Source organism: Lithobates pipiens, unplaced genomic scaffold, assembly GCF_037356315.1.
Source record: "Lithobates pipiens isolate NorthernLeopardFrog02 unplaced genomic scaffold, aLitPip1_a1.2 Scaffold_16, whole genome shotgun sequence".
Taxonomy (NCBI): Eukaryota; Metazoa; Chordata; class Amphibia; order Anura; family Ranidae; genus Lithobates; species Lithobates pipiens.
The window spans coordinates 445,192,060-445,444,556 of record NW_027507748.1 but is presented as its reverse complement, the minus strand read 5'-3'; the positions used below and the strand labels follow the sequence as shown (position 1 = coordinate 445,444,556).

General features: G+C 42.5%; 1 protein-coding gene across 10 annotated transcripts; it reads right to left on the bottom strand.

Moving 5' to 3' along the window:
- Window positions 1-50,408: 50,408 nt before the first annotated feature.
- Window positions 50,409-250,528, bottom strand: INPP4A (inositol polyphosphate-4-phosphatase type I A). 10 transcript variants are annotated; one of them, XM_077482756.1, is made up of 26 exons: window positions 250,365-250,527; window positions 186,215-186,282; window positions 178,029-178,167; window positions 162,646-162,690; window positions 155,237-155,355; window positions 135,683-135,799; window positions 132,277-132,356; window positions 117,719-117,830; window positions 109,779-109,869; window positions 109,039-109,186; window positions 100,013-100,143; window positions 96,364-96,468; window positions 93,802-93,910; window positions 92,138-92,155; window positions 89,364-89,547; window positions 87,695-87,913; window positions 85,519-85,765; window positions 77,520-77,552; window positions 75,441-75,613; window positions 74,333-74,456; window positions 66,952-67,078; window positions 64,844-64,984; window positions 63,221-63,318; window positions 62,800-62,912; window positions 58,832-58,986; window positions 50,409-51,075 (listed from the first exon to the last, which is right to left on the bottom strand). In XM_077482756.1, the coding sequence occupies exons 3-26, from the start codon at window positions 178,117-178,119 to the stop codon at window positions 50,943-50,945; spliced, it is 2,913 nt and encodes a 970-aa protein (XP_077338882.1). In that variant the 5' UTR covers window positions 178,120-178,167; window positions 186,215-186,282; window positions 250,365-250,527; the 3' UTR covers window positions 50,409-50,942. The 10 variants fall into 10 exon arrangements, with proteins under 10 accessions (XP_077338882.1, XP_077338885.1, XP_077338886.1 ...); XM_077482759.1 differs by having other exon boundaries at window positions 85,627-85,765; XM_077482752.1 differs by lacking the exon at window positions 50,409-51,075 and adding an exon at window positions 51,972-54,606 and having other exon boundaries at window positions 250,365-250,528.
- Window positions 250,529-252,497: the final 1,969 nt, after the last annotated feature.

Genomic DNA, 252,497 nt, shown 5'->3' with positions numbered 1-252,497 from the left:
CTTTGAACCTGCCTGTACAATTGCTATGTTTGGGCACCAAAAAGTCGTGTTAGGCTATTATCTCTCCAGGTCAAATGTTCTTTCGCACAGAGGGAATGATGGCCCCCTAGATTGAGCTGTATGATCATAGTGAATAAATATTTCCTATGGTCACCCACTCCCATCTAGTGGCCACAGTGCAGCCTTTTTCTGATTCACTCTGTTCTGTATAATTTTCCTGAGTGATTGGTTTTCCCTAATCACCTACCAGTATTCTATTGTTTGTTTGTTTTTTCCCCTCGTGGTTTACCTTTATTTGGTTTTCTGGATAATTTCTCTGTAGTTTGAAAAGTGGTTCTTGGTAATGTGGAATGGACTGGCATACTAGTAGAGGGGTCCCTAATAATATTAACTGATGGTGCATGGTATTTTCTATTATTTACACACACAGGCCAAATGTTACATAGTAGGCGAGGTTGAAAAAAAAGACACAAGTCCAACCTATGTGTGCGATTTTATGTCAATATTACATTGTATATTCCTGTATGTTGTGGTCGTTCAGGTGTTTAATAGTTTTTTGACATTATTGATGCCACCCGCTGAAACCACTGCCTGTGGAAGAGAATTCCACAACCTAATCGCCGTTACAGTAAAGAACCCTCTACACAGTTTTAGGTTAAACCGCTTTTAGTGAATGGCCGTGTGTCTTATTAAATTCCCTTTCGCTGAAAAGTTTTATCCCTATTGTGGGATCACCAGTATGGTATTTGTACATTGAAATCATTTCCCAGCTGAAGCATCTCTTCTCCAGAGAGAATATGTTCAGTGCTTGTAACCTTTCCTCATAACTAAGGTCCTCCAGTCCCTTTTATTTGTTTTTTTGCCCTTCTCTGGACTCTCTCCAGTTCCAGCACATCCTTTCTGGGGACTGGTGCCCAGAACTGCACAGCATATTCCAGGTGCCACTGGACCAGTTTTGTAGAGTGTGAGAATTATAGTTTTATCTCTGGAGTTAATCCCCTTTTTTAATGCATGCCGATATTCTGTTTCATTTTGCTTGCAGCAGCTTGGCATTGCATGCTGTTGCTGAGCCTGTTATCTACTAGGACCCCCTGGTTCTTTTGCATCCTTGATTTCCCCCCCCCCCCCCCCCCCCCCCCCGTGAGGTTTTCCCCCTAGTGAGTAGATTGCATTCATATTTTTCCCCACCCAAACGCATTATTTTACATTTTTCTACATTAAACCTCATTTGCCATGTAGTTGTCCACCCCATTAATTTGTTAAGCTCTTCTTGCAATGTTTCCATATCCTGAAGAGAAGTTATTGCCCTGCTTAGCTTAGTATAATCTGCAAATACAGAGATTAAGCTGTTTATCCCATCCGCCTGGTCGTTTATGAATAAATTAAATAGGATTGGTCCCAGGACAGAACCCTGAGGGACCCCACTTTCCACCCTGGGCCATTCCAAGTACTCCCCATTTATCACTACCCTGTGAACTGGCCCCTGTAGCCAGTTTTCAATCCATGTACTCATGGGGGATGTATAGTGGTAAGGGGGTGCTAATGATATATTGGTGTAATAATAAAGTGCTTGTGCTTAGTATTTCATAAACAAATGTGAACCATACTATACAAATATAATCATAAATTCATGAAAAAAAAATAGTGAATATGATGTGCATCAGTAAACAGCCAGCATGTATGGTGCACCCAGCAGACATACCACACATATGCCTGCAAATGTAACAAACCAAGCATCCACAGATTGTGTAAACTAGTCTGGATTGCTAAACCATCATGCGCATCATTTTTGAACATAAATGATCACTAGACGCAAACAATTATAAGTGCAATAATACACAGAGAAAAACCCAAAACAAAACGTCCATATGTTATGTGAGGTAATCTGATCTTTCACACCATCGCCGGTTAGCACTTTTGGATAAATTAGAACCCGGTGAGTATAGGTAAGTGTCCTACTTGACAAACCACCATGACTTCTTTAATTAAAAAGAGGTCAGGTGGGGTTTGAGTGACCGTGGTCTTTACTGGTGTCAAGTAAATAATCCAGGAAGGAAGGAGCTCTGCCAAAATTTCAGGAAAAAAAACTATTCCATATATATAGCAGTTTTTTTTATTATTATTATTAAATATTCAACGCACTTGTAATTTTCACCTTTAGCGTGGAGGCTCCCTTTTTTTAATCCATGTACCAACTCTATGGTCTATGCCAACGGACCTTACTTTGTACAGTATACGTTTGAGAAACTGTATGAAATGCATTTGCAAAATCCAGATACACCGTGTCTATTGGCCTTCTTTTATCTAGATGGCAGCTCACCTCATAAAAGGTTAATAGATTGGTTTGGCACGAACGATTTTTAATGAATCCATGTTGATTACTGTTAATGATGCCATTGTCATTACTAAAATCTTGTGTATATAGTCCCTTATCGTTCCCTCCAATAGCTTGCATACAATTGATGTTAGGCTAACTGGTCTGTAATTCCGAGGGCTGTATCTTGGCCTTTTTATTTAAAAAAAAAAAAATATATATATATATATATATATATATATATATATATATATTAGTGCTACTTTTCTCCAATCAGCTGGTACCATTCCAGTCTGTAGACTGTTCTTAAAAACTAGGAACAATGGTCTGCAGTTACTTTGTTCCTTAACCACGTCAATACAGAGCATGTATACAACTTCCTAACCAGACCAATTTTCAGCTTTCAGTGCTCTCACACTTTGAATGACAATTACAGTCATGCTACACTGTATCCAAACAAATTTTTATGATTTTTTTTTTTTCTCACATATAGATCTTTCTTTTGGTGGTATTTAATCACCACTGGGTTTTTTTATTTTTTGTGAAAATTTAAACACTTTTTTTTTTTATTGTAAAATTTTGCAAATTAAGTAAATTTTCTTTAAAAATGTGGGCCAAATTGTATACTGCTACATATCTTTGGTAAAAATAACACAAATTAGTGGATATTATTTAGTCTGTGTGAAAGTTATAGAGTCTAAGTTATGGTGCAAATCACTGAATATTGATCACACCTGATGTACTGAAGGCCTATCATTTCTTGAGACAACACAAAATTATATTAACCACTTTCAGACCGGACCAATTTGCTGGTCAAAGACCAGACCACTTTTTGCGATTCGGCACTGCGTCACTTTAACTGACAATTGCGCGGTCGTGCGACGTGGCTCCCAAACAAAATTAACGTCCTTTTTTTTCCCACAAATAGAGCTTTCTTTTGGTGGTATTTGATCACCCCTGCGGTTTTTATTTTTTGCGCTATAAACAAAAATAGAGCAATAATTTTGAAGAAAAACGCATTTTTTACTTTTTGTAATAATAAATATCCCCCAAAAATATATAAAAAAACATTTTTTCCCTCAGTTTAGGCCGATACGTATTCTTCTACATATTTTTGGTAAAAAAAATCGCAATAAGCGATTATTGATTGGTTTGCGCAAAAGTTATAGCGTTTACAAAATAGGGATAGTTTTATAGCATTTTTATTAATAATTTTTTTCTATTTTTTTTTTTTTTTTTTTTTTTTTTTTACTAGTAATGGTGGCGATCTGCGATTTTTATTGTGACTGCGACATTGTGGGGGACCCATCGGACATTTTTGACACATTTTTGGGACCATTGTCATTTATACAGTAATCACTGCTATATAAATGCAGTGATTCCTGTGTAAATGACACTGGCAGTGAAAGGGTTAACCAGTGGGTGGCAGTGTAGGGGTTAAGTGTTCCTAGGGGTGTGTTACTAACTGTGGGGGGGTTGGGCTTTCATTTAGTGTTGACTGATCTCTGCTCCAATCACATGGAGCAGAGATCAGCGTCACTAGTTGCTAGGCAGAATGGAAAAATGTTGTTTATACAGCATTTCCTCCATTTGGCCGCTCCGTGAGACGATCGCGGGGATGCCCGCGGCGATCGAGTCCGCGGGTCCCGCGACCGGACTCATGGGGGTCCCGACCAGCGCGGGAGCTCGCCGCCGCGCTCCCGATGGCACGGCGGCAACGAATATTTGGACATACATGTACGCCAATATGTCTGCCCGTGCCATTCTGTCGACGTACATCGTCGTGCGCTGGTCGGGAAGTGGTTAAGAGTCTATTTCTTACACACCGCATATGCATACTTGCAACTAGACCCCAAAATACAGTCTGCTACTCCTTGTGAGTAGGTTAAAGCCATGTGTGAGATTTATACACAGCCTGGCCACATACCGAGGCCCAACATTGAAGTAGCATCTTCAGGTGTTCTACGAGCATGAATTGTACATCTCATTTTGCAACTACCTAATACATTTTTGAAGGCCCAGGAGCACCAGAACAATGGAATGCCTACAAAATCACCCCATTTTGGAAAGTAAACACCCCAGTGTATAATTTGAGGCATAATGAGTGTTTTAAATTTTTTTTTTTTTTTCCCCCTCATACATTTTTGGAAAAAGGGGAAAAAAAAAAATGAAACCACTTTTTATTTTTTAAAAACTTGTCTATTTATAAGATATTTCCAGCACATAGCAAAAATGACACCCCAAAATACATTCTACTACTCCTGAGTATAGTGATACCATATCTGTGAGACTTTTACACAGCCTGGCCATATACAGAGGCCCAACATCCAAGTAGCACCTCCAGACATTCTATGAGCATAAATTACACATATACACTTGTATAAGAAAAATTGTATGTTAGTGCAAATAAAAAAAAAGTACCACGGACAGAACTCAATTTTCTCTGTCACAATTGCACTAATACGGCTACAATCACAATAAGTAGGAACCCTGACAATTTCCATGATTGTCATTCATAAATATTTGGATGTTGGGATCAGCTATTTCATTTTGATCTATCAAATAACTGAAGGACACAGTCATGTTTCAGTAGTGAAATGAGGTTTATTGGATTAACAGAAAATGTGCAATATGCATCAAAATGAAATTATACAGGTGCATAAATTTGGGCACCCTTGTCATTAAGCCTTGAACTTCATAGACAGGCGCATTCAATCATGAGTAAAGGTATTTAAGGTGGACAATTGCAAGTTGTTCTCTGACTCTCCTCTGAAGAGTGGCAACATGGGGCCTCAAAACAACTCTCAAATGATCTGAAAACAAAGATTGTGCTACATTATGGTTTAAGGGAAGGCTACAAAAAGTTATTGCAGAGATATAAGCTGTCAGTGTCCACTGTGAGGAACATAGTGAGGAAATGGAAGACCAAAGGCACAGTTCTTCTTAAGGCCAAAAGTGGCAGCCCACATAAAATATTGGCGAGGCAAAGGTGAAGGATGGTGAAAACGGTCAAAAGCAGCCCACGGACCACCTCCAAAGACTTACAACATCAACTTTCTGCATATGGTGTCACTGTGCTTCCTTCAGCAATTCAGTGCACTTTTCCCAGGGAGAAGCTGTATGGAAGAGTGATACCAAAGAAGCTCTTTCTACACACACACTACAAACAGAGTTGCTTGAGGTATGCAAACGCAAATTTGGACAAGCCAGCTTCATTTTGGAGTAAGGTGCTGTGAAACAAAGATTGAGTTATTTGGTCATAACAAGGGGTGTTATGCAGGGCGGCAAAAGAACATCATTCCAAGAAAAACACGCTACCCACAGTAAAATTTGGTGAAGGTTCCATCATGCTGTGTGGCCAGTGCCGGTACTGGGAATCTGGGTAAAGTTGAGGGTCGTCTGGATTCCGCTCAATATCAGCAGATTCTTGAGAATAATGTTGAGGAATCAGGCACAAAGTTGAAGTTACGCCGGAGCTGGATATTTCAACAAGACAATGACCAAAAACACTGCTCAAAATCTACTCGGGCATTTATGCAGAGGAACAAGTACAATGTTCTGGAATGGCCATCCCAGTCCCCAGGCCTGAATTTCATTGAACATCTGTGGCGTGATTTGAAGCGGGCTGTACATGCTCGGCAACCATCAAAGCTAACTGAACTGGAGATGTTTTGTAAGGAGGAATGGTCCAAAATACATTCATCCAGACACTCATTACAGGCTATAGGAAGTGTCTAGAGCAGGGATATGCAATTAGCGGACCTTCAGCTGTTGCAAAACTACAACTCCCATCATGCCTCTGCCTCTGGGTGTCATGCTTGTGGCTGTCAGAGTCTTGCTATGCCTCATTGGATTTGTAGTTTTGCAACAGCTGGAGGTCTATACACTTCCTATACCCTGTAATGAGTGTCTGGATTCCTGCCAGCAGCTTCTTTGGAGCGGTGTGTTTACCGCTCCACCACTGCTCCCCATTGAAATCAATGGGGCAGCACTGTAATACCGCCGGCAAAATGCCGCTATTGCGGCGTATTGTCAGCAGTTTTAATCCTTTCTCGCCCAGTAGCGGCTGAAATGCGCCGCAAATCCAGCGGTAAAACGCTTCTAAAAATAGCGGCGTTTTACCGCCAACGCTATGGGTGGTGTGGTGTGAAAGGGGTCTTACTTGGGATATAGAGCTTGAACTGTAGCGGGCCAGTAAAGTGGATAACGGATTTGTCTACACAAATATTTTGGTCTGAGATAAACACTTCAGAAAATCGTTTGGTAAAAGAATTGATTAGAGGGGGAATCTTTTACAATTTATCGTGGTTGGGATGATCTTGGGGAGGGCACTGCGAATTGTCTGTGACAGAACTGGTGGTGCTACTGACAGCTCACTGATGGCGGGCCTGTGTGACAGTACTGACAGGTTACTGGTGATCTGTGTGATGGGCCTGTGTGACAGATGGGCTGTGATAGATCCAGATGGTATTGGTAGCGGCCTGTGTGACAGATGGGCTGAGAGATTAAGAGGGTATTGATAGCGGTACTGGTGGTGGCCTGTGTGACAGATGGGCTGTCACAAACCCCGCTTTCACTGTTACAGATCCAGATGTTTTGTGTGACAGGTTCACTTTATTGGGGGGGGGGGGGGGGGGCGTGTTGAGCAGACAGTAATAACACAGTAAAATTAAACAATCTCAGATCTCTCCTCACATGATCGGTGTGTGAGGAGAGATCCCTGGAAACCGCCGTATTGTTTATACTCGTGACCAGCTGTGATTGGACACAACGTGGGGATGGGCTATGTGCAAGGGATACGTGCTGTCTCCTGCGGCGCACATCCTCTTTGTTTTGACACATGACCAGCTGTGATTGGCCTGATCGGGGATGCGTTGTGTCCGAGGGACAATCGCCATCCCCGATCACTGCAATAGGGGCACATCCTGACCGTCATCACATGACGTCCAGTCAGGATAATTAAACCACTTTGCGCACGTCATTTTGTAATAAAACATTCACGTGTTTCACATGCAATCGTGCGTCTTCAGGAAGACACATGATTAGATGCTAAATGCATAAAGGCTTCTGGGTAAACACCAAGTCACTTCCTGCCCCAACCCACACCAGATTGAGGCTTGGACTGCACGTCGATCCTGGGAAACAGCGCTAGCTAGCCCCAAAACACACTGCTGGAAAGACTCAGTGCTGGTCTAAAGGCATTTTATTTGTGAGTGTACATTTTATATACCAATTTTATTGTCTTAATACATTTTAAGTATGTTGTGCAATGAAACTTATCTGCTTTCCATGAAATACAGAGATTAATGTGGAGCTGTAAGGAGTAACCGTTGGCAACCAATTTGGGAATCTTCAGATATACCTATAAGAATGTACATGGAATCTGGTTCCTGGCTTTAAACAACACTATCAGCATGGCACACTATGCGGTTTAGTGGACAGAGGATTTGGATGTTGTTGATCTTATCTGCCATTTTGTCTCCTAACACTTCTCAGCAAGCAATTTTAAAATGTTTTTTTTTTTCCCTCCAGGCTAAGGATGAGCCGAAAAACCTGGGCCACCAGAACCTGCGAACAGACCTAAACTTTGTGTGAACTTTTGAACCCTATTAAAGCCTTTAAAGTCTATGGGACTCGAACGTTCACAATCAAAAGTGCTCATTTTAAAGGCTAATATGAAAGTTACAGTCATAAAAAGTGTTTGGGGACCTGGGTCCTGCCCCAGGTTACATATATCAATGCAAAAAAAATGTTTTAAAAACGGTCGTTTTTCGGGAGCAGTGATTTTAATAATGCTTAAAGTGAAACAATTAAAGTGTAATATTTGTTTAAATTTCATACCTGAGGGGTGTGTATAGTATGCCTGTGAAGGGGCACATATTTCCCATGCTTAGAACTGTCCCTGCACAAAGTGTCATTTCTGCAGGAAAAAAAAGTAAGTTAAAAGCACTCACGGCTATAATGAATTGTCAGCTCCCCGTAATACAGAGAACAGTCATTGAAAGTCATTTAAGGGGAACTCCATGCCAAATTAAAAAAAAAATGGCATGGATTTCCCCCTAAAAATCCATACCAGACCCTTTATCCGAGCACGCAACCTGGCAGACCTCAAGGAAAAGAGGGGGGGACGAGAGAGCACCCTCCTGAACCGTATCAGGCCACATGCCCTCAACATTGGGAGGATGCTTTGGGGTCCCCCCCAAAGCACTTTGTCCCCATGTTGATGAGGACAAGGGTCTCATCCCCACAACCTGGCCGGTGGCTGTGGGGGTCTGCGGGCGGGGGGCTTATCACAAAAGTACCCCTACCATTTCACAAAGAAAGTGTTAAAAATAGTTTAAAAAGACACAAACACTGTTGCAAAAGTCCTTTATTAAAGAATAAAAAAAAAAGATTCCAGCGGTGGTAATTCACTCTTGCTATCCAGCAACACATCATCATCTCTCTAGGGTCCAGCGATGGCTGATCTGATCCAGCAATGGGTGATCTCTCCCTCCAGCGCAGCACATCCATCCTCTGTCTACACTGGAGACACTCCGGGGATCCCGGCAGCCTGGCACTTCTTATATGAGGAGGGCGGGGCCACCCGTCACCTGACTTCGCCTCCCTCTGACGCAAGGGGAAAGCCCGGCTTCCCCAATGACGTGCGGGTGACCCCGCCCCCCCTCTGATGCAACGCAGGTTTCCTCATCAACATGGGGACAAGGTACTTTGGAACCCCAAAGGTTCCGCCTAATGTTGAGAGTATGTGGCCTGGTACAGTTGGGGGGGGGGGGGGGGGGGGAACTCTCTCATACCCCCTCTTTTCCTGCGGCCTGCCAGGTTGCGTTCTTGGATAAAGGGTCTGGTTTGGATTTTTAGGGGGCACTCCACACCATTTTTTATTTTAAATTTGGCGTGGAGTTCCCCTTAAAATCCATACCAGACCTGAAGGGTCTGGTATTGATATTTGGGGAGAACCCCACATCATTTTTTTTTTTTTTTTTATTTGACGCGGGGTTCCCCTTAACATCCATACTTTAGATTTCTCCCGTAGACTTGTACAGAGTGTTCCGCGGCTTTTCGAATTTGCCGCAAACACCCCAAATTGTTCGGGGAATGTTCGTGTCGAACATGAGTTTGACCCCCACGGGTGTGCGTCGGCTGTTATCCTGAAGGACGTCATATGATGCCCACTCAGTTTAATTGAACCACCGCCAGGCCGTCATTTTGCTATAGGCCGGTCGGGAAGTAGTTAAGGATAATCACTACCTATGGGGCACAATGGAAACAAGTAGAAAATGTACTTAAATCGCACTGGGATATTCTCAGTAAATAACAGATATTGTTGGACCTCGTCCTTGTTTGGTCACCAGAAGAGCTCGTAATTTTAACCACTTAAGGACCGCCTAACGCCGATATACTTCAGCAGAATGGCACGACTGGGCACAAGCACCTACAGGTACGTTGCCCTTTAAGTGCCCAGCCGTGGGTTGCGCGTGCCACTGGCGGCCCACTCGTGACCCGGTCCTGAGCTCCGTTACCGTGGCTGCGGAACCCATGGACGCGATCGCCGCCCGTGTCCCGCGATCGAGTCACAGAGCTGAAGAACGGGGAGAGGTCTGTGTCAACAAACCTCTCCTCGTGCTTCCTAGTGAGCCTGTCACTGATCGTCTGTTCCCTGTCATAGGGAAAGACGATCAGTGATGTCACACGCCAAGCCCCGCCCCCTACAGTAAAAAAAAAAAAAACACACACTTAACCCCTACACTGCCCCCCTAGTGGTTAACCCCTTCACTGTCAGTGACATTTTTACAGTAATCAGTGTATTTTTAATCACACTGATCGCTGTATTAATGCCAATGGTCCCAAAAATGTGTCAAAATTGTCCGACGTGTCCGTCATAATGTCGCAGTTACAATAAAAAATGGCTGATCGTCGCCATTACTAGTAAAAAAAATTATTAATAAAAATGCCATAAAACTATCCCCTATTTTGTAGACGCTATAACTTTTGCGCAGACCAATCAATAAACGCTTACTGCGATTTTTTGACCAAAAATATGTAGAAGAATACATATCGGCCTAAACTGAGGAAAAAAAATAGTTTTTTTTATATATTTTTGGGATATTTATTATAGCAAAAAGTAAAAAATATTGAATTTTTTTCAAAATTGTCGCTCTATTTTTGTTTATAGCGCAAACAATAAAAACCGCAGAGGTGATCAACTACCACCAAAAGAAAGCTCTATTTGTGGGGAAAAAACGGACCCAACGTCGCATGACTGTGCAATTGTCAGTTAAAGTGACACAGTGGCGAATCGCAAAAAGGGGCTTGGTCCTTTAGCTGCATATTGGTCTGGGGCTTAAGTGGTTAAAGATACCCTGGTTCAGTCAGCGTACAGGGAGAGAACTACAAACTGGCTGACTGACTTACCCCCTCTGAAAGGAATGTATGCGTGTGGACACTGCCAAATATGTAAATTTGTTGAAAAAACAGCAAACTTCACTGATGTGAATCGGAGTGAGATGTTCCAAATTAACCACTTCCCGCCCACCGTATGCAGAATGACAGCCGCTAAGTGGTTCTGTTATCCCGACTGCGCGTCATATGACGTCCAGCAGGATAACATGCCGGCACGCGGCGTGGCAATCGCGAGTGCGGTGTGACACCCAGCATCTCCGATCGCGCTGAAAGTTGAAAATTGTCCTGGGCAGGAAGGGGCGTAAGTGCCTGGTATTGAAGTGGTTAAAAACATCATCAACTGTGTGGCCTTCAGAGTGGTGTACATGCTGAAATGTTCATGTAAAAATTATTATATAGGAAAAACTAAGACAACTCCGAATTTGCATAGGTTTTTGCTTAAATTGAGCGCTGATAGGAGATCTCTACACAGAAACTTGTTTAAAAGGATATGGTGTGGTTAAATATTACATTAATTTCATTTTACCTCACTTATATATTTCATTTTGTTTATTTTATTTTACTTCACCTCTATTTAAATATGTGCTGTGTATAACCAGTATAAATAGATGACAGCCATTTATCTCACTCTGGGCTAGTTTGCCCTAACTGCTTCTATCTGTAACTGATATTACCTGGACTATTTACAAGGGACAGCATGTTGCTTCTTAACCACTACAGATCCGCGCTATTGCCAAATGACGGCATTAGCGCGGACCTACATTTCCGGGACTACGTCTATTGACGTCGTCCCGGTTACGAGCGGCCTGCGCGCCCCCTGAGGGGCGCGCGCGGCGCGCTCTGTGATCGGCGAGTCCGTGAGACTCGCCTGATCACCGATCCGTGTAAGGGGTCGATCCCGACCCCTTATCACGTGATCAGCTGTCAGCCAATGACAGCTGATCATGTGATAGAACGGAGCCGGTAATCGGCTATTATTCCTCCTCGTGCTAACAGCGCGAGGAGAGAAAAAAAAAGCCGATCACCGGCGGCCGTGATCGGGACATCAGTCCCGATCACGGCCATCAATACAAGGGACCACCTGCCACCTGCCTGTGCCCACCTGCCTCCCGCAGTGCCATCCTGAAGTAAAATAAAAGCAAAAGTAAGTGCCCCCCGTCAGTGCCCATAGTGCCCACAGTGCCACCCACAGTGCCACCCCACAGTGCCACCCAATCTGCCTCAAAGGTGCTGCACCCCAGTGCCGCCCATCAGTGCCCAGCAGTGCCGCCCATCAGTGCCCAGCAGTGCCACCTATCAGTGCCACCTATCAGTGCCCATCAGTCCCATCTATCTGTGGTACCTATCAGTGCCCATCCGTGCCACCCATCCGTGCCACTTATCCGTGCCACCCATCCGTGCCATCTTATCTGTGCCCATCTTTGCCCATCAGTGCCGCCTTATCTGTGCCCATCGGTGCCGCCTTATCTGTGCCTATTAGTGCCGCCTTAACTATGCCTATCAGTGCCCACCGGTGCAGCCTATCAGTGCCCACCAATGCAGCCCATCAGTGCCCACCAATGCAGCCTATCAGTGCCGCCTAATCAGCGCACTTCAATGAAGGAGAAAAATGACCCGTTTGCAAAATTTTATAACAAACTATTAAAACATGATTTTTTTTTTTTTTGCATCTTTTTTTGTTTGTTTAGCAAAAAATAAAACTCCGAGCTGTAACTAAATACCACCAAAAGAAAGCTCTATTTGTGGGAAAAAAATGATAAAAATTTCATTTGGGTACAGTGTTGTATGACCGCGTAATTGTCACTCAAAGTGCATCAGCGCTGAAAGCTGAAAATTGGTCTGGGACTGAGGGGGGTTTAAGTGCCCAGTAAGCAAGTGGTTAAACAGGTTACACAATCAGTTCACTATTAAGCTATCAGTTTACTAGTGACATGCAACCTTTTGGGATCATTTTCAAGTGTGTTAACAAAACCATATACCCCTTTATCGCCCAGCTGGGGGCTTATTGAATAATCAATACAGTATTGGCACATTGATCTATGCTGAATGCCTTCAGGATCCGTGAGTTAATCCATTTTCAAATTTTTGCACTTTATTTGCAATATGTTGGTATATGGTGTGTGCATGCCTTATACGTGCCACAGCTGCTCTTATATTTAGACGTCCTTTTTTTTTTTATTTAGTCTAGGTGTTGGTGGTGGGTACCCAGTATTTGCAATTTTGTATTACCTTTATTGTACAATAAAATTAATTCCCTTTCTTAAGCAGCTTGGTCCGCCTGTGACTCTTTTCAGCGGGTTCTCTCTTCCCCTGTACTTTAGTAGTTTTCTGCCTTTTCCAATCTCTTCCAGAAACTCCTTGCCTCAGATTCCCTTATCAGGACTTTTCTAGAAGGAGTATCTCATATCCTTCACCTTATGTGTCACCTTGGGCTCTCTTGTAAAGAGCCTTTTCTTGTTTTGCACAAGGGCAAGGTGGTTTTGCGGCCAAAACTTCCCTTTTTACCTAAGGTGGTCTTCACTTTCAACCCAATTGATGACCTTGTCCTCCCTTCCATGTGTCCTGTTCCAAAACATGACAAGGAAGTTGGCCTTAAGTTGCCTGGATGTGGTCAGGTTTACCACGGCCTATCTTAACACTACATCCTCTATTCTCAAGACTGTCCTGCCCTATGGCCCTGAAAAAGGACACCCTGCTTCCAGCTCCACCACTTCAAGGTGGATCAAATAGCCAATTTTCAGGGCATCAGAGCTGTTTGTGTTTCATGGCCTTTTCAGCATCAAACATCTGTATCTGAGATTTTCAAGGTTGCCACCAGGTCCCCCTTTTCAAAAATTCCATCAGGTGGACATTCAGGCCTCAGCTGATGCAAACTTGCTTCAGGCAACATATATTGTTCTGGTTCCTTAAACCTGTGTCCGTCTTGTGGGCCTGTTGGCAGTTCCAACTTGCTAGGTTTTTGCCCACTCCTCAGTTTTGGGTATATGTCTCTTAGGAGCTTCAAAACTACTCAGGAAAAGAAAACTTTTGCCCTACGACTGATAATTCTATTTGACACAAAAGATAATGATCTTAAAGAGGAAGTAGAGGCAGTTTAAAAAATAAAATAAAAAAGGGAACCTGCAAGGCAAAGGCATAATGAGCTAATATGCATAGCATACTAGCTCATTATGAATAACTTACCCGAGAACAAAGCCCCCGAAGCGGTCCTCCGTCTTCATGTCCGCCGCTGCCTTGGATCCCGGAGTGACTTCCGGGTCTCACTGCTCTGGCTCTGTGATTCACCGGAGCAGCGATGACATCACTCCCGCGAATGCGCATGGGAGCCGTCACTAGCGGCATATCGCCACCATCTGCGGCCTACCCAGTGCGCCTATGCGCCGTAGACAGCTGTGGCTGTCTTTTTGGAAATATCTCCTAAACGGTATAGGTTTAGGAGATATTTCTTGGACCTACAGGTAAGCCTTAATCTAGGCTTACCTATAGGTCAAAGTGGTTTGTAAGGGTTTACAACCACTTTAATGCAGACTTTTGTTTTCTAAATGAACAGTTTTACCACCCCCACCCCCACCCCCCCCCCCCCCCTTGCCCCATGGGACTGTCACTCCCACTCCACCTCTCCCTGCCTTATCTTACTAAATATCCCAGTTTAATTACCATTGCTTTGTAAATTAGTGTTATCTTTTGTCCTTTTTTTTTTTTTGCATGTTTTTTTCCCTCAGAGATTGCCCTACTTAACATTCTGCTAAACCTTTGTATATTGGGACCAGTTCACACTAGATGCAGTGAGAATTCACAGCAAATCCACACCATATCTAAATCGCAAATCTGTTCATGTGAACTGATTGCAGAGTGTGTGTTTAGGATAACGACACCCCGCAGTTTGCCAAACGCAGCGCAATTTGCAGAATCAGATGGCATGGGTGTGAACACCCATGCCATCCGATTCTGTTGCGGACAAAAAAAAAAAAAATGGGTCCTGCACGAGTTTGGTCAGAATTTGATGCAAATTCAGTCATACAGTTTGTGTGGGTGAATTCATATCGCACAGACATCGAATGCGATCTGCACAGCAAGGCGGTGTGAATCACATGCGATGTCTAGCATTGCACTAGTGTGAACTGGCTCTCTGAACCCAGCCTAAGTACTGCTTGGACCTTGAAAAGGAGGACACACCCTGAAAGTGTGTCCTGAAAATTTGGATGTTAGTGCAAATAAAGTATCATGAACAATACTCAATTGCGCTTGTCCCATAGTCAATGAATACCAGTCCTGTGCTGTACGATTTAGATAATAGGAATTTTAACTGACCTGTAAATTCCTAATTTTGGAGCACAGTAGGACACATGTCCCCTACCCCCTGTGTCTTGAACGCCCTTTATTGCTTGCTAAAAACTACTGAGTAGGCAAAGGTATGTTTTAGAATCCACCCTAGCAAAAGTTTTTCATGAGATTGTGTCCAATCTCATGAAAGTAGTGGCATATAACCCATGATTTATGAATACCAGTCCTGTACTCCAAGATAAGGAATTATACAGGTAAGTAAAAATTCCTTTTTTTTCCCCCAGGGTTCTGAAGTCTTCTCAAAGTGTGTTTGGCATTGCTGGTGTTTAGACTTTAGGAAAAAAAGAGCTGCACAGTTTTGCTTTCATCTTCCAAGATGGTCTTGTCTTGGATGCAGAATATGTATAGCAAAACTCTGTTTCTCCTTAGTATGTAATTCATACAAGGTTCTATATCGGGTCCCAAAACACAACAAGAATCTTTATATTAGAATATGGCCTGTTTTTACTGTAGATGGCCTATATTATACGTCTTGCAATTTCCATAATTGCTTGTTAAAAGTACAAGGATAGAAAGAGTCTGACTAAGCATTACCCTTTCATTTTTTATCAACACTCCTAAACAAGATGTATTATGCCTCCACCTAACAAAATGCACACTTACACAGTGCAGTAGCAAATGACTTATGTTATTTGTTAACTACTTCAATACTGGGCACTTTCCCCCCTTCCTGCCCAGGCTAATTTTCAACTTTCAGTGCTGTTGCATTTTGAATGACAATTGCACAATCATGCAACACTGTACCTAAAAAAAAAAATTATAATTTTTCCCCCACAAATAGAGCTTTCTTTTGGCGGTATTTGATTACCACTGGAGTTTCTATTTTTTGTGCTCCAAATAAAAGACCACCTACATTTTTGAGAAAAAAAAAAAAAATTTTCGTTCTTGTTACAAAACTTTGTAAATAAAGCATGTTTTCTCCTTCACTGATGAGGCTGCACTGACATGCACTGATGAGGCAGTACTGATTGGCACTGTGGTGCTACTTATATGACACACTGATAAGCAGCAGTGATGGGCACTGACAGGTGGCACTGATATGCAGCAGTAATGGGCACTGATAGGTGGCTCTGATGGGCATTCGTAGGTGGCACTGGTGGGCACTTATAGGCAGCACTTATGGGTAGAGGAAACTAGGAGGCACTGGCTAGTAGAGGAAATGGCTGTTCCTTGTTAAAATGTGATCAGCTGTAATTGGACACAGCTGATCACATGGTAAAGAACCTACGTCAGAGGCTCTTTACCAGGATCAGAGATGCGTTGTGTCAGACTGACACAGCACATCACTGATAGTTGCACTGCGCACCCCTGCGGGCACACACTAGCAGCTTATCCTGCTGGATGTCATATGATGTCCAGTCAGGATAACTTAACTACTTTACACACATTATTTTGCTGTATGGCGGGCAGGAAGTGGTTAAGATTGAATGTGTACAGAATGCCCCTCCCCCAGAAACATAATTGCCTGCTCGTGTGATTGGCTTATTTATCGTCTGATAAGGCTGCACTAAGATACAAGTCAGATTTCAAGCATCCCCTGCAACAAAAATGTAATTTTTGGTGAAATAATCCCAATAGGAAACCATGTGTAAAAGGATGCAGAGCCTGCAATTTCTCTCAGAGCCTTGCAAGTGCAACAGCTGATTGAGAATTATAAAACCACTCCCATACAGATTCACTTACCACATCGACACAAACAGTGATTTCTTCGTAATAACAAAAGGTAGGAATCTGCAACAAAAAGTTTGTTAAAATCCCTGCAATGTACATTGATCACCCAAAGGCGAAAGTTTTTTATCAACAAAAGTGGTTACTCTTTAGAGTGGTTGTAAACCCTTACAAACCATTTTTCATTACAAGTAAGCATTTAATAAGGCTTACCTGTAGCTACTGGGGATATCTCCTAAACCTGCATGGTTTAGGAGATATCCCCTGTATCAGCATGTACCAACGTCATCAGCACATGCGCACTGAAGCAACGGCTCCTTCGTGCCGTTGCTTCAGCGGATGTGCCATTACCGGTGGCTCCCGGGACCGCAGTGGGGACTTCGATCTAAGGTGAGTATTTCATAATGAGCTAGTGTGATAGGCATACTAGCTCATTATGCCTTTGTCTTGCAGGGTTTTTTTTTGGGGGGGGGTTTACAACCACTTTAAAACAGGTCATTATAAGTATTGTCCTTCTACAGGGTAGTTGGTATAGATTTTAGAAGTGGGGTGGGAGAAGGTTTAAGCATAGCTAGTAATAGCCTGGAGTGCCATTTTATGTTCTATTGGCTGTGAAAAGTGAATGGATCCTAGAGGTATGCATACAGAAAATGAATTAGATAGCAGTGATCACAAACAAGCAATTTATCAATTATAATATTGAATAATGCAACATATACAGTATTGTTAAACAATGCAAATGACCGAAAATACCAAAAATAAAATACATTAAAAAAAAATGATCATTTAAATTCCAACATTCTGTTCCTTTATTTTTAGGTCTTTCAACTCTTGCATAATTTCAGCCTTCTTGCTTTATTTTTTTTTAGAAAGTGCATCACAAGTCACGCTTTCAGCTTCCCTTCTCTGACCTCAGTCAACCATAAAAAAAAATAAAAAAAAGATTGAAAAAAAAGTGCCCTGAGTGGGGTTTTAATTGATTTGAATTACGGTCCATTGCCTGACACATCTGCAGATATTTTGATCAGTTAGAAATGATAGACAAAATCCAGCGGCAGCCAATCCACTTATCAGAGTTTAAATCAATTGAGAGCTTACTAAAGCAATTAAATGGAGTGGCATTAGTTTACAATGTTTGATCCGTTCAGTTGCATTGATGATCGATTGTACTATCATATTAATATGTGGAGAAAAAAAAAAAAAAAAAAGGAAAGAAAACATTTTGGCTTTGGATACAATTTAACAAACATTGAGCATCATGTTTCAGGTTATGTTCATACAAGCAGAAACACTTCAAGCCCAACTCCAGGAATTAAAAAAATAAAATCCACCCTTGCAGTGGGGCCTGCTCTGCAATTGCGCATAATTGCAGAAGTGGCCATTACCTGATTTCTCTTTTGCCCAAAACTCCAGTCTGTGGGCAGAGCCTCAATGTCATCATGTACAATGCAGGGACAATAACCATGTGTTGTACGGTATTGTGCAGCTTACAGAGCAACTGCGGGAATCGGTTATATCGCTGAAGGGAGCCTGCTGGAGTGAGGAATAAGGTACCTTAAAGTGGATGTAAACCCGATTCATGTTTGAGCTGGGCACATAAATCTGCAGTGTTTTCTTATCTCTCTTGAAAGCACTATGTCCTGTAGCTGTCTCCTGCTCCATTCCTCTGTTATCAGCCTGATAACTCCTGACAAGTTCTCAGTCACAGATATTAAAAGCAGCTGGAGTTTTGTGTTGGGGAGGATGCTATAAATAGATTAACAGTGTTCTGAACTATTCAACGATCAGCTCTGAAAGTCGCTACCTATGAGGAGAGGGGGTGTGGGGTGTGGGGTGTGTGCCTTTCCTCCAATCAGCTGCCTTGGCTGTATGCCCAGGTTTTACTGCGGTGCTAACCAGGAAGAGAAAATGTAATGTAATCTGAACTTTCTAAAGGATATATACAGCTTAAGACAACAGATATACTTGTAAAACTTATTTAGGGAGATTTGTTTCATCTCTGTGTATCATCTGAGGCTGTTTACTGGGTATATGTGAGGGTTTACATCCACTGCCCCTAGACCAATTGAACAGTTAATACTAGTAGCAGGTGGGGTGGAGGGGTACGCTGCAACAGTTGAATTTTTACATTTTCCAGGAGTTGGGCTTTAAAGCCCCACTCCAGGATGCTGTTAAATGTACCCCCCCCCCCCCCCCCCACTGCCCCAGCATTGCATGGGCTAATTTCTCTATGGCTAGAAGGCAAAGGAATAAGTAGAAACACTTGCCTTATTCCTTGTTCCTGCATGCTGCTTCTCTCAATGCGACTGGTGCCCCAAAGTTGCTTTACTGCCTGGTTGGTTGCAGCTTTCAGATGTCATCAAGAACAATGCAGGACCAGCAGTCCTGCATTGTGCATGAGGAGATCAATAAATAAGGTACGTTTTTATACTTGCATACTATAGCATCCAGTATTTTAACATTCTAGTGTTATGAGGCAGATGGGGTTACTAGAATTGCTCCAATGACACTCTAAAGAGTAACTAATAATTGGTCGATAGTGCTCATTGTGCAGATTCAAATACTGGACTGTACAAACCAGTGTTCAGGATTTGATATCAATACTGGTGATCTCTCACTAACCTTCTGTACACTATTCTGGCATTTAGCAATACTGCAATTACTTTCTAATGAACCCAATTCTGTACAAGACACCTGCTTGACTGCTGCGCTAAAGAACTTGGCAGAAAAAAAACTGATCACCTGTGGGCAGAGATATGTTCAAAGCATTTTTAAAGACAGCTATTCATATTTCGTACCTTCAGCAAATAAAGGAAATACAGTTGCGCACAACACTGATTATTTAGAAGAATATGGGTCGTTATTGAGCCAGTTCCTAACAAGATAATTTTCTTTGGTAAGGACTGCATTATACTGTTCCATGAAAAGCATATCCAAAGGCACATCCCTTTTGGTGAAGTTGGTGTCCAGTTTCTTTATGGTCACACTACGGTGTCGTGGCTCTTCACCCACTGGTAACCAGTGGTGCTGTTCTTCCTCATCTATGCTTGTTAGGGCAAACATTTCTCTTTTTCCTGGTCCATCCCTCAATCGTTGAGAATAATAATCCCTCAAAGTAGAGTCAAGTTGCTGCATAGATTTTACCTTCTCAAGAAACACTTTGACTTTACTGTCAAAATGATCCTCTGAATAATCGGTCACTTTATTTGGGGTTACTAAGGAGCCTTGAAGTTGGGTGCCAACTTTGTCCATCAAAAAACTTGTAGATTTTGGTCTTTTTTTCATTAAATTTGTGTTACTTTCTGGCCATCTGTGTTCATTAGTATTGCTAGTCTCAGTTCTTGGGAGATACTTGAATACTTTCTCCTGCTTCTGTGCCATTGAACCTGGGTATGTAGATAAAGCAAGATTGCTTTTTTGTTTGTCTAAGAATTGCACTTGCCGCCTTGCTGGTGCCGAATAAAACCTCTTTGGTGCACTGCACCCACTTTTAGTTGGAAAGTCCATTTCTCTAGACTGCTGCATGCTGCTCCTAAACATGGCATTGCCTTTGTGGCTCCTCTCTCTATCAGACATACAAGAAGTAGGCCTACATGGTGCAGATGCTGCTCTCTGAAGCTTTCCACTTTGAACTATAGTTCGTACTGCGTCTTCAGCCCCATCGTTAAGTGTTGTGTTGAGACTGGAGAACATTGCACGAGTCAGGTGTTTAATTATTTCTGTATTCCCAACAAGCCTTGCATAGGACAGCTCAGATCTTCTAAGTTTCAGTGTAAACTGATTATATAGGATTTTCTGATCAAGTGTCAGTGAGTCAGCTGCCTGTCTCTGCATTGCATCCAAAGAGAGAATTTTCTTCTTTAGAAGACTTTCTTCTTTTGCATTGAATGATATAGTGAGTGGAGATTTCTCTGCTTCTCTTAGCTTTTTCTCTGTCATTTTCACAGGACAGAGTCTTGATTTCTCTTGTAGTTGCTGAGAACTTCTGTGAGAGTTTGTTGTTGGAAGTGTGGTTGCATTCTATTAATTGTTGTCAGGGAAGGTAGCTGCTCTTTAACAAGACGATTGGCTTGGAGCGAAACTCATGTCAAGGCTTCCTTACAGACAGTATGGTTGCTATTCACTTGCTATTTTAGTAACAATGAAGAACAATGTTGAACTTGTGCTGCAAATACAAATATGTTGTGTTGTTGGCAACCAGACAACCGTCGCATTGTAAAAAAAAAAAAAAAAAAAATAGGTTACCACAAAATGTCAGGGAAATCAATAAAATTTATTAGGCAGGCATTCTGGGGTGTTTACTTTAACAAATAATAAACTAGGTTGATTTAAAAAAAGGAACTAACCACATACCATTAACTCATAGTAAAGTTTGAATTTAAACTCCAGTAAACAAGGACATACAATTAACAAGGAAAGGCATTTGTTTTGTTACTATGCACTAATGTGTGTGTGGAAGCATTTCTCACAATCGATGCAACACACCTCATTTTCTTTTGGATGCCCCATCGGTATGGGATATTTAAAAATATTTAAATATGGTTTGTGTTAATACTATTTTGTAAAAAGGCGTTTATTTTAATTTTGTATGAGAACCAACGACATAACAATGCTGACAATACAGAGAGAAACCAACATCATTAAGGACATAAAATTAATTTTGTTTGCGAATGTACTGGTTTATGTTTTTAGAATGATGCTTGTTAAAAAAAAATTGCATTGTTCATATTATCTCAAATGTTGTTTAAATTTGATTGTGCACGATGGGAACTTGAAACAGGAAATGTGAGTGTGGAATTGAACACACCTGAATTTTATTTTGAAATCTAATTTACATACGGTATATATATACATATATATATATTGGGATAACACTCGCATTTCCATATGGTATTGACAAAGCACGTTTACGTGTGAAACATGTCCGCCTTTTTGTTCCCCTGCCCGTATGGATTGTTTTTACACGTTTTGGATACAATAAAGCCTTTTTGCATTACATGGGAGTGCTGCCATTCGTCCACATTTTTCCTTAGCAGTAGTCTACTTGCAGTGGCAGGGCATGCGCCTCATGGTTGCAGCATGCTTTTGAAGCTTACAGTTGGTACACATTACCTGGGAACAGCGGCTTTTTTGCATTTATCTGGACTTTCACTTGCTATATTAGCTCAGTGAGTACCTGACCTGGATATTGCACATTTGGCCGTTTTATCATTTTGAATCTTCATCATGAGCATTATCACAGACAATACCAATGGGTCGGCAGGGGATAAGTATAGCAGGACTTTCGGGACCCGGCTCAGGACAATCCATTGAGATCAACTGCTGGCCAAAACCTGCATGATACTGTGGAGGATGGATCTGGATCACTGAGATTACTATTCCGTAAAATGGAGAGGTCAATGATTAAAGAAATTAAAGCGTTTTGGGACAAGCAGACCCTCATGGAATATTTAACTCTAGAACGGGTCCCACGAGACTGAGGATAAAAAAAAGTTTCCAACGTTTGAATTAATAGATCATAATTTGAGACAACGATGGACTAATGCCCTTACAAATTGCTCATTTGAGTTCATGAGGATTATCATCAATTCTAAACAGTTTATTATTGACAGATTTCAGCTGGAGATCTCCAATATTAAAAAGGAGATCCAGCAATCTAAGGAATCTGCACTGTTTAAAGATCTTGATTTGAACTTTGAGTGACAAATTGAATTGTATGGAAAGAGACATGATCAATAATAAAAAAACATAAGTTATTACGAGACCAATTTGATTATGAAGCTAACACAGTGTACATTTGGAAAAAACCCCAATTCCAGCACAGACATCGCAAGATATCTAATAAGGTGGGGAAACATGTCAGTTTTTCTGACACTGACATGGAAGTGTTGGATTACATGCTGGCTGGATCAGGTTCGGAATTCATCCACTGAAAACACTGCTAGGAGGGATACACAGCTATCTAATTATGTTCATTTCAACGCATTTCATGGCCCGCTACCCAAAAAGAAAAAGGGAAAGAGATATCCCACAGTAAAACAAGGAGAGGAGGCAGGCGGAAGAAGCACTTACTATCTAAGAGGTCAACAGCAGAAAAACCTCTAAATGTGTTGAATCTATCATAGAGACTGCTCACATCCTCTAAAGACAAATGAGCAAGATATTAAAAAACGAAAATCACACTCCCTCAGCACTCACGGTGAATACTAAACTACATTTAGCTACATTTTTCTTGCACTACCTTGTTGTTGGCAATGAACTATTATTGAAACAGTGGCGGACTTTGTTGTTCCTTACATTTTGAATGCACTAAATACATGAATAGACACATGTTGAATGGATTGATTGTTTATAAGGAATATTGATGCATAGTGGTCCATAGAGGAATGAGATAATTTTAAATATTTTTTCTGTCAAAATAAATTAATTACAATTGAACTGAAAAAAATTTGAAAAAAAAAATTCACTCATGGCTAGTGTTTGGCTGAAGCCATTTATTATCAATCAACTGTGTTTACTCTTTTTAAATCATAATGGCAACAAACTACCCAAATCAGCCTGATCAAAAGTTTACATTCCCCAATTCTTAATACCGTGTATTGCCCCCTTTAACATCGATGACAGCTTGAAATATTTTGTGGTATTTGTGGATGAGGCTCTTTATCTTCTCAGATGGTAAAGCTGCCCATTCCTCTTGGCAAAAAGCCTCCAGTTCCTGTAAATTCTTGGGCAGTCTTGCATGAACTGCACGTTTGAGATCTCCCCAGAGTGGCTCAACGATAATGAGGTCAGGAGACTGAGATAGCGACTCCAGAACCTTCACTTTATTCTGTTGTAGCCAATGACAGGTCACCTTAGCCTTGTGTTTTGGATCATTTTCATGTTGGAATGGGGACCAGTAACATTATTACAGTGATCAGTGCTTAAAAAAATGCACTGTTACTGATGTTACTGTACTAATGACACTGGCAAGGAAGGGGTTAAGTGTGTCCCTAGGGGGTGCTTTCTAACTGTGGGGATGTACTTTGACTAAAGGAAAACAGAGATCCATGTTTCTGCTTAGTAGAAACACAAGATCTCCATTTCCCCTTCTGGAAGAACAGCAACCTGCCTTGTTTACATAGTGGATGTAGAAATACTGATGTAGAAGTCAAGTACTTGCCAGACCGTTGTTCCTAATTTTTACGAACAGTCTACTGACTGGTATGGTACCAGTTGATTGGAGAAAAGCCAATGTAGCACTAATCTTTAAAAAAAAAAAAAGGACCAAGATATATCCCTGGGAACTACAGACTAGTTAGCCTAACATTAATAGCATGCAAGCTCTTGGAAGGGATAAGGAACACTACATACAAGATTTTAGTAATGAAAACAGTATCATTAGCAGTAATCAGCATGGATTCTTGCCAAACTGTCAGGAAGATCCTCCTCACGGACGTCCGAGCGGCGAAAGTCGCAGAAGATCTTTTGCCCAGTTTCAGGAGCGTTTCCGCGATCAGCGGTGCGCGGGTGCACGTGCACGCGGGTGGGCGCGCGGCCGTTTGACGCAAATTGGCGCCAATAGCGCTATTTAAACTGGAGCCATGCTTCAGTACTTTGCTGCCTGATCAACAGCGTTCCTGTGCTTCCTGGTGATCCGTATCTGAACCTGGCTTGTTCCCGACTCTGCTGTTTGCTGCCTGCCTCCCCGACTTTGGCTTTGTACCCGACTACTCTTCTGGATTCCGTTTCTGTACCTGATCTGCCCGCCTGTGCCTGACCTGGACTGTTACACCATCCGTCAACTGTAAGTTGCTTGCTGTTGTACTACAGGACACCTCCCAGTCCTCCGCAATATTTGGCTGTACTCCTTCTGCGTTTGTAGCCTTCTACCTCTGGCTGCAGACTACTGGACTCTTCCACTTCCGCTTATCCATTGCACCTGCATCCGTTGTTGGACTACAATACCCCTCCGTTGTTTGTCACTTCCTGCAATCACTTGTATGCCGTTGCTGGACTACAGGAACCCTTCTGCTGTCTGCTGAACCTTATCTCACCTTAGCCTGCATTCTGACACCGGACTACAATACACCTCCTCCTTCAACGGTCTTCTGCCTCTACCACCTGCTATCCAGTCAGGCACTTGTGCCCCTCTGTGCTCCTGAGCCCCTGTCTCCACTACCAGGGTCTCTCGAGTCAGAGGTCTACGAGAGGCCACTCCCTGCACTCCGGGCTCTGCTTAAAGGTACGTGACAGTATCAGGCAGCCATGTCTGAGCTCACGCAGGGAGATTCGGCCATGGATGATTTATGCCGTCATCTTGCTGGACTTACCCAGGCTGTTAAATCTCTACAAGAAGGCTATTCTCGGTTGGAAGAGCGTGTCCAGGTCTTATCTACCACAGGCCCTACCGTGTCGGGAACTTCTTCTGCACCATCAGTGGTTATGTTGCCCCCTGAACCCAAGGTCCCAACCCCGGAGAGGTTTTCGGGAAATCGCAGCAAGTATAGAGCTTTTCGCAATGCCTGTGAACTGTTTTTTGCACTTCAACCCAGAACTTTCTCTCTAGAATCCACTAAGTTGGGTTTTGTTATCTCCCTCCTACTGGGTGAGCCCCAGGCTTGGGCCCACCGCCTTTTGGAGCAAAAGGAAACCTGCCTTAACAACCTGAATACCTTTTTTCAAGCCATGGGTTTGCTCTATGAGGATCCTCAACAGGCGGCCACAGCGGAAGCAGCTTTATATTCTCTTCAGCAAGGCCGCAGAGCAGCAGAGGACTATGCGTCTGAATTTCGGCGCTGGAGTTCCGATACTACCTGGAACGATGCCGCTCTGCGATACCAGTTTCGCACGGGTCTCTCTGAACCTCTAAAGGATGAATTGGCCCGGGTGGGTGTTCCAGCAACTCTTGAAGCCCTTATCAACCTCTCCATCCAGATAGACAGACGTTTGAGAGAACGGAGAGCAGAACGCACTGCCGGGCCGTCCCGACCAGTCTGGATGTTACCCCGTGTACCTAATCCCCCTGCACATCCTGCTGCTGACACGCCTGAGCCCATGCAACTGGGCTTACTTAGACCAACGCTCACCACAGAGGAACGACAACGCCGGCAGCTCAACAATCTGTGTCTTTACTGTGGGGAACCCGGACATTACGTGAGATCCTGTCCTGCCAAATTCCGTAAGCATTCTTCTGTATTTTCTCCTGTTTTACCTGCTGTGCCTAGTAATGCTACTCACCTGGCTGTTCCCGTCTCTCTTCAGCTACCCGGAGGGAACATTCAAGTCCCCGCAATAGTTGATTCTGGAGCGTGCAGTGGATTTATGGACTTATCATTTGCCCAAAAGTTCCAAGTGCCTTTACGGCCCAGGGTGAAGGGGTTGTCTGTACACCTTGCCGATGGGTCAGCTATCAAATCAGGACCGGTGACACAGGAGACATGTCCTTTGACTGCTACTATTTCCGGTAACCATCAGGAACAACTCTGTCTGGACATTATTGAATCTCCTCTTTTCCCTATCATACTGGGTATGCCCTGGCTCCGGGCACACAACCCGCAAATAGACTGGTCCACCAGAAACATTTACTTTCTCTCTCCCTATTGTCGTCAACACTGCTTCCAAGAATCAATTAAGGTCTCACCCCATTTAATGTGTAGGGAGACCGACGTTGAGACGCGCCAGCACGTTCCTGAGGCCTACCATGACTTCTTGGACGTGTTCAGCAAGAAGGGGGCAGAAACACTTCCCCCTCATAGACCCTACGATTGCCCAATTGAGATCCTTCCCGGAGCCGAAATCCCTTTCGGGAGAATATTTCCCTTAACAGAAGTGGAATTGGAGACTCTCAGGACTTACATTGATGACAATTTGAAAAAGGGGTTCATACGTGCTTCTACGTCCCCAGCTGGGGCAGGAATCTTTTTTGTAGAAAAGAAGGACCATTCTCTCCGCCCTTGTGTTGACTACCGGGACTTAAATAAAGTTACAGTCAAGAACCGGTACCCACTGCCTTTGGTACCCGAATTATTCCAGCGCCTTGGATCAGCTAGTATCTTCACAAAACTGGATCTGCGCGGAGCCTATAATTTGGTCCGTATCCGAAGTTGGGACGAATGGAAGACTGCCTTCCGCACCCGCTTCGGACATTTTGAATATCTCGTAATGCCCTTTGGGCTGTGCAACGCTCCTGCGACTTTCCAGCATTTTGTGAATGATATCTTTAGAGATTTTCTCGACCTGTTTGTTATAGTATACCTGGACGACATCTTAATTTTCTCCCCCTCTCTGCCAGCTCACAGGGAACACGTTAAGAAGGTTCTCACTCGGCTTCGCCAACACGGCTTGTACGCAAAACCTGAGAAGTGCGAGTTTGAACGTCGCAGCATTCAGTTTTTGGGGCTGATTGTTTCGGTGGATGGAATCAAGATGGATCCGCAAAAAGTTTCGACCATCCTGGACTGGCCAGCCCCTACTGATAAGAGAGGAATTCAACACTTTGTGGGGTTTGCGAATTTTTATCGAAAATTCATCAAGGGATTTTCTACAATCATCGCTCCAATCACCAGATTAACGAGACAAGGTATCAAGTTCCAGTGGTCTCCGGAGGCACAAGCCGCATTTTCTTCCCTTAAAGAACAATTTGTATCAGCATCTGTCCTGAAGCATCCTAATTCTGCGCTACCCTACATCCTTGAGGTGGATGCATCCGAAGTTGCAGTGGGAGCAGTCCTTTCTCAGAGACAGGGCCCCAAGGCTTTATTGCATCCGGTGGCGTTCTTCTCACGTAAGTTGTCTGAAGCGGAAAGGAATTATGATGTCGGGGACAGAGAGCTACTTGCTATCAAAGCTGCACTTGAGGAATGGCGCTATCTCCTGGAGGGAGCAGCCCATCCCATTCTGGTATACACTGACCACAAGAACTTAGAGTATTTAAAGACTGCTAAGAGGCTGAAGCCGCGTCAGGCCAGATGGGCACTTTTCTTTACAAGATTTTCCTTCCACATTACCTATAGGCCCGGATCGAAAAACACCAAACCCGACGCGCTATCCCGGATGTTCAGCGAACCCGAAGTTCTTCAACCCACAGACACCATCCTTACGCCCGGAAATTTCCTTATGCTCCAGGAAGATCTTCTATCCCAACTTAAGCAGGCTTCATCTTCAGCTTCACATCCCTCAAACACCACCTTACTCTCTAGCAATGACTTGTTATGGCATGAAAATAAGATCTACGTGCCCCAACAACTACGGGTTGCTGTACTTAAGTCTTGCCACGACCACAAGCTGGCCGGTCATTTTGGGGTACACAAGACCGCCGAACTTCTCCAACGCACCTTCTGGTGGCCTCAGCTGCTAAGAGACTGTAAACTTTATGTAGAATCTTGCATTACCTGTACCCAGAACAAGAGTAGCAAGGCCAAAGCCTGGGGGTTGCTGAAACCACTCCCCATCCCGGAAAGACCCTGGAAAATGATTTCCATAGACTTTATTGTAGAACTACCACCGTAGAAGGCTTACCACTATCCTTGTGGTGGTCGACAGATTGTCCAAGATGGCTCACTTTCTGCCCATGAAGGGTACACCTTCTGCCCCTGAGACCGCAAGGATCTTCATTAAGGAGATTGTAAGACTCCACGGTATACCTGCGAACATTGTTTCCGATCGTGGAGTACAATTTACATCAAAATTTTGGAGAGCTTTATGTAAATCCTTGAAAATTGATCTTTCGTTTTCTTCTGCCTATCATCCCCAGACCAACGGCCAGACCGAACGAACAAACCAGACCCTTGAGCAATATTTGCGTTGTTATTCTTTTTCGCAAGACGATTGGGTATCCCTTTTACCACTTGCCGAGTTTGCCTACAATAACTCTGTTCATTCTGCAACTAATCAATCTCCCTTCTTTGCGAACTATGGTTTTCACCCTCAGTTCTTATCAGCCAATATCCCAGAATGCACGGTTCCAGCAGCTCAAGAAACTTTGAACTTTTTCTGCATCAATAACAAGTTGCTTCAAGAAACGATGGCAAGAACCCAAGAGCGCAACAAAGCAGTTTTTGACAGAAAGAGGAGAGGGGAGCTCGATCTAAAACCCGGAGATTTGGTTTGGTTATCTACTCTGAATCTAAAATTAACATGCCCATCTAGAAAACTGGGCCCAAAATTTGTGGGTCCTTTCCCAATCACCAGGAAAATTAATAATGTGGCTTATGAACTGAAATTACCAGAATCGCTGCGTATTCACCCGGTGTTTCATGTGTCCCTCTTAAGACCTTCAATCCAGGATCCCTTCACTGATCGGAACGTGGGCCCTCCTGAACCTGTGCTTATTAATGGTGAAGAGGAGTTTGAAGTAGAAGCAATTTTGGATTGCAGAAAGAGACGCAACCAGGTCCAGTATCTGGTGAAGTGGAAGGGGTATGGTCCAGAAGAGAACTCCTGGGAACCAGAGACTGGCATCCACGCCAAGAGGTTGGTTCTGGCATTTAAAAGATCTCACCCAGGTAAGATGTCCCAGTTGGGCATTCGGAGGCTGCCCATTGGGGGGGGGCAATGTCAGGAAGATCCTCCTCACGGACGTCCGAGCGGCGAAAGTCGCAGAAGATCTTTTGCCCAGTTTCAGGAGCGTTTCCGCGATCAGCGGTGCGCGCGGTAGCGTGCACGCGGCCGTTTGACGCAAATTGGCGCCAATAGCGCTATTTAAACTGGAGCCATGCTTCAGTACTTTGCTGCCTGATCAACAGCGTTCCTGTGCTTCCTGGTGATCCGTATCTGAACCTGAACCTGTACCTGTACCTGTATCCTGATCCGTATCGAACCCGGCTTGTTCCCGACTCTGCTGTTTGCTGCCTGCCTCCCCGACTTTGGCTTTGTACCCGACTACTCTTCTGGATTCCGTTTCTGTACCTGATCTGCCCGCCTGTGCCTGACCTGGAGTGTTACACCATCCGTCAACTGTAAGTTGCTTGCTGTTGTACTACAGGACACCTCCCGGTCCTCCGCAATATTTGGCTGTACTCCTTCTGCGTTTGTAGCCTTCTACCTCTGGCTGCAGACTACTGGACTCTTCCACTTCCGCTTATCCATTGCACCTGCATCCGTTGTTGGACTACAATACCCCTCCGTTGTTTGTCACTTCCTGCAATCACTTGTATGCCATTGCTGGACTACAGGAACCCTTCTGCTGTCTGCTGAACCTTATCTCACCTTAGCCTGCATTCTGACACCGGACTACAATACACCTCCTCCAACGGTCTTCTGCCTCTACCACCTGCTATCCAGTCAGGCACTTGTGCCCCTCTGTGCTCCTGAGCCCCTGTCTCCACTACCAGGGTCTCTCGAGTCAGAGGTCTACGAGAGGCCACTCCCTGCACTCCGGGCTCTGCTTAAAGGTACGTGACACAAACAAATCTATTAAAGAGGAAGTAAACCCTGATGGGATTACATCCTCTTTGTCTCCCTGCAAAGGTAAAGCATAATGGGCTACTATGCATCGCATAGTAGCCCATTATTTGTCACTTACCTGACACAGGAGCCAGCTATGTCACCGCTGTCCCCTGTAGTTCGGAGCGTCCATCTTCTACCGGGTATCACTGCTCCGGCCACTCACAGTGCCGGAGCAGCGATGACGTCACTCCCGCACATGCGCACGGGAGCCGCCACTAACGGCATATCGTCGTTAGCAGCGGCATGTGACAGCTGTGACTGTCTGTCTTTTAGTAAATATCTCCTATACCATATAGGTTTAGGAGATATTTCTTGGACCTACAGGTAAGCCTTAATCTAGGCTTACCTGTAGGTCAAAGTGGTTTGAAAGGGTTCTTCTATGAGGAGGTGAGCTGCCATCTAAATGAAGGAAGGCCAGTAGACGTAGTGTATCTGGATTTTGCAAAGGCATTTGATACAGTTCCCCACAAACGAATGAATGAATGAATGAAATACTTGTATAGCGCACAATGCGAACTGAATCGCCTCAAGGCAAATGTTTACTATACAAGCCAAGGTCTGTCGGCATGGACCAAAGGGTGAGTACATGGATTGAAAACTGGCTACAATGGCGAGTTCAGAGGGTAGTGATAAATGGGGAGTACTCGGAATGGTCCAATGTGGAAAGTGGGATTCCTCAGGGTTCTGTCCTTGGACCAATCCTATTTAATTTATTCATAAATGAACTGGAGGATGGGATAAACAGCTCAATCACAATATTTGCGGACGCTACTAAGCTAAGCAGGGCAATAGTTTCTGCACAGGATAAGGAAACCTTGCAAGAAGATCTGAACAAATTAATGGGGTGGGCAACTACATGGCATATGAGGTTTAATGTGGAAAAATTTCAAATAACGCATTTAGGTGGCAAAAACATAAATGCAATCTATTCACTAGGGGGAGAATCTCTGGGCGAATCTAGGATGGAAAAGAACCTGGGGGTCCTAGTAGATGACAGGCTCAACAATGGCATGCAATGCCAAGCTGCTGCAGGCAAAGCCAATAGAATATTAGCATGCATTAAAAAGGGAATTAACTCCAGAGATAAAACGATAATTCTCCCTCTCTACAAGACTCTGGTCCCGCCGCACTTGGAGTATGTTGTCCAGTTCTGAGCTCCAGTCCTCAGGAAGGATGTTCTGCAAATGGAGCGAGAACAGAGAAGGGCAACAAAGCTAATAAAGGGACTGGAGGATTTCAGTTATGAGAAAAGATTACAAGCACTGAACTTATTCATTCTGGAGAACGTTTGAGAGGGGATTTGATTTCAATGTACAAATACAATACTGGTGACCCCACAATAAGGATAAAACTTTTCCATGAAAGGGCATTTAAAAAGACTCATGGCCATTCAGTAAAATTAGAAGAAAAGTAATTTAACCGGAAATTGCATAAAGGGTTCTCTACCATAAGAGCGGTAAGAATGTGGAATTCTCTTCCACAAGCAGTGGTTTCAGCATGGAGATAATGTCAAGAAACTATTAGGCACTTAAACGACCACAACATACAGGGATATACAATGTATTATTGAAATAAAAGTGCACACACACAGGTTGGACTTGTGTCTTTTTTCAACCTTACCGACTATGTAACTATGTAGTTCTGCCTTTTCTCAGAACGTTTGGCGGGTCCCGAAGGACATTGTGTGTGCCCCAGAGCTACATGAGTATCAAAGTAATCTCACTTATGGCCAGTCCTACACTGCTCTGCCACTGCAAATGCTACGGTGGACACCACGCCAACATGGTGTATAAAGACACAACATGTGGGAGAGCTACTAGGTTAAGCTCTGTGTCTTCATGCCCCATGTTGGCATGGTGTCCACCGTAGCATTTGCAGTGGCAGAGCAGTGTAGGACTGGCCATAAAAAGGGATTTGATGTAGTTGACCAGCTTAAACCTGTACTGCATACTGTACTACCCCATAGGTACATGATTTTTTGCGCTTAAGGCCGCCCTGCCGCAGTATATGTACGTGGATCGGTCCTTAAGCAGTTAAATACATTATTTTCCTCAAAATTCTACAAACAATACCTCATAATGACAATGTGAAAGAAGTTTGTTTGAAATCTTTGCAAATGTATTAAAAATAAAAAACGAAAATAATTACATGTACATAAGTTTTCACATCCTTTGCCATGACACTCAAAATTGAGCTCAGGTGCATCCTGTTTCCACTGATCATCCTTGAGATGTTTCTACAACTTGATTAGAGTCCATCTGTGGTAAATATAGTCGATTGGACATGATTTGTAAAACACACACCTGTCTGTATAAGGTCCCACAGTTAATAGTGCATGTCAGAGGACAAACCAAGCCATGAAGACCAAATTGTCTGTAGACTTCCAAGACAGGATTGTATATAGAGACACAGATCTGGTGAAGGGTACAGAAAAATTCCATCATCTGCAAATGTAAAAAAGTCGCCCAGCCAAACTGAGCGATCAGGGAAGAAGGGCCTAAGGCTGGATTCACACCCATGCATTTTTTGTGCTTTTTGCGAATCTGCAAAGTGCAAAAAGCACTAAAAATGCATTGATGGTCAACCCGACAGAGCTCCAGCATTTCTTGTGGAGAGAGGAGGACTTCCCAGAAGAACAATCATCTCTGCAGCACTCCACTAATCAGGCCTGTATGGTAGAGTGGCCAGACGGAAGCCACGCCTCAGTAAAAGGCGCATGACCGCCCATCTGGAGTTTGCCAAAAGGCACCCAAAGGACTCAGACCATGAGAAACAAAACTCTCTTGTCTGATGAAACAAAGATTGAACTCTTTGACTTGAATGACAAGTGTCATGTCTGGAAGAAACCATGCACCGCTCATCACCTGGCCAATACCATCCCTACAGTGAAGCATGGTGGTGGCAGCATCATTCTGTGGGGATGTTTTTTCAGTGGCAGGAACTGGGAGACTAGTCAGTATCAAGGGAAAAAATGAATGCAGCAATGTACAGAGACATGCTTGATGATAACCTGCTCCAGAGCACTCTGGACCTCAGACTTGAGCAAAGGTTAATCTTCCAACAGGACAACAACCCTAAGCACACAGCCAAGATAACAAAACAGTGGCTATGGGACAACTCTGTGAAAGTCCTTGAGTGGCCCAGCCAGAGCCCAGACTTGAACCCGATTAAACATCTCTGGAGAGATCTGAAAATGGCTGTCCAAGAGGTCTTGCAAACAAGATTGGGAGAAACTGCCAAAAGATAGGTGTGCCAAGCTTGTAGCATCATACTCAAAAAGACTTGAGGCTGTACTTGGTGCCAAAGGTGCAAATACTTATGTACATGTAATTTTTTTTATTTTAGTAAATTTGCAAAGATTTCAAACAAACTTCCTTCACGTGGTCATTATGGGGTATTGTTTGTATAATTTTAAGGAAAACAAGAATTTAATCAATTTTGGAATAAGGCTGTAACATAACAAAATGTGCAAGCGTTGAGAATACTTTCCGGATGCACTGTATGGCTGTGTATTTAGTGAGAACGATATTCGCTGACTGCATATAAAAAAAAGTGCAATTGATAAGGGGTGGTAGTGATGTGCTGGAGTAGGAGGGCAGATGATGCAGTGTGTGTGCTAATGAGGTCGCCTAGTAAACTCCTTCCTGTTTCATGTCCTAAGGTCCATCCACAAAGTAATGGAGACTTTTTTTTATACAGCCAGCTGGACACAGAGGTAAGGGGGGTGAAGATAAAATGAAAATATATGTTTTATTTCTGAAAAAGAAGTACATTAAGTGGTACTGTACATAGGGGTCCTGGAATTTAGGAAAAAAAAATCATCTTGTCCCCATGCTGAGGTGGTGTCAGGTCACCTTGAGGCGAGGTGACAGGTGCACACCGTAGGGATCTGGAGTGCACCGCAAGGTTGTGGACCCTACGGCTGACTGCTGCAGACAGGGACAGATCCTACTGGGGTTAGAGCGTAAGATTCCCTGGGGCGCGGAGTCTAAGAGCCAGCAGGTGTTCACCAGCGCCTCTGGTGGTGAGGATGGACTTGGCTGCAACTGGCTCCAGGTTGCGACCGGCATACAGCATTTTACAAAGTCCTTTATTAAAGAAGCTCCAGCGTCTCTTCTCCCTCCGGTTCCAGTTGTCCGAGCTCTGTTCTTCTATAGACATGGGGCATGGCCATCCTGTGATATCATCCAGAGACCTCACCCCTTGTACCATCACAGCCCCAGGCTGTGATGTGACAAGGGAGCGGGGTCTCCAGATGACGTCAAAGGACTTTGTAAAATGCTGTATGCTGGTTCTCATTTCTTTTTGATACTTTTTTTGTGTGAATGGGTAGGGTTACAATGTAGACCATGCTCATTCTCATAGGGTGGGGGGCCCCCTTGTTAAAAAGGGCTTCTAGATTTCCATAAGCCCCCCACCTGCAGACCCTGACAAACATCGCCCAGGGTTGTCGGGAATAGGCCCAAGGTACTTTGGGGTGGGGGGCGCAGAGTCCCCCTGCTCCAAAGCACCCACCCATCCCATGTTGAGGACATGTGGCCTGGCTTGCTCACCCCCCCTTTCCTGACCTGCTGGGCTACATGCTTGGATAAGGGTCTGGTATGGACTTTAAGGGGGACCCCACGTCGCTTTTTTTTGGGCGTGAGGTTTCCCTTTAGGATCCATACGAGAATCAAAGGGCCTGGTAATGTCAGGATCAAAGTTGGATCCCGTTCATTGAAGTTGGACATGAAATCAGATCCACAGCCGTACGACTGTCGTGTTGCATCAGTGTGAACCCAGCTTAAGCTTTAAATCTGATGTTTTATAGCATTGTTTCTTGACAAAGGATATCTAGGGTACTATGGGTTTTTGTAAATAGAGGACAGCAGTAATTATCTAGTTTCAGCCAATGCGGTTTCTGATTAACTGCTGGAATGACATGACTATATGACTACTCCAGAATTCATATTTGAAGGTAATCTTGTTAGCAGTTGTAACCAGTAAGTTAAAACAAGCCTCTCAATACCACTAGCTATTTTCATTTAAATTGAGACTTTTGTTCTATCATTTCTATACGTATTCTCAACTTTGACTTCTTACCACAGCTGCAAGAGAGTATAGTAGAGGTAGTGAAAATGATATCTTTCAGTCAATCATCTGCTCTCTTCCTTCCGTCTTCCACAGCCCCACTGTTTACTTAATTTGACGTTTTAAACAGTGTGTTAAATTGTTACTAAACCCGCAATGGTAAAATAGATCCAGTCTACTCTGATCCCCCCCTTCTTCCACTGTCCCCAATACATCTCCTGATAAGACAGAGCCATTGGAGTCACTCTGCACATGCTCAGTTTGGTTTGTTTTGCTAGAGATTTTTTTCTTTTCTTGGGAGGGTGCATGTGTTCAGCACAGGGCCAAACAGCACTGTCCAGAGGGTCGGGAGTCCTGCAGCCTTATAGGACAGAGGAGAATGAAAACTCCTCCTACAAGCTTTAACCAGACACTGTCAGAAGTCACAAGACTGCTATATGCTGCTGATGAGAAAAAGGTATTTAGCAGTTTATATTGACCAAAATAATTGCATTTCCATGTTCTGTGTAAAGCGGCAGACTAGATGTAGTTAATGCAGGGTCCTGTGTTTAGTAACACTTTAAGAATGATGAAAATGTAAAGCCCAACTCAACTTTTCAGAAATTTTCGAAAAAATGGGATTAGCAGTATACAAATAATTTTTTTTAATTACGCTTTTGCTGTTATACTCCTCTCCTCTTCAGTGCTGTCCCTCACAAACTAATACTTCTCTGTTCCAGCACTGATCATCTTCATGGTTGAATTAAATTCAGGGTCATCCAACATGCTTCATGTGAGCCCAGGGCGTCATTGTCACGCTACCTGTGAATGTATCAACAGGCAAGCCTGAGGGCTCCACAGTACTACTCCTGGACAGCGCGGCACCCACACGCCTGCCATGCTATCCAGGAGGTGCCACCCACCTCTGCTCAAGTAACAACCCTGACTTTACTGGACCAGCCTAAAGACTGTAGGAAATATACACTCATGGGCCACTTTATTAGGTACACCTTGCTAGTACTGGGTTGGACCCCTTCTTGCCTTAATTCTTTGTGGCATAGATTCAACAAGGTGTTGGAAACATTCCTCAGAGATTTTGGTCGATATTGACATGATAGCATCACATGTTTGTTGCAGATTTGTCAGATGCACATCCATGATGCGAGTCTCCTGTTCCACCACATCCCAAAGGTGCTCTATTGGATTGAGATCTGGTGATTGTGGAGGCCACTGGAGTACAGTGAACTCAATGTGATGTGTTAAGAAACCAGTGGTGAGAGGATTTGAGCTTTGTGACAGGCATTATCCTGCTGGAAGTAGCCATCAGAAGATGGATACACTAGTCAAAGGGATGGACATGGTCAACAACAATACTTAGGTAGGTCGTGGCGTTTAAACAATGTTCAATTGGTACCAAGAAAGTTTCCCCCACACCATTACACCACCAGCCTGATCCACTGATACAAGGCAGGACGGATCCATGCTTTCAAGTTGTTTATGCCAAATTCTGACCCTACCATCTGAATGTTGCAGCTGAAATGGAGACCCACCAGACCAGGCAATGTTTTTCCAATGTTCTGTTGTCCAATTTTGGTGCAATTTGTAGCCTCAGTTTCCTGTTCTTAGCTGTAGCTCGTCTGCTTCAAGGTTTGAGGTGTTATGCCTTCAGAGATGGTATTCTGCATACCTTGGTTGTAACATGTGGTTATTTAAGTTACTATTGCCTTTCCATCATCTTGAACCAGTCTGTCCATTATCCTCTGACATCAACAAGGCATTTTCGTCTACACCACTGCCACTCATTCCGTGTACACATGATTGCATTAACCGGCGGACTTAGTCCAGTGGACCAGAGTCCGCCGGACAATCCGCCCCTGTGTGGGCTCCAGTGGACTTTTCTTCCCAAAAAGTAAGTAAGAAGTCTTGACTCAAAATTGTCCACCGGACCTCGGCAGTCCGGTGGACAATCCACCTGTCTGTGTGCTAGTCCGCGGGACTTTTGAAATGAACGGACTTGACCACACACGTGGCTCCAGGTAGACAGAACTAGTGAAGGAAGTCAATGTCACCACCTCCATCAGCGAGATCGACACCTCGCGAGCCCCATGACCTGGTATGGATTTAAAGGGGAAGCCTTATGCTGAAAAAACGCAGTGGGGGTCCCCCCAAAGTCCATAGCAGACCATTATCCGAGCACGCAGCAGGCCGGTCAGGAAAGGGGGTGGGGACAAGCGAGCGCCCCCCCTCCTGAGCCATACCAGGCCATGTGCCCTCAACATGGGGGGTGCTTTGGGGAAGGGGGGCCCTGCGGTCCCCCACCCCAAAGCACCTTGTTCCCATGTTGATGAGGACAAGGGCCTCTTCCCGACAAGGACAAGGGCCTCTTCCCTTTAGTTGTCGGGGTCTGCGGGCGGGGGGGCTCATCAGAATCCGGGAGCTCCCTTTAATAAGGGGGCCCGCATATTCCGGCCCCCTACCCTATGTAAAAGAGTATGGGGTACGATGTACCCCTAACCATTCACCTGAGGAAAAAAGTGTACATAAAAAAAAAACACAACACAGGTTTTTAAAATACTTTAGACAACTCCGGGGGTCTTCTTCCGTCTTCATGGGGTCTTCTCGCCAGGCTCCTCCGCTATCTTCTGCTCTTTTACTAGCGGAGGAGCCCGGCTTTCTCCTTCGTCACCGCCATCCGGGGATCTTCTTCAGGCTTCGGGGGTCTTGTCCCGCTCTTCAGTTCTTCTTGCAGGGTCTCCGCTATCTTCTTCCAGCTCTTTAACTAGCGTTGGCCCGGTCTTGTCGTCGCGCCTTCTTCTTCCTCCTCTTCTTCCTTTCCGATGTTGACACGATGCTCTCTGGCCGTAATAGCAGGGATGCGTTGTGCGGCGACTTATATAGGGACAAGGGTTGGGGTCACCGGGGGATGTCACATTTGGGCCCCCGCCCCTTATGAGGCCACAGTCCCGGAGGATGTGACATCATAAGGGGCCGGGTCATCATGTGACATCACCCGGTGACCCTGCCCCTTGTCCCTATATAAGTCGCCGCACAACGCGTCCCTGCCATTAAGGCTGGAGAGAGTGTTGGGTCAATAGCGGAAGGAAGAAGAAGAGAAAGAAGAAGAAGAAGGCAGCGGCGGCAACAAGACCAGGCCACGACCTGGTACGGCGCAGGAGGGGGGCGCTTGCTCGTCCCCACCCTCTTTTCTGACCGGCTGGGCTGCGTGCTCGGATAAGAGTCTGCTATGGACTTTGGGGGACCCCCCATGCTGTTTTTTCAGCATAGGGCTTCCCCTTTAAATCCATACCAGGTGACGGGGCTAGCAAGGTGTCAATCTCGCTGATGGAGGTGGCGACAGACTTCCTTTGCTAGTTCCGTCTACCTGGAGCCACAGGACCTAGTCCGCCGAAAAAGTCCAGTCCTGTGTGGGCGTGTGTGTGCAGGTCCGCTCGTTTGGAAAGTCTGGCGGGTTGTCCGCCGGATAGTCTGATCATGGGTACGCAGCATGACTGGATATTTTCTCTTTTTCGGACCATTCTCTGTAAACCTAGAGATAGTTGTCAAAATCTCAGTAGAGCAGCAGTTTTTAAAATAGAAATAGACCAGCCCGAGTATTAATTATATATGCCCTTATTTAATATGCTCTTAAAGCAAACCTATATCTCCTCCAAAGAACACGGAGGAGAGATGGGTTTGCTTTAAGAGCATATTAAATAAGGGCATTAGCCAATGCATCCCATTGGGTAATACATTTAAAAGAGCAAACAAAAGTCCTGGATGGCTTAACTCCAATGTAAAAATGCAGATAAAAGCAAAAAAGAGAAGGCCTTCAAAAAATACAAGATTGAGGGATCATTAGCATTCAGACTTTATAAAGAATGCAACAAGAAATGTAAGGGTGCAATAAAGAAATTCTTTAAGTATGTAAACTGAAAAAAAAAAAAAAAAGGAGGACAGACCATATTGGCCCCATAAAGAATGAGGAAAGACATCTGGTTACAAAAGGATGGGGAGATGGCAAAAGGTATTGAATTTATTCATCCTCTCAGCCTTCATGAGGGAATCGGGAGACTTCAGTAACCAAAACTGCAGGGTTTATCCTCATGACACATCACAGGAAGCACCTCCATGGTTAACAGAGGACAGAATTAAAATTAGACATAGAAAACTAAAAAGAGTAAAGTTAGCCCAATTTTTTTGTATATCGTGAAAGATGTTACGCTACGAGAATCGTAATCTTTATTCTAAGCAAACAAATTGTGATCCTCATTTTAGCCAGAATTGTGCAGCTCTAATTTCAGCTGGTGTCTTGGTTTTCCATGCCTTTTTGCACCTCCATCATGTGTTTAATACTTTTTCCCTGGGTCATTCCATTTTATTACACATAACTTAGTTTCTAAATGTCTTTATATGCATGGATTGCATGGGTTGTTACCTGTGGTGAAAGTTTCCTGTCAATAGCACCTTTAGAAATACATTTACCTAGAAAAATTGTGACATGTTCAATACTTATTTTACCTGCTGTATATATTTTTGAAAGCATACTTTCTGCAGCCTTTGTTAGTCATGGTCTCTGGTGCAGAGACTTCATACTTCTAAACAAGTTACATATAAATAATTTGGTGAAGCCAGTCATTTCAACTATGAGTGTGAATAAAACACAAACAATATAATTTTTCATAAGAACCAAGAACCCTAAAAACAGTGAGGGACATCTGACAGCCATTTATTTCAGTATTAGCACATTTACAGCGATTACACAGAGCAGAAATATTACTATGGGAACCATATACATAATACTGGCAAAATTAAATACATTAAAAAGTGAAAAGTGCTTTGCAAGTATAAAAGCCTCAAACAAAAGAAAACTGTATCATACAATATCTTTACAAGTTTACAAAACATGACCAAGTTAACATTCCCACCTCTACAAGACCATGTAAACACTGGTCTTTCTCCTGCTTTTCAGAGGGGCAAAGGTTGGGAGGCTCCATGATCACTCCTGGTCCTCAAACATTATCAGACTTTAAAGCAGGGACCTACAAGCAGTTACTTTATAACCCCCCCCCCCCTTCCACTTTAAATCTTTAAATGTGAACACTGACATTCCAGACTGTGTGTAGGTGGTCTTACAGTTATAATGAAGATAAGTAAGAGCTGCCAAGCTGGTGCATACCTTGTACAAACTAGAGTCATTTTCAGGCAAAGGATTTTGTACATCAAAGAGATACAGCCTGAAACCCAAACCCAAAGATGGTTAGCCACCAATAAGCATCACATGATACTTCATGTCATAACCTCTTAACGTCCCCACTACCAAGAACATCAGGTGACATTTAACAGATGTACTCATCACAAAAACCCACACCTATCAATGTGTGATAACACGTGAAATAAGTTTAGGATAATTGTACAAATTAGTAGACATTGACTACTGACAAGAAGATAAGGACAATCCTAAATGGCTACCAATAGACTGGCTAGCTATATGGTTACCAAGTCCCTTTTTTTCCCCATATAAGTCAGTAACAAACATGGCTGTTTCATAAATTACTTTTCTGCACAATATGAACTTCGATAACAAAGAGACCTATGCATTCTGGCATTTCCAAAGTAAAAAAGTTAAGGAAAACAAAATTTGCTAACTGTGTGGTATTATGAATAGGCTATATTTAATGCACATTCGTTATGTGAAAATAAGACATTTATTTTGCACTGGAATGTATAAAGTCAACTGCACAGATGCTCTTAGGAAAGAGAAACTGGTATAACACATTTAGAATCTAGACTATGACGAATATAGGAGGGGTCTAGTGGAGCTTGGCTCCAAAGATATTTAAGGATGCTTTAGAACAATGTCTAAAGAAACTCTGTGTTACGTATGACCTCACCTTCCAATTTTCCAACACAAATGAAAAAATTAAGGGGAAAAAATTTGAGTTGTGTTCACAGTTTTCCTTTCAGGCACATTGAAAGTACTTTGAAAGAGACCCACAATCTCTTAGAGTGGTCACTAGTAACAAATAACAATCCATGTTTTTCAGATAACCCCTATTCTTCTCAGCAGGCCTGAGAAGAAAACAATATGCGGGGCCAGCACAAAACTCAAATGAGTGGAACTTGTATCATTCAGTACACTCCAAGAAACAAATTGTGTGGCACATACAAATGTCTAATTTTGTTACTTGTCCAAAAAGGGACACAGAAATTAGAATATATTCAGAATGTCCAAAAACACAGTCCGCAACTCAGGATTACCTGAAGGGCCAAAGCCTGAATCTGAACTAGGTGTGGTGAAGATGCCTGCAAGCCAGGGAAATCTATGACCATAGAAGGCTACAGAAAATCAATCTTGATGCTCAAAACCAGGACAGGAGACCAAGAGATCTTGGCCACGGGGGAAGGACTCCATCTGAAGGAACAGAGCATGTACTAAGAAGAGACTACGTAACCAAAAACCCCTGCCGCTTCCTTCAGACTGAATGTCAGAAAATGGAGAACAGAGAACTCCACTTAGTGGATGCCCTGGTACAACCAGCATTGAAGTTTGAAAAACTGGCTAGTAGTTCAAAATTATGAGTTAGCTCCTGGTGCTTCAGCCCAGCCAGCCTTAATCACAGTCTTCAGAGACAGGGTCACACCTGGAGCTGTGCCATGGCTCTGGACCCAAAAAGTAACAGTACACCAAGGTCTGGAAAACGCCACAATGCAGAGCACAGTGCCTGAACCATTCCCGGCTAGCCCTGCATGTCCAGTACTGAGGGGTCCGGGTACAGCCTCCAAAGCTAATGCTAAATAACAGGCTATACAGATAGTCACTATAAAAACCAACTCAAGCAGATATGTAGTGAAGAAATTTGAAGTCAACTATTAAAAAACATTCCACAAAGCAACGAAGGTGGTAGACTTTTTCATAAGAACTGAAGAAAAGGCATTCCAACCTCCTAGGACACTAGGAAAAAACTGAGCTGTGCTGGGTAGAGGAGGGATTATCCTGTTTCCTTGATTCCCAACAAAAGTGGAAGGGGTACTGCTGACCAAGCAATCTACATATTTAGACTGAGTCATCAGACTCAAAAAAGGATAATCATGTAAAAGGAGGGTACAACCCTTTGGGCCCTCCTTCATGGGTCTGCGCCACCCCCCTTCTCTTTGTGATAATATATAGTATGTTTTTGCAGGCATACTGCCTCTAAGAATCCTTAGGAATTTTGCAGATGAGGTATCCCAGCCAATAGGAGCACCTGGAAGGTGCTGGAACAGGGTTTGGAGTCTATAAAAAGGGGCCAGAACTGGAAATGGCCCTCTTTGGACCTTCTAGCAAAATAGCTTTAGCACGGAGCTCCACCCAGGACTTGAATTGTGCTGCAACATGGAGTCACTATTGAGGCAGCTGTTGAAGGCAGAGAGGGGTGGAGGAGGCTTGACTTCATCGCTGTTTAGTGCTAGGTGAAGAACAGGGGCCAGTGCAGAAACTCGGGAGCCCCGTCCAGACTTACCAGCCCAGCGGGATTTGGTGGTACTAGCCGCGGGAGAGAGAAGCCAGCGCTGGCGTGAGCGGAAGAACAAGCCGCCTGTAAGGTGCAGGAAAGAAGAGGCGTGCTGGGAGGTGGAGCCGCAGCCGTCAGAGGGCAGCATGAGTGCTCCCATCATGGAGAACGGTATGAATAGACAGGGAGGTCTAAAGAGGCAGGCCCCATCTCCTCCTCCAGCGTCGACTGGACAGAGGTAATAGAGGCAGGTCCGGCGCATGTGGAGTGAGACAGATGCTGCAGAAGCTTCCAGGCATAGTGGTGCACACTGTCTGGAAACACAGCAAATGGGAACTTCTGGTGAGTACAGCCAATTGTCTGTTGTCTGACCAAGATTGTACACTCCAAGTAAATGCAGTGCCTGCTACTATAGCGGTTGCTCCTCATACAGTGGTAGCTACTAGTGTGCTGAGTCAGTCAGCTGTTCAGCTGCAAGTACCAGGGGTATGTTTTAAGGAAGCTTTACCTTGTGAAATTTCTCTTCTAGGGTTTCATCTGTCAGCTGCTTTGAAAGAAAAGATATGGAAAGGGGAGTTTGTAGAAGTTCTGTTCCTGCTGCCTTCAGATGTAACTTTTAGAAGTCTGGAGATATCTGATGACAGGTCGGACGAGGACAGACGTAGGCCAATCCCCCACTCCTTTTTAATTGGCTGCAAGGATTCTGCTTTACAGCTGTTCTGATGGCTTAAAAGGTGCCAATTATGTGCTGGCCTTTTTCAGCATGTAGATCATGTCCTAGAGGCGTACAAGAATTTTGGGGGTTTCGGGTGATTTCAGTATGATGAATCTTTTCGTCAGAAGTTGGCCTTTTTTGTGCTGGGAAATGAAAGATGTGGGGTTGTGGTTGAATTAGATTTTGCCAAAAAAAAATAAAAAATGGGGCTTAAAGCGCCAGCAGGGAATCAGACAGCAGCTCATGCATATTGTAAAGGGGTATGCATTGCGTATAATGAGTCGCAATGCAAGTGGAGTACATCTTGTCGCTACAGACACGAATGCTCTTTTTGTGCAGGTATATATCCAGTAGTGAAGTGTTCTAAGAAAGCTGCTAGCGTTGTTTCGAGTCAGCGTGATATTTTTCACAAGTGCCTGCACTCCAGTGATGCTACAAAACATGTGCCCTTGGTTGGAACAATATCCAAACAGGGTGAAGGCTCATTTTCTGCTTAGTGTTTTTTTTTTTTTTTTTGGTTTTCCTATTCCAGAATTCAAGGGAGGGTTACAAGGTAGTCCCCATACTAAAATCCATTTTATCTTTTCCTCAGGTATTGAGGGAGAAAGTTAGGAAGGAAATTGAGGATGACCGAATTGCTGGTCCTTTCCCTTTTCCCCTTTTTAGAACTTTCGGATTTCACCCCTTGGTGTGGTCCCCAAAAAAGAGCCCAATACTTTTCGTTTACTTCACTACCTTTCTTTTTCCATAGGCTCTTCCCTAAATGATGAGATTAACGACTAGGTGTTCAGTGTCATACTCTACCTTTGAGGATGCAATTTTTAAAATGCGGGTTTTCAATAAGGACACTTTAATGGCAAAGGCAGACGTTAAGTCAGCTTTTTGGCTCTTGCCTGTTCACCCCACACGTTTAATTTGTTAGGTTTTTATATTGATTTTTTTTTGATAAATGCCTGCCTATGGGCTGTACGTTCTCATGCATATTTTGAAGATTTCTCTTCGTTGAACTGGGTGGTTTGCTTTGAAACAGGTTGGGAGGCAGTTGTTCAATATTTTTTTATCATTTGTATAATATTTGTTCTGATTTGCTCCAATTCTTTGTTGAAGTTACAAAATTTTTTGGAGTTCCCCTAGCAGCTGAGTAAACTTTTTTCCATCAGTATCCATGGAGTTTTTAGGTAACACTATCAATTTCGGTTGCCAGTAAGTAAATTGGATAAGATCAGAGTTGTGATTGCATTTTTTTTTGAGGCGGAAAAATTTAAGAAAAAATCCTTATTGGGTCTCTTGGCCTTTACATGCAGGGTTATGCCCATTGGAAGGATATTTTCCAGTCAGCTATACCTGGCTACGTCTGGACTAAAATCTCCTTGCTCGCATACCCGATTTACCTGTTCTCTAAAAGATATGCTGGTCTGGGTGAATTTTTTGCTGACATTTAATGCCAGGTCCTTTTTTTTTTTTTTAAGGAGGATTTTGTGGCCGCAGATGCTCTGCAGTTGTTCATGGATGCAGCCGGATCGCAAGGATTTGCAGCCATATGGAGCAAACAGTTGTGGAGGCTGGCCAGAATCCTGGGTTCTCAAAAAAGCTACCATGAATATCGTCTTACTAGAGCTCTTCCTGGTGGTACTGGTGGTTGAATTGAAAGGTTCTGAGTTTGCTTACAGCGTATATTATTACAAATACCGATAACAAAGATGTTCTATAAGCAGTTAACTGCTTGTCCTCCAGGTTTCACGGCACTTAGTATTTTTGTGTTTAAAATATAATATTTTGTTGAAAGCCAAGTTTTTCCCCGGTAAAGTTAATATTCTCGCTGACTCCCTGTCTCAATTTCAGATCCATCTTTTTCGTCAAATTCTTCCCAGCACAGACCCCGTGGGTCATGCCTGCCCAGCACATTTATGGGCCCTGATTTAATGGAAGCAGTTGAGGCTATCAAGAATTCGGTCACCCCACATACTTGGGTGGACTATGCCTCTTCCTGGGAAAAATGGGTAAAATTTTCTAAGATGGGCAGCTCTTGTACAGAGGAACCTTCAGAAGGTGCCATGTTGTCTTTTCTATCTTCAATGATGGATTTGAGTTTCTCTTATACTTAAACTCCTGGCCTGTACTCATTTCTTCTTGGGGTAAACAGGTCTTGCAGGGATACAAACAAGCTCATTATGTGCCGTTTGGCAAGTGGACCATGTCAAGGGTAATGCTATTGAGGTTGTGTGGGGCCACTTCATGTATTTTTTTATCGGCATTTGAGACTTCACTGTTTAGAATGGCCTTTGTACTGGCGTCCTTCCGGGCTTTTAGGATTTTAGGTCCCGCCCAACAAAGTTTGGAGGGTGTATGGTTTGACCAGATCTTCCTGGAGGAGTCGGTGCTTAAAATATTCATCAAGCGATCCAAAATGGATCAAGGTCATTGGCTTTCTATTCCTGCAGATGAGGATGTTGGTATTTGACCAGCAGGGATGATTCATCAATACCTTTCATTATATCCGCCGGGTGTGGAGCATTTACCGATTCATACAGATGGCCTTCCCTTGACTAAATTTAAATTTGACTTATTTTTCAAGAAATGTTTAAAATATATGGGATTGCAGGATTTTACGTTTACACCACATTCTTTCAGGATTGGCGCGGCATCAGAAGCTGTCAGGAGAGGTAGGTCAGACGTTGACATCAGAGCGTTAGGTCGTGGGAATCTTTGATTTCCCGGATGGTCCATGTTATGATGTTCTGTCTGGATCCTCAGGCAAGCCTGTATTTTCTGGGCGCCCAAGAGAGCGACTCAACTGAACTATTCTGAGAATCTACCCTTGCCTTTTGTCCAATTCACGGTGCTGTGGAAGAGTGTGTGGTGGCCTCCAGTTGAAACAGCTATACATAATGCTATCCAGATTGTATCAAAGCTTCCCCCCCCTCCATTTTAATTATATAAATGGGCGGAAATTATTTGGGGAGGATGCGGACACTAGATTTACTATTCATGCGATTTGTATAGATTTAAGTTGACCTCTCCTAATACCACTATTATCTTCTCTGAGATCATTCCACGTCTGTCCTGGCTTTACTCTTTACAATGTTGGGTCATGGAAAAAATGAGGAAGAGCATAAATAGGGCGCTGGAAAAATACTTGCCTCTTCTGGATGGCTTTTCATACAGGCACATTGACCTTCAAGGCAGTATTGTATCGCAGGACAGGATGCACCTCTGGGGTGGCGCTTGATATTTTTAATCTTGGACTGCAGTCCTGAATTGAAATGGCCACGGATATGGGTTAGGCCAGACTTTTTATTTGAAAAAGTGCCAGCTGGTGCGTGCCGTTTTTTGCAGTAACTTGCTTGAGTTCTGACTACTGAGCATGATTGGTGGTAATGGTGAAATGACTTCATTGTTATTGAACAACAAATTATTGCCAATATTAAGAATTGTATGTTTTGATAAACCAATAGAGCCACTGCCATTTCATGCCATTATCTGTGTATTGGTCTTTAATGTTTTTCCTGGGTTTTTTTTATGGTGGGTTGCAACCTGCGGTCCCATGTAAAAGGATGGCACAACCCCTTGGGCTTGTGCGGTCCCATGAGGATTCTAAAGCATTGGTCAGAAGTATATTTTTACTTACATATACATACACAGTGCAATGAGACAATAAATGGATTTTTCTTTTTTCATTAAGGCCCACTTTCTATAAATATAATCTTATTCGATATAGATTTATTTTATTATTATTTGGCGGAAAACATTTACAGATTTTATATAATTTTATGTTTGGAAAAACACTCTTTAAAAAAAAAAAAAAAAAAAAAAAAAACTTACTGGGAGTTTGCTAGCTATTGATAATGACTATGGTTGACGGAAAAGGAAAAAGATTTTTATATATACATACACAACTGAACATTAAGTATATGACTGTGAAAAGTCAATCACCCTGTCTACATTAAACAGACTCGGACAGATGGAAAAACACAGCAATGCTATCAATTCTTGCAGTTTGGGGTCTACAAATTTTACAATATGCATATCCAAAGTGGATACCATGATCAAACTCAATGACAAATTGTATACATTTTGAAATGTTGCAAAAATGTATGTGTGTGTATATATATATATAAAAATAAATGCTCCATTAATCCTAATATATAAATGAGCACCATATACAATTTTCCTAGAACAATTTTTTATGGTAAACGATTATGGGAGAAATTTACTAAAACTGGTGTACACAGAATCTGGTGCAGTTGGGCATAGTAAGCAATCAGCTTGTTCAATGAAGCTTTGCCAATAAAATCTGGAAGACGATTGGTTACTATGCACAGCTGCACCAGATTCCACATGCGCCAGTTTTAGTAAACCCCCTCTTGTTTCTCTGGTATGCATTCAAGTCCTAAACCTCCTATTTGTTTCATTATTATACTAGGCCTGTGATGGCGAACCTTGGCACCCCAGATGTTTTGGAACTACATTTCCCATGATGCTCTGGCACTCTGCAGTGTACTGGAGCATTATGGGAAATGTAGTTCCAAAACATCTGGGGTGCCAAGGTTCGCCATCACTGTACTAGGCCATGGTCAGATACCACATACTATAAACCTGTTGGTAGCAGGCAAAAAAAAAAAATCTGCCCAATTTCATGGTTTTTGCTCTTGCACTTGGCTACTGAGAAGTGTCACAATTTCAAACGCATCAAGAATATCTAAAGCACATTGTCTCACTCTATACTCATACCTTTACTGTCAGCATTCTGATTATTTGCCATTGATTAGCTATTGTTTACAGAACATATAAATTCTGACATGTTCTGGGCAGTATTAATATGGCAAAAAAGGTATCACAACTAGGCAATACAGTAATCAGCTTGAGAGACAAACGCAAAATTACCAAGATTAAAAAAAAAAAATGATGGCAGGGCATACATAGAAAGATTTTTCCTAATCCTTAAACTGACTACAATCTTATTTTTGTCTCAACCAACAATTAGTGCTTCTAATTGACAGAAACATTCCTCAATTCCTTTTGTTCTGCCAATATTTTTGCCTTCCTGGTTTCTCCAACCTCTCCCTATCTAAATCCATCAACATTTGATGATAATAAAGAAAACCTTCCCATTTTATTGCATACCTTATATTTCAGACTCTCTGACATCATCACTAGGTCCCTTTGCTTCTCTATACAAGACTAGCAGGGTGCTCTACATAGCTTCCTGAAAACAGTAAGCTGTGGTAATGGCCAATTGTGATGCTGAGCCTCCATGATTGGAATAACAAACTCAATAAATGAAAAGGGAGGGCCTGGGACAGTAAGGGTGGGGTGGAAAAAGCTGGACTTCTTCCAGCCAGGAAATTAAGTGGGTTCTAGCTGACTTAGAACACACACTTATTAATTTACGATTATAAAAAATACATTTTCATGGCTACCATTATTTTACTACCTCAACAGATTTCAAATTCATACATTCAAAGTTGTTGGACTTCATCATCATGACAATGAAGTATACTAACATTTTTAAAACTAGCATTTAGAATTATTATTATTTGAATTTGTATCTAACAAATGTTATCTCTGTAACTTCACATTTTTATTAATGGCCAACAGCACAACATTTTACTGCTTCTATGTCTGTTATTTACGGTTAAATATATTAAAAGAAAAACACAAATTTTCTCAAAAAAAAAAAAAAAAAGCTTTACTACATCTCACCTGTATTTTAATTGTTTATATTCTCTTTTTTTTTTATTTCTTTGCGGTTATTAGGGTTCTGACATTTTTTGCTCCATCTGATTCAGCATAAATTGGGTTGAAACTATTGGAGAACAATCCTCTCCATATGTCATCACCCTTCCTTTCCCATTAGTCCAATCCAGATCTAGGAAAATAGCACTGAGAATTCACTTCTCTGAATTTAATGTTGGGTTACTTAACCAGAAGCACCATTTATTAAATGCAAAAAAAAGCGTGGAAACTGGAACACTAGCAAACTGTTCATCTGCTTGTTGCGAGACAATTTGGAGGGATCAAGGGGGCATTTTCTACTTTATAGCCAAGAGCCAAGGAATATTCAGACTTTAAAAATGCATTGCAATCGTGAATATCTGGCACCCTTTCATTTGTAACATTTTAAAGCTGAACTCCAGCTAGATAAAATTAAGAAGCATTAATGCAGCTTTGTATTCATTAATACATCATTAAAGCTTTGTTTTTGTTTTTTTTAATTCATCTACTGTTAAATATATGAATCAAACTTTTTTGCAATCTCCTATAGAGCAGTACTCGGATTGGGAAAGGAAAGGACAGGACTGCAAGCCAATTAAGTTGTGCTGCATGCAAATATATTGTCAATGAACAGGCTGACAGGAAGAGACAGCATACTGAACAAATGGATAGCCTAACTATAACAGAGAAAATAGTGTCATCTGACTGTGCTGTATAGTAGGGCTATTGAATCTTAGAATTGGATGGACAGAAATACAAATTCTAAGGCATGTGAAACAGATACATGTGTATTTATCCGTTTGCCTGAAGTTCAGCTTTAAGAAACAATGTCACATGACTGTTGAAGGTGAGGCGTTAGAGCAGTAGTAAGCTAGACTTAAATATTCCACGATTACCAGTCAACCGTTTTTACTCACACACCCATTATTGGGCAATCACATATAAATGGGGAATTTCACTTTTACAGGCCAATCCAAAACCAAGGAAAAGGGGGGTAATAGGAATATTTGCTAAATTTTTGTGCACAAAAAGGAAGTGTTCCCTAACATCTGTATAGTACATAGATGACACTTGTGATAAGTATTTAATTCATAGTATTTATGAGTTATTCCATCCATCTTTCAAGTGGGAGCTTTAGAAAACAGACGTTTATGAGCTATGACTACTATTGAGCATGAATTAAAATTAACTGCCTTGCAAAAAATTGTTTGTGTGGAACACAAGAAAAAACTTGTGTGGAACACAAGAAAAAACTTGTGTGGAAAAACTGAAGAAGTCAAGGTCTTCTTAATTACAGTATGTTTAATATAACCTTAAATAAGAACTACATTTCATCCAAGTTACTTAAAACACATAAAAACTATGGGCCTCATGTACAAAAACGACCTTATTTTTCTTAGTCCACTAAAAGCAAGTTCTATTGCACACTTTCATACATGAGGCCATATTAGCTCGATTCACTGTATTATACTGCTGCAGTCCAAACATGCTATGTGTTACTTGTCCCTTAACTGCAGGCAACTTCAATGGGGAGTTATTAAAACCATGTGCAAAGGCAGCCAATAGATTTCTCTCACTCCTTCAAACTCTTTAGGAAAGTCGGTAACAAGCTTGTATTCAAGTGTTCAATTCCTAAGCAGCCTTGGTGAGAAGTCACACTAACGTTGTACCACATGATCCTTTAGTGCATGCTCAGTTTATGCAGGCATTGTCTCCAAGAACATAACAAGAAAATAAGTCATATATATGCATGAATTCATTCATATTTACACAGCGGGAGGTTGTATGGGAAACCCCAGGAAACATTTGGGAGAACCTAAGTTTCCACTTTTCCATACGTTCCTTCAGGAGGCCTGTAATTCTTTGGGAAAGCCTTCAGCTGCAGACTGCTAAATGCATATTTGCGACATCCCACGTTCTTCATGGTGTTTTCCCGGCGACAGCCCTCACTGGGGAGAAAACAGGCAGAAAAAATAAACGAAAACCTGGATAGACAGTGAAAATGTAGACAAAAGCAGACACTATGGGTGCTAAAGGATGCAAATGCATGTTAATAGTGTGGTATGTGCAGACCAGCTTTACAAGCAGAATTTTTTTTTGTGGAATAAAAAGTTTTACGTATTGCATTTTATGTTCACAAATAAAGCATGACAAGAGCAAGGTAAACCAGCTTTGCTATACTGTAACTCAAAAACAACCAATAAAGAGACAGGATGTGTCACATGGGTCATGGGAAAAAAAAAAACACTCTGACCGAGGCTTTTGTAACCTTTGGTGTATCATTTATGACCTAGTTAATGTATTAAGCACCATGAAATAGTATACAGAGTAGGACTTATTGAGGATACATCTGTGGCCTCCTAACAGTATTTAGTAAACTCTAAACAATGATATTTTAAGGAAATAATACAGTTATTGCAATAGAACTAACCTCTAAGATGCTTCCTGGCAGTGAAGAGCTGGCTGCATGTGGCCTGGAGGACACAGCTGTATGGCCCATGACACTGTGCTTAACGTAACGGGGTTATGAGAAATAATACAGAAGTAGTAAATGATTGCCAATCACTGTTCGCCAAAAAAGTACAGTCTTATTACAGTGGAAGCAACCTCAAAATTATTGCCCAGGAGGTGGTGGAAGCAGCACTGACAGAAGGATTTGGTGCATAATGATGGGGCCTAATGCACATGATATAATCAGCAGAATGCTTGTAGAAGTAGCAGGCTCCAATATATGTAGCATGTTATATAACAGTGATGGCGAACCCCAGATGTTTTGGAACTACATTTCCCATGATGCTCATGCACTCTGCAGTGTAGTTGAGCATCATGGGAAATGTAGTTCAAAAACATCTGGGGTGCCAAGGTTCGCCATCACTGTTATATAGAATCAAATTGCAGGCTCGGTATGCAGACATAATATTTCAATTTTAGCTGAAACCAATTGATTGCCATAATATTACTAATACTGTTTAACAGTGGTATGACTAAATCATTCAAAAATACTTACCACTGATTCTGACCTTAGAATATTTCTAAAATATGGAAGCATACACAGTAAGAAACCAGTCACAATACATACAGTTAGAAGCACCTATGTCTTGCCCACAGTTTGAGGTTACAAATTGTCAGGTATAGATTTCAGAGTAAAGGCAGTTAGTGGAATAGACAGGACTAGTGAATTTAATTGTATGTGTAATTTAGGCAATTTGGAAACCACATTATTAAAGTGTGGTTTTGTTTTTTCCTCCACCTTTAAGATTATTTTTATGTGCACAAGACCAGTTTGCAAAGCTAAATACTACTGCCAAACAGATTATTTCACTTTTCTTCCATCCAAGCCCTAGTTCAGATTAATAGGTTCAGTTTCCTCTGTCCACAGATACAGTAAACTGCCACAAGAGAGGCCAGCCTACTACAGAGCATCAAAGTCTATGCTCTCTGCAAGAACTGGCCAAGGAAGGAGCTTCCACTCCACACTTAATTTTAAGGATTCAGCCCATTTATGTTCTTTATTCATATACAATTACGTATCCATTGATTAGAACAAGCAGGCAATATGATGGATATGTGCTTAGCAATCTTGCATTGTAACTTTAGTGTGATAGGTTTAATTATTAGGGACATTAACTGCATGGAGTTTGCATGGGACTCCTCCTGTGCTCCGATTTCCACCCCAAAAATTACTAGCATTTAATCAAGTTGGTCCTTGTATTTATGTAGTTGATTGTACTGAGGACTGTAGACCAGGGTGTAGGGACCAATAGTTTACATAAAGTGATGTACAATATATTAGTACATAAATAAATATAACAATAACATTCACAACCTCGTGCATAAAGGTTCTAGTCCGTTACTTCTTAGATTTCTTTTTAACAGGAAAAAAATACAAATAAATTTGGTAGAATGCTACAAACAATTGTTCATCCTTCAGAGAGTTTTGGCATGAAACTTAGAGTTGTACAATAATACATTTACAGAGTTATAATAGATCCCCCTTACCCTATGCATCTTTTAGGATATCATAAAAAGCTCATCTGACCAGCATATGTTCATGCTGTTTAGCACATGAAAATTTAATTAACAGCAGACTCCAATCATTTAATGTGGGGGTATGACGATTTCATCACATGATGGCTTCAGTGATGGTATTTTAGCACGGCGTATCTATTTTTACATTTACTAGGGAGATATTAAAATGCAAGACTGTCCTGCTGGATAGTAACAATAAGTGTGATACACATGGTCTACTACTATATTAGAGACGTCAGTGAATATCATGCACATAAAACTCCAGTACAGCAAACTTTATTATCAGAGCTTTCAAAAGCTCAATTTAGTAAAAGCATCGGCTGCATACTGTACATATATAATCCCACCACAGCACCCAATCCCATAAAACGTAAACTCTCGACAGATTTGTTATGCATTTGCCCCATTTATTGTACATAGAGTTGAAATAAATTTGAATTGTCCGAAGACATTACTAACTTTGGCATATTAAAGGATAACGGAAGCATAATGCATCACAGGCTGTAATAATCATTCAGTTCTGTGCAGAAGGCACTTTTTTGGACCATACCACTTCCCCATCATCCATGTCAACACCAAAAGGTTTCACAATGGATTCCTCGTGAGGCTGTACTAAACCTCAAAATAGCAAAGATGCCCCACGGCATGGTGCAATTACAATGGTGTGCAGACTTTACTGCATGACTAGTCTAGCAACTATTGGAAAGGAAATACAGGAGGCAGAAAGTTGGGAAGATCAGTTAGATTTTTTTGCGTTAAAAAAACTTACATAAAAATACTTTTTAAACAGCATGCATCTGAGGGAGATTCAATCACTGTAGAGTTCAGTTGATTTAAATGTATTCTAAAGCAATTACACAGCCATTGAAGGCCCTAAAAATCAAAAAATAGATAAGTGTCTTTGCTTTGGAAAGCAGACATGAGTCATTGTATTCCCCACGTCACATAAAATGTGCAATAGCAACAGCAGGTGCAATTCAAAACCCAACAGAATACTGTTATTTGTTGGTACGTAAGCTACATAGTGATATTTGCATGTATTGCATTTGCATGATTTAAATACAGAGCAGCATCAAGGCATGAGGTATGTAGTCATGAAGAAGCTATATATACAAAAAAATGGTGCTTCATTGTACTGAGCTGTTCCAGACTCCAAATGTAAAATAGTAAGGCATAGATCTAGGACACAGCTCAATCATTTCTCTTGGGTGTCCCTTTCCCCGTCCCCAGGAAGGTCACATTTCCAGGTATACACATCTCAGCCCAGTCTTCATTTGCAACGAAATCTGGCCACCAAGTATGCTACGCTGAGGAAGAGCCACACTATAAGTAAGTTAGGGCTGAGCGCTAGCAAAGGGACAGAGTAAAGGAGGCTGGGGTCCAGCCTGAAATCTCGGATCGGAACCAAGCCACTCAAGTTCTTCTGGGTGACTATTTCTCGCGTTCCAATGCTGTGAAGAGGATAACGTTCGGGGGGGCAGCAAAATAAAAAGGATTATGGGAATGAAATTAAAATCAGAAACATACAGTGGAGAAAATAAAGAAGCAGGAGGGAGGACGCAACATAAAGAGAACAAGTTAGAAATGGACAGTATATTTGTAGGACACAGATAAAGGTGAAGTAAAATAAGATTAGCAGATTAAAAAAGGAGAGAAAAGAGAGAACAGAAAGAGAAAAAAAAAACATAAGAAAAAAGCATTGTAAACTAGTGAAGAGTAAAAGAAACAGATTTCTGGTAGGCTTTCATGTTTGATCTAGTTGTGACAGCCACTAGTCCATGCTACCATGCATCATCATGCTGCAAAGCAGTGGCAATCTGAAATGCAAGCGGACCATGAACAACCTTTACAGATTTTGACCCTTTCAGCTTTGAAGATTACATTTTATACTACCATGTTAGTAACTTATATGGTGGGACTAGAGAGTTAATGTAGAGATACAGGTGACTTCTGCAGAGATCAAGCTTAAAGAAAAAATACCTATTTTTATGAGGGAATACACACTAATCACCAATGACTAAATGACTCACTGACCCACTTTTCTTGGCTATGCTTAATTTAGGCAGGGCTACACAATAAATATTATAGGAGACTTGGTGAATTATGCTTGAAGTGGAATTTCAGGCTCTTACTAAGCCAAAAATGGTTCCCCCTTTATAACCACCATTCTAACTATTTTGTAGAAGGAAGATGCTTATACATACCTATTCTCAGGGTGTTCCAGTCTGGTCACATGATCAGCTCCCAGCGGTGGCTTCAGGGGAGAGGAGGGAAAGCCAACAACAGATGCCCCATAGTAAGCCTATGGGTGATGCCACTGCCCAGGCATTCCATCCGTTGTCAGCGCTCTCTCCCCTGAAGCCAGGCGCTGGGGAGATTATGTGATGGGACCAGAGCACTCTGAGAATAGCTACAAATAAGCATTTTACTTTTACGAAGCAGTTAGTATATGAGTCAGAAGGGGGTGGGAGTCCTTCTGGGCTTAGTATTAGCCTGGGATTCCCGTTTCCTGATTAGCTGGATCTGACATAAATATGAAACACTTTGCTATCAGTTTTTATTACTCTTAGCAAATGGGATGCTTTTAGGGTACACACATGTATATACTGGTTATTCTATACAAGACAACAATAACCATTCTAAACACACCTGCCACTGATGACTACATGCACAGGGACTCAGTTATCTCAGAAAGTTTTGCTGTCACCTAAAAATGTCCAGTTAATGCTCAAGTATCAGGGCACAGCCTGTAGTTTTACTGATAATTAACTGTTTATAACTTCTTTGGGGATTTCCCTTCACTTCCAGTCCTTGTGACAAGGTTTCCTTGAGAAGTAGTTCAGCTTACTTTCATCTACTGCAGCCAGAATCCAGAGAGCACCTCACCAATACTTCCTAGGAGACTTACTGATGTCTCAGTATCAGGCTTTCTGAATATGAGATACTGTAAAGGAGCCTGCTATGGGTTGGTTTGGGAATTCTTTTCTGGCATTGGAAGGAGTTCTAATTTTATCTGAAAATAATTTAGATGGACTAGAGCACTACATCAAGGACTGGATGAAAACCATATGAAAAACCAAAGTAAGGAGCATGTAGGCTGTCCTCCTGTATGCATCTCAAAGTTCTATTTTCAGTTACGGCAGGAGACTACCTTAAATTAGGGATACTGCACAAGGCCAAATAACATAATAACCAACATATAGGGGGCATATTTATAAAGCAGTTAAAGTGACATTAACCAAACAATTGCTGGTGAATACATTACTGTATATAAAAAAATAGGAAAACGTACCTGCAGTGAATATTTAAGGAATTACACATTCTCTGCTCTTTAGAGTAATATAGTAATATACAATGCATGTGTGAGACACTGCTTGATATAGAAGATTTGCATTGAGACAAGTAGCTCAACAAAGAGGGGAGCTCAGTGAAGTGTACTCAAAATCTTCTCTAATTTAACAGCCTACACTACACTTTGGGTGGGAAGGGTATACACTCACATTTCTAATGCCTGGTAGCATTAGAAATGTGAATGTATACCCTTCCCACCCAAATTACCTGTTGTTGATATCAGACTATCTCTGGCAATACCATCCATGTTTGGTGGGGCTGCCAACCCATCAGACACTTCTGGAACTGATCATTAGCCTATAATAGTATCAAGAACACATTGTAAACTCCCCCAAGCTCATGGTGCTCACAATGCTTCCACAATCACTTTCAGTGGCAAAGAAATCCATTCTTACGCCATGTACACACGATCCGAATTTTGGTCGGAAAAAGCTCCGATGGTTTTCCGACAGAATTCTGACGGGATTTCGCTCAAGCTGTCTTGCATACACGCGGTCACACCAGATTCCGACCGTCAAGAACTCGGTGACGTACAACATGTACGATGGGACTAGAAAAAGGAAGTACAGTACCCAGTAGCCAATAGCTTCCATCTCGTAGTTGAATCTGAGCACGCGTGAATTTTTGCTCGTCGGAATTGCATACAAACGGTTGGAAATTTCCGATCAGAAAAATTGAGAACCTGCTCTCAATCTTTTACTGGCGGAAATCCAGCCAGCAAAATTCCGGAGCATACACACGGTTGCATTTTCTGACAAAAAGCTCTCATCGGTCTTTTGCTGGCCGAAATTCTGACCGTGTGTATGCGGCGTAAGATATTTCATATGCGCTGCTTACCAAGCTATCCCTAGATACTGGAAATCCTCTTGAGTTCCTACGCTACCTGAATGGTTAAATTATATAATGCATATGGAAAGGCTAGCGGCTTTTTGTTTGGTCACCCTGGATGGTGTACAAAGACTTAAAAACACTGTAAATACTTTCTTACAAACTTAAATACAAACAGGACCGACTCTGACATTGCCTATACTAGATATATTCACATACTGCTACAGAGAGACTCCTTCCTACTAACTTCTTCTCTTATCTTAGTACCCTACCGGTTTCCTTTCTTCCTTAACCCACTAATTTCTGATTTCTTTCAACCCTCCCTGCTCTCTTTTTGTTGATCTAGAAATAGAAAGCACTTTGTCTTAGCAACATACAATCCACTATGTCTTTTTCTTCTCAATTCAATTGTGATGACCCTTTCTCATTGACTAAAATGGCCACCTGTTAGGCATATGTTATCTTGTTGCCAATGTTGGATGTTTATGACCTCAAAAGCTAAGCTACCAATGCCCAAGATTTAAACTTATCTGTGTTCCCCAAATAAAGTCAATTTGAAGGAAATGTGTGTGTGCTAAAACTAGGAAAGGGTCAAATAAAAGAACGAAACAAAAAGGGTAAGATGAAACTGAAAATGAGGATGAAAACAGACACAAAGACAAGGCAGAGGAGAACAAGCTTGGGGGGGGCATCTTTAAATTACAAAGGGGGAAAGGCTGCAGCCTGGTATCATAAACCTTACATGTGGAAAATATAGTGCAGGGTTAGATGTCAATGCTATGTTTATACAGGCACATTAAGACTAAATAAAATGCTACTTTTATTAATTCAATATTTTTATTCCACAGCTGCTTCTGCACATAGAACATTGATGCGGGAACATCATAATCAACAAAGTGAGATGGCAAGGGGAGGCAAAGTCGTGACAAACATTCAAACCTTATAAGCGCTCTGACAAGGAGCTGGGATGTTTAGAAGCAGAAGTAGGCAAACTATGGCTCCTGAATGGTTTGACGACCTCTCCCAGCAACCTTGGCTGGCTGTCAGTCCCACACCACCTAGAAACAATAGGTTGCCTACCTATGCTCCAATGTATAGCTGCATGTGAACTAGCATAATCTGCAGATGCGTTCCCAATCATAATAATGGCTGCAGTCTTTGTAGGACATAAGGTAATGCTTTCTTACGGATTTCATCAGTGCAGCCAGACTGTGATCACAAGTGCATTTTGCAACTCATTTAGGATCAGGATTCCTAAAATTTTAACCTAATCTAAAAAAGATCCAGATCAAAATTGCATTTTTATTACTTCTCTACAAGAATGAAAATAATAGTTTTTCAGAAAAATGCTCTTGCCATCTAGAAATATTCATAAAAACATAGTACACAATCTTTATTTTCTGGGAGTAGTTATTCCTTTCTTTTTTTGGGAAGCCCACATCTGTAGCTCATCCAGCTCTTGTACTTAGGCGATAATAAACAACAAGCTCGCCTTACCTTCTCATACACTCCAAAGCTTGTGTAAAGACTTGTGGGGCCATCCCATGTTCATGTTGCAAAATTAGGCATTGCTCCAGTGTCACTGACATAGCAGTACGATCCTTGGCACTTTTACAGCTTGTAAACCGAACTCCATTGAGTCGTCGACATACCTGGTTAAGCATAATGAATACACAATTCTAAAAAAAATCTATTCAAAAAAACAATTCAAAAGACATAACAAACGGAACACTAGTAAACTGAGAAAACAGGGGAGGGCCTCCATTTTTTACTATACTGTTTAAACTGAGAATGTCAAACATGTGGCCCTTTTCTGATAGTTTTGGTATGGATCTCTTGCTGTCCCATGTAACGCATCCCCAACTTTTCTCTCCTGTAGCATATCTCCAATCTAAAACCACATCTGTAGCATAAAGCAGTCTCCTTTAAATTCTTATACTGAATATTACGTGTGGACCATTATTGAGGTCAGGGGCTGTCGTTGAAGCCCCCTGTACCTCGCATGTGGGCTACCTCAGGTTTAAACTAACATTTTTTTCTATGTCTTAGTGTTATACTGAACGAAAAAACAAATGCCCGGTAGCATTTTACATGTACCTGGTTTGACTGGAAACGGACAACCCTTGATGTAAATAAAGGGTCTGACCCTCTCAAATGAAAACACACAGTGTTGTCATTTCATCACATTAGATTATGTTTTTTGTGTTATGCAGCACTACAAACACAGTGTTGTATGATAGTGTGTATGGTAGTTACAGTGAAAGTAAGAATTGGAATGCAAATATGATAAACCCATGACCCAGACTGTTTAGGGCATTTACATTCACAGAGCTGTTTTTCAATCTTTAGCTGCCACGTACTTCTGTGACTATTGCACCTTAGCTTATTTACAAAAAATGAAAGGTCAAGCTCACCTTTACAATAAAATACACTATTCTATCAAGGGGCTCCATGGACAGCTTTCCAGTAGGCCATTAGTGGAATCCCTGAAGCCTTCCCATAAGCTTCCACTGTAAAAATCAGACCTTTCCTGGCCCTGATTTGAGATGTTCTTTACATTAAGCACCAAACCTCCAGTATCACAAGAGCAACTGCTCTTCATTCAAAATCCCAGCATGCCCTGGAGCAGCAGCACTAAGCTCAGCACTGAGGCTTCGAGGATGTGCTTATGGCCTACTGGTATGGTATGGTAATTATTTCAAAACTACACAGTATTTTTTATTTTATTTTTTAACACGCTGGGGTCTCTTGACTGAACGGTGTATTTTATTGAAAAGGTGACCTTGGCTAGCCTTTGAAACTTAATTCCAGACAGACATAAAATTTCACTATTTAATTTACCACTTCAACCCCAGAAGGATTTACCCCCTTAATGAACAGGCCATTAAAGTGACCCTGTGAGGATAGTAAAAATACTTAAATGTTTTTCTTTTTTTTTTTTTGCAAGAAGAACCTCTCCGGTGTCCTGCATCCCCTACCTCTGGTTCATTCCAGGCTGCAGCCTTCATCAGTGTCTACGACATTCAACACTTCTGGGAGTGTTGGCTGCCCATGTCCTTCCGCTGTGCACCATGGTTCCACCCTTCGACTGCTGGGCCCTCTAGTGATGTAGGGGATTGTAGGATGGTACCACAGTGCATAAGAGGAAACACCAGAAGTGTTGAATGCAAAGACACTGATACAGGCTGAAGTGCATAGTGCTACCAGCAAGGATGCCCAGCTACAAAAAAATAAATGGCAGAACAATATTAAAAATGGTTTGACAGACAGTTCACATACATGTATTTCAACTGTATATATGACAGTTCAAAAAACAGCTTTAAAAATTGCCTGTTAAATTATTCACACACATCACTGTAGGTCACATTTGTAGATAATTAACTCATGTATGGGTGCAGGAGACTACAGCTTAATATGTTTACTACAAATTGATTGAGATGCAAAGTATATTGTTATGACCACAACTACAGTGCCTCTGCAAAAGTATTCACCCCCCCGGCTTTTTAGCCATTTGTTACATTACAGCCTCTAGTTCAATGTTTTTTTTAATCCGAATTATATGCGATGGATCAGAACACAATAGTCTAAGTTGATGAAGTAAAATTAGAAAAATATATACATAAAACTATTTTGTAGAAATAAAATACTCAGTTTTCCAATACGTGTGCGTATGTATTCACCCCATTTGTTATGAAGCCCATAAAAAGCTCTGGTGCAACCAAGTCACATAATTTTTGAAATTATGTCCACCTATGTGCAATCCAAGTGTCACATGATCTGTCATTACATATACACACCTTTTGGAAAGGGCCCAGAGGCTGCAACACCTAAGCAAGAGGCACCACTAACCAAACATTTCACTTTCAGCAAAAAACAAAATGGCATGTTCTGAGTTTGCGAAAAGGCATGGGGGGGGGGGGGGTCCCAAAATGTATGGAGGAAGATGCTCTGGTCTGATGAGACTAAAATTGAACTTTTTGGCCATCAAAGAAAACGCTATGTCTGGTGCAAACCCAACATATCACATCACCCAAAGAACACCATCTCCACAGTGAAACATGGTGCTGGTAGCATCATGCTGTGGGGATGTTTTTCAGCCGGGACTGGGAAACTGGTCAGGGTTGAGGGAAAGATGGATGGTGCCAAATACAGGGATATTCTTGAGCAAAACCTGTACCACTCTGTGTGTGGTTTGAGGCTAGGACAGAGGTTCACCTTCCAGCAGGACAATGACCCCAAACACACTGCTAAAGCAACACTTTAGTGGTTTAAGGGGAAACATGTAAATGTGTTGGTTTGGCCTAGTCAAAGCCCAGACCTCAATCCAATAGAAAATATGTGGTCAGACTTAAAGATTGCTGTTCACAAGCACAAACCATCCAACTTGAAGGAGCTGGAGCAGTTTTGCAAGGAGGAATGGGCAAAAATCCCAGTGGTCAGATGTGGCAAGCTCATAGAGACTTATCCAAAGCGAGGGGGGTGAATACTTTTGCAAGGCACTGTATGTGGGTTTTTTTATACTAACCCCTTCTCTTAGGGAGAGATTTACTAAAGCTGGTGCACACAATCTGGTGCAGCTGTGCATAATAACCAATCAGCTTCTAGGTTTTATCCCGCGTTCACATCGGCCATTTTAACATGTGATTTGACGTGTCAAATTGCATGTCAAATCGCTGCCTATTGCCAGCAAAAGGCACCATTCACAAAGTTGGCATCACACTGATTCCCAGAAGTAGTTCCTGCACTTAGATTTTAATAGACATTTGTGCATGAACCCGTGCAGATGTCTCTGAAATCGCTCACACAGCTGGACTGACATGCGGGCATGAAATCGTGCGGCTTCAGCTGAATTTGCACAATTTCAAACCTGCATCAGTATGAACCTAGGCTTATTGTCAAAACTTAATTGAACAAGCTGAAGTTAGAAGCCGATTGGTTACTATGCACAGCTATGCTAGATTTATTAACTCTCCCCCCCCCCCTGTCTATATGCCAAACCTATAAACCAGCGATTCTCAACCAGGGTTCCTCCAGAGGTTACTAGGGGTTACTTCAGTATTGGGCCAATTCTGCCTCTCGGATAAGTTCCCATCGACACCATTGATCTTTTTAAGGAGGAGATAATTCTTCCCAATGACTGCCAATGTAAGGAGCATTCTTCCCACTGACCATCACACCAATGTATCATGAGTTGTAGATTTCTCATTTTTAGCAGGGGTTCCCTGAGACTGGAGAACTAAGGGTTCCTCTGTGTTGAAAAGGTTAAGAAAGGCTGCTATAGACCCAAAAGATAGCCAAAGCTCAGGCATTCTAGGCCCAGATGGCTTAATCTAAATGGGTTGAAAAGAAGCATTGAAAGCAGTCACAGGTGATAAAACACATATATATGGTATACAGTATTTCTTACAAACTCTAATTGTCATCCACAGTACTTTTCCTATAAATTGTAAAATGTTGTTCAATACCTCAGCAGCTTGCCAAAGGATGTCAACATTTTTGTTTTTTCGTGCATGAACATTCTGTCCTAGGAACCTGAGCAGCTCAGGAAGACATGTTTGACTCCGAGAACGAGGGAGACCTAAAAAGAATAGATGGTAAGAAACCAAATTTTAAAATAGGACCAAATTTTGGAATCACTAGATACAAAACATCAAAAATATGTCTTGTTAATAATTTAATAATACAGTGAACAATGACTTGCAGTAACCAACAGAAACCAAATCTTATCTTTCATCAGTATTGTGTAGTCCAGACAATGAAAGTCAACTTCTGATTTGTTCCTATTGCTAACTGCACTTTGCATTCAGCAAAATGTAATCAATATCCCACAATTAAGGGGTGAAGCAAATTAGTAGAACATTTACACAATTGATAAGTAAAACTTACAGTCTTCTGGTAAGACTTCTTTGAACTGCTCATAATATGAATTAAGCCGCACCAAACTTTCATTGTTTATGACTTCCTGCAGGGATGTATCGCCGAACCTGCAATCATCATAGAAAATATAGGTTCAGATGAGTAATGCAAGTGTACCACTTAGTCAAACTGATGCAGCAACTTTTACTGACGTGCACAGAAAAAATAGTTATGGCTCATAAACTGGAGCTCCGGGTGCAGAGAGTGCCATAAGCACTCCCTTTCAAGGTTAGACCTTCTAGGTGGTGTTAATGATGACAGCTAGGGCTACAAACTTTGCGTAAAACAATGCAATAGGTGGGTGGATTTGTACGTTCAATGCCAACAAATTGCACCCCAGTTTATTTTCACTGTAGCAAAACAAAATTTCCCCTCTTGCAGTGAGGCTGCCCCAGCACTGCAAGGTTTAAATGCTCATTTAGGTCTACGGGATGGGAAAAGCTATTTTACTTACCCGGACCTCTGCTCCCCATGCTGTTGGCTCCAGGACCATCTGCAATGCTTCCTCAAACTTCCAGGTTGTATAGGAGAGCACTGAGGGTAGGGGAGGGACATGCTGCAGCTGTCTGTGAATCTGCTATGGGGAGGGCGCATGGAACATGGCTTGCCAAGCGCTATGTGTTTCAATGGATACACATAGCTTGGCTCATATAATTTATGGCTGGCATCCTGGGCAGCCTCACATTTTATGCCAAAGGAAAACAGGCATTTCTGTTTTGAGGCTATCCAGAAATTTCTGCAGTTCCATCCTCTCTCATTGGACTTGGATGACTATGGTGCATTAATATATGGATGTACCCCTTTTTTTCTATCTCTTTCCCTTAATATTGAGTAATACCTTGAAGGTTATCTCCATCTATGATGCAATCCCTGTTTTCCTTTGAACAACAATATACTTTTTAAATAATTCCAATCAAGTTATCTGTATCAGACCACTACATAATATGGCATTATTCGTGAGAGTCTGGACGGTGTTTGCGGTACTCTGTTGGATGTCATGTTTTCATCAGTTGTGTGTGGGCCACCAGACTCACAACATGAGTTGTCAAAATATAGGTCTTGATATTTAAAAGAACCTTCATGTTCCTTCCTGAAGAAGCCATATGGGGAAACATGTAGAGAATTTGAACATGTGTGCAGTAGACCGTTGTCATTTAGAGGATGCTTTGCATTCATCCTTGGCTATGAGTATACTGAATGTACTGTTTTTATTGATTTAATTCATTTAATAAAAATTGTATATATTTTTTTCTTTTATATACAGTTCTGTGTATTTTTGCACCTTATAAGTCCCATATCCTCTTTATGTTCTCTCTTTCATATAATTTAAAGTTAAACTAAATGAAAGAAGTCAACATCACTGACCGTTCAAATTATTACTACAATGTTCCAATAAAAAACTGAAATGAAAGGTGGCAGAATGAACATTTCCTAATGTTTCAGAGGTTTACTATCCTGCGCTATCAAAGTGTATGCTAAGGATCAAAGTGCACTCGAAGCAGCACATGGCAAGGACTCTTTCATTTTTCATAATAAAGTCTGTTGGAAGTAAAATATCTTCTGTACATTCATTGCTTTGGTATATAGCCTTACTTTTCTGCCAGTGTCTGCTGTTCATTAATCCCCACATTAAACAGGACTGGCTGAACCCTGAGCAGCATCCCACTCTGAATTTCACGAGGGAGAACATCAAACAAAGAGCCTGGTAGCGGAATCCGCACATTAAAGCCATCCCTGCAGGAAAATAAATGAGATTAAGGCGGTTTTAAAAATGTCTTGGGTTACTACAAAACCATCTTTTGGAAACAATGGAGGGGATTTTGAGTGCTCAGCCAATACCCATCAGAAAGAGCAGCCAAACAGAGCTGCATCGGAGAACTACTTTTAACAGCTCCTCCCATACACAATTGTTACACAGGTATGTAAAAGGAAAGCATATTACAGGTACCGCATATTACAGTTGCATTCATTTTTATACACTTATCTTTTCAAATCTCCATGAAACCAATATTCCTTTGTGTACACACAAGTGATGACGTGAAGATAAGTCTGTATAACTGTAGAAGTGCTCACTATGCACCACAAAGATTTAACATAGGCTTAAGGCCAAATTGAACTTTCAGTTTAAATCAGCTAAATAAATTTGAGGTGCATTAAAACAAAAGGCTTTAAATGTCTTTTATGTTGTTTAGTTTCTACAGCAGCCACAGCCTGTAGGTCTGCAGCCGATAAAGCCTGTACTCTGCAAGAAACTGCAGGGTACATGCTTTTGGAAGCAAGGGTCTCTCTGCAGGGGTCAGACACACCTCCTACAGGTTTAGAACTATAATGCCGTGTACACACGACCCGACCTTCCATCGGAATGAACTCTGACGGACATTTCGACTGACTTTTCGATGGAGTTCTGATGGAGTTCCGCTGAAAGGGACTTGCCTACACACGATCACACCAAAGTCTGATTGTTTAACGCAATGACATACGATGGGACTAGAAAAAGGAAGTTCAACAGCCGCCCTTGCGTCGTTGTTGGTCCTTCGGACCTGCATACAGACGAGCGGTTTTCTCGATAGGAACTGGTTACGGCGGAAATATTGGAAACATGTTCTATTTCTAAAGTCCGTCAGATTTTGACAGAAAAGGACAGATGAAGCCCACACTCGATTGAATTGTCCGGTTGTGTGTACACGGCATTAGTTGTGAAACCAGCAAAGCTCATGCTCTGCGCTGATTGGAAAACTCCAGTTCTGACGCAGCTGCGGGTGTGCTGGACCTCTGCAGAGAGACCATTGCTTCACTAAAGAGAGTACGGCTCCTTCTCTACAGCATGCTGGCAGGGGACAGCTTTTCTGCTCAGGCTGTTGCTTCTTTTTAAAGAAAATCAAAAGTAATGCCGTGTACACACGACCGGACTTTGACAGCAAAGTTCTGATGGAATTAATCTGTTGGACAATTCGATCGTGTTTGGGCTTCATCTGACCTTTTATGTCGAAAAATCTGATGGACTTTAGAAATAGAACAGGTTTCAAATCTTTCCGCTGGGACTCCAGCGGAACTAGTTCCTATCAAGAAAACTGCTAGTCTGTATGCAGGTTCGACAGACCAACAAACATGCAAGGGCAGCTATTGGCTACCGGCTATTGAACTTTCTAGTCCTGTCGTATGTCATCGCGTTAACTTTGGTGTGATTGTGTGTAGGCAAGTCCATTTCAGCGGAACTCCATCGAAAAGGTCAGTCGAAAAGTCCGTCACATTTCATTCCGACAGAAAGTCTGTTTGCGTGTACGCGGCATAAGACATTGTGGACATTTTATTTTCATGCACATGGAGTGTTTTTAGACAATTTCAAGGCTAAGTTTACTTGTAAAAAAAAATTATAAATGCACATCTTTTTGCAGGAAGAAAAGTGTGCATTTAATGTTTTTATATTAGGAGCCTGTAAAACATTGCCCCTGCAATCATGTCCCCTCAAGGCTAGGACTTGGGCCCTAATTATTCAATACAATATTCTTTACTGACTGCTGAGACTTTACCATTGGATTGTTAAATAATGAGGGAGAGGCATTTACAAGTATAAAGAAAGAAGTGATACCATATATAAAGGTCTAAACTGATCCCCAACAGACCTGAGCCTACAGGTTTTATTAATTGAACCAATGGAGAACCAACATATAATAAATATAATAAATTGTAAATCGGCTCACCGGTTTCCTGTTATTACTGGTAGCATATCACTCGATGCGTTCGATATGGCCTGAGTGACTTTGAACGTTACATTCCTCAAGTCCATGATACCCAAACTCATATCTTCCAACATGGCCAGCTCTTCCCCTAACAAACAGGCAGACAAATGTTGAATTAGAATATGGGAGGCAATTACTGCATTAAATAAGAGGAGGAGAGAAAGAGAATAAAGACTGGCCAAACAGCTGAGCACACAGCTTTGGGCACCCATGGTCAAAATACAGGTTTAACTAGGTCTTATGTGTCTTTTACTTTACTTACCTTTTAATTTATTAGCTAGTTATTTTCTGACTGCAAATAAATATACTGAAAGGGTCCTTTCACACGGGCGGTCTTGCTTGGTGCACTCCAATTTGCTCAGCGGGGGATCGCCCCACTGAGCAGGCAGATGACAGCTCCGTCACTGTGCAGAGACAGACCTGTCAGACCCCCGTTCTCTTTGGGAAGATGGGATGAAAACGGACCGCCTGTTTTCATCCAATCCGATCCACCAGATGGATGGCAAATAGGGTTACCATCCACCTGGATTTGGCAGTCAGGATCGGCTCGGATAGCAGCGGGTGTCAGCGGACATGTCACCACTGACATCCACCACTACATAGGGGTGAATGGAAGGTCCCATCAGGCCTGCCTGAAAAACTGACAGGCTGACCTGATTGGAAATCCCTTGTGAAAGAGCCAGAGGATGCTCGTTTAAAGCCCAATTGAACTCCAAGTTTAAATCAGCTAAATACATTGCAGGTGCATCAAACCAAACAGTGTTTTACAGTTTGTTTTCTTTCTAGAGCAGCTATCGCCTGAGTAGAAAAGTCTGCCAGCATGCTGCAGAAAAGCTTGGTCTTTGTGGGGAAGGAGTAATTTCTCTGTGAACCCCGATTAAAGTGGTTCTAAAGCCTTAAGGTTTTTTCACCCTAATGCATTCTATGCATTAAGGTGAAAAATCCTCTGTGCTGCAGCGCCCCCCCCCCCCTTTTCTTAACTACTGAGCCCAGTCCGATCCAGCAATGTGTGTTCCAGCCACTGTCTCTCTCCTCATTGGACAGATTGATAGCAGCGGGAGCCATTGGCTCCCACTGCTGTCAATCTAATCCTGTGACAAAGGAGGCCGAGCTCCGCTGTCTGTGTCAATGGATACAGCAGCAGGGTTTAGGAGTATGCATGGGTCGCCCCCATGGAAAGTGGCTTTCCGTAGGGGCACCTGACAAAGAGGAGGGGCCTAGAGCACCGGCGGAGCTTTAGGTCTGACCCAGTAAGGGGGTATGTCAGACCACTGCAGACATACTACTGCTTTCCTATAGAAAGAAAACGGTCCCAATTTGGGGTTGGCAGGGGACAGGTTTTTCTAGTCAGGCTATTATAAAGGAATATAACTAAGATATCCGAGCACCTTTTGATTTGATGAAACCAGGAGGTTATTTAACAGATTTAAAGAGTTCAATTAAGCTGCAGGATTTTCTTTTAATTATAGTTTGACTATGTTTAGTATTATCATCACTACTAGTAAAGGCATCAATGTAGCTGCTGTCGCATTCGATAAATTCATGTTCTGTAGCTATTTATGGAAGCTAGAAGTATAAGCACATATTTTTGACAAAAGGCTGTGCAATTTGGGAAGTGATATCTTCCTGAATCGGGGACAGCTGAGAATAAGACAGAGCTGGTTCAGTTGGCCTGCCGCTGTACCAAAAACGCAGTTACACTTTATTCTGAAATTTAAACATAAGCTATGTGAAAAAAGGCAAACAACTGTAATAAAGGCAGCTTAGGGCTACACTGCACAATGGTCATCTTTGGCTGGAAGCACAGGAGGCTGCCACTTTGTATTTAATATAGTACTTTAAGCCTGTTGAGATTGGACTGAAATAACGATTTGTTCTGGTCACTATTACATTGAAGGCTCTGCTGCAGCTGGGTGTCAGCTTTTCTATTTCTCTATATTCCACAAATCAGGCTATGCCATGCATAAAAGCTAAACTAAAGGGGCTTATTTGTACTAGCCATGAAATCCTATTTTCTGGTTGCTCATTAGGAAATCCTGCAGACTCCTGAAGTACAGTACTGTATAAGCACATCCTAATATTGGACACTAAAAAAAGCTGCTTCTCTTTAGATAGCTCATGAACAAGACAATGCGCACATGTGATATACAATAAAACATTGCTGGTATGGCCCGCCTAAAACCAGAGTGACCACCTACGCCATCGAGTAAACAGCCTCATTACCAAGGAGTGGCGGAAAAAGGTGGTTTTCAATTATGCAACAATGTGGACACTAGGCAGCGGTCTCACAAAACTAAACAATGGAAGCCTTTAGATAAAATGCTCAGAAAAGACACAAAATGCACTGATCTGAAAGTCTGGGGCCTAAGCCTTTGCGGGAGCAGGCCTTGACTATGAGCTGACTGTTCCCAAATTGGACACTGCCAAATGTGCATTCACCATCATTAAACCAAATCTTCACTGCATTTGACATGATTTAATTCATTTTTAATATTTAACGCAAACTCCTCCATCCATCCATCCATGTCTCTATGCTATATTTTGTTTGCTTTGTATATTAAAAATGTATTAAATTGTGTTTTTGGTTTGCGGTGCTCAGATGCAGTGAATATCTGCTTTAAGCTATCATATAGAAGCATAGGCGAAGTATGTGGCCCTGAAAAAGGTTGATCTACTGCGTGTACCAAGCAAATCTGGGTCACTTCTAAATCCCATTTAGAAAATGAACTATAGAAGAAAAAGAAGGGAAGATATAGCCACGAAGTACTTTAGTTTAAGGCCTAAACCACTGTCATCTCTGATTGTTGGAGCTTTTCAATTATGTTTTTTTTTTTTTTTTTTTTTACCCAGGATGTCCCCTTCCAGCAGTCTCTAAAGCAGACACCATCTTCCTGGCACTGCTGAGAAAACCTGCTACAGAATTTCAGTTGCTAGTGCAGGAAAATAGAATGCTTCCCCCGGTAATATATGTAAATGTATGGCACTGTCTGACTGGGTTATAAGCAGAACCAGCAAAATGACTGTTCACTGAATAGTGAAAACAGAACGGTCAAGAAAAATCTTTACTATGATAAAACAGAGTGTTTGTTTTAGTATGGGATGTGCAAGGGAGCAGGTGATGGATGTCAATAAGGCAGGATGTGTTTAAAATGGCAGTGCGCGGAAACACGGCTGATTTTCTCTTTGGAACATGTATACAAATTGGAAATAGGACGGGATTAAAGCAGTGCTCAAATATTCAAATGTACATATATAATTCAATTTTATGATTCTTTATTGTTACATAAAGTAGAAAATCCTTCTATACCCCCTGTGGTTGTGCACGGCCTCTTGCCTTTGCTCGGCTGGGTTGGCGTGGCCTCCTGTCTTGTGCTTTTTGACTATGATTGGTGAAGGTGGGTATCTATCTTTGAAGCCACGACAAATGTTATTAAATATAATATTAATAAAATATATATATATATATATATATATATATATATATATATATATATATATATATATATATATATATATATATATATATATATATATATACATACACATATACACACATACACATACAGTGCCTTGCAAAAGTATTCACTCCCTTTGGCTTTTTAATTATTTTGTTACATTACAGCCTTTAGTTCAATGTTTTATTAATCTGAATTATATGTGATGATCAGAACACAATAGCCTAAGTTGGTGAAGTAACATTAGAAAAATATATACACAAAACAATTTTTTAGAAATCAAAAAAATTATAATTGGCATGTGCATATGTGTTCACCCCTTTGTTATGAAGCCCATAAAAAGCTCTGATGCAACCAATTACCTTCAGAAGTCACAATTTGTGAAATGATGTCCACCTGTGTGCAATCTAAGTGTCACATGATCTGTCATTACATATACACACCTTTTTGAAAGGCCCCAGAGGCTGCTGCACATAAGCAAGAGGCACCACTAACCAAACACTGCCATGATTACCAATGAACTATCAAAACAAGTAAGGGACAATGTTGTTGAGAAGTACAAGACAGGGTTAGGTTATAAAAAAATATTAAAAGAATATCCAAATCTTTGAGAGTGGCCAGAAGAAAGCCATTACTTTCAGCAAAAAACAAAATGGCACGCTTTGAGTTTACGAAAAGGCATGTGGGAGATTCCCAAAACGTATGGAGGAAGATGCTCTGGTCCGATGAGACTAAAATTGCACTTTTTTGCCATCAAAGAAAATGCAATGTCTGTCGCAAACCCAACACATCGCCAAAATAACACCATCCCCACAGTGAAGAATGGTGGTGGCAGCATCATGCTGTGGGGATGTTTTTCAGCAGTCGGGACTGGGAAACTGGTCAGAGTTGAGGGAAAGATGGATGGTGCTAAATACAGGAATATTCTTGAGCAAAACCTGTACCACTCTATGTGTGATTTGAGGCTAGGACGGAGGTTCAATGACCTCAAACAAACTGCCAAAGCAACACTGGTTTAAGGGGAAACATGTAAATGTGTTGGAATGGTCTAGTCAAAGCCCAGACCTCAATCCAATAGAAAATATATGGCCAGACTTAAAGATTTCTGTTCACAAGCGCAAACTATCCAACTTGTTTTGCAAGGAGGAATGGGCAAAAATCTCAGTGGTAAGATGTGGCAAGCTCATAGAGACTTATCCAAAGTGACTTGGAGCTGTGATCGCCGCAAAGGGTGGCTCTAAAAAGTATTCACTTTAGGGAGGTGAATAGTTATGCGCATTGACTTTTTCTGTTATTTTGTCCTATTTGTTGTTTGCTTCACAATAAAAAAAAAAATCTTCAAAGTTGTGTTAAATGATGCAAATCCTCAAACAATCCATGTTAATTCTAGGTTGTGAGGCAACAAAACATGAAAAATGCCAAGGGGGGTGAATACTTTTGCAAGGCACTGTATGTTTTGTACATGTGTTTTCTGCTTTTTATTTTATAATTGACGATAATTTGTTTTTCAACAGTGCTAGAGATGTGCCGATATTGGTTGTCCTAAATATTCCCCTGAGGAAGCCAATGCTGGCGAACCATGTTGGGATATAACACCTACTGCCGACCATCTTTGCCCTTATGGGACACAAGTGACCAGTAAAAAGCAAATTGTATATGCTCTGTCTATTTTTTATTGAAGCCTTCTTTTTCTACTTTATGTAACAATAAATAATCATAAAATTGTATTCTATATGTACATTTGATTATTTGAGCACTGCTATAATCCCATCCTCCTATTTCCATTTTTTTACCTGGGATGAGGTGCATGATATTTTTGAGTCACTAAATCCACATTAAATGTATACATATTGTGTGGTTACAAGACTTCCTCCCACCAGTTGGTTAATGTATTTTAGCATGCAGTGTTATTATTACTGATGGTGTATTTGATAGTAAGTTTATATGACAGAAGACTGCTATGCATGATTCAATACTAAATATGTCAGAGCTGGATACATGAATATTGCCAAAGTTCACTAATAAAAGATCAGGCCACTGGATATCCTGTGTTAAAGTGGTTGTTAAGCCACTATATCATATGTATACCATCCCATCTATTATATAACGATATGTGTCCGAGTGCTGTATAAAAATTATGCCGGTTTCTACCATATCTTAGAGCGTCTCTCTTCCCTCATGCGACTCCCCAGCTCTACCCCGGCTAACAGCTATAGTGGGAGGGGCCGAGAACTCCCACTGACATCAGCCAGGAGGGGAGGAGAGGAGCAGAGAGACCAGCAGTCACGTGAGCGCTGGGAGACACTCTGAGATAAGCTAGAAATCAGCATAGCTTTTATACAGCACAAACACTGGGACGCATAACGTTATATAACAGGATGGGATGGCATACATATACTATAGTTTTTTTATAGCAGCAGGAGCAGAGTGGTGGCAGTGTCTCAAGTTGACAGGCAGCAAAAGGATGGAGGAGAGGACAGAGCAGGGCTGTGGATGACGAAGGCACGTAAACTGACCACGGTGTCAGGGCTCAGCAGCTATGATAAACCGTGGTCAGTTTATAAGGGGGAGCGCATAGCCAGGCAGGATCAGCTAGGTGATAGAAGGGGCCAAATGACACAGCACAAGCACTGTGCTGTTATTCATGCTTAAAGGGAACTGTATCTATTTTTTTTTTTAGGGCAACAAACACTTCAAGTAGCAATGGGATCTAAAATGTAGTGCTTAAGTGGAGGTCCCTGAAACACAGTAGGGATTGTGTACCAATCCTACAGAATGTAGAGGTCAACTGCTTCAGAGTGGCAAATAGCTACGTGACTGAAAACCAATACACATACTGCAGGATTAAAGTGTAAAATGTGCTCATGTTTATGTAATGGGAATATATTGGCAAAGAAAAAAAAAATTATCTAACCACCAGTAGGCTTGAACCAGCTCCTAAATCAGTAAAGTGGACTTGTAAGATTAAATATGAAACAAATGAGCCACTAAAAAAATCCACATATTGTAACCTTACTTTTTATTGTTCTGTAGTCTAGCTTTCAAAATAAATCATGATAACATTATTATACTCTAATCAGAAGTACTGGTAAGGTCTGCACACAAGATGTCAAAAACGCCACTTTTACAGGCTGTTTTTTCCCTGCCTCTAAACAACCCTACTTGTGTCAAATGGAAGTGCCACAAGCTAGAAATTATAGGACTAGAAGTCAGTATACGGAACAAGAAAGTGAGAGAGAGAGAGAGCTCGAAGTGCTCAAACTAAATAAATAAGTGGAAGAACACCCAAGATGTAGGCAAGCCACATATTTGAGGATACAAGCAGAAGGGGGAAGCACGTTAATTTAATTTGTCAACTGACAAAAGAAACAAAGTCTCTAATGGATTCTTGGGCTGCCAAAAGAACCCATCTATACCCTCTCTCTTTCTTCAGACAACTTGACTTTGAAAAAGCTCTGTGACACTCGAGGAAAACTCAGTTACCTTAACACCCTCCCTACCAATCTACCCACCCCATCTGTGACTGTCACCTCCATAGGGGAACCTGAAGAGTACAAAGAGTAATTGGAGATGTGATGCTTGCAATCTTTGTAATAATTTATATAGCCTAGGTTAGAGTGTGTACAAAACTTGGGTCACCTTTGCTAGAAACCATAAATTCAAAAATGATGTCTAACTGGGTGATATGAATTGAGATTTTGTTTAGTCATAAAAACAGGCAACATATTAAGTTACAATTGTCACATGAGATCTGCAACAAGAACAAGCAATAGAAAGTAAGGGTACGGGTCTTGTTGGTAACCTTATATGAGCAGGACATAGGACAGCGCACCGGAAAATACTTTACTGTTTAGATAGGATTGTGGTTTATTCTGCAAACAACTCACCATAGGTGCTGAGGAGGCTTTCAAACTGAGCAAGCAGGCCAATTGTGTACAGCTGTCGTAGAAAACCATCATCATGGAGGCAGTTTCTCAGTTTGATGATAAAGCCACAGATCAGAGCTGTTAACTGAAACACAGAAAATGCATATTACCTAGAATTATTTCTTTGCTTCGCTGAAAATGCAATTTTGGAAAACATACTTGTGTTCAAACCTATGGGCAAGGACTCCTAATGAGGTTAAAAGCTGAATTTTTTCTCTAAATTTTGTTAAACCACAAAAAACAAAAGTTGTATTTTTTTTTTTTAAACGCAGCCCTTGTTGCTTTTTTCTACAAACATAACTATAGAAAAACCTGTAAGAAAAAAAGGAAAATTCTAAATCTTATTTTAGACACTTAACAGGTTATACAGTGTAACCCAATAATGATTAGCATACAGCTACATCTATGTACAGGCCATGTATGGTAGATTTTTTAAAGGAATCCTGGATTGAGAGGGTGGTCATTGCTGACTACCTTTTAAAAGTGCTAAACCTTGGCTGTTTAGTGCAAATACTTTATTAAAAAGAACATAATGAGGAGCAAAGAGAAAGCAAACCAAGCTGTACCATTTTGACTATCTGATGTAATTTGATTACCGCCACCTGTATAGCAGAGCTGCTGTGCTGCTAAAAAATAAAGAACCATGTATGGCCCAGGAAGATGGGGGACCCTCATCTACAGATTACAGTTCATCTGAAGGCACCCAATTTAGATCTACCCCATTACTAAAAGATGATGATTTGCAACTCCATACATGCTCTTAAATATCTCTGAATATATTGATACTCCATAAAGGACAAATAAGGTACAGCAGATGTTAACAGGTTTCAGCCATGACGGCCTTCACGAGTTGCAGATCATCATTGTCTACTAATCGTGTTGGCAGCTGTGCCACTGCTTATCCTGCACCCAACAGCTCAGGAGGATTTTTGGATAATTTGGGCTAGCAGCACCTTTTCTTTTTTTTGGATACTCCATTAATAACCAGACGCCATTCTGTGCTTGATCTCCTGCTTTTAAGCTGTACTTAAAATAAAAGACACTGTAAAAGAAAACAATTGTGACATACTGTTTGACAGAAGACAACATCTCGGCGGTACTGGAGACTTAAGCACAGGGCAATGGTGGGAGCACTGTCCTGCATTAGGAGGAACACCATGGCTTTCTTTGCTTTATCACTCATCATAGCTACACAGTCTGTCAGTGTGCTCAGTAAAGGGTAAAGTGCCTCACTCCATTCTCCTGGTAGAAAAACAAAAACAAACCTATTTGTAGTATAACGATCATCCAAGCCCAACTTACCTGTACCACAAGAGTGTAAACTCTGGAAAGGCCCCAATAATCAACACTAAACACAGATACTACCAGTGATGGTTTTAGAATGGGTAATTTAAGTTCACATTGGTAAAATAATTCTATGGTAACAGATTCAGCTAAACAAATAGGGCTATTTTTACGCTAAACATTTTGAGGGAATTAAAAGCAGATTGATTTACATACTTTTTTTTTTGTAAATTCTTTATTTATGATGAGTTTGTTTTGTGAGTTATAGGCTTTGAAAAAGTGTGGGGACAGGAAATGACTAAGTCTTGTAGTAGGTCAGAGTTAGAACATTGAGTTCTGTGGCCTTGCCCTGCTGCATAACTTTTAAGGCCACCTTGAATTCTTTATTATGAATGGAGGATTCCGTGATCTCTCTAACTTGTAGGGGAAGGGTGGGCATGCTTGATGCATGCAGATATGTGTCGATATCTTGTTCTTTGTGAACAACGGTTTATAGAAGCTACCTCTAAAGACACACTTATGTGCCTCCAGGATAATTAATGGCTCTGTTTCTAGGGTGAGATTATCTGCAAAATATTTCTTAAGTTTGTCAGTTAGGGGTTTTGGTGTATTTCTGCCTTCAGAAGTCTTTCATTGACCTTCTATGACCGTGCTTTCTGGGTCTGTTGTCCCAGTTAAAGAGTCAGGGTTATAGGGGTATAGTAATGATGTAAAACACAAATCTAAATCTGTATGATAAATGCTGCCCAGTTTGAATAATGGTAGCTTTTCGAATGGACCTTTAAAAACATGCCTTTAAAAGTCACTCAAAAATATTTCACTAGACCCATTTGCCATTTACAAAAGGTCTACTACATTGCAGTCATATTTGAAACATTACAGCAGGTGACACAGGTGGTCAATACAACTAGTATTTCATATGCATACATATGAAATAAAGGGAAGCTACTAAACTTGGGGTTAGGAGACCAGAAAGGATTTAAAAATCCTGTTTCCAGATGTGCAAAAACTAATGCTTGGGGCCCCTAAGCAATGACAAATGAGCAGTAAGGGGCCCCAATTTAAAAATTGCTGAGCATTAAAGTGTTGCTAAACCCAGTGATATGAAAATGTCTGCGCCGCCGCCCCCCCCCCCCCCCCCCCCCACAGTGCCCACAGCTTATTGATCTTTTTACATTAAAATACTGCCACTATATACCAATGGATCTGTATACCACAGTTACATGATAAACGTCACGGTTTGCCCAGTGCTAAGATTTTAGGTAGGAGGAGATTTCCACTACAGCCTGTATACACGCCCACATGTGTGATGTCAATATCATGTGACCTGAACAGTTCAAATGAAACAGGAAATGTTCTCTCCAGCAATAGAGACTAAACTGAGCATGTGCAGGACGGCTACACTAACTGTATTATATGGCCTTACCAAGATAGACAGTGTAGGAGAGAAGGATCTGTCCATATAGTGTCAAAGATCCTTTTTACACAATGCAGAGGATTAACCCCTTAAGTTCCACAGTGAGTATAACAAGCATGCTATTCTGCATATACAGACAGAATTTACTGTTGGGGGTTTAGTAACACTTTAACTTCACTAGGGTACAAGCAAAAACACTGATCCTTAAATATTCAATTTCTTCTGTTATGAAGAACCCAGAAGGGATACATTTAAAAACCTTAATCAAAAGTTTAGTGTATTATGCAGTCCAGTACTATGACATTATGAAACGTATCTCCTAAAAAAAAAAAAAATACTACTAACAACTTAACTAGAGCAGTGGAATCTGCAATAGCAAACTAAACGTTAGGAAAAAATATAATTACCAAATGAAAAAAAAAGCAATGAATGGAAAGTAGCACATACCTGGACAGGCCTCTTCTGTAGTCAAGCTGCTATCTGCATAGAAATGGAGGTGCAACATGCATGATTAGGGGGCAGCAAACAAAAAGTTCCAAGAAAAAAAAACAAAAAAAAAAACCTGCAAGCAAAGGTCTGAGCATCCTAGAAACATTAGTACCAAGCTTGCAGCTGTAAGTAGCAGAAAAGCAGGTTTGCAAACACCTAGGTCTGGCTACATGCAAGCTGATCATTTTGATTTGCCATTTTCTCTAAAGTAATTCCTTATGCATTTTTCACCATATGACCAGTTTATCTCTGCAACTGAGAAATGTGTGCCTAGTTTGTGCACTTTCACTTAAAAGCACAGATACCCTTTAAAGCCCAACTCCAATATTTTGTAAGTTCACCAGCAATAAACATTTTGGAAAAAGCAACTCTCACTGCAATAATTACTTTCTATTTGGTGCCGTCACACCACAGCAATTCCTTTTCAACATTAGGTGTCCTCGGTCCTGTGGACTGAAGACATACTGTAAGTGCAGATTACCACTGAGCCCAGCACTCACAGTGTAATTTTGCAGAAAGAGTCACAGACATATTGATATAGGACACAATTGTTACATCACTGAAGACCCCCCCACTAATGCTGGTAAGGGAGAAAGGACCTGTATGCATAATGTGACAAGCCTAAAGTCATCTGAAAAAAAAAAAACTTATAAAAAGTACTGCCTGGAGGCCTGCAGGAGGAAACATGAAGAACAGAATTTGGCTTTAAGAGCAATGTACATATTAGTGTAATCTACAGTAATAATCATTTATTCTCTCAGGACATTAACCTGATGTTCAGTTAACCTTTCCTGAAAAACATTACAACACTTTCATCAACATACTGAAGAGGATTTCCAGTTTTTAGAACTGGCACCACAGTTGTTAAATCACAATGCGACTTATGACCTGGCAAAGTAGGAACACATCTGGTGTTAAAAATAAATACAACAGAAATCATTTTTAAATATGTATATAGATTTGGAGTATTTTTGTATCTTAAAACTGCAGTCAAAGTACAGATGCTGCACGATAATTTAAATGCATGTAATTTTTTCGACCTAGCCTTTAAAGCGTCAACAGTGCACTGACGCAAAGCCCTAGGGAATAGCTGATAACATTACAAGCAGGATCCAGAAATAGAGGGAAGTCACATGTCCAGACTCCACAGACCAAATGCCTGCCAGTTTAATACACTGGCATACAGAAAAACATAACCCAGAGGTAACAGTATTTTTAGAGCATTACTTTACTGCTGAGCTATAGAAGGCTTTGAAAAAGCAGGCATAATTATTATTATTAGGGTTACTGCCCCGATATATGTACCGTTTTGTGTGCTAGAACATAAAATACGATTTATGCATCTAGAAGATACTGGCAGAATCACTTCAGTCAATATCTTCCACAACAATTACAAACGCAAAATTAGAGTATGCATTGGCACTGATAACGGAAACCAGTGGAGAGGTCTCAGGAGGAGACATACACAGGGAAATCCTATACCCCGTGTGCAGATATTAGGCTTGGAGGGTTTGTACTCAGAATTCCAGTTAATACAGCATTGATTACCTTTGAGCTATGAAGTTGCTCATAACACCATTTCTTTACAGATAATGAAAAATAATAATCTTCCTAATCCTACTCCTTTTTTTTAATATACAAGAGCGAATGTGTATTATTTTAAAAGGGATTATACTCAACTAACCTAAAAACAAACTAACTATCAAAGGAATTGCTAGAACACAATATATTATTGACATTTTATGCATTGTACTAGTTTTGTTAAAAAGAGCAAACTACAACATGAAGTTTATAAACTTAAATAAAAACTATAGGCAAAACGTTTTTCCTGGTGCCTCCATGGCAGCATACCTGTGACAAGCTCCACCTTGGCTCCTCCCTCGGGACTAGTGAATATCATAAAAGAAATGGTTAGCACAACCCCAGCATTCTTCTTTTTTCCTAACACCCCATGGCAGTGAATTTTGGTTGAACGGTCTGTATTTGGAAGCTTCCGTCCGGGTTCAGCCTCTCCCGGATGCAGTCTCTTCTCTTGGGCAGCTAAACGCGCTTATAAGGATGGGAGTCCCTTCGGTAGGGTCTTTTGGCACAAGCAATTTGTCTCTTAACCAAGAGCTTCACCTGCCCTAGTGTTTTAGGCATTTGCTCAGGCTTGGCAAGAGGTAGCAGCTTTCTTTTTTTCTCCCCACATGTTACTTTCTACATTCTGTCTCTTCACCCTCATAGCCTCCTTAGGAGCGGCGCATGCTTCGCACCGGCTTTTTCATCTGTCCCCAGCATCTTCCGCCATGTTCGGTGCATGCGCCAGTGGCCGAGACTTCTGGGTCCTGGGGCCAACGGTCGGCGAATGCTCGGTGGCCTCTGAGGCTGTGGCGAACATTTTGGGGAAGGGCAGGACTCGCATGTCTTTGCCCTCATGCACTGAAGTCATAACAGGGGCATTTCCTCTACCCCTCCTGTTTTCCCTACTTATTTTTCCGGCAGCCTCAGCCTGCCTGAAGAGACTGTCCTGCTGAGAGCTCCAGGGAGTGGAAAATATTCACAAAATGTGGGTAAAAAAAAAAAGAAAAAAAAAGGGGGGATAGAAGGGAAAAGGGAGAAATTTTAAAAAATAAATGAAAAGGGAAAATAAGATAAGATAAAAAATAGGAAAATATCCCAATGAACCCCTTTCCTATGCTTTCTTGGCTGTTTCTTCTGCTAGCAGCCTAAGATGAACTATTCTCCAACCCAAACAAGATCCTACTCTACATTTAAGGTAAGGGCCTATGTCCAGGTAAGTTGTTTAGTTTTTTTTTAACATGTGTAAAGAGTGAACTGAGGCTGGTACTTATGTATTTCAGCCCTGTATGCCAGAAGATGTCCAAGAGGACCTCAAGGCGACATGAAGACTCATGGTAAACAAAAAAAGGGGGGCCTACCAGATGGCGGGCAATGCAACCTGCAATAGCCCTGACTTTAGTATCCAATGCCCTTCGCGTTTGGACAGATAACATAGAAACCGCAGTCAGGCAAGATATGCCAACGGAAGACATCATCAAGGCTTTGGATGAGCTAAAGCTCTTGGCAGACTTTATTGGGGAAGCCGCAATCAACTCAGTCCGATGCTCTGCAAGGTCAATGCTCCACACTGTGGTGTCCAAACAGGTCTCATGGCTGAAGCCATGGTTGGCTGTCACCTCAAAACAAAACTGGTGTAAAATACCATTTGATAGCAAAGCCTTGTTTGAAGAGAAATCGGGTAAGGCCATCTCTCGTGTCACAGGTGGAAAATCAGGCTAGTTGCCCCAAGACAGACGACCCAGACGCAACAGGACATTCGCACCCAGATTTCAACACTTCAAAAACAAGGACTACAGGCTCAGACAGGGGAAAGCTTTAGACAGAATTGGAGAAGCACACAGTCCACCTTTCTCAAGACTCGTAGACAGAGACCCTTGCCTACCCCACAGGATCCTCAAAAACCTTTTGATGCCAGGCCGACCCAGGTGATCCCAGTGGTGCCAGACTCAAAGACTTCTCAAAAATCCGGGACCAAAAATGCAGAGATCCCTGGGTGGTCTCCACAGTCATATACGGTCACTTTTGGACATTTCAGGACAAACCATACCCCCCCCAAGGATTTCTTTACTATAACAAGGGTATCAAAGTCCCCTGAAAAAGCGGAAGCTCTATATCAGTTTCTTCTCTCCCTGCAGGAACAAGCAGTGGTGCTGGTGCCTCCATCAGAGAGTTTTTCAGGTTTCTAGTTCCCAAGAAAAACTGAGGTTGGAGACCCGTGATAGACCTAAAAAGACTATATCAATACATATTTCTAGAAAAGTTCAAGATGAAGTCGCTATAAATAATTATCCGTGTAATCCAACCGGGGGACTGAATGCTGTCGATAGATCTGCAGGATGCCTACTTTCACATACCTATATTCCCACCATTTCAGAAATATCTGAGGTTTGCGGTGGAACGGTTACACCTTCAATTCCAGAGCCTCCCGTGTGGCCTCTGTACGTCGCCCAGAGTCTTCACAAAGACCCTAATCGCTATCATAGCCCCCCTAAGAAAATTAGGTCTCAGAGTATATCACTACTTGGACTATATTCTCCTACTGGTGAAGGATCCAGTCAGTGGAACACGAGAGCATTTTGTTGTCAACACTAGCAGAATTTGGCTGGAAGATAAACCAGGAGAAGTCACCTTTCTCTGACTCAGGAGATGGTTTATCTAGGTGCATTATTCAATATAATGAATGAAACAGTATCCCTCCTGCCTCAGGTGGTGACATGCATCATTCGAAAGATGAAGAAAGTGAGGTCCTGCATGTCAGCTTTGAATTGCCTGAGCCCGATAGGACTGATGTCTTCGTGTATCCCCACGGCCCCTTGGGCCCATTGGCACCTGAGACATTTTTAGTTGGAAATCTTGAGACTTTCGAACACCATCTATCCCAACCCATAAACCTGACAAGTCTAATGCTCAGGAATCTACATTGGTGGCATATCAACTGGATCGCAATTACTATAGACGCTAGTGCAGCAGGCTGGAGGGGCACACTGCAACCAGATTTCAGTCCAGGTAAGATGCTCCTTCCACACAACAGGCCTGGTATGAAACATCCTGGAGATCTGGGCAGCCTACCTTGCGTTACTAGACCTAAAATTCAAGATTACCGGGAAACCAGTGCTACTTTGGATGGACAACAAGGCTACGGTATCATATATACATCAACAAGGGGGAGGGGGGACACACAGCAACTCCTTACTGAGGGAAGTGGAACCCATTATTCTATAGGCAGAAAGGAATCTAAGAGACCCAAGAGCGGTCTATCTTCCTGCCATCTAAACTCAAGAGCCAACTGTCTATCATGCAGGTTTATGGATGCCAACGAATGGTCTCTGCACCCGAAGATTTTCAAGTGGATTGTAGACCAGTGGGGTCAACTGTGCTGGACCTATTCACAACAGCGATCAATACCAAGCTGTCAAGATTCATCTCAAGGCTCCCTCACCCTCAGGTGGAGGCGATAAATGCTCTCTCATCCCCCTGGAGATGAGGTCTGGCTTATGCCTTCCCTCCCCAGACTCTTATCCCAAAATGTCTGATGAGACTTATGTTAGAAACCATAACGGTAATAACAGTCCTGCCATACTGGACGAGATGCCCTTGGTTTCCCACGGCAATGTAACCGAGTATCCAGCCTCCAGGCAAAATTCCAATAATACCTTTCCTTCTGTCACAGGGATGTCACACCCAATTGGATCCCCATAGGTTGAATCTTCACATCTGGTGGCTGAAAGGCCAAGGCTCTAATCCTTAGGGTCCTCCACCAAAGTTATTTCAACCCTGCTCAGAGCAAGAAAGCCATCAACATACAATATGTATATCAAGGTGTGGAACAAATTTTTGCGGGCAGGCCTAGACTTAGGTCTAGGGCCAAGTACACTAAAAGTACAGGTAGCGGCAACTTCAGCAGCAACCAGGTAGAGATGGGCCGAGGATTCCGTAATAATCCAATTCTTTAAAGTCGTCAAAAAGATCCGCCCGCCAACTAAACAAAATTTCCCCCCCGGGACCTTTCGATCATCCTAGAATCTTTAGTTAACCAACCATTTGCCCCTTCAGAGTCAGCAATACTGTGGAATCTAACTTTAAAAAAAAAAAGATTTTATAATAGCCATAGCATCTGGCAGAAGAGTTTCAGAGCTTCAAGCTTTGGGAGCAGATCATAATCATATCAACTTCTATCCCGAAAGAGTGGAACTCAGAACAGTACAAGGATTTATCCCCAAAGTCACATCTTCCTTAAGTATGTCAGAACCTTGGGCACTTCCAACGTTTTCAGAGCAGGTCTCAGGTTCACTTCATGAGCTGGATATTGCCTCCACTTTGAGATACTATCTGCAAGCCACGGCATACTTCAGAGATTCATCTAGGCTGTTTATAATCCCCTGGGGCAAGAAGGCATCAGCAAGAACAATTGCCTCATGGATTGTTAAACTCACCCAGAAGGTGTACAGGGCAAAGGGACTGGAACCCCCTTCGGCTATCAGGGCGTGCGCCACCAGATAAGTTTCTGCCTCTTGGGCAGCAAGAGCCAATGTGTCAATTGAAACCATATGTAGGGCAATGACTTGGTCGTCGCCCAACATACGTTTCTAAAACATTACAGGGTGGATCGAGGAGCTCTCTTATCGGTGGAGTTTGGCAGACAGCCTTTGCTGCTTCTTCTAAATAACCTTTTCAAATAAACCTCTTTCTAACCTTATCCCACCTGTCTCAGCTAGTTATTTGTCACAGGTATGCTGCTATAGAGGCACTAGGAAAACAGAAAATTGTACCATACTTACTGTATTTTTCTTTTCCTGGTGCCTATCCATGGCAGCATACAATCCCACTCTCGGTATTCTATATCATGAGGAATGCTGGGGTTGTGCCGTTTCTTTTATGATATTCACTAGTCCTGAGGGAGGAGCCAAGGCAGAGCTTGTCACAGGTATGCTGCCATGGATAGGCACCAGGAAAAGAAAATTACAGTAAGTATGGTAAAATTTTCATTTTGTTTTTAATTTGGATAGAGTAAGGGAGTGTTATAACCCCTGTCAGTTTTTTTTGCCATCTGTATCCCATTGGGCATATTACCTTTCACTTCCTGTTCCATAGCCAAAACAGGAAACGAGATAAAATCCCTGCAAATTAAGGGAATACCTTGGGCCTCTCAAGTCACCAGAACTAGTGTCCCCATTGGATTTTCTTTTACTTTCACTTTCAAGGATAATGGTAAACAGGACAAATAGAGAGGGTCGCAGAGGTTGCATACAAACTGACATGTGTTCTAATCCTTCTCCACTCCATTCAAAAAAGGTTTTGGCTTTAGTTTTACTTTAAAATCAAATCACCAACTGATTAACAGAAATCTTTTTAAAACATTTTAAAAAAGTGTCAAGTAAAACAATCTCCATCTACAATGATGCATTTCTGCAAGCACTAAACAACAACACCACTCTAATAGAAATATGTGAAAGGGACTATGAAACATCAAGTAAGGAAAACCCAGATCACATACACACATACATACATAGTAAGAGTTAAGTGGCAGAAAAGTGATTACGGTAATCATTTAAGGGAAACAAATGAGATAATAGATCAGATGTTAAAGTTAAAGAAAAAAAAAAATCTTGATAAGGTTAATCAATACCAGATCTTGCTATGTTATTAAAGACACAAAATGATGGATACTGAATGGCTGCACTTCCTTTAAACCACAGAAAGCAAACATGCATCCTATCAAAACTACATGGACACACTGTTAATCCTACCTGAAATTCATGTCATATATTAGAATAACCATAACCTCATAACACACTATAGAAAATGTCAGACTGTCTGTTATGATTCTATATTATGAAAGATGAGTAAGCACATCAGCATATTTCAAGGAGAGTAAACATCCTCCTTTGCAGTAAGGCTGGTCCCGCTCTGTAAGAGTTAAACGCTTGTTTATGGCTAGGGGTTTGCAATAAGCACTTCTATGCACTCGATCCTGCTCTCCCGCAAGTTTCCATCACAATGTAAGATCATCCCTGCAGCCTCTTCTCCCCTATGCTCTGATAGTTGCAGGCCTATGACCCGATCAAGACCAATGCAGAGCCCATAGCTCTGCATTGGGCATTAGGACGCCAAGGGACAGTCCACTGCTGAAGCATAGGGGAGTAGAGTAAAGCACCAGCTGCAGAGAGAGTGAAGGCTTGGGGTAAGTAAAAACAGCTTTTTCCAGTCCCCTAGATCCAAATGAGCATTTAACCCTAGCAGTGTGTAGGCAAGGTATAATGTTTGCCAAATAGCATGAGTTAACAACCTAATGCTTTAAGACAAAAGCACAATGAGCTGGTAAGCATTTCTGCTATTTAAAGGTTAGTGCAGAAGAAGCAGAGATGCTGAGAAGTGATGTCACAGTCATACGCACTTGAAAACCGGGAGGGATGGCATGCAGGACATGGAGATGATGTGGATGACAACACAGCCCCATCATCAGAGGCCTCTGGGTTTATCCAATACGCTCTCCTTGGATTACCTTTCTTGCTAGTGCAGCTAATCTCACACTGAAAAACATCATCACAGCTGTCACTTTGTAGGCGCTCTTTCTGCAGAAGTTTGTCAATCCGCTGAATAATGCATTCAAGGCTTTTCTCCACATTCGACCAGACTTTATCCTGAAACAAATCAATTGCAGATATAATTAACACTTTCAGGAATGACGTTTAGTGAGTGCCTTCTTTATACTGAGCTCTGATGGCAAGAGTTATACCCTTGGGGAGAGATACTGATACATAGGCTCCATTCATATGGTTCTAGAGACAAATAAATATAATAGATTAAAGTAATTTATCTTAACTAGGTTTTTTTCATATGTTGTGAACAATCAGCAATTTCAGGACAGAAAGAAATCTGCCATTTTGCCTGTTTTGGTTAGAGTAGGAAAGGGATAAAATCCCTGCTTTTTTTTTTTTTTTGCTTTCACAATTTAGAAAATTGTTGTTTACTTCCTGTTCCAGAGACACAACAGGAAGTTAGAGGAAATCCTTCCAAAAATGTTTTCCCTTAGACAGTTTTCAGAGGGAAGCTTCTAGAGCATGTTTCAATAAACCTGATCATTGGTCTCCCTACCAACCTCTATGGGGAAAATCCCTCCCATCCTTTCCCTTAGGCCTGGTTCAAACCTATACATTTTTTAGTGCATTTTCAGTTTTGCAGAAACACACTACAGTCCATTTGACCTGGTTTCCTATGGATGTAGTTCACATCTGTGCATTTTATGGAAAGGGTCAGGGACTTTTTTGGGGGTTTTTGGTTCCATAGACTTCAAAGGATCAAAAATGTGTATTGAAAAATGCAAAATGCACATGGAATATGCAAACTGCAACCTGCATAGGTGTGAATCAGGCCTTAAAATGCTCCCTGACCCACAGGTCTGGGCCAGATTTGGCACCTGGAAGTTGAGAGATGTCATGCCTGCTGGAATTCTTTTATCATCTGGGGAACTGTCAGCCAAATTTAGACTAACCTGCTGGATGTATTTCTGATATTTCCAACTACAGCACGCTGTACGTGCTCAATTTTTGGACCCTCATATGCTTGAAACTGACCCGATTGAGGATCTTCTGGCACACAAGTCCTTGATTAAACCCCTATCTACACTTTACTTGTCTCTCCTCAGTAAAGAGTCACCCAAGATGGATAGGTTTGGGAACAATGGCATACGGATATTCCTGAACTAGATAGGGAAGTCTGGGAAGAATGTTTTGAACATAGCTCTAAGCTGATGATAGTCTCCAAACTAATTTAGGCAAAATTCTACATAGAGTATATTTTACACCACAGAGAGACAATCTATCCACAAAGGTCTCCTATGTGTTCTATATGCCATATGGCAGAAGGTATTTATTTCCATATGCTCTGGACATGTACTTGGGGGGCACAGTATTGGACAGCAATTTTTAATCTTATCAATACCCATTTACAGCTGTCTCTCCCAGGTACCCCTGAACTGGCACTGCTGGGCATCCATGATGATGAACAAAGACCCAGATAAACAAAGTTGTTGCTATATTTGTTGTACTACGCAAAGACGGAAATACTCTTTAAGTGGACTTCACCCCCTCCTCCCACAATATCCTCTTGGGAATCAATTGTAAATGGAGTTTTGCCAATGTACAAATTGACTTATATTAATAGGAACTACCCCCCGGAAGTATGAAAAAAATCTGGCAGCCATGGTTAGATGGTAATCTCTAAGGAGATTGATTTCCTCTTACTTTCCTTCATGTTGGCGATTGTTGAATGTATGCTCTCCCTTAAAATTAGGCACTGCATTGACATGTTTTGTTGAGCTAACAGCTGCTCATTTTCTTTGGAAAGTGTAACCCTGGATACCCGTTTATGTATTGCTTATGTTTTTTTAATACAGAGCAATTCTATTTGATAAAAAAACTGTTGTCTTCAAGTCAGTGGTGTACATACTCTGAAAGTTATTCATTGCTGAATGCCCTGTTCAACTGTCAAGCTTTGTTTCTAGAAACACCTCATTTTTCTTTACAGCTAGCTACCAATACCAAATATAAGGCAATAGCAGGCATGTATACCCATTCTTCCTCATGCCAGTCCACCTGGAGTGATGACCTGCTGCTCCGCCCCATCCATCGCGCTACTAGAGTATCCTGGTCATTCCTCAGCATAACTTGATCTGCCTCAGCTGATGTAGGAGAAGCTTTGGAAGCAATGTAGTCAGGCCTAGCAGCATTGAGTCCTTGTATTGCACTGGCTAATAGTTTGCAATCACACACCTTGACCAGCTGCCTTGTCTGAAAAGAAAAGATGGTGCTATAAGAACACAAAAAAACTAAAAATGTCAGTATAGCCATTTCTACTGAAACATTATGTCATTCTCATTCTAAAGGCAGAAGTTTTTTTACCTTAATGCATTAAGGTAAAAAAAAACTTCTGTGTGCAGCAGCCCCTCTAATACTTACCTGAGCCTCCAGTTATGTGCACGAGGGCCTCGGCTCTCCAGGGACTCTTCCTCCTCATTGACTGAGACAGCAGCAGGAGCCATTGACTCCCGCTGTTGTCAATCACAGCCAGTGAACCAATAAGGAGGGAGGGGCGGGGTTTATACGTTAACAATATAACCACCTCTAAAGGCCAGCTCCAGGTAGTTAAAAAATTATAAAATATGTGCCGCTCTGCCCCTCCAATTCCAGCTGATCCAGAATACAGTATATTGCCAATTTTGAAAACAAAGATGATCAAACGTCATGGGCCCACACACCATATCTGGCAATTGGTCCTATAAAGCCTTTTTTTTGCCATTCTCTGTTGCTATACCCATTTCTGATAATTGATTGCGTTTAAAAGGATGGATATTTCTGAAATCGAAGAGTGCAGCGCAAAAAAAAACAATCACAGTTCCATAAAAAGTAGAAGTCTGCAAGTCCAATTAGGTGAACCACAAGGCCCAGACAGCAAAAGCAAGGAGCTTCACTGTGATGAAATAGATCCAGAAACACAAATATTACGTGACAGTCCCTCCACCTCTGAGATACTGTAATTGCTTCGCTCACCTCTAAAATTGGACCCCTGAACTAACAGGAAGTCAGCAGCGCATGTTGACCCCCCCCATACTTATCTGAGCCCATCTCTATCCAGCAATGTTGCACAGGAGACTCCCTGCCCGGGACTCTCCTCCTCAATGGCTGAGACAGCAGCAGGAGTCAATGTCAGTGAGCCAATGAGGAGAGAGAAAGGACAGGGCCTAGCCGGGGCTCCCTGTCTGAACATAGACACAGACCTGCTGCTTTGCTTGGGTGCCCCATAGCAAGCTGCTTGCTGTGGGGGCACTCGTGAGGAGGGAGAGGCCAGGAGAGCCGAAGAGGGACACGAGAAAAGGAGGATCCAGGTTGCTCTATGCCAAACCACTGCACAGATCAGGCAAGTATGACAGGTTTGTTATTTTTAAGAACAAAAATATGAGACTGTACAATTACATTAAATGTATACCAGGTAATAGTCTGACTAATATGACATATGGTTTAGTGTCTATATTCCAATAAAGCAATTCAGAAATCCTAGTTTGTTTTTTGTTTTTTTAATATACGACAGTGATGGAGGTTGCGAAAGTAATGATAGATAGATAATCTTAAGATAGGAGGGGTGGGCTCCATTTTGAGTTACATGAAATATTATCTGGCTACCTGGAGAAAGGGGATGGAGAGCCAGTTTATAACATAACTACATTTGGAAGGAGTTACACACCTTATCTGCTAAAATTGTCAGCGTACGTTCAATGCCACTGGCCGATCTGTCTTTGGCTGCCCTGGAAAGCCTTTCTGCATAATAACTGACTTGTGTCTTCAGAGTATTGATATGAGCAATGATCTCCTTGGCTCGGATAATGTCCTGTGGTATGTAAACAATAGACTGGGGGCCCGCTGAAGTACTGCAAGAAAAAAAAAAGTCAATATAATAAAATCCTTTATTAATTCTGGAACAGGTAACTCCTGTATTTACACACGTGAAACACTCATGAAAGGACAAAGTGGATGCATTAAGGCAGGCTTGTTCTACACAGATCACACTGAGTGGATGAAAATCATGCTCCTGTTAGATGGGCTTCACATAGCACAGACAACCCGGTTTTGATACCCACTAAGTGTGGAAGATGTAATAATGAAAACACCAGCAGAATATTAAAAGTCAAACTTACCTGGGCTAAAGTGTTGCTAGGCAGCAACAAACAGTGTTGATGTCCTTAAAGTTCCTATAGGTACCTATGATCCATACCCCTTTCTGGCACTAAGCCTCACCCCTGTCATTTAACTTCTAAATGTGAGAGCCTATAATGCCCAATAAAGTCCTAGCATCTAACAAGGTGGGGCATAACATTACAAGGGGCATGAATTGATCTAAACTTGGGAAGAAGTCAAGACTCCATTTACAGCTTAAGCCTAGGATTGAAGACTCTACAAGAACACAGGGATCAGTTTGAAAACTAACACAGGTACTGTCATGCACTGGACAGGTTCAGTTTAAATAAAGAAGGGATCTCACCACTCCAGGAGCACACACGCAGGCTGTAAACTGTCTCTTCGGCTGGGAAGCCACAGGTGCTGGCTATTACCACTAGCAACAGACGAAAAACAAGCTCTGGACTGCCACACTCTTCAGAAGACCACTTTCTTTTTCCTTGTTCGCTGTGTTTGTTGAGCTGTGATGTGATTTTCCAATAAAAGAAAGTGGTCTGCTGAAGAGTGCGGCAGTCCAAAGCTTGTTTTTCGTCTGTCACTTAAAATTAACACCCAAGAAAATATAAAAGTAAATCTCTGGTAAAGTTTATTTTATATGCTAAATCTGTGTCCCCATTTGTTGCAGGAATAATAACTATACATACAAAGTAATGTTGTACAAATTTTGACCTGCAAGAATACAGATTGCCAGTATTTAACGTAATTATGGCAAACCCCTTTAATACCTACCTTGGCATCTTTTCATCATAGACTCAACTTACTTTCAATGAAAACCAATATGCACAGCTGATCCATAAATATCGGCCGCTGTAATTCTAACCTCTCTTGTAAACGCCTGGCCAGTGTGGTTACCCCCATTACTAAACCGAGATCCAATGGGCATTTTGGCATGTGTCCATATATAATTTTTCTCATCATGGGTTCAGATTTGAGACAGGTAAACTTTGAAGAGAGTCAGTCCTTTTTCCCATTACTGGCAGTGACAGGTCCCTTCAAGGGCCTCCCTTCCACCCACCTTCTCCGCACTCCATTCAGTTCTTCTGTTGGAGCCCTTGAAAATATCTGGTATATTGTATAGACCCAAAATCGTCCCTCTTCCCCCACCACTGTCAGCTGCAATATGCGGAGAAGGTGGGTTGACGCCTGTCTGAATTTGTCTATATGTGTGTAACCGTTAGATACATGCAGACCCAAATAACTAATTGTGGTTGATTTACTAAAGGCAAATACACTTTGCACTGCAAGTGCACTTGGAAGTGCAGTTGCTTTAGATCTGAGGGGAAGATCTGAACTGAGGGGAAGCTCTGCTGATTTTATCATCCAATCATGTACAAGCAAAAATGCTGTTTATTTTCCTTGCATGTCCCCCTCAGATCTACAGTGACTGCACTTCCAAGTACACTTGCAGTGCAAAGTGGATTTGCCTTTAGTAAATAATCCCCATTGTGTTTTCACTGAATTAACTGTTGCTTTTCTAAAATACCACTGGAGTCTTGATGTGACCAGTCTAGATACAGTGGTGTCTAACAAAGTTCTTCTGTAACATACATGAATACTATCACACAACAAGGGGGATTGAGCAACAATAGGTCTGGATAATATGGATGGACTGCAGCATCTGTCACAAGCCAAAAGGCAGAATCATCTTTTAATCCATTCTTTAATGCGTCCATACAAAAAACAAAAGTGATATTTCAGCACTCCTACAACTGATTTATAAGTAAATGAATGCGTTCAGTAGTATTTTTTTTTTACATGGACATTTCGGGTATATTCACACCAGATGCGCTGGACGGTTGTTCCAGTGCAGTCACACAGTATGGACAAGGCAAAATGCCTAGTCTCCTATGTGCCAGGTTCACAGCACTGAGTTGTGGGGGTATGGTGAGAAAAAGAAAATAAGTAAAATGCCGCTGACAAAATTTGAGATAAATTGCACAAATCACGTGGTTGCAAATTTTCAATAACCTTTAATAGAACAGGATAACAACTAAATATTGGCATGACAGAAACATGCGTTAAAGTAAAAACAAGCCTTCTAGAAGAACACAATAAAAGCATACACAATTTTGCTTCTACATGTAGCTGTGAAGTGAAGCGGTGCCAAAATTTGGAGCTCCGTCCATGCTAAAATAGGCAACAGACCTACAAACCGGTTTCTAAATGATAGATGCAAAAAAGCAGTAATGACGATCCATACTCCACCAAATCAAATCACAAGAAACTAGTATTACAAAAAGCATGAACACATATGATTTAATGGATACTGCAAAACCAACTCACCAACTTTCCTCAAAACTGCTATAAGGAACCAAGAAACAAAATGTAAAATTAGACAATTTAAAATGTTAATTAGCAAAATACTGTCACCAAGTCCTTGCTTATTTTTTTTGATAAAGCATGTAAAGATATACATAACTTAACGAAAAGAAAATTTAATATGTTTATTAGATTTCTTTAAGAGTGATTTAAAAGAAACATGTATTTATTGTAACATGGAGGGATACCCATCTCCCAGTACCTATTTAAAAGAAAGAAAAAGCTACAGGTACCTTTGTGCCAGTGTTACACTACCTGAGGGACTGTAGTTTCAGAAAGACACTATAGTGGTCTTTCTGTAATACTCTGCATTTTTAGTCATACTGCAGTACTAGATTTCACCACTGGCAGGACAAATCTGTGTTCACTGTTTTTTTTTCCCCAATAAAACCCATAAGTTGTGGGAGGCGATAACCCCTTCAAGTTACTATATCAATATATACTGGAGACATTTCTTTTCCAGAAAATCCCCTTAAAGCGTCTCATTGCCAAGCAAAGGCAGCAACTGAGAGTGTTAGTATAATAGCAAAAAATGGATTTTCAAGCAATAATTAACAGCATGTAATATGAGTTAAGCTGTAGTCCCCGGTAGCTGGGCAGTGTGATTATAGGAAGCAAAACCATATGTATTCAACTTTGTGGTTGTATATGACATTGAAACGGAGCAGTATCAGTATTTGTTGACCTTCTGAACTCAACTGGATTTCAGAAAAGGAATTCTAATCTGCACCTTTGCCGTCCGAAACATGGGTGTCAACACCTAGTTTCTACGTCTTGTGTACTGGACATATACATTTGTTACCTTTCTTAACACATAACTGGTTCTTTGATAAGGACTTTCAATCTGCATGTTTCTTAGAAGCAATAAAGTCTCCACTGAGTGCCTAGTTTTTATGCCCTGTGTACAAGGTCCTACATACTGAACTGAAAATGTCCCTATGTATTACCTCATATTGTTTAAAACGGTTTCATGCTGAATGATTAACTTGAAATCTACTGTGTACTGCTTAATGAGAAAACCCTTTAGTCACCATAGATGGATCTCGTAGATTATTAGAGGTGACCATTACATTACCTTTAAAAAGTGTATATAAACCCCAAGGGCACATGTCAAAGGGCTTTAGTTTAAACACATAAGGGGGGTTATTTACGAAAGGCAAATCCACTATGCACTGCAAGTGCACTTGCAAATGCAGTCGCTCTAAATCTAAGTGGTAGATCTTAAATGAGTGGAAGCTCTGCTGATTTTATCGTCCAATCATGTGCAAGCTAAAATGCTGTTTTTTAGTTTCCTTGCATGTCCTCCTCGGATCTACAGCAACTTTACTTCCAAGTGCACTTGCAGTGCAAAGTGGATTTGCCTTTAGTAAATAACCCTCAAGATGTGTTAATGACAAATGGCAGAAAAACAAAAGGAAAAGGGCCTAAAAAACATGCAGACACAATATCCAAGGACTTGTAAACTGCAATAGAGAATATATTTTTGCTCTCGAGTTTGGATACACTTTAAGAAAGCTCTAAATGTAAAAGTCTTTGCTGAAAAAAAAACGTGAATATAAAATATACGTACAACACAAATATTATTTTTAATAATAAAAGTAGCAAAGATGATACAAGATTCAACTTACTTTTTTTTTGCTTCTTCAAACTTGTGCAAAATTTTCCGTAACCCCCCAGATTTGAATCCTTGACAATGGGCAGCTGGTGCTCCTATTGTCACTATATCGTAGTTTTGATCTGCAGATTATAATGATAAAAGGACTTTTCTTATTAACATAGGTTTACTACAAATGTAAAAACACAGTAAAAAGCTAAAGAGGCTTTTGTATTACCAAATCCCTTAGGGCTCATTTACACCACCACATCTGTGGGGGAATCTTCACTGCCAGCCCCTAACTATCTTCAATCAGCTACAACAATTGTGGCTGCTTGAATAACTGAGCAGTGCCTGCATATGATAGGATTCAGTCAATGTGCGGCCAATAATTTTCCACCTAGCTCAATTGATTTTTAAATAGAATTTTGTTGAGCTGGGTGCTGCTGACAGGGCCAATCACAGTTCGAATTTCGGCTGATTTAGCAGGAATCAGATCAAACGTCAGCCGTGTATAACTATCTTTAGAGTTAACAACTTTAGTAGCAAAATGACAAAGCCATGCAAACCATTCCCTGATGCCTCATAAGCCAACAGCAAGCGCACAGCATAGTACAGCCTCTAATAAATAGTGGAACCTATTCCAAACTGCATACAGTTGTTTCAGGCTAGTTGGCCATCAACAATGCAGTGGAAGGAAATCCTGTCTCCTAGGACTGCATCGATACCGATGCTAGTATCACTGCCAATACCAAGTATTTGCCTGAGTACTTTTACTCGGGCAAATGCTCCCGATGCTTCGCCCCAAAATACCTGCATCCCGGAAGTCAGTTGGCAGGCGGAGTGGGTGGGAGAAGGCGGAGTGCGGGTCCAGGCACATTGAGATCCAGGCATGATCCTTTCAGAAGAGGAAGGTAAGCCTGTGGGCAGGGTTGTGGACCGCAGTACAGGCCATGTGCAGCCGTGCATTTATCGGTGACCGGGCCTATCAGAATCGTTAACGGAAGTGACAGGCCGAGTCTCCATCAGAGGCTGTACACGGCAACGCCCATCTTGGTACACCTTGCACTCGGCCTCAGTAGCCTGCAGTCATAAGGCGGTAGCGGACATCTTGTTACACCCAGCCCATATACTATATGGGCTGGGTGTAACAAGATGTCCGCTGCTGCATTCTGACTAGGCTTACTGAGGCCGAGTGCAGGGTGTATCAAGATGGCCGTTGTAGTGTACAGCTCAATCTTTGATTTGATTTTAGTGCTGCATTATTTTCAGTGCCATTGCTTACCATTGCCACCCATAAGTGCCACCAATCAGTGCCCATCAGTCAGTGCCACATATCAGTGCCCATGAGTACCAGCCATCAGTGCCGCATATCGGTGCCCATCAGTCAGTGCCACATACAAGTGCCATATACCAGTGCCACCCAGTGCCACATATAAGTGCCCATCAGTAAGTGCCAGCCATCAGTGCCCCCTATCAGTGCTCATCAGCGCTGCTGCATATTAGGGCCTCATCAGTGCCAGTTACAGTTCTTCATAATTATAAAGAAGATATCGTTAGTCTGTATCAGTAATCGGTATCAGCGAGTACTTGGAAAAAAAAGTATCAGTACTTGTACTCGATCTTAAAAAAGTGGTATTGGTGCAACCCTAATGTCTCCTATTGAATAGGAGCCTGGAAGCCAACATGAAAGTATAACCACACAGGTATGGTAAGGTAGGTTTAAAGCATGGGAGCCCAACCTGTGGCCCTCCAGCTGTTGTGGAACTACAAGTTCCATCGTGCCTTTCCGAGTCACGCTTTTAACTGTCAGACTTGCAATGCATTGTGGGACTTGTAGTTTCGCAACAGCTGGTGGGCCACAGGTTGAGCACCCATGAAAGTGTATATAACACCTAAATATATTTTTTAGCATTAGGCCCCACTGTTTTCATAAGCTAATCTTTTTGCAGATCTCTTGCAAAGTTTCCTACCTGGAGATCATGCTAATAATAGTAGCCCTTCCTGCTGCAAGCTGCCAATACTAAGTAGCTGCCTCTTAACTGGAAGCAGAGTTGTCCCTCCTTCAGCTGGCACTGGGCCTGCATATCAGGTCTGCCAACAGCCAAAGGCGTATGATGACAGGGTAAAAAAATGCTGCAAATTGAGAGGCTGTGGCTTAGTGTTGTCAGCCTACAACAGGAAGTGCTGCTACTGGCAGGATTTCAAGAGTAGAAAGGTTGCTACAAATCAAAAAAATATAAATACAAAAAAATAGGGTTAACATATTTTAAAGGAACCAAAAAGACCCATTCAGAGTTCTGTATGCACCGTTGGGCCATAAATCATTTTTTTATAGCTAAATCCAATTTCCTAAAATGAGTGATAGACCTCTTTTTTTTTGATTGTGATGGAATGATGACAGGTAAATACCCTCCGCTTCAAAAACTCCAGACCAAATATTTAAAGAGGGAACTTTCAATCTTGTACTTGCAGTTAAATCAAAGAGTGTCCAAGATCGTTTTAATTGTTGGAAGAGAATAAAAAATAACCAACTTGAGTTGTCTTTTAGTGACAGAGTCAGTAATACTCCAATTATTTTTAACATATGTCATACCTGATGTAGATTCATCTTGAACCCTCATCCTTTGAATGTGTAAATTGGTAGAAACGAATTCTAATTTCTTATCTGCCTTTAAGCTGCTTGCTTTAAAAGAAACACCTAAAAAACAAAAAACACAAACAAGATGGGCTAATAAATCCCATGTACTGAGGCCCCTAATACATAACTACATACAAGTTGTGATAGTTCCAGGATACTGAACTCCCATTTAATGTGACATCCAGAATTTTAGATTCCTTCCTTTTGTGGAAGCATACATTGTATCCATGGTGTGCCATTAGTGGAAACAGTATTTCAAATATTTTCAGGTGGTATGTAAACTACTTGCAGGCAAAGTATACGTTCATAAGCCCATGTTGACATCAGGAGTACATCTGATAATTTACATTTATGGGTGCCTCCACCAGTCTTGCTTAGCAATAACCACCCCACTCCCTCTTCCACTGTCAGACAACTCTTACTGACCATACATTAATAATATAAAAAGTATAAAAACAGCACTATAAATCATCAATTCCTAAAAAATAAACAGTGAGCAGCAATTATTTTGTGTAACACAATCACAAATAATAAATAAAAGAAAAATAAGAACTGTGCTAAATAATAAATGTAAAGTTCATAAATCATAAATCAATCCAAATGGATTCAATTCATCTGTGTAAAGTTGGCCACAAGCCTTGAGATAATGAATCACTCTCTAAATGACAATGCCCATCATCCATGACCAAAAACCGCAGTAAATTCACCACCAGCTGTAGAAACTGCTTACCAACTCCTGTAGACCCCTTATTATAGGGGGTCGGTGTAGGCCTGTGGCTTAAAACCCAGCCGGGACCTTTCTTATCTCAACAAGTTGTATAGTAGTTAGGCACCAAAAAGAAATCAAAAGGCTCCACATAGTATAAAATCCTCACGCTTCCCACAGCTTGCCCTGTAAGAGGGAAGGACTTAGGTACTAAGCGTGAAGACTTTGATCTCTTTTTGGTGCCTAACTACTATCCCACTTGCTGAGTGATAATCGGAAGTGTGGAGAAGCCCTAAGATGATAAAGCCCTGGCTGGGTTTTAAGCCGCAGGCGTACACCGACCCCCTATAATAGGGTGTCTACAGGAGCCAGTAACCAGTTTCTACAGCTGGTGGTGGATTCACTGCAGTATTTGGTGATGATGGACATTGTCATTTAGAGATTGATTCATTATTACATGGCTTATGGACAACTTTACACAGATGAGTTTAATCCATATGCATTTGTGAACTTTACATTTATTATTTAGCGCGATTCTGATTTTTCTTTTATACATCAATAATAGCCATACAACATGGAGTTGGAGATTTGGTCAGGATGAATGGTGTCCTTAATGCCAAGAAATACAGGCAGATACTTATCCATCATGCCATACCATTAGGGAGGCATGCAATTGGCTCCAAATGTATTCTGCAGCAGTGCAACGACTCCAAACATGCAGCCAATGTCATTAAGAACAATCTTCAGCATAAAGTAGAGCAAGGAATCCTGGAAGTGATGGTGTGACCCCCATAGAGCCTTGATCTCAACGTCATCAAGTCTAGTATTATACAAAGAGACAGAAGGATTTGAGGCAGCCTACATCCACAGAATATTTGTGGTTGGTTCTCCAAGATGTTTGGAACAACCAACCAAGTGTATCTAGAAGAATTGATGCCGTTTTTAAAGCAAAGGGTGGTCACACCAAATACTGATTTGATTTGTATTTCTCTATTTATTTTCCATTTTGTGAATGGATAAAAATAAACTATTACCACTTCCATTTCTGAAAGCTTCATTTACAGCATTTTTTTTTTCACACCTGTCTAAAACATTTGCACAATACTGTAAATAAAGTGTTTGTGCTGTAGGCCCCAGTCATTTTATGGTGTACGAGTATATCTCTCTCTCTCTCTCTCTCTAGCCTTTCGGCTATAAATACATTTCTCGAAATCCTCCATCGTTCCCGGAGCATTAAGCAAACATTTCTCAGATCATGTTGCAAGAAAGCAGAGGGACTCTATATTAGGGTAATTTGAGAAGGCTTGCCAAAAACATACAACAGAGCTTTGCAGACAGTGTGGTAGTAGCATGAATGCACAAAATACCAGAAATGTACAGAATGTAAAAAAAAGAAAGAAAAGAAAATGCAGGATACACCTTTCACATACCGTTAAAACATTTTTAGAAATGATAAAATCAAAAACAAGGTGTGTGTCAAGTATCCCCTTTGCACATAGCTCTCGCAGGTGATAGACATGGTTGGGATGATTTAAAGGAATATTCCAAGTAGACATGACTATATCATTTGTAAGTTGACACTTGTGGGAGGCCTACAACCGGTCAGCATAGGCACAGATAAGGACTCAGTTACGCTACAAATATGACAGCCTACTAGTTCTGAAAATACAATGACCAGTGTGCACAGGTGTTCACCAAATTATTTAGGTGTGTGTGCACACTCATCCTGGAGCAAAGATTAATGTGGCTCCCTTAGAACAAAATGAAAATGAACATTAAAAGTCCATAAAAACTGAAAGTCTATATATAAAAAAAAAAAGTTAATGTAATCAACCAGGACACAAAGATCACACTTTAATAGTGTATGCAGTCTCTCCTCTAAATGGGATCTGGGATGGCTTCACCACTTAAGAAAAAACACAAAAAAAGGAAGAGGAGAGAGAGTACTACCATCGGAGTGTAATATGTATTAAAACCAACTAAACTGAAACATATTAAATACACACACACATACACACATATATATATATATATATATATATATATATATATATATATAAAAATAAAAAAAGCATGTCTACAAAGCCTCCATTAGGTGGCAGCCTTCCAGGTGGATGATGATATGACAGCAAGCTCCTCTATTTGGATGTAATGTTAGATGCTTAAACCAGGACGATAGCCAAAAGGAACCAACAGGAAGCCTCACAAGGAATAGCAGGAACTGTATGTAATCCAGGTAGCAGCTGCTTTGGACCGCAAGGAAGTAACTTCAGCTGACTCAGTGGATGCATTGGAGTTGCAGAATGGAGGCCCCTTTCTCAAGCCTGCCAAAACTGTGGTAAGGAGCCTGTTTTGTATGGGAGCAGAGGACCTGCCACACTCCCCGTGATACTACAGGCCCCAGCAAACATCAAAGAGAAAAATGGTAGCTGTAGTATCCCCGAAGAGACATGCCACAAAAAAAAAACACAAAATGTGCCATTGAAAATATATAAGTAAACCAAAATATAATTTACTGCATTGATCTGTAATTCTTCATTAAAGCCTGAAGGGGACAATTAATTGAGTTTATCAATCTGATATGTCTCCCTTTCATAGAGTTTCTTATAGCATCTTAAAGCCATTTCAAGTAAATTTTATTTCAGCTAATACATTTGATGAAGAAAAAAAAGGAATACATGTGACATAATGTAATGGCCACACCTACTAAATCCAGAAGAAGATCACCCATTATTCTGTATAGAAAACAAACTGATTGTGAATACATCCAAAAGGGCTGCCCAGTGAATTTCTCTAAATAGGTTTCATCTTAGCATGATCTTTCAGTGGAAAGTTACAACAACCCTTCAAGTGTTTTATGTATGTAATATAAATAAGGTCAAACTTCAGCTAGCTTACCTTTGTACTGATGGAGATTTGTCATATTCTCTTGGTATGTCAATATGATGGTCTGATATTGCGTTACAATTTGTCTGCGAAGATTCTCCCAGCATGGCGACAGCTCCCCCAGCTCTTCAAGTTCGCAAACTCTATACATAAGAAATAACAAATTCTCAATTTCTTAAGCTTACTTTTTCTTTTTTTAATCCACACAAAACAGGGACTGTCCACTGAGCTGGTGGCTGATCTCTTTGTTTGAATTTTCAGCCCTCTGTCACCTATGGACCTCAACCCCTGACCCATAACACTACAGTGGTCTTCTAGTTGGAAAGAAGAAAGAAATGGCTGCACATCCAGAACTTCCGATTGCCTTTTATTTTGTTTCACAAAGATAACACCAAAGACACCAAACTGTGGTCACATAGATGCGTTTCACACATAGATCTTGTGATCAATCATTGATTAAGCACAGGATCTATGTGTGAAACGCGTCTACGTGACCACAGTTTGTGAAACAAAATAAAAAGGCAAAGACGCCAAAGATAACACCAATCAGAAGTTCTGGAAGTTTCCCACGGACACGGGCCAGGGCTAGCACTCTGCAAGATACTCCAATCAGCCTTATCTTTATACACCTCGAGCAGTGGTTCCTTTTCTTGTATACTAGTGGTCTAGTACCGTGGAGATGAATATGAGTCAATGGACCTGTCATAGGCACTCAACAAGAGTGCCAACTTTGCCCGTCCTTTCCTTCCACCTCCTTCATTCATAGTAGCTGTACTTTAGCTTCCATGAATGAGCAGTGGTCTGTGAATGGGTGAATGAATAAAAGGTCTGCCTCCTCCATGTATAGGGTGTTTTTAATCGTCGGAAGCTAGAATACAGCTCTTATGAATGGAAGGAAGGAACCGAGAGCCTGTGACATGTCCAGCAGCTCGCATTAAATTCCACAACACCAAAAGATTACCACTGCTGGGGTATGCAGGGAAGGAGGGCAGATGAGAGATGATTTACAACTTAGAATTTAGATGTAGATGATGAGAGCAGCCAACAGCACAAGAGACACTTCTCATTCAATGCAAGTACTGTCCCTTGTACAGATTTAAAAAAAATACTAAACTTACAGTGTACTTCCACTTTTGCAGCCAAATTGGGTCAACATCTACTACTATATTTGTTACATGTCCCATTCAGATAGCTTAACTGGCATCTCACCTTTCTTAGATGCTCTGTTCTGGACCTTCCAGCAAGGAAAATCGTACATAGTTCCCTTTGTTTAAGAGGGGCAGCTTGTGTTTGTACTGTGCAGTCAGATATTCACTATCAATTTTACCTAGGTTTGAACACCGTCTGTCCTAACAAAGCACATGGTCTTAGGCTGGCCATACATTATACAATTTTCTTTAGATTTACCAAAACTATATAATATGAGGTCAAAACTAAACGCTTTAAATTTTCATGCAATCAGGCAGGCCTTTGCACTACACAGTTGAAGGTAAATCTAAAAGAAATTGAATAAGAAAATTGTATAATGTATAATCAACCTTATTCTGGAATTGGGGGCTGACCCATGATTGTTGGTTAATCAATCACCGTAAAATACCAGTTTATAGGCTGTCCCTGTAAAGACCAAGTAACCCCAAACTCCTACCTCTGCTTATCTGAAATAAATATGCCCATCCAAGCACCAACCCATTCTCACTGTCCATGCCACTGAACCTTTAAAAAAAATAAAAATAAATCTGACCTACCCCACTGCAGTATTTTTAAAGCACAGATGTTGCAAAGAATGACTGGCAAGAGGCTGCCATCCCACCAATAGGAACTACAGTGGAACCTTGGATTACGAGCATAATTCGTTCCAGGAGAATGCTTGTAATCCAAAGCACTCGCATATCAAAGTGAGTTTCCCCATAGAAGTCAATGGAAACAAAGATAATTTGTTCCGCATTGACTTCTATTGCATGCAATACTGTATGTGGCCATAGGTGGGGGGGGCACCGGAGAGCCTCAGAAATACTTGGCGACAGCTTGGCTGAACTCGGAAACACTAGGAAACACTAGGGAACGGAGTATTTCCGAACGGCTCCAAACCTTCCAGGTTGCACAGGCGAAATGTGATACTGGACACCACATTAGCTTGAATTCTGCTTGTTTTGCGAGACAATGCTCACAAACCGAGTCAGGATTTTTTTTTTAAAGTTGCTCGCCTTTCAAAATGCTTGTTAACCACGTTACTCATTAACAACTTGGGATCCGCGCTATTGCAAAATGACGGCAACAGCGCGGACCCACATTTCCGGGACTACGTCTATTGACGTAGTCCCGGTTACGAGCGGCCTGCGCGCCCCCTGAGGGGCGCGCGCGGCGCGCTCTGTGATCGGCGAGTCCGTGAGACTCGCCTGATCACCGATCCGTGTAAGGGGTCGATCCCGACCCCTTATCACGTGATCAGCTGTCAGCCAATGACAGCTGATCATGTGATAAAACGGAGCCGGTAATCGACTAGTATTCCTCCTCGCGCTGACAGCGCGAGGAGAAAAAAAAAAAGCCGATCGCCGGCGGCCGTGTTCGGGACATCAGTCCCGATCACGGCCAGCAATTTAAACGGACACCTGCCCCCTGCCAGTGCCCACCTGCCACCCGCAGTGCCATCCTGAAATAAAGTGCCCCCCTGTCAGTGCCACCCAGCAGTGCCCATAGTGCCCACAGTGCCACCCAGCAGTGCCCACAGTGCCACCCACAGTGCCACCCAGCAGTGCCACCCACAGTGCCACCCAAAATCTGCCTCAAAGGTGCTGCACCCCAGTGCCGCCCATCAGTGCCCAGCAGTGCCGCCCATCAGTGCCCAGCAGTGCCGCCCATCAGTGCCCAGCAGTGCCAGCTATCAGAGCCACCTATCAGTGCCACCTATCAGTGCCCATCAGTCCCATCTATCTGTGGTACCTATCAGTGCCCATCCGTGCCACCCATCCGTGCCACTTATCCGTGCCACCCATCCGTGCCATCTTATCTGTGCCCATCTTTGCCCATCAGTGCCGCCTTATCTGTGCCCATCGGTGCCGCCTTATCTGTGCCTATTAGTGCCGCCTTAACTATGCCTATCAGTGCCCACCAGTGCAGCCTATCAGTGCCCACCAATGCAGCCCATCAGTGCCCACCAATGCAGCCCATCAGTGCCCACCAATGCAGCCCATCAGTGCCCACCAATGCAGCCCATCAGTGCCCACCAATGCAGCCCATCAGTGCCCACCAATGCAGCCCATCAGTGCCCACCAATGCAGCCCATCAGTGCCCACCAATGCAGCCCATCAGTGCCCACCAATGCAGCCCACCAATGCAGCCCATCAGTGCCCACCAATGCAGCCTATCAGTGCCGCCTAATCAGCGCACTTCAATGAAGGAGAAAAATGACCCGTTTGCAAAATTTTATAACAAACTATTAAAACATGATTTTTTTTTTTTTTTTTTTTGCATCTTTTTTTGTTTGTTTAGCAAAAAATAAAACTCCGAGCTGTAACTAAATACCACCAAAAGAAAGCTCTATTTGTGGGAAAAAAATGATAAAAATTTCATTTGGGTACAGTGTTGTATGACCGCGTAATTGTCACTCAAAGTGCATCAGCGCTGAAAGCTGAAAATTGGTCTGGGACTGAGGGGGGTTTAAGTGCCCAGTAAGCAAGTGGTTAACCAAGGTTCCACTGTATAAAAGATATCTTTAGACAGGGAATCATAAGTAATGTATATAAATTAAAATTTAGGTGAAGTGACCTAAGGGACTTTCCAACATAGGAACAGGTAACTTTTACGCACTTAAAATTGCCACTCAAAATGACTTGCTGAAATGATAAAAAAATGTGCACTACAAGAAACCTTCTTTAACCACTTACAGACCGGACCATTTTGCTGGTCAAAGACCAGACCACTTTTTGCGATTCGGCATTGCGTCGCTTTAACTGACAATTGCGCGGTCATGCGACGTGGCTCCCAAACAAAATTGACGTCCTTTTTGCCCCACAAATAGAGCTTTCTTTTGGTGGTATTTGATCACCTCTGCGGTTTTTATTTTTTGAGCTATAAACAAAAATAGAGCGACAATTTTGAAAAAAAAGCATTATTTTTTACTTTATGTTATAATAAATATCCCCCAAAAATATATAAAAACACATTTTTTTCCCTCAGTTTAGGCCGATACGTATTCTTCTACATATTTTTGGTAAAAAAAAAAAAATCGCAATAAGCGATTATTGATTGGTTTGCGCAAAAGTTATAGCGTTTACAAAATAGGGGATAGTTTTATGGCATTTTTATATATTTTTTTTTTTACTAGTAATGGCGGTGATCAGCGATTTTTATTGTGACTGCGACATTATGGCAGACATATCGGACATTTTTGACACATTTTTGGGACCATTGTCATTTATACGGCAATCACTGCTATATAAATGCAGTGATTCCTGTGTAAATGACACTGGCAGTGAAGGGGTTAACCAGTGGGTGGCAGTGTAGGGGTTAAAGCGGAGGTCCACCCTGAAGTGGACCTACCGCTCATCGGAACCCTCCCCCGCTCCGGTGCCACAATTGGCACCTTTCAGGGGGGAGGGGGGTGCAGGTACCTGTACAGTACAGGTATCTGCACCCACTTCCGGGATAGCTCTCTGCGGAAAGGGGCGTAGATTACGCCCCTTTCCAAAAGTCCCCCGCTGCCTGCTGGGAAACACACAGATCCCAGAGGCAGCGGGTCCATCCTTATTGCGCAGCGCGACTCGCGCATGCGCAGTAGGGAACCGGGAAATGAAGCCGAAAGGCTCCACTTCCTGATTCCCATACCCAAGATGGCGGCGGCAGCACCCGAGAGACGATCGAGAGATCGGCTTCGGGTGCCGACATCGTGGGCGCGCTGGACAGGTAAGTGTCACTATTTTAAAAGTCAGCAGCTGCAGTATTTGTAGCTGCTGGCTTTAAAAAAAAAACGCGGACTCCCGCTTTAAGTGTTCCTGGGGTGTGTTACTAACTGTTGGGGGCTGGGCTTTAATTTAGTGAACACTGATCTCTGCTCCAATCACATGGAGCAGAGATCAGCGTCACTAGTTTAGGCAGAATGGAGAAATGCTGTTTACAACGGCATTTCTTCATTCGGCCGCTCCGTGAGACGATCCCAGGTATGCCCGCGGCGATAGAGTCCGCGGGTCCCACGACCGGACTCACAGGGGTCCTGACCAGCGTGGGAGCGCACCGCCGGCGGCGCGCTCCCGATGGCAGGGCGGCAAATTTAAAGGGACGTACAGGTACGCCCATTTGCCTGCCCGTGCCATTCTGTCGACGTACATCAGCGTGCGCTGGTCGGCAACTGGTTAAGTATATTTTATGCAATAACAGAGGGTTTCATGAATCAGAGCAATAATTTGAGAAAACTCTTAGGCTGTGTTTTTTTTACCGCGATTTGCCGCGATTTTGTGCAGGGCAAAAGGTCACCAATGTTAAAAGAAGAAAAACGCCCAAATCTGCTCAATTCGAGAGACAAAAAAGGGTCCGGAACTTGTTTGAGCTTCAGGCGTTCGGCTTCAGGCGACATGTAGTGGAGATGTGAACCATCTCCATTGAGAATAATAAAATTTTTCTCCTCTAGCGTTTTGTAGCTTCAGGCTTCAAGCTACAAAACGCTCAGGTGTGAATGGGGTCTCATTCTGTATGAAAAATATGTCATCTAACAGAAGAAAATTGAAAGCAAAATAGCTTGTGGGTGGCCAGAGAATGTTCAGTGCTACTCGGTATCAGTTAGGCTTAGACCCCTTTCACACTGGGGCGCTTTGCAGGCGCTACAGCGCTAAAAATAGTGCCTGCAAAGCAACCTGAAACAGCCAGTCCATTTACTCCAGTGTGAAAGCATGAGGGCTTTCACACTGGAGCGGTGTGCTGGTAGGATGGTAAAAAAAGTCCTGCTTTTTGGGGCGGTGTGTATATCGCTCCTCCACCGCTCCTGCCCATTGAAATCAATGGGGCAGCGAAGCTATACCACCGGAAAAGCTCTGATGCAGCAGCGCTTTGCGGGTGGTTTTAACCCTTTTCCCGGCCGCTAGCAGGGTTTAAAAGCACCCGAATAGCTCCGCAAATACAACGCCGACGCCTCGCCCCAGTGTGAAAGGGGTTTTAATGTGCACGGGACATTTTACAACCTCTCCTGAACGCTTTAACTTGACAGATAGTAACCGACGTTTAAAAAACTTCCATTTTGCCACATTTACCCGCAATTTTTTTCTCCAAATAATCAAAAATGAAAAAAATGTCTGTAAACAAAATGCAGCTAAACGTGAGTTACTGCATTTACAAGCTGTTACAGGCATTTGCCATTTCAAATGCCTCTGAACATCCATCCTGAACGCATTTTTTTTTGCTTTCCAAAAAATTCTTCTAAACTCAATTGCCTGGAAATGACTATAAACAACCCTGTGTACATGTACTGATAAGATAACACAGAGGAGAGTTCAGGGGCAGCTGAAAAACGCCCAACTACTCCTAAACGTCCGTTTACCAGCAGCAGGGTACATGAAGCCTAGCGACTGCTAAAAGTACTGTTGGCTCCTAAAATATATTTAGCCACTTGCCGAACGGGCCATAGCTGAAAGACAGCTACAGCGCGGTTGGCTTATTCTGGGAGGGCATCCATGGACGTCCTCCCAGAATCGTGCTCTCGCGTGTCCCCTAGGGCGCGCCCCCATAAACATCCATGACCGCCAGGTCCGGAAGACCCAGCGCATCACGGATTGCGGTAAACAGCGCTGGTAGTGGCCGTTTACCACGTGATCACTGCTTCAAATGACGGAGCGATCAATTATAAACAAACTGGCGTCATGTCACGACACCGGTTCCTCCCTCCCCTCTCTGTACAGTGCGAGGGGAGAGGGGGTGAGATGGCAGCAGCGCTGTGAGCTGGGTGTGTAGTGCCCACAGCGCTGCTCTGTGACAACACTCTGCCAACACAGATTTTTTATTTATTTATTTACCGAATTTTCAGTCTTTTTGATTTATAGCGCAAAAAAATAAAAAACCCAGCGGTGATTAAATACCACCAAAAGAAAGCTCTATTTGTGTGAAAAAAAGGACACACATTTCATATAGGTACATTGCTGCATGACTGAGTAATTGTCATTCAAAGTGTGAGCGCAACAAAAGCTGAAAATTGGTCTGGTTAGGAAGGGGGTTTAAGTGCCCAGTAGGCAAGTGGTTAAAATGTATAGGTTATTCAAGTTTATTACTTTACATCATGATTAGGTTTTATAGATGGAATAAATAACTGTGTTAAGATAGACTTTACATGATAAACAGGATGTAATGTAACCAACCACAGACCGTTTCTGAATATGTGGTAATCACATATATACCATTTTCTCAATCCTCCCACTTGCAACTTCACACGCTTCATTACTTAAACATCAAAAGCAGTAGTCATTTTTTGGTTAAGAGGATATTTCAAGGTACACATTGCAGTTTTTTTAAACACATTGTGCCAATACTACTGTTTTTCTATGTATACGCCATTATCCATTTTCTGGTTAATAGGATATTTCAAGGTACACTTCGTAGGTTTTTTTAAAACGTTGTCCTAATACTACAGATTTGCAATTATAGGTTATTAACCAAAGATGTTAGAATATATACGATTTACAAACCAGGGAACTACTGTTATTTGCCATTACATAAGCCTTTCTATGAATAAAGAGGGGAAACACTGCTTGAGGTGTGTTACTTATTCACATGGAAAAATGTATGGTAACCTTAATATAAAAAAATATAAAAAAATAAATGTGCATGTTTTTTCTGGAAAAAAAGTTAATGTATCGTTATTTTTTTTCTTTTACAAGTAAGTGCCTGTAATGCATTGCACCCATGATCAGTGTATCACAGGTACAATGTCGGGCTCCTGCAATCTCTTGCTCTAGCTCTCTGTCCAAAAATCTGTGAGAGAGAGGTCTGGAGGAAGATTCAGTGGACTATGAGTACACCAATTACCACACCCCTAATCCATTGAGAACTACAAGTCCGACTGTCATGATGGCAGTCAAGAGTTGCAGTTCACTCATTTACAGATCCCCGTGAATGATTGATATGGCTGTGTGGGCAGAGGGCAGCTTGAGGGTGGGGGGTATCGTCACCATGTTATATCCTAAATACAGGTGCAAGGTGCAAAAGTGAACTTTTGCAAGCCATATACTGATCGAAATTCTGCAGGTTCGGCAGGGATCAGCATAATTTTGATGAATGTGTGGCTGTCCCCTTCTGTTAAAGGAATAGGTTAACAAAAATTTCCTTGATCAGCAGCTGCAGCCAATCTGTGAGTCTCACTATCGGAATACATTTTTCAGCCTGGGTTCACACTATTGCAATGTCAGACATCGCATGTGATTCGCACCCCATTGCTGTGCACATCACATGTAATGTCTGTGCAATGTGGATTCAACCAGTTGTATGGCTGAACTCGCATTGGATTCGCAAGAAAATAGTGCAGGAACCTTTTTTTTTTTCCTGCACTGGAATCGGAACGCATGGGTGTGAACACCCATGCGATCTTATTCCTGTCAAAATTCTAAGTTTGCACTGTGATCTGTCAACCAATCTGGGGGGGGTCATTAACTTTGTATCGACACCAACAGCAGTTAGCAGAGGGCAGTGTGAGCTGCCTGCAAGGGAGATGCGATGCGGAAACCAGCACTGGAATTGCACTGGTTACCGTATTGCTTTTGTGTGAACCGGGGCTCATGGCTAAAAAGAAAACTAACCATGTATTACCAGCTTTAGACTGTGAATGAACAGTATAAAAATCAGTACACTGATTTATGTGTAAATGTTATCTTTACAATAAACAGCAGGAGTTTGAATACTAAATCTACATTGTTTTTTGGTCAAAGTGGACAGGACACTGGACAGGCTTCCAGGACTGGAAGCTGCTGCCCAGTATGAAACAAAAGATGTTATATATAGGCAAGGGAGTTATTAATTGAATTTCTCGGACTTCAAATAAAGAGGGATGCCCATATCTATCTCACCTGGCAGCATCCTCTTCCAGCAGGAGTTTTACAAACTGTCTGGGTATATGTAACGAAAGGACACTCTCGGCCATTTGCTCCAGTATCCGCAGGTGGTTACCATCTGTTGTAGGAAAGCGGTACATGCGGCAGATTGCACCTCCAAACACTGTGAATTAACAAAATGAGAATAAGCTTAAGGCTCTACTACATACATAACAGTTACCAATGTCTGGCAGAACCAATGTCTAGTTTGTCCACAGCTATACAAATTTATTTAACGTTCATATGCTATATATGCAACAAAGGGGATGTGTACTTGTAACTTGGAGTGTGTAACTATTCATCCACAGAAGACCCAGTCTAGGGTACTTTCACAAGACGCTTTGCAGGCCTGCAAAGCACCTGTAAAATGGCTCTCCTGTTACTCCAGTGTGAAGGCCCAAGTGCTTTTACAGCGGTGCCCTGGCAGAACGCTAAAAAAAAGTCCTGCAAGCAGCATCATTGAGGCGCTTTAAGAGCGGTGTATACACCTCTCCTAAAGTGCCCTTGCCCATTGAAATCAATGGGCAGCACTGGCAAAGCGGGCGTTTTTAACCCTTTTTCAGCCACCAGCGAGGGTTAAAAGCACCCCACTATCAGCCAAAAAGCGCTGCTTTACCGCCGACACCCCTAACGACCCAGTGTGAAAGTGCTCTTACAGACAACTGTGCATACAAGCAAGCAACATTGCCTAAATAAATTACTAAAAATCAGCTTACCCGATTTCAGAAGTGTATCTTTTCGTAAAGATGCATATTTTGAACGTATTCCTAAACATTCTGTTAAACTTTCATCAACTGGAATTACAGTCTAAAAACAAAAACATATATGTTCACAGGTAAAAAAAAAAAAAAAAAAAAATCAAAAACAGTTCACACTTTAAAAGAAACAACCATCCATATTTTATTGTGTATGGATAAAAGAATTTTATGGGGTACTGAATATTTTAACTAATGTAATATACATAAAACACGAGTCTGTGTGTGATCTTTCAAGAGAATCTATAAAACAGTGCTCTGAAGGAGGAAAGTAATAATAATACATTTATAATGCACTTTACATCAAAAGATCTCAAAGTGCTACAGGTTAAAATACAACAATAAAACAAACTAAAAAGAACAAAAAGCTTTGCCAAAAAGAAATGTCTTAAGACCTTTTTTAAAACAGTCAGTTGATTGAGGAACCCTCAAGGTGTCAGGAAGGGCGTTCCACAGGCACCGGGCAGCTGCACAAAAAGCCCTGTCTCCCATTGTCCTAAGTCTAGTTCTAGGTATCTGAAGAAGATTCGAGTGATTGGAGCGGATTGAACGTGATGTGTTTTAAGACATTCTCTGGAGGTATGGGGGGCGGCATGTCCAGGTATACATTGATATATGAGAAGGGAAACCTTATACTCAATCCTGGCGGAGTCAGGAAGCCAGTGGAGTGAGTGAAGAATGGGGGTAATGTGCTCATGTTTCCATACTCTCGCCAGAATCCTTGCTGCAGAGATTTGGATGTACTGAAGCCTCTGCAGACTCTTTCTAGGAAGTAGAAGTAATAGTAGTAGTAGTAGTAGTAACAGTAGCCTACTCTGGGCTAAAACTGGAGAGGGCAGAATCTGGTGTAGCTGTGCATGGTAGCCAATCAGCTTCTAACTTCAGCTGGTTCAGTTAAGCTTTGACAATAAAACCTGGCAGCTGACTGGTTTCTATGCAGAACTGCACCAGATTTTGCACATTCAAGTTTTAGTAAATCTCCCCCACTGTTCTTGGTTCTATCAGTGACAGGTGGGATTGTAAATGAAGGATCAGGTTGAAGGCTAACTTTCACTCTACATGATTCCATACTGTTTGGCAATGCACAAAGGCATGTAGTTAGTAAAAATGCCATCTTTGACATGCTCAACTGTCACTCATAACTTATACCTTTCAAAACGGAACGTCTTGACATATGCAAAAATGATCAGAGCTTACTAACACTGGGTAACACTGGCAGGGATAGCATTGGTGGGTAATGCTTAACTCAAAGTAGAAGTCCATCCTAAAACTAAAATCCCTGCATCTACCGACATCCACAATCTAACACTAAACTATCTAGCCCTGTAAAGAAGAGATCAGTATACATACCTTTTCTATAGGCCAGTGATGGCGAACCTTGGCACCCCAGATGTTTTGGAACTACATTTCCCATGATGCTCAACTACACTGCAGAGTGGCTGAGCATCATGGGAAATGTAGTTCCAAAACATCTGGAGTGCCAAGGTTCGCCATCACTGCTATAGGCGATACGACCCAATCCCACGCTGAGCTGTCAGCCGCAGCGTCACTGTGGAGGTGGGACCAGAGGACATTTCCGACAACAGCAGCCCCATAGTAAGTCAATGGGTGGCATCACTCCCTATTCATTTCACAACTGATGTCGGCTGTGTCCTCTGCAGAGCTTCAACCACTGGAGATTGGGTTGGATCAGCTTCAGAAAAGGTATGTATAAGCATTTTTTCTTTACAGGGCTAGATAGGTTAGTCTTGGAATGTGGATGTCTGTAGATGCAGGGATTTTAGTTGAAGGGTGGACTTGCACTATAACTTTATGAAAACTCAAGGTTACGTGAACAACATTGATTATCTCATTACAACAGCATCTGACAATCAATCGGATGTATTAGGTGGTATGTAAACACGTTGTCTCTGAAAGCAGTAAAATAGTTATCACAGTTTATTGTGTATGGGGCTCATACTTAGAGGTCGTTTGCGTTTTTTTTTTATTAATCGGCATAGGCCGATTGTGCTGATAAAAAGGCCGATTATGCAGCAGGCCTTGCAAATGACTTCTGTAATAGAAGTTAAATGCAAGTTGCCTAAATCTTCAGTGAAGCCTTTCCTCCTCTCTGGGGAGTCTGCCAAGAAAAGATCAAAGAGATACAATGTTTACACTTCTGAATGAACTGAGTTCAGTGTGTAGAGTTCTCAGTTTAACCATTTAAAGACTAAATCTTTTCTGACACTTGTTGCTTACAAGTTAAAATCCTGTATTTTCTGCCAGAAAATCAATTGGAACCCCAAAAAATTATATATCTTTTTTTAGCAGAGATCCTAGGGAATAAAATAGCGGTTGTTGCAATATTTTATGTCACAGGGCATTTGCGCAGAGGTCTTTCAAATGCAATTTTTTTGGAAAAAAATACACTAATGATTTACAAAAAACAACTAAAACAGTCAAGTTAGCCCATTTTTTTTTTCATCTAAAAGTCTTGATTACCTGTTTTTATTTAATATATAGTTTTTTTTTTTTTTTGTTTTTTTTTAATCTAAATTATACATACAAGTGAACTGACTGGAGGTTTGTTTTGTTTAATAAATGTTTAAAGCGGAGGTCCACTCTAAAATGGACCTCCGCTCATCGGAATCCCCCCCCCTCCGGCGCCACAATCGGCACCTTTCAGGGGGGAGGGGGGTGCAGTTACCTGGATAATCCAGGTAACTGCACCCACTTCCGGGCTAGCTCTCTGCGGAAAGGGGCGTACGTTACGCCCCTTTCCGCAAGCGCCCGCCCCCTTCAGCAAGTGCCCCGCTGCCTGCTGGGAAACACACAGCTCCCAGAGGCAGCGGGGACCGTCTGGATTCCGCCGTGCGGTTCGCGCATGCGCAGTAGGGAACCGGGAAATGAAGCCGAAAGGCTCCATTTCCTGATTCCCATACCCAAGATGGCGGCGGCACGAGCGAGCGATCGGCTTCGGGTGCCGACATCGCGGGCGCGCTGGACAGGTAAGTGTCACTATTTAAAAGTCAGCAGCTGCAGTATTTGTAGCTGCTGGCTTTTAAAAAAAATAAAAATAAAACGCGGAGTCCCGGTGGACTCCCGCTTTAAATGTAAGAAATTTTCTGTATCACTTATTAAGGCTGCTTTCACACTGGAGCAGGTGGGCATTGACGGTAAAATGCTGCTAGTTTTAGCAGCGCTTTACCGTCATTTTAGCAGTGCATATAACACAGCTTGCGGCCGAGGAAGAGGTTAAATGCGCCCGTGAAGCGCCACTGCCAAATCGCATTGCATGCGCTTCGGCAGTGGTGCCCATTCATATCAATGGGCAGGAGTGGTGAAGGAGCAGTATACACCACTCCAAAGGTGCATCTTGCAGGTCTTTTCTTTAACATCCTGCCAGCGCATCGCCTCAGTGTGAAAGCACTCGGGCTTTGACACAGACTGCAGGGGAGTCGATTTGCAGGCACTTTACAGAGGCTATTTTTAGCCCAAAAGTGCCTGAAAAACACCCCAGTAAGAAAGGTGTCTGTTAGATTTTATGAGATGAATGGGGGGGGGGGGAGAATTTTTGTTAAAAAAAAAATCGGCCCAAAAAAAAAAAAAAACAGCATCATATATCGGCCATCGGCCGCCGGGATTTCTAAATATCGGCATCGGCCAGAGAAAAAACTATATCGGTCGACCTCTACTCATACTGTCCACAGACAAAACTGCATACAATGAACATGAGCATCAGAACTGGACCATGAAGCAATGAAAGAAGGTGGCCTGGTTTGATAGAACGCATTGTCTTTTACATCATGTGGATGGATGCAAAACAAGCTGGCAGAGACAGTATAATGCTTTGGGTAATATTCTGCTAGGAAGCATTGGGTCCTGTCATTCATGTGGGTGTTACTTAAAACGTACCACCTGCCTAAACATTGTTGCTGACCAAGTATACTGCCTCTTTCACCAAGAAAAAGTGTCCTGCCACACTGTAAAAATGGTGTAAGAATGATTTGAGAAACATAACAAGTTTGAGGTGTTAACTTGGCCACCAAATTCTCCAGATATCAATCTATCCAGGACTTAAAGGATCTGGTATGATGCCAGATGCCACAGCATACCTTCAGAGGCCAAGTGGCATCCATGTCATGGTGGGTCAGGGCTGTTTTGGGGGCAAGAGGTGGATGGTCAAAAAGTTATGGCTGGTTGAGATACGGTGTATAATATATCTATAGTAGGGATGAGCCGAACACCCCCCCGGTTCGGTTTGCACCAGAACCTGCGAATGGACCAAAAGTTCGCACAAACGTTAGAACCCTATTAATTACAATGGACGCGAACGTTCGAAATCTAAAGTGCTAATTATAACAGCCAATATGCATGTTATTGTCCTAAAAAGGGTTTGGGGACCCGGATCCTGCCACAGGGGACATGTATCAATGTAAAAAAGTTTTAAAAATTGAAGTTTTTTCTGGAGCAGTCATTTTAATGACGCATAAAGTGAAAAAAAAGTGAAATATTCCTTTAAATATCATACCTGGGGGTGTCTAAAGTATGCCTGTGAAGTGGCATGCGTTTCCCATGTTTAGAGCAGTCCCTGCACAAAATGACATTTGTAAAGGAAAAAGAAAAGCCATTTAAAACTGCTTGCGGCTTTAATGTAATGTCGTGTCCTTGCAATATGGATGAAAATCTTTGAGAAAAATGGTATGGCTACCCCATCAGCCCCCCTACCCCAGCCCATTACCAGCCCCTTTGGGTCTTGTATGGATATTAAGGGGAACCCCACACCCAAAATATGTTATGTTAATGTTAGGCAGATGCCTGTGTTGCACAAATGAACTTCACAACACCAGCAAAGAGGGGGTAGATTCAGGTGCATGCTGTGCAGGGGGCACACTACACTGACTGAATATTAGGCAGATGCCTGTGTTGCACAAATCAACTACACAACACCAGCAATGAGGGGGGGTAGATTCAGGTGTATGCTGTGCAGCAGGCACACCACACCCACTGTAACAGTGCTAGGTTAGGAAACAAAGCAAAGCTGACACTGTCCCTGCCTATCCTGCTCTCTCCCTGAACACTACACTCACTGTAACAAAGCTATCTAAAGAAGTAAAGCACAGCTGACACTGTCCCTGCCTATCCTCTCTATGAACACCGCAACACACTACACAAGGCCAGCGCTCTGGCAGCCTTATATAGTGTGGGGCATGTACTAAACCCCCTGAGCTATAATTGGCCACAGGCATCCAACCTGTGGCCAATTATGGCTCTCCTAGCTGCCGGCGCTGTGATTGGCCAAGCATGCGGGGGTCACAGTGCATGCTTGGCCAATCATCAGCCAGCAATGCACTGCGACTGGGTTCAAATCGAACACCGGGCTCATCCCTAATCTATATCTATCTATATCTCTCTCTCTCTATCTATCTATAGAGATATATACACACACACACACACACACACACACACACACACATACAGTATCTCACAAAAGTGAGTACACCCCTCACAGGTTTGTAAATGTTTTATTCCATCTTTTCATGTGATAACATTGAAGAAATTACACTTTGCTACAACGTAAAGTAGTGAGTATACAGCTTGTATAACAGTGTATAGCAGTGTATAGCAGTGTAAATTTGCTGTCTCCTCAAAATAACGCACAGCCATTCATTTCTAAACCGTTGGCAACAAAAGTGAGTACACCCCTAAGTGAAAATGTCCAAATTGGGCACAAAGTGTCAATGTTTTGTGTGGCCACCCTTAGTTTCCAGCACTGCCTTAACGCCCAGACGGACGCGGTCTACATATGCACTTGCTTCTGAGTGAAAGCTCACGGAAACGGGGTTGCTTAAATTTTTTTGGGGGGTTTTCTATTTTTTTTTATTTTTACACTTTCCCTTTAAAAAAATGTTTTTGATCACTTTTATTCCTATTATAAGGCATGGAAATATGTCTTGTAATAGGAATGGTGCGTGATAGGTCCTCTTTATGGAGAGATGTGGGGTCTACATCTCTTCTCCAGGCTGGAAAGACTGAGATAAAAAAAAAAAAGAAGAAGAATCTCAGGCTTTCCTGCCATGTCCCCGGCTTTGTTTACTTCCGCTGGCCTGGACATGACATCATAACTTTGCGCCTGGGCCTCCGAGTGTAATAGAGATTGCTGGGGACTATTTGTCCCCTGGTTTTCTCCATGGCTTTCTCTCAGTGCTGGTGGTTTCCTTCTCCAGCTTGCCGATTGTCCAGGCGAGTCCTGAAGAAGCACTGGAGGGCGGGGTAACATCCCCTTCTGCCGTCGGGAAGAACAGCCGCTACCGATTGCTCTTATGGTTTAAGAAATCTCTGAAAAAAATTATATCTGGATGATGCCTGCAGCTGTAGGCATCATTAAGCTATCACCTCTCAGAGGACGTCATACGACGGCCTGAGGTATGGAAGTGGTTAAAGTTCGTGTGTGTGTAAAGGCATGCCTCCCAATACTTTTGACAATATAGTGTTATAGATATATATATATATATATATATATATATATATATATATATATATATCTATATCTATATCTATATCTATATACACACACAGTAGATCGATCGATAGATGGATAGACTTTTTATTTTGCATACAATTTTTTTTTTTTTTTTTATTACTGCCAACTACAATATAGTAAACTATACTAGGACTAGACAATAGGGTTGATCTCAGAAGGCCTAAGCAAAATAACATACAAAAACATCATTGTGATAGACCGTTCCTGTAAGTTGAGTTCCTGTAACACTTTAGTACGCCTGCGGCCTAATTTTCATGGGATTTTTGTATAAAGACCCGGTGTGTGAGGGGATCCCGCCTTGGGTGCACACTGGTATTTTTCTACCTGCTTTTCTCTCCGTTTAGAGCTTTTCGTACTCTCTTAGGCATCACGCCTTTCTTCATCTTTCCTACCCTTTCCGAATTAGGTTTTTGACCAGGCTGGTTTCCTGGTTCTTATTTTTTTGCATACAGCCATATAAAATTTGGCCTACTTAAAGTGATTATAAATGTTCGCTTTTTTTTTTTTTTTTTACAAAGTAGCCCCAATCCTCCTTTTCTGGGGTGCTTCACTGGCGCTCCTGGCTCCACCCCTTTCATCAATTACTCCCACAGAAAGCCGCTTTGACTGGGGGCACCCATGCGAGCGCTCCCCCAAGTCCTGCTGCTGCATCCATGGACACAGACAGCAGGACTTCGCCCCACCCGCTGCTCCCGTGTCACTGGATTGCGGGAGCCAATGGCTTCAGCCATTATCAATCTGTCCAGTGAGGACAGAGACAGCGGCTGGAGCTGCTGGACTCCTGCACATCGGTGGATCAGATGGGCCCAGGTAAGAAAAAGGACATAGAATGCATTAAGGTGAAAAACATTGAGGCTTTACAATCACTTTAATGTTACCATGCTTGCTAGTTCAGACAGGTTTAGCTCCATGTTTGCATACCCTGGACATTACGTCTCTGGACACTACTACAAGGTGCCTCTGCCATGTGAAGTGATATCTGTGAAAGCACTCCTTTGACCCCCTATACTATACTATCGACTATATTTTCTGTTAACTCTAACACATGTAAAATGTAAAACATGTAACCTGTCTGATTTAAATAAAGATTAAAAATAAATTAAAAAACAAAAACCTTAAAGTGAATAATAATTCCTAGGATGGCAATAGAAATGAAACCTTTTAATTTTCTTAAAATATATATCTCATATTTGTAATACGGTGTGCACTATTTGCTAATATTCCACATACAGAAAAGTAGATTTTAGAGCCTTGTACCTGACCATATGACAGATTGGTAACATTTTCAATAAAAGATTATTTAGTAAGCCCTTTTTAGTCTTAACTATTCAGTTAAATGAAAATATGAACTGTGTTGTTGTGATCAGATTATACTTACTCTTCCATTAACAGTATCAAGTGATCTATTAACAGGAGGGCGCTGATCAACTTTCTCTTCCATTTGCCAACCTATAATAGTGATGTTACCTACACGTTCTTGTTCGGCAGACCTGCAAAGAGGAAGGATTTGATTTGACAGAATATTCATAACAGCAAAACACAGGAAAATCTAATCACTCCATAATCAGACTTTGGAACAAGCTTTTCTCCACCCAACATGCATGATCACCATTAAACGCATATGAAGAAATAGGCTTATTTCCGCCTAGGACAGTGATGGCGAACCTTGGCACCCCAGATGTTTTGGAACTACATTTCCCATGATGCTCTGGCACTTTGCAGTGTAGTGGAGCATCATGGGAAATGTAGTTCCAAAACATCTGGGGTGCCGAGGTTCGCCATAACTGGCCTAGGAGGTTGCAAATATCGCAGGTCATTTTCTTCCTGTACTAAATCAATTTGATAAATTGCACTCCATACACGGGGAGCCTGTTGCCTAAAAGCGCTGAAAATACGCATTCTGTGCAATAATGTTTCCCTAGTTTGGCATGAATGCCAATTTTCTCTTTACCTTTGGCTATGCTTATTATTGTCTGTATTCAATACCTCATGGAAATCAACCTTAGTAAGCTAAGGGAAGGGAATACTGTATAGAGCGTTTTGAATGTATACACATTTTCTTTCTTTATTATCATCAGCAATAAAGAAACACAGTTTTAAAAATATATACGTTTTTACTTTGTTTCTTTTTGAGCCTACAGCATGTTTACAGAATACAAACGCTAAAGCTGAAATTTACACACACAAATGACTTATTGCAGCAATTCATCCCTTTTTAGAATAAAATTTCAATCAAAGCATGACTCAACGCATTCGGCATCTTCTGTGCAGTCTGTTTGGGTGCTTGGTGCTTTCAGAATAGTTTGTGATGTATTGAAGGCCAAGTTCATTTTACATAGCATGTTACAAGTTGTAACCATATTTAGGGTGTAACATGCAACAACTTCCTAAGAACCCACTTCCCACTCCTAGAGCCCCTCTCCCTGTGACAGTATGCAGGGGTTCCTTTCCCCTGCAGCTGCTGTCACATTTAAAATTGGCCCGGTTTTGCGCGGGGGGGGGGGGGATCTAAGAATGAATGCCACCACGGCAGACAGACTTGGTCCCCATGCACACAGGGCATTGGAAATAAACTAGCTGTAAAGCCAATGCCAGGAAAAAGCGGCTCTAAAGATGTGCTTTTAGGAGCTTTTTGCATTGCCCTTAATACACGTTTAGCTGCGTTAGCTTTTAGCAGCGTTTCTCTGCCTCTGTTCAAAATTCATGGTTCCCTACGAGATCCGTATTAACCGGTTCCCAACCAGCGCACGCCGATGTACTTCGGCAGAATGGCAGGGGCAGGCATATTGGCGTACAGGTACGTCCAATCTTTAATGCCGGCCTGCCATCGCGAGTGCGCCGGTGGCGCGCTCGCGTTCTGTTCGGGACCCCCGTGAGTCTGGTTGCGGGTCCCGCAGACTCATTGGCCACGGGCATACCTGCGATCATCTCATGGGGTGGCTGAACGAGGAAATGCCGTTGTAAACAGCATTTCCCCATTCTGCCTGGCAACTAGTGACGCTGATCTCTGCTCCATGTGATTGGAGCAGAGATCAGTGTTCACTAAATTAAAGCCCAGCCCCCAACAGTTAGTAACACACCCCTAGGGACACTTAACCCCTACACTGCCACCCACTGGTTAACCCCTTCACTACCAGTGTAATTTACACAGGAATCACTGCATTACAGTGATTGCTGTATAAATGACAATGGTCCCAAAAATGTCCGATGTGTCCACCATAATGACGCAGTCACAATAAAAATCGCTGATTGCCGCTATTACTAGTAAAAAATAAATGCTATAAAACTATCCCCTATTTTGTAAACGCTATAACTTTTGCGCAAACCAATCAATCGCTAATTGTGATTTTTTTTACCAAAAATATGTAAAACAATACGTATCGGCCTAAACTGAGGGAAAACATTTTTTTTATATATATTTTTGGGGGATATTTATTATAACAAAAAGTAAAAAATAATGCGTTTTTTCCAAAATTCGCGCTCTATTTTTGTTTATAGTGCAAAAAATAAAAAAAACGCAGGGGTGATCAAAAACCACCAAAAGAAAGTTCTATTTGTGGGGAAAAAAAGGACGTCAATTTTGTTTGGGAGCCATGTTGCACGACCGCGCAATTATCAGTTAAAAGCGACGCAGTGCCGAATCGCAAAAAGTGGTCTGGTCTTTGACCAGCAAAATGGTCCGGGGCTGAAGTGGTTAACTGATCCCACTTTCAGCCCATTCATATGAATAGAAGCACACTGTGGTTTTAAAACAAAACCCCGGGACTTTTAAGGTGCTAAACTGTAAAGTTAATTAAGGTCACATAAGCAATATGCTCAAACTAAAAAAAAAATAAAATGTATTTACAAACAATAAAAACAATAATATTATCAACATAATGAATACAGTTCATAATTTCACTAGAATGGTGAAACCATAAAACAGCTGATCATTCCATAATATACCACTCTACATGTTTCACTTGTTCAGCTTCTTCAGGAGTATTTACGGTATATGAATGAACAAAAATTGCCGCTGGCTAATGTTAACCAATGATCTGAACCATCAAAAATGGTGGTCAGCAGATGGAATCCCAGTAACGGAATCCCCAAAAAGTGCACGCTCACAAAAGGTGGACCACAGGAGGGCTAATAAGATAGATACATAAATAGACCTCAAATTCCACGAATAGCATGAATTGAATCAGAAAGATCAAACTCAGATTTGTACCGATAACAGCATCATAGATGTCCACCAGAACAAATTGTAGATGAAAATCTTTAAATCAGAATAGAGTCAACTTGATACCAAAGAGCTGCTGGAGTACAAAAGTTCCATCCAACAGAATAGCTGTCAGACCGGCCAGTCTATCGACACTTCAGCTTTGTAACGTAAAGCCTGTACAAAAGGCACAGAGCTGAAGGAAGTGCTCGGAGGAACCTGACATTGCACCCGCTATTCACCAATTGTGGTTAAAATGCTTTGCACATTTTTTCCTGCGAAGTATGTGCATGTATTTTTTAATAAAAAGTAAACTTAGCCTTTAAATTTGATTTTGCAAAAATTAAGATGTTTTGTTTATATGAACACTGATATTTTTTAACTTTGTTTTACTGCAATAGCATTAATTTACAATCACAGGCCCATACACGAAAACAGGTCCCATTAGTCAAGCCAAGACTTTCAACCTTGCTCCTATTCCGTTGGCTGTCAAATACCACTAAAACAATGGTTTATCTTTTCCTACTGTAGAGCAGCCGACAAAAGAGAAAAAGTAACAAAATAAAAGAGAGAATGCCGCTTTGTGGCATATGTAATGGAATCACAACTGATTATTAAGGGGGACTAGACACGTAAAGGTCCTTGAATCTTGTGACATGGTTATGTCCCAGGTAACTAACATTACTTTGTGCAGCGGTGCGATCCCGATGTGCTCGTGTCACCCGGACACGGCACATCTCAGATCGGCAGGAGGGCTCTGTGATTGGCCCTCCTGATCACATGACGGCCGTGTCCAATCACGGCCGTCATGTGATGTAAACAAACAGCCGGTTGCTAGGCAATCGGCTCTCCTCTCCTCACACGGAAGTCATCGCAGAGGAGAGGAGAGCGGATCGCTGCAGCCGGCTGATGATCAGTGAGTATGGGCTGCTTTTCACAGCTTTTTACTCACTGATCATCAGTGTAGTGTCAACACACAACACACCACACAGTACAAACACAGTCCCCACATATGTCCCCAAAACACACATGTCCCAAAACATACATGTCCCCAAATAATAAAAACACATGTCCCTAATAATAAAAACATGTCCCCCACATATGTCCCACTAAAATCACATGTCCCAATGATTATCTGCACACATATGTACGTGATCACCTGCACACATATGTACATGATCATTTGCGTACATATGTCCGTGATCACACAAACCAATTATTATACACTTAACGGAATTTTTTTTACCAAAAACATGTAGCAGAATACATTTTGGCTTAAATTTATGACAAAATTTGATTTTATTGGATTTCTTTTCAAATAGAAAAAAGAAAATATTGTTTTTTTCCCAAATTTCCGCTTTTTTTGCGCTTATATCGCAAAAAAAAAAAAACGGAGTCGTGAATAAATACCACCAAAATAAAGCTCTATTTGTGCGAACAAAATGATAACAATTTCATTTGGGTACAGTGTAGCATGACCGCGCAATTGTCACTGAAAGCGCTAGAGCGCTGAAAGCTGAAAATTGGGCTGGGAAGGAAGGGGGTGAAAGTGCCCTGTATTGAAGTGGTTAAACATCTAAGTTTAGAAGATGCTCTACTTGCTACAAATTTTTTGGTGTCTGCCATTTCACACCTGCCTCCAAATCTATAAGCAGTCACATACAGTATATACTGTTCACATAGCAAGACATTAAATGCTCCTGTCACTTCATATCTACCTCCACATCTCTACATATTTACATGTGTATATTATGCATGCAGACAAGCACAGACACTCAATGTTTCTGTCACTTCATATCTGCCTCCAGATCTTTCCACAATCACATATATAGAATAAATAAACTGCAGTGCTAATACTAAAAGAACATAAATAACAAAATAATTATTGTGATTTCATAAGTATGCAAAAACATAAATTACATAAAGTGCTAATGTACAAAAATATGACCAATCTCTCCACAATTGTGCAAAATGAATCCAAAAGTGCTAAAGTGCCACAAACAGGTCCATGAATTGTAAATGAAGCGTTTCAACAAAGTGCGAGTCCCCTCCAGAACTCCTGTTATGAGGTTTTCACGCCAGTCAAATGTTTCCTCCAGTATTCCTCCGAGGTAATATAAGCAACACCAGGGGGCATCCAGCCAAATGAGAGGTAATCTGTTGGATGGAAAGACTCAGCTTCCTAAACCCTCAAAAGCAAGCTGGATGTGTTCACCGATCTCACCCTTCTTTGCTCACCTCAGTCCAATTTCTTTGATTGTGATAGAATTGCACCCGAGTTGAGAAATTCCATGAACAGGCTGGTTTGCTCAAAACTAGATTTTTGAAAAAGTGCTATGATCAGCTAGTACTAGATAAAACCATCTGTGAGGTCCGAAACTGTAATTGGGAGGATTTGTTGTGTGGAGTGATGTAAGGAGAACTTCTAATATGGAGAGATTTAATTTGTCTTTGATCACCACATATTCAACTAAACACTATATGGTAAAAAAAATTAGATTTTTGTACTCACCGTAAAATACATTTCTCTGAGTTCGACTGACGCAGCGCCTCCTTAATCCTGACCATTGGGCGAGGAGTAGGACTAGGCAGAACAAAAAAACACCTGGCTATGCAAGCAGTAACAGAAGTATAAAAAACGCCATAGAGGGGTGGGTGCTATGTCCGTTGAACTCAGAGAAATGGATTTTACGGGGAGTACAAAAATCCCATTTTCTCTTTCGTTCAATCTTGACCATTGGGATGTCCAAAAGCAGTGCCAAAGAAAAATGAGGGGTGAGCAAAATAACCCAAGGCTAACCATAAGAGCCCTAACCAGGACACAGGAGCCCCATCTGAAATAAAAAACATTTAAAAGAAAAAACACCCCTTATGAGGGAACCCCCCCCCCCCCCCTTAAACAGCAGCCTGCAAAACCTTGCAACCAAAAGAAGCATCCGCAGATGCCAAAATATCTACTTCATGGAAATTAGTGAAGGTATGCACTGATGACCAAATCGCCGCCTTGCAAACCTGTGATACCGACGATTGAAAGGCCCAAGAAGTACTAAACGCCTGAGTAGAATGCGCTGTGACAGGGAAAGGAGGAACATGACCCTTAATAGAATAAGCCTGAGTCACAGTCTGTCTGATCCATCTGGGGATGGTAGCTGAAGAAGCGGCTAGCCCTTTCCTTGGTCCTTGTGTAACCAAAAAAAAAGCGAGTCTGAACTCTGGAACGACTCAGTGTATTCCAGATACACCTGAATCGCACGAACCACATCCAAGGTATGCAAAGAAAATTCCATGGGATGAGCCGGCTTGGGACACAAGGAAGGCAACACAATGTCCTCATTCAAATGGAAGTCAGAGACAACCTTGGGCAAAAATGACGGACAGGGATGAAGAACCACTTTATCCCTATAGAGTACTAAATATGGACGAGGACAGAATAATGCCGCTGACTCCAAAACCCTGCCGGCCGAGGTAATAGCCACCAGGAATGCCACCTTCTGGAACAATGTAGGTAAGGGAATCTCCTAAATGTTCTAGAATGGAGGTTTCTGGAGAACCGATAACACCAAGTTTAAATCCCATGGTGGAAAAAGAAGGTACAGGCGGATCTACAGGCCTCCTTGAATGAAAGTACAAACTAAAGAGAGTGGCTGGGGGTCACTGAAAGAAGACTGCTAAGGCAGACACCTTGCCCTTGATGGTGCTCAAAGCCAACTCCTGCTCAACGCCCTGTTGAAGAAAAGCTAAGATCTAAGCCACAGAAAAGGATCGAGGACAAACACCAAACGACTCACACCAAGAAATGTACACTTTACTCGTACGATGGTATAGCTTACTAGAAGTCGACTTCCTCGCTTTCTCCATAGTATGGATCACTGATCCCGACAGACCTATCACTCAGTACCTGGTTATCAATGGCTAGGCCATTAAACCAGTTACTGTAAAGCAGGATGGAAGCTCAGCCCTCGGTACAACTGGTCCTTTTTTAGAGGTAGCTTCCAAGGGACGTTTACGGCCACTGGAAGACTTTCGTCCTCGGTCCTTCGTAGGCACCGCAGAAGAGGAAGGCATTGGCCCCCGCAGTGACACTAGGATGACTGCGGTATCCACCAGAGGAACTTGTGGGAATGTCACGAGCCTCAGTTACTTCCCGTTGAACTGAACCTGCTGAAGGGGCCAACATTTGAGAAGAAAAACTACTGACCTGGACAGCATTCACTCCAGAGTCAGACCCAGGTGGCCCAAATTCCTGGACAGGGCTAGAGGGGACCTTGGGTAGTTCGGATGTCACCCGAACCTTTACAGGAATTATACCCACACAAGGAGACACAGGCCCCCCCCCAAAGTGGACAAATTCTAACCCCCTTCTTTGGTACCCCCAAAAGGTTCAATTTGTGGACTCCCTTGACGATCACGAAGGAGGTCCATGAATCTAGAAACCAGTAAAGATGTCCCCCCACCCCAACAATGGGTGAGGTCAGACCTTCATGCTGAAGGAGTCTTGTCAGAGGATCCAGAGAAGCCTCCTCTAGGCTTACCAGACCAAGATTGCTTGGAACTTCCTGGGGAAGACTTGAGAGATCTGTTTCCTTTATCTGCGGTCCCGAGAGGCGGGAAGAATTTCTTATGGACTGAGAAGGAAGGCCCCTGACCCGACGAGGCTCCTTGCATTTCCTAGAGGCAGGAAGGTACTCTTACTCCCTGTGACACCCTTAAATGATGTCATCCAGGGAAGCCCCAAAAAGGCGGTCGCCTTGAAAGGGCAGATCAATGAGTGTTTTTTTTTTTTTTTTTAGAGGCTTGGTCTGCTGACCAATACTTAAGCCACAGCACACGTCTAATCACCACCGCTAAAACAGAAAGCTTGGACAACACAGGAGCTGCATCCAAGGCTGCATCACAAATATACTGTAGCCCATGGACCAACTGGTCCACTAAACCATACAGTTAGGGTCTGCGACACCAGGGCCGAGGCCAATACTGGACGCAATGCCGACCCAGCCATAGTAAACCTGCTGCATGCCACAGCCTCCGCTTTCCTGCCAGCCGGGTCCTTAAAGGACAGGGATTAATCTACTGGGATCATGGTGGCTTTATTCAACCTGGAAACAAAAGCGATTCTTCAAAGGGGTAGCGTATTGAGAAACGTTTGGGGACCACAAAAGGGTGATTTTAGTTGTTCCCATTCCTTATAGGTAAACCTATCAAAATAAGCCAGATAAGGAAACACCCTAGGTGTGTCAGGTGACATATGCGTACCAAAAGGACACAGCTACGTCGGTGGCCCTGTCAGCCGCATCCCCCATCATTAGAGTCTCCCGCACCACAGTAACAAGTGCATACACCAGCGCTTTTTCACTCGTTGCTAAGACTGCAGAGAACTCATCTTCACTATCTGACAGTTTAGGGGGCGAGATATTTAAACCCCTCGGACGGGCCATGCTCCCGGCGGCATCAGGCTCAGAATCAGATGAGACAGACTGAGCAGGTAAAGGCGGGGGATGCTATCTCCCGGGTCTTGCCCACACGCTACTTCCACCCGGGATACTAATGACTCAAGGACCGCGCAGCGCAACCATGGGAAGTGGGGGTTCTGAGGGTCCTGCCACCTCCAAGAGGGGATCAGTGGGCGAGAGGTGACCCTGAGGCTCCATAAGAAAGAAGACCCTGTAGTACAAAGGAACTTTGGCACCACTAAGGGACACCCCAATGACCAGGGTACCTATCAGCAGACAGGGAGATACACAAGGACCCTCAAAGACTCACCCTACCAAATGGAGGAGCGCCGCAATTTGGAACCAGCAACACCAATGTTAGCATCCATTTCATATATCCTGGGAAAAGAAGAGAGTCATAGGGGAGGAAGAGGACGAGGAGGAGCCCTGGCATCTCCACGAGGTTCTGGCCATCTCTAGCGTCTAGACTTAGAACATCATCAGCTACACAAACATGGCCGCCAGCCGGAGACCAGCCAGAATAAGAGAAAATGGCCGCTGAGATGTCATCAGACCATCCGAAAATGGCTGCCGGCTGTTTTACATGCTGAAGCATGCTGCCAGGATCCTCTCTGAGCCTTCCACATTGCTGCACCCTCTGCAAGGGGACCCCCTCCAGAAAGGTACTGTACCACCAGGCAGGGTGAACATTTAAGGGAACACCGCTGTGCCCTCTGCACTGGGACGTCCAAACTGCAGACACAGCAGGGCATGCACCTAGGGGTCTCCACTGCACTGGAACCCCCTCCTATACCACCAGGGCAGGAGACACACCCCCAGAAGGGAAATGGCAGGGGAGACCCCCAGGAGTCTCTGCTGCCTGCCCTGGGACTCCCACCCATCTGTGGGGGGAGGGGGAAGCCCAGTTTAACTGTACTGAACTGTACTTACCGATCCATGAGCAGGTGACCCTCCAGACAGAACTCCTCGCCCCTGAAGTGGGGGGCTGTCGGCCAAGGGACCACTGCAACTCAGACCAGAGCCCGTTCGTATGTGTCCCTGCAAGATGTTTAACTCACGGGCTAACCTCCGTGCGTTGAGGCTATTTCGTAGCCGACCTAGCGCGTAGCTGTGGTCTGCACGTGCTCGCTGGCTATACTGAGGAGACCACTGGATCTAGATTATCCAGCCCATCACTCAGCCCGGCAGTGATTGCAGATCTCCCAGGAGAAAATGCATAGAAAAAAAAGAGACAAAAAGTAAAATTTGCTAGGATCAAAAGATCCCAACAAGGAGCTAGGTCCTTACTCCTGACTAGACCAAAAAAAAAAAAAAGGAGCAGGGAGCAGGTTATATACTGACTGAGGACAGCCCATGGGCGTAGCCAGCTGTTTTTTTGTTCTGCCTACTCTTACTCCAGCAGAGGTGATATAACCCAATGGTCAAGATTAAGGAGGCGCTGTGTCCCTCGATGAATGAAAAAGAAATATAATCAAGGAGCATTGACCTGTATTAAAAAGCAATAAGGTCCCAAATGGAGGGGAGGCCATGTTCAGAGAGAAATTTTACTGGCACTGGCCAGTCGCCGTCTTGGATTTGGGAATTAATACATACATCGCTGTCATTTCTTAGTATGAATGTAAGTGGAAAAACATTTTTTAATAAATCGGTTCTTAGGAATTTACAATATTGGGAGTGCTTCCCCTTTTTGTGCCTTTCCCTGTATGTGTCTGAGGGAGGAGATCGGTGAATACCATGGATGAGCAGAACATCCCGTTTCGGTTCGCACCAGAACATACCAAATGGGCAAAAAATTTGGCAGAACACACGAACACCGTTAAAGTCTATGGGACACTAACATGAATAATCATAGAGGAAAGAAAAAGTGTCGCACTGCACTTTCTTTTTTTTCTTTTCTCTATGGTTATTGTGCCTGGGTTATGGTGTTCAGCTGCTGGTTTTTATATTGAGTTTTGCCAAGCGCAGATTTTTCTTCTACCCATTTATGAATAATCATAAGTTCTCATTTTAAAGGCTTATATGCAAGTTATTGTCATAAAAAGTGTTTGGCGACCTGGGTCCTGCCCCAGGGGACATGTATCAAGAGGGGGCGGGGTCACCCATTTACATAACCGGGTGACCTCGCCCCCCTCTGACGCCATGGACAAGCCATGGGAAAGTCCCTGTGGCGTCAGAGCGGACGGGGTCATCCGGGTACGTCACTGGGTGGCCCCGTCCTCAGTTATACAAGAACTGTCATCAGTGAAGAAGCGTCACACGGCGGGAGCCTCTGGTAGAGGAGGATCGGTGGAGGATTTTTTTTTTCTTTTTCGGTCCATCGCAGCATGAAGAAGATGAATGGACATGGTGGGACATTTTTATTTTTTAATAAAGGACTTGTCCCCAAGCTGTGTCTTGTTGTTTTTAACATTTTGACACTTTTTGTGAAATGGACCCCATTTGTACCCCGGGGGGGGGGGGGATCTGGGGGTCCCCTTGTTAAAGGGGGCTTTCAGATTCCAATAAAGACCTCCACAACCACAGCTCAAGGGTTGTGAGGAAAGGGCCCTTGTCCACATCAACATGGGGACAGGGTGCTTTGGAGGGCTACCCCAAAGCATCCTCCCCATGTTGAGGGCATGTGGCCTGGTATGGCTCAGGAAGGGGGGCGCTCTCTCATCCCCCCCTTTTCCTGCGGCCTGCTAGGTTGTGTGCTTGGATAAGGGTCTGGTATGGATTTTGAGGGGGACCCCTACGCCACTTTTAAAAAAAATTGGCGCAGCGTTCCCCTTAATTTCCTTATCAGACCCAAAGAGTCCGGTATGGATTTTAGGGGAAACCCCACACAATTTTTTTTTTCATTTTGGTTCGGGGTCCCCCTTAATATTCATACCAGACCCAAAGGGCCTGGTAATGGAGGGGGTGGGGGGGGGGGAACCTCAAGCTCTTTTTTTCAATGAGTTTTATCTATATTGCCGAGACCCGACAATTCATTACAGCCACAATCAGTTTTAAATGACAGTTTTTCCTTTAGAAATGTCATTTTGCTGTAGTATTGTACTAAACATGGGAAAAATGCGCCACTTTACAGGCATACTATAGACACCCCCCAGGCACGATATTTAAAGGAATATTTCATTTTTATTGTTTCATTTTAGACATTAAAAAAATGTTGCATTGATACATGTCCCCTGGGGCCGGACCCAAGTCCTCAAACACTTATGACAATAACTTGCATACAAGCCTTTAAAATTAGCACTTTAGATTTTTTCATGTTAGTGTCCCATAGACTAACTGTTCTGGCGGCTTTCGAAATTTGCCCGAACACCGCATATTGTTCCGTGTTTGCAGAACATCCAAACAACCAAAGTTCGGCCCCAATCGTTCGCCCATCCCTAGTGAATACATACACCTTGCGGTTTTACTTGGGGATTAGGGAGCCGAGTCTCGCCATCCAACTTCTTGCATCTCTTTTGACCAGACACCCTTTGGTGTTGCTTATATTACCTTGGAGAAATACTGGATGATGTGCGCATAACAGGGGCGGACTGACAACTCATGGGGCCCCCGGACAATAGGAGATTATGGGGCCCCCAGGCAATCAGACATTATGGGGCCACACAGTATATACAAACACACACACACACACACAGTATACAATCACACAATATACACAGACATGTTTCTATTGGCTGAGAAGGTACTGGAGAGGTGGGGCAGCTATAATCTCTGATTTTTAGACCAAAAGGATGTCGGTAAGGGACATTTCAGAGACAGATGTAAAAAAAAAAAAAAAAAACAGTTTGAATATTTTATGACTATTTGTGGCACTTTTTATTTTTGCACAACTGTGGAAAGCTTGTTCATATTCTTGTACATTAGCCTTTTAAGTAATTTATGCTTTTGCTCATTTATGAAACAATTAATTTTTTCTTCTAATTTTCTGTTTGTATTAGCGCTGCATAGAGCTGCACAATTAATCGTTAAAAAAATTGTGATCTCGATTCACCCCCTCTGATGATCTCTCCTGCAGAGGTTGCTATATAAACATGTGGAGAAACTATCTGCTCACTCAGCTGTCAAAAGAAAACATCCCAGTCTGCCAAGTTTTTTTTTAAACTTGCAATATTGTAACTAAGCTTCCTTCTTAGATCAAAGGGATAGAACTTCTGTGTAAATAAATAATCTGGGCAGACTGCCAAATTTTCAACAATGTGTAAATGCAGGAAGTTTAACCACTTAAAGCGGTTCTGCACCTTTAAAAAAAATTATTAAAAGCCAGCAGCTACGAATATTGCAGCTGCTGACTTAATAAATTCACACTTACCTGTCCCAGGGTCCAGCGATGTCGGCGGCAGATGACAAGCGATCGCTCGTCTCTCTGCTGCCCCCGCCGCCATCCTCTGTCAGGGAATCGGGAAGTGAAGCGTTGTGGCTTCACTGCCCGGTTCCCTACTGCGCATGCGCGAGTCGCGCTGTGCGTCTCTGCTGGTCCCCGCTGTGTCCTGGGAACTGTGTGTTTCCCAGAACACGGGCGGGGCATCTGCGGCGGTCTTGTCCTGGAAGTGGGTGCAGATACCTGGATTATCCAGGTAACTGCACCCCCCTCCCCCCTGAAAGGTGCCGATTGTGGCAACGGAGGGGGAAGGGGTCAGATGAGCGGAACTTCCACTTCAGGGTGGAGAACCGCTTTAAAGTCTAAATATTTTTCTGACACTTCTTAAGTTAAAATCAATATTTTTTGCTATAAAATTACATACATTATATATATTTTAGCAGAGACCCTAGGGAATAAAATGGCAATTGCTGCAATATTTTATGTCACACTGTTTTTGCCCAGCGGTCTTTCAAATGCAATTTTTTGGGAAAAAGATTCACTTCAATGAAAAAAAAAAAAAAAAAAAAAACAGTAAAGTTAGCCCAATTTTTTTTGTTAAAGATGTTACGTTACAAGAATCGTGATCTATCTTCTAAGCAAAAAAATCGTGATTCTCATTTTAGCCAGAATTGTGCAGCTCTAGCGCTGGACATTATTCTATTTGTGTTATATTCTGTATCAGGGTGAGGTGGTGACAGCGGGTTAGGGTGTTTTTTTTTTTTTTTACCAGACCTCAAGCCCAAAATTTCTTTACATGTTTGTTTGGACAGTGCCATATATACTGTTCATGTTTAGTTTCAGCCTCTACTTAAGTAGTCTACTGTATGCACAGTCACACACACACACACATACATACATACATACATACATACATACATACACATACCCATACATATACACACACACACACATATCTAAAATTCAAAATGCTAATCATAACATACAAGGCCATTCACAACACCGCCCCTATCTACATCACCAACCTCATCTGCAGATATCACCCAAATCGTCCCCTCTGCTCCTCCGAGGACCTCCTGCTCTATAGCTCCCTTGTTACCTCCTCCCATGCTCGCCTTCAAGACTTCTCCAGAGCCTCTTCCATCCTCTGGAACTCCTTGCCCCAGTATATCCGATCAGCCCCTACCCTGTCCACCTTTAGGAGATCCCTGAAAACTAATTTATTCAGGGAAGCCTATCCCACACCCACCTAACTGTCCCCGAGCCACCCCATCAAATCATTCTCTGCAGCTATTACCTTTTTGTACCACCCCCTCCTTTTAGAATGTAAGCTCTATGAGCAGGGCCCTCCTGTACCTTTTGTAATGAACTGTACTGTAATTGTGTTGTCCCCCCTATACATTGTAAAGTGCTGTGTAAACTGTTGGTGTTATATAAATCGCATATAATAATATACTGTACACATAGATAAGCAACACAAGGAATGCTTCTGACATTTCATATCTTCCATCTAGATCTACATTCACATATACAGTATACTGTACAGATAAAGACACTTCACATCCCCCTCCAGACCAGTGTACAGTCACATATATACTGTACACACAGATAAATATAGACACCAAATGCCTCTGTCAATATCTATTAATATATATATATATATATATATATATATATATATATATATATATATATATATATATATATATATATATACTGTACACGTAGACCAGAAAGGCACTGAATGCCTCCTGTCACGTTATATCCGCTTCCAAATCTATACACATTCACACACACACACACACACACACACACACACAGATAAGTGAGAAACTGAATGCTTCTGTCACTTTACATCAGCCTTCTGATCAGAAAAACAACAAAACTTTTTATCACTCCATACCCGCTTTAATATCTATGAACATTCACATATACATAGTAAGCAGACAAGCAAGAAACAATATGCTTACCATAGTGGCAGGTGTAATCTGTGGCTCTTCTCCTGTAATAAATCCTTTACTATAAACTTTCCAGAGCCTAGCAAATACATCTATGCAGAAAAAATAAAGAAGGAGGAAAGTACAATGTTAACATGCTTCAAATCTTCAGATTTATCTACTTCCTGCTATGTTAGCAGGTCGGATAACAGAAAAACGTATCAACTTTTTTTTTTTTTTTTTTTTAAAGGAGACCTTTCCTTGGAGAAACAAAGATTTCCAGTGTTTCTTTCTGCAGTTGCCTGGCTGTAATGTTGGCTCAATTGCTAAATACTTTGAAAAAAAAAAAAAGACTTTTCTTATATGCGCGTTTGCTTCACATAAGTTACATAGAAAGTAATAAACCCAGAGGGTCAGCATTACAGCCATGCAACCAGCATTGTCATATGGTCTGCTATAATTCCACTCTGTAGCAGAGCTGACATTAATCCAGTTCAACTCTTCTGGCTGCTGTAGTTCTTCCTGTTGACCCCTGGTAACTGTGGGACACAATAGTGATCTATGGGTTTAGCAGGAGGCACCACAGCATCCAGAAGGGGACATACTTGTCTACATACCCAGAAGCATGGAAAAGGATCAGTGCCAGAATCTCTCATAGAGCCTGAAGCTTTAGCAAATTTGCCAAGGGACAGGTCATTTTGCTGACCCCCTCCAGGCAGGATCACTTTAAAGTTTCCCCTCCTATGATCAATCATTGTAAAAAGCAGCAATGACAGCGCACATCCATTTTAGATTCCATTGGATTCTGTGTAGTGTCTCTATCTTATGCCGCGTACACGCGATCGGAATTCTCGTCGGAAAAAAGCTCTGATGGTTTTCCCGACGGAATTCTGACGGAATTCAGCTCAAGCTGTCTTGCCTACACACAGTCACATCAAATTCCGATCATTTATAACACGGTGACGTACAACACGTACGACGTGACTAGAAAAGGGAGTCCAATAGCCAGTAGCCAATAGCTTCTGTCTCGTAGTTGAATCTGAGCATGCGTGATTTTTGGCGTGTCGGAATTGCATACACACGATCGGAATTACCGATAGAAAGTTTTTCCGAGAACTGAGAACATGCTATCAATTTTTGGCTGGTGGAAATTCGGACCGCTAAATTCCGATGGAGCATACACACGGTCGCATTTTCCAATGAAAAGCTCTCTTCGGTCTTTTTCTGGCCGGAATTCCGATCGTGTGTACGCGGCATAAGAAGAAAAAGTTTCTTTAATCTGATATAACTACAATTTTATAATGATTTTATCAACAAAGAACAAGTGTGATATAGCTCAAACATCACATACTTACATGTGTGATTTCATTATTTGTTAAAGACACAGGGAATAAAGTACATAAAGGAAATGAAAAGTGTGGTAATATTAACTATTTATTGGAGTTATTGTAATATAGGTTATGTTATTAAATTCAGGGTAAGACAACCCAAAAGGGATATTTCCGATTTCTGTACATGCCTGTGCATAGAACTGCTGATCAGCTTCCCTACACCCAGCTCAGTCCAATATAAGGAGTTTTATTCTGCCACCAGAATGTTTTGCATTTTTCTTACAGTACAGAGAATGAAGAAGAGGAACTTGGCCATTGGCTAAGGTAGGAAGTGTGACAATCAAGTGACATGATGGGAAATAACCAGGAGTTCTTAAAAGTTGAAGACCTGGCAGATGCAAAAAAATAAAAAATAAATTGGTATCAACAGTTAAGAGGAATATTGCCTAGAAAGCCCCTTTAAAGTGTTACTAAACAGTAAAATCAGTCTGTATGGTTGTTATACTCACTGTGGAACCTAAGGGCTTAATCCTGTTCATTGTGTAAAAACGATGTTTGATCCTGTATTCTCTGATTCCACCCTTCTTTTAATGTCCCCAATCCTTTTCCTGATAGTACAAATCCTTTGGAGTCACTCTGCACATGCTCAGTTTGGTGTAAAGTTTTTATTTTCTTGAGGGTGCATATAATCAGCATAGGACCAATCAGTACTGTCCAGACAGAGGGTCAGGGGTTTTGCAGCCTCATAGGCCAGAGAAGAATGAACATTCCTCCTACAAGCTTTAACCAGACACTGATAGAAGTCACAAGACTGCTATATACTGCTGATGAGAAAAAGGTATTTAGCAGCTTATATTTACTAAAATAATTGCATTTCCATGTTCTGTGTACTGTGGGAGACCAGATATAGTGAATGCAGGGTCCTGGGTTTAGTAACACATTAAAGCATGTGCATTGGGTAATAAATGAAACTATTCTTCATATATAAAAATAAATAATAAAAATTACAACTGACTACAAAAGCTAAAGCAGGCTCACAATGTTCGGTTAAGGAAGGAGGAGTGTCTAGCCTTTGAAATACATTCCGATTGGCCAGTTCCTCTCCAGACCATAACAGTTGTCAACAGGCTCCATGCAGCTCGTGGCTCCAGCATTCTCCCTTCTGTCTCCATGAAGCTGCTGCTGCAGTAAGGATTTCTTCACTATCCCATGCAGGATCCTCCACACAGCCTACCCAGGCAAACCATCTCCCTGCATACACCCTGTGAGTTGAACCGGTCACTGTTTTTTTTTAATCTACACCTAATAAACCAATTTAGGCCTCTTTCACACTACCGATCCGTTCAGGTCTGCCTGTCAGTTCTTCAGGCGGACCTGAACGGATGCTCCGTAGACCTCTATGGAGCATTGGATGTCAGCTGACATCTGACCTGCTCCGATCTGAAAAGTGTGACGGAGGGAAAACTTACTTTTCCATCCGTCATCGGATCGGATCGGGTGACGACGGGCACTGCGGTCCATCGTCATCCAATCTCCCATAGGGGAGAGCGGCGATGTGACAGGTCCGTCCCCGCGCAGTGTGCAGAGACAGACCTGTCATCTTCCTGCTCAGCGGGGATCGCTCGACGGAGCGATCCCTGCGGCGGATCAGCACTGATCCGTCCTGTGTGAAAGGACCCTTACACTGTTGGCTGTTTGGTGCCTTTTTTCCTTCCCCTCACAATGATTTGATAGAGTTCAGCAAGAAATTAGACATTTACATATGCCACTATGGGTTTAACATTTACAGCTCAACATAGGGGGGAAAAATTAAAATTTAAAGCCTCAGTCCAGTAGTTTTCAATCCTCGGCCACTAGATCGACAATCCCAGCACCTAGAATTGGAGGCACTAAGTGACGTGGGGAAGGCTTTAGACGAGTATACCTTGCTTCACACAGTACAGGAAAATATTGCCTAGCAGGATAGGTGGGAGGACAGGGTGAGGGGAAAAATTTTTTTTTCTGGAATGGGCCTTTAAGCATATTTGAAATAGAAGGATTGCAGCTTATCACAACATTAGTGATTTGTTTTTTTATGAAAGAGGAAAGGGAGCATATAAACAACTTACAGTTCCCTGAGATCGGTCTTTGACATCATACACAGACATCTTAATCTGGGTCATTTGATTTATGAGAGAGTCCTGGAAGAAGGCAACGCTGCTAAGAAAAATAGGATTGCTTGTTCCCTAAAATATGAAAGAGAAAATAAAAAAATAAATATCTCAATTCTCACAGATATGTGTACTATATAACTTGATCAATCATAACATTATGATCACTGACAAAGTGAATAACATTGATTAGATTATCTTACAATAGCACCTGGAAGTGGGTGAGATATATTAGGCAGCAAGTGGACTTGTCCCTGAAGTTGAGGTGTTGAAAGCAGAAAAAAAAATGGGCAAGCACAAGGATTTTCTCAACTTTGAGAAGGGCCAAATTGTAATGGTTAGATCAGTGGTTGTCAAATTAAGAGCAAAAGAGGACCTTCAAATATGGCGCCTGACATCACCTAAAGGGCCATCCATAATGTTCAATAATGTAATCCTTGAGAGGACTGTCAGAAACTGGAGACCTAATAGGAGGAAATGAGGCTCAGAGAGTGTGGACATGCTGCATTGATGGCTGGGGATATACTGCAGAAGACAATACAAAACTGGGAACATGTTACGTGAGGCTAGTAGAGATCAATGCTATTACCCTAATTAATGCTTCCACTGTAGGCTGCTGAGGTCTGAGGGCCGCACAACATATACCAAAGGGCAACATGCGGGCACAGACCAGTCAGGCTGCTTATGCCGACCCCAGTCAAAAGCACATAAAATGGGTACATTAGGCAAAGGAGAAGATGGCCTGGTCTGATGAATTCAAGAATGGTTGGAGAAACACAACAGTGAGTTTGATGTATTGATTCAGACTCCAAATTCTCCAGTTTTTAATCCGATCAAGCATTTGTGGAATGGGCTGGGGAGAAAAAAAAAAAAAAAAAAAAAAAAAAAAAAAAGGTTCTCTCCATGGAAGCCCCACCTCACAACTTACAGAATTTAAAAAGATCTGCTACTGATGGCTTGGTGCCAGATACCACAGCATACCTTCAGAGGTCTAGTGGAGTCACTTAGATTATGGTGGGTAGTCATAATGTTATGGCTGATTGGTGTACTCCCCCTGGTACATCCAGAAAGATAATGACAGTATAGACTTGATTAAAGCCGCCTTAACATTTACAAGAAAACATAATGAGCTCTTATAGTATGAATGAGTGTACAAAGCAACTGTTTCATGATCCAACCCACCTTATTTTACCTCTTTTTATGGATGCAGCGAGTATGAACTGTTATGATTATGACAGCCTAAAATTACCAGTAGACTTTAAAATGAAAGTCTAAATAAATACATAGAATGTAATGTTTGTACAATTACTGTGCGCCTGACTACATTGATTTATGAACTGTACAAAATATGTCCCACCATAATAATGTAGTAATGACTTATAACACAAGCAAATGTATAAATAGAATCAAGTGGACATTCTTCTCTGAAATTACAGCACTCAATTACATGAAGAATAGAGCCAACAAAGGCATAGTGCCAGCAAATTGACCTTTAGCTGGAGGATGCATGCTCTTGTTTTATTACGATTATGCTTTCCTGAACTTTATTCTTAACCACTTAAAGACCGAGCCTCTTTCTGAGTTAAGTTAAAAACTGTTTTGTTTTTTTTTGCTAGAAAATTACTTAGAACCTCCAAACATACATTTTTTTTCTAACACCCTAGAGAATAAAATGGTGGTTGTTGCAATACTTTCTGTCTCACCGTATTTGCGCAGAGGTCTTACAAGCTCACTTTTTTGGGGGAAAAAATACACATTTTTTAATTAAAAAAATAAGACAACAATAAATTTAGCCCAATTTTTTTTATATTGTGAAAGATAATTTTAGGCCGAGTAAATTGATACCCAACATGTCACACTTCAAAAGTGCATCCGCTCTTGGAATGGCAACAAACTTTTACCCTTAAAAATCTCCATAGGCAACGTTTAAAAAAATTCTACAAGTTGCATGTTTTAAGTTACGGAGGAGGGCTAGAATTATTGCTCTCGCTCTACCGATCACGGAAATACCTCACATGTCATATTTGGGCATTACTCACGTATGCGTTCGCTTATGCATGCGAGCTCGGTGGGACGGGGCACGTTTAAACTTTTTTTTCTTATTTATTTTACCTTTTATTTGTTATTTTTACACTGTTCTTTAAAATTGTGTCACTTTTATTCCTATTACAAGGAATGTAAACATCCCTTGTAATAGAAAAAAAAGCATGACAGGGCCTCTTACACATGAGATCTGGGGGTCAAAAAGACCTCAGATCTCATATTTACACTAAAATGCAAAAAATAAATAAATAAAAATGTTGTTATTTAAAAAAAAAATTAAAAAAATGGCCCTTTAAGAGCTATGGGTGGAAGTGACATTTTGACGTCGCTTCTGCCCTGCAATGGTATGGAGACGAGTGAGCACCATCTTCTCCTCACTCGTCTCCATACCACACAGGGAAGAGGACGCGATCGCCTCCGTCGCCGTTTCCGATGGCTTCGGTAAGCGGCAGAGAACACCAGGGAGGCCTATCTTCCGCCGCCGATAAAAGTGATCTTGCGGAGAATCTGCCGCAGAGACCTCTATTATCAGAAACCGGACCGCCTGCTGAAGAGGATACTGGGGTTATGGCAGCCAGCTGCTGTCATAACAAAGATATCCCTCTTCAAACAACTGACGTATATCGGTGTGTGGCAGTTGGGATGTGGGTAAAGTACAACTAAAAGCTTCTGTATGACAGTCTAAACCAGTGGTCCTTAAACTGTGGCCCTTTGCCTGCCTTTAGCCGGCCCCCTGGGCACTGTTTTTCCACTGATATGAGGTCATATTCTTTCCATTAACACCAAACAGGGAGCACTATTCCTCCCACAGGCATCAATGATGGGCCACTATTCCTCCCACTGACACCAGAGATGGGGAACCAATTCTCCCACTGACACCAATGATGGAGCACTATTTCTGCCACTGACACCAGTGATGTCATTTTTTTTACTCCCACTAACCACCAAGCCTATGGCTTTGTTTATTACCACAGATGCCAGGGCATTTTCTTCTACTCCCACTGGTACCGGTCCAGCCCCTCTAAAGTTTGAAGGGCAGTAAACTGACCCCTAGTCTAAACAAATCCAGCAGTTATTTGATGTACAAGCCTCATAAGAAACAAAAATACTTTTACCTTCCTTGACTGAACCAAATCTTCTGTCATTTGTGCCTTACATGCTTTCCTTCCAGTCACTGCAACCCACAGTGGCGCATGTCACACGACCTTTGCGCATCAATTTTTTAAACGTTTTTTTTTTTTAATACCGTTTAATGTATTAAAAAATAAAACAGTAAAGTTAGCCCAATTTTTTTAATATAATTTTATTTTTATTTATTTTTTTAACAGAAGAGTTTAGTAGACAAATCAGCATTACATCGCAAAACAATACAGTAAGTCCGGTTTCAAACAGGTATAGACAGGAGAAGCCACCTTCATCCGGCGGTCATCCGTTAGCTAAGGATCCAACAATACAGATATCACGAGTATCAATTACACACAATCATAAACGCATGACATCTTTAGTGAGATCTCAAATTCATTAGGTAGGTCATGTGAGCGCGGGGGGGAGGGGGGAAGAGGAGAAAGAAAAAAAAAAGGAGGGGGGGCGGGGGAGGTCAGGGTGGCAGCGAACTTGGGGGGGGGGGATATGACTATTAAACAGGAGAGGGGGGGAATCTCAACTGGAGTGATCCAAATCTTAATTAGGGGGAGGGGGGAACGAGATCAGCAGAGGCATCTATCCAAGAGGACCAGACTGCGGATCGAGATCAGCAGAGGCATCTATCCAAGAGGACCAGACTTTATCAAACTTCCCTGGGCATTGTCTACTTTCATAGGTCAGCTTGTACAGGGGGAGCACCATGGTCACCGATTGTCTCCACGAGGTCAGAATAGGGGGGTCTTCCAATTTCCATCTCAACAGAATCTCACATCTGGCATAGCACAATGAGAGTGTAAGACACAGTTTGCTATATCTATCCCCCTCAATGTCTGGCAGATGACTTAAAAGTAGGGTTTGAGGGTCCACCCGGAGGTTCGACCCGGTCACATCATTCAGTGTAGATACCACTGCCGTCCAGCAGGGCTGGAGTTTGGGACAGGAACAGACCATTTGCCAGAAAGTACCTTTTATATAATGTTTAAGATGATGTTACGCCAATTACCAAGATACCAAACATGTCACACTTTAAAATTAATCTCCATAGGCAATGCTTTAAAAATGTTTACAGGTTACGGTCTAGGGCTAAAATTGTTGCTCTCGCTCTAATGCACACTCCGATATCCGACATGATTTTAATGCCGTTTACATCTGTGGGCATGACTTGCGTATGTGTTTGCTTCTGTGCGCAAACACGCGGGGACAGGGGCACTTTAAAAAAAAATATTTCATTGTTTATTTTACTTAATTTTATTTTTAAACCTTCTTTTTATTTATTTTTTATTTTATATCACTTTTATTCCTATTACAAGGAATGCTGCATGACAGGTCCTCTTTATTGAGAGACCCCAGATCTCTCCTCCAGGCTGGAAAGACAGAAATCACAAAAGATCTCTTTCTTTGCAGCCGAGTCCTCTGCATTGTTCACTTCTACTGGCCAGATGTGACATCATAATGTCCACCAAAGGTCATAGAGACGACTGGGGACCATTTGGTCACTGGAAATCTCTATGATCAATGTCTGGTTGTGGTGGATTCCTTCTCCGGCTCGCCGATCGCATGGGCAGCGGAGGGCGGGTAGGAGGGGGATGTCCCCTCTCGACCCCTGTAAGAATGATCAAGCGGCTGAACTGCTGCTATGATTATTCTTACGGTGCAGGGAATCGCCAGCTCTAAAAGATGATATCTCATTGATGCCTGTAGCTGCAGGTATCACTCAGATATCTCCACTCAAATTCAAAGACATCATATGACGTCTTTGGGCTGGAAGTGGTTAACAGGTATTTGTGGGACTTTGCTGGGGCTTGAAGAGAAAACAGAAATGCAAATTATAATTGAGTACTGTACACATTTTTAATGGGAAGCCACATTTCTACTTTAAATACTTTGCGCCCAAAACTTCAAGAATGGATTACTTTATGACAACTGTACCGCTAAGGCTTATACTATGGGTGTAGCTGCAGAGATTTGAAAATGCAGCTGTGGCTGCCATTTGAAAAATTGCCTATTCAGAATTTTTCAGACCTTTACAAAATCTACAGAATGCTCTAGTGATCAATGTTTGGAATAGGAATGCATTTCCTTTAGATAAAAAAAAAAATGGGATCTATACCAACAAACTTGAGACACAAGTAACGAATACAATTATTATTTTTTTATTCTGAATTTTATGAGTTATGGTGCAGAATAATGCTGTTACTTAAAAAGTTAGAATTATTCCTGAACTCTTTGGTTCTACTCTTTTCTGTTATGCATGCTCACATACAAAATGCATGCTCACATACAAGCCAGATTTTGCAGTTCCCTTATACGAACTGGAAAAGTATGATGTAGCACAAAAAGAAATGCCCTATGTGCAGAAACAGTTGTGCTCATAAGTTTACATACCCTGGCGGAATTTATGATTTCTTGACCATTTTTCAGAGAATATGAATAACACAAAAACCTTTTCTATCACTCATGGTTAGTGTTTGGCTGAAGCCATTATCAATCAACTTGTAAACTTTTGATCAGGGTCATCTGTGCAGTTTTTGTTGTCATTATGATTTAAAAAGAGTAAACACAGTTGATTAATAATAAATGGCTTCAGCCAAACACTAACCACGAGTGAAAGAAAAGTTTTTGGGTCATTAATATTCTCTAAAAAATAAAAAAAATAAAAAATCGCCAAGAAGTCATGAATTCTGCCCGGGTATGTAACATAAGCAATGTCATATAACGTACCCAATTTAGAAAACATATTGTAGAGGGGGCACTAAAGGTTGACAGCACAAGAGTTACACTTTCAATTTTCTGCATATCCAGATGTACATCATTTTTTTATTTTTTTGTCATGTGTTAATTAGTATTTTTCTTCATCACAGATAAATTATAAAAAAAAAAAAAAAAACATGGAAAAAAACAAAAACAAACAAACAATATCCCCCTCCCCCAGCCCCAATTTCCCCTCCTCTTTCCCTTCTCCCTCCCCCCTCCTCTCCAATCCTCCTCCGTCCATAAGCTCCCCACCCAATTCCTTCTTGAGTCATCATACCTTAATTATTCTATAACTGGTAAATTATCTATTTACCCCTATGCTTCCATCTAGTCCTAAAATATATGGTGTCAATCCTGGTAACAGCCAGGGTCCCCACATTTCACCAAATGTATTTGATAAACCCCCATTTCTTATATACCTGACATTTACACCATTCACCTGTATCTGCCATTCCTCATATGTTGGGCTTCTGGAGGATATCCATTTCATCGCTATTCATTTTCTTGCAATAAATAGTATCCTATTAATGATTAATCTAGTTGCCGAAGCATATACTTCTTTTTCTAAGTATCCTAACAAGCATTTTTTGGATCTATCTGTATCTGGGTTTGGTACACCTGGTTAAACGTTTTTATCACAATCTGCCAACATCTAAACAATTTAGGGCAATTCCAAAGCATATGCAGCATATGTCAGCAGATACTCTTGAACATCTGGGACATTCCGATGTTTCCCGTTTACCCCAATGATCTAGTTTAGCTGGTGTCCTATAAGCTCTATATATTATGTATAATTGTGTTAAGCATTGCTGTGAATATATTGATTCAGTTTGTATGGTTTCCAATACACCCTGCCATGTTTCATCTGTCATTTTTCCAAGATCTGTTTCCCATCCTTTCCTAGCTAAGCAGCTATTTGTTTCTCTTGTCTGCTCAGTTAGGCGACCATAAAGTGTGGAAATCACACCCGTCTTAACCGGTTTCTTTGCTAGGGTATCCATAAGTGGCATATTTTGTATCTTAACTTTTTTATCTTTAAACTGGCTCTGTAGAGCATGGCGCAATTGTAAATATTGAAAAAAAAAAGTATGAGAAGGCAGTGTATGTTTTCTGTAAATCTTGAAATGTTTTTAATAAATTGCCAGTATAAAGCTGTGCAATATATTGTATCCCATTTTCTCTCTATACTCCAAATCCTTTTAATTTATCTAGTTCCTTAGAATTTTTATTACCCCACAAGGGGGGGGGGGGGTATACTGATACAGTATGTAGTTATATTGCATAATAAGTTTCATTTCCTGCCAGACCTTATGTACAAGTGCAAGAGTTGGGCCTTGCACATCAACCAGGCTACTTTATTCTATTTGAGCTATCAAATGGTATTGTGAAGATCTACTCAGAATTATTGAATAGGGTCTGTCCAATCTATTACTTCCCATCCTGCAACCTGTTGTAGATGTGCTGCTAAAAAATACATTTTAACATTTGTAACAGCAAGGCCACCCTTAGCTTTGGGAAGTTGTAATGTATTAAGTTTAATTTTGCCCCTTCCATAGCAAGGCTCGAAACAGGGAGTCTATTTCTTTTAAACCATTTAAGTGTTATCCAGATCGGTGCAAGACAGAGTAACAGTGGGGCCCACACCATTTTTATTAAATCTGCCTTACAACTGACAATGTTAGTTTGGACCTTACTTTACTCTTCATCTTAAACTTATCTAATATGGGGGCTAGGTTATAATTAATATATTCCTTTAAATTTGAAGAGACCCTTATCCCTAAATATTTAAAGAATGTAACAACCTGTATTTTATGCTCTATTGGTGGTAAAGTCACTGTTAACTCATCAATGGGGAGTAGTACTAATTTTTCCCAATTTATAACAAACTCTGAGAATCTACCAAAATATTCAATCAACTTTATCACATATGTTAGGGATTGATCTTGGTCTCCCAAAAATAACAACATTACACATCATCTGTGTATAATGAAATTTTATCGACACTGCCTCCTCTCTCGAAGCCCCTAATAGCTGGTCTCTGTCTGATTGCCATTGCCAAAGGTTCTATAGCCAATGAAAATAGTAACGTAGACAGTGGGTACCCCTGCCTGGTACCTCTAGTCAAAAAAATTAATAAAAATGCTTAGATATTCCTCCATTTATCTGTATACATGCTCGTGAGGCTGTGTATAATAATTTGACCTACTTTACAAATCCTTTACCCAACCAGAATTTCTCCATAGCCTCCCATAGATATGCCCACTCGACACAATCAAATGCTTTGGCTGCGTCTAGTGATAATATGGCTCTCTTCCCTACATTATCTGATGGTAGCTGTAGGTTTAAAAACTCTTCCAAGTTCGTTGTTGTGGACCTACCTGGTATAAAACCTGATTGGTCCACATGCACCAACTTATGTATAAGCCAATTTTTTATTTTTTTTTGCAAAATCTTTTTGAGTTTTTAGTTGACATACAAAAATTACCCACACAGGGGCCAAACATTGGCCACATAGGGGCAGATCTTCTGATGTGGCATCAGACCGCATCAGGGCACATCATACAACATGAACAGACTGCCTCTGAAGCAGCAACAGACCGCAATAGGGCAGACCAACAACAAACACAACCTTACTTATCTATACCCCAATGTGGGGAGAGGTTTAGTTCAGGATAATCCATGCTCAATATTATGTTGACAGGGTAGTGTGACATGAGAGTACTTGGGTCAATATACTAGCATATTATAACCATAATGTTAATCTAGGGGTTGGTTACCGCATCAGTTGCCATAGTATTATCGTCTAACCAACAGGTCCACACCTTTTCAAATTTTCGTGGGCAACCCCTGCCTGAGTAGGTGGCTCTATAAAAAAAAAAGGGGCAAACTGGCATTCACCAGGTTGTTACAGAACCTGACAGAGGGGGGAGATGATTGTTTCCAGTTCATCGTGATGGCCTTGCGTGCATAATACAGTAATAGGGATAGGAGTATATTCCTAGCTCTAAGGATTGACATTTGTTCCACTAGCCCCAGCAGGCATTATTTAGGATCATAAGGGACACTAGTCCCAGTGATCCTAGCTATCACATGGAGAACTTTCTTCCAATAAATTCCAATTGCTGGGCAAGCCCAGAAAATGTGAAAAAAAAGTCCCCTGGCTTATAAGAGCAGCGCCAGCACGCCAGGGAATGCGCCAAAGACATCTGGTGCAGCCTATGGGGTGTGTAGTGAGCTGTGTGTACAATTTTGTATTGGACCAGTTTGTCCCTGGCTGAGACCAGAGGGGAGAATAGAAAATACCAAATATCCCTCCAATCATCTTCATCCAGCCCTGGTATGTCCCCCACCCATTTCCTGTGGAGGGAGGACAGCTCAGGGATGGCATTAATCTGAGACATGGGTCTCTTCAAGTCTTTCACTCGAAGGGTGGATTTGAGTGAATATTCCAGTATAGTTGATCTAAGATCTGACAGCATGTGCGACTTGGGAGATACCTGAAAGGGGCCCATGCAGGTATATTAAATTTGCTAAGCAATACGTGAAAGGAAGTGAGCTCTCCATTGGTGATAATATGCTCAAGAGTCAGTATTTTGTATTTGGCCCAGGCCTGTGGATCCAGGATGGTACTGAATTGTGATAAGTTAGGATTCAGCCATATGGGGGTGAGAGGAGACCAGGAGTTCGGCTGGGGTGCCCTCAATGCCTCCCCCACCTTCCACGCCCTCATAGTGGTGCGCATAGAAGGGGTTAGGCAATGAGTTTTTGGCCCCCTGAATATCAACCCCTTAAGGGTCTCCAGAGACCCCACTATACATAGTTACATAGTTAGTAAGGTTGAATAAAGACACAAGTCCATCCAGTTCAACCTGAGTGAGTGTCTACAATTATCCCTATCCCTGTACATTGCACACTCACATCGATCCCTACCCTCAAGGAGCCCACAAGCCAAGGTCCCCATTCATATACTAGGGCCAATTTTGGACAGAAGCCAATTAACCTACCTGCATGTCTTTGGAGTGTGGGAGGAAACCGGAGTACCTGGAGGAAACCCACGCAAGCACAGGGAGAACATGCAAACTCCAGGCAGGTAGTGTCGTGGTTGGGATTTGAACCAGTGACCCTTCTTACTGCTAGGTGAGAGTGCTAACCACTACACCACTGTGCCACCTCCAGCACCGTTGCGGAATTGGTCAGGTCTGGCTGCAACCACCAGTGGGCGGTTACAAGCTGAGTGGCCAAAAAATATATGTGGCAATCAGGGAGAGCCAAACCCCCACTGCCCACAGGCCTGGTCAGAGTGGTGTATTTGAATCTAGGAGATTTAGACCCCCAAATAAAGTAGAGGAAGAGTTAAGAGAATTAAAGAAGGTTTTAGTAATCCATTGTGGGGAATTCCTAAATATATACGCAAGTTTGGGGAGGACTTTCATTTTAAGAAGGTTTATGCGCCCAATGAGGGAGAGGGGAAGATTGCCCCACGCCCTCAGTTTGGATTTGATCCCTACCAGGACAGGTTGGAGATTGAGCCGGACAAAGTTCCGGTCCCCTCTTGAGATGATGATACCCAAGTAGGTAAACTTATCAACCCATTGAAGCGGGGTAGAGGAGGGTGAGGAAGATCAGGCCCCCTCATTCACCGGAAAGAGCCGAGACTTATGCCAATTCACCCTCAACCCCGTGAAGGCGGGGAAAGCGTCCATGATTCAGAGTGCGCCCTGCATTGAGTCACCAGCGTCATTTAAAAATAGCAGTAGATCATCCGCGTAGAGAGCCACTCTCTCCTCCAGCCAGCCCACCCTAAGACCACGGACCTCGACCGAGCTTCTGAGGGCCTCAGCAATAGGTTCCATGGCCAGGGCGAATAAGGCTAGGGAGAGAGGGCATCCCTGCCTGGTGCCCCTTCGCAGGGGGAACAAAGGAGACAAGGAGCCATTCAGTTTAATGCATGCTAGGGGACTGGTGTACAGTGTGCGCGACCAGGCAATAAATTGCAGTGGGAAACCCATGCTTCTAAGCACCTCCCACAGATACACCCACTCCACCATATCAAATGCCTTCTCCATATCAAGGGTGGCAATGGTCCTAGTGCCCCGATTAATATGGGGGCATGAATATTAGAGAACAGTCTACGTACGTGGAGGTCTGTGGACCTACCTGACAAAGTCTGTTAGATCAGAGTCAGAGATTTTATTACTTTATTGAGTCTAGTGGCCAGTTTCTTGGTTAGTATTTTTAAGTCACAATTTAGGAGTGCTATTGGCCTATAGGAGGCGCACAGCTTGGGATCCTTATTAGGCTTTGGGATGAGAACAATATGGGCCTCCCTCATTGAGGGCAGTAAGGAGCCCTGTTGGAGACAGGCTCGATACATCTGAGCTAACCTGGGGGCAAGCAGTTCCACGTGGGGTCTATAATACTCTATGGGAAGTCCATCTGGCCCGGGGTCTTCCCCACCAGGAAAGACCCGATGGTCATCGCAACTTCTTCTGGTGTGATCTCCTAGACAAGGAGTTGTCTCTATGTATAACCCTATTTAGCCTATATGTCAAGACCCTTGCCAGGATCTTAGCATCAGAATTTAATAGTGGATAATTGGACGATAAGATTCTGGCAATAGATGGTCCTTGTCTGGCTCGGCTATTACTACGATGCAAGCATCATTCTTGGTTTCCGGTAACTTAGATGATGCATGTGCATGATTCATTACTTTTAGCAGTTCTGGCAGCAAGATGTCTCCATAGCTTTTTTAGAGTTCTGATGGTAAGCCATCTAAGCCAGGTGCTTTCCCATTAGGGGAATCTGAAACTGCCCTAATAAATTCATCTAATGTTAAATGTGCATCCATATATTCTCTTTCCTCATTTGAAATAGATGGTATTATAAAAGGGTGCAGAAAATCTTTAAGTTCATTCTGATGATACTCTGATATGGATCTCTATAAAAAGTAGTAAATGAGGATAATATATCCATTTGGCTTTGGGAGATATTCCCATTTGATATGTGTATACGGCGAATGAAGTTAGAGTTAGTCTGGGATTTAGTAATAAATGCTAACATTTTCCCATTTTTCTCATACTCCTCAAAATATTTACTCCTTGCTAAAGATTGTTCCCCTTCAGCTTTTTCCATAGCCGTTCTTGTATATAGAAGTTGTACATCCTTCCTTATAGCTTGGTTTGCAGGTGTAGGATTCAGAACATATTGAAATTTTACTTCTACTGCCAGTAAAGTTTCCCATTCCCTACTTGTCCTTTTAAACCTACTTATAGCTTGTATAATTAACCCCCTGAGAAAGGCTTTCATAATATTCCATACCACCTGAGAGGTTGTTGAGTTTGTATTTTTAAGAAAAAAAGTTTCTAATTGTCGCATGGTCTCCCCATGGATCACCTGTAGCCATGAGGCATCCATGCGTCATTAACTTTTGATATGTAGTTTAATTTTTCTTATGGTCATCAAAACTCGAAAATGATCCGACATCACCCTTGCCAAATACCATACATCAGAAATCGGTGATCACCCGAGTCTCAGTGGTTAATAAAGAAAACCTGATTATTTAAAAAAAAAAAAAAAAAAGAATGTGGAAAGTAACATAGCATATGATCTGGATATGAAGCTCTTGAAGCAGGACACCTCTGTCATGTAATGGAAGTTCGGGGCAGGGGATTGTATCCAAGGATTGTTTCCTGCCTGTGCTTTGACAGTGCGTCTTAGCTGCATATAAAAAAATACATTGATTGGGGGTAATCCTAACTTTTCCTGCAGCTCTGCAAAGGAGAGCAAGCTGCCATTAGAAAAAATGTGGGACAAAGGCGTAACACCTTGCTGTTTTCATCGCTCCGCGCAAGTCAAAAGAAGCAACTCCCCGTAATAATGATCATTCCATATTGAGCTGTGCCCTGTAAAGCCATTGACATCTTGTAATTCGAGAGTTTTATTCCAAATTTTCTGAATTAAAGCATATGTGGGGAAGAGCTTGTTTTACTTGACAAATGATAAGGCTTCAAGCCCTGTGACCACGTTGGTGAGCCGTGGTATACCTTAAAAGGACAGTTGCAGGGTCCTCCCCTGATCCCCCTGTATCTGTCCCACCAGATATGGCTCGGGCAATATGTTGCAGCTGGGCTGCCAAGTAGTACAGCCATGGGTTGGGAAGGGCCAGTCCACCTGCATCTTTAGGGTTCTGAAACTGCTCCAATCTAATTCTAGGGGGTTTATTAAGCCAAATGAAAGCCAGAAAGAGGGAATTCATTCTAAATATTTTGAGTGGGACTACCATAGGCGTGTTATGTAGGATGTACAAAAGTTGTGGCATAAAAATCGTTTTGGTGCGGTTTACTCTGCCTACCAGTGATATTTTAAATTTGGACCATATTTTAGATTTATTCCTGATCTGGCCTAATAATGGGGAGAAATTAAGAGTTATGTACTCGTGGGGCTGTGGCGTGACCCAGACACCCAAGTATTTAAAATTTTGTTGATACTGGGATATCCTTTATAGTGTGGGGCCCTGTGGAGTTGTTGAGTCCAACATCATGATTGTGGATTTATTCCAATTAATCACTAGGCCCGAGAATGACCCACATTTTTTAACACCCGTCATGGCCTCACCCAGGGATCCTGACGTATCCCTCAGTAACAACATGGCATTGTCAGCGTAAAGCATGAGTTTTTCGTGTATCAGCCCATATTTAAAGCCAGTTATTAAAGGGTTGGAGCGCACTAGGGCTGCCATAGGCTCTATGGGAATGGCGAAAAGTAAAGGGGATGGGGACCGCTCTGTCGAGTCCCTCTATGAAGTGGAAAGCAGGAAGATACCCGGCCTGCCTCTCTAATTACCGCCAAAGGGGACTTATATAGGAGTTGTACCCAGTATTGAAACACCAGATTATTCAGAGTTGCCCAAAGATATATGGCCATTTAATGCTGTCAAATGCCTTGTGGGCATCAAGTGACAGCAGCGCCCTGTCACCAGTGCCATCTGCATGACATTGTATGTTGAGGAATAGTTGACGAAGGTTGATGGCTGTGGACCTTTCCAGTATAAAGCCGGATTGGTCTGGGTGGATAATGGATGATATCCCCTTATTAAGTCTGAGGGCCAGCACTTTAGCAAGGATTTTAATGTCATTCTGCAGGAGCAATATCGGCCTATATGAATCCGGCTCCAGCGATTTCTTCCCTGGTTTATGTAGCAAGACTATGCTGGCCTGTCGCATAGAGTCCGGGAGTTATTGTGAACCCCTAGAAGAGTTTAGGGTGCGGAGCAGTTGTGGTAGTATTACATTTCCATATTGCTTGTACAACTCAATCGTGATGCCATCATCTCAGGGTTCCTTGGAGTTGGGGAAAGAGTTGGTTGCTATAAGCATCTCCTCTATATTAATGGAAGTTTCTAGAGACTCTACCTGGGACTCTGTTAAACACAGTAGCTCTATCCCCCATAGAAAATCCCACACCTCCTCTAGAGTATGTCCCTGCTTGGATCGGTAGAGTTCCGAGTAGAAATCCACCAATTCCTACATAACCACGTCAGGAGTATTCACCCCCTTCCCCAATTTGTTGTGTAGGGCCCAAATAGATGTAGATGGTTGTTGTGAGTGTACTATTTTGGCCAGGAGTTTGCCCTGTCTGTTCCCCTTTATAAAAGGCCATTTTATTAAAGAACCTTTTTTTTCAGCTTTAGACGCATTAATTCTATTAATTGCATCCTAAACAGCTATCCATGCCTCGCGGGAGCCTTCCCCTGAATTGGCAATGTATTCTGCCTCCAGACGTCTCACCAACCTATAAGCCTGTTCTCTCTGTGCAGATGTATTACGTTTGATGGCGTTGACCTCCGATATAAATAGTCCCCTCAGGAAGGCTTTAAATGCATCTCAAGCAGCATTCAAATCAGGGGAATCTACGCGTCTCTGCCAGCAAGCCGTGATGTCTGTCTCAATTTTAGTGTGAGAGGGAAAGAGATTTAACCAGAACGCGTTGAGCTTCCATGGCGCTCTCGGTAAATTAGATGCCAGTCTAACCTTCAAGTGTACTATCAGGGGTCAGTGGTCTGAGATGCTTCAAGTTAGGCATTGTGCTTTCTCAATATGCTGGGACGCCGGTGTTGAGCACAGACACAGATCAATTCTGGATAAGGACAAATGTGTTTTGCAAAAGCATGAGAATTGTCTCTCTGTTGGGTTCCTATTTCTCCAGGGATCTGTCCACCCCACTTCCTCTATGAATTCTGCTAGGGCTGGCCTTGTTCTCAAGGGTCCCCCTGACTGAGGGGGGGTGTCCATCCAGTTTTGGGTCTATGATGCCATTAAAGGTCCCCCACCAATATTAAGGGGATCCCCAGGTTACACAATTGGTATGTCAGCAGGGCAGGTAGGACTATAGGATTAAACGGTGAAGGTATATATACCGCTGCAAGGATAAATGTCAACTGAGAAACTCTGCATAATAAAAACAATATCTTTGCTAATGGTCAACCCTTTAATCAAGTAATTGGAAATCTAGGGACCGATATATCAATACACTAACCCCCCTAGAATAGGTGGTGTGAGTAGAGTGATACGCTCACCCCATCCAAGTAAAACCTACCCACGACAAAGTATCTAACATCAAATGAGTTTCCTGCAAAATACATATAGCTGGGAGATGTTTTCTAACACAGGTGGATACCATGGTACGCTTGAGGGGATCACTCAAGCCCCTCACGTTCCACGAAACTATAGAAGAAGTGCAGGTCACCATGTCATACCACTATAATTACTGTACTGTAATTGCAGACACAGAGCTGCCCACCAACCTAACTTGGTATGCAGTGGGCCTCAGTGTCGGCTACACTTAAAAAGAGTATCATATTGTACCATACATAACCAGTTCTTGACGGTAAGGGACTGTCTCATGACTTTACCACGAAGGTGCACAAGGGCATGTGTTATGCCAGTGGTGAAATAGGCATTAATTGGGGTTGGAGTGATGTCCTGCAATGGGGGGCTCCTTGTAGGGGCTGTCCAGTGTTTATATTGTAAGGTATGTCTGGTTATTTGTGTTTCTACCTCCCTTTTCCCGATGGGTGTAGGGTATCAGTAAGCAACAGAAAAATTAAACTCAATAACTGTACAAAAAACTGTTGGGTGTAAACAATAACCCATTCCAGACTCTGTTTTAACAGGCACACAGTGACCAAAGTCTTGTAACTTATTTTGTACTCCAACGGTGGATAAAGTCGCATAGGAAATGTTGATGCTCATTTCCTGATAAGACAGGGGTATGTATCTCCCGGTCGTGTAACCGTGTGGCAACAAACAGAACAAAGCCCCTTATAGGGAATGGATTCAGTAGCTTCTGAGCTGAATGTTCACATGAGATTCAATCTGCTTCCACCTCGGGCCTTGGTGGAAAAGGTGGTCATTCACGTAAAGCCACGCAGAGGCCTCTGCTGCTGATTCAAAGAACTGTGCCCTGACCCCTGCTATCATGCAAAACTTGGCAGGGTATAGCATGGCATAGTTGGCCCGAAGACGTTGAAGTCTTTTCTTCACCTCCCCTAATTTGGCTCTGCACATCTGCCAAAAAAATCGGGGTAAAAGGATACCCTCACGCCATTGAAATTTATATTGCGTTTTTCCCTGGCTAGGTGCAGTATGCTCTCTTTATCCTTGAAATTAAGGTGTTTGGCGAGTAGGGTGCGCTGTGAGTCTCCTGGTGGAAGGCGTCTAGATGGGACCCTATGTGCTCTTTCAATCGAGTAAAAGGGTGTAAATGCCTCCTTGCCATACACCTCAAGCAGCCAGTTTTCAAAGAACTCACTAGGGTCTCTGCCTTCCGTCTTTTCTGGTAGTCCCAGAATGAGGACGTTACTCCTTAGACGATTCTCAATGGCCTCATTTTTAAGTTCATTGGCAGTCACAGTTCTGGATGTGAACTGCATTTCTCTAATAAGGGGGGGCCATTCTTTCCTCCAAATCACTGACTCATCTCTCCACTGCTGTGGTGCGCTCTCCGATTTTTCGTATATCATGCCAGATCAATCCCACCTCCTCTTAATTCTCCAAAATGTTCCTGCAATGTCTGTACTGAGGCAGTGCATTTATGTTCTGCTCAGGATTTCAGCCAGAGTAGGCTGTTCAATATCCTCCCACGGCTACCGCTGCGTTATTTTGGAGGTCCTGTGGCGGTATCTCATCGTCTGGACGAAGCCTGCAGTGTTCGGGGAGCTGTCGGTGGGTTCAAGTGGCAGATCATGCTTTTGGATCGGCCGGGAGAAGGATTTTTGCAGGGAAAAGCATTGGAAACCAAATGCTCTTTGCAGTACCAGAACAATGGCAACAATTTACATGTTGAAACCAGGAACTTCTTAAAGCGGAGTTCCACCCAAAAATTGAACTTTTGCCTTAAGTGAAGGTGAACCCCTGGCATGCCACATTTGCCATGTCATTTTTTTTTTGGGGGGGGGGGGGGGGGTAGCAGACACTTTTTAGAGGGATCCAGCTCCCACTTCCTCCTGGGGTACCATGGCCCCGGAAAGAAGATCACCCCCCTCCCTCTCGGCAATCATCTGGGACACGTCATAGGTCCCAGATGACTGCCCAGCCAGTCACAGTGTGCAGCGTGGCTAGCGCATGTGCAGTGCATGCTCGGCTGTGAAACCACAGCCGGGTGCCCATAGTGACAATGCCGGCACCGCAAGGAGGAGGAGGAGGAGAGGAGGGGGCTTCATTTGCCCTCATCGCTGGACCGTGGGACAGGTGAGTGTCTGATTAATAAAAGTCAGCAGCTACACATTTCGTAGCAGCTGACTTTTATATGGATGGAACTAAGTTTTAAAGCCCGCTAGCAGCTTACTTAAGGTGGCAATCAACACTCCCATTAGAATATGTGCTCAACATTTACATACCATGGTACTTTAATGGCTTCACTAGTGCTTGCTGAAGCGTGCAAATGCTTTGTCAAAGCTTGCTGTTCAAATACAAGCTGAAGCCTGTGTGAAACAAGTTTTACATCATCATATCTGCTATCCAGATCACAGTGATCTTTGCTTGTGTACAAAGTCATCTAGAGTTCTATACTCTCACACAGTTTGCACTCACACTGAAGCAAACCATAATGGACCATAAGTGAACCATGCCCAGCACCTCTTCCAAGTGGTTCCTGGTACAGTATGCTTAAAGGGGAAGTCCACTCTAACAATAAAATCGCTACATCTACAGGCATCCACAATCTAACACTAACCTATCTAGCCCTGTAAAGAAGAAATCACTATACATACCTTTTCTGAAGCATTTCTGGTCCCACACTGAGCTGTCAGCTGCGGCTTCTCTGTGTAGGTGGGTGCAGAGGAGGCAGCAGATAAAGGAAGCCCCATAGTAACTCTATAGGTGGCATCGCTTCCTATTCCTTTCACAGCCATTGACAGCTGTCTCCTCTGCAGAGCTTACGCTGTTGAAGACTGAACCAGAGCGGCTTCAAAAAAAAGGTATGTATACTGATTTCCTCTTTACAGAGCTAGATAGGTTAGTCTTAGATCGTGGATGCCTGCAGATGTAGAGATTTTAGTATTAGGGTGAACTTCCCCTTTAACCTTTGTGGGGCACAATTTGGAACATGCACAACAAACTAACCGAATTAAGGGGGTGAACAGTGCCCAGGACCATTTACAATTGCCAGTGTGAGCGCACCCAAACATTCAATCTTGGAGTGATTGAACTTTCTCAAACAAAAATCACACGCACTGTTGTAAAGATTTTCTATCTTGCTCTTTTGAACTTTAAGATCACTGTGGTTGAAAGTAAACATCCATTTGAACCCACTAATGATTAGAAAAATTAACATTCTTTAAATGAGAATTTCCAAATTCAAATTCTACTAGTGTATGGGCCAGCTTTAGTGGAGATTAGGAAACAATGGATCCTAGAAGCAGCACCCACCATGGCTGAAGTGTACACAGCACAGGACCTGGAAGCGGTATCATGAATTTGTGAATCTTATGTTTAGTACATAGACAGACGAACATTGAGAAAACGAAGATATCCTTAGCAAATGTAACATATTTAGAAACATATTTTTTCAATGTCTTTATTTAAACAATCCACTTGCATGTAAATTCAAGCTGTTCTTGTGTTGCACCATATGTTCCACTTTGTACAACATAAAAGATGATTAAATACTTTTTTTTTTTTTTTTTTTTTAGATAATGTGTTATTCATGTTTGCCAGTGTCCTTTCAACTCAGCAGTGCTGTATGGTATATTCTTCACAGTACAGGTTATAGGAACCCATTGATGTTCCTGTCAATGGTGGAAACCCCCAAGTAGAAAAACTATTTTTTGTGTAAACTTTTCCACTTGGTTTATTAAAGTGGACCAGCAAGTCCTTCAACAGCATTTCTGGAGTGGACTGAACTTACTGGGAAGCACGAACATTAAGTGAAAAGCCCCACAACATCACAATAAACACACACTATATATCCCCAAGTAGTCGCTTTACTTAATGTAGTGTGAGCAACAGACCTAATTCACAAATGTTATTAATGTATGAAAATAAAAATTTCCCAGCCTAGGAAAGCCAGGCTCACCTCTATGATTTCTGTTTGGGCATGCTTTGTCCAAAAAGCCTGAGGTGGGGTTGTGACACTAACAGCAACAAAGCTATTTGGCTTCCGATCCAATGATGGGGTAGTAAGCTCACTACAAGCTGTGAAGAGAGAGAGCACAATATTTTATGGAACATCATTTGCAAACCACCTTTCAAAAGCTAGATCTTTTCTCTGTAGCCTACAAACATATACTCAATATTTCAGCTATTACTTTACTGCAGCATACCTGGCAAGAAAATAGCCACCTTCCTGATCCTCACTAAATAATTTCAAATGTATGATCTATTCATTGCCACCAGTATGCAGTAACAGGTATGATTGAGACCAGTATTTGATCAAAATTAGTAATGTAATACTAAATGTTTCTGCACAGTGGAACATGGAAAAACATAATTATACAAATTAAGCCAGATGCCAAGATAACACATGCTAAAAATTAACAATTTTTTTATTTTTATTTTTTTTATTTAGAAAATTAATGTATTTTAAAAACACTCATTACTGCACTCATCACCTCCTGCTCATTCTAAGTCCACACAGTATCAACACTTCCACTACACGCCCTCCTATAAATCTCACTCTCGCCTTACCACCCTCACCCTCCTACTACTAATGTCTGAGGACATCGCACCAAACCCCAGCCCTCCCACACCCAATTCCCACCCTCAAAATTGTCTGTCTACCTCCTCCAACAGTAGTCGTAACTCCCACCTTCTCATCCCAATTCTTCCGATTGCACAAGTCAGCCCCTCTTTTTCATGTGCTCTCTGGAATGCTCGCTCGGTCTTTAACCACTTCAGCCCCGGACCAATTATCAGCCTAAGGACCAGAGGTCTTTTTACAATTTCGCACTGCACTGCTTTAACTGGTAATTGCGTGGTCATGCAATGTTGTACCTAAACAAAATTTGCGTCCTTTTCTTCCCACAAATAGAGCTTTCTTTTGATGGTATTTGATTGCCTCTGCGATTTTTATTTTTTTGCAATATAAATGGAAAAAGACTGAGAAAAAAAAGATATTTTCTACTTTTTGTTATAAGAAAAATCAAATAAACTCAAATTTTAGTCATACATTTAGGGCAAAATTTATTCAGCCACATGTCTTTAGTAAAAAAAAATTTCAATAAGTGTATATTTGTTTGCGCAAAAGTTATAGCGTCTACAAACTAGAGTACATTTTCTGGAATTTACACAGCTTTTAATTTACGACTGCCTATCTCATTTCTTGAGGTACCAAAATGGCAGGGCAGTACAACCCCCCCCCTCCCCCAAATGACCCCATTTGGAAAGTAGACACCCCAAGGAAATTGCTGAGGGGCATGTTGAGCCCATTGAATATTTTTTTTTTGTCCCAAGTCATTGAATAATGACAAAAAAAAAAAGTTTACAAAAAGTTGTCACTAAATGATATATTCCTTACACATGCCATAGTTATATGTGGAATTGCACCCCAAAATATATTCTGCTGCTTCTCCTGAGTACGAAGATACCACATATGTGGGACTTTTTGGGAGTCTAGCTGCGTACGGCACCCTGAAAACCAATCACTGCCTTCAGGGTTTCTAAGGGTGCAAATTTTTGATTTCACTCCTCACTACCTATCACAGTTTCGAAGGCCATAAAATGCCAAAATAGCACAAACCCCCCCCAAATGACCCCATTTTGGAAAGTAGACACCCCAAGCTATTTACTGAGTGGCATGTTGAGCCCATGAAATATTTTATATTTTGCCACAAGTTGCAAGAATATTACAATTTTTTATTTTTTTTTCACAAAGTTGTCACTAAATGATATATTGCTCACACATGCTATGGGCATAAGTCAAATTACACCCCAAAATAAATTCTGCTACTTCTCCCGAGTACGGGGATACCACATGTGGGGGACTTTTTGGGAGCCTAGCCACGTACGGGACCCCGAAAACCAAGCACTGCCTTCCGGATTTAAATATAAAAAACGCTACCAAAAAAAACTGTTAGCGATCGCAGGGATCAGGCCTGACTCTGCGATCACTGCAGTTGTGTGTTTAGTGTTTTGTAAGTGACAGTGATCGATCGATACTGCACTTGGGTGGGCTGGGCGGAGGGGCAAAGCGCAGGTGCTAGCAGGTACCTGGGCTGATTCTGCTAACAATGCGTTTTTTTGGAACCCTAAACTGCTGGGGACGCTAGTATAGATCTGATCAGATCAGATATTGATCTGTTCAGATTCTATACCACTACGGGGAGGTTTATGTTTTGCGCGTGGGTGTTAGCGGTACTGGCACTAACCTAACGCTGCCTGGGGCGACGCAGACCCTGACCCTAAAACCGAATTGATATCACCCGCCGGGTGATTAGGGGGTTAAACCTTTATTGGGTAATAAATGGTGGGTGTCCTGATGCTATAAAAAGCAAACTAACTAACCAGAGTCACCCGTAACACTTATACGGTGATCACTGGTGAAAGGGTTAACTAGGGGCAATCAGGGGGTTAAAATCTTTATTAGGTAGTATATGGGGGTCCCTGACGCTATATAAAAACCTGACGGGAAACCTAAATAACTAACTGGCTAACCAGCGTCACCAGTGACACTTATACTGTGATCGCTGGTGAAAGGGTTAACTAGGGGCAATCAGGGGGTTAAAACCATTATTGGGTAGTATATGGGGGTACCTAGCGCTATAAAAACCTGGCGGTGAACCTAAAAAAATAACTAGCTACTTAGCGGCACCAGTGACACTAATGCAGCGATCAGAAAAACGATTGCTTAGTGACACTGGCAAAAGGGGGTGAAAGGGTTAACTAGGGGCAACCAGGGGGTTAAAACCATTATTGGGTAGTATATCGGGGTACCTAGCGCTATAAAAACCTGGCAGTGAACCTAAAAAAATAACTAGCTACCTAGCGACACTAATGCAGCTATCAGAAAAACGATCGCTTAGTGACACTGGCAAAAGGGGGTGAAAGGGTTAACTCTAGGGGCAATCAGGGGGTTAAACCTTTATTGGGGGGTGGTAGGGGGCTACCCTGTACCCAACACTAACTGCCCTGACAGTTTTTACTGTCACAACTGACACTGAATGCAATGATCAGTAAATAAATGATCACTGCAATCAGTGACACTGACTGGGAGGGGGAGGGGGGCTTATGTGCCTATGTGTGCCTACATGTTAGTGTAGTGTTGGTGCACACTTGCTTTCACTTCCCCTCGTAGTCCGGTCAAAAAGACCGCCCCGAGGAGAATGACATCACTTCCTCCCTGCCTGTGTTTACTATACACAGTGGGTGGAAGCTTCTCATTCGCCAGGAGCGATCGAGAGGGGGTGGCCAGAAACCAACGGCCATCCCCTCATCCCGGATCGCTCCTGAAGCGAAACGGACCGCCGCATCCAGCGGGAAGGCAAGCACGTACATGTACGTGCTTGTGCCTGTACATACCATTGTGATGACGTACATTGGCATGCGACGGTCCTCAAGTGGTTAACAAACTAGCTTCTGTCAATGACCTTTTCCTCTCCAAATCCCTTAATCTATTTGTCATTACTGAAACCTGGCTCCAGGAATTCAACACTACCTCTCCAACTGCCCTGTCCCACAGTGGCCTCCTCTGGACTCACTTCACCAGACCCAGTGGATGAAAAGGAGGTGGTGTTGGACTTCTCCTCTCCCCACAATGCACCCGCCAGGTTCTTCCCACACCGTCCTCTTTTTCCCCCTGCTCTTTCGAAGTGCACTGCATTCGTCTTTTCTCTCCAGCTTGTCTGAGGGTTGCAGTCATTTATCGGCCTCCTGGGCCAGTGTCACGGTTTCTGGATGACTTCTCTCTATGGCTACCTTACTTTCTCTACTCTGAAGTACCTGCCATCATCCTAGGTAACTAACATTCCAATCAATGTTAATACTGGAACCACTTAACTGCTCAACCTAACCTCCTCTTTTAACCTAACACAATGGACACAAACCACCACTCATACTCTCGACCTCGTATTCTCCCATTGCTGCACTCCCTGCAACCTCTCAAAAACCCCCTTTCCTCTCTCTGATCACAACCTTATCTGTTTCACACTCTCCTCGTCTCCTACCTCCCATGCTGCCAACCCACAACTACCTGCAGAAACCTGTGCAACCTCAGCCCTTCCCGTCTTCATTCTGCTACTGATGGCCTTTACAACAAAATCACACCCCTGTCCCGCCCAGACCTATCCACTTCCATCTTCAACACGCTGTCATCCTCCCTAGATGTACTTGCTCCTCTTTCTACACGCAGAACCAGGCCCCATCTGCCACAACCCTGGCAAACAGACAACAGAAGTCTCAAGAGACGCAGTCCTGTTCTTGAGCGAGTATGGCGTAAATCTAAGTCCCTGCAAGAATTTACTCTCTACAAATCTGGCCTTCTCAAATACAACTCCTGCCTCTACACTGCTTAACAAACCTACTACAACACTCTCATCAAGACCCTCTCATCCAAACCTCAACTCTTTTCTACCCTTAATTCCTTACTTCTCAGCGCACTTTGAGTGTCACTTACAACTCCATCTCCTCCACTCCTCTTCCTCTCTCTGCTGGGGTACCCCAAGGCTCTGGCCTTAGGCCCCTCCTATTCTCGCTCTATACCTCTTCCCTGGGCCAGTTGATAACCTCCAATGGCTTCCATTACCTCCTCTATGCCGATGACACCCAGATATATCTCTCCACTCCTCAACTCACCCCCTCAATCTGCTCACGGATCTCAAACTTACTGAAAGACATGTCGATATGGATGTCGCACCACTCTTTTAAACTCAAACTTTCTAAAACTGAGCTTGTAATATTTCCTCCTTCCTGCCCCCCCCCCCCCCCCCCCTCGACGTTTCCAATTAAAATCCACCAGCACAACCATTGGACCCTCCACACATGCCAGGGTAATCTCCGTAACATCTCCAGAATTCGACCCTTCCTGACTAATGGCACTACAAAGCAACTTATTCACTCCTTGACTACTGCAACTCTCTCCTTAACAGTCTACCCTTACGCAGGCTAACCCCCCTTCAGTCTATTATGAATGCTGCTGCTAGACTAATACACCTCACTAATCAATCTATGACTACTGCCCCTCTCTGCCAATCCCTTCATTGGCTTCTCCTACCCCACCGTATAAAACTCAAAATGCAAACCACAACATACAAGGCCATCCACAACAATCACCCCCAGCTACATCACCAACCTCATCTGCAGATATCGCCCAAATCATCCCCTCCGCTCCTCCCAGGCCCGCCTGCTCTCTAGCTCCCTTGTTACCTCCTTATGTTCGTCTTCAGGACTTCTCCAGAGCCTCTCCCATCCTCTGGATTTCCCTGCCCCGGTATATCCGATCAGCCCCTAACCTGTCCACATTTAGGAGATCCCTGAAAACTCACTTATTCAGGGAAGCCTATCCCACCTAACAACCCCATCAAATCATTCCCGGCATCTATTACCTTTTGTACCACCACCCCCTCCCTTTAGAATGTAAGCTCTACGAGCAGGGCCTTCCTGTCCCTTCTGTATTGTACTGTAATTGTGCTGTCCCCTCTCTACATTGTAAAGCACTGCGTAAACTGTTGGCGCTATATAAATCGTGAATAATAATAATAATAATAATAATAATAATAATGTGTTTCTGCAAAGTGGAACATTGCAAAACAATTATATAAACTAAGCCAGATGCCAAGATAACACACGCTAAAAAGGTTCATTATTCATTATTCTTTATTATTCTCTTCATTATTATTTCAGGGATTGGCCTAGTGCTGTGCTTGCAATCCAAGGTGCTTCCAAGTTATAGCCTTTAGAATATATTACCAGACATAGAGAAAAGGCTTTTAAGGGTCAGTCAGCGTGCAATGAACTGCACCTATCTCCTGGTGTTGGCAGCTTTATTGTTAAGTAACCTAATCTTGTAAAATTTGTATGGCCAAATAATAATCTTGGCACTTGGTTTGCAGACTGATGTGCAATATTTGAAACCATACTTCAAACAGTAAGTAAAATAACTTAAAAACAGAATTTGTAACTTTTTTTTGCTGTTTTTTTGCTCATTGGACCTTATCAGATGACTTTTTTTTCCCTATGGGAAAAGAATCAGGTCTCAGGATTTGAGGATACATATTATGCAGAATTCTATGGGTACAGGTACAAAACGGACAATCCACTGCCATCAGACGAACAGCGGCTCGTTTAATGCTCAACTGAGCCTTCTTTTTAAGTTTTCTAAATACATTTAGTGAGCAACAAAACAAAGGTTTTTTAAACTTGGGCCCCATGCACAGTGGAGGTTTAGCCCAGATGCATAGGGCTCTAGCATTTAGGTACTGGTGGAGGGCAAATACGCCCCATTGTGCCATACTGCTGGCAGCCTGTGAGAGGCTGCCAGCTGCTGCACTGGACAGGGGTGCACAGTGCACCTAGCAGTATATATCTTTAGACCAATATACTCCATGTACTATTGCTCAGAGCACAAGAAGTCTGTCCTCCTCCCCCAGATAAACCCTAGAGCCCCATGCACTGTGTCTAAACACTCAGTGTAAGAAAAGCACGTATCCAGCACAGCATAATTTTCTGACGCTTTCCATTATCGTAACAGCATTAAAGCAAACCGGCTAAAATATTTCTGCCTCAAAAGGCCCTAATCATAGCTAAGTTGCATAAGACACAGACGTCAATATAAAAAGAAACCATGCCTGCTATGGGTGGGAACAATCTTGATTGCTCCCAGTGTGCATGGGACTTTACTGTTGTTCGTTTGGAAAGCAGCCACTGCCCAAGTAGAAAAGCTACTATATGTAAAAGCAGCAGTCCCTCTGCAACAGGCTGACAAGCCCCCTTCTGAGTCAAACCTACATTTCTGAAAATCAGCAGGAAGCCTGAGCATTGATGCACACTAAATGTATTTAGGCCAATTAAAGGAAAGTGAATTCGGCTTTAACTTCATATTTCAGACTATAACTTCTGCCTAAACACCAGAACCCATAAGCATAATTCAGAATAGCGCACTGTATTATCAAGGTGTAAAAAAAAAAGGATAAATAAAATAAAAACACTAGTTTTTACCCTAAGGGCTTGTTCAAATCAGATGCGTTGGAGCTAATCTTGCAGCTATTTCCAGCACTGTCCCAATGCAAAGACAAGGCATAATTCCTTGTTTCCTATGCTGTCAGTTCAAACCACAGCGTAATGCAACACAAGCCACAACATTGCAATGCTGCTGCGATAAATAGTACTGCGCCCTGCCAGTGCACACCAGCGGCCATGTATTCAGAGCAACTCACTGGGGTGAAGGAGCCCCCTTTATCGAAACCATTGCTCAGTTTCCACTCTGTGTCTTTGTGTATTAAATAATTTAGGTTATCTAAAAATGGATGCACACTAAAAATAAATGCAGCTTACCCAAACTAAACTCCAAAATTGGCTCATCTGGGTCTTGGAAGTTTCCTGAAAATAAAATACAAGTACACTAATCAGTAATTCAAGAAACGGTTACATTGTGTAAAAGCAATCTATATGTAGAGGAAGAAAAAACTTCTTGAGGATTTAAGCTTGCCAAAGACATTAGAGAATGGTTGGGTATTTAGGCACAATTCAAGCTCTCTCAGGCATCTGTACCAGCTAACATACAGTATGTACATCCATGTTTTGGTGTATGGGTTAGGGCTGGAAAAGTTTGCTGGACACATGATTTTCGGACCTGTCCAAGCTCCCCCTATGACCACTGTTAGTAAGCCTCAGTGAGCAGTGTTCTGTAGACATAAAATCATTTGACTCACCAAAAATAAGCAGATCACTAGATTGTCATCCAATGCCGATGGGCACTGTTGGCTACAAAATGAGCCATAGGGCTGATAAGATAATGTAGAATTCAGTGCTAAATCAATCCAGTTATTAAAATGAATAAGCACTTTTTAAGAATGACATGTGATTACACAGACAATACACATTTCCATTGTGGAAAAAAACAACTAAACACTGCAGAAGTTGCAGAGGTACTTGCACTGCTGCATTTCTTTAATGCAATTTGTGAAAAAGAAACATTACTGACATGATGTCCCAGTACCAGAGACACCATTTTTCATGAACTGTGACAAATATGTTTTTCAGTATCGTAGATACTATGCAGAAGCAAAAAAGACAGGATTCAGGATTCTGAAGAACAAGTTTCTGAGACCCAAAACAGAAACACATTTCATTAGTGGTGATAAAACTTTCATTCTTTGGATGTTCCTTCTGACTGAGGACTATGTCATTACAGACAGAGCTGTGCACAATATAACGCAAGAAAAACAGGTATAGTAGGGAACAAAGAATAAATGCCAATGCAACCGTGACAGAGGTAAGGTCTTCTGGAGAGGACTAGGAGCAAGCCTCTCTCCCTAGGCCATAGGCTTTTGGGGGGAACTGAATGCCAGCCTCTTGCCTGGGTGAGTCGATCACAGTAAGAGACTATGATGACTGGCTTTGGTTAATGGCATAATTTTGAAATCCATTGCATATGAACTGCACTTGTGCTCCAGACCTGCTTCAAACAGGTTTTGCATTCTTATTCACACAGGCACTAAGGCAGGCCATACATGGGACAAATAAGTAATAAGTAAGAAATCTCTTTCGAAAAGCTTATCTAAATATTTTCGTTCCAATTTCACACCATTAGTGCTGCCGTCGAATTTGAGTAAATCGGGCAGGTTGGAAATATTGAGAAAGGAACGTTTTTCTAATCAATGATGGGAGAATCGTGCAAAAAATTTAATAGAAAAATACACGCGCATGTGCAAGAAAAGAAAATTCCCGGAAAGAAAAGAAGATTCCCAGCCACAAAATACATTTTCTATAGCAACATGAGGTGAAATTGAAGGCTTGGTTGGCCGAATTTTGAAATCAATGGTGGCAGCATCGGATCACAAAATTTCTGATTTTCAAAAGAAAATTCTTTTGAAGTTCGACCACGTATGGCCAGACTAAGGGTTACATTCTATTCCCTAAAGAGGCACAATAAAATTTAGAAACACCATCACAAGCAACTTTTCTAAAAAACACATGCTGGAACATACAATATGCAGTCACAGATAGTCAACATATACACAATGAGAGAGGTTTACTAAAACTGGTGCAGCTATTCATAGTAACCAATCATTTTCCAGCTTTTATTGTCAAAGCTTAATTGAACAAGCTGAAGTTAGAAGTGGATTGGTACACACAGAATCTGGTGCAGCTGTGCATATTAAACAATTTTTGTATATCTCCCCCAATGTGTCACACTCACCTGTTCCAGATTCCAGTGCCGGGTCCTGCCCTCTGTGTATTTCCATTAGCTTCCTACAACCGTTGGTGCTGTGGCCAATCACAGAGTGAGCTCTGTCTTAAAAGGCTACCACCTTGGACCACCCTCTGCCTCCTAGGATTCCTAGTTATTCCCTGTGTTCCTTGCCACTATTTGACCCCCCCCCCCCCTCCCATTGTTCATCCTGCTTATGTGATCCCAAGTGCCCCTCTTTCAGCTATCCTCAATTAATCCCTGGGTGTTCCTGCCTGCAACCTACCTGAATCCTAGCACCTATATTATCTATTGAGTACTCAAGTGTAACTGTGACTTCCTTGTGTACCTCAGCAAGTACTCAGTCTCCATTCACCCAGACGTCTTTCTGTGTATTTCAGCCACCAATATGCACCTGTGTGATTTCTTGTGTTTTCCAGCCGGCAACGTGTTACCAGCATCTGTATACTCCCAGTCTGTAATCTACGTCAGTGTTCCCCTGTAAACTCCTAGCTAGCTTCCTGAACGGTGTCCTTGTGCATTCCAGGCTGCTTCCAGTGATCCTGCGAATACCTACCAGCTCCCACTATATGTGTGATTCTGTTTACCCCTGCCAGCTTGTACTGTATTCCCTACTGATCTGTGACCCCAGCATCTCATTGCCTCAAGAAACTCTTCCACCATACCTAATCCTGTCCTAGGTAGTTGGCTGGGTGAGTCAGAGGGCCACCACACAGGAGCCTTCAGCAATGAAACGCCTCTCCTCCATCAGGATCTCTGAAGAAGACAGGCAGCTCATTAGACTATGCCTCGGCCCTTCTGACAAGATAATGTAGAATCCAGGACTCAGCTAATCCGGTTATTCAAGAAAAGGAACCAGGAAGAACTTAAAAGAATGACAGGTGCTTATACTGACATAAATACACAATTCTTAAGGAAAACTCAGTGAAAATAACAAGTATGAGCAAGAATATTTGTCAAGCAACGGGTTTGCTTATATTCACATTTTAGTAGACATAATTCTTGGGGAATTTCAGCTGGTACAGTATTTTCTCTCTTGGTGTTATGTAATTAGTTACCCAAGGGACAGCGACAGTGTCCACATTACAGAGAACTTTTCTATTCCACTATATAGAAGAGAAAAGAGAAATTGAATCCAGGTGGAAGAAACCTAAAATGCCTTTGTCTGTCGCTGCACCCACATCTTGACGGTTAATACTGTTTTACTACAGATCCACAACAGACATGTTTGTTCATTTAAAACATTTTTTACTTGCAGATCTGGCTCTTATGCATTGTTCCCTCGTATTGGGGATGGAGGTTCGCTCTTCCTCCGGGAGCTGTGATGCACAAATGGGGAGTTTTCTCCCCTGCTGTCTCTGTCTTTCTCGGATGGGCGGAGCCACCAGTGCATTGGCATCATGCCTGTGCACCCACTAGGAGACTTCCGCATTCCAGTGGTGTTCCCATCAATTGGGTGCAGTGTGTCACCTAGGTAGTGGGCGGGGATCTCGATTGTGTGCCGCCGTGCATGGCGGGTCCTCCCCTTGATCGCCAGACACATGACGATAGGGGCAGAGGCTGCAGCAGTTTTTAGGCGGGGGTTTTGGCATGGCAAACTTTCCTTCCATCTTGTCCCTTCAACAAACAGATGGGAGGTCCAACTACACTGCTAGGCACTTGGATATATTTTTTATACTTATATACATTATCTCACCAGTACAATTATTTATCTCTACACATACACCCTATGACATTTTATCCACATCCTATACACATTTTTCTATCCTTTTCATTTTCTCCCTTTTTCCTTGTTTTTTTCATTATACTCCAGCTTACTCATTTTCACCTCTTACCTTTTTATTTTGCTACAGTTCTTTACTCCTTCATTTCTTTTCTCACTTTTTCTTCACTCCTTTTTTACATTTCTTTCACTTCACACCATCTCCCCCTATGCTCTGCAGGACACCTCTGAATACCTTGTACCAAAGTACATAACCTTTTACTCTTAGGACATTGCCATTTTAGTTCTCTCAGATTTACATACATACTTATATATCCTATACAGCGAGCACGCCTTGCAAGATTTATGGGATATGTTTGGGTCCACACTTTCATTTCTAAACCTTTGCCATGCCTGCCGTACATCTAGCCTCGGTCCTCCATGCTGTGGTCTCCGTCCCTTCAGCTCCCGGAGGAGATGTCCTCTGCTGACCCCTGCTTGGGATCAGCCTTTGAAGCCAATTGTCTGACAAGTAATTATGGGATCATCGGGTTCAGGCTTCATGCTCTTGTCCAAATCATAATCTATACTCCAATATACACTTTACTTGTTTTTACAGACATCAGTTATGCACATCAGCCCCTGAAGAAGCAAGGAAAGCTTGCGAAAAGGCGTCGGGTTAGAGATGTATAATGTATATCTGTACTATTAATACTTTGCGATGTTATATCATTATGGCTATGTTTAGAGAACTATTATGCTATGTTGCTGTTTTTATGAATCTGTCACCCATGCTCATGTTCTGTGTTGGATGATATTGTTACCATTCAAATAAACTTTGTTACCCATATATATTTGTTTACCTTTTGAACATCATGAACACTTCATTTAAAGTCCCATGCCCGACTTTTGCTTCTGTTCTATGTAATATAGGGATGGAGGCGTTTAATGTTAGGGGGCAGTTTTCAGACTTTCTCTTTTTTTCTATTCCACTATATGGGCGGTCCCATCAGTGAACTGGGTTTTGCTATACTCTGATAATGTTCATATTTATATTCCTGGTAAATAATTGAATTGCTTTAACTATGGTGTCATAGGCATAATTGCTATACATTTTTGTAAAGTAGAGCAACATATTGTGGCCCACTATAGCATCTGTTCATAAAGTGCATAAAGCTAAAGGTTGAAGATAATTGCAGTGTGTGTATAATAGATGGTCTGGTTGTAAAACAAAACAAATCACTTTGGATACACTTCTGTACTCCATAACATAGACACAACATATTGAATAAGAAGCCCTTATACATTCACAACATACTGTAAATGTGTCACTGACCTCATCAGGACATTTTACAAATGATTGCTCACAACACTGAAGAGATTCAACCAGTGATATGTTCACAGTGTTATTTACAAAAGGTCAAAGTAATTCTATACATCACTCTCTTCAGAACTCCAGCCCAATTCAGTCTGCCCCGAAAAAACATTCTGATGTCTTGGTATAAGTAGAATAAAAAAAGGAGCTGGAATGTAGTGTGTGTCTGTATGTATACAGTTGTGCTCACAAGTTTACATACCCTGGCAGAATTTATGATTTCTTGGCCATTTTTCATAAAACGTGAATGATGAACACAAAAACATTTCTTTCACTCGTAGTTAGTGTTTAGCTGAAGCCATTTATTATTAATCAACTGTGTTTACTCCGTTTAAATCATCCTGACAACAGATACTACCCAAATTACCCTGATCAAAAGTTTACATACCCTGGAATGTTTGGCATTTGTACAGACACAGGAGGTGGCACACACACAGGTTAAAATGGCAATTAAAGGTTAATTTCGCACCTTTGTGGCTTTTTACATCACAATTAGTGGCTGTATATAAATAGTCAATGTGTTTCTTAGCTCTCATATGGATGCACTAAGCAGGCTAGACACTGAGCCATGAGGAGGTCGAAAAGAACAGTCAAAAGATCTGAGTAACAAGGTAATGAAATATCACAAATATGGAAAAGGATATAAAAAGATATCCAAAGCCTTCAATATGCCAGTCAGTACTGTTCAATCACTTAAAGCGTGGTTCCACCCTAAAGTGGAACTTCCACTCATTGGAACCCTCCCCCCTCCGGTGTCACAGTTGGCACCTCTCAAGGGGGAGGGGGTGCAGATACCAGTCTAAGACAGGTATTTGCACCCACTTCCGGGCATAGACGGGAGTCTATGCAGTTTCCTGTCCCGCCGCGCTGTCTGCTGGGACACACACGGGTCCCAGAGACAGTGCGGACCATTCATATTGCACTGCACGACTCGCGCATGCGCAGTAGGGAGCCGGGAAGTGAAGCCGCAAAGCTTCACTTCCTGATTCCCTCACCTAGAATGGCGGCGGCAGCAGCCAAGAGATCGATTGGTCTCGGCTGCCGACATTGCTGGACAGGTGAGTGTGCATTTATTAAAAGTCAGCAGCTGTATTATTTATAGCTGCTGGCTTTTTTTTTTTTTTTTGCAAATCTGTTTATTGGGATTTAGACAGTGAACAAGCAACCAAAAGCAAAACAAAAACAAAAACATTGGTCACGATTAGTGTTACAGGCGTGACGTGTACAGAGTTGTAATATAAGACAGTGCGTTACATACAAAACATGTCGGAGAATTCAAGGCATCTCACCGGCCACAGAGAGCAGTCTCCATGTGCAGTAGGACGACTCGGAACTAAACCATGCTACTCAGATATACAACATTTCCACTAGTGCATATTCCTATTTATTAACAAACGATAATGCGTTAAGTAGGCTGTGGGTCTGAGGCCGTGGAGGCATCCGCCAGCCAGCTGGACCAGACCTTGTTATATTTTTGCGGGCAACCTCTATTAACATAGCAGTCCTTGTAGAGAGGCAGGCTTTCGTTCACCAATTTTTTCCACAGGGAGAGAGGAGGAGGAGTGGGCTTACGCCAGCTGAGTGCAATGGCCTTGCGGGCATAGAAAAGAAGTAGCCCAGCTAGGGTGCGCCGCGCCACAGTGGGAATTAGATGGTCTAGCAGGCCCAGTATGCAAGTTTCTATAGAGAGTTGGAGCGATATGGAGGTGACCTGTGTAATGACCCCTAGTATCTCCTTCTAATAGTCAACAATGGCTGGGCAGGTCCAAAAAATATGAATGAAGTCCCCCGGTATTGTCCCACAACGCCAACATCCCGGGGGGGAGGCGGGGTTCATTTTGTGCAATCTGTATGGGGTGAAATATGCTCGGTGGGCCATCTTAAACTGTATCAGCCGATCTCTCAGGGAGACCAGGGATCTGAAGGGGAAGTCCCACATGTCATCCCAATCATCATTATCAAAGGTGGGAATGTCTCGCACCCACTTATCTCTAAGTTTTCCCAAAGTAGGGAGGGAGGTCATTATCAAATGGGAGTAAAGTTTTGAGGTGGGCTTATTGTCACAGCTGGACTTGAGGAGGCCCTCCAGTGCGGATTGGACAACCTGGGGGGGGGAACTGGAGAACTGGCACCTGAAGGCATGGGAGAGTTGTAGATACCTAAAAAAAATAACTCTGCGTGACGTTGAAATCAGAAATCAACTTGGGGAGTGGAGCCAGCGATTGGTCAGAAATCACCTGGTCCACTGTTCTAATATTGAACTTAGTCCAAGCATGGGGTTCAGGCAGTTTGTAAAACTGCTCCAGGGTGGGGTTTCGCCACAAGGGGGCAGCTGGAGAAAGTGCATTGGTTGGGTATTTTTAAATTTTAAGTCCTACCCCCCATGCACGTAACATGGTGCGCATGGAGGGGGGTCAGTGGGTACGGGGCCTTCGGGCCACGATAGAGTAAAAATTTCAACGCCTCCAGCGACCCCAACACCGCCGCTTCAACCAAGGTGGCAGGGTTTGTCTTATCAGGAGTGAGCCACCAAGCTGCTGTAACCAGCTGGGTGGCTAGAAAATATTTGTACAGGTCAGGGCACGCCAGTCCTCCCTGGGAGGACGGACGCGTAATTGTTGACCATCCATACCTGGGGGACTGGTTTCCCCAGATGAAGGAGGCAAAAAGACTATGCAGACGGGAGAAAAAGGATTTGGGAATCCAATGTGGAGATTGGCGAAGTAGGTAGATAAATTTCGGTAGGATTTTCATTTTTATCAGGTTTATCCGCCCTAGCAATGATAGGGGTAGTGACTCCCATGCCTTCAGACGCAGCCGTGTCTCATGAACCAATGGGGATAGATTTAGGGGTACGAAGTCCGAAGCCTGCCTCGAGACCACAACCCCAAGGTACCTGAAGGTCTCCACCCACTGTAGGGGTATATCAGGGGGGGCAGTGTCGCGAGCTGCTGGGTCTATGGGGAATAGAAGCGACTTCGACCAGTTAACCTTAAGGCCCGTGATCGTGGAGAATGAGTCAAGAATTTGTAATGCCCCTCTGAGTGAGGAGTCCGCATCGTTGAGGAAGAGAAGGAGGTCGTCCGCATACAGGGCGACCCTCTCCTCCAGCCAGCCAACATGCAGGCCTCTGACATGCAGGGAGGTACGTAAGGCCTCCGCCAGTGGTTCCATTGCAATGGCGAATAGGGCCGGAGAAAGAGGGCAGCCCTGTCTCGTGCCCCTGGACAAAGGGAAGGACCGTGAAAGACTCCCCCCCAACTTAATGGCCGACGTGGGGTGCCTATAGAGCGTCTGAAGCCACTTAATAAATACCAAGGGGAACCCCATTCTGCGGAGGACCTCCCACAGAAAAGGCCACTCAACAGTGTCGAAGGCCTTCTCTATGTCTAGGGAGGCCACCACCCTGGAACCCTCAGTAAGTTATTGAGCATGGATGTTAGTAAACAGGCGTCGTAAGTTGATGTCAGTGGCTCTATTAGCCATAAAACCAGTCTGGTCTGTCTCTATCACAGACGGCAGTAGGGGCTGTAGTCTCATAGTGAGCAATTTGGTAAGAATTTTGAAGTCCGCATTTAGGAGGGCGATAGGCCTATATGAGGCACAGGATGTGGGGTCCTTAGGGGCCTTGTGGATTAGTATTATGTGTGCATGGCTCATGGAGGTGGGAAGGGTGCCCTCCGCCAGACAGTGAGTATAGAGCTGGGCCAGCTGGGGGGCAAGTAGGTCCCTGTGGGTTTTGTAGAACTCTATAGGGAGGCCATCTGGACCCGGGGATTTCCCTGCGGGAAAGGAGCAAATGGTCCTCTGTACCTCCTCCGGGGTAATGGGCCTTACCAAATTTCTCTCTCGGCGTCCGAGAGCCAGCCGAGTGCCAGGGGGTCCAGCCAAGGTGCCAGGTCCTGTGGCCTGAGATCCGAGGGCAGTACGGAGGTATAAAGGGAACTATAGTATTGCCTAAATGCGTCCAATATGTCTGTAAAAGAGGAGACCGATTCACCTGAGGGGGTCACCACACTAGGTATCACCGTCAGGGGCAGGTCGTGTTGAGCTAACATTGCCAGGAGACGACCGTTCCGGTCCCCCTGTTCAAAAAATCTTTGCTTGTTGCGGTAAAGATCCAGTCTGGCAAGATAGCTGCTGGCTTTTAATATTTTTTTTGTAGGTGGAATCCCTCTTTAAGAAGTGGAAAATTTGGGTCTCTCTTGATACCAAGCCAAGGTCAAGGGATACAAAAGAAAAAACCACAGGTAACCTCAGGAGAAATACAGGCTGTTCTGGAAAAAGATGGTGTGGTTGTTTTTAAGGAGCACAATACGATGATACCTGAACAAAAAAGAGCTGAATGGTCAAGTTGCCAGGAAGCCTTTTGTACAAGTTACACAAAAAGCCTGGTTACAACATGCCCAATACCTCCTTGACATGCCTCATTGGCTTTTTTGTGGCATTGGTGCAGTAAAGGTTTCCTTCTGGCAGTTCAAATATGCAGCTCTTTTTTTTTTGTTCAAGTATCATTGAATTGTGCTCCTTAACCACTTTAGCCCTGGAGAATTTGGCTGCTCGATGACCAGGCCATTTTTTGCGATTCGGCACTGCATCACTTTAACTGACAATTGAGCGGTCGTGCGACGTTGTACCCAAACAAAATGGACGACCATTTTTCCCCACAAATAGAGCTTTCTTTTGGTGGTATTTGATCACCTCTGCGAATTTTATTTTTTGTGTTAAACAAAAAAAAAAGAGCGACAATTGAGAAAAAATAAATATTTTTATATATAATAAATATACCCCCAAAAAATATAAAACAAACATTTTCCTCTCAGTTTAAGGCAGATATATATTCTTCTACATATTTTTAGTAAAAAAAACAAAAAAAAAACAACGCAATAAGCTTATATTGATTGGTTTGCGCAAAATTTATAGCGTCTACGAAATAGGGGATAGTTTCATGGCATTTTTATTATTATTATTTTATTAGTAATGGCAGTGCTCTGCAATTTTTAATCGTGACTGACATTATGGCGGACACATCGGACATTTTTGACACTAGTTTGGGTCCAGTCATTTATGCAACGATCAGTGCTATAAAAATGCATTGATTACTGTGTAAATGACACTGGCAGTGAAGGGGTTAACCCCTAGGGGGCAGTGAAGGGGTTAAGTGTGTCCTAGGGAGTGATTCTAACTGTGAGGGGGCTGGGCTTGAACACACAGGACAGTGATCGCTGCTCTCAATGACAGAGAGCAGTAGATCACCGTCCTGTCACTAGGCAGAACGAGGAATGCTTTGTTCTCAGTGACACGATCACCGGGAGACCAGCGGACAGAGTCCGCGGGACTCGCGGGCGCGATCATGGTGCATGGGACGGGAGTGCACTCAAGGTGCCAAGGCGGGGAATTCAAAGGGACGTACAGGTACGCCCATTTGCCCAGCCATGCCATTCTGCCGACGTAAATGTACATGCGGCGGTCGGCAAGTGGTTAAAAACAACCACACTGTCTTTTTTCTCCTGCGGTTAACTGTGGGTTTTTCTTTGAATCCTGAGCAATTCTTTTTCCAGTGTGCCTGCAATCTTTCTTGGTCTTCCTGACCTTGGCTTGGCTTGTTATCAAAGCCAAAATTTGGTACTTAAAAATCTCCATAGGCGACGCTTAATTATTTATTTATTTTTACAGGCTACCAGTTTAGAGTCACAGAGGAGGTCCTGGGCTAGAATTGGTGCCCCCGCTCTAACGCACGTGACAGTACCTCACATGTGTGATTTGAACACCGTTTACATATGTGGACGCGACTTGCGCATGCGTTCGCTTCTGTGCACAAGCACATGGGGGTTGGAGACGCTTGAAAAAAAAAAAAATTTTATTCCTTATTTGAACTTTTACATTTTTGAATTTTTACACTTTCTCTTTAAAAAAAAAAAAAAAAAAAAAAATGTTGATCACTTTTATTCCTATTACAAGGAATGTAAACATCCCTTGTAATAGGAATAGTGCATGACAGGTCCGCTTTATGAAGAGATCTGGGATCTATAAGACCCCACATCTCTCCTTCAGGCTGGAAAGTCCCCGGCATTGTTTACATCCGCCAGCCCGGACGTGAGTGGGGACCATCTGGTTACCAGAAATCTCTATGACTAACTTCCGGCGGCGACCAAGTCATTCTCCGGCTTGCCGATCGCACGGGCGAGACTGGAGAAACCCCGGAGGGGATGCCGCATGGAAGAATGATCAAACGGCTGAATTGCCGCTATGATTGTTCTTATGGTGCACAGAATCGCCAGGGGAAAAAAAAAATATTTGGATGATGCCTGTAGCTACAGGCATCATTCAGAAATTACCATGTCCATGATGTCATTTGACGTGCTGCTGGCGCAAAGTGGTTAACACACACTCACCTGTCCCATGATCCAGCAATGCAGCTGCCACTCACCTGTCCCATGATCCAGCAATGCAGCTGCCACTCACCTGTCCCATGATTCAGCAATGCAGCTGCCCGAACCCTCAGTTCTCTCCCTCTTCTCTCCCCGATGCTGGCATTGCAAGTGTTGGCACCTGGCTGTGACAGCTGGCAGCTTCACAGCCGGGTGCGCACTGTGTATGAAGTACAGCACCTTCCCACTGGTTGGGCAATCTTCTGGGACCTGTGACGTGTCCCAGAAGGCTAAAATGAGGGAACGGAAAAGGAGAACTTCCGCTCGAGCCATCTAGGAGGCTTGAGTGGAAGTGGGAGCAGGTACCTGTCAAAACTAGGTACCCATTTCCCCCCTTCCCAAAAATGACATGCCAAAGGAATGCTTAAAGCTGAACTTCACCTTTTGAAATAATAAATAAAATACAAGATTAACAAAGCATATTTGATTGATCCAATAAATACAAATTTGATTGGCTACGGATGGGCACTGTACACATCATTACTGCGGACAGGGGGTGGAGGCTGGGAGGAGAATCAGCTCCCATTCAATCCACTTGCAGGTGACATCCGCCCGCCCTCCACACTCATCCTCAGCTTATTTCCACTCGTCTAATGTGAGAAGGAGAGTGGAGATGGAGAGATTATATATATATATATATATATATATATATATATATATATATATATATATATATATATATATATATATATATATATATATATATATATATATATATATATATATATATATATATTTTTTATAATTATACACATACATAGTTGACGTTGTAGTCCAAGAGGACAGAACTGTGCAGGACTGACAACATTGCTTGAAATTGTGGTAGAGGAAGCAGGGTCAGCTCACTGCAGTAATTTAGGTATTCATCCTAGGAATCGAACGATTATCAATGCGACCGATATTCACTTTTTAGAAGCATCGGTCAAAAAACTGACCGATATTGCCTTAAGGGGTTTGCATTACCCCTGTACCATTCTTTAGAGTGGACGGTTGGCTTTATTGTAAAAACAAGTGATTCTGCTCAGCAGGCCCTCGGCTGTTATTACAAGCCACAGGAGGGGACATTTCCCCCCCCCCCCCCGCCACCGCCTTCCACCCGGGCTCTCCCGTCCCACCGGGAGGCCCAAGCAACCAGCAGGCCGAAGATGCTTAGTTCGGGTCTCGGCTCTAGTAATTCAGAAGTGATGTCATGACATCACTTCCCGGATTACTGGTGTCTTAAAGGCGCCAGTTTTAAAAAAAACATATAAAGTATTCAAAAACGCTGAACTAGACGTTTTGAATACTTTGAAGTGCAGAGGAGGTGTTTGGGGTCTTATAGACTCCCGATCCCTCTTTAACAACTTGGCACCCATACTACGTCTATTGACATCATGGGCTTTCGGTGGTTATATCTGAATGATGTCTGAGGCCACAGACATCATTCAGATATCGGCGTTTTCAGCCGGCGATTCCCTGCACCATAAGAATGATCATAGCGGCAGTTCCACCGTTTGATCGTGCTTGTACCGACTCACCGTTTCCATTGGTGAGTCAGTCACAGGATCCGCCGGCCCCCGCCAGTTACCATAGAGATTTCCGGCGGACCAGATCATCCCCGGAGTCTCTATGATCATTCGGAGGCCGGGCGCAATGTTATGACGTCACTCCCGGCCTCGGTATTCAAAATAACGGCGCCGATCTGGCAGGGAAGCCAGGATCGTTTTTTTTGTTTGTTTGTTTTGTTTTTTATTCTTCCCAGCCTAGAGGTGAGATATGGGGTCTTATTGACCCCATATCTCACTGTAAATATGTCCGATCGTGCCATATTCCTATTACAAGGGATGTTTACATTCCTTGTAATAGGAATAAAAGTCATCAATTTTTTTATTTTTTTTGTCAAACTAAAAAAAAAAAAAAAAAGAAAAAGTTAAAAGCGCCCCTGTCCCCGTGAGCTCGCACACAGAAGCGAGCGCATATGTAAGTCCCGCCCACATATGAAAACGGTGTTCAAACCACACATGTGAGGTATCGCCGCAAACGTTAGAGCGAGAGCAATAATTCTAGCTCTAGACCTCCTCTGTACCCCTAAACATGTAACCAGTAAAAAAATTTAAAGCGTCGCCTATGGGGATTTTTAAATACCAAAGTTTAGCGCTATTCCACGAGCGCGTGCAATTTTGAAGCGTGACATGTTGGGTATCTATTTACTCTGTGTATCCTCCTCTTTCACATTATGCACAAAAATTGGGCTAACTTTACTGTTTTTTTTTTTTTTTAAGCATGAAACTGTTTTTTTTCTGAAAAAAACGTGTACGAAAAATTGCTGCGCAAATACCGATAAAAAGTTGCAACGACCGCCATTGTATTCTCTAGGGTCTTTGCTAAAAACATATATAAAATGTTTGGGGGTTCTATGTAATTTTCTAGCAAAAAAATTAGGAATTTTACATGTAGGAGAGAAATGTCAGAAATGGCCTGGGAGCGAAGTGGATAAAGAGTACCTGTTACTGCCTATTACTGTCACAAGGGATTTCACATTCCTTGTGACAGTAATAACAGTGATAAAAAAAAAACCACAAAAATGTAAAATGACTAGGGAATTACCGATACTAGTATCGGTATTGGCGCCGATACTAGCCATTTTTCGCGAGTATCGGTACTCGCAAAAATGCTCTGATACTGGAAACCGATACCGGAAGTGATGTCGCTTGGGAGAAGACCGTCTCCTCCTCCCCTCCGGACAGTGCCATCCCCGCCTCCTCCTCCCAGTGGCATCGCTTGGTGCAGGCCCGCCCATCCTAACAGCCCACAGGCCTTGTCTCCTTGCTGCACACCTCCCTCCTCCAGCTCTGACCCCTGGCCACACAGAGCACTGGCTCTCCCTGGCTGAATGGCGAGAGACTCCTGTACCACGCCTGCAGTCTCTGGCGGTCTCCTGCACCACGCCTGCAGTCACTGCTGCCTGTTGCCTCTTTCTTCCTACTAGCTGTCACCTCTGCCCCCATGTCTCCCAATAACCCTCTTATCCCCCCAGCGATCACAGCCTTTTCCATCCCATCTCTCCCACCCCACAATCCCCATTTCACCCCACCCTCAACAACCTCACCCTCCCACCCTGCCATCACCCAACTCCCAAACAACAACCCCCCCCCCACCACCTCCCAAACCACCCTTCTTCCTAGGAGATAGGCATTGGTAATTGGTATTGGCGATTACCTGCAAAAAAGTAATCGGTACACGTACTTGGTATTAAAAAAATGGTATCAGTGCATCCCTAAAAATTACAGTGTAAATTTTTTTTTTTATTCGAATGTACAAAATATCTGCAAATAATATTGGCTATCGGTAGGAGAGGTGGCCACAATATCGGTATCGCATCGGCACCGAAAAAAGTGATAATCTTTCGATCCCTAATTCTTCCTCGAACTGTTGTGATAGTGATCATCTCTTCTTAGGACCTTTATGCCTGGCCTGACTTATAGCAGAAACAATCTATGCATACAGTCTTCAGCAGATAGTGGAACTCACTAAACACTTGAAATCCACAAATGTCTTTATTGCATGCAGAACACTGTGGTAATACAATAAAATAAAATGTTGTCGTTTTGATAAAAAAAAAAAAATGTTTTAGGCGGTCAAAAATTTGTATAAGCTCTCCTAGCCCCAATGTGTGTCTCGTAGAAGGAAGGAAGTATTACAAAAGCCCACACACTGGTTTCCACCACATAGCCAAACAGGGTGTTAGAGGAAATGCCACCCATTTGAGGGAATCACCAGAACCATTTGAAGATTTCCCCTCTGAACCTGCTCTGGTGGCAACCCAAAATCTGAGATTTTCTCTCTCGGTGATAATAATAAACAGGACACAGAGAAGTTAAATCTCCCTAACGGGGGCACAGACGGCCATAAAATCTGACAGGTGTTCCAATCCCTCTCCACTCTATCTAAAATGTAAACGCACTTTGTAACCATTATGAATACTCCATTGCATCCAGAACTAGTAAAAACACTTACCAGCCAGTGACAAGCCCAGCATTTCAGAGGTGACTTCATAAGTGGAGTGAGGCCTGGCGCCATGGCGAGGACTGCGTTGTCTTGTTGACATTTCAACATGAGGAGGGCAGAGAAGTGACTTGATTTAAATTTATAGGACCTAAAAGACAGAGACATCCAGATAAAGCAATAGCTAAATAACAGTCGGGAAAAAATGGTTGAGATTACAACATTATAACTGGCAAGGCAAACTTACACTGCAGTATAAAATAATACACACGAGTTCATCTCTTTTTTTATAATCCTTTACTTATATAAAGAAATTCCGCAGTGTTGTACAGCAGGGGAATATACGCAGAATAAGATGCAGTGGTTTAATTACACTGGACTTCTCTAAATGGCTTCTCGTACATGTTAACAGGAATGCAGCACATCAGTTTCCTATAAAAGCTTTATTCAAGTCTTCCACTTGATTTTCTGTGACACTACTATAGATTATAACCTAAAACTAGACATTCAGCCGCACCCATCTTATCTTTCTATTATGGAACCCAGACACAGAGCTTCCAGATGATTTCTTACTGATACCGTAATAGAGACGAGGAAAAATGAGGTCAGCAGGTAGAGGAAGAAACACATTCATCTAAAAACATAAATATCCCGAGTGTTTCTTCTTTTGCAGCCAAACTGGGATAAGCGCCTACTTTAAATTTGTTAGATGTTCCCATTAAGATAGCACAACTTAAAAAAAAAATGTTAAATGCTGGTTACCTTTTTAGGTGCTTTTTACTTGCCTAAAATCCTACCAAGATCTCCCCTACTTTGTAATGTTTACAAGGAGGCTGTGGAGTACTGTTTTACCTCTTTGTGCTGACCACCCCCCCGGTCCTTTAAGAGTTCTGAAAGCTGGGAGGTGGGCATTTCGGGTCATGTGACTGTTGTGATTTGCTGTCACATGATCGGAAAGCTCCTAATTGCACATATGCACCTTTTTAACAGGGCCGAATATGTGCAGCCGCTCGCCATTAAGGCCCACCCACCGAGCAGCCGCATAAATCTCCCTCCTCGATTGTAAGCTCTAACGAGCTGGGTCCTCTGGTTCCGTCTGTATTGAATTGTATTGTAACTGTACCGTGTGCCCTCATGTTGTATAATAATAATAATAACAATAATAATAATAATATTATATGCATACGGCCGGTGTCAAGGAGGCAATTAACTCAGTCTGTACCGTACTGGCAGCTTTTCATTGTCAGTTGTAAGTGAGGGGGGACGAAGGAATCCTTCTTGCTGTGATTTTGTATTATGACAACAGGGACTCCTTTGCAGTCAGAATACACTAATCAGTGCAACATGCGATTGGCTGCAAGCCACTGATCGAAGGAAGTTTTCCCCAACAGGAACATTCAACAGAACCCAACCTAACAATTGGCTTCTGTCCAACCGGGAGGGCTACACACAAATCAGAAATCGGTCAGGCGCTGTACATGATCTGAAAATTGGATGAAAAATACAGCTTTCAAATCGATCGTACGATAATCAGATCATTAGTACAGAGCTTTCCAGAGCCAATCGTGACAGTTTATCTGATATTATCCGATCGGACAAATAAAAAATTTTCTCGTATGATACCAGCTCGTATGATTTTCGTTTAATCAGTACAGTTGTCATCTGAAAATACAATACAAATATACTACAACTTGTGACATTAGTTCCGATTTTTTTTTCTGTCGTACGAGAATTTTCGTAACTTTAGTAACCTTTCCATTTTCGATATGCGACTAGCATAAAAAAAAATAAAATAAAAACGGAAGATCTGTCATCCAATTTTCAGATTGTGTATACAGTCTATAAGTCTCCAGTCTGTGTTGGGACAGAGACACTTTAAGACTGTTCAGAAAAGCTTGCCATGAGACCTCCTCGGAACATCTAAATGGTAGGTGAAAAAAAAAAAAAAAAAAGAGAAGAGAACACATTTTCTCACATTTGGCTGCAAAAGTGTAAACACACTTTCTGACGGATTGTGACATATACATTTTTATTGGATATTACAATGCTTTTAAAGTCCGTTACTGCCATCTATGTTAATCGGCGCACAATAAAAGAAAAAAATGACGTATGGGAGGCAATGACAGTCACTTGCAAAACTATGATGATTCACCACCAGTAAGGAAGCTTTTTATAATTGCCTTCTAGTAGTTTCTTCATTTCCTACCGCATGTAAGGGTGGCTACAAACAACCAATTATACCAATTACAAGTGATGCTTCTGCTTTTACATTCGCTAACTGGGTCACTTCTCATCTCCCTGCCTATAAAAAGGAGCACTTCTGGTGTTTAAGTGGGTTTGTTATTGCACAGGGAGATTTTACATCCTGATCTTCTCCTGTATTACGCTTCATAAGAAAGGATCAAGGTACTGCCTGTGCACTGCTGTCACTATCAGGTTCCAAAACGGTTAGCTTCAGTTTCTAGGAGCAGAAATGGGAGCGATTTGCACCCAAAAAGACAGCAGACAGCTTCTACAAACTCTTAAATGCTGCTAAGCACTGGTTGCCAGCATTTTTTTTAGCGAGCGGCCCACCCGAGTTCTTAACCAGTGAATAGCTGGTTAAGGGGTGGACCAGCAAGCTGGCAGCTGCGTCCTCAATAGATGATAAAAATTTAGAAAAAAAAAAAAAAAAACAACAGCAATCCATACCAGAGAATTTTAAAGGGGAACCGGACAATAAAATGAAAAAAAAAAAAAAAACAGCATGGGACTGGTATGGCTGTGGCAGAGGTTAGGGCATGCCATTTCATTTTATTTAACATTTTGGCATGGGGTTCCCCTTACTATGGTAACATTTTATTGTTCTGGTCAAAATGTGTTAAAAAATTAATTATAATATATATATATATATATATATATATATATATATATATATATATATATATATATATATATATATATATATATTATAATAAGGGTTTCTGAATTCCAGTCCTCAAGGCGCACCTACCTACAGGTCATGTTTTCAGGATTTCCCTCAGATGAAACAGCTGTGTTAATTACTAAAACAGTTAAACTGATCAAATTAAAAAGTAAAAATAGTGTAGCGCTTCTATGGTGATAAGTGTAATCAACATATATTAAAAAGGTAATCATATAACAAAAATCATATGAATAATATAAATGGGTGAAGTAAAGTCCAATTGAAATGGGCACAAGTTTCCACAATGCAGCTGGCACGAGGATGGCCAAACCGCCTCAAAGTAAGAAGAAGATCCCACTAAACGAATGTGTCCATGTGAATCAGCTTGTCTGTAAACATCAAGGAAAGTAGATAAATACTTCTTACCAACTCTGTTGGACTCACACAGTCGTATGACAGTTGAGTCTGTAAAGCTTGAGGTCTCAATCTGGGACCAAGGGGTGGATCGAGGAAGGTCCGTCGAACTGGTGGGGAAACTCCGAACGGCTGTATGCCCGATGATGTATTTCACAGGTGGAACATCAGGATAGTTTATAATCCAGCTCAGACGCGGCCCATTACACACCGATACTCCAATCACCCCAAGATGGAGGGGAAAATGTTTGGGGGTTTAGACCAAAAAGGAAAAAAGGAAAAAGAAAGAAGGGCTCCACATGGTGCGGGTCAGACGGTATAAAATGGTAATTTATTAAAAGTCAAAAAATTAATAATGACTTAGTGATCACAAAAAATAGAATAAAATAGGACTAAAAGCAATGTAGGGTGCCAACAGCTAGCCCGACGCGTTTCGACACATATGTCTTCGACAGGGGCATGAAACTGATCAAATTACCTGTGCAAAATAATGGAAAGCCTGAAAACATGACCTGTTGGTGCGCCTTAAGGCTTGGAGTTCAGAAACACTGATGATAGAGATCTATAGATATAGATCCCCATGATTTCCAACGATAACCATTAATATATGTGCGACTTCAATCCCTGTACTTCTTTGACCCGAATTTCACGAGAGTTGATTTCCATAGACCTAAAATTTTACACAGGCATTCCCTAAAATCATGGTAAAACAAAACAAAAAAAGAAAAAACCCACACACAACTTCACGGCAGTGTGGAATGGGCCTAATGCCCAGAACACACGATCAGAAAAATCATACGAAAAATACTGCTTTCGAAGTGATCGGACAAGAATCGGATCGTTGGTACAAAGCTTTCAAGAGCCGATCAGGACAGTTCAATCGATATCATTTGATCGGACATTCATAAAAAAAATGTTTGCGTACAATGCCAGGTGGTACGATTTTCATGTAACCAAAGAAAAAAAAAAAACAAACGATTATTCGTGCTGATAATCTCATAGTGTGTACCGGGCATAATTTTTTTTATACCGTTACCAATCAGTGTCCCTGATCACTGGCAAACCATTTATATAATGAAATGACGACACTGTACTGCAATGGTGACAGTATGTAAAAAAAAAAAAAAAAAAAAAAATTTAAATTACAAATTCAAAAAAAAAAAAAAATTCACCATGCCTCACCTTGGACTGTTTTACTTTTCAATAAGGGGTCATTTGGGGGATATCTGTACTGCCCTGACATTTTTGGGCCTCAAGAAATGAGAGGCCATCAGTACATCAAGATTGATACATTTCCAGATATATACCATAGTTTGTGGACTACAGACTAAATAATATACACAGATTTGGGTTATTTTCACCAAGGAAATGTAGCAGAATACATTTTGGCCTAAATTCACAATGAAAGATTATTTATTTGAACATTTTATAACAGAAACAAAAGAAAAACTTATTTTTTTGTTTGTTTTTTACTAAATTTTTGGTATTTTTCCATTTATTTTAGCACAAAATAAAAAGCCTAGGGGTAATTAATCACTTGCTGACCGCTGCACGCCGATATACGTGGGTACAATGGCAGCAGTGGGCAAATGGGCATACCTGTACGTCCCCTTTAATTGGTGGGACTATTGGGTGCACGCCCGCCACATACAGTGTGACCGTGCCCACAGGTCCCGCAATCGTGTCATGGAGCCGCAGAACAGGGAGATGCCTATGCAAACAAGGCATTTCCCTGTTCTGCCTAGTGACATCACAGGGATCTACTCCTCCCAGTCATCGGAAGCAGTGATCACTGTCATGTCAGTGGTAACCCCCCCGCCCCCCCCCCCCCCCCCTCACAGTTAGAATCACTCCCTAGGACACCTTCCCTGCCAGTGTCATTTACACAGTAATCAGTGCATTTTTATAGCACTGATCGCTGTATAAATGACAATGGTCCCAAAATAGTCTCAAAAGCATCCAACGTGTCCGCCATAATGTCGCAGTCACGTTAAAAAAGATTGCCGCCATTATTAATAAAAAAATAATAATAATAATAATAATAAAAATGCCATAAATCTATCCGCTATTTTGTAGACACTAACTTTTGCGCAAGCCAATCAATATAGGCTTATTGTGATTTTTTTTTTACCATAAATATGTAGAAAAATACATATCGGCCTAAACTGAGGAATATATCTATATCTATATATATTTTTGGGGGGGATATTATAGCAAAAAGTTAAAAATATTTTTTTTTCAAAATTGTCGCTCTTTTTTTGTTTATAGCGCAAAAAAAATAAAAACCGCAGAGGTGATCAACTAGCACCAAAAGAAAGCTTTATTCGTGGGACAAAAAAAAAAAAAAAAAGAGGACGTCAATTTGGTTATGTTGCATGGGCGTGCAATTATCCGTTAAAGCGTTGCAGTGCTGAATCGCAAAAAGTGCTCTGGTCAGCAAGGGGGTAAAATCTTCCGGGGCTGAAGTGGTTAAATACCACCAAAAAGCTTTTTTTGTGTGAACAAAATGATAAAAATTTTGTTTGGGTACAGTGTTGCAAGACAGCACAATTGTCAAAGTGTGACAGCACTGAAAGCTGAAAATTGGCCTGGGCAGGAAGAGGGTAAAAGTGCCCGGTATTGAAGTGGTTAAAACACACCCTCACCGATCTCTGCAGATGCAGGCAGTGTGCTCAAAGCAAAATCACTGAAATTGTTCAGTCAGTGACAATTCCCTTAGCAAATCAGCTTTCCCTTCGCCTCCTCCCACACATGCATTGTGTTTACCAGCCCCTCCCAACCCATTTACCCCAGTGAAACTTTTGCAATCATTTTCAGGTCTAGGGGAAGCCTGCTAAACAAAAAAATTTAAATGATGAAGCGTTACTGAGAAAAAATGCACCTTACATTGATGGGCAGTGGGAAGTATACCCCTCCTACAGTGGTGGTTGGAATGCCACACTTACAGACAGCTAAAAAGAATATTGGTACATGCCACTGGTTCTTCCAAGTGGCAAAAAAAAAAGAGCTATCCTGGGACCATCAAATAGGACATCAATTAGCCACAGCTCAGGGAACCTCTAACCAGCTCTGAAGGAACCCAAGAGTTCCATGGAACCCTGGCTGAGAATGGCTGCATTCCAGTAAGGCCTCATGCACGCGAGACGCCGATAAACACGTGTTCAGAGGCAGTTGGACACTTTTTTCAACTGCCCTTGAACTCATTCAATGTTCTCCTATGTGTCCATGTACACAGTCTCATTTTTTGCCGTTTTTATGCAGTTGCGTTTAACCTCGTTTTTTCAGAAGCAAAAAAATGGGTTCAGATGCAAAAGTTTTCCAAATTTCAGACACAAAACGCGGCAAAATGTCGGTACCGCGTTTTCGTTTATAAGCGTTTTTAAAGGCGACCTATTTTTTTTTACATTAAAAATCTCAAAAATGATGGCAAATTATGAAAAAACATTAAAAAAATATTTTAAACAATTGCAATTGGACAATCCACAACTTGTGGCAAGTGACATGGCAGGTGACAAGTGATGTGGCAAGTGGACAATCCACAACTTGTGGCAAGTGGACAATCCACAACTTGTGGCAAGTGATGTGGCAGGTGACGTGGTAATTGGCAATCCACAAATTGTGGCATTTGACGTGGCAGGTGATGTGGCAAGTGGACAATCCACAACTTGTGGCAGGTGACGTGGCAAGTGGACAATCCACAGCTTGTGGCAGGTGACGTGGCAAGTGGACGTGGCAAGTGGACAATCCACAACTTGTGGCAGGCGACGTGGCAGGTGATGTGGCAAGTGGACAATCCACAACTTGTTGCAGGTGACGTGGCAGGTGACATGGAAAGTGATGTGGCAGGTGAACAATCCACAACTTGTGGCAGGTGACGTGGCAAGTGGACAATCCTCAACTTGTGGCAGGTGACATGGCAAGTGATGTGGCAAGTGGCGTGGCAAGTGGACAATCCACAACTTGCGGCAAGTGACGTGGCAAGTGGACAATCCACAACTTGTTGCAGGTGACGTGGCAGGTGACATGGAAAGTGATGTGGCAGGTGAACAATCCACAACTTGTGGCAGGTGACGTGGCAAGTGGACAATCCACAACTTGTGACAAGTGACATGGCAGGTGACGTGGTAAGTGATGTGGCAAGTGGACAATCCACAACTTGTGGCAGGTGACGTGGCAAGTGATGTGGGAGGTGACGTGGCAAGTGGACAATCCACAACTTGTGGCAGGTGATGTGGCAAGTCACGTGGCAAGTGGACAATCCACAACTTGTGGCAGGTGATGTGGCAAGTGACACGCTAAATACAAGTACACTGCTGCTCTCACAGCTGCTGCTACTCACTCTGGTCTCACAAAATGGCTGAAATAGTTAATAATACTGATTTCTGAGCTGGGGAGGGTCTATGATGTTAGCTTAACTAAACGCTTCTAGACGCAAACAAGGCAAAACGCCGCTAAATCGCGGTAAAACGGGCGTTTCTAAACGCCGGTTTCAGCTTTCAAAAACATGTGTCCAGCAAAGTTTGCACCGGCGTCTCGTGTGCATGAAGCCTTAGAAGGCGTTCAAGTTACTGCTGGGAGGAGGAGCTAAGCTGATAACAGCACAGCTTGAAAGACCTCAGTGCTTCCGCTGCAAACTTTGAGGATAAACTTCACCAAAGTGCCTGAAGTACCAGAGGTTAGTCTTGCTTCAAAACTATTTTAGTTAATATGTAAATATCTGAATGTTTATAGCATGAGCAAAGTTCTACTTTGAATAGAAAATTAACACTACTACTCAGGTATCAAATATTCTTTAAACAAACAGCGGCATCAAAAAGCTCATCGTAGCTTTATTCACAGCAAAGCCCGAGCCTCCGTGACAGCCACAATAGGTACTCACTGTGCTCATCTTGCACCCGTTTCAGAAAAGTGTGACTTTTCCTTCTTGTAGCCGATCATTTAGTGTAACTGAAAAACATGAAGACAAGCATGTATAAATATTATAAAGGAAACCCATATTCCACAAAACAGGCAAAATATTGCAGAATATTCCATTATTTTAGTTTTTTGTAGGCCATATTCTGTACATGTGAACCACACTTTGAAAGAAAAAAAAACAAACATACAGTATCTCCCAAAAGTGAGTACACCCCTCACATTTTTGTAAATATTTTATTTTAACTTTTCATGTGACAACACTGAAGAAATTACACTTTGCTACAATGTTAAGTAGTGAGTGTACAGCTTGTATAACAGTGTACATTTGCTGTCCCCTCAAAATAACTCAACACACAGCCATTAATGACTAAACCACTGACAACAAAAGTGAGTACACCCCTAAGTGAAAATGTCCAAATTGGGCCCAAAATGTCAATATTTTTTGTGGCCACCATCATTTTCCAGCACTGCCCTAACCCTCTTGGTCATGGAGTTCACCAGAGCTTCACATGTTGCCACTGGAGTCCTCTTCCACTCCTCCTTGACGACATCACAGAGCTGGTGGATGTTAGAGACCTTGCGCTCCTCCACCTTCCGTTTGAGGATGCCTCACAGATGCTCAATAGGGTTTAGGTCTGGAGACATGCTTGGCCAGTCCATCACCTTTACCCTCAGCTTCTTTAGCAAGGCAGTGGTTGTCTTGGAGGTTTCTTTGGGGTCGTTACGTTAGAATACTGTCCTCCGGCCCAATCTCTGAAGGGAAGGGATCATGCTCTGCTTCAGTATGTCACAGTACATGTTGGCATTTATGGTTCCCTCAATGAACTGTAACTCCCCAGATCTGGCAGCACTCATGCAGCCCCAGACGACGACACTTCCACCACCATGCTTGACTGTAGGCAAGACACACTAGTCTTTGTACTCTTCACCTGGTTGCCGCTTGACACCATATGAACTAAATAAGTTTGGTCATGGTTCCAGTAATCCATGGCCTTAGTCTGCTTGCCTTCAGACAACTTTTTGCATGCTTTATTGTGCATCATCTTTAAAAAAAGGCTTCCTTCTGGGAAAACAGCCATGCAGACCAATTTGATGCAGTGTGTGGTGTATGATCCGCAGAGTGTACAGCAAATGTACACTGTTATACAAGCTGTACACTCACTACTTTACATTGTAGCAAAGTGTCATTTCGTCAATGCTGTCATATGAAAAGATATGATAAAATATTTACAAAAAAGTGAGGGGTGCACTCACTTTTGTGAGATACTGTATAATAGTTTGCAAAACCCTGTAAAGCTAGAGCCACGGCTAACTACGCCAATCACCTCGTTGTTTTTACAGGCAGATTACACATCTAGAAGGTTTAGAACTCACATTCTAGCAGCTATCTGGGCTATATTTAGTTGTTCTACATTTTCATAGCAGTGGATAGAAAGTCCCTACAAACATAATGAATGAATTCTCTATTTGCTGAAAGAAGCTTGGCAGACACACCTTTATAACAAAGCAGATTAAACAACAGACCTGCTTATTTCAATGATCAGACCATCAATTCCAAATCCAGTCTACATCCGAGAATGTAGAGGTAGAAACGTATGCTGAGAAATAGCAGCTGAGCTCCCTGGAGTTTGGTTTGGTCCCTCCAGGAGTCATGGAAAAAAGGTAATCAAGGACCATTTATCAACACTCAAAACACATGAGAATCCAACAGAAGTGATGAAAGAATATTGAAATAATGTCAATAGAAGCATTAGCTGAAAAATATCATTCACGATCCCCATGGGACTTTTAAGTCAGATAAGACAATTGTGTATATTTCAATAAATGGCTGGTATGCCAAATGTATTACAAAAGAGCCACAAAGTATACCAGTTACATAACATACAAAAAAATACTACATCAAAAATACTGACATGAAGGTGGCTGCACTTTTTTTAACACACGGTGGCCCCAGTGAGGATGTGCTGACCCCTGGGTCCTATCCCCGCCAAGGTCTGGGGTGGACAGGCAGTGTGTTGGCAGCCCTATTGCTGTAACCAACTGTACTCAACATATCATTTGCTGTACATGTTGTTGTTGTTAATCCAGTATACATGGCATATCCCTGCTCTATCCCCTGAAGAAAGAGATTCTCCGAAAAGCGTTGGATTTTGTCCTGATGCCTTTATTAAAATTCAAGCCATGATGAGCATTTTACAACAATTTTTGTATATATACCATTTTAAACACTTCCAGCCCAAGGAGGTCATAGGACGTCCTGAACTTTGAGTTGGGATGATATCTAAATGATGCCTGCAGCTGCATCTTTTACAGCCGGCGATCCTGTGCACCACAAGAACAATTATAGCGGCAGTTCAGCCGCTTAATCGTTCTTACGGGTGGTGAGAGGGGAGATCCCCCCCCCCCCCAACCTCTTGCCACCCTCCGGTGCTTCTACTGGCTAGCCTGTGCCATCGGTAAGCTGAACAAATCATCCGCCGCCGGACATTGATCATAGAGATTTCCGGTGACCAGATAGTCCCCAGGTATCTCTATGACCTTCGGAGTCCCGGTGCAACATTATGATTGGCGGAAGTAAACAATGCCGAGGACTCAGCTGGAAAGATAGAGATCGTTCATTTTTTTTTTATATCGGTCTTTCTATCCTGGAGGAGAGATCTGGGGTCTTATAGACCCCAGATCTCTCCATAAAGTGGACCTGTCACGCACTATTTCTATTTGTAATAGGAATAAAAGTGATTAAAAAAAACATTTCATGAGAAAGTGTAAAAATAAAAAAATTTAAGTAAAAGAAATAAAAAAAGAAATGCACAGAAGTGAACGCATACATAAGTCTCACCCACATATGTAAACAGCGTTCAAATCACATGAGCGAGAGCAATTATAGCACAAGACCTCCTCTGGAGGAGGAGGAAGAGGAAGAGGAAGAGGAAGAGGAAGAGGAAGAGGAAGAAGAAGAAGAAGGATAGAAAGCAAAGTGACTCCAAAAGCAAGAATCTTTTGGTGCCATGTACTAGCTTCCTTCGCAGTGCCTGGTCCACCACTAAAATCCATAATGTGGCTATGCAAATAATAATTAATTACCGGCATTGACAAAACATTGACAATTTATATAGTGCTTTACATATTGTACATTCACATCAGACTCTTAATGAGTGTACAATCTAAGGACCTCATCTCACAAGCATACATCTACTAGGGCCAGATTACACTGGAGACATTAACATGCAAACTCAATGCAGATAGTGTTCTGGCTGGGATATGAACTGAGGACCCCAGTGCTGTATAGCAGAAGTGCTCACCACTCAATATTTGCATATGGATGAACAAGCCCCATGCCACCAGGTGATAGTGCTCAGTCCTAGCAAATGGTCCCTCAGGCACCAAACGTTGCATATCGGGAGCCAAGTGGTACCTCAAAACACTAAAAGATTTAGGTTGTTTAAAAATCCTGTACTTGAAGCCACCAACACACGTCATACAGATTTTTAATGTGTGTGCTGGTAGAATTGCTAGTAAATTCAAGTCAGGCCTATGCCTAGGACAACTAAGACTTTGTTTGGCACATATCTTTCACACTTCAGAATCAGACCTATTCATAAACCCGAATGTCTTCTTTCTTCCACAAGTGTTACTTCATGTCTTGCTGCACACTGCTTGTGCTGAATAAAAGTGTGAAAAGAGCATAAATATTCCTGCAAATCACATTTTACAAATGCAAATACGAAGTAATATGGGTAGAGCTAGGCAGCTTCAAAAAAGGAGGCCTACAAAAAAAAAAAAAAAAAAAAAAAAAAAAAAAAAAAAAAATCTAAAAAGCAGAGACTGTAATCTCATATGGACAGCCTATTCACTGCATTTAACCCGATAGGTGGGTGGATGGGTGGATGGGTACATACTAAAGATACCCTCACTGTTGGCTTATCAGAGGAAACCAGAGAATTCAGTTACTCCAACCAGTCTGGTCTTTCTAAAAAAAAAAAAAAAAAAAAATTTAAATAAATAACATTTTAAGATTATCACTTAGTCTGGCCAGATTGGGAGACTGTCGTCTATCTAGAAGCACCGAAAGCTGTCTGATGGCAATCCATCGCAGATTTTAAAGCAGAATCACTACAGTCCTTTATGCTTTTAGGTCTCTCTCAGACCTGCTGTGTATCCTTTCCAATCTCTGAAAAGTGATCTGTGGTGAAATGCTTTTCAGAAGGTGGTATACCCGCAGCTGGCAGGCATTCAGGAGACGGAGGTACTGCCACCTCCTGGAAGCCTGTTTTTCGTTTTATTTTTACTCTTTGTAACTGTTGAATGTCAATTTACATTGCGAGTTTGCGCTGCAACTGCAAGCCAAGAGTTCGGCTCACAGTTGTTTTGCGGCCCCATTAAAACACAACATGCCAGTTTTACAGGCAGTGAACAGCATAAGTACAGCCCCAAACGGCTGTAAAGTAGTTATTTAGGTGGGAGGCGGGGGATGTTAAAACTGTGGCCTGTTTTTATTGCCTCCCCCCCCCCTCCAGCCACCCATCTCAAGGGGTTGTTAGTATTTACACTATTATCACACTTGTGCAGCTCTGCAAGCCGTGTTCTTTGCGCATGCGCGGCAGCCCATTTGATTTGTTGCGCTTCCTGCATGGAAAATGCAGGAAAAAGTTCCCTGCTCCATTTTTTTAAAATCGTAGCCTGCAGGGGAACCCCAAGTGCAATGCGTTTCCCAGTCAAGGGAGCAGCTGCTTCTCAAGTGCGTGCATGTGGCATTAGGATTAATGGTACCCAAACGTGTCCCTTGTGTTTTACGTGAGGGTGGTTGCGGCTGCGGAAACAGGTGTGGAACCACAGCTGGAACCACCTGCACAAGTGTGAGCCATGCCTATAGCTATATTATGCTAATTAAAATATTAGAAAAATTATAACCCTATTTATGAACATTTTTATTTTTTTACTGAGGTATAGATATGCCCCATACACACGGTCGGAAATTCAGACAGAAAAAGTCCGATCAGATTATGTTGTCGGAAAATCCGATTGTGTGTGGGCTCCATCGGACTTTTTCTGTCGGAATTTCCAATGGAAAAAGTTTGAGAGCTGGATCTGAAATTTTCCATTAACAAAATCCGATCAGACTTTTTCCGATCGTGTGTAGAGAATTTCCGATGCACAAAGTACAATGCATGCTCAGAAAAAATTTGCAGACGAAAGCTATTGGCTACTGGTCTCTACCTAGTCCCATCATACGTTTATAACATCACCTTGTTCCAAACGATTGGCTTTTCCGACAACTTTGTGCGACCGTGTGTATGCAAGACAAGTTTCGGCCAAAATCTGTCAAAAAAAAAAGCCAACAAATTTTGTGGTTGGAATGTCCGACCGTGTGTATGGGGCAGTAGAGTGGGATCATCAGGTAGGAACTAGTCACACTAGACTTGTTCTGTAATGCTAAAGATATTATTTCTCTACTCATCCAAGTGGCTTCTTGGCGTTCTGAGTGTCAGAAACACACCTCAACATTTATATTCACAAGGTTAACTCAATCATTTTAAACCAATCACCATGGTTTCCTGGAATGTGTCAAGGCAGATGCTAATTGTTCAAAAATATGACAGTGAGAACGTTTGATATTACCCTGTTCTCATTATATAAATCAAGTCATCATGGTTCGAAGAAGTCTGGGAGAGTTAAAGGAGTTGTAAAGGCACAGAGTTTTTTTTTTTTATCTTATTGCATTCTATGCATTAAGATAAGAAACATTTTGTGTGTAGCAGCCTCCCCAGTACCCCCTTATTACTTACCCGAGCCCCATCTCCCTGCAGCGATGACCACGAATGTCTAAGCCGTCCGGGACACTCCTCCTGATTGGCTGAGACACAGCAGCAGCGCCATTGGCTCCCGTGGCTGTTGAAGTCAGTCAGCCAATCAGGGGAGAGAGAGAGAGAGAGAGGGTGGGGCCAGGGCTCCGTGTCGGAATGGATACATGGAGCTCTGACTCTGCTCAGGTGCCCCCGTAGAGTGTCGTTTGCTGTGTGAGGAGCAGCAAAGAGGGACCCGAGAAGAGGACGATCCAGGCTGCTCTGTGCAAAACCAACTGCACATAGGAGGAAACTACAACATGTCTAGTTTTTTATTTTTCGTTTTTAAACAAACCTTTACAATCACTTTAATTGTTGTAAACTGTTGTCATATTCCTGAAAAGGTGTGAAAAATGCGCTAAACTGTGCATTGCACTGCCATTATTTCTGAACAGGAGCCCAAATGTGGCAAGGATTTATGCGTTTGGCAAGCAGCAAATGCATTAAAACACTTGGTAAACAAACGTACCAAGGTCTGCTCCTAAAAAAGGTACTTTGGTGCATTTTCCGCATGTAGGGTAGCCCAAATGAATGGGTTGTCCTACACTGTCGAGTGTAAAATGTGCAAAATAATGCGTAACAAAGAGGCTCTATGCGTGTTCTGCAGATGTGAACGAGCCCTAATATTTATACTGTAGTCATCTATGGCTGGAGTGTCCAAGGAATTAAAAAAAAAAAAAAAAAAAAGAAAAAGAAGATATCCATGTTTTTCCAAGCCCATCAACACACAGGCAGAAACTTGTATATTCAGAACACTACACACCCAAAACATAAAGGGAAGTAATCCAATATATACAGTCCAGTGTAGTTTCACTTTAAAATAAAATTAAACCTCAGCCGCGCCCCAAAATGTGACCTCATCATTTTGGCACGTGGATGTTGGGGAATCTGGTCGCCAATGAGATGAATAAATAATTCATCTTTTACCACCATTGTCCAGGTGTTACTTTTTTTTTCTAGAGCATTGGCTAGGTACCGTCGCATGATAAGAGGAGCTACCTAGGGAGGTTGGATAAAGGAGGCTTTGGTTTGGTTTTCTAGGCCTTGTGAATTGCTGAAGGACATTTGTTATCGGTGTTGCTAGTCTGTTGTTGGAGGAAGCATACCGGGTTCAAAAGTTTTTTTTGTTCTCTCTTTATAATTGTAAGTGCTGCTGGTAGGGTTTTCTGAATGGGCATCTCTCAGTGGCGGCTTTACATACACTTTCTCACTTTATTCATCCTCTGTTTATACACAGAGTCCATCTGGGCCCTACAAGCCATACTCTGAGGGGGTTTTGGATCTTTGCTGTCTATGCCTCTAGGCATAACCCCATACTGCAGAACATCCTATATATCTACTGGACCAAATATGGAACCATATCATTATTTTGTTGTCGACAGGTCTCCTTTTACTGTGAAGATTTTGATTTTCTGATCTTTGTCGTTTATATTTAGATCCTTAGCCTGGAATATATACATTTATCAAGGGCGTTCCTTTTTGTGGATATGCCATTACCTTTCGGCGACTGTGAATACTAACCTTTGGCCCTTTTTTGGACTTTTTCCAGTCTTGGCTAAATACACAGACCCTCATACATACGTAGCTAGTCCTATTGAAGTTTAATGTTTATTATGTATATATTATAAGTTTGGCGGCTTCTCATTGGCGTCTCTTGTGCACACCTAATAATAATCCATATTCCCAACGCACACGGTCCTGAAGAAAGCTCTAGGGTACTGAGTGCTGTAGCAACCACCAGCTGGAGACTGGATCATGAAAGCCAAAATAAAGATATTTGCCAGTACACCACAGATCCTCAAGTTGAGTCCAAACTTTTTTTTTTTTTTTTTGAAGCATGATCCCATCACAAACAAGAGAGTGCAAGGTTTCGAGGGTCATGCAGGACCCTTCGTCAGGCATGTTAACACCTGGCTTTCTCCTGGCACTTTGTTCATTAGCATCTTCCTGTTGAGAAACTGTGTGCGTTTTCTATATTTAGGGTTTTATCCAATAGGTAAGAAGAAGATTTACAATGAGCAATGATGCTATTAGATGTGTATATTTGTTGTTAAATAATGTGTTATAATCTTCTCTAGTATTGATCCACTAATTGTCCTGATGAAGATATGCCAATTATCAAAATGCATTGAGCTACAGTGTGACATGATTCTCTGTATGATGGATGTATTTAAACAACCTTGTTAATCCATATTGCATGGCATTAATTTGTGTTTTTAATTTCAAAGTACCCTATCCTCCACTCTGCCTTGGCAAGTACACAAAAAAAACAAAAAAAAAAAAAAAACACAATTGTAAAAAGAAAGATTTTGTTCATGTCAAGCAAGTTGCATTCAGGATACAAGTATATGGGAATTCAAAACTCGCTTGAAGCAGGTCAAATGCACCTGCCAATGAAAAGGGACTTAAAAGTGATGCCATCAACTCAAGCCCAATTTATATCTAACCAAACCAAAGGAAGCGGATTACAGAAGCTAAAATACACTCTCTCTTGGCCATTTACAAAAAACGAAGCCTAGGGCTGTGTGTTTGTAAATGGCCAGGAGAAGGAGACACGACTATAGAGCTGGGGGTCTATACGGCCTGCAGTACTTACTGCACATCCGAGTGGGCCAGTAGTACAGCGGGAACTGTACCTTCCACGGCATGGGTGGCTTTTTCAGGATGGGAATACAGAGCTACTTGAACGCTTGTAAGTGTTTTGTGCCTAGGAGTTGGGCACTTATATTACCTGTTTAGCTATACGTTCAAACATCCCCTTAGGAAAAGTAATGTTGTACAACAGGTCTGACCAGTGTCTGTACTTCAAAATTCTCAAATATGCCCCTTTACTCTGTAAGGCACATTTTATACTCAATAAGTAAGTTCCTTTTACCATAGCTCATGGCCCCTGCATGTATTCTGAGAGAAAATGTAAACAGTGAAATGATGAAAAATACATATTTGCATGCAGATCCACTGACAGATTGCATTTAGCTGATCTTAAAGTGATTGTAAACCCTTACAGACCATTTTTTGCTATAGGTAAGCCTATAATAAGGCTTACCTGTAGCTACCCAGGATATCTCCTAAACCATGCAACTATGCTCTGTATTTGCATGTGCATGCATGGGAGCGACGTCTTTGCGGCTTCGGCTAATCACAGCGCCGGAGCATCAGTGAGGTCGCATTTTGAATGGCAATTGGGCGGTTATGCAGCACTGTACCCAAAACTACATTTTTATCATTTTTTCCCACAAACAGATTTCTTTTGGTGGTATTTGATTACCACTGGGGTTTTTTTTATTTTTTCCTAAACAAAATATATTTAAAAAAAAAAAAAGACGGGGGGGGGGGGGGGGGGAAGAAGTGTCTTTGTTTCGGTTATAAAATGTTGTAAATAGGTAAGTTTTCCCCTTCACTGATGGGGTGGCAATAATATGCAGCACTGATCTCTAATGGGCATGGATGAGCATTCCTGGTGGGCCTGCACTGATAATCAATGCGCTGATTATCGGCGCAAAATCCCCCCTCCCCCAATCAGGAGAGCTGCTCTCCTCTATCCACACCTTGTCAGTGCAAATAGAGGAAAAGCCGATAAACTGCACCGATTGCGATGTAACAGCTGTGATGTGATCAGCTGTGTCCAATGGTAAAGGGCCCGCATCATAGGCTCTTTATCAAGATCGGAGATGTGGTGTATCAGAGCGACACACCACACCATGATGTGCACGCCTGAGCGACTTATCCTGATGGACATCATATGACACACAGTCAGGAGAACTTAACTATTTTACGGCCACCGTCCTGCTATATGACGGGCGGGAAGTGGTTAAAAAAAACGCACCAAAATGCATCACTAGAGCTGCACGAATCTGGCTAAATGAGAATCAAAATTTTTTTGCTTAGAATAAAGATCACAATTCTTGCAACGTAACATCTTTCACATTATACAAAAAAAGTTGGGCTAACTTTACTGTTTACTTTTCTTTTTTTATTCATTGAAGTGTATTTTTTACAAAAAAATTGCGTATGAAAGACCACTGCGCAAATACATAAAATATTGCAACAACCGCCATTTTATTCTCTAGGGCCTAAGCTAAAAATGTATATATATATATATATATATATATATATATATATATATAAAAATAGTGTGTGTGTGTGTGTGTGTGTGTGTGTGTGTGTGTGTGTGTGTGTGTGTGTGTGTGTGTGTGTGTGTGTGTGTGTGTGTGTGTGTGTGTTCCAAGTAATTTTCTATCAAAAAATACAGATTTTAACTTTTAAGGCAACAAAATGTTAGAAAAGGGTTTACTCTTTAAGTGGTTAAACTGACCTCATCTACAGAGATAAGTTCATTCCTTTGATCTAAGGAGGAAATGTTTACAATGTTTCTCTTTATTGTCATGTTGAGATAAACTTGCTACAAAAATGTTGCAAGCAGTATTTCTTTTTGCCACAATGGAAGCGCACTGCCCCAGTGTGAACACATTCATTGATTTTAAAGGGATGCATTTTTCTTATGCTTTTTTTTTTTTTTTTTTAAATGCAAAAGCTCTTCAAACATTCCTTAGTGTGAAAACAGTCCAAGCCCAGGTTCACACTGAGCTTCGGGAATGAAGCCGTGCAAGTTCAGCATGTCAGTCCCGATTTTGGCGGTGATTTCACAGACATCTGTGCGGGTTTTTGCACAGATGTCAATGGAAAAAATAAAAAATAAAAAAATCGCACCCTGAAATCTCAAAAAAGTAGTACAGAAATTACTTTCTGAAATTGGTGCAGCGGTGCCACAACATGCAGAGTCGCACCGATCAGGACGGTGCCATTGCCGGCAATTGCTGCCAATTTGACATGTTAAATTGCATGTCAAAACGCACAAAGGGCTAAGTCTTACCATAAAAAGGAGGTGAATCCTTCATTAATCTAAATATAATATCCCACCCCCCTTGTGTTTAGATGGTTAGTGGGCATATGTACCACTTACATGGGCTGCTCAGATGTGATAGAAATGCTCAGCATAGAAACTCACTGAAAACTGAGCATGTGCAGAGTTGCCACCACAACTGCAGAATCCCTATCTGAATTGGGGGCTTGGACAGAAGGTGGAGATAAAGAGCATAAGAATATCTTTTGCAGAATACAGAAGACGAATCTCAGTGTCCGAGTATAAAACAGCATGTAACAACATTAAGGCCCCTTTCACACTGCTGCGACTTAAAAGACAAGTGATTTTACTGAAATTTTGTGGCCGCGATTTCAACATGATTTCAGGGAATGCCTGTGTAAAACTTGAGGTCTATGGACCTCAACTCGCATGAAAGTCGGACCAAAGTAGTACAGGGACTACTTTGAAGTCAGCACGACTTGAAGTCTCACATATATTAATGGTCACCATTGGAAATCATGGGGAACATCATGTCATGCAACTCTGCAGTTCCAAGTCGCAGGGCAAGTGGCACAAGTGTGAAAGGGGCCCCAAGTGACATTTTAAACACAACTTTCCTTGAACAAGGAAATAGAATAAAATATAATATAGTAGGTTGGTACAGGCAGAATATATGCCTTGATCAATAAAGCCACATTCACACCAGCCGTTTAGCTGTGCAAAAATGTGACAACCCACCCCGTCCTATAACTGTCCTTTGAAGAAAGGGTGCAAATGGAAGGGCAATGCACAACACAAAGATTTTCCAGCACTCTTACTAACCAGCCTGCAAAACAACCAAACTGGCCCTAACAGTCTACATTAAAAACAGAGGGTTGTGTTTGCACACGTTTGCAAATAGATGCGCAAACTGCAGTGCCCTACGTCAAGGTACGGCTATATATACTGCGGTCCTAAACCTAGAATTTCCAGAGCCTCCATAGTAGGAGCACATACAAGAATAGATAAAGGGCCGGTGTGCCTGGAGGGAGCCTACCCCACCTTAAAGGCCCAGGGGTGCATGCGACGCCCAGAAAAAGCACAAAAAAGGCATCCAGCGAGACCCTCAACCCAATTCATCCAAATGTACAAAAAAGTGTCACCCACCCCAATCTATAACTGCCCTTTGAAGCAAGGTGCACATGGAAGGGCAATGCACTTCAAACAAAAGAATTCCTAGCACACTCATCAGTCAGCCTGTTATGGAAAGACTACAACTCTCAGCATGGCCCTGTAGTGGGCCTTATTTTTTCTTATTTATTCTCAGTTTTTGAGAATCATGAGAGAATTGTGATCTTCATTCTAAGCAAAAGAATCGTGATTCTCATTTTTCCCAGAATCGTGCAGCTCTACCTTATATACAGCATGTGTTGCAAACTACACTAATGTCAGAATGAATTAGTCACACTGTTGCTTGGTATGTTCATGTGCATTGATATTGATCAGTTACACATCTTTAAAAAGAGCATCAGAAATCTTTTCTGCACACAGGAAGTGATGTGGGTGGAGGTGAATGAACACATCTTACTTAGCACATACCAAATTCAGCATTACAGACAGTTTAGTCCACTTTTCACACTGGGTTGTCAACTATGTTGTATACACCAAGCAGCTTGGCACTGTATATTATATCTTCCTTCTTTTTATGCTGTATACACTATAAGGTCATCCTAACCTATAGGCTTAGCTATGAAATAAGGGCACATTTACACTTTCTTCGGCTTCAAACCTTAACGGCTAGTTTACACTTGCTTCAAAACATGGCTTTGGATGCGCTTTGTTAAAGCTCTCTGAACGCCAGTCAAAGCTCCTGTCACTAAATAAAATAGTTAGCTTACAGTCTTGTTTACACCTTGCTTTTGCTTTGCTTCGTCTACGCTTCAAAAATTATACCCCATGTAGCTTTAGTGGTGCTTAAAAAGCGTCTTCAAAGCCTCCATAGAACTCTATAGCAAAGCTTGCTTCAAGCCCTACCAAAGCCTCATGGAAGCCCCACCAAAGCACCAACCAAAAGCCTGTGTTAACAGGACTGTAAGCTAACCATTTTATTTAGTGACAGAAGCTTGGGCTGGCATTCAGAGAGCTTTAACAAAGCGTGTCCAAAGCCATGTTTTAAAGCAAGTCTAAACTAGCCCTAAGAGGGCCAGGACTAACGTGAATGTACAGTTTGTACTGTGTAAATTGAAAATTCTATATAAAATATATAATAAATATATAATAATTTACAATTGAAAGCTGTGGTATAGGCTGCCATTTACCTAATAAACATATTACTTACCTGCTCTGTGCAATGGTATTGCACAGAGTGGCCCTGAACCTCCTCTTCTGGAGTCCCCTCTGAGTGTGCCACCATAGCAAGCCATTTGCTATGGGGAGTGCACAAACAGGTTTGCTCCTGACCTGGGCTGTGTGCCTCCATAGACACACACACACACACACACACACACATACACACACATACACAGCACAGCACGGTCCTGCCCTTTCTTCCTCCTCAAAGGATTTTAAGGTTTACAACTAAAAAGCAGGGTTTGGCTACGAATTTGTGGTAGTCTCAGATAAAAAAAGAGCTCTCCAAGGCCCTCAGAAAGAAGACAGTGGATGCCTAGGAGTCTAGCTAGGAATTTAAAAAAGAACCTCAAAATTATTGAAAATCATTACACTGTAAGGAAAATACAACAGACATAGCTTTCAAACAACTTCTAATTTCTTCACATCTGGCTGGCCCAACAGCTTTTACAACAGCTAGTGTGAAAGTGCATGCATCTGTAATCTGAAAGATCAATTTAACCTGCATTGGGGTATACCAAAAAAATAGGATTTGTATAACAGCTTACCTGTAAAATCCTTTTCTTGGAGCACATCATGGGACACAGCGCCTCAAGTAATTACTTAATGGGTATATAGGCACCTTTAGGCAAGCAATATACTTAAACCCCAAAAGAGGGGAGGGTCCTCTGTGTCCCATGATGCACTCTAAGAAAAGGGTTTTACAGTTAAGCTGTTATAAAAAATCCTATTTTCTTTATTGTACATCATGGGACACAGAGCCTTAAGTAATAACTTATTGGGACGTCCCATAGCAATGCTACTTGAGGGGAGTGAGACACAACCCGGAGGGTACCCCCAGACTTGAGGACCTATACTGCTGCCTGCAGCACACTGCACAAGAAGACGATATCCTCATATCTCCTTATATCCACCTGATAAAATTTGGTGAATGTATGCACTAAAGACCAAGTTGCGACCTTACAGATCCGAGCCATGGAGGCCTGGTGACGCACTGCCCAGAAAGCACTAACCACCCTGGTAGAGTGCTCCTTAACTTGAAAAGGGGGAATCTTACCCCTTAAAGTATACGTTTGAATTATCACTTGCCAAATCCACTGAGCGACAGTGGATTTCAATGCTGCCTGTCCTTACTTAGGACCCTCTGGCAGAATAAATAAGACATCAGTCTTTCGAATCTGAGCAGTTGTCTTTAAATAGATTTTCACTGCTCTCACCACATCAAGACAATGTAGTGACTTTTCTTCCCTGGAACATGGTTTTGGAAAAAAAAAAAAACCCCCCACGGTTGCAGGACAATATCTTGGTTCAGGTGAAAACCTGAAACCACTTTTGGCAAAAAGTCTGTACGGGGGTGTAATACCACTGTCCTCATGAATAATCAAATATGGCTCTTTACAAGAAAGAGCAGCCAATTCCAAACCCCTCCTTGCTGAGGATATAGCAACCAAAAGCACCAACTTCCTTGTCAGAAGGACTAAGGGAATATGTCGTATCAGTTCAAATGGCTGTTTTTTGTAACAAAGACAAAACTAAGTTCAAGTCCCAAGGGTTCAAGGGATGTTTGACTGGTGGATTAAGCCACATCACCCCTTGCATAAAACCCCAGACTAAAGAATGTGTAGCAAGTGGTCTTTGAAATAAGACTGATAAAGCTGAGACTTGGCCTTTAATAGTACTCAAAGGCCAATTTCATCTCTACCCCTAATTGTAGAAAGGCAAGAATATATCTCAGAGGGTGCCAACCCTTGGATTGAAACCAGGAAACATAAGCCCTCCAGACCCTATAATATATAGTTCTGGAAGCTGGCTGGCAATCAGGGTAGAGATAACTGAAAGCACACTTTTCTTCAGAATGTGGGTTTCAATAGCCAGGCCATTACATTTAGAGACCGTAGAGTAGGATGGAAAATTGGCCCCTGTGAGAGTAGGTCTGGTCGTAGTTGGAGGGACCATTGACCCTCCACTGCCATCTTTACGATTTCTGCATACCATGAACTTCTGGGCCATGCTGGTGCTACCAGAATTACCTGCTTTCTTTCCAGCTTGATCCTGCAAAGTCATCGAGGCAGCAATTGAATAGGGGGAAATGCATAGATCAGTGAGAACTGATCCCACCGGGTCACCAACGCATCTGTTCAGCAAGCGAGTGGATCCCTTGTCCTGGATATGAAGTTGACTAACTTCATGTTGATTCTGGACGCTAGAAGATCTATGTCCGGAGTCCCCCATCTTTGACAAACAGCATGAAAAATGTCAGGGTAAAGAGACCATTCCCCTGGGAATAACTACTGGTGACTCAAGTAGTCAGCCTGTCAATTCTCTACTCCCGGAATGAAGGCTGCCGATAGGCATGGAACATTCCTTTCTGCCCAAGTTAGAATATGGTTCACCTCTCTCTGCGCTGAGAAACTCTTGGTTCCCCCTTGGTGATTGATATAGGCCACAGCTGTGGCATTGTCGGATTGGATCCTGACAGTACAATCCCGTAACCTGAAAGTCCAGGCCTTCAGAGCCAGATGCACTGCCCGAATCTATAGGAAATTGATGGGCAAGGTTCTTTCAGCTCTTGACCACTGTCCCTGGACAGTTGTCTTTTCTAGTACCGCTCCCCAGCCTGAAAGGCTGGCATCTGTCAATACCACTTTCTAAATAACTGGTCTCAAGGATTTTACTTTCAGCAGATTCTGGTAGTTAGTAACCACCAACTGAGGCTTTGGGACACTTTTGGGGACAGCTGCATTCGCAAGTCTAAAGCTTGAATTGTTTTGTTCCAAGTAGACAGGATACTGTTTTTCAGCAGTCTTGAATGGAATTGGGCACAGGGAACTGTTTCGAATGAAACCCCCCCATCTTTCCTAGCAACCTCATGCAAAGGCGAATGGAGAGATCGCCTTTCGGCCTGACCATCCACACCGGCTCTCTTATGGAGTTGATCTTTGCCTCAGGAAAGAGCACCTTTTTCTGGGCTGTGTCTATAAATCAGACCCAAGTACTCCAGCCTTTTTAGCAGTATTAAGGTAGATTTCTCTAAGTTGAGAATCCAACCCAAAAACTTTCCAGGTAACTGGTTGTAATGCGTACGCTTTGCTCCAAGCAAGCCACCGACTGGTCTATTAGCAATAGATTGTCAAAGTACGCCAAGCCTGTTATGCCCTGTGCCCTTAACCTGGCTAGAGGTGGGTCCAGGACTTTTGTAAACACCCGAGGTGCTGTAGCTAGTCCCAAGGGCAGGGAAATGCTGCTGTTCTACCTCGAACTGCAGAAACCATTGGTGACCGGAAAATATAGGAACATGCAGGTATGCATCACTGATGTCGATACACCAGAAGTTCTCCTCCTAATAGGATAGAAACTACTGACCTGATCGTCTCCATAAGAAAGGAGCGGATCTTCAGGAATGGGTCTGATATCTCCATTTGGTTTTGGTACGATAAAAAGGTTTGAATAAAACCCCAAACCTTGCTCATTTGTGGGGATCTGTATGATCACCCCCGAGATATTACCGTATATACTCGAGTATAAGCCGAGATTTTCAGCCTCTTTTTTGAGGCTGAAAGTGCCCCCCTCGGCTTATACTCGAGTCACCGCTGTCTGACTGCCCGAACAGCGTGTCGAGCAGACAGACAGCGGCCATTCTACCTTTCAAAAGCCGCGCCTCCGGCTCCGCCTCCGCCTGTGAGAGGCGGAACACTGAATTTCCCAGCAGCCTGTGTTCCGCCTATCACGGACATCGTCTCATCCTCGTACTACGGACGAGGATGATACGATGTCCGTGATAGGCGGAACACAGGCTGCTGGGAAATTCAGTGTTCCGCCTATCACAGGCGGAGGCGGGAGGCGCGGCTTTTGAACAGGGGAATGGCCGCCAGGGCGCCGACGAAGAGCGGCGATCCTGGCATGGGACGACACGGAGGCTCGGGACGGGACGACACGGAGGCTCGGGACGGGACGACACGGAGGCTCGGGACGGGACGACACGGAGGCTCGGGACGGGACGACACGGAGGCTCGGGACGGGACCGGACGGAGGCTTGGGACACAGGTAGGCTGGACACACAAGGCTGCACGGACAGATGGCGTTCTTGGCAACACTAGAGCTAATGAATCCTCTGGCACGTTTAATATACTGGTGCACTGTTATAAAGAGCTAAGATTGTTATTGAGTGTCTAGAATTATGTGTTTAACTACATCGGAGCTGCAGAGTCTGGTAAAAGTGATGAATTCAGTGTTTCCAAAGCTAGAAAGGGTAGTAATTTAAATATTTGCATATAGCAGGGAACCTAGATGGCTAAGCCTTGAAAGCTTGAGCTCATTGATGATCAGCATGATTCTGTGTCTCTGGTAAGATAAATGGAAGTGTGTCACTGACTTCAGAGGATGACACATGATCTAACCAGCAGGTTTACCATGATAGCTCTCATAAACCCACATTTATGAATCTTGTAAAAATATGAATAGCTCTGAATGAGAAATTCTATTGTTTTATTAAGAAGATAATCTGTTGAGATGCCATATATGTTTTAGACACAAGGAACACATTCTTTTTCCAAAGATATTATATTGTATATATATATATATATATGTATAGATATATATATGTACACACACACACACACACACACGGATGGATGGACACACACACACACACAGGGATGGATGGATGGATGGACACACACACACAGGGATGGATGGATGGATGGACACACACACACAGGGATGGATGGATGGACGGACACACACACACACACACACACACACACACACACACAGGGATGGATGGATGGATGGACGCACACACACACACACAGGGATGGATGGATGGACACACACACAGGGATGGACGGACACACAGGGATGGACGGACACACAGGGATGGACGGACACACACAGGGATGGACAGGCATATCTCACCCTCGGCTTATACACGAGTCAATAGGTTTCCCAGTTTTTTGGGGGTAAATTGGGGGCCTCGGCTTATACTCGGGTCGGCCTATACTCGAGTATATACGGTAATCTGTCTAGTGCCTGAAACCGAGATAGTCTTTTCTGTGGATCTTTGGACACTTTAACCTCAGAAAACGAGACTGTGGAAAGTCCGGAAATGTCAGCTTGTACCCCAGAGTTACCGTGGAAATTACCCATCTGTCCTGAATTTCCTCTTGCCAGACATCTGAAAACTGCAGAAGTCTTCCTCCCCACCTTGGTGAGGGGGGTTGCTTCGCAGGTTTCCAGCCCCAGGACTTCTTTTGAGCCTGGGCTTGAACCTGAGGTTTTCCTCTACAGATCCCCACAAAAGAGCCACTGCCTAGACTCGCTGGCGCAGGAGAAAGAGCCAGTTTAAATGAAGGGTGTTTACACTTTGTTTTGACTGGCAAAAGCATACTTTTCCCACTAGAAATTGTTTTGATATATTTGTCCAAATCATTCCCAAATAGCCACTCCCCATGAAACGGGAACCCCGTTAGGAGGTGCTTTGACTGACCAATTTTTTAATCACAAGATTCTACGCATATGTACTAGTATAAGCGTAAGGTGGAACACCTGGTGAATAGAATCTTTAATGGCATCTATGGCAAAGCATAATGCTTTTGATAGTTCAGGAAATTCCCAGGCCTGTTGTAGAGGAACCTCTTTAAGGGCCTGTCTAAATTGGTCCTTTAGGGATTAACAGATGCCTATTGCAGCGACTGCAGGCTGAGTAACGGCACCTGCCAAGGAAAAAGCAGATTTTAACAGAATTCCAACCTTTCATCTGTTGGATCCTTAAGCATTTATGAATTGTGTACTGGACAAGTTAGACTTTTATTCACACTGGAAGTCGCAGAGTCAACTGCTGGTACCTTGCATTTTTTGGTGAATTTCTCCTCTACGGGATAGAGAACTGAAAATCTCTTTGGAGGGAGAAAATGCTTATCCGGGTAATCCCATTCAGCGCAAATAAGCTGCTGTTCAAGTAATGCATGCACAGGAAACACAAGCAAAGGCTGTGAAGGTTTTAAAGAACCAAAGGAAGAAACTGAGCTATCAAGAGACTCCGTTAGGACTAGCAAGAAAGTAGAAAGAACCATCTCCGAAAGAGTGTTTTAACAACTTAGATTGCGAGGCTGTAAAAGGTTCATCTACCGTTGTTTCCTCTGCAGAGTAATCATCGGTTTGTCTTTCCTCCTAAGTATTTGCAGGGTATTGCAGAGTATGGAGGGATAGCTGTGACTGCACTTGTCAAACAGCAGCGCTGTGGTCTCTACAGATGCAGCCTACAGCGCTGCTGCCATCTGATCTCTCCCCTCCACCGTACAGATCAGTACACAGTGGGGAGAGAGGAACCAGCGTATGACACCGATTTGTTTACAAGTGATCGCGCTCTGTCATTTGACGGAGCGATCACATTGTAAATGCCCGACGGGTGTACCAAGATGGCCGCCGCTTCGGAACTAGGCTGAAGCCGCGGCCTTTCCCAAGGCCGAGACCGCGAATCGCGGCGTGCGATGATCCCAACGGGTGACCCGTTCAGATGACGACTATCCGTTGCACCCCTAGTAATACCTCATCCTGTGCCCACTGTTCCCCTTGCAAAGGGTCTAAAGTGGGGGAGGGGGGGGGGGGATCTAGCATGCTTCCTATTTGTTTCAATGGAGGATGCAATTAAAGCTGCTAATCTTCCTTTTAGGCCCTGCAATGTGGAGGAAAAAACATCTTCTGTCACGTATACAAGGGCTGAACTGTGAGAAGCAGCTGCACCATCAATTTGTTCCAATGGCTCACCCTGGCTTGCCATAATTGGCATTTCAGGCGAGGATGACAGTGTGGGAATGCGACTGGAGATCCTAACACCTGGGGGTGAAACCTTTGGTACCTTTTTGGTCTTTGTGGTGTCTTTTTTGGTACGCATAGTCCTAAGCACAAAAGCAGAGGCACTATTAAACTGCACTTAATCACTGAACATAGTCATGACAGTAATGCCGCTATTAAGCTCAGCCTAGTGCTGGGAAAAAAAGTCTTCCTGTATAAGGCATGCCACTTGCCACCCTTCTGTGCCCCCAAAGCTCCTGTGTCCCGTGTGCAGCCTGCTTGCTCCTCGTCAGCCGAGGAGAGACTGCTCCAGCTGTATTTTTATTTCCTGCCGTGCATCCTCCTGGACATTGCATGGAGCTGCACTTAGGCCCCCAACCCTCCGTAAAAACTTGCCCCTTCTTTCGTTCTTGAAAATGTTCCCGCGCAGCTTTCAGGTCTACAGACCCAACACGGGGGGGTCAGAGCCCCTGACAATAGCCAGTATAGGAACAACAGATGGAACAAAATCTGGGACCTCTGCATTCCCCACGGGGGGGGGGGGGAGAAGTATTACAAGGGAGTAGTCCACTCTGTCTCAGGGGGGAGAAAAAAAAAAGCATTTTGGCAGATCTCTTACCCGAGAGGAATCCCCCTGCGCAAGCTGCTGCAGCCACACACAGACTGACACTGAGCTTTACAGTGAAGACTACACATTAAGGTATGTGCATAGATTCCCTCTAGTGGAGAATTAAGGCATGACGACATTTTTTCCCATAAGGAAGAAAGCATAGGTGTACTTTTCAGTTCCCGAGTTTCTTCCCTTACCTTATCCCCACCGAAGGAATTGCTGAACAGACAATCCAACCTTCACCCAGCACGGCGGGCTGCTTTAGAAAACCTTCAAAGACTGGGTCCCTTTATATCAGGGTAACACTCCCTTGGACCTGTAAAAAGCACCCTACCAGGAAAGCTTTAGGTAATGCAGCATGAACAAAGCCCTGGGTCCCGGGGTCCAACCCTACAAAGAGAGGCATCATCACAGGAAAAACCTCGTGCTTCAGATACGAGGCCCAAGTACCATCCACTTTGGCCTCAGTGGCACTTTGGACGGATCTGGTCTATGGAGGCTATTTAAATCTAGCATGGAGCTCCTCAGAGCACATCTTCACTCGTGACCAACACCTTAGACACTGGTGAAAAAACTGATGTGCTTCTGGAAGGAGGAGGGGTTATATAGGGTGTGAACTTCCTGGATTGGGTATACCAAGGTCCATCACCTAAAGGTGCCTATTTACCCATTAAGTTATTACTTAAGGCTCTGTGTCCCATGATGTACGATAAAGAAAAAGCCTTTACTGTCTAAAAACAACATTACACCAAGACTACAGTTTGCCATGGAATACAAAAGGTAAAGTCAAGGCCTTCTGGAACAGTGTGCTGTAGACTGATGAATCAAAGATAGAATTGTTGATCACAGCATCCTTAGATATTTTAGAAAAAAAACTGACATTTCAGAATTAACAAAAAAAAAATACCAACTGCGAACTATAGTGGTAGAAAAGCTATGGTCTGAGGTTTCTTTGCTTCAGGATCTGGGAAGCTTGCAGTCATTATTGAGTTCATTATTAATTTTGCACCATTTTAAAAAGTTTGCTTAAAGTCATCTGTCTAAAAACTGAAGTTAAAGTAGATTTACCACTGACTTCACAGAGCTGGTCCAGGCTGACGTCACAGAGCTGGTCCAGGCTGGGGAAAGATCATGACCATGTTGTCGGGATCCACCCAGAACCCTGGGCCAGCCGCTTCTGTGCCCCCTCCACAGCCCAGCGCTGCAGTGAGCATGGGGGGGCAGAGCAGACAGGAGCTCTGAGAACTAAGCTATCGACAGTGTTTGATTGCTCAGTTCTCAGCGTTAGAGACAGTTCAGCATTGGACAAATGCTGCATCCACCTAAGTATGATTCTGTAAAAAAAAAAAAATAATAATATTTCTTGAACTTCTCTTAATCCACAAAATTATAGTTCAACCGAAAGAATACTGCATGGAAGAGAAATCAAAAGTTTTACCGGGTCAATGTCAGACTAGTGGGCAGTTATGTAAAAATGCTACAAGAATTAAGGTCTGCTAAAGCGGGCAATACCAACAGTTGAGGCCAAGGGTGAACTTTTTCCACAATAAACTATTACATGGATTTGTGTTTTATTGAATGCTTGATTGAAAAGGAACTATGCCCCTGTCTTTTTTTTTCCCCAAGTATATTATCTCTGGGCATGGTCTAAATAAAGGTTTAATCTTTGCCTGTTTAAATATGTTGAAAAAGTCAACAATTTCCATGGGGTGTACTTCCTTTTTCATGTTTTTCAAGTTATGAAAAACAAAAACCTTTTGTTGTTGTGGATAGAATAGAGAAGAGTTAAAACCCATGGCAGTTTTTGCTGTCCATGTCCTGTTGCCAAGGGAAGAGAAAGCACATCTCTATACAAAGTGAGAGAAATTCCTCAACAGTTGTCAGCTGAACAGTTACCCCATACCACTTGGAAGATTCACCCTCACTACCTTTGGTTTAGGTGACAATGGTTACCAAGACAAATTGAGGAGGTTGAAATCCCATACCAGGACCAGACTGCAATAGAAAAAAAAATTCTCAGGAGTTGATCCTATTACTTCATTATTCAACCCAAAACTTGTAAAAAAAATAAATAAAAAATTCTAACTTGGGCAGCAGCTTTTATAAGTGGCAGAGCTGTCAAGCTCGCCGCTGAGTTCAATGGGGCAATTCATGCAATTGCTGCGCAGTAGTACGGCATTATATGGTTAAATCAGGTGGTGAGGAGGTGAGATAACTTCTCATTGCCTGTCAGATGCCTCCTGAAAAGTGGGCATGTCTGCATAACCTGAACTGGAATGATGGGTAGGTGTAAAGTGTTTGCAGCATGCAGGTGCTAACACGGGAAGAACTTGGCCAGGAAGCAGAGTGGTGGGAAAGCGTTGAGCTGTCTCCTACACAAGCCTCTGCCACTATAATTGAAATGCGCTTCTGGAAGAATGGTCAAACATTCCCAAAGTTAGTCCCAAACCTTGTAGACAGCCTTCCCAGAACAGTTGAAGCCATTATTGCTGCAAAGGGTGGTCAACTGAATATTAGATTTTGGTCTTTAGATTTTATCAAAACCATGTAGTACAAGGGCCTGCTTGATTGCATACAAATGGAAACTCTTAAGGTTTTACCTCATATTATATGGTTTTCTAAATCTGAAGACACAAATCTCCAGAAAATCTAATGTAGTGTGGACGGGGGTCTAAGAGTGGGTTGCCATTAAAGTTCATGTAAAGTCAGGGGTCCCAATACTTTTGACAATATAGTGTATGTCAGCATTCCTCCCTGAGCAGTGACTGGCTGAATTTTGACCCATGCATGCTACATTGCACCAATTAGCAGCTGCAGGCACTAATCCGTGTATTCTGACAGTGCCGCTGTCAAAATACAAGATCCTAGTAAGGAGGATTCCTCCATCTCATGATTGTGTGGATGAAGGCATCCATTTGTTCTTTTTTTATTTGTTAAGACCACTGGGTGAAGAAAAAAAAAAAAAAAAAAAAAAAAAGCAAACAAACAAACAAACAAACAATCTATGGCAAGCTTTGGTCTTTAAATATAGCCAGATAAAAGGTTCCTCTTTCTTTGATTTTATCTTTCATTAGTCACATTTTACCAACACTCATTTCATGTACTGTATTACTGATGTATTCCTATACTGAAACCCAAGAGAAGTGACATTTATGGAGCTGAAAGGTAAACCCTTTTCTATATTGGAGCGAATGTGTGAATGCGTGTTCTATTTATTTGGGAAAGAATCATTCCTTTAGGGTAAAGAGGGAAAAAAATTAATTTTCAGCAAGCGATTTCAATTTTCTACTAAGAGCTACAAATCTTCTGGGAGTGTAACTTTTTACATTCATAGATGATATGAAAATCACTTGAGATATACAAAATGAGGGCAAATAATTAAACAAGGAAAAAGAAAAATCGCATTTGCTTCATCTCGCGGAGCTGTTGTGACTACAGAAATACATCCACAGTGCCTGCAAGAGCATTTCAGGATGGCAGATAAAGAGGTTCATGACAGATACAATACATTAATTTAAAGTAATAGTAAAAGGCTGTTTGTTTGTTTTTGTTTTTTTTGGGGGGGGGGGGATTTACCAAAAAAATAAAACTTACTTGCTATGTGCAACAACAATATTGCACAGAAAGGTAATTTACCTCTTCTGAAAGTTCCCTTCTGGTGCTGTCACCTACCCCCTCCTCTGGGTACGTCCTCAACATGCTGGGTGCTAAGGAAGAACCCATGCACATGCTCTCCCAAGCTGGGCTGTTTATCCATTGATACATACAGAGCATGTAAGCTATGCCCTCACTACCTCCTCAGAGGAGTCTGAATGACAGCAGCACCGGGGCAATTTTAGCCTTTATACAGTAAATTCATTAAGGTGTTTGTTACCCCAACATTTCATATTCCTGATATGTGTCTGCTGTGCCATGTAATTGTATGAGAAAAGTATCCTGTTCTTTTTTGCATGGTTTCCTTTATATGAAATCCTTGGTGTTCCTGCCAGTCTCTCTGCTTTCCTATTAAAAACTGACCACACAAAGCGGGAGAGCACACTGTGGTCAGTTCTCTAGCTATGCTAGTATGCTCTACTCCAGAGGTGTCCAAACTTATTTAAAAGAGGACCAGATTTGATGAAGTGAACATGTGTGAGGGCCAACCATTTTGCCTGAATTCTTTGAACCATAAAAATTTGGTCTGTGTGTTAGTTCAAGCACTAATACACTGCCCAACAAGAATTCCCTTGCCTTTGTGACTGCGTGTGAGTAAAAAGATGATCTAGGGCGTGTTATTTGAATATATCACATTTATTATTTCACTTTAAGAGGGAAGTTTTAAATAAAGAACTATGAAGCAAAATAAGGGTCGGTGCCCATCTGCAGCCCCACCATTGCCATCAGTGCAGCACCCCCATTGTCAGGAACGCAGCCCCCATCATTGCCAGGAATGTCAGCAATGCAGACTCACCATTGCAATCAGTGCAGCCTTAATTATGCTCATCCATCTGCATCCTCAGAAGGGACAGGGAGGGGGAGGGGGGGAGGGGTGGACAAGCGCCAAAAGATACCATACAGGAGAAACTCCTGTTTTCTTGGCGGCCTCTTTAATAGAGAGTCCCACCACCTTTGATGGACAGAGCAGTCGTCCAATGGCAGCGCCGGAGATGGGACTTCCTATTACAGAGGCCGCTGTGTAAACAGGAAATACTCCCGCATGGCTCTTGTGCCGCCTCCTCCCTGTCCCCTCCAAGGCATCTTGACATATATATATTTTGTGGCCCCGGCGCTGGGAGATCGTTGGGGGCCACAAAGGATATATATGTCCAGATAACCAGGCTGGCCGCTCAAAACCAGAACGTGGCCCACGACTGGCCTGCGGGCAGGACTTTGGACATGCCTGCTCTACGCCAATGATCAGACTTGTGCTGACACGCTGCTGCTCCACAGCCATTCTCTGGGAAGCTCAGTGTTCTGCTGCTGCTTCTCCCCCCAGCTCTTATACCTTGTACACACGGTCGGACATTCCGACCACAAAATCCGTCCGATTTTTTCCTAAACTGGTGTTGCATACACATGGTCAGACAAAGTTGTCAGAAAATCCGATCGTTCGGAAGGTGATGACGTTCGTTACGTCGGGACTACTTTGAGTCCAGTAGCCAATAGCTTTGGTCTCGTAATTTAATCTGAGCATGCGTGGCACTTTGTCCGTTTGGAATTCTCTACAAATGATCGGAAAATTTGAGATCCTGCTCTCAAATATCCGATTGAGCCCACACACGATCGGATTTTCTCACTATAATCCGATCGGACCTTTTCCGTCGCATTATGCAGCTGAGAACCGAGGGAATGTGATCACTTATAATAAAAGATTAACAAAAAGGTGTTTGCAATTTTTTTTAATATCCATACACGCTTTGCCTTTCATTATCATTTTAAACTGAATGGGTGTTGTAAAGGAAATTTGTAAGTTTATTCTATTTTTTTATGTATTGCACACTGCCCTCACTGTGCACATGGCACAAATAATGTTTTCAGTACATATTTGCATTCTTTTGAGTCCTGATTAGAATTAGCCTGCCTATGTTATGCCCCTTGTTACCATAAAAGTACAATTGTAATATTAATGTGATACTTATGTAATCATGTGTATAAAAACCTTCAATTGGGTCATAATAAAGCAGAACAGCTATTTGGAAAGATGCAGAGTGTATCTTTTATGTCTGTTCTATACTGCAGTAGTTATTAAATTTGGAACCACTAATCAATATGAGGATAGGAGTTGCCCAACTATAAATTTCCATGTCAGATGGCGAGCCAATCAGGAGGAGATTTACAGGTGACCCTGAGAATCCGAAACAAGGAGCTTGAGACGATCCGGGAATTTCTGATAAATCAGCCAGCTGAGGTAAGCCTTTTGCTTACATTTGTGTTATCAGACTTCCTTGATTGGTAAGGCATTTTTGGGACAAAGGGTACAGATTTTACTCTCCTTAATTGAACTGTATTGATTGGTTATATATGTTATGTTGTCACTGTCTACTGTCCATCGGAGTGTTATAGATAAGAAAGCGAAGAATAGTGCTGTTCACAGGTTCTTGTGTGTGTCATGTATGCAGATGCGACCCCCCCCCCCCCCGTCCTTTGCGCCCTCATGAAAGAATATAGCTGGAAAAAATATATATAAACTGCGCTCAGGAAAGAATTACATGTGAAAATTACAAAAATAAAAATACAAATAAAAAATGAATACAAACTATAGGCAGCAGCTCTAAGTGAGATACAAGCACTAAATTAAATGGAAAATATGGAAAGCTGGGCAAATAACAACATATAATAAAACTAACTAAATAAAACGAAAAATATATATATAGAGGGTATATGACTCTCATACAAAATCAATGCCTAAAGAGCAATCACCCAATTGTGCATATAGCAAACACAAAAAATATATTATGTGAAGAACATGTAGTCCATATGAAATATAAAACTACATATAAAAAAGTAAAAAGTAAAGAGATTTTTTTTTTTTATAGTCCAATAAGGTGTTCCAATGTGAAGACGATTAACATGTCACCACCGTGAATCCACACAAAGCTGAAGATCTGTGCCCGTCACCAGATAAGTGATGCGCTTACCAGAAATATGGACAATAACAGCCTTATTGACACTAGTCCACAGCAGGGTAATGAAACATCAAATCCCAATTCTGGCATCCACAATGGCCCTTAACATGGGTATATGGTGATACCGCAGCCTTTAGAGTTCCAATGATCAATGGTCACATATGTCTCCGGTAACACCCTCATTTGGGACTCATGGTGAAACAAGCAATAGTTTCTTCAGTAAGAAAATACATCAGGCCAAGAAAGAAGGAATTGGTTCCAAATGAGTTACAGTAGCTGCAAATGAGGGTGTTACCGGAGACATATGTGACCATTGATCATTGGAGCTCTAAAGGCTGCGGTATCGCCATATACCCATGTTAAGGGCCATTGTGGATGCCAGAATTGGGATTTGATGTTTCATTACCCTGCTGTGGACTAGTGTCAATAAGGCTGTTATTGTCCATATTTCTGGTAAGCGCATCACTTATCTGGTGACAGGCACAGATCTTCAGCTTTGTGTGGATTCACGGTGGTGACATGTTAATCGTCTTCACATTGGAACACCTTATTGGACTATAAAAAAAAAAAATCTCTTTACTTTTTACTTTTTTATATGTAGTTTTATATTTCATATGGACTACATGTTCTTCACATAATATATTTTTTGTGTTTGCTATATGCACAATTGGGTGATTGCTCTTTAGGCATTGATTTTGTATGAGAGTCATATACCCTCTATATATATTTTTTGTTTTATTTAGTTAGTTTTATTATATATTGTTATTGGCGCAGCTTTCCATATTTTCCAAGAATATAGCTGGGATGAGAGATCAGTGATAAGCTGGAAGGACACCATGCCAATTTCAGTTTTTTAGACAAAACATAAATGACAATATATGCCGTGTTAATTAATCTAATGATAAACCGTGTGATCACAATTTAGAATCTGTTTTCCAAACATGGCAAAATGAAGGTTACATTTAACCGTGTATTACACAAATTGAATATCCTTTGATAGTGGAAACAGTGTATTTAAAAAATGGAATCCAATTCAAATGTCCTCCTTTAAGGAAATATATATAGGGACATTCTACATAGCAAATATACAGCTAACTAAATGTTTGTCCTAAGAAAGGTTCAAAATATGAATTTGTTTTGCTCATTTATGTACAAATCTAACAATGAAAAATGTGTACATTTGAATCTAGCCACCTTATTGCCTCTATTGGAGGATGATGAAAGGGAAAGGAAAGCCACATGTGTTAAATTGATGACGTAGGAATCAGCTACTGTGAACCCAGTGCAGGACACACTCCCTGAAGACCCAGATATTTTATTTTTTGTAGATTTGATCCCGGCTTTATACTGAGGATAGCAATACCCTTACTGAGGATGAAGTTTATCACCCAGAAAGATACTCTGTATTCAGAGTCATTGGATCCTTTTCCCCCAGCTCACGAAGCAGTGTTCCATGTTTTAGCAAAGCCTGCGATAGATTATATATCTCTAAGAAAGGATGATATTTATATAGATAGTTGAGATATAGAGAGATTTTGGTTCCTTTTGCAGGGCCAGGCATTTGTTTTTACTTCAACAGGTAAACAAACCAATAAAGCATGCCAAGTTAATTGATTGGCTGTTTTCAGCCTTCCAGCTTCTTGCTGAGGTAGCCATACTAACATTAAAACTCAAACATGGAAGCAGACCAGGCAACTAAGGATGCTGCATTACAGCACCGGACACTTGCTGGGTCTGTGCAACTCACAGATTCCACCCTAGTTTTGGCCCTGTAGCTCTGGAATTAATAATTCAACTTTAAGGACCCCAGAACGAGAACAAGTGGTCCACAGGGGGTAACTTCTTACGAAACAAGACTTTGGGAAAATGTGATCTTTTAGGTCTGCCAGTCACTCTTTTTCCTCCAGCTTGACACATGGACTGGGTCATCAGTCACAAGCAGTTATGGCTGCCTTAGTAAAATAGCATGAGATCAGAGTCAGGGTTCCCCAGAGTTTTTTTTTTTTTTTTTGATAACATACCACTTCTTGTTTTATTTACCTGTTTCTAAAAGTTAAACATCCTTTCCAGAGATTACAAAAAGATATATCCAGATGCCCAACTCAAAATCTTACGAGTATTTATTTTGTCTGTATGGACATGGTTTTCTGGATGTCCAGTGGCAAATGCTACTGCAAAGGCCACAGTAAAAAGTGTTATCAGAAGTTGTTTGTAAGTACAGAGTGCAGAATCTACAGAGAGTAAAATTTTTATAGGCGAGTCCTTACTAGAATTTTTTAGGTTTTATTTTTTTTACGCCCCCTACTGTCTACAATGTAGCGGAAAAAGTAAGAAACTAGAAACATTTTGCCTGATTGTTTTCTTTAAAGCGGAGGTCCACCCTGAAGTGGACCTTCCGCTCATCGGAACCCTCCCCCCCTCCGGTGCCACAATCGGCACCTTTCAGGGGGGAGGGGGGTGCAGTTACCTGGATAATTCAGGTAACTGCACCCACTTCCGGGACAGCTCTCTGCGGAAAGGGGCGTAACTTACGCCCCTTTCCGCAAGTGCCCGCCCCTTCCCGCAAGTGCCCCGCTGCCTGCTGGGAAACACACAGCTCCCAGAGGCAGCGGGGAGCGTCCTTATTGCGCAACGCAATTCGCGCATGCGCAGTAGGGAACCGACAAATGAAGCCGAAAGGCTCCATTTCCTGATTCCCATACCCAAGATGGCGGCGGCAGGACCCGACAGACGACCTAGCGATCGGTTTTGGGTGCCGACATCGCGGGCGCGCTGGACAGGTAAGTGTCACTATTTTAAAAGTCAGCAGCTGCAGTATTTGTAGCTGCTGGCTTTTAAAAAAAACGCGGAGTCCCGGTGGACTCCCGCTTTAAGGGCATGGTTGACTCTCACCCTATGAGATTTAGTTTGGGAGTGTGTTGCTCACTTGCTTATATTGTTTATCAGCAGCTGAAGTCCTCCATTCGGATCTCACAGAAAATGTTGCTGAGCTTTTAAGGTTTGATAAACTCATTTATGCGTTTTCTCCTCAATTCCAGATCCTAAAAGTTTGGAACGATCTAAATCTAAAGCCAGGTGACTTGTGGATTGTTAAGAGACATTTATATATAAATTAAATGTTTGGGAGACCCAATAAAGCATCTATTTCATGTACAGTTGTGCAAAACTTAGCATAGTAGTCCATTATGTCTCAGTTACCTGACACGGGAGCCAGCGAAGTCACCGATCTCCCCTGTAGTCCAGAGCCTCCATCTTCTTGCTCATTCGTCAGAGCCGTGATGACGTCACTCCCGCGCATGCGCACGGGAGCCGCCACTCGCGGCATATCGCCGTTAACTGCGGGGCACACTCAGTGCGCATGCGCCGTAGACAGCGGTGTCTGTCTTTCGGCAAATATCTCCTAGACTGTGTAGGTTTAGGAGATTTTTTTGGACCTACAGGTAAAGCCTTAATCTAGGCTTACCTGTAGGTCAAAGTGGTTTGTAAGGGTTTACAACCACTTTAATGTACTAATTAGGGCTGAAACAACTAATCGATTAATCGACAACTAATCGATTATTAAATTAATCGATTAATATTTTCATAATCGATTAATCGGCCAGTAACAAAATGGGGTTAAAGTTAATGAGTGATGATATTTACCAGATTGACCCTTTAATAGCATCTCTCTAACAGTATATACAGTATATGTCCTCTAACAGTATATACAGTACATCTCCTCTAATAGTATATACAGTATATAGCCTATAATAGTATATACAGTATATCCCCTCTAATAGCATATACAGTATATCCCCTCTAATAGTATATGCAGTATATAGCCTATAATAGTATATACAGTACATCTCTTCTAATATATACAGTATATCTCTCTAGTATATACATTATATCTCTCCTCTAATAGTATATAGCCTATAATAGTATATACAGTATATACAGTATATCTCCTCTAATAGTATATACAATATATATCCCCTCTAATATATACAGTATATCTCTTCTGTCTGTTATTCTCAGAGTGGATACGATAATTTTGCTCCCTAACCATATAGTTGGTTATTTATATTTACCACTGCATATAGAGATATTTAAGAATAAATTGCCTTTTTAAAACTTTACATATTAACTAAATTAGACACCACACCTTTTTTTTTAAGGTTATTAACCGATTAATCAAAATAATCGTTAGTTGCAGCCCTAGTACTAATCATCTTTTCTCCATTAGTTTATCATTCCAAACTATTAAAATAAATAATTACTGTTTTTACTACAATATTTTAGGAACTTAATCTCACTTAATATACTAGGTTAGCTATATTGTAATAAAAACACATACATACACATACATATACATATACATATACATATACATATACATATATATATATACATATATATATATATAATTCATAATAATAACAATAATAATAAAAAGGTGCGTTGTACTTAGTACAAAATGCTTCAATGAAAACAAACAAAAAAAATGTACACAAGAAGCTTGTCTGTCTATGTCTGTGATGACACCATGATCCATACCAATGGAAAATTTGAATTGCAAACATTCACAGCTGTGTCTAGTTCAGTGGTTCCTGTGAAACGATTAACCTCAGTCTTACTGCAAGGTGAACACTTGTTGCCTTTTTTATTCAAGCAAGGAGGCTCTGTCATGACATGATTAGCAATTGTAGATCAAATATGAACTACATAAGCCATTCTAGCAAAACATATACTTTTTTTTTTTAGCCACGGTACAAAATAATAGCTTAAGGGCCAGTTCAAACTACATGCAGTTGAGTGTTTTCTTTCCTGCATTAAAAACATATGGAAAGTAGGTTATATGGTTTTCAATGGCATACTTCACACCAATGCAGTCAGTTCCAGAAAAAAAAAAAAGAAAAGAAGAAGAAGTAGAACATGCTGCATTTTTCCTGCACTGGACTGTACTGGAACACTATAAAAAGCATCAAAATCACACTACAATACACCCGCACCGGAATGCACATGTCCTTATTAAAGTTAAGAAGAAGGGAAAAAAAAAAAAAAAAAAAAAAAAAAAAAGGGGGGGGGGGGGTGGGGAAAATGCACTGGACTGCAACAAAAATGTACCAAAAACATCCAAAAAACACATGCAGAAAAGCATCTGGAGCACATCAGAACTGTCTTTCTATGTGTAGCCCTTAAGCTGGATTCTGCCAAAAAAAAAAAATTTATTCAGGGCCATTTGCTGAATATAAAAGCAAAAAAAAAAAAAAAAAAAAAAAAAAAAAAAAAAAAAAAAGAAGGGGGAGTTACTTACCGGTGACATCCTTTTCCGGGAGTCTTTCAGGACAGCACCATAGAGAGACCCTGGCTCCTCCCATCTCAGGAAACACCGCCTTAGATTTCAAGAATTAAACCTCACAGTCCCACCGGCCCCTCAGTTCTTTAAGAGTACCTCCGGCCAACTGGGGAGACACAAGAACACGTCATACTAACTTATATATCTTACCCGACGGTCTCATGCGATGAGCTCTACAGGAATGTTCAACAATTTGGGTGGGTATCGGTGCTGTCCTGAAAGACTCCCGGAAAAGGATGTTACCAGTAAGTAACTCCATTTTTCCCTATGCGTCTTTCAGGACAGCACCATAAAGAGGATAAGCGAGCACCTTACCTTAGGGTGGGACTACTGCCTGCAGAACTTTACGCCCAAAGGCTTGGTCTTTTGGTGACAGCAGGTCCAACCTGTAATGCCTCGCGAACGTGTCAAAGCTGGACCACGTTGCAGTCCTACAGATCTGCTCTGGAGAAGCACCAGCCCACTGCGCTTGAGAAGTCGCCATTGCCCTGGTGGAATGTGCCCTAATGCCATCCGGGTGCTCTACCCCCCTTTCTACGTAAGCCTAACTGATGGCTAACCTAATCCATCTGGCTATTGTACACCTAGAAGCTTTAGACCCTCTTAGCCCCTGAAAATAACACACAAAATAAAAAAAGAATCAGACTTCCTAGACTCTTTTGTACTATCCAAGTACTGGAGGATGCACCTTCTAACATCCAATTTATGAAAAATACGTTCCTGTTCCCGCGCAGGGTTTACACAGAAGGTAGGCAAAATAATTTCTTGGCCTCCATGAAAACTAGAGGCCACTTTGATTTTAAAAACCACACGGTCTGGAAACACCTGAAAAAAAGGTGCCCTAATTCAGAGGGCTTCGAGTTCACTCACTCTCCTTGCCATAGTGATCGCTACCAAAAATGCCATTTTGAGAGTGATCAATTTCAATGTACAAGCCTCCAACGGCTCAAAAGGTTGCCCGGTGAGGGCCTGTAAAACAAAAGAAAGATCCCATACAGGGAAGGGGAACGGGGAGACTCTTACTGGTCTCTGCCTGATCAGGGCTTTAAAAAACCTGGCTATCCATGGATCAGTTGCTAGTTGTTTTTCAAAAAAAGACACTCAAAGCGGACACCTGTCCTTTGAGGGTGCTAATGGCCAACCCTTTGTTCACCCGACTGTAGAAACTAATACTGCTACAGAGCTGCGTATATCAAAGGAACTTTCTGTGCACCAGCTATTGAAACGTTTCCACACTTTCAGGTAGATAGCCTGCGTCTCCCTTTTTCTGCAACTTAGGAGGGTCAACACTAAACAATCCGAGAAACCCTTGCCCTTCAGCAATTCCTCCTCAGTAGTTAAGCTGCAAGATTCCACCGCTCCACCTGAGGACAACTGATTGGGCCCTAGGAATGAAGATCCTCCTTGAAATGGCAAAATCCAGGGAGATTCCACCGCTAGGCCCTTTAAGATAGAAAACCACGAGGTGCAATCAGAATGAGAGTTGTGCTCTCCACCTGGAACTTCCTCAGTACTGCTGGAATCAGTAAAGGAGGGGGGGGGGAAGGCATAGCACTTGGAGAACCCCCAGTTCTGAGCCAGAGCGTCCACTCCAAGTGCCCCGTCCCATCTGCTCAAGGAGAAGAAGAGACGCATCTTTCTGTTTTCCCTGAGGCAAAGAGGTCTACACAAGGCATCCCCCACTTCTGAGTAATTGCTTCGAAGATCTCCTGGTTCAAAACCCAGTCGCCTTCTCTCCGTATTTTCCTGCTGAGAAAATCCGCAACCTGGTTCTGATCCCCTTTTAGATGTACTGCCGAAAGGGACAGAATATTTGCTTCGGCCCACCTGAGAATAGTTTCTGTCAGGATCCACAGGGATCTGCTTTTGGTACCTCCCTGCCTGCCGACATAGGCTACCGCTGAGGAGTTGTCCGATCGGACTCTCACATGCTGTCCCTGGAGTTCCCTCTGAAAGGCTCTGAGTGCCAAGGCTATAGCCTTCAGTTACCTTCAGTTCGAGGACTCCTTTGCTTCCTTCCTCAGCCAGGTGTCCTGAACCATCTGGGCATGTAGATGTGCGCCCCAACCTGTGCCGCTCGCACCAGTCATGATAGTTTTGAATACTGGAAGGACCCAATCCAGCCCTTGTGCAAGATTGGCCCCCTTTCTCCACCACCAGAATGATCTCTTGACCTGACTTGGCACCATTATCAGGGAGTCCAAAGAACCCCGATTGTGGTCCCAAACCCCCAGGATGAAAAGTTGTAAAAGGACAGAAATGCAGCCCTGCCCACTGTACTGCCGGGAGCGAGGATGTCAGTAACCCCAGGGCTGACATAGCTTTTCTTACAGAGATCTGCTGGCTGCCCTGTAGTAACAACATAATCCTGTCTACCTTCTGGATTTTTTCTACTGGAAGGAAGACTTTCTCCTCTGTTGAATCCAATGTGTAGCCCAGAAAAATTACCTTTTGTGATGGGGTCAAGTTGGATTTTTCCAGGTTATCCCTTGTTACCTGCAGATCCCAAGACAGTTGTTCCGGGGAAGAGGCAAACAAGAGCAGATTGTCAATGCCATGAAGCAGTTCAGGGGAAGAAGTGCTTTCACAGAGTAGATTGAGTCCATTCGAAACCTCTTGTAGGTAACAGACATTCAGAGGCTTCAGGTTCAGCATAAGCCTGAACTTTCCCGACAGTTTGCAGACCACAAAGATGTGGGAATAGAAGCCCCTGCCGGCCTCTTCTGCTGGGACTCATACTACCACCTCCTGTTCCTGTAGGGAGGAAGGAAGAGCTGAAGCCTTTTCTGCACATTTTGGCAGCTTGTGAGCAAAAGTCTGAGTGGTGGGGGTTTTGAAAACTCCAACCTGTATCCTCTTCTTATGATCCCCAAAATAAACTGGTTGGAAGTGATCATCTCCCACTGTAGGAGGAAGGACTCCAATCTTCCACCCACCGTGGTTCTGTCATTTGGTCTTTTTGGGCTGTTCAGGAGGGCAAAAAACGTTTGTTCCTAGCTCCCCTGTGTAACCTGTTTACCTGTCTTCTCGTGATCTGATCTTCTGTGTACCGACACGGCTTGCTCTGATTACGTTGTCTGCAGCCCGCCCTGACCTTGGCTCACTACCTGGCTTTCCTTGCTTCATCCATCCATCCTTGTCTACAGTGTCTTCGGGTACTTCCCTAGCAAGCAGGGTGAAACCGGGGGTCGTGACCTGGGGTCAGCACGCAGCTAAGTCCAAACCTTCGTGAGAGGGTCACTGGCGGAACACCGGCTGACTCTTAGATTCCACACCCTGGGGGATCCCGTGTCACCTGCTCGCCTGAGGGTTTGCTGTAAGTAGTACCGTGACACCTGGACCAACCACCACCAGGGTTCTAGTAACATCCCTTCCTCCCCACCACCAAGGGAGACAAAAAAAACCTGTGGAGCTTACAGGAAAATAGTAAGGGAACACCACCCCAGGGTTCCACATACCTTTGTGTGGCTGGTGCAGGCATCTCCAGGAGCCGTTCGTGAAGCCTCCGCTTTCGACATCTCCCGCTGAGGATCGGTGGTCTCCTTGCCTCGTACGCTGTCCCCACAGCAGGAAAAGAGGCAGCACCAGCCTAATGCACGGTCTACTTTTCAAATCCCAAGGCCGGAACTGGAAGCCGCGGGTCAGGCGGAAGCACTGACCCCTGCCGGAACTGACATCACCCACCGTCTGACTCAGCGCTCAGTAGCCTCCATGTACTTCCGCCTAAACGCCACCCCTGGGCAGAAGAAAGTGGACCCGCTTTACTGCTTCACTAAGAGAAGCAGGAGGTGCATGTATCGCAGCCATCCGAGTTCCAGGCTCACTAGCCTCTCAGACTGCAAGGTAGGTGGAACGGGAGGAAGAGAGATCCTGCCCCCCCACTCTGGAAACAATCGGCCTTAGCCTCCCTGGCTATTTAGCGGTGTCTCACCACCAGAGGAAACACCATAACTGAGGGGCCGGTGGGACAGTGAGGTTTAAATCTTGAAATCTAAGACGGTGTTTCCTGCAATGGGAAGAGCCATATATGATATTGCGGTGACGTGGCTGGACGCATGCGGATTTACCTGCAACCCTTGTTGTTTTGACTTCAGGAGGGGTTTTTCCCCTGGCTTCAATTACCAGCTGGAATTTTGAATTTCTTTCCTTTCATCGCCTGATGAACCGCTGCGTGACCAATTTGGACACATTCATTTTATAAGATCGTTTTAGTCATTCACACGTTTCAACATCCACAAAACCACCGAGGTGACTCCGGCATCGCCTGTGTTGACATGGAATGCTGTCTGCCTCCGCCATTTGCTACTTGGGTGTCAGTATTAAGATACATGGATGCTTAGGATATAGCCCTGAGGAAGCAGTGACTACAACTGTGAAAACGCGTCGGCTTTATAATATACCCTAGCATCAATTGTTCTACTTTTATTAATTTGGGTCATTTGATGTGCCATAAACGTTGTTTTTAATCTATGAAGTCTCTGTAATAAAATGAATGTCTTTCTAAACTATGTGTGTTGATATGCTTACCTCTTGACAGACAACGCATCTTGTAAAGTCCCAATTAGCTATTAGAGACAGGTCTTCGATCTGTCCTTTCTTTGCTTTTTTTTTTCTTAACTGAGTAGGGATGTGGATGCAATGCTTTGCCATTAGACACTGTCTATAACTGCTTTTATTCAAGAACATCCGGCTGTGTAGTACACTGATCACAGCAGCTCGCTCATTGTACACCTCCTCCATTCAGAAAAAAAAAAAAGCCTTTAGCTTTTGTGATTGAACAAGGAGCGATTGTGATATTCACTTGCCCCTCCTCCAATTTAATACTAATGTCATATGCATGCTGTGCAGAACTGACAACAATTCGTCGTACAGGTGGTTTATAATGCAATAGATTTCATCTCAATGCTGACTGCATTGCCCAGTATGTAGACAGCCAATAAAGGGAGACAAAAATTACTACTATATGAAATACCATCTTATAAATATAGCAGAGGAAGGAAATGAGAAATATGTGACATTAATATGTGACATTAATGACTTTCAAGTGTTGCAGTGTTACAATATTCACACCCAACAAAATGACAAGATAAAATCTATGGTTTCCAACACACCCAATTAACACTGATATGCTGCTTTGATATGCACAGTGAAAATAAAACAAACATTCTGCATTTAGATGTAGCACAACTCATCCCAACACACTGCAAGATGCATTAAGGAAAGAAATTTACAAGTATTCTGGCTCCAGTAGCGAGCTAAAAAAAAAAAAAAAAAAAAAAAAAAAAAAAAAAAAAAAAGGCACATCAATGCAATGAAACACACACACACACACACACACACGGTTGGACCACCTTTTTCCCTCAGAACTGCCTTATTTCTTCGTGGCATAGATTCAATGAGGTGTTGACAGGTCAAAACGCATGACAAGTCGCACCCTACTGTCAGCAATGGCCATGTTCAAATAGATGTGACGCCAACTTTGCAGTGCTGCATCGATTTAAAGAAGTCGTTCCTGCACTACAAGACTTTCTGTGATTTATGGGTTGTGGGCAGGTCCTGCATTGTACGCGATGACCTCACTTGGCCAGCATAATAAAACAGCTTAAGGGAATGGTCGCAGGGAGAGAAGGATGCCTGAAGTAGGGAGGAATAAAAGTAAGTATATTAGGTTATCAGGGGTGGCTCATCAATTAGGGGCATCCTTAACCATGCGTCCAGCACCCATGAGCACGGAGGCATGAATTCCAATGAGGGGGGAGTTTTTTTTGGTTTTGTTTTCCAAGCACCCGATTAGAGCCAGAGGCTCTAATAGGCTTCAAAATAGGGTGGGCTCGGGAGCGTAAACCATTGAGCTATGAGTCCACCCAGGTGTGTCACAATGACAAATTAATATTCACTAAGGAGAAACACTGATCTTCCTCCTGGCCAAATAAGGAAGTGGGTCTGAGACCCATTTCCTGATTGGCCGAAAGGAGAAGCGTCCCAATTGGCCACCGAGGAGGGAGGAAACTGAAGCCATCGTAAGCTGCCATGATGCCCGCAGAGGGCAGGGGAAGCTACCGGTGATACCCAGGTGAAGCTCTGCCCGCCATAGATGGGGTAAGTGCTCTGGACCCGACTAACTGGACCGGGGGGGTGCACTGTTTGCCACTTCCCCAAAAAATTACCACCAGCCACCACTGCAGTTTATTCTTATCCCATTTAGTCTACTGAATTTGGCACCTTTCAGGAGGGAGGGGGAAGCAGACACCTGTCTAATCCAGGTATTTGCTCCCCCTTCCAGCAACAGATCACCGCAGATTCTGCAGCGAACTACGCCATGTCCAGCCCCTCCTCCACCCCCCACTGTCTTCTGGGAGACACACAGATCTCAAGACAGCAGGGACCAGTCAGGACTGCAGTAGGGAACAAGTCTGAAGCCACAAGGCTTCACTTTCTGATTTCCATATCAAAGATGCCGGTGCCTTCACCCAGAGCCGAGGGACAAAATCAGCTTTGGGTGAGGACATCATGGGCATCCTGGACAGGTAATTGTCTATATATTCTGCAGTATTTGTAGCTGCTGACTTCATTTTTATTTTAATTTTTTTTGGCGGAACTTAAGCTTTAAAGCTAGTGATCATGGTGATCTTTATTCATGTTGACTTTAACTGAAATGTTTTGGTTGTTGAAAGACTACTGTATTAACGAAACTCAAAAGATTATATGGACTGGAATGTTAATTGCCATTTAAATCTGCTTCATTATAGCAAACAACAAAGTATAGAAGAAGATTTTTCTTCAGGTCTAGGAAAATTAATCTGCTGAACGTGAAAATGACATATCTAGATTTCTTTTCCCTTTGGTCACCAAAGTCACATTGTCTGCTGTCAAACATACCCTTATATTATTATTTCTCCTTTTAAAAATGGATTGTTGGGTTCTATATACCTTGACACATCAAGTATATTTATTTGGATATACAGTACTGTATATCAATTATAAAATCCAGTACTTGCCTGCAGAGGTACTGCAGGTACATACAATACTGAGACCCTTTTCACACTGCAGCACTTTGTCATTAGCGCTAAAGCGCTGCTCGTTTTTGTGGCGCTTTAGCAGTGCTTTTTCGACCAATGTAGAAAAATGTAAAATAATGCATTTGGGTGGCAAAAATAGGAATGCAATCTATACACTGGGGGGGATCTAGGGTGGAAAAGGACCTGGGAGTCTTAGTAGACGGTGGACTCGGCAATGGCATGCAATGTCAAGCTGCTGCTAACAAAGCAAACAGAATATTGGCATGCATTAAAAAGGGATCAACTCCAGAGATAAAATGAGAATTCTCCCACTCTACAAGACTCTGGTCCAGCCGCACCTAGAGTATGCTGTCCAGTTCTGGGCACCAGTCCTCAGGAAGGATGTACTGGAAATGGAGCGAGTACAAAGAAGGGCAACAAAGCTAATAAAGGGTCTGGAGGATATTAGTTATGAGGAAAGGTTGCGAACACTGAACTTATTCTCTCTGGAGAAGAGACGCTTGAGAGGGGATATGATTTCAATTTACAAATACAGTACTGGTGACCCCACAAAAGGGATAAAACCTTTTGCAGAAGGGAGTTTAACAAGACTCATGGCCACTCATTAAGATTAGAAGAAAAGAGGTTTAACCTTAAACTGCATAGAGGGTTCTTTACTTTAAGAGCGGCAAGGATGTGGAATTCCCTTCCACAGGCAGTGGTTTCAGCGGAGAGCATTGATAGTTTCAAGAAACCATTATACCTCATACACACAATCAAACAATCCGGTGGAAAAGTCCGGCGGACTCAAGTCCGCTGGACAATCCCCCCGTGTGTGGGCTCCGGCGGACTTTTTTTACCCAAAAGTCCGGCGGACTAAGAAAGTATTTTTTGCACTCCAATCTGTCCGTCGGACTCGCATTTCGGCGGACAATATGGCCGCGCGCGTGCCAGTCCGCCGTACTTTTGAAATGAACGGACTTTTCCCGCCCAGAGAGCGCGTCTCCAGGTAGCCAGGGCCAGCGAAGGAGGCGTCGCTGGCCCCGTCACCTGGTATGGAGTTAAAGGGGAATCCCTACGCCGAAAAATCGGCGTGGGGCCCCCCCCCCCCCCCCAGGTCCATATCAGACCCTTATCCGAGCACGCTACCCGGCCGGCCAGGAAAGGGGGTGGGGACGAGTGAGCCCCCCACCCCAAAGCACCTTGTCCCCATGTTGATGAGGACAAGGGCCTCATCCTAACAATGGCCTTTGGTTGTCGGGGTCTGCGGGCGGGGGGGCTTATCGGAATCCAGGAGCCCCCTTTAATAAGGGGGCCCCCGGATACCGGCCCCCCACCCTATGTGAATGAGTATGGGGTACAATGTACCCCTACCCATTCACCTGTGAAAAAAAGTAAAAATAAAAACACAACACACAAGGGTTAAAATAGTTTATTGCACAGCTCCGGGGGTCTTCTCACTGGACTCCTCCGCTATCTTCTGCTAGCTCTTTTACTAGCGGAGGAGCCCGGGTTTCTTCTTCGCCGCTGCCCTCTTCTTCCGACTTCGGGGGTCTTGTCCCCCTCTTCTTGCCGGGCCACCGCGCCTTCTAGCTCTTTTACAAGTGGTGGCCCGGTCTTCTGTCGCCGTCTTCTTTTCTCTTCAGATGTTGCCTCATCGCTGTCTCTGCTCACAATGACGGGGACGTGGAGACTTATATAGGGACATTGCCAGATGATGTCACAGTCCCAGCATTCTCTGGGACTGTGACATCATAATGGGCGGGGACATCATCTGGTGATGTCCCTATATAAGTCACCGCGCGCAGCGTCCCTGCCATTGTGTCCGGAGAGAGCGACGAGGCAACATCTCCAGAAGAGAATAACAGAAGTCCAGAAGACAGCGGCGACAGAAGACCGGGCCACCCCTTGTAAAAGAGCTAGAAGGCGGCGCGATGGCCCGGCAAGAAGAATGGAAGAGGGGGACAAGACCCCCGAAGTCGGAAGAAGAGGGCGGCGGCGAAGAAGAAAGCCGGGCTCCTCCGTTAGTAAAAGAGCTAGCAGAAGATTGCGGAGGAGTCCGGCGAGAAGACCCCCGAAGATGGACAGAAGACCCCGGAGCTGTGCAATAAACTATTATAACCCTTGGGTGTTGTGTTTTATTTTTCCTTTTTTTCGCAGGTGAATGGGTAGGGGTACATTGTACCCCATACTCACATAGGGTGGGGGGCCGGAATCCGGGGGCCCCCTTATTAAAGGGGGCTCCCGGATTCCGATAAGCCCCCCGCCCGCAGACCCCGACAACCAACGGCCAGGGTTGTCGGGAAGAGGCCTTTGTCCTCCTCAACATGGGGACAAGGTGCTTTGGGGTGGGGGGGACCCGCGCCGTCCCCTTCCCCAAGGCACCCCCCATGTTGAGGGCATGCGGCCTGGTACGGCTCAGGAGGGGGGGGGGGGCTGTTCGCTCGTCCACACCCCCTTTCCTGGCTGGCCGGGTAGCGTGCTCGGATAAGGGTCTGATATTGACCTGGGGGGACCCCCACGCCGATTTTTCGGCATAGAGATTACCCTTTAACTCCATATAAGGTGACGGGGCCAGCGACACCTCCTTCGCTGGCCCCAGCTACCTGGAGACGCGCTCAAAATGGGCAGACTTTCCTCCGCGTGTGTGGGCGAGTCCGTTCATTTCAAAAGTACGGCGGACTTAGTACGCCATATTAGTCTGCTGAAAAAGTGCCATGTGTGGGCAAGTAGCTCGTTCGGAAAGTCCGGCGGGAAGTCCACCAGACTAAGTCCGACGGATAGTCGGCTACGTGTGTATGCGGCATTAGATTAGCACCTGAATAACCACAACATACATGTATATATAATGTAATACTGATATATAATCACAAACAGGTTGAACTTGATGGACTTGTGTCTTTTTTTCAATTACACCTACTATTTAATTTGCAATAGCGTGAACCCAGTCTAAAAGTTTAAGTCACCATAAAGCTCCAGTAAGAACTCTAGAAGCAAAGCAAAGAACAGTGACTGACAGCGCTCTGAGATCTCTCAGTTCTCGTTCTTCAAGCCGACGTGGCACATATGCAGCATGGAGGTGAGTATTTCAGGTTTTTTCTCTTGTTAACATGCCCATACTTCTCATTTATTACCCATCAAACCCTTTGGAGTCTATGCCCATCAAACCTGAACTACAGAGCATTAACTTCATGTGTTGGATCAGGGTTGCCAGCATCCCTTTAATTTGTATAGAAATATTGCAATGAACTTCTTTATGGGATTTTTACATGGCAATCAACGTAACAGAAAAAAAACAAAAAAAAAAAAAGTATAAAATGTAAATTATTAGAAATAACTCTTGGGGTCCTTTAACACAGGTGGTCCACTCAGCGAATGACAGATGCATCTTCGATCACTGTGCTGAGATGGAACGGTCAGAGAAACCACTGTCCTCTATGGGGAAATTGGATAAAAAAAAAAAAAATATTAAAAAAATGGACAGGCGGTGTGTTTTCATCTGATCCACCAGACGGATGGAAAATGGGGTCACCAACCTTCTGGATTTGGCAGATAGGATCAGATCAGGTAGCAGAGGGTGTCGGCGGACATGTCATCTGCTGCCCCATAGGGGTGAATGGAGCGTGTGTGATCAGGTCCACCTGAAAAACTGACAGGCGGACCTGATAGAAAAGCCAGTGTGAAAGGGGTCTTAAAAAAGACCTCACATGAGGCTTAGTATTTTTAAAAACGATCAGTCAAGAAATACATCATAATTCATATATGAAGGATGCATTTCTTGTCTGATCCTTTTTGAGCGTTTTTAAAAATACTAATTCCTCATGGGAGATCTTTTTTAAGAGTAGTTTTAAATAAAAATTGACATTTTATACCAAAATGTTTTTTTTGTTTTGTAAAAGTTCCATAAAGAGGTTCAAACCTGAACTACTTCACAGCATCTCCTTTACAAATACTGGTACTGTTGACCAAACCCCTGTAGTAAACAATACTACAAAAAAGTTTAAAATGACAACATTTATTTTTGACTGAGATGTTCTTTTTTTATCTGTCGAAATATGGAAAAAACTTTTAACATGTCAACATCACATCCCTCTGACAATATACAGAAACAAAAAAAAGGTTATATTTGTCAAGAATAGGGAAGATATAGAACATAAAAAGCTCTGAATAAATACAAACTAACAAGGCACAAGAAACAAGAAGAAAAAAGAAACAATTATAATTTGGATGCAAAAAAAATAAATAAATAAATAAAAAAGGGGGAAGTACAAAAAGCCCCAAAATTGAGATTTGAATGTAGTTTTGCAGAGCCAGGGCAACTAACTAGAACAATACAAGCTGGCTATACATACAAATGTTTGTTGAAAAATAAATATGAAAAGTTAGCAGCTACAAATACTGCAGCTGCTGACTTTTAATAAATGGACACTTACCTGTCCCAGGGTCCAGTGATGTCGGCAGCAGGTGACAAGCAATCGCTCGTCTCTCGGCTGCCCCAGTTGCCATCCTCTGTCAGGGAATCGGGAAGTGAAGCATTGCGGCTTCACTGCCTGGTTCCCTACTGCGCATGTGCGAGTCGCACTGTGCATCTTCACTGGTCCGGTTGTGTCCTGGGAACTGTGCGTTTCCCAGAACACAACACGGGGGGCCCATCTGCGGCTAGCTATTCCCGGAAGTGGGGGCAGATACCTGGATTATACAGGTATCTGCAATCCCCCCTCCCCACTGAAAGGTCCCAATTGTGGCACCGGAGTGGGGGAGGGTTACAATGAGCGGAACTTCCACTAGAGGGTGGAGGTCCGCTTTAAGCTGCTTTTCTCAAGATTGGAGAAAGGGTATCCAAAAAGGAGCATAAAGTGCATCATTGTTTATTCAATAAAAAAAAAAAAGTCAAAAATCAAACCTTGTATTTTTAAACAGGATAGGTTTAATAATAAAACTAATTAAATGGCATGGACAAAAATTATTGGACAAAAGTCCAATATATTGTTGTACACCTTTTAGGCTTCATTCAACGTTTTGGCATTTTGGGATCTCGGGGAGAAACGCTGCATTTCTGTCTGCGATCTTTTTTTTTTTATTTTTTTATATTCTTTATTTTTCAAGTTTTCCAGTATTGTACCCATTTACAAAAAATACAATAAATACATCATACTTTCTACAATACATACCCCCAGCACCCCCCCCCCCCACCCCTCCCTATTCCCTCGCTCTCAGTCGATCCTTCCGATAATATTTCTTACTAACATTCCAGCAGTTTCATGTACCTTTCTGTTTTTTCAAATTGCAACCATTGCCGCCACTTATTGTGGTACTTCCCTATTGAACCCTCTGATTTGTACATTGACTCTTCGATATACCTTATCCGCTCTAGTCTTTCTACCCACTCCATCAAGGGAGGGTCCTGTTTTTCCCATCTTAGCGGTATCAGTCCCTTAGCTGAGTTCAATAAACAAGGGGTGAGAGAGTGACTATACTCTCTCTCCCCTTTTTCAGAGTCATGAAAAAGGCACATCCATGGGTCTCTGTTGATCCTTTCTCCTGTTATATCATAGATAGCTTCTATTATTTTCCCCCAGAATGTCTGTATCAAGGGGCACTCCCACCACATATGTGCAAAGGTTCCCAATATCGAGCAACCTCTCCATACAAATTTGATGTCCTTTCTGTGGAGTTATATCTGTCTGCGATCTTAAATTGCATTGCAATACACATGTTTGGGTGCCATGCATTTTCAATGGCACCTAAAACAGTGTGTGGTTTTGCCATGTTAAATTGCGGAAAATCGCAACGTGCAAAGCTCGTTTCCCAAAAAGGAGCAGGAGCTTCTTTTGAGGCAACAAGCTTCTCGTGTTCCCGCAACTACTTCTGCGATTCCGCTTGGGATCACAAAATGCCAAAATGTGAATGGAGACTTAGAGACAATCACTGCAGACAACCAACTTCTGTAGCTCTCAACAAAGAAGTCTGCATCTGCCAACAGGTAGTTTGCCCAACTTTTCCTGAGAAAACTGCTCTAGCTGTCTTGGGATCTGAAGGGTGCCTTCTCTAAACTACATGTCCCAGCTCTCTTTCTATAGATGTTCAATAGGACTCATGCTGGGGCTTAGGGAAGGCTAAGGTTTTGACCTTAGCCAATTGGTGTGTTTTGGGTTTTTATCCTGTTGGAGGGCCCATGACCTGTGACTGAAATCGAGTTTTCCGACACTGGACAGTACGTTTTGTATTAGATCGTAATGGGATTTCATTGTACCCTGCACAGATTCAAGGCACCCCATATCATCAGAAGCAGCAAGATTGCCCCAATACATTTTACCAAGCCACCTCCATGTTTCACAGTAAATATGGTGCTCTTTTGACGTCTTAATTTTTTTTCATACAGTTGATATAACTTGCCAGAAAAAAAGCACCTGTTTTGTCTTATCTGTCCATCTTGTCAATATGCATTTTAGCAAATTCCAGCTTGCTTTTTTTTTATTATTTATTTTTTTGCTTTAACAGTTGAGTCCTCCTGGATCTTCTGCCCACCATCCTTCAAAAGGGAAGGAACGTGCAATCAGACAGTGATGAACCTTGACCATCAGTTCAGCTTGTGCCTCACTGGAAGTTTTTCCTGACTCGGTTTACCATTCACACTATTCTGTTTAATCCACGGTTGATTTTTCTCACATCCATGGAAGTTGGCTACACTCCCAATGGACCTAAATTTCTTAATAATAACTGCAACTGTAGTCACGGGAACAAGCTGCTTAGAGATGGTCCTCTAGTCTTGGCTTGGATATGCTGATCTATTTTCTTGTTGATCTCCTCATAACCATCTCCTTTTGTTTTTTCTGGTCTATGTTCAGTGTGATATACACAATGAAACCAAACAGCAACAGTGACTACTTTTCCACATTTCAGGCTCTTTTACACTTCGTACGGTGCCTGGCATTTTTCCACACTGGACAAATCAAGAGTCACTACAAGAGCCCATAGAAAACAATTCAATGTGCTTAGACACTCATCACTCTGCTCCCTGCCAAACTGCACACCGATAGCTGGTGAAAAGTTACGTTTTGGAGTCCAGGATAGTGTGAACCAGCTTTAATAGGCTGACTGATTGCAAGATTGAAGACATGTGCGACATCAATTACAGAAAACTGTTGATTTGAAATATCAATGATGTTTAATTTAGAACAAAAAAAAAAAAAAAAAAAGTTTTTTGCTTATTTTTATTATTATGTATAGAGCAAATAGGGTTATAACCAGTCAGATTTTTTTTTTCTCCATCTGTGTCCCACTGGAGATTTTCGCTTCACTTCCTGTCCCATAGCCAAAACATGAAGTGAGGGGAAAAACCCCTCCAAATTAAAAAGGCATCTCTTAGGACCCCCCCAGATCACCAGAATTAGCATCCCCATTGGAAGATGTCCCCTCTAATACATTTCTGGAGACAACCCAAAGTTTAGAATTTTCTTTTACATTCACTTTCAATAATACCGGTAATAAAAAGGACAAATAGTGAGGCACAGACAGCAAAAATAACGGACAGGGGTTGTAATCCCTCTTTACGCTATCCAAAACCAAAAGGTTTTGCCTTGATTCCTGCTTTAATCTTTACTAGGGATAGCAACAATCAATCTATCATGGCCAGTTTAGAATGCCTTTGCAGAATAACCAAAAATGTATCTTTTCACACTCTTTTCCTTTTTTTTTTTTTTTTTTTTAACCTTATAACAACATGACAAAAGGCATGCAAGTATACATGAGATTGCTTTTGCTAAAAAAAGTATAGGGTTTTATTTTTTGATTAATACTTACCTAGGTGGTTGCAGCATCAGTCCGGTGCTGCATCTGTCCCCCGATAGCTGCCATAACCCCGGTATTTTTCTCCACAGCAGGTGGTCCGCTTTAAGAAAAAAGTGGTTTCTGCGGTGGATCACTTTTATGGGAGACGGGAGAGGTGCCCCACCCTCCTGCCAGGTCCAAGCCGTCTCAGCCACCTACCAAAGCCATTGGAAGAGGCGGAGACCATCCAGTGCTGCGGCCTGATGGGCAGGAAGTCGAGTGAGGGCATTTTGGCCCGCACTAGACTCTATGCCCTTGGACGACCAGAGCGACATCAAACATCACTTCCGCCCAACGGCCTTAAAAAATAAATAAAAAATAAGGGACTTGTGTAAGTGTGAGATCTGAGGTCTTTTTGACCCCAGATCTCAGATTAAAGAGGTCCCATCATGCTTTTTTCCCTATTACAATGTATTTTTGCATCCCTTGCAATAGGAATAAAAGTGATCCAAAACATTTTTTTTAACGAAAAAATAAAGCAAAAATAAAAAAGTAAAATAAATAAAAATTGAAAGCACCCTGTCCCTACGTACTCGTACACAGAAGCGAACGGTGTTCAAAACAAACACGTGAGGTATCTTCGCGATCGTTAGAGCGAAAGCAATCATTCTAGCACTAGACCTCCTCTGTAACTCAAAACTGGTAACCTGTAGAAATTTTTAAACGTCACCTATGGAGTTTTTAAGTGTCGTTTTGTCGCCATTCCACAAGCGGGCGCAATTTTGAAGCATGACATGTAGGGTATCAATTTACTCGGGGTAACATTATCTTTCACAATATAGAAAACAAAAAAATAATTGGGCTAGCTACTGTTTTCTTATTTTTTTTATTCAAAAAATTTTTTTTTTCCCCAAAAATTGCATTTGTAAGACAGCTACACAAATTCGGTGTGACAAAGTATTGCAACGGCCGCCATTTTCATTCTCTATGGTATCTGAAATTTATATTATAATTATATATATATATATATATATATATATATATATATATATATATATATATATATATATATATATATATATATATATATATATATATATATATATATATATATATATATATATATATATATATATATATATATAATGTTTGGGGGTTCCAAGTAATTTTCAAGTAAAAAAAAAAAAAAAAAAAAAACAAGTGTCAAAACTAGGCCTGGTCCTTAAGTGGTTAAATTAAAAAACTGTACGATCTGGTATTGCACAAGAAAAATGTTTGTGCTTGTCCAAATTGGATAAACTGTCGTGATCAGCTCTCGAAAGCTGCGTACGAATGATCAGATCATCATAAGATTGCTTTGAAAGCGGTATTTTTCATACGATTTTTGGATTATGTCTATGAGCCATTAGAGCATAACTAAAAAAAAAAAAATAAAAAATAAAAAAAAAAATATGCATGCCTCGTGTTTAAGTTTTTACACTATAGGAATAACAAAATGTTGACAGTGCATTGACCTCACATGACCGGACGTCACCCTGGTTCAGTGACCTTGGGAGAAATCACACTGCTGGCGTCTAGCTCTACAATCACAAACCACAAAGTCTCACTTGTCCTGAGTTTTCACTGCAACATATCCAATTCCATATGCAACATAGAGCTTGGTTGAGGTTTACCCACCAGGGTCCATGAGAAATAGAATACCAATCTGGCTTTGGGTCAGTTTCGGGCTCCATTTACATGGGTGATTGCATGTGCTGCGATTTTCATAGGCAGGAATCTGCAGATTGAACAAACCTCTGCAAATAGCTGTGGCTGCTGAGCCTATACAAATGCAATGGCAGGCTGCCGCAGCTTGTCCACACAGCCAGCAATTATCTGCGATGATCGTGGCTGGACACACAGAGTCCTACTGCTGGAAATAGCAGAGTTTATAAATCGCCTGTGTGAGCAAAGAATTAAAGTACTACTAAAAGGCCAAACATTTTAAACACTGCATTAAAAAGGTAAAAATGTCCAGTACATTTGCTACCCCCGCCCCCAAAACTCCCTGTCAACAACGAAGCTCCAGGATGAATCAGCGCTGTTCCCCAAATCTCGTTATTCTAAAAGAGACACTAAGGACAGAGCAGTAATAGGCCCCTGCTGCTGTCAAATTGCTGGGAGGAAGAATGGTTTACTAGGAGCTGAGTGTGTCTATGGACGCACACAGCCCAGCTCAGGTCCAGGATGGGAGTGAGCATGCACAAGTCTCTCCTTAGCACCTGAACAACAAAAAGGAAACACCTGAAATAAAAAAAAAGGACAAGAGGACATCAAACCCATATAATGATAGGACCAGTTTGGACAGCCTCAACCGAAACTAATAAAAAACAAACAAAAAACAAAACAAAAAAAACAAACAAACAAATTTTTAGTTGGTGGATCAGCATACAGCAACCCAGCTAAGCAATTAGCATTTTTAAAAAGGACCGCAATGACCACTCCTATATTTCTCCCATTAAAGGGTTACAGTAAGATCTAATCATTGACAGTGTGCGTCCAACCACAAATGAAAGCACAAGTGGTCGGAAAGGAAGCCAGCCTTACATAGCAGCAAACAGGAACTATTGCTCATGGCATTCCGTAATATATTCTACACCAGTTTCTAAACCTGGGGAATATATAACTATAGGCAAAAGTTGACATGTTAAAAGAGGCATTTCTGCTTTTTAAAATTAACAGTTTAAAAAGCCTTGATGAATAATTTATATTTAAAACAGATGTTATTAACCACTTCACCCCTGGAAGGATTTTCCCCCTTAATGACCAGGCCAATTTTTGCAATAAGGCACTGCGTCATTTTAACTGACAATTGCGCGGTCGTGCGACACTGTACCCAAATACAATTAACGTAATTTTTTCCCCACAAATAGAGCTTTATTATGGTGGTATTTGATCACCTGTCTGGGTTTTATTTTTTGCGCTAAAAAAAAAACATTTTTTTTAACTTCTGCTATAATACATATCCAAAAAAATAAAAATAAAAATAATGTATTCATCAGTGTAGGCCGATATATATTCTTCTACATATTTTTAGTAAAAAAATAAAAAATGAATAAGTAATGTAAAAATGACACTGGCAAGGAAGCGCTTAACACTAGGGGGCGATCAAGGGATTAAATGCATTCCCTCAGTGTGTTCTAACTGTAGGGGGGGTGGGCTTACTGGAACATGACAGCGATCACTGCTCTCGATCACTGGGAACATTAGGTCTCTGTCATGTCATCTGGCAGAATGGGGAATCGTCCTGGTTCTGCAAACACCGAAAAATATGCGGTGTTCAGAGCAAATTCTAAAAGCCGCCGGAACACCGCTAAAGTCTATGGGACATTAAAGTGATGCTGCCACCAAAAAATAAAATAAAAAAAAATAGCTGAAAATTCATTAAAAAAAAAATAATAAATTGGAAAAATAAAAAAATTGTACTCACCTCTAAATGCCTGTTGCTAGGGGGTCCCTCGTAGTCTGCCTTCTTCAATGCCCGCGCTGGTGACATCACTTCCCCTCGCGCCGCACAGTCATCTGGGACCTGTCACGTGTCCCGGGTGACTGTGCGGCGTATCACAGCATCCTGCGCACACACTTTTTTTTTTTTGGAGGCACCCCACTTTAACATGAAGAATCAAAAGTGCTAATTTTAAAGGCTTACGTGGAAGTTATTGTCATAAAAAGTGTTTGGGGACCTGGGCCCTGCCCCCGGGAACATGTATCGATGCAAAAAAAATAAAAACATTTTAAACACCTGTTTTTTCAGGAGCAGTGATTTTTTTTTTTTTAAATGCTTAAAGTGAAACAATAAAAAATGAAATATTCCTTCAAATATCATACCTGGGGGTGTGTATAGTATGCCTGCTAAGTGGCACATTTTTCCCCATGTTTAGAGCAGTACCACAGCAAAATTACATTCCTAAAAAGGAAAAATTGGCACTTAAAACTGATCGTGCCTGTAATGAATTGTCGTGCCTCGGCAATATAGATAAAACTCATTGAAAAAAAAGGCAAGGACCCCCCCCCCCCCCCCCCCCATCCATTACCAGGACTATTGGGCCTGATACAAATATTAACCACTTCAATACCAGGCACTTACACACCTTCCTGCCCAGGCCAATTTTCACCTTTCAGATTTGTCGCAATTTAAATGACAATTGCGCGGTCATGTAACACTGTACCCAAACAAAATTTTTTTATCATTTTGTTCCCACAAATAGAGATTTATTTTGATGGCATCCAATCACCTCTGCAATTTCTACTTTTTGCACAGAAAAAAAAATAAAAATAAAAAAAACACCACGAAAATTTAGAAAAATAAATATTTCTTTTTTTCTGTCAAAATTTTTTTGTAAATAAGTAAGTTTTCGTCTTCAATAACGGCACTGATGAGGTGGCATTTAAGGGCACTGATGGCTACTCATGGGTGGCACTGATGACACTGATGGGTGGCATTGCTGGGCATCACTAGTCTGTACGGAGCCATAATGTTGCCAGTCACATGCTGGGAGCTTCCCTGCTGGTCCAGTGTGGGCATCCACAGGGGGTCTGTGCTGATAAACAATCAGTGCAGGCCCCCCTTGCCAGTAGAGCCACGATCGGTCACTACTCGCCTCCGTCAGACGTGAGTGAGAAAAAGTCGATCAACGGCTCTTCCCGTGTACATTGTGATCAGCCGTAATTGGACACGGCTGATCACATGGTAAAGAGCCTCCACCGCCCGCCCATCATTTTGCTATAGGCCGGGCGGGAAGTGGTTAAGGGGAACCCCGAACCCAAAAAAATGTGTAGGGCCCTCCCCAAAATCCATAACAGACCCTTATCTGAGCACGCAACCTGGCACGCTGCAGGAAGAGAGGGGAGAGCGCCCCCCCCCCTCCTGAACCATACCAGGCCACATGCCCTCAACATGGGGAGGATGCTTTGGGGGTCTGACCACAAAGAACCTTGTCCCCATGTTGATGGGGACAAGGGCCTCATTCCCACAAGCCTTGCCCGGTGGTTGTGGGGGTCAGCAGGCAGGGGGCTTATCAGAATCTGGAAGCCCCCCTTTAACAAGGGGACCCCCAGATCCCGGCTTCCCCCAAATGTAAATTTGGTGATGGGGTACAGAGTCAGAGGGGGAAGGGACACCTGTTTACGTCAACTGTCACCCAGAAAAAGTGTGACTCGGCGGGAGCCTCCCCTCCCCTCCCCATGAATTTGCATCACTGGACATTTTTATCTTTTCATTTTTTAATAAAGGACTTGTCCCAAGCTGTCTCTTGTCTTTACCATTTTTGACACTTTTTTTTGTGAAATGGTAGGGGTACAACGTACCCCGTTACCAATTCACATGGAGGGGCGGGATGTGGGGGTGCCTTTGTTAAAAGGGGTTCCCAGATTCTGATAAGCCCCCTGCCCACATACCCCAACAACCACCAGGCAAGGGTTGTGGGGATGAGACCCTTGTCCCCATCAACATGGGGACAAGGTGCTTTGGGGGGGGGCTACTCCAAAGCACCCTCCTCATATTGAGGGCATGTGGCCTGGTATGGTTCAGGAGGGGGGGGGTGCTCTCTTGTACCCCCTCTTTTGCTGCGGCCTGCCAGGTTGCGTGCTCAGATAAGGGTCTGGTTTGGATTTATGGGGGGGGGGGGCCATGTTTTTTAAAATTTGGCGCAGGGTTCCCCTTTAATTTCTATATCACACCTGAAGGGCCTGGTATGGATTTTAGGGGAACCCCCATGCAATTTATTTTCTTTTCATTTTTGTTTCGAAGTTCCCCTTAATATTCATACCAGACCCAAAGGGCCTGGTAATGGACTGGGGGGGGGGGTGGTTTAACCCATGCCCTCTTTTTCAACAAATGTTATCTATATTGTGAAGACCCGACAATTTATTACAGCCGCGGTCAGTTTTAAATAACAATTTTTCCTTTAGAAATGTCATTTTTCTGTGGTACTGTACTAAATACGGGCATACTAAGGACACCCCAGGCATAATATTTAAAGGAATATTTCATTTTTATTGTTTCATTTTACACATTAAAAAAATAAATAAATAAATAAATCACTGCTCCCGAAAAATGGCCATTTAAAAAAAGTATTTTTGCATTGATTTATGTCCCCTGGGGCAGGGCCCAGGTCAACACTTTTCATGACAATAACTTGCATATAAGCCTTTAAAATTGCCACTTTTGATTTTTCATATTTGTGTCCCATAGACTTTAGCAGTGTTCAAGTGTTCTTCCGAACTCTTTGCCTGTTCGGTATGTTCTGGTGCAAACCGCTCATCCCTAGTCATGTATAGCAGCATATTACAGCATGATCTTTACTCTGTCTGCAGCCTTGTGTGCATTCTGCATTGGAGGTTTCAAATTCTCACTTCTATATTTCTGCCTTGAAGGTGGTTCCGCTGCCTTTTTATTGAGGCACCCTTGTGTGTTTCACCTGTGATGGGGCACACATTTGCCTTGTTCTCATGAAACTGGGGATAGGGGCAGAGATATGACCCTGGTGATGCAACCATGGTGCAAGCACTTCAGTCGGGACACGATCCCCATTAAAATCCCAATAGTGCTTTTAACTCCATTAAAACCACTGGGAGTCCCTGCTAATGCCTGGTCTTCAAATTTCTACCTTTATATGAAGGCGCAAGCATTAATGATTAAAAAGTCACATACAAAATGACTATAAAAGTAAGCACCACAATAACCTAAAATATGAGTTTAAATTAAAAAAACATTAAAAACACTACTTTAGATCATGGTTTCTCTGTAGCCTGTAGCCCATGTATCTCACTTTCAGGAGTTAATCAAGTGTATAAAAGTATCTATAGCCATTTATTGTTTTGGACAGAACAGGGGATTAGAAGCTCTGTCCAAGTTTTTTATTTATTTATTTATTTATTTATTTTTTGCTGGTCGTGTGCCTGCTGGGAAAATTAACCCTCATATCTTTGATATCTTTAACCTGGCGACCATTGTTGGCAAAAATAAATAAAACGGAAAAGCCAAAATGTTACAGTTGTCACCAGAACAAGAAGTGACGACTGTTCTGGTGTCAACTGTCTAACAAGAAAATATCTTTTAATGTGTAAGTCTCCAGGACAGGAAATTAAGGGAATGCTCATCAACAGGACATGGACGGGAAAAAAAAAAAAAAAAAAAAAAAAGAAGTGATCCAAACTTTAAACAAAAAGTTTGGACTATACATTTACAATACTTATGCTTAGTTTATGCTAAACAGGTTCATTTCTATAAAATGACTAATCTTGCTTTTATCTGTATGACCATGTTAAAGAAGAAGTGCGGGAACTGGGAATTATATATATATATATATACAGTGGTGTGAAAAAGTGTTTGCCCCCTTCCTCATTTCCTGTTCCTTTGCATGTTTGTCACACTTAAGTGTTTCGGAAGATCAAACCAATTTAAACAATAGTCAAGGACAACACAAGTAAACACAAAATGCAATTTGTAAATGAAGGTGTTTATTATTAAAGGTGAAAAAAAATCCAAACCATCATGGCCCTGTGTGAAAAAGTGATTGCCCCCCTTGTTAAAACATACTATAACTGTGGTTGTCCACACCTGAGTTCAATTTCTCTAGCCACACCCAGGCCTGATTATTGCCACACCTGTTCACAATCAAGGCATCACTTAAATAGGAGCTGCTTGACACAGTAAGGTCCACCAGAAGATCCTTAAAAGCTACACATCATGCCGAGACCCAAAGAAATTCAGGAACAATTGAGAAAGAAAGTAATTGAGATCTATCAGTCTGGAAAGGGTTATAAAGACATTTCCAAAGCTTTGGGAATCCAGCGAACCACAGTGAGAGCCATTATCCACAAATGGCGAAGACATGGAACAGTGGTGAACCTTCCCAGGAGTGGCCGGCCGCCCAAAATTACCCCAAGAGCGCAGCGACGACTCATCCAAGAGGTCACAAAAGACCCCACAACAACGTCCAAGGAACTGCAGGCCTCACTTGCCTCAGTTAAGGTCAGCGTTCATGCCTCCACCATCAGGAAAAGACTGGGCAAATATGGCCTGCATGGCAGAGTTCCAAGGAGAAAACCACTGCTGAGCAAAAAGAACATCAAAGCTCGTCTCAATTTCTCCACAACACATCTTGATGATCCCCAAGACTTTTGGGACAACATTCTGTGGACCGATGAGACAAAAGTGGAACTCTTTGGAAGGTGTGTGCCCAAGTATATCTGGCGTAGAAGGAACACTGCATTTCATAAAAAGAACATTATACCAACAGTAAAATATGGTGGTGGTAGTGTGATGGTCTGGGGCTGTTTTGCTGCTTCAGGACCTGGAAGACTTGCCGTGATAAAAGGAACTATGAATTCTGCTGTCTACCAAGAGATCCTGAAGGAGAATGTCCAACCATCTGTTCGTGTACTCAAGCTGAAACGAACTTGGGTTCTGCAGCAGGACAATGATCCTAAACACACCAGCAAGTCCACCACCGAATGGCTGAAGAAAAACAAAATGAAGACTTTGGAGTGGCCTAGCCAAAGTCCTGACCTGAATCCTATTGAGATGTTGTGGTATGACCTTAAAAAGGCCGTTCATGCTCGAAAACCCTCTAATGTAACTGAATTAGGACAATTCTGCAAAGATGAGTGGGCCAAAATTCCTCCAGGACGCTGTAAAAGCCTCATTGCACGTTATCGCAAACGCTTGGTTGCAGTTGTTGCTGCTAAGGGTGACCCAACCAGTTATTAGGTTTAGGGGGCAATCACTTTTTCACACAGGGCCATGATGGTTTGGATTTTTTTTCACCTTTAATAATAAACACCTTCATTTACAAATTGCATTTTGTGTTTACTTGTGTTGTCCTTGACTATTGTTTAAATTGGTTTGATGTTCCGAAACACTTAAGTGTGACAAACATGCAAAGGAACAGGAAATGAGGAAGGGGGCAAACACTTTTTCACACCACCGTAATATATATATTATATATATATATATATATTTTAATAATAATAATAATACTTACCTACCGCACCATCGGTCTGATGTTGCAGGCTGTCCCTTGCCGGCACAAAGCACAAGTGATCACTTGACTGCTGATCGCTCAGTTCTTAGTCATCACTGGAGCAGAGAGCTGTGATTGATAATCACCGGCTCTATGCTTCTGTAGTGCTCAGAGCACCACCAGCTGCCCCCATCACAGCACCCTCATAGACTGGAATCAGATAGCATTGGATGTTCACACCCATGCTATCCGATTCCTGCACCATTTGACAGTTCACACTGCGAACCCGATCTGGGGGCGTCGTTAACTTTGCGTTGACACCTGCAGCAGTTCGCATAGGGCAGTGTGAACTGATGACGTTCATTCGTTAAGACGGGACTACGTTCAGGCTAGTAGCCAATAGCTTTGGTCTCGTAATTTGATCTGAGCATGCATGCCACAAGTCCGGTCGGATCATGTCGTCAGAAAATTTTATATCCAGCTCTCAAACTTTGTTGGTCGGACATTCCGACGCAAAAAGTCCGATGGAGCCCACACACGGTCGGATTATCCGATAACACGGTCCAATCGGACATTTTCCGTCAGAATGTCTGACCGTATCAGGGGCTAAGAGTTTACTACCACTTTAAATATCCTTGTTCCACTGATATGCGTGTATAGGAGGTAAGTGCAGAGCTCCAGGTGGATCCATACTGCCACAATAAAGAATCCCTTAAAAAGCATTTCACATAGAAGCAAAGTAAAAAGCAAAAAGAAAAAAAAAAAAAAAAAAAAAAAAAAGGCACAATACACTCCCAATGACCCTTTGGCAGTATATTTCATTATCAGGGATGACTTCAGAAAGAAAATGTGCTCCGAAAATCATTGATCTCTACAGATTTTACATCTGAAGAATACACTTAAATCTCCAGTATGAAGGAGATGGTACAGCCATGCACCACCATGCACCATATACAAAGTTCTATGAGGGAATCATACATAAGGACCAAAGCCCTGCACCATGGTAAAGCCAGTCACAGGAGGAGCATATAGGATCAAGGGAGAATAAAAAAAAAAAAAAAAAAAAAAAAAAAAAGGGTTTCTTTGTTTCTGTTAATAAGTAAGTTTTCTCCTTCATAGCTGTGCACTGATGAGAAGGCACTATTGGGCACTGATGTGCAGCCTTTATGGGCACTGACAGGCACTATCCCCCAAGAGTAGGATAGTTAAAGCGGAGTTAAAACCAAAAGCATATATTTTTTTTATATTGCAGCTTACCAATAACTAGATATGAATGCAGCATTAGTTTTCTTATTTTGCTTTCTTTCTTCCATTTTCATCTTTTCAAGCTCTCCTACATAATGTATCAGTTACAGAGATATGACAAACCATTTAATACTAGCGGGTGCTTAGAATGATCAGCTTTTATTTGTTTATGTAAAACCTTTACCCAAAAAGAGAAAGAAAAAAAAAAAAAAAGACTGTTTGCTGTGACCAATTTAAAATTATTAGTTTGGCTTCAATTTGTTAGGGTATTTAAATATGCTAGTACATCCAACACCCCCCCCCACCCCGATCATGGACCCCTAAACTGCAGCCCGTGGGCTGGATGTGGCCCTTTGCTTGCCTTTATCTGGCCCTTGGGACTATATTATCTCCACTGACACCAAAGACAGGGGAGTTTTCCTCCTACTGACACCAACAATGGGGTACTATCCCTCCCACTGATTGGGAACTAATTTTCCCTTTGACACCAGTTATGGGTCACTATTCGTGCCACTGATACCAGAGATGGGGGAACTAATTCTCCCACTGACCCCAATTATGGGGTGTCATTCTTCCCACCGACGCCAATGATGGGGGCATCATTTCTTCCACTGATACCAGAGATGGGGAACTAATTCCCCCACTGGCACCAATGATGGGGCACTATTACTTCCACTGATACCAGAGATGGGGAATCAATTCCCCCACTGGCACCAATGATGGGGGCACCATTTCGTCCACTGATACCAGAGATGGGGAACTAATTATCCCACTGACACCAACTATGTCAATTTTTACTCCCACTAACCATCAAGCCTATGGCATGGGTTACTCCCAATGATGCCAGGGAATTTTAAACTCCCACTGGCCAAAGTCCAGCCCCCCCCCCCCCTAAATTTTGAACTGGCCCTTGGTTGTGAGCAGGGGTTTACAAACGTTCAAAACAGACAATGCTGCTGTCCCCTGTGCTATGTCACCCAGAGTGGGGCCATCTAATACAGAAGGAGTGTTGACAAGATAACCAGGTGAAAACAGAGGTACAAAAAAAAAAAAAAAAAAGAAAATGAATGCAGCCACCACATCTAATGTTTTGTAAGCTACAACATATTGTATTTTTGGTTTTGTGTTTAATAAAGCTGTAAGCCAACCATGCCATATTTTTTCACATTTTTGGAGAGCTACCTCCATGGGTGTAAGTTGCACTTTCTAAATGTAGGACAGAATTAAAAAAGTGAGTTGTTGGAGGTTAGGTAGATAGTGAAAGCTGTGCTATTATTTTCCTAGCCAAGTACAGAGCTGTAGTAACCACAAGTTCTACATGGAGATAATCAAGAATAACCAACCTTAAGGCTGGGTTCACACTATTGCAAATTTGCATGTCAGGAGATTGTGCCCAGCTCTCTGGAGCCAGTTCACATATCACCATCGCGGCTGTGGAGCGAATCGCACAGGAGTCCTTTGCGCCTTCTGGTCCATTTCAGGTCTGAATTCAGCCAAAAATTCAAACCGAAATCGGACCTGAAACAGTGAACAGGGACACACCGGACCCCTACTGTGAGCCACTCCGTGCCGCAGTGTGACCCAACCTTAGTCCTGGAGAATAGCAATAATGGCCTCACACCAGAATTCATATTACATATCAACTGCAAACTCAAGAGGACATCACGTCCGCCTCTTCAGTTCATGATGGTGTCTTATGTAACGAATACCTAATAAATGGAAAGGATGAATTAATCATTTGGCCAACAAAAAGGCTGACTTGTATTATGCCAGGGTCACCCCTCTTCATGGCAATCACATTCAGACCATACATGCATGAAAACCACCCAGATTTCACTTGCAGAGACATCAGTTTTCATGTGCCCTGTTTACACCAATGTTGATGCCATGTCAGTCTTTTTCCAGTGCAGAAAACTGCATACACGTTCAAAAATCTGCACGCGATACCAGTGTTGTGATGTCGACAGTGCACACTATTTATTTTTTGTGAGCCCTTGCAGAAAAACTGATGTCTGCACCATGGTGTGAGCAACCACTGTGGAGGAAACTGAGGTCATACATGAGAAGCGGTTTTTGCTTTCTCTATGTGTTGTGGCACCAGTGCTGCCAACATATCTAGTGTGGAGAAGCCTCAAAGTGGTAGTAAAATTCAGTTCTACCACTTGTACCTACACGCAAGCCTATGGTAAGGCTTACCCGTGGGTACTGTGAACATCTACGACAGGGATATGCAATTGGCGGACCTCCAGCTGTTGCAAAACTACAAGTCCCATCATGCCCCTGCCTCTGAGTGTCATGCTTGTGGCTGTCAGAGTCTTGCTATGCCTCATGGGAGTTGTAGTCCTGCTGGAGGTCCGCTAATTGCATATCCCTGTCCTAGGAGATATTCAAAGTGCATGAAGCTGGTGACGTTACAGACGCACTCTTGGGGACCGGAATACAGTACCAGACCTTCAGAGCCTGTGCCGTAAATGGCGGCTCCCGCACATATGCATGGGAGTGACATCATTGCGCCCCCAGCGCCCCCAGCCGCTCGTGTAGCTGGAAAACGCAAACCCAGACGGAAGACCTGGTGAAGAGGTCAGCCCTCTCAGCAGTGACAAGGATTTGTTCCAAGGTAAATCTCTCATATGCGATGCATACTTGCACATTATGACATTGCCTTGCAGGGGATTTTTTTAATTTTACACCCCCCCCGCCCAAACAACTGCAGTGTACAACCGCTTTAAGCCCCTGTTCACATCGGAGTGACTCGTTATGCGATTTGACAGGTCAAGTCGCACCCGATTGTCAGCAAAGGCACTGTTCAAATCAGAGCAACGCTGACTTTGCTGTGCCTCACCGATTTGAAAAAAGTATTTCCTGCACTACTTTTGGCAATTTTGGGTGCGACTTGCATAGCCATCTGTGCATGAAGCCGCACAGATGTCTTCAAAGTCGCACTGACATGCGCCTTTGATATCGTGCGATTACACGTGACGTTGCACACATTTCGGAGTCGCATTCAATGTTATCAAGGGCTTAAACACCCAACCCATGTATCGTACTACACAAAAATATATGAACAACGAACCTGCCAAAATTATAAATAAGTACGGAGCTCTGCCAACCAGATTTTTACTACATATTGACCGATGAATGTACAGCATCTCAGAAGTGTGTCCATATTTTTACAATAACCATGTACTACCTGAGCTCATACAGAAGACGCCATCATTACCACTTAGGAGGACAGCCAATGCAATATATCAGTATTTTTAAGGCCTCGTTCACAGGGGGCACAGAGGTGTTCCATGCAGAAGTCCCATTGCAGCCAATCAGGACATCAATCTGACATGGGTGTGGGTGCGTGGATTCATAGGCATCATGTGCATGAGGCTTTCATTTTCACATTTAAAACTAGAAAAACTATTTTTAAAAAACAAAAAAAAGAGTCATTTCTGAATTGAAAGCAGAATAGAAATCACCCACCACTTCCATCTAAAAGTGCAGCCTTCCCTGAACACTACCGTATACCCAACATCCACTGCCAGGCCTAGGTAAGTGCAATTCCATGTTATAGGGAACAGACTTTACAGGAACACATCTCTCTGTACAGTGGGGCAGATTTACTAAAACCGGAGAGTGAAAAATCGAATGCAGCTCTGCACAGAAACCAATCAGCTTCCGGGTTTTATTGTCAAAGCCTAATTGAATAAATCTGAAGCTAGAAGCTGATTGGCTACCATGCAGAGCTGCACCAGATTTTGCACACACTTAGTAAACCTCCCCCAGTGTGTTTTTAAACTCACCATACAATATTTATTAGATCTACCATCAACTATGTAGTGCAAGAGCCTGCCAGATTGAATAGATTGGATGTGCCCTACTATTGTATAGTTTTGGGAAATCTTTAAAAAAAAAAAAAGAGATTGTATAATGTATGGCCACATTGAGGCCACTTTTACACAACTGATTCCAATCAGGGTCGTCGGTCAATTTTTCAAGCAGACCGTACCAGAAGGTTCAGTCACCTCTACGGACCAGCGGTGTAAAATGACTTTTGTCCATTTAAACCAGCCTATCTCAGATCCAGTCCACTAAAAATTTAATAAAAGAGGATCCGTTCCTCGCGTAGGCAGATCGGATCGGAAGGTAGTCGAGTGTAATAGGACAGTGGCGTCCATTTATACCAAGCCACCCATAACTGAGCATACACAGCTCTTATCAGCGGGAGATCTGTGAGCGAATAATCTGCTGATTGGTACACAGTCTGCCCCATGTGAAGGGGGCCTTAGGGGCCATACACACTATACAATTTTCTTTAGATTTACCAAAACCATATAAAATGAGGTCAAACCTCAACACTTTCAATTTGTATGCAATCAGACAGGCCCTTACACTGCATGGTTTTGGTAAATCTAAAGAAAATCAAACAATAAAATCTGGATTCACACTATACAACTTTTGTTGTTCGATTTCCTTTAACTATGTAGTGTAAAGCCCCATACACACTATCAGATTTTCTGCTGATTTTTATCTTCAGATTTACCAAAACCGTGTGTGTGTGCGTCAAGCTTTAGGATCACCATACAATCATTTTTTCACTTTCCCAAAGCCAATGTAATATGGAGGACTTACCTAATCTATCCAAATCAGACAGACCCTGCAGTACACAGTTGTTGGTTGAGCTTAAGGTGGCCATACATTGCACAGAGATCTACAATCTGATTGTATAACCTTTTTAGATTTACCAAAACAATGTAATATAAAAGACATACCTAAACAATCCATTCAATTAGTATCCAATCAGGGAGGCCCTTGCACTACATAGGTGATGATAGGACTAAAAAGGAGGTTGTACAGCGTTTTGGTCACCACATTACAATTTGATTGATTGTCTTTTTAAATTTACCAAAATTATGTAATATGAGGAGATCTCTCTTTATTTTTTTTTATTTTTTTTGTGCTTGGAAGATACACCACTAGAATCGTGATCTAACATCTTTCACATTAAAACAAAAAAATAAAAATAAAATAAAAATTGGGCTAACTTTACTGTTTTTTTTTTTTCCTTTTTCCATTGAAGTTTTTTCCCCAAAAAATTGAATTTGAAAGACCACTGGGCAAATACAATGTGATATAAAATATTGCAGCATTCATTACCACGAAACTCTATAAAATGTGCATCTCCATAAAATCACATCAAGGATGAAGGAAATGGGACTTTTTTTTTTTATAATGCACCTAAATCATCTAGGTCTGATAGCGACCTTAGTAAGGATTGGTTCACATTTGCTATTTTGCAATAAAATCCATTAAAAAGTGTGTTTTCGCAAAAAAAAAAAAAAAAAAAAAAAAAAAAAAACGCTGCACAAATACCATGTAACATAAAAAAATTGCAACGACCACCATTTTATTCTCTAGGCTAGGGCCTCTGCTAAAAAAAAAAAAAATAAAAAAAAAAACCACCACACACACTTGTATTTTACTTTCTTTTTTTATTTATTTATTTTTTGAGCAGAGGCCCTAGAAAATAAAATGGTGGTCAGTGTAATATATAAGTAATTTTCTAGCAAAAAAAAAAAATGCCTCTTTAATAGGTGTTCTTTGGCCAAAGGAATCCATTAAAGCTCAAACACTTAATGCACCTAAACATGGCTACAATATGCTTTTTTTTTTTTTTTAGGCAGCTTTTCTCCTGCCAGGAGTTGTGTCATTCAGAGGGGATGAACTGACACCCTGTGTGCATGAGGCCTTAGGTTGGTGTTCAATGCATGACCACTGAACTTGTAAATGTGCGTTTTCAGGCCTTAGGTTGGCGTTGAGTGTGTTACTATCACACTTTATAATGTACGTTTATATGGGGGTCGTAGCTTGGCATTGGTTACGCTACCACTGAACGTTTTCATGAGGCGTTGGTTACATTACCACTAATCACTTCAAATTTATATGGAGGTATTAGCTTGGCGTTGGTTACGTGACCACTAAACACTTCATAACGCACATTTTCTTGAGGCCTTAGCTTGGCATTGGTTACATTACCACTGAACACTTCATAACGCACGTTTATATGGGGCCTTAGCTTGGCATAGGTTACGTTACCACTGAACGCTTCATAACGCACGTATATATGAGGCCTTAGCCTTGCATTGGTTACGTTACCACTGAACGCTTCATAACGCACGTTTATATGAGGCCTTAGCTGGGCATAGGTTACGTTACCACTGAACGCTTCATAACGCACGTATTTATGAGGCCTTAGCCTTGCATTGGTTACGTTACCACTGAACGCTTCATAACGTACATTTATATGGGGCCTTAGCTTGGCATTGGTTACTTTACCACTGAACGCTTTATAATGCACATTTATATGGGGCTTTAGCTTGGCATTGGTTACGTTACCACTGAACGCTTCATAACGCACCTTTTCATGAAAGCGCATGAAAAATGCAGCAGGCAGGACTTTGTTTGCAGGTGTGAATGAGGCCTTACTGCTGCAAAGTGATGAATAATAAACAGATCAGGATGCACAGACAATATAAAGTGAAGAACATAAGAAATAAGAATATTGTAGCAATAATAAATAGAAGAAAGGATTGGAGCAGCCTGCTCGCAGATCTCCTATAGGAGCCCACACTACCTCCATCAGAGGTGACAGAGATGCTCCATGGAGAGCGCACACACACAGACCCTGACCATAGAGATCCGAGTCATCACAATGAGTGCACCTACCGTGCAGGAGCCCCATCCATCCCTGGGGGAGATCTGCTTGTTGCAGGGGAGATCAGGATGTCTTGCAGCAGGGAAGACGCTGCCACTCCTTGCAGGTTGATGATGCGTTCCTCTCAGTAACATACAGCTCCAGCACAGATTCCTGCTCCGCCCCCTCCCGTGACATCACAGTCCCCGCCTCCTCCTTGCTCAATGTCGGTGTAGTGAGCAATGAGGTCAGAGGCTGGCTGTGTCTCCGGCGGCGAGCACTGACAGCTGTGATCTCTGTCATCAATGAGCAGCACAGGCATCTTATGTAAACAGATCAGCCATCACTGGAGCATTATTGTCTGCACAAGTCACAGACATCACACATCACGATCTTTATCTGTAACAAAATGACAGGCACATGGTCATCTGACCTTTACCCCTAAACATACAATCCATGATGCATACATATATCATATATGACAAACCTACTGTATCTAAATAAAAGTAACTAAAAATAAAAGAATCTAAAATGTCACATATAGGGCTTATTCATATAGGTGCTTGGGGGGGGGGGGGCGTAAAACCCTGCAGTTGAGCCACACATTTATATCTCCCCCCTTTAGCAAGAAAAGGCGGCAGCCAGAGGTGTATACATACCGCAGCCATAATGTTTTGACCCACGACCGCTTTCAACAGGTGTAAAACATGACCCATTCAGGTGAATATTGACACTCTGAAAAGCCCCCCGCAACCACGTACGATGCATGGTGACTGGGGACACTGTGACCAGCTGCACAATTAGGGCACATTTGTACATGAAATTGGGGGGCAGTAAAACCTTGCCGGTCAAGCTGCACTCCCCCTTTAGATGCAATGGCCAGAGGTGTACACATGCCATGCAGGGCCAGTGCTACCACTAGACAAACCAGGCTGCCGCATAGGGCACACTGCTGCCTAGGGGCGCCGGGCCGCTGATTTCCCCATACGTGGCTGCAGGATGTAACTAACTCAGTCTCAGGCAGCTGCTTTGTCTGTCCAGTAGTCAGGGCAGGACTTAGGGTGGTGGGGGCCCCTGGGCTTGAGTCACTTTCGGGCCCTACCTTCTATACATTATCGGATTTATCAGCGTATAACACGGACCCGAAGTTTAGGATGGGATTTTAAGGAAAAAAACCTTACATGTAAATGCCCATACATGCACCCTTCTCAGTGTCCATCGGCAGCCTTGCCCATCCATCTGCAGCCTTGTCCAGTGTAATTGCAGCCTTGTCAGTGTAGCCTTGTCATTTGCAGCCTTGCCCCAGTGTCATTTGCAGCCTTGTCATTTGTAGCCTTGTCATTGCAGTCTTGAAGTTTAAAAATGGTGCATCTCTGTGGCTCTCGGGTCCTGTTGCAGTCCCCAAATGGAGCAGAGAGTATCCGAGTGTACTCGACTTGGCTCACATTCATGCCCAGTCCCTGTGTTATGTCCATCATAGGGTGGGACTGGGCGTGACTGTGAGCGGAGCCGAGCCGAGTACACTCGGCTATGTATCTCGGCGGGGCCCCCTATTTGGTGGGGCCCATGGGCTTGAGCCCAGTCAAGCCCAATGGTAAGTCCTGCCCTGCCAGTAGTGTAATTAGAGGCGCAGCACTGGAGCCAGCGCTAGAGGAAGCAGAGCCGATGCTTCCTGTATAGTGCGGCCTCCTGTCACATGGGCAGGGCAAAGGGGGTGGTGTCAGGGGTGGAGCCAATGGGGACAGCATAATTTGGTTTCTATTAGGATGTTAAAAATCCTCGCACCAGATTTTACCCCCTTCCTAACCAGAGCACTTGTTACAATTTTGCACTGCATCGCTTTAACTGGTAATTGTGTGGTCATGCAATGTTGTACCCAAACGAAGTTTCAAAATACATTCTGCTGCTTCTCCTGAATATGGGGATACCAGGATACCAGATGTGTGAGACTTTTTGGCAGGCTAAGCTTCACTCCTCACTGCCATCATAGTTACGGAGGACATGAAATGCCAAGATAGCACAACCCCCCCCCCAATGATCCCATTTTGGAAAGTAGACATCCCAAGCTATTTGCTGAGAGGCATGTTGAGTCCATGGAATATTTTATATTTTATCACAAGTTTCAGGAAAATTTTAAAAAAATATATTTTATTTTTTCCACAACG

Bases quoted from the DNA above. Each gene is read 5' to 3' on its own strand.
- INPP4A (XM_077482752.1), bottom strand. From the start codon at position 178,119: ATGTCAACAAGACAACGCAGTCCTCGCCATGGCGCCAGGCCTCACTCC. The intron at 155,356-162,645 runs GTAAGCTGCATT...CTCTCTTCACAG, and splicing joins AATTTTGGAGTTTAGTTTGG to CTTGTAGTGAGCTTACTACC. The intron at 77,553-85,518 runs GTGCGTATGACT...ATTTCTATGCAG, and splicing joins CCATCCCTCCCGGTTTTCAA to ATAGCAGCTTGACTACAGAA.